Source organism: Nesoenas mayeri (genome assembly GCF_963082525.1).
Source record: "Nesoenas mayeri genome assembly, chromosome: 27".
Taxonomy (NCBI): Eukaryota; Metazoa; Chordata; class Aves; order Columbiformes; family Columbidae; genus Nesoenas; species Nesoenas mayeri.
The window spans coordinates 2808303-3096660 of record NC_137555.1 but is presented as its reverse complement, the minus strand read 5'-3'; the positions used below and the strand labels follow the sequence as shown (position 1 = coordinate 3096660).

General features: G+C 43.3%; 1 protein-coding gene across 1 annotated transcript; it reads left to right on the top strand.

The window, feature by feature from the left end:
- Positions 1–106438: 106438 nt before the first annotated feature.
- Positions 106439–257198, top strand: LRRTM4 (leucine rich repeat transmembrane neuronal 4; the record flags this gene model as incomplete). Its single annotated transcript, XM_080360265.1, has 6 exons — positions 106439–106549; positions 118909–119090; positions 123577–123581; positions 130921–132467; positions 209012–209086; positions 256977–257198. The coding sequence occupies 6 exons, from the start codon at positions 106439–106441 to the stop codon at positions 257196–257198; spliced, it is 2142 nt and encodes a 713-aa protein (XP_080216391.1).
- Positions 257199–288358: the final 31160 nt, after the last annotated feature.

Below are 288358 nucleotides of genomic sequence, written 5' to 3'. Positions count from 1 at the left end.
TGCTTGTTATTTCACCAACAAGGTTGGTTTCTACACTGTGCAAAAGCGCACGTGTCGGCTCAGGGGGACACAGCAGGACAGGTGGAGCAGGTATGTTGTTCTGACTCCAGCCAGCAGCAGAACAGCTAAATTGGGGGTCAGGACCCCGGCGCTGCCCCTGTCGTACTTGGTACTTGGGTGGTTTTGGGTTGTTCTGCACATGGAGAGATCTCAAGGGTCTTCTGTTGCTGCTGATGGGCTCGTGTTTTAAAAACCGGTGACCTACTTGAGAATGTTGTCAATGCAAGAAAAGGAACCCATTTGATATGGGCTCTGCAGACTGAATGGGGATTAGAGGCATTTAACTGCGAATCTTGTGTCCTCAGGTTTTATGACCGGATTCTTTTGTTCTTTTTAATCTTCACAGAATAAAAGGGTAGGAGGAAGGGAAGAGGGGAGGAAATGATCTTATTACAACTTTAGAAACTGTCTTTGTAACTGAGAATAAGAAACTCCAATGAAATGGGAATGAGATGATAAATTGTATCTGCTTACGTGTTATTAAACTTGCCATTATTTTCATTAAACTTTCGGAGGCACAATTTCAGTTACTTAAATCAACATGATGACCTACTTTAAAATATCACTTGGAAGAAAATACACCTTCAGTTATATTCAGTGATGGCTTTATAAACTTTACAGAGTACATAAATGTATTAATATGCATGTAAGGCTCCCACATAGCGGAATGGTGAGGAGCGTCTGGAGTCTGTGTGTCCTTTTTGTGTAGCTAGCTTAAAATAACTTTGCATCCAAGTTACAGCTGAAGAAAAACAACAAGAAGTCCTTACATCAAGGGGAATCACCATATTTTTTCTTGCAAAAAGCCTTAGCAGTGTAAATCTAGTCCAGCAAAGTATTTGGGTCAGGCGATTAACTTCAGTTGTGTGAGCACTGTAATTTAATTGATTTCAAGAATCCACGTATTGTTTTATTACTTGTATGCGTTCCCTGAGGATGTACAATAGAAATGTGTCGGATCAGTTCTCATTTCTAATAATAGTGAAGCGGCTGCTTCGCTGAAGAAGAAACAGATGGGAAGCAAACAAGTACCTGGTAACCCAGTGAGTGTGATGAGGAGGTGGTGAATAAGCTCAGGTCTATCACAACACCTTGTATGTACCTATGCCGAACTACAGAAATTGGCTGGAGCCCAATCTAACTTTTCTTTTGGCTTAGAGGCAGGCTGATTTCATTATGACAACCGCTATGCGGTACAAGTATTATTAATCCGTGTTTCCTATTTCATCACTTACCAGGAATGAGCATCAGAAAGATACTTTGCAGTAGTTCTTCCTCGTAAGCTTGATAACCCACACTGAAGAAATAAGACATACTCTGGGGCTCCTTTTCATTGCTAATGTAGCACTTGAATGCAGAGCTTTTATTTTTAGTATATCTTAGTATTGAGCAAAGATATTCTGCATGATCACAGTACAAGTGCTCTTTGTTCAGGTCTGCTCCGATTCTTGTAAAACACTAAATCTCGCCTTCCTAACGCCCGATCATACCCTGCCGGAATAAATGTCAAAAACAAATGGAAAAGAAAAAATAAAGCATCCTATAGTTGAACTCCTGAGATGGATTGCAATAGCACTCTAACTTGCTCTTCCATTTTGCACAAATAGCTTTCTATTTTAGCTGCTTTGCATTTAAGAAAAAAACACCCTGAAGTTTCATTTCTATTGGAGATGCAGGACCGCCAATATGCACCTCGATTAGTTACTGTCATCTGGGGTTTTTTGTACTGCAAGCCCTGTTGGCAATCCCTGTCAGTTACAAATGAAGTTGCATGCAGGTATACTTTTCAATAGAAATCAGTTTTCAGCACAAAATGCCTTATTTGCAGTTTTATGGCTTAAAACTACTTCCATAAAGTGATTTATTGTTTGCAGTTTGAAGAGACTGTCTGATTTTGACTCCTTTTAGTCTTTATTGGCAGTGTTTGCTTTCAGATATTAAATGTAAAGTAATACATTATTAAATACAAAATTAGTCTCAATCATTACAGTATACTAATCTGTTGTCGCGTGGGAATTAGTGTAATATGCAAGATTTTACCCAGTGAATGATGTTTCTCTAATTACACAAGTTATATTTCAAGCTGCCAAAGAGTGGAAAGGTGAAGACCGGGGTTGCGGAAGGTAAAGCAATCTGAATCTTAATTACTGTATTTATTTATTAATAATGATGGCAGTGGTGCCATGGAAATAGGATAAAAGGGGAGCTGGATTCCCGTGTAGCCTTAAAGTTGTTTCAGTGGACAGCCTTACTCAAGTCAAGGTAGATCATGTCCGCCGCTCTGCCATCGTCCATCCATCTTGTTATGTCCTCATAAAAGTCAATGAGGTTGGTCAAAAACAACTTCCCCTTGGTGAAGCCACGTTGACTGCCCCTAATGACCCTCTTATCCCTGATATGCCTTGAGATGGCACCAAGGATAAGTCGTTCCATCAGTTTCCCAGGGATGGAGGTGAGGCTGATTGGTCTAGAGTTCCCCGGGTCCTCCTTCTTGCCCTTTTTGAAGACTGCAGTGACATTTGCTTTCCTCCAGTCCTCAGGCACGTCTCTCGTTTCCCAAGACTTGGCAAAGATGATGGAGAGCGGTCCAGCAATGACCTCAGCCAGCTCCCTCAGCACCCGCGGGTGCATCCCATCCGGACCCAAGGATTTGTGGATGTCCAAATTGCCTACCTGCTCCCTATCTTAACAGATATCATTGCAAGTTTCATTGGCAGAAACATGTCCTGACATGACTGCGTAGCCTCAAAGCGTGAAAGGCTCTGATGGAAGGAAAGTGGCCATCTGCAGCTGGTTTTTATAGCCTTGTATTTGTCTGCTTCTTATATACCCCAAGACTATTTCACTATTGTGTGGTCACTTGCAGTGAATACAACAGAGAAGATTTTTCTCCTTTCTTGCGCTTTTAATTTCGAAGCTATTAATTACTGCCTCCCAGTGCTGCCTAATATCTATCCGTTCATCCTCATTCGAGTGCCTTTTCTCCTTCAAAGATGGAAATGAGAGACACCTCTGTATCTTGATTAAAATCTCCACTTGTTTTACTTTTTAACTAGCGCTCTGTATTTAATAATCCTCACTCTGAAGCATTGATTCCTTAATATTGTAGAAACGTACTTTATAAATTACTGCTTCATCATTCTTGCTCTAGTGTACAAAATAATTTCATCCCATGTAATCTGGTTGAACGGCACTAGTGTGGCAGGTGAATTTATTGTAGTAGTGTCCCCTCCAATAATCCCTTTATAAAGTCTTGTGCTTGGACTTGCTGCTAAAGCATGTTGTTGCAGGAGATGGCATTAACTAAGTTAATAATAATGAATTAATATGAATTAATAACATTTCAAGATGCCGTGTAGCTCATTCCAGGTGCAAACGTCCGATGAGAGGAAGAGGAGTGGAAAAAGGCCAAAGGAGAGACCGTCTCTCTTCAGGATTTTACATCTTCCCTTCTCTGATCAGTTCTGAAAAAGTAAAGGATCATTAACTAGATATTTTTTCTCCAAACCTTGTGCTATTAGCAATTCTATTCGTGATAAGCATTCACCTATTAAGCGAACTACCCAATTATTAATCCAGTAGCAGTTCTATTGCAGAAAAGTTCATTGCAATGGCTATTCAGAAGGCACATTCTTGACAGACCTTTTTTGCGGGGGGGAGGAATGTATTGTCTATTTATTATTTAAAAGCTTGGCTTCCTAAGCTTAATGAAGAATGAATGAGTTGCATTATTCCAGAGGACTCTCGCAAAATCTGCTCACAAATTAACTGTACCTCCTGTTCTCTGCCTTAAACTTCTCATGGCTTCCTCAAGCTTTCTACCGGTCGCTCTCCTTTTTTCTTAGGAGCTGCAAGATTGTGTAAGAAAAAGGCAGCAATTACAATATTAATATAATGGGAACAATTACGACAGCAAAATCCAGGTTTTAATTGAAATGCACTCGTGTCTTTTTCGATGGTCTTTGTTATATCTTGATTTACCTTCTGGTTGTTAGAATGTTCTGCTTTCTCTTAGTGAGGGTGGAAGCCAAGTAAAAGATAAGCTAAGGAAAAGATATGGAAAACCAGCCTTGCAGCTTAGATACCTGACAAAGGCTCAGTTATAGAGCTCATTGGTGGTTTTCCAATGGAAAGAAGGATTAGATGTCCAAAAAGGAACATAATGGAAACCTGTATTTGTCCTGGGAAGAAATCCTTGGAAAACCAAAAGTTGCATTGTGGAAACTGGAGGGTGTGGAAATAGCGTCGAAATATAAACCAAACCTGTTTTTCCATCAGCTCAGCTGAGAGAAATACAGATCGTGTTCTCTACTCGCTCTCCCCGTTTGCTTTTAACTGTAGACAAGGCAATTGATGTGTTAGTAGCACCATTTTTCACACCGAAAGGGATTACAAATATTGCCTTACAACTCAGGGTGTTGTTAAGTGTAAACAGTGTGTGGTACAGGAGGCTGGTAGCGGTCTGTGAGCTCGCTGTCCAACTTTATTAAAGCTTGTATTTAATTTTATTTGAGCAAATAGCTACGTTTGCTTTGAAACCTTTCCTTAGGTGAAAAGAGAACTGGACAATGTTTCTTCTTCTCTATTAGTTTTTAATCTACTTTTGCGCTTTCTCAGGGCTTTCCCAGAAAAGAAGATCCATTTATCGTGATTATAACGTTCTCGTTCTCCGTTCCTTGGCTCTTTGCGCTGCATTTCCATGAATACGTAAGCCCAAGTGAGAATGAGAGGAGCCCCATCTGCAACGCTCAGCACCCCTGTGGCAGAATTGGGTTGTCTGTCTGTACCTATCTGTCCATCCACATATTAATAAATGGTCTGCTTTGCCCCGAGGGCACCCGAGGGCACTGCTCCCTCCTCCCATTCTCTCTGTTCTATCTCTAAATACCAAGAACTCTGACAAACAGCTGAAAACACTTGAAAACCCCCTGGGAAAGTCATGAGCTGCTTTGAAGAAAAGGCAGAACGTTAACTGGAAGATGATAAACTGAAGAAGCCCAACTGTGTCCATGTTACAGAATTTCTCTAGTTAAAGGGTGCTGAAAAGGAAACCTTAGGTCCAGGCCCATTCAATCTTTCATGACTTATCTTCTGTCATACTTTACAAGTACATATATTTCTTGACAGAGCTTTGAGTACAGTTTCCAGAGTATAATTCTTATTTTTATATTTAGTGTACGTACTATGCACCCTCTGTGCAAATCAGTAACATATCTGGAGAATGAATATGACCCAGTAATGAGATCCTGTGTTCAGTTGTTTTGGAAAACCAGAGTTGTCGTGTATAAATCAATGCCCTACACTGAACAGTGTTGGAAACCCCATGGCCAGTTGGTTTCTAAATCTTTCTGCCCATCCCATAGGCGAATTGTTCCTTCTTGGTTCTTTTTGTTGGTTATTCTAAGAGTTCAGATTAATACATTGTTCTGCACTTCAGTGACACCGACTCATTCAGGAGGTGAAGTGCACTGTTACGGCCTTTGTTTTACTGTCTAAAGTACTCTTGTTTTTTTTAAGAGAAGTAATTGTTTTCATTTCCTAGTGTTATTAGTCACAGGTAAATGGAATTAACACACATCTAATCTTTAATAATGTGCAAAGAACAATTGCGCTCAAGTCAAGAGCTGGAAGAAGAAACTCCATTTTATCCGTGTGCTCAAATTCCTGTATATCTAACCCCCTTATTTGTATTTGTTCCCTTCTCGCAGAGGGTTAGACTGGCAGGGGCTTTTGGCCGCACAGATTGAATCTCCCAACCTTCTTTCCCCAGGAATTAATGGGAGTTAGCTGTGTACTCACTGTTTGTGCCTAAGAGAGCATGTCCTAAACACTTGAGCAAACACAATCTTGAACCATCCCACGTGTTTAGCGAGAAATCACAGTCATTGAAACTCTGCAGCTGGGTATTGTTTCGCGTTGTGGATTTAACACCTTTTCCTCTCTGCGTGGTACCCCTGAAATCCTCATAAACCCTGCGTTCTGTAAGCAAATTGTGCGATTCCTATGGTGCTAAAAGCTGGTCAGAAACACGAGGGCGTCGCTCCTTGCGTTCTGTTTCGTATCAGCCAAGATCTATAGCCATTCGGGAGGATGTAAGTACCTGGTCCCCTGGTCCTGGCAAGGGGAACCCTTAAAAATAGCAGCACAGCAAACTTGGACGATGATTTGCTTTGATTAATGGAAGGTGTTTTGCAGAAAATTTACAAATAGAAAAGTGTCGTTTCGGAATATGAACGTTTCCAAAATGCATTACGGCGTTGTCACAAATTGATGCGTTCCATTGATCATCCCCTTCTGGACAGAAAATGAAATGAGAAACCCCAAGCAGTTTCTTCGATCACAAACGGGCTTAGTAATGAGCGTGGTTCAGTTTTAGGATGTTTGGCTTCTCATTTTTGAAAGACACAATGTACAGAACTTAGAAATTGTATCTGGTATGGGAGTTACGATTCGACAGCTGCTGACTCCAAACATTAATTAAAACTTAAGGCGGAAAAGTAATAATTCATCAGTATTATAAAAAGATTTGTCTTATAGTTAGAGGCATTTGGGGGTCAAAGATCCTAACCTTGCAGAATAAAAAAGGCCTTGCTTTAGTGATCACTGATTCAACATCATTTAAATGTTCAGCTGAAAAAATATAATGGAATGTAATGGTACATAAATTCTCCAAGGAGAAAATAAAGTCTATACGTATGTCTATATTTTATATCTTGAATGTTCTGCAGTTTGACAAGGACATGGATGAAGTTACCTTATGCCGGGGGCAGTAGAATGTTGATTAAGAGCCCAGTAGCAATTAGGAATTGGCCGGCGCCAGCACAGCGTTATAACCCACTGGGCTTATGTGGATGTGTTACCACCTCTGGAATACACTGTTTAGTGCTTGCTTGTCTTTTTTACTTTGATTTTCTAGATGGACAGACTGAAAATATTTTCTTGATGTAAGAAGCTATTCAGTGCTCTAATCTCCTGGTTTAATGAAGCGGATTTTGGAAGAGTTGGCGTGGGAGGAGGAGGGAGTCTTGGCTGTTTGCTCTATTTTGGCAAGAATTTGAGTGACTTTGCAAAGTTGTTTATCCTACTTCAAGCTGGTGTGTATCCTCCAGAGTCTCCACCTCTGCTGTTTGAAATGGACTTAATTAGGCCTTTATTTTATAGTGACTCCACTTAGACCTCGTCTCATGATTTTAAACTGGTGGAGGTGATTGCAGCATTGCATGCCCGCAAAATAATTACTCGTTCATTAATTTTCAATATCGCATCTTCTTTCAGAGATATTCTTTAAAATGATTATCCCTCCTTTGAAGTTTTTGACCTTATCAAGCAGTTTTGTTGCGGTAAGATGCAATGAGTGCCTTCGGACTTGAATGTTCTGGTCCTTGAAATGATTTACAATGGGATGTTTCTGCCGCAGTTATTAATTAATTAACGTTTTCATGCCGACAGTGTTAGTGTGGAGTGAACCCAAGGTGTTTGTGTTACTAATGATTTTTCATCTTCTGTAATTAATTCCAGATTTGCTCCGTTTTCTTCTGTTCCTCGATTTGGCTGCAGGACGACAACTAAGGCAGCAAATTGCTCGTTGCCACCGCTCAAAGTAACGATGGCAACAAATAATTATGAGCAATTGATGATCAGAGAGATACGTAATAAAGCACGTTCAGCAATTTTAGATCACAGAAAATGCTTAAAATCACAATCTTCATATGGATAATTTATTACTAGAGGAGGACAGAATTAGTGAACTAGGCTGGGATTTCAGAGGATGCCTAAATTGGTGTTTAGATCCCACTGAAATTCAGTACCAGATATCAGCATCCTTTCCTTTCCTACCTTTAGGAAGATCCTGTTGCTTAACTTTGTGCTCTTTGTGCTTTGTGGCTGCTTTTAGTGCTAATCCCAGAAATAAACCGTTGGCTATAAGAAATTACGCTTCATAATGCTTAAATTCTCAGAAACCGTTGATCGTGCATTTCAACAGACAGGGGTGGGTTCACACCACAACTCCCTAAATGAATTAAGAGCCTTAACTAAGTTGGAGCGCTTCAATATCTTCAGCAAAAAGCACACGGGGGCAAAACCAGAGCATTATTTTTAATATCGCACATCTCTCTTGTGTAAGAGTTACTTAACTGCTCAAGCAAGTGCTTTATGCCAATTAGAATCATTTTTTCCTGCAGTTACTGGAGTCATTTGATCTGCTGCTGTGGTCAGTGCTTTCCTATTGATTCTTCTTTGGGATGAGGCATTTGCAGGCTGGACTGTAAAACAACTTTGCGACGGTTCTGACCGTCTTTCTGTCCTGTAAATCACCTGAGGCGCCTTGTCAGTTGTATAAGCAGCGCAAATAACTTTTCTTGGTGGGATTTCTGCTGCTGCCCTAAAATGCTGCAGAATCAGGACTGGGAGGAGTGATCTCTTAAAGTTAAGCATGTGCTTAAGTGCTTTGCTGGATCACTGCCTTGATCTATTGATGTTCTCCGGGTAATTTGCAGGAGCTGTAATTGCCTTCCCAGGTTTTCAGTGGCTGCCCAGCACTAAATCTGCACGGCCTGTCCTCCTCCTGGAGCTGCGGCATCGCCGCTGCGGCCCAGAAATGCTCCCTAATACTTTGAAGGTTATTGCAGAATAAGATGTCTTGTTTGTCTTGTGGCTGCTCATATCTCCGGTGGCAAAGGAATGGGTGAAAAGTGTGGTGGCTTGGTCTCGCTGTTGTTTGTGAGATGAATCGGCACAGCCTTGGGAAGCTGTAGAGAGCACAGGTGATGAGGCTGAGCCTCTTTTCAGTATAAGTTGGGGAACGAGCTGTTGGAGAGCAGTGTAGGGGAAAGGGACCTGGGGGTCCTGGGGACAGCAGGGTGACCATGAGCCAGCACTGGGCCCTTGTGGCCAGGAAGCCAATGGGACCTGGGGTGGGCTAGAAGGGGGTGGTCAGTAGGTCAGAGAGGTTCTCCTGCCCCTCTGCTCTGCCCTGGGGAGACCACACCTGGAATCTTGTGTCCAGTTGTGGCCCCTCAGTTCCAGCAGGACAGGGAACTGCTGCAGAGAGTCCAGCGCAGGGCAACAAAGATGCTGAAGGGAGTGGAGCATCTCCCGGGTGAGGAAAGGCTGAGGGAGCTGGGGCTCTGGAGCTGGACAAGAGGACACTGAGGGGGGACTCATTCATGTTTCCAGATATCTAAAGGGGCAGTGTCAGGAGGATGGAGCCAGGCTCTTCTTGGTGACAACCAGTGATAGGACAAGGGGTAACGGGTTCAAACTGGAACACAAGAGGTTCCACTTAAATTGGAGAAGAAACTTGTTCCCGGTGAGGGTGTCAGAGCCTGGCCCAGGCTGCCCAGGGGGGTTGTGGAGTCTCCTTCTGTGCAGACATTCCAACCCGCCTGGACACCTTCCTGTGTAACCTCATCTGGGTGTTCCTGCTCCATGGGGGGATTGCACTGGATGAGCTTTCCAGGGCCCTTCCAACCCCTGACATTCTGAGATTCTTTAGCTTGATTTCTTGTAGGGTTATGGATTGGGATTTCTTTGGTATTTCTGTTTCTTAAAAACAAAGAGAACCAAACAAACCCAAAGCAACCAAACAAAAAGACTTGAATTAATTTCAGTGTAGCTATTAATAAGCAGAACATTCAGACTCTTGCCTGTGATGAATCACTCCCTGATGAGTTGGAGATCGTGATCAAACAGCAAGAAGCATAAAGACACGCACCATTGGGCAAGCAGCAGCTCGGGTACGTAGCTCTGCACAAGGCAGGACCCCTGAATGGGTCAGAAATGGCTCTGACACCAGCAGAAAACCAGCCCAGCTCCTGAGCATCGTCACACTCAAAGCTGCAATGCTACACGTGTAGCCTTCCATTCGTATCAAGGCTGCATTTTTTTCCTGTGAGGCAACTTTCAGGTATTTACAACATCATTTTCCAAGGGGAAAGTGTGACACCAACATTGTCCTGGAAGTTTGGTAGCTGGGGAGATACTGGTAGGAAGTCTAGCTGTCTGTTCTTTAATACAGGAGCCCTAGTAAGCTAATGCTAACATGAAACCTTTGAAAAATCTCAGACTTTAGCTGAGGAATGTGAATAGTGGCTTGAGCAATGTGACTGGAGTCAGTGGAATTAGTCTCGTGTAAAATACAAGTAGAATCAGTTGTGCAGCTTTGGTATTTCTTTCAGTGCTGTTGTGGTTGTCCAGTGGTGCCTGGTGGTACCGTGCGACATCAGTAAACCAGGCACTGATGTCCCGTTAGCAAATAAATAGTAGACTAAACAAAAATTGCTGGTGTTTTATGAAGGAAACTTACTTAAATTCTGCGTGGTCGTGATGCTATGACAGGCAGCAGTGCTATAAATTAAACAGATGTTGGCCGTCTCTCTTCTACATTGTGTACAGCAGCAAGGCTTTTAGAAAGGGAAATTATTAGAAGAATTTTCATTACCAAATGAAATTGTAATCAATCACCCTGGCAGAGTGGCATTTTCCTTTAGTCTGTAGCTGTAAGGCAGTGGAGTATATTATATATTTCCCACTCTACCCGCTCAACACCTTCAACAGCTGCGTGCAGGAAATAGTCTGGAAATTGTTTGCATTTTATAGGCGTTAAGCCTATAATAAGAGCCAGAAATTTTGGACCTAGCTTTGTATTTTGAGCAACCCAGTGCAGATTGGGGAGAGGTTTATGTATGGATAGAGTTCCCCGTTGCCGTACAAAGTGGCACAGTTAAACTGATGCTTCTGTGAGGATTCTGTGTTCATGCCGATCTGTTTGCGCAGGAATGAGTGAGAGTCCGTGCTTGGTTTGTTCACGCTGCTGCAGATGTGTTGGCTGAAGAGATCAGCACCTCCAGGATCTCCGGCCATTTTCCTACCTGAGATGTTTCATTGAGCGCCTGTTGTTTAACTGCTGTTTCTTTAAACGCATTCAGGTCTAAATGAGCTGGATTAGCTGAAAGGTCTTTAAATACCAGGTTTGTTCTTGACTGAAAAAGGCCTAGACGCTTTTTACAAGATGAAGAGATTGCTGAGGGACACTCGGGGTCTCACACAAATCAGACTCGAGCAAAGTGGGTGTGAATTGCTTGCAGCTTATTTTGTTCCTCCTTACCTAGATGTTTCCACTCCAAGCAAGGCGAAGGCACAAATGGTATCTAGCTGACCAATACATATTTTGTGTCCAGCTGCAAAGCAAGGTGGCAGCAGCAGCTAAATGTTCATTTGTCAGCGGATAAAGGTTGGAATTTTTCCTCTCTCCTGTGCCTGCAGAACTTCCAACCAACCATAAAAAGTTCAGGAGTGTCAGAGTAAAGATCTATGCTCTAATCAAGAGGGATGTCTCCTCAGAGCTCTATTAGTTGCCAAGAAACTACTTCTGCAAAAGTGGAAATCTCTAACCGCTCCTAAAATCATTGACTGGACGGACACGGAGTGACCTGGCTGTGCTCGGAAAGGCTTCCTGGAACAGATGCCGAGATACACAGTAAGGAGTTTGATGTAAATACATAGACAGACGCTGCCAACAAATGGGGAGTCTAGTTGGATTTAAATCCTTCTTGTATAGGAAAAGTAGCATAGATTCCTGGCTAACCGAATAGCTATTGAGGAGTGCTGGTCCAGCGACTTTGGCTTTTCTATCCTGGCTCTAGGCTGTAATATTAGCAATTAGTTCTCCTCGCTTTGCAGGAGGGGAGTCTCGCACTGTATCGATCTCGTCTGCGCCGACTATAAATTCTTCAGCGCCTGCCTTTTATTTGACATTTCCAAGGCAGGGAGGACCTGCCTCACCTATTTCACATGTGCTGCAAACCGGTGTATGTGGAGATCCTATAGAGAGCAGTTCTTAGAGGGAATAGGGGTGGTATTTAGGTGTTTCTGTATGAATTTATATAGTATGGCAGACCAGCTCGTTGTGGTTCTGCCAAACTCCCTTGTTTGCAACATCAACTGCGAGTCTTGTCCTCTATAAGGGTCTCATTTTGGCTGCAGCCTTGGAATTGTAATTAGGAAAATATTCAGGAGAGAGAAATCACTGGGTAAAAGTTTTGATGTAGGTCTCGGATAAACTAATTCCACCTTTCCAGGCACTCATTTGGAGTGAAGGATTTGCTGAATTTTGAAGGGTATAGCTGCATCTGAGGGAGCCTGCAATTGTATATTGACTTAATAAACCTAAAGTGGAAAGCGTAGACCTGGTTGATATTTCTTGTCTTTTCAGTGTGTAACTACTTCTTTACTAGTTGTATATACAGGAGCTTAAAATATGTGAGGTCTCTATCAGACAGACAAACAGATCGCTCAGAATCTCAGTGCTGCCATTTTTGGGAACCTGGAGTTTGGAGAGTTAATGGTTTTATATTGGAGCATCTCTCTAGTCATCCCTCAGCTCCGCCGCTGTGCTGATCCCTCGCCCTCGACTTTGCGCTGTATGAGGCCCCATTTTTTAAAAGGCAAAAGCAATTTTACTGGAGTCTCCGTGATTTAAAGCTTTGTTCCGTGCTAAACCACAAAAAACTTGTCAAGATTTAGATGCTCTTACCGGCTTCTACAACAAGGAGAATTTAGGCTCTTACTTCCCGTAGACTTGTTGTTGGCTAAAGTTGCACGAGAAGTTTTCTTCGTGAAGAAATGTGGAAAATGCAGGAAAAAGGGTCTGTCCAGACCACAAAGGGGCTTCTCCAGCATCGTGTGAGCTGGGAACAGCACAAAATAGAACATAAACCAACACAAAATAGAACATAAACCAGCACAAAACATCAAGTCCAAGCTCTTTAACGTCTGGACAAGGTTCCTCCTTATAGTCAACTCCACGTCTGTGATACATTTTAGCGCCACAGAGAAAGAAGTTAGAAATGATCTGAAACTCCAGCAATCGAAATGTTAACACAAATAACCTGCCCCTGCACTACTGAAAGTTTTGCATGGTAATATAAATTAGCTTAGGAGAATTACGAAGTAATTTCAAGTACCATAAAGTAGCTGTTGGGAATAAAAAAGTGTCGTAACTGCGAAGCCTCAGCCCAGTTTCTGCGGGAGTGAGTTATTATCATTAATTATCAGTCTATTTTATAGTTATTGCCTGTAATTTCAGACTTTAAATACTTTAAAGCATAAACAATGCTAATTTAATTATGGTGTGAGAGTTGTTGAAATTTGCATGCAGAGGAAGAAACCATTAATAAAGTTTATTCGGAGAAAAGCTTAAGATAATAATTAGCATTTTTTGGCATTTCTAGTGTAACGGAATTAACCATCCTTTCTTCGCTTATGCCCCAGTTCTGTGTAGAAAACAGACAGCACAAGCTGCGTAAATCACGTCGGGATACAGAGGGTTAGAGAGAGACACACAAAACGGTTCCCTTGCTATAAATTCCTTACATCGAGTTCACTCACCTGTTTGTGTCTGAGTAGTGTTGGAAGAAGCCGTTTGAGCTTTGGGAAAACCGGCATCTTGATCTTGTTGTTGAAAGTCTTTGCAGATAAATGTGAAATACGCCCCGAAGGCACCAGCAGGAAACTCAAATCATATTTCCTTTGATTTATTCAATTGTTTTTCCTTAATTACATCCTCATCTCCTGTCCTCTGTCAGGAACCACCTCTCTAAATCTTGTTTCATCTTTGTCAGTGTGACGGTCACTTATGTCTATTCTAAGGCATTAAATAAGAAGCTAATTAGTATGGGACAGTGAACAAATCAGTGCAATCATTAGACAAGAATATGGGCTGACTATAACCAGCAGGTTGAACCCTGAATGGGTGGGAATTGTGGCTTTTTACATATTTGTCACAAACAGAACAATGTCATTGCCCACAGATAAATAAAACTGCCCGGACTGGAATCCCCAGCTCTGAAATCTCTATGACCACACTCAGAACCATTTGCATCGCTAGCTTTTGGGAGGAATATAAATCACAGCTCTAGCAAATGACTTCTGGATCCTTACTGATGGCATTTAATCACTCTGAAGTCTTAACGGGCCTAAACACAGTATGTGTGTTTTAGCTCTGCCTTCTACCGTTCTCGACAGCGGAGGATTTCTGCCGCGCTCGTTTTGGGAATGATTTTTTGTACGGCTAAAAATAAATCAACATATGGCAAATAGGTTTTTCTCTGAACAGATTACAGCAGATTAGACAAAGCTGCTGATTTTGCATTTCTGAAGTCTGGAAGAAGTCGGCAAGGCTCTTGGACTTAGGCAGCACCATTTGCTCCCAAAGGAGGGCGACATGGTGAGCATTCCGGAGCATTTCCCTTAGGAATAATAAGACACTTTCTATTATTTTGACAAGCCATTGGTTGGCCAGAAGAGGTGAGCACCATAATGATTGCTTCTAATAATTCATTATGATCTAATATTGCCTTGTGTGCATATAATGTTTAAATATATAATAATGTTTAAATTTTCTTTCTTATGTATGAAACATTATTTAATACTGTTTAATTTAGTAAAACCTTAGTGGTTTTTGTCTAGTTTCATATCCATAGCATCCAAAAGAGTCTTGTTACATGGCATTTTTTACCCAGCAGATGGTAAAGTTGGGTCATCACTTGAATTACCTACTTATTAACAGTGTAGCATCAGTCTTTTTCTTGTAGATATTTCTAAGATAATTTTCACCCCTGCAACTAATTTTGTGTCAAGCTTGCGCATGCATATGATACCTAATGACTTCTGAATGGCAATGAACTTCAAGTGGCTATTAACAGAAATTGCCTTTGAACCTTATGATCTGCAGATAAAAGACCCCTTGAGCTGTCCAGGTTTTAAAAGCATATATTTTTTTTTCTGAATACAGAGATAGATAGTTATAACTCTCAAGTACAATTATTACCATTATTTTTCTTTCATTCTTGGTCATGCCTTTTGATTTTAAGCTTATCCAGTTACTGATCTCACTTTGTATCAAAGGAAGTTTGGTGGGAGTAGATTCAGGAAACCTGTCTGGTTGTTGCTTTGATTTCTGTTTAGGAACAGCGGAGAGGTTTTCTGGGTGAGTTCCCACCTCATTGGGAATGAGGTGGGATGGGTTGATTCCAATGGGATGAAGTTCAACAAGGCCAAGTGCCGGGTCCTGCACTTTGGCCACAACAACCCCCTGCAGCTCCAGGCTGGGCACAGAGTGGCTGGAGAGAAAGGGACCTGGGGGGACTAATGGACAGGAAGCTCAACATGAGCCAGCGGTGTGCCCAGGTGGCCAAGAAGGCCAATGGTGTCCTGTCCTGTATCCAAAATAGCGTGGTCAGCAGGACAAGGGCAGTGATCCTTCCCCTGTGCTCTGCACTGGTGAGGCCACACCTGGAGTGTTGTGTTCAGTTCTGGGCCCCTCAGGTCAGGAAAGAGATTGAAGTGCTGGAGCGGGTCCAGAGAAGAGCAACGAGACTGGGGAAGGGACTGGAACACAAGCCCTATGGGGAGAGGCTGAGGGAGCTGGGCTTGTTTAGTCTGGAGAAGAGGAGGCTTAGAGCTGAGCTCAGCACTCTCTAGAACTACCTGAAGGGCAGTTCTAGCCAGGTGGGGATTGGGCTCTTCTCCAGGCACTCAGCAATAGGACAAGGGGCCATGGGCTTCAACTCTGCCAGGGGAAATATAAGCTGGAGATTAGAAAGCAATTCTGTGCGGAGAGAGTGGTCAGGCATTGGAATGGCTGCCCAGGGAGGTGCTGGACTCACCGGCCCGGGAGGTTTTTAAACTGAGATTGGACATGGCACTTAGTGCCATGATCTAGTCAATGGACTGGAGCTGGACCAAGGGTTGGACTTGATGATCCCCGAGGTCTTTTCCAACCCAGTCGATTCCGTGATTCTGTGAATAGTCAGTGTTGCAAGTAACCATTCCTGTGCCATGGGTGTCTGGTTTGGAAACCACTCGGTAGGCTCTTTCTGTCCCAACCTTGTTTTGGGGTGGATTTGGGTGTTGCTGGTGTCTGTGGGTACATTTCTGCTCTTCCCTTTCTGTCCAGCTTCACTGGGTTGGCTTCGCTTGGCTCTGCGAATGCCATTGTGACAATTCAGCCTCAGTTCCCTCCAAAGAACACCCTCATTCAACTCAGCGAAGCAGATGCAAACGCTCTAAGTTGCCGATGTGTTCTTCAGTCTTCTCCAGGGTGTTACTCTGCTTTAGGTTACTCTTTATATTGCAAGACCGGGCACCTGAGGACATCACTCTGGATTTATTTATGCCAACAACAAACCTCCATTGATTTTTCTGGCGGTGCCGAGCTGAATCCTCACTGTGGAAATCACCCTTGTGCTGGGCTGTCTCAGTGTAATCTGAGAGATGAATTGTTGCAGACGCTTTATGTGCTGACCTCTCTGCCTAGGGCAGGAGTCTCATCCTACACCAGAACATTTATCCCTACAAATATATATTGAGCATCTGTTTATAAATAAGCTGAATTGGAAAATAAAAGGACATCTGTGTACTTGTAAGAATTTAGCTGTGGAAGCCCCAAGGCTGCAGGACACGAGTTCAGCGGTGACTGAGCATCGGGGCTGGATCTGCAGCGGGAGCTCGGGTGCATTTCCCAGCAGAGCTTCTGTTCTCGCTCCGCTGTGCAAATGCGCGCTCCTTAATTCCACTTGGCCGGAGGGGACTTGGAGGTGGTTTGCTTTATAAAGTACTATTGATCTTTAGGTGTCACGTGTGGCTAAATCATCATCCTGAGCACTGGGGCACACCGGCCCGGATTGCTGACGTGTGTTTCTTGCAGACAGATGAGGGGAGGCTGCTGCTGTCACCCCAGCCCACAAGATCAAGTGTCAATTTGTTGCCATATCTTTGGTTTTGTTCTATTTTATTTTTTGCACAATGATTGCAAAGCAAGATCAAGCAGCCTGTGTTTATTATTTATACCCTTCTGTAGGAAAAACTGAGCTGCCAAACTCAAGTGACAGAACTGCCCTGAAAATTAATAGAGAACATTTTCTTGGGGTGTCAGGTCTGTCTGGTTTCCTGTCATATTTTTTCCATTATTCATAGCATCATATAGTGTTATGGGTTCAGTTAGTGCTTGGTTGGTAGGCAGTGTTATATCTGAGCTTTATGTATAATCACAACAACCATTAATGTTACGATGGGCCAATATTTGTGTTTTGGTGCTCAGTATATTTAAGAATAACCGCTTACCTACTTTTGCTATTGTGCCTGGGATCCCTTATTCAGCTCCTCTGTTTAATCTGGTTTCATTTCCCTTCCCTTTGACAGAAGGAGAAATACAGCCCTACCTACGAGATGCTGCCTTTCCATGCCCATGTGTTCATTGCTGTGCCCGCCGCTCAAATCTGGGATATTCAAAACCACTCGTGCCCCATCAGGCTTTGCCGATCTGACAGAAATGAGATTTATTCAGTCCGTTACTTCAGGTCAGATAATATTAGACTTGTCACAAGAAAAAAAATGACAATTCATTAATACTTTACCCTAATTGGGGGAGGGGAGGTGTGTGTGGATATGGTGGAAACAATGCAACTGCTGCGTGACCAAATCCTGCGAGAATTTGCACCAGGTTAACTGGACAGGCTGAATTACACTGAGAGAGCGAGATTTATTTCTTCATTTCAAATCACTGCGTAGGCTCTAAGCACAAAAGTAGAATAGTCCAGAAGATCAACTGAGTGTTTTTAATCTCTGTGATGAATATAGAGATACTCTGCACTTATATAGAGGTATTGGTCAAAAGTTATTATTACCTAGTAGAAAGTGAGCTTGATGGAAACACGGCATGGCTCTCAGGTTTGTTATATCTCGTAAATCATTCTACTGGTCCTTCACACGCAATACAATGTCAGTGGAACCATTAGGATGTAAATGCGGCTATGCAAATTCCCAAGACCCTTATTAGCAAATTCATTAGAGTCGTCCAGCCGCTGTAGAAATGATCCTATTTGATTTTCAGATATTCTCCGTTGCGTGAATTTTTCTGCTTAGAAATATTAGGGAAAGCCAACCTTGTCCCCAGAATGTGGCCTGGGTTTATATTATCTGCTTTATGCAATATTTCATGCTGCTTTCCCAAAGTGATTACTTAAAAAAATCAATGCCAGAGCCCACAATAGTCAAACCACTGGCAATAAAGCAGAATATACATATTCTGTAGAGAGAAGACTGTCAATAACAACATTGATTTTTCTTTCAGATTTGCAACAACCACAACAAATTACAAAACTATGAATAGCCCCTTAGTTATTTTTTTCCTCTTTTCTTTCTTGTGACATCTTCACCTTCTCTCAAACTATTTTGTGGAGACGTATGTCAAAGGAGCACTGAACCCATAGGGTGCCATGTAAGGAAAAATGTTCTGGTTTTGATAATGCACAAGCTTATTTTTGTGCTTCCAAAATGTCAAATAGAGACTTTGTTGTTCAAACCTACAAAATATCTGCCCTTTTTTTTTTTTAAGTTAACTTCTGTTAAAAAATATTGAAAGACCCAGTTATTTTGGAAGGAAAAAAAAGGTGTTTTTTCTTTTTCATCCCTCCAATTTCCTATAAATCCTGTAGAATTCCTTTATCTGGGAGTAAAAAGAATGAAGAGAAATCTGGAGAACTACAGAGAGTTCCCTTCCGAATTCCCCCGATCAACAAAGACAATAAAAATAAGAAATGGAGAGAGTTAATATCCTCCATTTCCTTTTATTTTTTTTCCAATTGCAACAAAACCAGATACTTGTAACATAAATATCGGGCTTTTCATTTTTAGGAGGGAGTTTAGGCCTGTGTAGGCCCAGGCTCAGGCTGTGTAGGCCCCAAAGCCGTGACAGCAGAAGGAGGTTTTGCTGGAGCAAAACTGCACAATTTAAAACAACAACATTTCCCTGAGTTAGCAGCGGGTGTCTGCTCTATTTCACGAGAAATCAGCCTTTTTTCCAGTGCCTTTTTTTTTTTTTCCCCAAAAAGTGAAAAGCGCTTGCTCGAAGCCATTTCCTACTTGCATCCCTATTGTATTATTGCTATTGCAGTTATGCAGAAAAACCGCTTTGTGCTCAGTGCTGTGCAGAGAGGAGATTGAACCCCTGCACAAAGTAACCGAAAAGCTGAACACACAGAGTCACAGAATATCAGGGGTTGGAAGGGACCTGGAAAGCTCACCCAGTGCAATCCCCCCATGGAGCAGGAACACCCAGATGAGGTTACACAGGAAGGTGTCCAGGCGGGTTGGAATGTCTGCACAGAAGGAGACTCCACAACCCCCTGGGCAGCCTGGGCCAGGCTCTGCCACCCTCACCGGGAACAAGTTTCTTCTCAAATTCAAGTGGAACCTCTTGTGTTCCAGTTTGAACCCATTACCCCTTGTCCTATCACTGGTTGTCACCAGAAGAGCCTGGCTCCATCCTCCTGACACTCCCCCTTTAGATATCTGTAACCATGAATGAGTCCCCCCTCAGTGTCCTCTTGTCCAGCTCCAGAGCCCCAGCTCCCTCAGCCTTTCCTCACCCGGGAGATGCTCCACTCCCTTCAGCATCTTTGTTGCCCTGCGCTGGACTCTCTGCAGCAGTTCCCTGTCCTGCTGGAACTGAGGGGCCACAACTGGACACAAGATTCCAGGTGTGGTCTCCCCAGGGCAGAGCAGAGGGGCAGGAGAACCTCTCTGACCTACTGACCACCCCCTTCTAACCCACCCCAGGTCCCATTGGCTTCCTGGCCACAAGGGCCCAGTGCTGGCTCATGGTCACCCTGCTGTCCCCAGGACAATATCCCAAACAAAAATAAATCATGTTTAAATGCAATTGCTGTAGAGAATTCTTCCTGCCTATGGCTACATCTGCATATTTTAGCATTTACCTTCTTTTATAGGGAAATAAGTAGGCAGTGGATGCAGACAACAGGATGGTTTGTTTATGTAGCCTTAAAGAATGTTCTAGAGCGGCAAAATAATAAATTCTGTGCTAAATGGAGGGTTCCCAGGTGTCTGTGTTGCTCTGGTGTTTTTTGAGGTCTTTGTTTAGATCATTTTTTGGTATTTTGTGTTTAGTCCCATGCGAAGCGCTGTGACCCGTGTTAGTGCCACACTGAGCCTGGGTTACAGTAGAAAGGGAATTTCCACCGTTCCCATTTTCAAGCTGTAAAAGGGTATTTGAAGCTGCAATGAGCTTTTATGGAAAGATTCCATAAAATGGAGCCCAGCACGCTGAATGTACCAAAATATTAGTTTAACTGCCTGTTTACAGTCCCATCATAAAAGAAAAAATATAGTCTATAAAAAGACCTCCTGAAGCAACATTTAGAGTAGTGGAGTAAGGAAAGTATTGTTTAAACAGATGCTGTAAATTTAATATGGTAGTATTATTGCCACCCAGGATTTTATTGATTAGATCTTTTCAAGTTACTTATCTAAAAATTTATTGTGTCTGTTTCCACTCGTATTTAACCAGGATTTCCAAACCAGAAATTATTAATGAGCTATTATCTGAGAAGTGAAGGGGAAAGTGATTTAAATAAAACGAAGCATCAAAGGCAAACACAAATCATGGTAGTGTAATATCTTTGTCTTTTTTTTTAATAGTCTAATGAAGAAAAATTTAGAGAGGAAGCAGCTTTTGGGACAAAACCATGGTATTTTGTTTCAGTTGCAACACAGTGGTTTCAGTTTTCTGTTGGGTGATATTTACCCTCCAACTTCTTTTGTCCATTTCCCCCTCAGCTTCCCAGCCCTTTGTGGCTGAATCTTTGCCTTAGAGAAAAACCAGGCAGAGTAATTCTTTAGACACTGGATTTAGATGCTGGAATTGGGAATTGATGGAGAAAAAAGATATTCAAATATATTCTTCCAACTTAAGGCAGACATGCAAGAGGAATAAAACATGTGGCAGCCTGCATTCCATCCTCACTTAGGTAATGAGCATCTCATGTGTTACGGCAACATTTCTGAATGTCACAGAATCTATAGACCCTAAAAGAGAAATATTCTGCAGTGAGTTATCCGGAGGGAATTTGGCCCAAAGCAATATGGAGAGAAGCTCAGCTTGCCCACGGTTAAATAGGACGTGTGTGGCACAAGTTTCCTTTTTGTTACATCCTCTCAACCTGGTACTCGCCAATTGTAAATAGAAATAATTTGCATGATGCTCTGAGTAACTGCTCACATGTTGTTGATTTTGGACCTAAAAATAATTGCAAAAGATATTGGGTGAATCACTTTGAATGGCGATTAAACTGTAAAAAGTCTTCAGTTTCTCAAGCGCAGAAACAGTTGTATTGTGGGGTTGTTTTTATTCCCTAACCCACATTTTGATCAATGGCTGTATTGGCCTTTGTGTTTGAAAAGACCGGATAAAATCCCAGGCTGGATGTTGAAGGGCCAAACTTCAGCCAGGTTTGCCCTTTGTTCATATTGTAATGTAGTGACCTCTCTCTTCTTGCAGCAATAGACACGTTCTTGTGTGAAGGATGAATTGTCGGGCAAGAAAACAGCAACCTCTCCAGCTTGCAGAAGGCTTCTCCAGATCCTTCTTCTCTACCGTGAGTTTACTCCGCTTTATTTATTTCTTCCGCTTGGCATTAAACGCTCCCTTGGATATTCATTACACTGCTATGAAAAATTAGTTTAATTGATGAATGAAGCCCTGGTTTGCTGCCACTACCTTTCCATCTCGCCTCGCAAAGCTTTCGGTCTCTAACAGATGTGTAGCCAGAGGACTGAATTCATCCTCGCTCAGCAGTTCCCTTGCAGCCTGAGAGCTGCCAGCACACAGAAATGTAGTTAAAATTTAACATTTATGTTATTTTGGACCTTGTAAGCAAGGGGCAGGGCTGCAAAAACAAACACGTATGTAAGGCGAATGCAGATACTCCCTTACAGCAGACAGAGAAACCATTAATTTCTTTTTACGTTGGCCCAAAAGCTGTGGATACATTTTCTTCCATAGACATCTTAAAAATGGCCTTTTTCTATGTGGGTTTCAACAGCTACAAAATAAAAAAATCTGTTCTCTGGAATAAGTACATGATGTAACAAAAAACTGTAATCATAGCACACTGAAATGTTTTGAGATTTTTCTCTCTCGATGTTTATCACACTCTTACAACAGTTTCAAGTGGCAAAACAGATTCTGATTTCTTTTAATTTTGGAAGCGCAGTAACTTCCTCCCTTCAAAGAAAACAGCAAAGCACCCTTAGGTAAGTTTCTATGGAGAGCTGCAGTTTTGCCACTCTTACCCAAACACACACACATCTTGCGTTTGGCCTTTTCTGAGCTTCGTTCGGTGCCAAAAGGTGGGTAGTTTATTAAAAGACATTCTCAGAATAATATCCATTGAACTGTTGGTATGGGGGTAAGTGAGCTGTTTATTGTGCTCTCTACAAGCTTGCAATTTAGGTATGGAAAATTGCATTGGATTTGCTGGATTTACCAGTGGTTGATCCTGATGCATAGATTTGGGAGAGTCGAGCTCTAAAAATCCATCACTCTGCTCAGCATTAGATGTTTTACTTCCACTCTAAGTAACCAAACACCCCAAAAATACATGAGACAGACGTTCAGGTTGTTACCCATTGAGGAGCCTGTTTATTAGTGATTGTCCTTACAACAAAAGCAAATTTTGGATGACTGGGTAGTGAGGTCCAGGTCCCTTCCAACCCCTGACATTCTGTGATTCTGTGAAATTGGAAAGCAGCAATATAAAATAGCTTTCTGCAGCATGGAATACGTTCAAGTCAATGATTTAGAGATAAATACTCTGTGTATAGAGCATCCAGAGCATGAACTGAGTCCTTGGGGGTGTAAAAGGTCAGAACTCTGAAGACGTTGAAGCAACATCACTTTACACCAGTGGATGGATTTGCCCTCATTACATATCTTTTTTATATATATATATTTAAATATGTTCTATTTGCCGTATCCTCTAATGATAAGACTAAGATGACAACAGAAAAGCTCAAAGGCACTTTCCGCATATTCATCCTTAAAAATATAATCTCCATCTGTCCTTTTGTTTCAAGTTAATTCATGGCTGTCTATCATAGTAGGAAGAATATTGTTACCTGCAGTGCAGTATCTGCAGTTCTGGAAACATCAGTACCTCCTAGAATTGTGAACTTTTCACTATATGCATTAGGTGAATTGATTTTGACTTAATATTTCTGGTTTGGGTCGTATGGTTTGGTTTATCTTTGCATAGCCCAAAATCCAAAGTGTATAATTGTGAACTTTAGCTGTTGTGAGCAGTTACTAAGTGAGAACTTGGTGTGGAGCTTGTATGAGTCTTAAAACTAGAGATACTTCAGCTGAGAATTACCTGAGTTTGTTGCTTTTTCAGAACAGCAGCTGCAAGCCCCTGTGGCAACGGAGGGAAAAGGCAGGAGCGATGGAGGCTGGAAAATCGCATGTTGCTTATTTAACATGCTGTGGATTTACCTTTTGGAGTTTCCACCCAAGAACAGAGTTTCCTGAGGTTCTAGGTGCAAAATGCTTCGATCGGTACGCGTAGGGAAAAGGCTGGAATGGTTCTTCAGGGCCGTGTCTTGTCCCGGTGCTGCAGGGCCTGAAGGGACTTGCTTTTCTTACCTACCTACCGAACTGCGTTTTCCACTTTGCACAAGATTATCGCCGGCATACTCTGCAAACCCAGCTTTCCTTCCTGTTTAATATCCTTTCTATTTTCAGCTCTGCTCAAGTTCTCAGACTGTGCATGTCCCTGTAAGAATATTTTCCAGTGTTCATTAATCCACACACTTGGCATCATTCATATGCTGCTCTTTAACGCTGTTGCAATAGGTCAGAAGGAGATAAAAGACGTCTGGTGATGTGATTCAAATCATATTGTTCACTTCTGGAGCACAGTCCAGTACTGTGGAATTGTCTTGCTGTCCATCTCTCATCTTTAGCAAGACCATTGTGTGCCAAGGATGCAAATAAAGTCTTGAATGTTGCTATGTTTCTTTTAACATCCTTTAAAAATAGGTATTTCTTTTCCTCTTTGGGAAGGTTGTTCCCAGAAGCTGGCAGGGAAGAGGATAATTGTCTTCTGTGAGTTTACAAGAGCATCCTCTGTGTTGAATTAACTGCATGAAATTAAGAGATTTGCTTTGTGTGGAGTTGGGGCATGAGCCTGGCAGCATTTTATCAGGCGAGTAAAACATGGACACATACCTGCCATTGAGAGAAGTCTTAAAATGTGTATTTTATTTGTTTTTCCCCTTGAAAATACCTTTCTAAAACGAGGCACAATTTATATGACTGCCTTTGGGATTCTGGCTGAGAGAAGCTTGGCTGTATTTATGTTTGGACCTCAGGGGCCAAGACACCTTGTTGGGTTGAAATAAATCACTCGATGGCAGCGCCTGGTCTCAGCCCCACAGATTGAGTGTCGCCACGACGGGGCTGACACGCGGCTATTGTGGGGCTCAACCTTCGTATTTCATCTTCCAACCTTGCTGGGCGCTCGGCCTCTCGCACTTTATTCCCCCGTTTTCTTCTCCGGCTCATGAACTGGCGACTACAATTTGTGTGCCTGTGTCTTGGAGACTTTTGAAGATGCTGGTAACCCCTACTGGGTTAGAACAAAACCACGCGTTGTCCCGTGGTGTTGAAAGCACGTCGGAATTGTTTACGTGAAGTCCTATATGAATTCAGAGCTCGTTTATTGTCATATACATCAACAGCATCTCTATGTGATGCAGTTGACTTTAAAGGTCTTCTGTACAATTTTTATATGTAGCCTTGATATTAATATCAGGTGAACGGTGACAACTTTGTGTAACATGCATGCTCATTTTATTATTCATGTAGGAAATCACCGTAGAGTAGTGTGTGCTACAAAAACATGCTTTAGTTGACTGAGCACTAACTTCTCCAAGCAGAAAAGGCCTTAAGCAGCAACTGTTAAAGGGCACGCTGATCCTGTACGACTTTCATTTCTGTCTATAGTCGCTCGTAATATTTTCCTGTCACTGTGCCACTTGGAATTAAAATGTCATCTTTTACAAGGGTCAGTTCTGTATATTCCTGATTCCTTCTCTACCTTATTTGTCTGTTGGTTTTTTAAAACCTGGGCAAAAAGCCGCACTTGCGTTGGCTGGCTGGGATTTGCAAAGCTTGATGGCACCTGGGCATGATATTACTGTTCTTATATATCTTTACTTGTAGAGAATATGTTTTCTGGATACCGAACAAGGGACGGTACATGGAAGGAAATTAAGAAACATAGCTCTAAAGCATTTTCTGTAAGTTGCCTTTAAGTTTGTAGTTGTTTGGAGATGCGGATGGTGCCAGAGCCCGGGTGGCTCCTGGTGCTTTGGGCTCCCCAGGACACCCATTGCAACCACCTCCTGGCTGAGACAAATCAACTCAAAACCCGCTGATGTGCATATCCCGTGTGTTCCGTGGTTTGGTGGGTCTTTAAACAGCAAAATCCTTTCGAACGACAGCGTTAAGTCAGCACTGATGTGCATCTTCCTTTAGTTTTACACCCGCGAGAGCCACCGGTGCGTGAAATCCAACCTTCCCGGTGCTTGGGGGTTTCGATGAGCCGAAGGTTTTAGCCCTTTTCCCCAAAAGGGCTTGGCTACAAAAGTACTTCTATGACAATTAATACACACATTTAAAATGCCTGGTGTGCAATATTCCAGGCTCCAGGCAAGACTTGGGCATTTCAATATTTAATAAGCTCATCTTCCCAGTTGGGTGATGGTGTGCGAGGAGACGTGAAAGGCCATCCCGGTTGCGTTCCGGCCTCGTTGGAGAAGCAGGATCTCATTAAGCACAGGGAGCAGCAGTGTCTGAATTGCCTCGCCGCGCTTGGAGTTGAGCGGGATCCCCCTAAATCATTCCTGACTTTATGACGCGAGTTTTATTGCATATTTGTTCTTGCTTTTGTTCTGAGCCGTTGTTGCGTAACAGGGCGACTCTGACTTGTTGCTCAAGCGTCCCTCAGATCTGCGAATCTCCAACTGCAATAATAATCGCGGTTAGAGGTGCAAAAGGAGAGACCAAGCGGCTGGTCTGGTGAAGTAGCTCCTGAATACTGTCTATCAGGCTCCCATTTTTGTCCACTAACAACATATCCTCATATCCTCCTTCCTACACCCGCAGGGAAGGTGATATCAGGGCCACCCAAGAGGAATTTGCCCATTGGAAATCAGGCTACAATAAATAGTTAATTAACAGCGTTCCATCCGTGGTATATAGAGGTGAATAACACACTTCCATTCGGTTGTTTATTCAGAGAAGGTGCTATTTAACAGCTCAGCAAAGTGATTTCTTTGTTTTGTTGGAGTAGCTCTAAATAAAATTCAAAATGTTTTTTCCTTATTCAGCATATAGAAAGGTATTAATTGATGAAATTTTGAACCATAGCTAATTCTGTGGGGATTTTTTCACTCCCTTGTATCCTATGGCATTGAGTTATACAAGTTGAATTATGCTGAATGTTGAAATGCTGTTTGTATACTGACTTTTCCGTTTCTATAGTTTATCAGCTTTTCAGTCCCACGAGGAACAGAGAACAACTTCTTTCTTTGTGCTCCCTCCAAGATGTGTTTTCTAGGGCTGAGAACTGGAGAACGACTCTAATTACGAAGGAGAATCAAGGCAAGACTCCACTTAGGAGAACACGATTTGTTCAGTGGCATCTAATGGAAAAATAAGGGGTGTAATGGGCTTCCCTGCCCATTATCCGCTCGAGCAGCAGCTGAACTGGGTGACCTTTGCCGTTTGGAGTCATTTACTTGGCTCGTGGTAGAAACATAAAGAGGAGAAAGAGTCACTGCAAGTTCAAGGGCAAATCTCAAGAGGATTTCATTGCAGAGACTCGCACTCGGCTTTGCCCCCAAGAGTAGGGTGGAAATACAAGTGGGTTGAACTCAGATCAGTGAGTATCAAGCAAACTGTTATTAGTGGAAACAAAAGCCGCTTTTTTCACGCCCTATGGACAGTAAAAACATGGCAGAAGCTTTTGATCCAACTCTAATTTGGATGAGTCTGATGTTTAAATAACTCCGTTGTTTGGTTTGTAGCAAATCCTTTCAAGCAAATCCCTTTCCTCTTAGCAAGTTTGCCAGTTATTAATTTGAAGTGGTGTTGTCAGGTGGTTTTTTGTCCCAATACAGAGTTATAAGCATATGGGGACAGCCACCAGAAAATAAAGACCACATGCTACTTTTGAGTTGATTAGGGGGGTGTTTTGAATGCTCCAAATAATTCATTAGGATAAAGTGTTGCACCAACTGAGCGTGTTAAGTTGAGGGACAGAATGGACCAAAGAAATGGTGAGATAGTCGTTGGGTTTGTTCTGGCTTTTTATTGGAAGTTTGGTTTATGTTTAATGAAATAAGTTATGGGAAAAAAGGTGACCAGAAAGAAAACAAATGTGCGGTTTGTGCTCAGGTGTAAGAGCTGGTCGGGAGTTGTTTGTGGGAATCCTGATGTGTCCCAATGAAATGAAGGGCTTGGAAAAATGGAATTGACAATCAAAGGTTCATCCAGAATTAAAGCTTGTCTGGGTTTCATGAGAATGAAATGACTCGGTGTTAATATGCGCTGGGTAGGCAGGTTTAAGGGCATGTTCTTTGTTCTTATGGCTCCTTTTACGCTAAGGTATAAAAGCAATTTATCTGACCCATGTTACAGTGGGATGAATCACCCTGTGAATGTGCCTATTTCTTTCTTTTCTTTAAGCAATTACATAGCCCAATGAATAAGTAACCTGGCTGGAATTCTTCCTTTTCTGTATGTTAGAGGAAAATTGAGATTTTGGATTTTTCTCCTGATTTAGCAGAGGAAACGTTTCATTTGTTGGATGTTTTGTAGGATGATAAAGGAGCTCGTGGTTTGTTTCTATCCAGCACTCTGAAAATTCACCTGCTTTTCACATATGAAGCAGAGACAGCGTAGATTCAATGGCACAGAAAGATTTGTCCTGATACATATATCAGGAGAAATACAGCATAAAACCTATTAATGTAATTAGCAGGGCTCATTTGGAGAGCTTTAAACTAGGGGGATGGGGTTGTAGCTGGGCTTGCATCAGTAGGGCATCACCCTAGAGGTCATGAAAGCTGGGAGGCCTCCCATACCCCTGGGGTGAAATTGGGGTGCTCAGCTCGCTCTCTGAAATGCCTGCACACCAATGTGTGCGACATGGGGAATAAGGAGGAGTTAGAAACCTGTGTTAGGGCAGGAGACTATGACCTAGTGGCAATTATGGACATGGTGGTACAGTTCACACGAGTGGAATGTGGTCATGGATGGCTGTGTCTTTTTCAGGAAAGACAGGCCAGCCAGGCGTGGTGGTGGAGTTGCTCTTTATGTGAGAGCAACTACAATGTATTGAGTTTTGTCCAGACACGGATGCGGAGCAAGTTGAGAGTCTATGGGTGAAAGTGAAGGGGCAGGCTGGCAAGGGTGATACTATTGTGGGTGTCTATTATAGGGCACCAGATCAGGGTGAGGAAGGTGATGAGGCCTCTACAGACAGCTGAGAGCAGCCTCACAGTCACAGGACCTGGTTGTGGTGGGGGATTTTAATTCCCTGATGTTTGTTGGAAGGACGACTCAGCCGGCAGCCACAGTCCAGGAGGTTCCTCCAGTGCATTGACCATAACTTTCTGATGCAAAGGGTGGAGGAGCCAACTAGAAGAGGTGCACTGCTGGACCTCATCCTCACTAACACAAAAGGTTCCACTTAAATTGGAGAAGAAACTTGTTCCTGGTGAGGGTGGCAGAGCCTGGCCCAGGCTGCCCAGGGGGGTTGTGGAGTCTCCTTCTGTGCAGACATTCCAACCCGCCTGGACACCTTCCTGTGTAACCTCATCTGGGTGTTCCTGCTCCATGGGGGGATTGCACTGGATGAGCTTTCCAGGGCCCTTCCAACCCCTGACGTCCTGGGATTCTGTAATGTCTCTTTTTTCACAATTCACGTGCCGGTGGATCCAGCCGTTGCACCAGGGTTGGATTTGGGTACTGACACCTGCAAATGTTTGTTCTGTTTGCATCAACTAAAGGGAACGAACCCTTCACTGCAAAGGGGTTTCCAACCAACCCTCGTTCTGGTTTCATATTCGAGTGTGTTTTTCAGTTGTTTGTGCTTAAGGAAAAGCTTTAGACTCATTTTACAGCTGGTGCGCAAACCAAACCCCTAAAGAAAAGAGGGCAAAGCAGTGGAGTCCCCTATTTTCCCCATATCTTAACATCCAGTGCCATTGGGAAGAATCCCATGGGATGGATAAAATATCATTCCAAAGGCATGGATTTCAAAGGGCTGGCTGTGATATCCACTATTATTGTTCAGTATTGCTGCTCCAAGGCTGCACACCAGAGCTCAGATAAAAAGTAAAGCACATCCAACATCTCTGTTCAGTGCTGATTTACCTGATTGTGAAATCATTACTTGTGCAGAAAATAATAGCGATTATAGCCAAAGCTAGAGGAGGGGTTTTTGAGCTTAGGAAAACGCATTAATGTAACTTGGGCAATTGTTTTAGAGACCCGCTATACTGAGATTTTTCATAGTAGAAACCCCAGAGCACCATTCAGAGTTTGCATTTCTATTACCCAACATGGTTATAAAAACAACATTTACAGTTCTATTTAAAGGGCTGTTTGGTGAGGAATGTTTCAGAGAAATACCTGCTATCGTTTCTGCCTGGCTTGATCATTAATGTCACTGTGTGCAATAATAATAATGTGTCCAGCTATTTGAGCTCTGGCTCCCAGCCTGTGTAAATTCCAAAGTGGAGGTTAATCTGCTTTTTCAACGCTAGAGAAATAAGTTGTTAACATGTTTTCCTTTGCAAGATGACTTCAGCAGGATAGTTTGCTGTGAACAAGCCCCGTTTTGAAACGCTCGGAGCACTATTGAATCCATGGCTTATCTAGGATATCACCTTCTCGAACTGTGAGGTTCTTTCATATTTGGCTTTTTCCAACCTTATGGTGGAATTATCTTGCTCTCTGTTCTAAATCTTCTGGTAGACTGTGATAAATAACTCCTCACATTAAAAAATGTATTACTACATGGACGCTTTCAGAACCAGAAAAAATCTGTGTCCTTTTAAGAGTTGTTAATGGCCACGTTATAATTCCGATGATGATTTAAACTGCTGCAGGTTCATCTCCCATCCTTGTTTATCCAACACTTTGCCTTGAGAGGTTTCAATAAGAAGGTCCCTGTTCATACAGTGGTTTTAGTTCTGTGTTTTCAGCACAACTAGTGTTTTGTGAAGGCTTTGCTCCTTTTATTTCTATTTCAATGTTGATTTATATAGAATTATTTACATGAACAAGCTGGCCTGAAGTCCTTCCCGCACACTTGCTTTGTGACGTTTCTTTGGGGAAATGCTTAACCACATAATCATTTTATTTCCACTTTTAGTATTAGACATCCCGGCTACATGTATCCTCTTTACATTTCAAACCCGCTATTATTTTATAGTTTAATAGCATGTCTCGCTCTGTGTATATATTCTAAAAGTCAGATGATAAACCAGACTCCATCATCTCAAAGCGACTATAGATCTTGGTGCGGGCAAATTTATAGCTATTGCATTTTTGTGCTTGTGTCAGCTAACCTTGGCAAGCAGAATCCCACTCGCTATGGGGATGAGACGTATAAATCTCTTCCGCTTTCTCTTCCTCCTGGTTTTGAAACCTTGTCTTAGACCTTGTTGCCTCCTTTATTCATGGCAGCGAGAGTATCCTGTGGGTTGAAATTTCAAGGATCACGGTGTAATATTTCATCTCCTTTTTTATCCTTTTTTTATATTTCTTTCTCTCTTACCTTGATGCATAAAAAAGTTTAGACACCTTTGTGATGCTTAATATATTTGTTTATAGCCGGGAATTTTCAGGAACTGAAGTAATCTCCTAATGCCTTCCGTTTCAATGAATTGGTTGGTGACCGAGAGTCCTTGATTCATGTGATTTTCTACCACGATTCGGTGTCTCTGAGTAACACGGTTCTACAGTAATACAGTTTCCTCTATGCAATAAGCTGAGTGTTCTATGTCCAGACCCCTTTTGCTTTTCTCTCCACACGGCTCCAAAATTCAGAGCAGATCTTCTACAGCATGTCAAACGTTATTGCGTTTATGGAAAGTTTTTCTGGTTTAATGTTTTCCATTCTTTTAAACTAAAAACCAAATGATGGATTGAAATAATCAGTTAGATTTTTAAGCCAAAATTAACTTTGCTTCCTGAAGCAGTTCCAAGTTTCAAGGATCTATAAGGTTCATGTGTTTGGAAAAGCTTTGCCCATTGCAAACCCCTGACCCCACAGCTCCATTTCTTACCAACCGTGGCCTCTCTGGCAGCAGGTGATGAATGTTAAATGCATCTATCCTTTTAAAAGATACTTTAAAAGGCTTGGATTTTAAAGCATCACGCCTTAATTGCAATAGCGCCGCACTTGCTCTGTCTTAATCATTAGGGTTTTACCGCTAATCATCCCTGCAAACAAACGACATCCTCGCCTCACCCTGTTCATCCAGAAACACCCGCGCTGTCGGGTCTCATTAATTCCCAGATTTTCACCCCAAACCTGACCTGTTTACACTCCAGCTCAGCAGATCCATCAAGCCCAATGGCAGATTTATACAAGCAGGCAGCCGTCCGCGTGTGGAGAGCGACGGTGTACGCAAGAAATATGCAGATGTCGAATACAACCGTGCAGTCGGCAAATCGACTTTTGGGTATTTACATATAATAATTACCAGTGTGGGGAATTTGAGCATAATCCTATTTAGAGAGGCCATGCGATGCATATGGAGCAGCCCAAATACAGACTTTTAACTCTTTGTCTGGCAACGAGGATCCGTTTCTCGCAATAATTCAATGTTACTGAGCTTGCTGCACCTTAGCTATAAGATTGCAGGAATTTTTCCAGGATAGAGCTTTTCCAGAGTTATTTTGGGTTCAAGAATGTATCATTTCCTAAAAGTGAACTCCTTTGGTGCTGCTTATTGCAGCCGGGATAGCTATGGATATTCTTAATAGGCAAAAAGAGCAGAAAAGACAAAGGTTTGTAGGGTGGTCTATAGATATAGCGTTCACTTGATGGGAAGGGCTGACAGTTCTAACGATCAACGGCTATGGGGTGTAGAATCAATGGGTCTGGAGAAGGCGGGTTCAGATCCCTGGAGACGAACACGTCCCAGATTCGACTGTAAAAATCCATATATAGGGCTGTGCCGTCTGCTCTTTGCGTGCGGATGCTCCACTTTCCCCCATTCCTTTCTCACCTACGGTATAGCACAGTTTTCACCTATTTTTACCATTCAAGACCTGGAACACGGATCTGTTAGAAACGGGAAATGTGTTGAAATGTGTTGTGTGTTTGAACTAAATCTTTCGGGTTCTGTGCTTTAATATTGGGGTGGATGCTGCGGCACAAGGAGACAAAGCTCGTTATTGATCTGTTGCTATAGCTCAGCTCCTCAAAACATGCAGTTGATTTTCCTGTGTATCACCTACCTGGTATTTTTCTAGAAAATGACAGCACATAAAGAGCCTTCCCCGGCTTGTTTTACCATCTTATGCTATTAATGCTTTTAAAGGTGAAGATTTGTTTGGTTTCCTTTCTCTTAAAAGGCTTATGTACATACACACCAGCTATAGATGAGGTTTCCTTTTGCAGATTTTCTTAATTTGGATAAGAAATCTTAATAGCGATGACAGTTGGATCACCTTGAACGGAGCTCCCTATCGATTTTCTTATTTTGTTTGGTTTTACTGGTTTTTCATCTCAAGTTTCACTGACAATCGGCATTTGAAGGTGTTTCCAAGTTGAGTTAAAGCAGCGCCTGACATCTCCCTCCAGGATGGAGAACCTGACAAGCATAAAATCATCACCAGAGGGTCCTTATTGCTGCGAAACACCGGACCAGCAAACCTGCTGGGTTGAGAAGATGAGACGGAACGTCGGGAAGGTTCATGGTCTGTATTTTCCCCCCTGGGCACACACTCAGTATTTCTCCCCATCTCAAGATCTGGTCACCCCCAGCACTGCGATTCCCCCGCCTGTTTTATGCTCTATTGTCATCAAATTAAACAATTTAGAGGTATAAACACTCCTCTGTCCCTTCCCCCCAGTTTCCCATCCATCCTGGAAGCGCATTCATTATGATTCTCACGTAACGAACAGAAAGCAGCGTGATGATTCGCACAGATGAAAACCACGTTAAATAAGTTTCTCCTTATATTATCATTGCTGGAGAATGATTTTGTCTGTTGGGAATTAAATACCATGAAGCTGGGTTAGCAAATCATCTCCGTCTATTCTGATGGAATCTCTAGGGCTTTGTATCTAGATAAGCACACAAATAGTAATTGGGGAGCAGGGATAAAAATAAAAAGTAGCTACTAATTTTTTGCTAGACTTAAGGTTTTTTTTCAGCTTAGTTATGCAAATATTCTAAAGTTAATGGTGCCTTCAGTGACAGCAGTAATAACATTTCTACATCTGACCATTAAGTCCTTGGTTTTGTTCCATTCACTTGTGCCTAGATAATAAATCTCTTCCACCAACCAAGTACAGACTCACTCACGACCCTCTGCCCGCTACATGTATTTTAATTCTATTTTAAAATGTCACGCAATCTTTAGTTTAGCGTAGAGATATGGTCGTTACTTAGATGAAAAATCATAACCTCCCAGCGAATTCTTCAGGGAATTAAAATGCCGAGGATGCGGTGGAATATTTTTATAAACTCATTTATGTATATGAGTTAGCTTAATTTTTATCACTGAACGCAGGCTGTGCGGAATTCTAACCAGCTGAAGCACAATTCTCTGTCTTTTCTGCATGGCTGCGGTGCTGCCCGTTCTAATAATAGCAAGCGTTTTGAAACATGAGATAGGAAATTCCTGCATGAAAGAGGGAGTTTGGCTTGTTATTGTCAGCTCGAATTCTGGCTATTCTGCTGAGAAGTTAATAATAAATAAAGACCAAGGGGCATGTAGCACATTATGGGTTTGATCCTGCAGTTGCTCCCTGGAGATGTTTGCTTGTCTGAGGATGGCAGGATCAGGATCTTACTTGGAATATAAAGTATCCACATTATGAATTGAGGAGACAAGGCAGGTTTGACCGTATATGTGCTTGGCGCTTGATTTAACGTGTAGATTCCATAGATCCGCAGCTACTGGGGGAACAACCACCTGCCCAAAGGGGCTGGAGTGAAGGCTGGGATTCAGATAAGCACAGGAGTGTGTGTATTTTCATACAAATAACATAAACACGTGTGCAAAATGGCATCTCCTAACGAACCGAGGAATCCCAGGCGGAGGCTTTAGTGGGATCTGCTTTCCCTGTTGAAAATTCCCAAGTGAAATAGGTCAAGAAGGGCAGAAAGTGATGTTCCTGCTGCTGCTTTTCCTCCTGCCCTGTCCTATTTTAGTCTCTTTGCCTCTATTTAATATTTGGATGGTGAGCTTTTAGAGCAGGGACTGTATCCCAAGCAGCGGCGTGCAGAGCTCTTCCTTCAGATGGTATCCTGAGGCCACCTGTCCGACCCATTAAGACGCTTCTGCTGAATGAAACGCTGCTTAAAGTTGCCCAAATTTAAATCAGGTAGGTCCTAGAATGCCTGAATGTGAGTGGCAATGAATGATATTCCCCTGCAGCACAGAGTTTGGCGCAGGACGGAGCGTTTTTCTCAGCCCCATGATCAAGTGTCGGCAATTTGGTGCCACGGCCGTGTCACTGCGGTCACACCTTCGACTTCGTTGCGCTTGGTCCATAAATAAGATAGATAAAGAATGCAAAAAAGGACATTTTTAGCGAGGTTTCTGAGTTTTCTGGTGGATAGAACTAAGCAAAAAAACCTTCCTATTTTAATAATGTGGTGTCATCCGCGGTCCATGAGCAGCATCACGTCTCGGCGCCGCTGCACTGTCAGGCACTTCTGGGCAATTAACACTGAGAAGACAGCGTCTAACACATCCCTCCTTGCACAGAACAAACCTCCAGATATGATTGTTTCATCACAAAAAAAGAAGTTAATGCTGCTCTGGTTTACAAGCTGGATTTTAATACAGCCTGACAACTTGTTCTTGTATTTCTCTGCTAAGTACACATCTCGGTGCTGCTGTTCTGTCCCCGGTACAACAAGCTGACAAGAAAGAGCATATTCACAGGGAAACTGGGGTAAGAGCCGAGGTGCAGCTTTTGAATCGGGTCTGGTTAAATACATTGTGATGGCATATCAGATCTTTTACCCAAATTAAAATCTGAAGGGCTCTTGTGGCTTTTTTTAGGTTTTTCGCTTCTTTTGCCACCTTAAAAAGGGATGGGAAGGTGGAAGCCTTTGGTGTTCAGTGAGAAGCACACCATGAATTTGCCTTTTGGGCACTCGAGAACCCAGTTTCACGTGGAGCAACCTCTGTGCAGCCAGCAAAGCTGAAATACCTATGGAAAGTTACCCTTTTCCTACACAGGTGAGACCAAACATCATCTCAGCAGATAAGGCAGGAAAAGCATAGCTGAAGAAAAGCTTTAAATCACACCTGAACGTGGTTTAAACCAAGGTGATGTTTATGCACGTGCTCTAAATGTTATACACCGATTGAATTCATTTCTGCGTTTTCATTCTAATATTAAATGAGTCAGTTAAAGCGGATTTATGTGATTCAGGCCCCATTGTCTTTATGAGGAGTTGGTTGCTGGAAGCGGATCTGCCTGAATTGATTCTCTGAACTAGTTTAGGGAGAAGGGGATGATGCAGTGAGTAAAAATGGAAAGTAGGAGAGTTTCCAAGTAGCAGCGGCTGCTTTGTTTGGCTGGGACGCAGTCTGTATCGCAGCGTAATAAATGACATTGCACTGCCTGTTTTCTCTCTGCGGAATGGACAAGGGGTTTTCATTTCATGCTCCATTCGCAGCCAGCGACAAGGATTTCACATACTCAGCACCTGCACTTAGCATGGGGGAAGAACAGTGACGTATTTATGGAGTTGCATCGCAGTAATTCCGTTTCCAGAGCACCAAGAACACGATCGATGCCGAAAGGGAAAACCAGCTGAGGCAAAGACCTCGTGTACGTTTGCCATACGTGGAAAGCTTGACAGGAGCACGCGAGGTTTGTAGAGGACGCTCATCTCCTTTTGCAGACTGGAAATGGCGCTTGTGGCTTTGTTGGGATGTCGGGATTTGGAAGGGAAAGAAAAGGTTGGTTGTTTTTGAGAAGGGAAGCCAGTTTCTCCACAAATACAAGAGGATGAGTAGTCTTATCCTGGAATATTGTTGTGATGGACTCAGCATCCTCCTTTTCCTTCTCAGGAGCTTTTCTCCAAGCGAACCTTTCGTGGTCCTGCTTCCTCATTGCTATGACCTGCAATTATTTAGTATCTACCCTCCCATTTCCAAGAGCAATTGAGTTTCGTTCTACACCACATCAGTGGTATTCAAAGAATTGAAAGGTCTCTGAATATCTCAAAAATGAGGTGTTTATATTTTTCTTATCATTGCAGCCCATCCCACTAAATTAGGAAGGAAATTGAAGCTCAAAGCCCAGGTTTTCAGAACTCTTGTGCAGGGTAAGGCACTTTCTTTTACTGGAACGGAGTAGCTTTGGGTGGAATATGAGCAATTATCTAGAAAGATCTGTTAGTGGATTAGCCAAGGAAGGGCAAAGAGCTGAGTATCTTCTGTCTCATACAAATAAATGAGCTACATCTGAAGATTTAAGCAATCAAATTTGCATAATGAAGGTGTTTATGCCACATTATAGTCACCTGGTTTACAAATTCAGTGAGCATTTCACCACCATTATCTGCCGTCAGAGCAGAAAAATGAAACATTTGGGTGAAAATAGTCTGTAAGGCGATGTGAATGGATTTTACTTCATGCTTCTTAACATCTGATCTTCAAGACAATTCCTTATTTGAGGGGTAAACTCCCATTGCCATATCAGCGGTTGAAAATGTAGGGTTGGCGCATCGAGCTTGTAGTGATTTTGGGTAGGGGGTTGAAATCCTGCCAGCACTATTGGACTGTTTGGGCAACTTGTCCACATCTTCATTAGTTCTGGGTGTTTCTCCCTTGTAGGCCTAAGGAATTTCTCTCTGACCTCTAGAACATGCAAAATGTGAACTGTGTCTCAATTTTCTTCCCTTATTTAATTCGTGTTATTGGTGGGAGGTTTAGTGTTACCTCTTCCCAGCCGTTTTGCTCAGGAAATCCATAGGTACCACACAGATCCATTCCATTAACTCTTTGCTCTGTAGTTCTTCATCCATTCCAGACTTGCAAGCTGAGGTGATGCCCTTATAAGAAACAACCTTTTCATTCAGAAAGACAACAGATCATAATAACTTACTATAATACAGAGTGCCTGTAGTGTAAGGGACCAAAGTCATCCGATTCATTCCAAATTTATGAAGTTATCATCTTCAGGCTGTAAATGAAGGACAAATTTAGCATCCAAATTCATAGTATCGAACGTGCGATCTACAATACAGAATGCCTGTGGACTAAGGGACTGAAGTTGACGGATTTAGTCCAAATTGGTGACGTTCTAGTTTCCAGACTCTAAATAAAGGGCAAATTTAGCATTCAAATCCTTTTTTTCTGTCTCCCTCTTGCAGTCTCTAGGTGACGGAGTCAGATTTTATGAAGTGCAGCTTTCTTCCAGACTAGAATAAAGGTACCTGTTTCTGCAGTGATTTATACGGTGCTTCTGTTTTCTTTTATGCATCTTGGATGCGTCTCCCTCTTTCATTTTTTTTTTCCTCCTGTAGCATGAAGCTAATTCTTACACTAATGATACATTTTCTTGCACATTATTTTGGAGACACTAAATAATACACAAGTGTTAGATGTCATGTATTGTTTCTCAAACTCACGTTGACCTCACAAGAAAAAGAAAGACTCACAGAACCACAGAATCCCAGAATATCAGGGGTTGAAGGGACCTGGAAAGCTCATCCAGTGCAATCCCCCCATGGAGCAGGAACACCCAGATGAGGTTACACAGGAAGGTGTCCAGGTGGGTTGGAATGTCTGCACAGAAGGAGACTCCACAACCCCCTGGGCAGCCTGGGCCAGGCTCTGCCACCCTCACCGGGAACAAGTTTCTTCTCAAATTTAAGTGGAACCTCTCGTGTTCCAGTTTGAACCCATTACCCCTTGTCCTATCACTGGTTGTCACCGACAAGAGCCTGGCTCCATCCTCCTGACACTCCCCCTTTAGATATCTGGAAACATGAATGAGTCCCCCCTCAGTGTCCTCTTGTCCAGCTCCAGAGCCCCAGCTCCCTCAGCCTTTCCTCACCCGGGAGATGCTCCACTCCCTTCAGCATCTTTGTTGCCCTGCGCTGGACTCTCTGCAGCAGTTCCCTGTCCTGCTGGAACTGAGGGGCCACAACTGGACACAAGATTCCAGGTGTGGTCTCCCCAGGGCAGAGCAGAGGGGCAGGAGAACCTCTCTGACCTACTGACCACCCCCTTCTAACCCACCCCAGATTCAGATTCTTAAGGCAGCTCTTTACACCGACCTTCTGAGCTGTTTTTTGACTCATCCATCCCACCTTTTGACTCTCCAGGTTTTAGGTTGTTGGTTCCTTTTTGTAAAACTTCGAGGTTAAACCTGCTCCTGGTGCGGCATCCCAGAAGGAGAATGTTTTCAACCTGTTAAATCTCAAATGGTTCACTGCAGTTCTAATTACAGCCCCTCATCAGAATAACCTCCCGTAGCAAGAAGTGAAAAAAATAAAACCACAAAAAGCATCATTTCTCTATATGAAGACAATCGATTGCAACCTATAAAGCTACCGATTATCCAAGATGTGCTTGTTGGGTATTTTAACTGCTACCATAGAATAAAATGCAGGTTTCCAGGCGCTATTTCGTTCATCTGGTGTGACCGAACAAATGGGAAGCTTTAAAAACCACACAGTAAGTCACTGACTGTAAGCGTTTAATTGCCATTGACAGTTCTGGCCAATTAAATCTCTGCAATAATGATCACATCAGCAAAAATTACCGGATCTTTTGTGTTCGGATAACCGCAGTTCCTAATTGGAATATGGTTCCAATGAAATCTCTTGTCTCCGTTACCGAAATGAACATGAGGGATCGGGGGGATCAGCAGGTTTTGCTTGGGGTGCAAGAGGCAATTGGGATTTTTGCAATGGACGCTCTTGTGTTACGGAATTACACGATGGTTTTGTTGTTATGGACAGTATGATGGGTTTTTAGTTCACTTTTGTGCATTCCAGTTACATTTTTATTCTTCAAATTTCAATTTTAAGCTCTTTTTCTTTAGAATTCACGTCTCATTCTTTTTAAAGCAATACAAGCTAATTTAATCAAGCGGTCTTTAGAATAATAGAAAAGTTATGCTAATTTTTGGCGATTAAATTGTATCTCTTGTTTTTTTTTGCTCATGAAACGCGTCCTTACTTTGCGAGGAACTCGCTCTTTCTTTTCTGGAGGGTTGGAATTGTTTCTTTAATACATTCCAAGCTCATTAGGAAAGGACATCTTGGAACGGACCCTGCGAGCAAAGGGAACCACCGCTGCAGCCTTTGGTGCCTTTCAGGAACGTATTCCAACCAGAGTTGTTAAGGCAAACCTAATATCTGGGTTCAGAAGAAGTAAATACCATTATGGCTATGTAAGAATGCTTATTTTTTAAAGGTCCTGAAGTTGTTATTGCTGCGGCGATGGATGTTTCTATCTCCAGGCTGCACCACTAGGCTGCAACGTGGGGGTCTCACGTTTGCTTGTTGCTCTCTGAATGGTCTTTATCCCTCGCTAAGCCTTTTGAAATAATTCATTAAATAGCACAAAACCTCTTGGCACGGACTGTTGGGGTTTGCCAAGGCTACCGAGTCCTTCAGAGATATATTCGTGCACCTTTTCTTTTCCCTAGGTGGGCTTTCTGTTGCCGTAAGGCCATAGAAGTTCAGCTTCCTATATGGCTTTCATAAAACTGACTTAGACAACCAAATATATCAACGTTAAGCTAAGCTTTTTTTCCATACAGTATGCAATCCCTTACCCTTCTATTATCTCACTGTTTACTGTGCAAGGCCCATCTATTTTTTCCATCCAGTTGCTCCTGACTAAATAACCTGACACGCTGTCTCCTCAGCAGCTGCTTTGCTTTCCCGTGTTCTGCCGGTGATGCACAAAGTCCCCACGTATTTGCATATGAAATACCAGCTCCAAGTCACATCTGTGTGTCGCAGGAGAATAATGAACCACCGAGCAGCGGGCCAGGCAACTGATTTGAATGGCACTCGGGTGGTGGCCCATGGAAATTGTTCTCTTATGCAGACTTAGTGGGAATTTAAGCATCCAGCACACCCTTGTCCTTCGGAACCGTCTATTTGAGCGTCGGCAACGTTTTACAGCTTGCGTGTCGTAATGGAAGCAGTTGGGGTCTAAACTTGAAACTAGCACTTAAACTGAGCACGTCTTATGAATTGAGGCGTTGTACGCAATAAGGAGCGCTGGGCAATCAATTAGTGTATTGTAATTGTTTATCCTTCCTAATTCCCAATGCTCGTGTGCCCGATGCTCGTGGCACGTGCAGTTCTAATGCACAGCGTTGTGCGAGGCTGTGTGTTTTTAAACTATTAGGGCTTTAAGTACCAGAGATGTGCATCATATATAACAATCCCATAGAAAAATATAGGATATTTTAAGGGATAAATCTAAGAAACACAAGCAAAAGGAAAAACAGGCTGTTTGAGCAACTGTGATATAAATGTGGTAGAACTATAGTTAGGTGGGGAAAGCTCTCACAATCTCATACGTGTATTTTTACGCAAGAACGGGGGTAAGATTGTTAGTGCAATATAGATAGTAGATCGGTAGGAAAAGCTTCTAAGAGCTATAGGTTGGTGTGAGTGATGGTTAAACCCAGAGCAAAGGACTCAAATAGTGGATGAGAAAGGTTTAGTTTTGCTGAGAGCGTTTGTGAAATCTGGGTCTGTTCTGGAATGCAGGTGGAGTCACATCCCACCCCGACGTGCTGTCGAAATCCTGAATTTTGCCACTTTGCTTTTCAGTTTATTTTAGTTGTGGAATTTAGAGTGATTTATTGTTGCCTTTCTCCTGACTGGATGTAATGCAGTGCCCGGCGTCTTCTGAGTAGGGCAGGATGTTAAACGGCTTGATAGAATCGATGCATTCTTTTGATTGCTGTAATTTGTAAATCAATTAACTAAATCAAAAGATAAAAAGCTGAATTGGCAACAAAGGCAAGTTGGGGTTGTTGTGTTCTTTTTTTTCCATCTAGGTAGAGACAGACATTTGCTAATACGTAGGAACCAGTGGCAAATCCTGGCACATCAGTTGTGTTGCTGGAGAGCACAATATCACAGAATCACAGAATCCCAGAGTGTCAGGGGTTGGAAGGGACCTGGAAAGCTCATCCAGTGCAATCCCCCCATGGAGCAGGAACACCCAGATGAGGTTACACAGGAAGGTGTCCAGGCGGGTTGGAATGTCTGCACAGAAGGAGACTCCACAACCCCCCTGGGCAGCCTGGGCCAGGCTCTGCCACCCTCACCAGGAACAAGTTTCTTCTCAAATTTAGACCCAGGCTCAGCGAGACCCCGGTGCTTTCTGGAGCTAATTTGGGCAACTGCAAGCAATTTAATATTGAATTAAGCATTATACAAGATCAGTTTAAACCCAGACAACAGCAACCTAAAAAGTGCATATTTTCCTTCAGTTGCCAATTTGTCTGTTGCTAATTAAAGGGAGGACCAGATAAAATATTTGTTTTGCTTTCAAAGTATGATTTACACCTGTTGGTAAGAGCAATTAAGCTTTTAATTCTGTAAAATACCCTCGATTTTATTTATGCAGAGATTTGATGCTTTTATATTAGTCAAAGTCCAAACAGAGGAATGGAGCCCAAATGGTGAGGGGGTATCCAATTACTTTTGTCTCAGCCAACAAACATGCTGCTCTAATTAAAAGTCTGCATGGAATATTTATAACCAAGGAGAAGAAAAGCTCCCGACGGTAAGTGTGCCAAAAGCAGTGGAAATCCTCCGAGTTGGGGACTCATCAGCTCCTCTGTTGTTGTTTGTCTTTGTTTTCCCAGCTCTCAGGGCATGAGTGACAGTTTGGATGAAAGATATACGGTGTTATTAAACACTAAATAGTTGAGTTCGCTGCAGGAATTACTGCGTGAAATCACATCGCTTGCATTAGGGGGGTCAGAAGATGTTTATAATGTTCGTTACCGGTCTTCAAAAGTGGATAAATGTGTAATCGCGGTCGGTGGGAGTGCGTTCAGAGAGCGTAGCGGTGCTGATCCCAGCCCTAAAATCAAGTTTCCCTTTAGTCAGTAACCTCAAAATGCCTCTTAGGGTATTTTCATCAGTGGATTTTGAAGGGCTTGGCACCGTTGTTCCCATTTGTGGGGATGTGGAAGCTTTACATAAGGGTCACCGACAGCAAATGCCGTGGCCAGAAGGGAACAGGAGTGTCTGTGTTGCTGCTCCCCTCTTCCCCGCCTCATTTCTCTAAATACTGGGGTTGTTTATGGGGTTCTATTCACAAATAGTCTTTGGAAGGGCCCTTTTTGGTGAGGTTTGGAGTTAACATGCCAAGCAGCACCGAACTGAGCAGTTCCTGCCCACACAGCGGCGTATGGATCAGTAATTCTCCAGAATCCCCAAGCGATAGCTGGAAAAGCTGCGGGTGATGAGCAGCTTTTAAGCAGAGTCCCATTGTCACCCTATGTGGGGAAATGAAGTGCTGGGTGTCTGTTTCCAGCAAATGGAAAACTGAATTTTTATACGCTATGATATCTATTTTATTATTATTATTATTTTCCACTGGTCATGGTCTTAACTCTGTATTACACAACTCTAATTATTGTGGTGATGGTTTGATGTCGTTCTCCCCTACCTTCTTCCCAAAGTACTGAGCATAACTCTATATCCTCTTATAGAGAGAAATATAAAAATCCAATTGGGTGGTATGTGCCCTACAAGTCATCTTTCTGTTCAATGGAGAAGAGATGGGAGCAGAATGGAATATTAAGCTTCATTTATTTAATCGTTATCTGAATGGAGTTCACCTCGTAATTCCCGTGAGGTCCCTTGGCTTTGCCGTTCTGTAATTTTATTGCTGGAAACAGTGGCTGTGAAAAGCGCTATTTAGAGCACAATGTGTGTTGGGGGAGAGGAGAACAAAAGGGGTCTCGCCCCCCCTTGCCCTTATTTAGCATATTGTTTGAATAGGTGGGTTGGGAGCTCGCTAACAGCTTTTCTAATGCAGTATGTGGGTTTTCCAGCCGCCGATCGCCTTGTGCGGAGCTGCTCCTGCAACCCCACAGAGAAAAGCCGCAGGAACTCAGGTGCTTTCCACTAAATCCCTGCAATGGAAACGTCCAACCATCTCTAAAAGCCTTAGTCTCTATCTGTGTCATGCAATCAGAAAGGCTTTTATTTACTAATCCACGTGTAGCTATTTAAAAACTCATTTCTATAGAATGAACTTAACGCAGAACATTGTTGGTCGTTATCTTTGTTCCTGGCGGTCTCATGGAGCTTTTTTGGCTTGTTAATTGTTGGAGGCACGTTCAAATCTCCTGACCTCAAAGAAATTTGTCATTAAATATCTATATCTACACATGATGCGCGGTAGGTTTAAATACATGTATTTAAGTCAGGGTTTATAGCAGCATCTGCTACAGTAGACTGTGTTGCACAGTTGTGCTGCAGCAAGTAGATCCTGATATTCTTAGCACTTCAGCTCATCATCTCCTCTGCTGTCCACCAGGATAATTATAGCGACCAGCATCACGTTCCAAGAAAACAGGGAAATAACCCAATTTCCCATAGTTGCAGGGACTTCTGAGCTGCTTCCCTGTGCTCAGGGGCTTCGTTTAATCCCCTTTTGATGGGGAGGGAGCAGAGTGGAGCATCTGGGGGGTCTGGAGCGAGTTTGGGCTCTTGCAGAATCCACATTTTGTTTGGGGACTCTGGAAGATTCGGGATCGTTTGCTGCTCTACCTGACTCAGAAGAAGGCAAGTTGTGGTTTATTTGCTCAGAGGCTGGAAGAATAATGACGTTAGTACGTATAGAGGTGGTTTTTCCCGCTGCTTCAGGTGTCCAGAATTTTCCTTTGATCTTGTATAATTTTTTATATGTTGCTCTCGGGGGGGAAAACAATCCCAGGATTGACTATTACATGAACTATCTGGCCGTCTTCTTAATGATTCCTGACAATTGGATTTAAAAGATAATGATAGGTGGGACTTAGTAATGTACAATAATGCCTGCAGTATGTTTTTCAGTGACACCGATGTTGCCTCGATGCTCCATTTTCTGATTGTTGGAGCATATCGCTTGGTGGTTTCTTTTGCTTCTTTTGAAGACCTATTGCAACAAAATGTAGAAATATTCTCCTGTTAACATCAACTTTAACAAAACAACCAAACAAAACATTAACACAAGGAGAAAAGTCTTGTTCTTCAATGTAAAACTTATGGGTTTGTTACTAAGGTGGGTAACCTGGCAAAAAGCAGAAAAAAATAAAGCTTTAAAAGCTATTTTTTCATAATAAGTTTAAGGAACTAAGTTTTCTGAACTGGATACAAGGAGTCATTAAGCTGAAATTTGGATTTGCGTCATGAAATGCACCGAATAGACCCTGTACGTGAACAGAACTTTCTCCGTCGCTAATGAAAGTTCATTATGGATCTTTGCATATTCTCCTTGCCGAGGCCAACTCATTGCCCCAGTAGATCAATTAACTTTTCTTTGCCATCTGTTCGCTCAGCCATTCGTTCTGTCAACACCGCGTTTTCTGGTGGCTTTGAACATCGTCCGGAGCTGGCGAGGAGCTGCTGTCTGCAGCCTGAAAGACCTTGGGAAGAGTCTGGAAATGAGGATTTAGCGATGGTGGGTGGCTTGTTCTTCATTCCGTTCAATAAACGTTGGATGGGGTGCTCCTCTTGGTTTCCAGAGGTAAGCGGATCCATCCCTTCAGCTCTAGGCCTGATTCTAGTTTTATATAGTAGCGCTGTGATCTCTCCCTGACCCGCCGTGAGATTCGGATCAACCCATTGGAGACCAAGAGTCTGGGCCTTCTGAATTGCGGGAGGACTTTGAGCAGCGTATTGTGCTGAGAGGCTCCTGCTCAGAACGTCGCGGCTTTGTTAGGAAGGCACAAAACGTTGAAAACTTTTGAGAACACGGAGAACCAAGAGCTCCGAGGTCTTATTGAAAGTGTCTCTGCCCCAAGATACACCAGGTATGTCTGAAGCTATGAAGGTGTTGCTCATCTCCTGATGCTCCTGTAGAACGAGACATAGAAATATAGCTACGAAGGGTATACTATAGGTTATACATGCTGGTGTTTGTAAGTCCTTGGGTGGAAAAAGGGAGTTGGAACAAATGGGCTGGTTTGGGTTACGGCGTTGTCCTGGTTTTGTTAAAAACAAGTTTCTCTTGTAGTGAATTTGCCTGTGAGCTAAAGCTTCATATTAAGCTGCATTTTGCTGGAGAAACAGACACATGTTTTGGTAACATGAGATCTTGTCCTTAGTCTGTATGGGGATTAAAACCCCGGCTTATTCCTGGCTATAGGTCACAGCTCAGATGTACAGATCTCTTGGAATGTTTGTTTGGGCTGAGATGGAAGTGTTTATCAGAGTTTACTGTCACCCTAGGCCTCTCTGTGCTTCTCTCATAATGCTATCAATAAAAAATAAATAATAAGAGCACCTCCAAAAAGCCTAGAGCATCCATCTTCCTTGAAGAACATCTTCACCAAATAAAACGGCAAGATTAGATCTTTTTGTGTGTGTTAATGTTACCTAACTTGTTATTGCTCAGGAGTATTGCAGATCTCGCTTTTCTTTCATCTCTGCAGAAATGAATCAATAGCAAGAACATTATGGTTTAAAATAGTAATAATCTTTACTGAGTTCCTGTTTTTCACACAGAATCCCAGAATGTCAGGGGTTGGAAGGGCCCTGGAAAGCTCATCCAGTGCAATCCCCCCATGGAGCAGGAACACCCAGATGAGGTTACACAGGAAGGTGTCCAGGCGGGTTGGAATGTCTGCACAGAAGGAGACTCCACAACCCCCCTGGGCAGCCTGGGCCAGGCTCTGCCACCCTCACCAGGAACAAGTTTCTTCTCCAATTTAAGTGGAACCTCTTGTGTTCCAGTTTGCACCCATTACCCCTTGTCCTGTCACTGGTTGTCACCAGAAGAGCCTGGCTCCATCCTCCTGACACTCCCCCTTTAGATATCTGTGAACATGAATGAGTCCCCCCTCAGTGTCCTCTTGTCCAGCTCCAGAGCCCCAGCTCCCTCAGCCTTTCCTCACCCGGGAGATGCTCGAGGTGTGCGGATGAAAAGCTGAAGATGGAAGCTTTGAGTCTTCTGATAAACGTTGAATAGTTGGGTAAATGCCAACCCGATAAGGTGTTTAGTGAATTTCAATTCTGTTGTTGCCATTATTTGGAGGAGGCTTAAACCGCAGTGAGCAGAAGATACTTCACTTCCGAATGGCGATGCTCATGTTTCTTTGATGTTCGTTAAGTTGACCATTTTAATTAATGCATCTTAAATTTCCTCGACATCCATCCATGGACGAGTGCAAGATGCCTGTGGAGGGGTGTTTAGGTACTTTTTCAAATGGAGCCTTTGTTTTCCAGAGCTTTCTGAACTGAACGCAAAGACAATGCACAGTAGAAAAACAGACTTGTAAGAAACAAAATTAACATCAAAAAGCTACTTTTGATTCTAGTTCCCTGAGTTTGATCAGGGGAATGAATAGATTATTAAGACTCAATATCCTTATATCATCTCCTGCCATCAGTACAGAGGAAATAAGTATCCAAATCACTAAATTGCTTGAAAGCTGCTTGGCAACTGCAAATTATAAAATGGGTCATCTGACTCATTTGTTATTTCTTTCAAAGACGTGAAGAAGGGAGAAAACCAGTTCAGGATTAGCGCAAGGAGGAAATGCTGTTTCAGGCTGCCCTGGAACAGCATCAGGGCTCTGCCAGAACTATGACAAGATGCAAAACGTTCAGTAGTTATTATATATTATTAAGAATAAAACCCAGCTGTATGTCCCTTTGGTCTTGTCCTTTTCATCCCCAGAGCAAGCCTAAACTTGAGTATAACTTACACTTTGGGTTTTTTCCCTGTTTCTTTCCCCATTCCTTCTTTATTGAGAAACTTTTTGCTTCTTAATCATGAGCAAGGGATAAGGGAACAAGCAGTATTTCCTGCAATCAGTAAATAATGTGGAGCTTGGAGGGAGGAAATGGGAAAGCTATTGAGAGAAGTAAATGAAAATGAAAATGGAATTACATTGCTTTACAAGATGCAGATATACCAAAAGCAGTTACAGACATAAGAGGCAATCCTTTCTGTCATTTGTAGTTAGGTCTTAGGATGAGTTGATGCTTTTTGCTTTGTTTCAGTATTAACTCCTTATTAAGATCTGTCTGTTGTGGATTTCACTGTTTTATCCATTTGATAAACCTGTCTGTACAAGGCAAAGAGCTTTTTTATTAGTGTTTCAACTGAGCTGTCCTTTCGGTGATGAGAAGAGGTAGAATACAAAATGGATGAGAAGCACAATTGAAATGCACAGATTGTGCATCCTTGGAAGTAGGTGAAGCTGCCCCGTCCCACCGTGAGGAGCAGCACATCAAGATTCCTCACAGCTGTTTTTCAGGTGCTTATCTCGACTCCTTCGCAGGCAGTGAATGATTCCTCCTTATGGGCTTTGCTCAGCAACAAACCACTTCAGGAGAATTGTACCGTGTCCTGTTGTGCAGAGGTGTAAAATCAAGATGAACAGCAGAGGTAACGTCCCGCGTGGCCGAGTGAAGATGTGTGTGCAACGTGCATATTCAATGACTGCTTGATATGTATCATCTGAGTGTGGAACAGTCACCTGAGAGACATGTTGCTCTATGTCAAAACCTTCACGTTCTTGCTGAAGACCCAAAGTTCACCTCATGTCTTGGGAGAAGAAATTTAGCCTTGGGAGAAGTGTCAGCAAAGGAAAGCTGCTGTAATCTTGGCTCTACTTATCCCTCTGCTGTTGCTTCCAAGAGCACAAGCAAGAGCCAGAATTTGCCACTTACTGAGAAGGGTTTAAACAGTCAGCTCCCATTTATGTTTTCTCAGAAATAGTTCTGAGCAGAAACACTACCAGGGAAATGGAATTTGCTCTGGGCTTATCTCTGTATTGTGACTTACGGGGATTTTGCCAGGTAAATTGTTTGTGGACTCGCACAGGTCTGAAGATTGCTGCTGTCATCTTGATGACAAAAATATGGGACTTTTATTTGTGCCTTCTGGGAGCCACGAGGTTAAGAAAATGACTGTGATTTTTTTTATTTAGTTACCCAGAGTGTCTTTTGAAGTGAGAATCACATCAGTCCCAGAAACACTGACCTGCTGATCTCACCCCTCCGCATGTAACAACTGGAAAATTGAGAGCCAAGCCAAAAGGGGAGGAAAGAGAAACCAGTGGGGTGAGCAAAGGGCACCTGAGCTCCTCAAAATTCAGTCAGTGAGGGACTCGCTCAGTTAAACTGTATTTCATAGCTGGTTCTGTTCCTTCTCTTCCAGCTCAGCACATGTTCCTGAACCTCTTGGATGGTTTTAACCATTACTGCCATTATTCTACATTTTGAAATATGTAGAGATTGAGGACCCATCTGTTTGGAGCAGTCCAGCTCTGGGTTATAAGGAGTCCAGTATAAGTTGGGGAATGACATATTAGAGAGCAGCGTAGGGGAAAGGGACCTGGGGGTCCTGGGTCCATAAAAAAATGTTTTGCAAGCTGGAAGATCTTTGAGTCCTCACTAGTACGGCAGCAAATGCCCGGCCCTTAGAGTGCTCAGCAAATGGTGAGCCTATGAATACAAACAGGGGTTCAGAAGCAGGATTCTCAAATAGGTTCAATAGGAGTTTCACTGAAGGCGGTGAAGCCTTGTTTTCCAAGGCAGGTTCCTGTTGAATCATTAATAAATAGTTTCATTTAGTGTTTTGATTTTTTCAGCTAGTGTTAGAGTCAGAAATCCATACTCCACGGCTGCAGCGTTCCCAGATTTGCCTCTTAACTGGCCCGCGTGATCTCTCACATTCAAGACACCAGAGATTTTTCCTGGAATAAGGAAATAGTAAAAGTTATTTGCAGTCGTTCCGTGTTTCCTCCCCTAATGGATTCTATGGCACTTAGCGTGCACTTACCTCGGTTTTTATCTCACTGCCCATCGCCCGGTATCTGAGTTCTTCCCATCAAAGGTAAAATCTCTTTCCCTGAAATACTCATGATGAGAATGGACGGGTTGTTTGCTTTAGAACAGCAATAAAAAGAAATCCAAAAAGGCCAAGCTTAATGAAGAGCAGCAGTTGCATTTAGGAGAATTAGCGCTCACAAATCAAGTCGAAGAGATGGGTTTTGTATTTTAGATCTGAAAGAGATAAGGACTTTTTCTTTCGCTCATTTTCCAGTGTCACAGATTTGAAAGGTGTCTATTTTTCCCCTTGATGGTGTGACAGGGCTGGAAGGATTTGTTCCAGGAAAGCTGGTTGTGGCGATGCCATTGTGCAGGTCCCACAGAAGCTTCTCTCTCGTGCTAAGACAACGTTCTTTTCATTGACTTTCCTATAAGAAGCCGGACTTCTGGGAAGGGCTCCAAGAGCAGTGGAAAACGGCCGTTCTGTGGTTACCGGCTGCAATAGTCACAGAATCCCAGAATGTCAGGGGTTGGGAGGGACCTGGAAAGCTCATCCAGTGCAATCCCCCCATGGAGCAGGAACACCCAGATGAGGTTACACAGGAAGGTGTCCAGGCGGGTTGGAATGTCTGCACAGAAGGAGACTCCACAACCCCCCTGGGCAGCCTGGGCCAGGCTCTGCCACCCTCACCGGGAACAAGTTTCTTCTCCAATTTAAGCGGAACTTCTTGTGTTCCAGTTTGAACCCATTGCCCCTTGTCCTATCACTGGTTGTCACCGAGAAGAGCCTGGCTCCATCCTCCTGACACTCCCCCTTTAGATATCTGGAAACATGAATGAGTCCCCCCTCAGTGTCCTCTTGTCCAGCTCCAGAGCCCCAGCTCCCTCAGCCTTTCCTCACCCGGGAGATGCTCCACTCCCTTCAGCATCTTTGTTGCCCTGCGCTGGACTCTCTGCAGCAGTTCCCTGTCCTGCTGGAACTGAGGGGCCACAACTGAACACAAGATTCCATAGTCACACTTGGGGTATTTGCGTGAAGACTTTGAGGTTTCAGAGACCTCTGCTTTCATTGCCTTTGGATCAGGTTCTCTTGTACCTGAGGAACTATAGGCTCCTATGGAATTTATGGAGCACTTGGCACCCGTGGTTTAAAGAAGTGCCAGATACTGCTTGGAAGACACCTATCAATCTCTTTGCCTGTGAGCCTCATGTTCCCAGTATCTCCATACTTCTTCTGCTAATTTGTGAGCTTGTCCTTCCAGCAGCTCCTGTGAGCTCAACCTGGCCTGTAATTCATCCTTTTGGCTGGAAGACTGAGGCACAGAGATCCTGAGCTGCTTCTCTGAGAAGAGCATCTGCGATACAAATGGCACTTGTCCCCACGTCTCCTGTTCCTTGGTCCTTTGAATCGAACCAAAGCTGCCGCTTTAAGCTGAGCCCTCTCTGACCTTTCCAAGAGATCTCAAAAGTTTACTTACCCCTAGGGGTGTTGTGAAGCTTAATTAATGTTTGTAAAGTGCCTTGAGTTCTTTGGATGAAAGCGCTTTGGATTATTAATATTAATAATAACAGATGAGCCTCTGAAACACTCTGGTACAGTGGAATGAATTAACATGAAGCAAGCAATCAACAACAACAAATCAAACCAGTAACGCCGTCACCGCCTCGGGCAACGCATCCAGCTGGTGGTCTGATAGATGTGACAGATGAATCCGCCGATATTCTCTGTCATTTCCATTGTAAATTAAACTGTCTCCCATGGCCTTATAACGGCAGCAGTTTAGCCAGAAGTCACCTGCAGCATTAACTTGATGTTTGCAGTCGAGGCTCTTTTTTTGAAATTGTCCTTTGAGGGTCATATTTAGACATGAGGTCTGAATACGTAACTTTTTGGGGTAGTTTTCGGGGACTTGCAGAAGCTGTGGCAAATTGGGCACCATCCCCGTAGTCGCAATAGCCCATGTACCCCAAGAGAGACTTGATTCTCCTGTGATGCTTTCAACTCATAATGGTGGGTTGCTCCTTCTGCATGACTCTCAACAGGCACAATGGACAGGAAAATAACAAGAGAAAGGATGGCAGAGTCTTTCTGTTTATCAGAGAAAGGGGAGAATATAAACTCCCTGGTCCATGTCGAGTATTTGAGGTACTAAAGAGGGTATTTCAAGTTGTTGCGACCTCCTTTCCCTGCACAGGAGTCTAGAAGAACCCAACCCTGATTCTGGTTTGGAAAGATATTCCTGTTATTTTTAACAATTCTGGCTGCCACAGATTAGCTTTTAGCAACATCATATTCAGGATAATCAGGATGATTACATGCATATCCAGTGTTTTGTGTTTGAATATTAAATAGCCTCAAATTCAGCATAGAATCTTCCATTGCATTGTTGGTGTCGTTCTTTGTGTTTTACTATTTGAAGCACAGTAAAAAGTGGGCTAGGAAGTGTCTGAAGTCAGAAATGTATCCCTGTCCTTCAGTTTAGTGGCAGATAATTGGGCCCTGAAGGAGCTGGCTGCTCTCTGGGCTGTGGGACGTGTATGTTGGCTGTTCTTATAGCTGCCATACGTTTGGGCAGGAGCCCCAAGGGCTGACACCTCCCAGTGGGAGAAGGATGCTTCGAGTTGCGGGATTGAGTTAATATGATCCAGAGCCCCATTCCATGGAGATACCACAAGGGACAAACTCCACGTGGTTTAGTACATGCAGTTTTATTCCTAGGAAGGGAAATTCACCTGCAGGTTTTTATCATTCGCCCTCCCCAGCGTTGGCTACATGTCACTCTTATGAGCCACTAAACCTTTTAGACAAGCCATTCCGCTCCACTAGCGCACATAGAATAACCTGTCAGTGTAAGCAGTATGCATTTGGTTAGTTGGGTTATATTTTGGGGGCTTAGTAAGACGTTACTGATTAAAATTTAGCTGGAGTCCAGGGGAATATTTCACAAGTACTCACTAATTTAGGAGTTCAGGTCTCATTTATGAATGTGCTGCTGATGCTCAGGAGGGGTTGGGTAGTCCATGTGGAGGTCAAAGCATTTATGTAGTATATAGAAAGTATTAATATAGTATATAATAGTAGTGAAGAACTGAAGCGAGCTCCCTTCTCTCAGGGACAATGGGCAATAATTGACGACTTTGGGCAAATCATGTAGGTGTGGTAGCATTTCCATTCTGTTCTTTGTACTTCTGCTGACCCCGCAGCTCCGTTTCCCATTTGTAAAATGCCATTAATTATTTCCGATTGTAGTAACGGCGTTGCAGCAGCGTTGATCCTGGTGAAGGAGTCCGCAAACACTTGATAGAAATGGATGACGTTCTTCTGGAGAATTCAATCTTCTTATTGTTCAAGTTGCTTGAAAATGGTGATTCTAGACAAAACTCCTTGGTCCTGTATAATCATCCATTTTCTTCAATGAGTTGTAGCCCAACGCGTGGATCCACTGGATAGATTCCAAATATAAGCCTGTTTTAATGCTGAGCATTATAATAAATAGTGAATGTTTTTTACATTCAGGTACTTTTACAAACCACTTCTCATGCAGTTCTTCCATATTTTCAAATAACATCACCCAATTAAGCACTTGAATCAGTGCTGCCCTCAGCAGAGATGTAATTAAGCAGGTGTTTAAATCCCTTGTTAAATTAGTCTTTTATGTTTTTCTTTCCTAATCTACCATTACTATTCCTGTCCAGAAAAATAATGGGGGAAATGAATCCTGGAACCCGAGCGTTGGGCTTATAAGGGTCAAACTCTATCAGCCATGCAAAGTAGATCTATGGAATCTAATCAAATTGAAGTGAGACAAAGCAAATGTAACTAGAGGCTGCTGGATAACAGCAGGGAATGGCAAAACATCACTTCTCCAGAAAGGAAGAAAGCTAAATGAAATAAAAATTCACTTCCAAAAGGGCATTATGTGGCACTTTTCCCAACTAATGGCTTCACGGCTCTAATTCAGAATGCTCACAAAATGCATCCATGGCCTGGCCATAAAGAGAATAGGGAAACAAAGAGGTTGCTAATTCAATTACAAATGTTATAGATCAAGCTCTTTACTATTCATCCAAATGGAAATTTACACTAAATAACATTATCATGAATTGGCTCAGCAACTAATGGACTAAGACTCTCCCATCTAACAGATTGCCTGGTCTTTACTAGGTCTTGGAAATGGTCCCTCTTGTGGATACCTCTACCCAAGCCTCAATATACTCTTGTTATGGAATAAATGAACGTCACATCATCATTTTCACTGTGTTCACCGAGCTGATAGATACTTTAAATAGTTTCTGTGTAAACCTCGATCTTGTCGCTTATGGCCAGGGCAGGACATACAGGGTCTTTCAGGGGTCTGTACTTTTGGATGCATTTCCAGTGATGTTTGGTAAGCCAAGCATGAAAATTCGTTCTTCTAGATTTCAGTACCATGTATATGAATTGAAATAATTCTCATTTAATGTTCCTTTGTTGCAAGAGTGATGGTATTTCAGACCGTTGCACCATTGCATTAATACTTATTTACGGTGTGTGTTATGTATCCAGCTGTCAAAATTTGCCGATACTGCATCAGAATGGTGGTGAACGCCTTAAGATCAGCCTTAAGATGATTCAGGACTCGGTAGGGAGGAGCTTAGAGCCTTGAGAACATCATATATTGCGAGGGTTTGCTCAAAGTAAAAGCAGATGGGAGAAGAGGAGTGTGCAGATGTGTGCGCAGATGAGACCTACTGGGACCAGTTGCTGCTGCAGCAGCTCTGCTGGTGCTGGGGAGGAGGCACCTCAACTTGAGCAAACGAGACGTCTTCACATTTTAAATACGCTGCTGCTTTTGCACTGGTGAACTGGATTAGTTCAGCTTCGTTTGGCGGAGCGTAATTAATGGTTTGGTAGTAGAGGGGCTCAGATTGCCTACTAGGATGCAAATTGTGACGTTGGTTCACCCCACAAATGAGGTTTGTCCTGAGCCTGCAGTGAACTTGATGGATTTCTAGAATAATTTGGATGGAATGAACTTCTTGGTGTGTTTCTTGGTTTCCATGATGTACGATGCCATGGCCAACTAAACTTCTTCCAGAGCTCTGGGTTTGGATTTTGGTGGTTACAGAAACGTATGGTTCTGGTGCTTGATATGAAACACCTCCACACTTTTTTAGCATGTGTTTAAATCCCCCAAATCCTTCAAATTGTGCAACTATTACTTAAAATAGCCTCAATTTTTTGTTAAATCTTGAATCCTGGACGAAGCAGCAAAAGAACACATTTCTGCGCATCTCCATGATTTCTCAATACAGACTGTGAAATGCTATTGATGGAGAGTTCATTGCTTTAAAAGGTTACTTTCCTAAAAATAAAAAGGGACCCAGCCACGTTTGCTGTGCCAAGGCTCATTTCTCCTGCCTACGAGGGACAATAAGCGTGTGATTTGAAAGGTCATCGGTTCTTTTGTATGCTAATAAACAATTAGTACGGCTGGGGGGGAAGACGAGGCATCAACTTCTTTGGAATGTATTTCTGAGCAAATTAGCCATTGGTGACAAGTCAGGAATAGTGAGGCGAACGGCTCGTGGATGATTTCTTGGCCATCATTTTGGTCCCTGTGAAAATATTGCTGTTTAATCAGCTCTGCCTAACAATTATTTTTCTCACCTTCTGGGACTTCACCCCTGAGATTATTATTATTTTTTTATTATTGTAACATTTTACAGCTGATAAGGGAAAAGGATTGAGGAAAAGAAAATAACTGGCTTTTCCTTGCAGGCAGTGATGTTGTATGCATATAAATATATGTGCATAGCATCTGAATGTGATGTTACTCCAGTCGTTTTATTGCAGTGGCGTTTCACACGTTCTGTACTGACAATCCTCCTCCCTTACCCCCCTGCCCCTCACACACACACAAACTGACCATCTGGGCAACATTTAGAAAGCAAAATAACCGTGATTGTGAGTGGAAGCACCAGATAGCGCCGTTTAAATAGCACCCACCCTGCTCTTCCTATTTCTGAATTGCTCAGGAACATCTGCAGGCTAGCAATCAATTTATGTTATTTTTTTGCCTTAATCATTGGAAAACACATTTTAGACTTCCTGGAATGACTTTTACCTGTCCTATTTCTTTACTTGGCTTTCGTGTTAGTTCTGCGTGGCATTCTTTTGGATGCCATGGGTTATTTTCTTATTGAGTTTCCAGAATGCAGGTGCGTGGTGGTGGAGTTAAATGAGCTGCACCTTTTGTTTGGGGGAGATGCTCGTGTAGTATCAAAGATGCTTGGACAGTATCAAAGCAGCATCTCAAATACCTTTAGCTGCTTCTGTTCATTGAAGCTTTCAGTTTATAACCATGTGTTGATGGTGCAGGGTCTAATTCTCTAGCTTTTCTTTATTTTTAATTAATTGTTTTGCTCTAGTGTCGAGAGTTTAGATTGCAGGGTGACAATAAAACCCTGGCAGATGTATTGTTAACCTCCTCTGTCCCCCACTTTCCCCTTTTACCCCTCCCTCTCCCCCCTTCAGGACAGGCAATCAGGAGGGAAAGAAGGACAGAGAGAAGCGAGTTGGAAAAATTAACAATGTTTTACTAATGCTACTAATAAGAATAGAGAAAATAATACAAAATATACAAAACCAATCTTGAAAGTCTCAGCAACTGCAGAGCCGGCACCCGAAGTCCTGGACTGGAGGTGTGGATGTGGTGCTGGGCACCGTCTTCTTCATAACTTTCAGCCTGACCCGGGTTTGAACTGCTGAGCTACTTTTAAAACACTAATAATGACCCACCTTCACATTACCCATGAATTATAACTGAAAGGCAACTGCTTTGAGTGCTTACTCACAAGCCGTTTTTAATGGGGTTTTGCGTGTCTGTAGAATTCAGTTGAAAACCAAATGCCGTGGAAAATTCTCATGACACCCCTGAGTTTCATTGAGCAGAGAGCACTTTTCAATTCCAGAGTGAGCTGCAAAGCTTAAACCGGGCAAAGAAATCATTATTTTAATGATAATAATTTACACTTGCATGGGAGCTTTCATCCAAGAAAATATCCTGTTAGAATTTTCCATTCATAGTCTCTCCAATGTGGGGTAATTTCACCTCGATAAGTATGTGTTTTGTGTTTGCCTTTGCTGTTTGGGAAGGGAAAAAATGATGATAGTTTGTACAGTCGAGTGTTTACTATAGAAATATTTTGCATTTATATTGTAGTTTTCTTAAAATCTGAATGTGATTTTGAAGCACTAGTTTAAACCTGTCGATACCCCTATTATGTCAAACTAGTCCCCTCTTGTATACTTGGGAAACTGAGGTAATAATCTCCTTGGTCTCTTCTGTTTCTTGGGGTATTTTTGAATTTGAATTAAATTGAAGCAGTAAGTGGTTTGTGTGTCTGGAAATCAGGTCCCGTTACGGAGATCAAAACGTGTGGTCCAACTGAGCCGTGTCCTCAACTATAAAATCTATTCTTGTGCAATTCTCTATGCACTATTTACTTATATAAAGATTTTTTTTCTTTCCCAAAAAGCTGTGGGGAAGCTTTAATTTAAACATCTGCAGACTAATAACACAAAGTCATTTCATGGAAAGTGTTGCAGAAATGCTAATTGATCTAAATGCGCTCAGAAAGCATTTTACAGAGAAAGCACCCAAAACACAGGATGGATGGCAGGATACATTCCCTTTAGTGATATGTTACCACAGTGTTTTGTTCCTGGATTTATGTATAGGTTTTAACCACTAGTCTTGAATATGTTATAAAGATTTCATGCATTATTATTGGGGTTTTTTGCTCTGCCATTAATCTACTTTATTAACTGGTGGTTGAGAGTAAAAGAAGTTTGATCAAACATAAACTTTTAATGAATTGCAATTAGTGGACAGATACGACATCATGTCTGAATTTGTCATTCTCAGAAGTGTTCAACTGCTTTAAAAAAATAACCCAGCGCTTCGGCTCCGCAAGACTTCTGAAACACTCTAAAGACAAAAGTGTTAAAGCAATTAATCATTAATTAAGCATTCCAGCAAACAATCCCCAGTAATGTTAACCCAGAGACCCAGGTTCAAGAGGGACTTAAAGCAAATATGTGGACATGACATTAACTAAAGCTCTTCATGACTCGCAAGATAAGTTTATTTCTCCCCATCCCCACTTCTTTCCTTCTTTTCCAGCAGTGGCCTTATTAATGAGCTGTGAAAGCTGACATTTCCAATAAGGAACAATTAAATCTGAAACTAAATGAAGTAATTCATTTACAAATAATAGCTAACTAGCATGAGGATGGGGAAAAATGATTGCAAGTCCTAGGAAAAAAATAAAGTAAATTAAGTCTGACTGTTTTAATGGGAAATTAATCATTAATTAATCATTAATTAATTATTAATTAATAATTCCAGCAAACAATCCCCAGTAATGTTAACCAAGTGTAGGGGAAAGGGACCTGGGGGTCCTGGGGACAGCAGGGTGACCGTGAGCCAGCACTGGGCCCTTGTGGCCAGGAAGCCAATGGGACCTGGGGTGGGTTAGAAGGGGGTGGTCAGTAGGTCAGAGAGGTTCTCCTGCCCCTCTGCTCTGCCCTGGGGAGACCACACCTGGAATCTTGTGTCCAGCTGTGGCCCCTCAGTTCCAGCAGGACAGGGAACTGCTGCAGAGAGTCCAGCGCAGGGCAACAAAGATGCTGAAGGGAGTGGAGCATCTCCCGGGTGAGGAAAGGCTGAGGGAGCTGGGGCTCTGGAGCTGGACAAGAGGACACTGAGGGGGGACTCATTCATGTTTCCAGATATCTAAAGGGGCAGTGTCAGGAGGATGGAGCCAGGCTCTTCTGGTGACAACCAGTGATAGGACAAGGGGTAATGGGTTCAAACTGGAACACAAGAGGTTCCGCTTAAATAGGAGAAGAAACTTCTTGCTGGTGAGGGTGGCAGAGCCTGGCCCAGGCTGCCCAGGGGGGTTGTGGAGTCTCCTTCTGTGCAGACATTCCAACCCGCCTGGACACCTTCCTGTGTAACCTCATCTGGGTGTTCCTGCTCCATGGGGGGATTGCACTGGATGAGCTTTCCAGGGCCCTTCCAACCCCTGACACTCTGGGATTCTGTGATTTTGTGAACCTCAGCTTCGGTATGTCTCATTTTCAGTGTTCTGATGGCTTTACATGGAGGGAAAAATTGTGCCCTATATGAGAAACTTCAGCCAAAGGGCTTAATTTTTGGAAGCTGGTAATCCACAGCTAGTATTTCACATAAAATCCATCCACTCACAGTTGTTGCTCTTGCAGCTGGATTTTCAGGCTGTCCGTCTGACATAGACACAACATGCTGATCCCTTTTTTACCAAGATGTGCAAACACTGTAAGAACATAATGGAAGAGAACACAAACCACACATTTCTTCATGTTAAGGGAATGCTGGTTTGCTCTGGCTGATGCCATCGTAATGCATTTTCATTTAAAAATGCTTTCTTAAAGTTTATCTCTGAATCTCTTAAGGCACAAGTTAATTTTGCAATCAATTGTTCATACGGGGATTTGTAGAATTCACAGTTCTTCCATTGGAATTTGAGTTTTACTTGAATTAATCTTAAAAACCTTGAACTTCTTGCATATATTTTCCAAACCCCTCTGTGCTTCCTCTCCCCTATGCTGAGGAATATTTGAAAAGGGGAATTATATTTGGACGCATATTGAAAAAACTCCACTGATTTCCTTAGTTATACTTAAGGCCATTTACGTTTATAATACAAATAACCTGTATAAACATGTCAGGGAAGATTAAAACTTCATTAAAAAGTGTAAACAGTGTGCAAAGAAGATGAAGGGGGGGAAAAAAACCACCTTGCCTGAATTGAATAATGGTAATAATAAAAATCACTGCACAATATTGCTAGTTAAAAGTCCTGTTAAAGCGAATGTACCGTTGAGATGAGAAGCAGAGCTGCTGTTATCTAACACTCAGGACTGAGATTTCTTTTCAATAATTTGATAACAACATAATGAATAAATTAATAACATTACCCAGGAACTGGAGTTCATAGATAAAGTCGATTCCTCACCAGCGCCCAAATCTAATCAGCAACGTTCTGGTCGGGGCTGGTCAGCTCTGGTGTGTGTGCTCTGCCGTATTCCTCCCTGCTCACAACCGCTGAGGCTGCCGTTACCGCTTTATTTGACAATATTAATGCAAATTATGGCTCTAAGGCTGGCAATTATGCATTTTTATTTCATTGAGGTGAGCAGGATTGTTGCTTATGTGCTTTAAAATGCTACAAACAACTCTGCCTTCTTTTGAAGTGATGTACATTTGAAGGCGAATTCACCGAAAAGGAGAAATATCGCCTGTTACAGAGCGGGTTTGGAGAACAGGATGAAGTTGTGTTAATGTATTGCCGATGCATAAGATCTGTTCTCCAGATTTTTAATTTAAATTGGTAAAGGAAAAGCAGGAGAGGGAAGAAGCTAATGAAGGACAAGCTAAAATGAGCGCAGAGAATGACCATTTCCATAGCAAATGAGTGGATCAGGAGAAGGAATTGTGAATGTAAGGTAAAATGTAATACAAGAGGAGGACTGGAATGTGACTTAGCACAAATACCTTGTGGTTATCACCTTTGTTTCACTCTGACAGAAGGCTGCAATAGTAAATACTGTAATTGTCTGCCTGGCCTTTCAGTCAAGATCAAGCACTGGAATTTTAATAATAAGACCTTTATTCAAGGCTCCAGAGGTGCCTGAGATATTGATGGATGAGCTTTTATGTCTTCACTGCGGGGTTGCATGTGTGTGAGGCTGCGAGCTTGAGTGCCAGAGAGCGTACGACCGTTAATAGTTCACTGGAGCTAATTAGTCCTGGTTCATCCTTTTGGCTTATTTTAGCATGGTGTGATGTAGACAATCTCACATCATCATCATTTCAATAGCCCACCTGACATCTGGAGAAAACCCCTCTGGATCCTTCCATAATAACAGGATGTCATCCTCATCCTTTCCAAAGTGTTTGTCAGATTTTTGCTCTTTGTCTAATATCATCCCCGTGCTGTCAGACTTAAGTGTTTTCCTTCACCAGGTCTCCTAATAATACTGTACAAACCCAACCCAGGTAGCGTATCTGCCACTGTAATGCTAAATACAGAAGGGTAATGCTAAATACAGAAGAGTAGTGCTAAATACAGAAGGGTAGTGCTAAATACAGAAGGGTAATGCTAGGTACAGAAGGGTAGTGCTAAATACAGAAGGGTAGTGCTAAATACAGAAGGGTAGTGCTAAATACAGGTTACTTCAGCCAATACTGCAATTTATTCAATATTTCTGATCAAGGGAGATGTTTTTCACTTGCAGTGCTTGAGAAAGCTGCCTGGAGCCTGTTTAAAACACCTGTTTCATAGCCAGGATTATGAAGATGATGTGTTTAAAGATAAATCAAACCTGTGTCTGGGCTGTTGCTCTTCCAGAGCTTCATCTCCTCAGTCGTGTTTCCCAAACCTTTTCCATATGGTGCCCACAATCCTCTCCAAGCAGTTCACTTCAAAAACGCAGTTGTCCTATATAACATGGTCTATAGATCTTCACCGAGAATATGGTGTTTTTATTCCAGAACTTGAAAATTGGCTCCTTCAAATGTGTTTGGTGCAAAAGGACCTCTTGAGTGTCTCTTTCCAAGGCGGGAGGACCGTACTTGTCTGATCACATTGTCAAGTAACGCAAGTTCCCTCCCTCGGGGTGAGGGTATAAATAAAAGATATTTATTTTCCAGCCCTGGTTAAGTATATTAATGTAAATGCTGATGTTACACTTGTGCCCTGTAGACACAAGTGGCTCTCCAGGGAGAGCGAGAGAAAGGCACATACAATAATTTGTTTTTCGCTAATGACAGCAATACTTCATCCCGATCCGCTTAAGAGCATTCATTTCCCGCTAATAAGTCACTACGTTTAAGTTGATTCCAGGAGTTTATATAGATCACAAGCCGCTCAGATTTGATTAGCAAGATGTCTCACATGAGATCTTGCAAACGGATCAGCCTGCATTTGAATCACTTTCAGTCTCCTCTAGCTTAAATTTATTAACGTGATTACTCTGGTAAGCGCATTGAGGCGAAACCTCGAAGTCTGAGGCGAAATCTTGAAATCTGAGGCGAAATCTTGAAATCTGAGGCGAAATCTCGAAGTCTGAGGTGAAATCTTGAAGTGTGAGGCGAAACCTCGAAGTCTGAGGCGAAACCTCGAAGTCTGAGGCGAAACCTCGAAGTCTGAGGTGAAACTTTCTCTTTCTGGGGCCGAGTGTGTAACTTTAAGCGATTAGGGCGGCGCAGCTGCTGTGTTTTGGCTGTGAGGGGATTGTTTTAATTGCAGGGCGGGAGGAGGCGCGAGGCCGCGCGCTTCGCATTCAAACGGCGCGTGCGGCCCAACGGCTGTAACGGTTCCAACGGCCGCCAGGGGCCGCCGCGCCGGGCCGGTCAGAGAGGCGGGAAAAATAACGGCCGTAAAGAGGGAGGGGAGCCCGGCCGTGGGGGGGAAGGAGAGGGTTTCGGGTTTGGGTGGTAACCGGCTCCACACGCGGGTTGTGTGGGGAAGCGCGGGCAAGATGGCCGCTGGGGTGGAGGCCGGAGCTGCCGCCTGCTGTTATCCGGCCCTTTGCACCTCAACCGGAGCTCAGCCTGCGGAAACCTGGTGAGTATTAGTTGTTTAATGAGGAGTAGAGGCAGCTTTAGCATGGGCTTGTCCAAAAACAGTAAATATCAACGCTATTGATAATGAAAATGGCTATTTTTCATGCCAGCCCTTCTCTGACCTGTTGCTATTTATTGTCTGCCTTGGACTTATCCTTTTAAATGTTTCTGTTTGTGTAACTATGAAAACACTTCTCAGTCTTATAGTGTTTTATGACTTTTGCCGTAACTTCCACGCTTTTTATGTTAAAGACTTTACAGTTGGGTGGTTGTGATGAAGCGTATTCGCGTTTTAAAGCGTGTCCTTAGTCCTGGTGGCTGCCAAGGAAAGTTCAGATATTTAATAGAACTTGTTTTCTGGAAGAAAAGGCAAAGCAATACCTACAACTTCATACTCGGTGCCATCCAAGATCAGAAATACCCGAAGAAACGGATAGACACTGTGTAATGATGTACTGCTGGGACAACAGTAATTAAACAAATTCAGTTATTTTTGTTTCATTATGCAAACAGTATTATCCAGCCTATTTTTTCAGATGTGTTGGGTAACTCAGACCCTCTTGATGTACACTTGTCTCCTGGAGGTTCAGGAGAGATTGTCGCTTAAGGAATGTTTCTTCAAGGCTTGGATTCCCTTCTTCCCCTTCCTTTCTGCTCTAGTTCTTGTATTGACTTTATTCTTGTGGTGTCTTAAGTGGCTGCAAGCTTGGAGTAAAATCTTGACCCTATTGGACTTGATGAGAGTTTTGTCATTGGCTGAAAAAAAGATGAGATTTAATGTATGATGATTATTAGAGCACCAGACTAGATTCCTGTTGAGAAAAACGCTTCTTATCCCTGCTGGTTCCAGTGTCAGTGACCTTCCTTCCTGTCCTCAAAATCCCATCATCCACAAAAATAAGCATATAAACACATTAGTTGAGGGAAGTTGGGAAATAGATGAATCCTCTAGTGGATCTCGAAGTGTTTGTCTTTCCTTATCAGCCCCATAATGATAGTGCAGTGATGGCAGCTTAATGATAGCAGCCCCAATGACGCCATTCAGTGCCAAAGAGGTGAAGGCTGCACATTTTATTTTGGAAAATAATTATGCAGCTAATTACAGCACTTGACTTTCGTCCTTCCCTTCCCTGTGATTTGGGGGGGCTGGTTTGCTCAGCTTGCAAAAGACTGCGTCAGTTATTATAAAGGTCAAAAGACTCTTGTATTATGATTTGTAATTGCTACTAATAGTGAATAAAATAAATACAGCGTCATTTTGGATCATTTAACTCATTATTTAACTTCTCTGTTATCAATTGTCATATTGTGTGACCCAGGTGGTTGAAAGAAGAGAAAGAAACCAGAAGTTGAGATCTGAAATTCTTCTGAGACATTTGGAATCTGACTTCTGAATGTAGTGATCAGACCTAACAATGCAGAACAATTTGTCTTAGCAGACAGCTGTGTATTGTTTTATAGATGGTCCTAAGGACAAAAGTGAATTTCAGGGCAATGCCATTCTAAAAGTACCATAGTTGAAGAGTCTTAGTAGATTTTGACTCTGTGTGGCTTTGACATCTCGACTGGTTTGCTAAGATTTAAGAGTATGCTTGTATTTAAGTAAGGAAGCCCTAATACATGTTTTGTACAGGTTTAAAATTCTTTTATCTGCCCTCCTCTGAAAACCCTGCTTGGCAGCTATGGAGATGGACACCCCTTCACCCTTTACTCACAGCTCTGGAGGCCCCGTACTATTTCCATCCTTTATCCTCCGCTCAGCCGCTCCATTCCAGGTTGTATAATTGCTCTGGCCGCAGAATGCAGCGTGTTCCCTCATGCTTCAGGTCAGCTCCAAGTCTTGATTCAGTCTGATTCATTTCAATTTGCATAATCTCCTCAGCCCTCTATGTTTCATTTAGACACCAAAGATTTAGTTTAGTTACAGTCTTGTATCATTTATCATTTACTTGTCGTCTTTCAGAGTTTGATTTAATCCCTTTGCTTTACTTTAAAAGACTGATTTCTTATCCACACAGGGCTTTATTCTGTTTTGATTTTCAAGCCTTCGTATTTTCTATCTGGATCTTCCTTACTGTGATATTTATTTTATACCTAGAGATAAACCGCTTTCATCTATGATCTTAAAGAAAGTCATAAATTTAACAAGCAGTGTCTAGGCCAGAAACCTACACCAGGACATTTGTGTACTGATGATGCTTTTTCTGATAATTGCCATGCAGGTGTTTCATTGTAGGGAGTCAGTATGAACTTGTTGTTTGGCATCCAGGATTTATGTCTAACCCTGTCACTGAGTAAACTACATAACTGGAGGAATGTCAGTTCACTTTTGTCTCTTATGCTTTGTCTATATATTTTTTAAGATACTTGTTTTTTTGAGCGTAGCACACTGCAGTTGTTCATTTAGTTTACATCAGACAGCAAAGTTATACTCAACTAGCTGATAATGCCAAAATGCTTGAACAAGTGGTGACTTCTAGCATTTGCAAAAGTATTTTTCTCTGGGTAAATTTTCTGGATCTGATTTTCTTCATCACTGCCTGGCAACTATGACAAATTATCTTACTGATAATTTTATTTTTAATGGGAAAATGTATATGTGGTACTGATTTGTAGGAAGTTTTTTTACTTATAATATAAACCCTCCACTTAAGTACTTCACCTCAGCTGAGCAAGGTTTGGTTTGTACTCCTTTGGCTTTAAAAAAATATTCCAGGTCAAGAAGAGCAATATTAGAGAAACACTGGTCCCAATTCATTGCTCCCTAGCTAATGGATTTTTCTGTGCAGTTTCTGATCTAAAATAAAAATCTATAAATAAATACAGTAGTAAAATAACTGTACCTTGCAACTGCAATGCAACTCTGCAGCTGCAATGATAGGACAAGGGGTAATGGGTTCAAACTGGAACATAAGAGGTTCCACTTAAATTTGAGAAGAAACTTGTTCCCGGTGAGGGTGGCAGAGCCTGGCCCAGGCTGCCCAGGGGGGTTGTGGAGTCTCCTTCTGTGCAGACATTCCAACCCGCCTGGACACCTTCCTGTGTAACCTCATCTGGGTGTTCCTGCTCCATGGGGGGATTGCACTGGATGAGCTTTCCAGGGCCCTCCAACCCCTGACACTCTGGGATTCTGTGATGCTGTGAGTCAATCTGTCTTTTAGGAATTTGTCCAATCTCTTTTTAAATCCCATACAGTCTTCTATTTATTTTGAATTTGCTGTTTGGTAATTTCTCTGCATGGCTCAAATATTTGCAAGGCTGCATTAAAAACCATGGAAATTATCTCCTTTGTGGTCTTTGGAGGTTTATGATTCACATCCTTTTATTTGCAGTTATGAGGACTGGAAGTGTCCTCTTTTCTTTGAAAGAACTCTGGAGCTTGGGCTTTAATAATATATTAGATCACATGGCAATGGAATCACAAGAGATTCAGTAACACTAAAGAAGAAAAAGAAAAGAGTACCATTATAGCACTCCTATATAATTCTGTTGTGAATCACAGTGCCCAAAATGCCTACTGTATTATTAGAAGAACTAATAGAGTGCATCTCCCTGTGACAGCTCAGTCTCATCCTCTCTCTTATGTATCCACAGTAAACATTTGTATTGTAAACCAGTATTTTATTGGAGGAAAGAAGCTTGGCTTGGCGTGGGGCATTGAAGGTAGCTTCCTGAAGTCCTCAAAAAAGGAAAAGGCTTCTGCGTTGAGGGAATAGCCTGTTCTCGATGCCCACAAGACATCAGAGCACAAGTATTGGGTGTGTAGCTCGGTGCACAAGTCAGAACTCGCTCTGTACCTGTAAGAGCAGCTGGATACCGGAGTGGCTGGAGCAGACTGTCACTGTACACACACAGCTGCTTTTTTTGGATTATTTGAAGTGGAAAACAGTCTGTAGCCTATAAAGTGGAGGAGGGGAAGAGCCGTAGTCAAACAGGCAAGTTGGTAACATTTTGTTGCTAATAATTCAGCCCTTCCTAGCATATGAGAGGCCTGCATGCTTTCCATTTTGAACTGACAAAGCACCTTGTTTTTGCAGAATGTCTTAGGCTGGTGAGTGTTCATAGATGTGAATGTTTCAAAAGCTGAGTCCTGCTTTGTCTTTGTCGGTGGATGCAAGTACCCTGTAAGAAGCTGACAGCGTAGTTAGAATTTCTTCAGGATAATTGCTAAAACATGCTTAGACTGTCAGAGAGTAGCTTGCTTTATCTTTGAGAGTGCTTTTGGTTTCTGCTGTCAACAAATCAGTTGTCTTCCTGGATTGAGCGATTTTGTAGGAATAGAATGCTGTTGTCTCATGTGCCTTCTGATACTTATGTTTTTTTCAGGCTACCTTATCTTATTGTGTTGGGATACAGGGGGAGAGCTGTTTGGTCTACTCTGGGGGCCTCTTACCGCAAGTGATGACATCTTTTCATAGTCCTGATCAGAGTAACTAGCTAAGTCATTGTGGAAAAGCCTGTTTGCTTCCAAATACTATTTGTTTTCTCAAAATCTGGTTCCTTTGTCGCCAGAGTAGTGTGTAGCTGTTGTGCTGGTCGTTTGCTGAGGATGAATGTTTGTGTTGGAACACTCTGAAATTCAAACCTTTTTCATCATTATTTCAGCCAGCCACATGGGGAATTTTTTTGACGTCTGTTCTTTAGTTTATCTGATTCCAGTAGGAGGAAGATGAATATTGGATAGTGTTGGAAAAATCAGTTTATTCTTCCCAGTGACCTTATGTTATCTCATCTTGCTTAAGAAAATAAATGTTTTGGTATTGCTCAAATGCACCATATTTAATGGGTTAAAACTGCTATTAACGACTTCATCCAATCTCTTTTGCATAGCAAATTTTGTCCAGCTCAGACTTTTTGATTTCATTTACAGTCATCTGGTGGAAGTCTGCACTAGCATTCTATCTAGGCTCTATTTAATATGCACCAGAATTATTGTATTTGATATATATCAATTTTAAATCTGTTTCAACACAACCTTGAACGCCTTTCTGGCAGTATATCACTTCATCAGTCTAACTTAACTAGAGCTGCTTTTTCATTTTTTATTGCCCCCATAAAATCTAGGAATGGAACACTTCGATTTTTCTAGCAGTAATTTTTATTACTTTTTGCCTTTTTTTTTTAAGTACTTGTCAGTGAGATACAGTACTTTGTACAGAGTATATTTTTCAGCTATGCATTATATTTTTATTTCCATTTATTTCAGATGGAATGTATAGCATCCATCTAAATAATACCTGTGGTAGTTCAAATGAGTGTATTATGAAGGTAATTAGAATGGATATAAACTGGGTTCACCCACTGGGATTGGTGTGTTGCAGTTCCCTGCCTCTAGTCACAGTCACTTTCAAGTCAGGCTTGAAAGGATAACTCATGTTGTAGTTTTAATGTTGCGCATAAAATCATATTGCAACACAGGAGGGGAAAATTAATTTATTGCGATTTTTATGTTTTCATTTTAATTTTTAGGTTTTTCTAGATTTTTCCCTGGAGTGTGTTATCGCGCTACTTCTTGTTTTTTTCCCTTCAGAACGCAGAAATTGCCGTGTTAGATCAGACTAGTGATCTGTCTGGCCAGATAGTCTGTCTTAACAGGAATGTATGCCAAGTGCATTAAAGAGAAATGTAAAGGCCTAAAATAGGCCACTGTAGAAACAATTGCTGTAGAAAAATCTCCCTGGTGGAAAAGTTTGTCTAATCACCATTAATTCAACACTGCTCTGTGCTCCAAAGTCTTCAAGTTCATATCCTGTTGTCTAAAAAAATACGATTTTGTGTGTCGTTCCCTTCTGTGCTGTGTCTGTTGATAGCAGCTGGACAGAATAGGACATGGAGCATAGTCTGGTGTTCTGTTGCTGTTCTGGACATCTTGGGGGCAAGTTATTTCATCCTTGTGAGCCTCTATGGTTTCTTTATACAATTAGGTAAACGGTACAGATTATCTTTCTGTAAAAAGCTTTTGAGACCTGCATGTGAAAAATGCCTTGGAAGTTGCGGTAGTGCTATGAGATTTAAGATCCAGTTACATTCTTAGCACAGTTCAGATCCGAGATGTATTTGTGTGTTTCCGTGAGGTTCTTTGTCTCAGGCTGATGACGTTATGGTAAGTTCCACAGCCAACTGGTGTACACTGGGAGGAAAACTTTTTCATTGGTGGAAGTTCTTATTTCCTGAGAGTTTAGGAGGGAGGAACAAAGGAAAGAAGAAAATGATTTTGCTCTTTGGTTGGTTGAAATTATATATATATACCAGTTATTTTAGAACATGCTTTTGTGCTGTCTCCAGTAATAATGCTGAGCAAGAACCTGTGTAACATGAGTTTAATGTTTCTGTAAGAAAAGAAAACTGACCAGGTATGTCTAAACAGCGTTCATCATCTATATAGGAAGTGTCCCCTCATTATTCTCATTCTGCTTAATGAATATGAATAATACATTTTGAATAATACCTATAATAATAGAATACGAGTGGAGAACAGGAACAGTTTTCTAATTATGGCTTTTGAATGACATTGGAAAAGGGTACTGGGTTAAATCATCTTTCCTTGCTCTGGGTTGAATTAGCATAGATTTAATGCCAGTGATAATTTAATGCAATTGTGAGATCAGTAGTTTAATGCATCTGGCAGCGAGACAGGGATTTTCTTTCTCTGACAGCACTGTATAAACCCTGTAATCCTTTTCCTTTAGCTCTCGCACCCATCCAGACTTCATCTTAATGAAAGGCCAAAGAAATCAGGAGTCTGAGCGTCTATGACTCAAGCAAAGGCAGGATGAGCAAAATGAGATGGTATTTTAGCATATTTTGTGGCTCAGAATCATTAAAAAGCCTAACAGCTGGATTGGAGGGCTGAGTTTACATTTGCACCTCCTTTGTATTGCAGAATGTTGCCAGCATAGTCAAGTGTGTATATTGGTTTACTATTTCAACAGCCAACACCAAAATTGGAAGTAAAACAAGATAATCTAGACCAATTATGATTTTAGCATTTAACCTTAGGTGTATTAACACTACTGTATTAAACTGAACCACAACCTAGGAACTCTGGTCAAGTCTAAATTTCAGGTAGGACCGGATTTTTGTTTGTCTTCAGAAAGGCGCCTGTTCCTTCAATAGCCCAGTGTTTTGACTGTTGTAAAAGGACAACTGTGCGTTCCCATCAGGACTCCTCAAACCAAGCACTAATATATACTTGACTTAGATTTTACATCCCTTTGAGGAAGATTTGCTCTGAAGGTCCAATCTCAGCTGAGTTATTAATCTAATGAAAAATTGCCCATAAGTGCCGTTTTTACACGATTGTCCAATATTTTCCCCCAAATTATTATCATTGCTAATTGTATCAGTTTCTTTTCTGACTTTAAATTCTTGTTCTCAGAAGAGCCTTATGACAGTATGTTTCACAGTTCGCTTCTGTTTTATGAGAATGTATTACCTTTTATCTCAAAAGTTTAATAGAGATTTAGTCTCATCTGTGCCTTCGTAGACAAATCCTCCAAATTTAGCACTTGAATAACATCAAAACACTGCATGTGTTACAAGCATTAGGACAGTGTCCTGGTTTTGTTAAAAACAAGACCAGTTTCTTCAGAAGATTTTAGACCTTTAATGTCTGTGGTTTTTGTTGGGACTTTCAATATTGGACTTACCTTGATGATACAGACAAATTTAATGCTACTGTCTTATCTCTTAACAGTTAGTCAATTAATGATATTTCACTGTATTCCTCATAAGGTATAACACTGGCCAAAAAGAAAAAAGGTTTGTGAGAAATGAGTCAGGTGTACTGAATTGAATTTGAGAACTGTTTTTTGCTAATAAAGCTGTGAATTTGATTCAGAGTGATTAGGAGGGGAGGAGTTTTGGGTAGGGATCGCTATGAAGGCTTCTATGCAGAGTTGAATAGTTTGTTTTCTTTTGGTTCTATAGAAAATGTGCATGTCAAGCGTAAACAGCTGCTGCTGAAAGTACATATAACCAAAATATAATGTACAGCAGGCACTACGACTTGTAAAGTATGGTAAGCACATAACTAAGTCCATGAGATCAGAGTACCAAAATTGCAGTGTTTAAGTAGTGAAGGCTCAGGTGGTGATGATGTGCTGGGAAGGAATAGTTAAACCTTGCAGATTGATTCTAGTGCTTTTAATCTGGGTAAAAAGCAGGTAGCATCAGGGGAGCTCTCCAAAACTCAGCGGAAAGTTGTGAACGCATTCCTTTGTGAAGAAGGGTAGATAGAGGCTGCAGATATGCACAATAAAGCTTGATTCCCCCAAGTTTAAATAAAATACTGTATTTTAATAAAGCATTCAAGGATAAAGGCCATTTGGGAGGTGCATTGGAGCTGCTGTTAGCTGCCAGCTCAGAAGCAGCACAGAAAACATGCTCTGATTAATACATCACACTTCAGATGTTTCTCATTGCTTGTGTAGCCTTATTGTTAAGTATCAAAAGAGCCTGTTCACACAAGGGTTTGTTTATTTACAAGGATTATAGTTGTTAACTGACAGTTTAAAAGGAATTAAAAGGCCTCTGACGTTGATAGGCTAGCATTAAAGAGAGTATTAAATGCAGACCTTGGATTTATTTAAAGGCCTTTTCCCTTCCTACCCCCTAGTCTGGAGAAAAGATGAAAGTTTAAATATGCCGGAGTTGATAATGGGAAGAGATGAATGATGGAAATTAAATTTCTGCTGGAAGTGAGTGTAGGTGTTTGAAGGCATGATTGTAGCCCAGGGAGATTTGCCAGTGATGCTCATAGTATAGCTACAGGGTGAAAGGTCTTGGATGAAGGTGTTTACACAAATGTCTTCTGGACTTTATATTCATTGCCCAAAAATGTTGATAGGAGCTCTTCCATTCACCACAAAGGAGTGAAATGAAGAACAACTTAAGCAGGAAAGGTCTTTAAAATCACAGAATCACATAGAATCCCAGAATGTCAGGGATTGGAAGGGACCTGGAAAGCTCATCCAGTACAATCCCCCCATGGAGCAGGAACACCCGGATGAGGTTACACAGGAAGGTGTCCAGGCGGGTTGGAATGCCTGCACAGAAGGAGACTCCACAACCTCCCTGGGCAGCCTGGGCCAGGCTCTGCCACCCTCACCAGGAACAAGTTTCTTCTCAAATTTAAGTGGAACTTCTTGTGTTCCAGTTTGAACCCATTACCCCTTGTCCTATCACTGGTTGTCACTGAGAAGAGCCTGGCTCCATCCTCCTGACACTCCCCCTTTAGATATCTGTAACCATGAATGAGTCCCCCCTCAGTGTCCTCTTGTCCAGCTCCAGAGCCCCAGCTCCCTCAGCCTTTCCTCACCCGGGAGATGCTCCACTCCCTTCAGCATCTTTGTTGCTCTGCGCTGGACTCTCTGCAGCAGTTCCCTGTCCTGCTGGAACTGAGGGGCCACAACTGGACACAAGATTCCAGGTGTGGTCTCCCCAGGGCAGAGCAGAGGGGCAGGAGAACCTCTCTGACCTACTGACCACCCCCTTCTAACCCACCCCAGGTCCCATTGGCTTCCTGGCCACAAGGGCCCAGTGCTGGCTCATGGTCATCCTGTGAAAAACTTCCCTGTGAAAAGTAGAAAAAAAGAGTCTGATAAGGGATGTGATTGAGGTCACATTGTAGCATAAAATACCGCACTGAGCAGGGCAAACCTATGGAAGAACATTGTAATTGGGCCGCGAGGAAGGAATGAAGACAGTGGCTAAATTGGACAATGACTTTTTCAGTAGAAGAAAACAGTTAAAAATGTGCTATCTGCTCTTACTCTGGTCAATATTTCAGGTTTCTTACAGGACAAAAATTTTTGATACAGAAATACCTCAGAATGTGTTAGTGCTTTATTTTCAATGAAAACATTAGGGAAATTCAGAATCTTCAATTTAAAAAATGATACATTGTACCATATTTTAATATAATGGGATTTATCAGTATAAAGAAACTGAAATGTTTCCAGAGGTTTTTTTGATGTGAGTTGAAATACTTCAATTTTGTGTTCAGCATGCTTTTCAAGTTTCAACATTTTGTCCTCATTAGGATGAAAATACATTTTGACATGACTGTAAATGAAAATCATATCTGACGATTACTTCCAACTATCTTCATCTAGTACCTTCTTACCACAATACAGCTGTGCGAAAAGGTCACTTTGGAAACGTCTTCTATGATGAAACTCCATGTGAAGGAGAACTCCTCAGGGGAGCCGATGACATTAATGGGAAATAGAAAATGTGACATTAATATGCTGGAGTTTGGGGGGGCTATGGGATGCGTGTGTGTTTCTTGTTTGTTTATTTTTTAGATATAAAGGATAGGAAAGTTCCCTGAAAGAAAATGTTCAATTAACTATGCTTTTAGCCTACAAAAATGAAGAGTCATTACCCATTACCCCTTGTCCTGTCACTGGTTGTCACCGAGAAGAGCCTGGCTCCATCCTCCTGACACTCCCCCTTTAGATATCTGTAAACATGAATGAGTCCCCCCTCAGTGTCCTCTTGTCCAGCTCCAGAGCCCCAGCTCCCTCAGCCTTTCCTCACCCGGGAGATACTCCACTCCCTCCAGCATCTTTGTTGCCCTGCGCTGGACTCTCTGCAGCAGTTCCCTGTCCTGCTGGAACTGAGGGGCCACAACTGGACACAAGATTCCAGGTGTGGTCTCCGCAGGGCAGAGCAGAGGGGCAGGAGAACCTCTCTGACCTACTGACCGCCCCCTTCTAATCCACCCCGGGAAATGTTAGCTGAAGATTAATAGGAATTTTTCACAACTTCAATTAAAAACAAGTAAGACATTTGCAAATCAGTAGGTACCTTTGGAAATCTCAACTTTTGGTCTGTGTTCCTCTTGGCTACAAAGTATTATCACAGTCCCACCACATTTTGTCTTCAGACAGGCCCTGCTCGCACATGTTGCATATTTGAGGAATAGCTTGATGAAAATCCATGCTGTATTTTAGGATATTGGTTCTGTTGCCAGGTAGTAAAAGGCTTCCCCCCACCGCCCAGTCTAAAACCTGGACTTTTCAAGGCAAAGCATTTACCATAGCAACAGATTGTTGGCTTTTACCCCTCCAATTGGGGTTCTGGTAGTAGGAGGTAATACAAAGAAATCTAGAAGACATTGTATAGGGAGCACTGAGGTGCATTATTATTGCTGTCATCTCCTACTTACATGACTGCTTATTTGTGCTGCTTTAGATGCCCTGAAGTTCCAGTCAAGAAAGAAAATTGGTTTGTGCGTGGCACGGTAACTACACGGAATATAGTGAAAGCACAGAAAATTTGTGCCCGATGTAAAGCAAATAACAAGTTTGTTATGTAGACTTTTTTCTTGAATGGTTCCATTGGTTTGACTGCAGCCTTACTACAACTGCCAACTGGCATTAGTTGCTTTGGAGTAGTTCTGAGGTGGGCTATGATATTGAATCCTGCATTTTAAGAGCAATTAAGATGTTAAAAAAAATGATAATGAACTCTCTTCCCACTGGTATACCTTGAACTTTGTCTCCTCTCTGTCAATCTTGGCCGTATTGCCTATCAAATAGTTGTAAAACATTAATTACATAGCCAAGGCCATTTTGTCTGGGAAGGACTTCTGGCATATATGGAAAGAAAAGCCTTTAATATTCTTAATCCTTCAAAAATGATGCATTCCTGAGGAAGGGAGAAAAAACCTACCTGTGTATGTATATATGTGCTTTTCTAGAGACCTTTAAGTGGAAGGCTTCTTCCAAGTAACATGCAATTCGTGTGGTACAACACTATTTATTTATCTCTAAGTTGACAACACTGACCTTTCTCACATTAAAAATGTCGCTTTCTTGAGACCTAAAATAAGCCATAAAGGAAGACTGCACTCTAGCCTATTGTTGAGCAGAAAAATTCCTTCTTTTAATCCTATCATCTTTCCTTGCATTGGGCAAAGCACAGTCAGGGAAAATTACCACCAATTCAGGGGACTGTAATTTGTGTAGTTATCATGCGAGTATAAAGCTGTTAAATTCCTCTTTTCCGCTTCTCTGAAATAATACTTGAGGATGATTTTGTTTGTTTTCCGCACCCAGTCTAGCAATAAGTCCTGCGCAGAGGGGGACGTGCGACTCTGGCACAAGAACCGTATTCCAGCGCTCAGGGTGTCAACACAAGGCTGAGCGAGCGGAATTTTTAGCACTGGCATGTAATTCCAGGATGATCCTGGACAAGCCTTTCTCTGCAGATTTGTTGATTGCTAATGTTGCAGTATACTATAATGTAGTATATCAGAATTAGTATATGAGAGAGAAAACGATGACAGTCGCCCTCTCTACTGTATGTTCTTTGTCAGATTTCAGTTCATTGTACCTAATGAACAGTTTAGGTTTTTGGCCATTCTTGAGGGAGAGAACACGTGACAATAGTAGCAACTCTCTTATCTCTGCAGGCAGGAGCTGTAGGTCAACATCTTTCATTTATGGAACAAATTCTAATCTTTGAAAATCCCAGTCATGGGAATAAACCAAGAGAAACCTTCAGGATTGCACTAGTACCAAAACTAGCTTGTTTCATAGGCAAACAAGTCGATCCTCGCTTTGGTGTTTTTAGGTGATCATTATGCTACAGATAGTGTTAAAGCTTCTATTGCTTTAGACCCTTGGTGCATTGTCCCGTAAGTTTGTACGTTAGACTGTTCTGGACATTGCCTTATCTATAATAATGAAAGATATGTTAAACGTGATCTGAATTATTTTTCTAAAACAACATAGAAACATTCCTGATGAGATGTAACCAGCTCTGGCTCTAAATGTTCAGAATGAACTTCTCCGTGACACTGTCATTCTTGCCGCATATTTGAACTAAACAGAGATCTTCTTTTCTCCTCTTGGTGTGATATAAGGGGTTATCATTTCTACAGTGCTGCTTCTGTATGAAAATCTCATTATGTATTTCAAAAAGAATGCAAGCGGTATGATTTTCAGGAAATGTAATTACATTTGGAGCTGAAAGGTAGCTGTCTTGCAACATTTGACCTTCCTAATAGGCTGGGCAGAGCATGTAATGGATACTTACGCTTTAATGGTCTTGGAGGACTGACTAAAGGTGATCTTTAAATAGGGATCCTTGTACCAAGGATGTATTTCTAGCATAGGCAAACTTGTGATGGGGAAGCAGTGTCTGTGCCTCCCCCTGTATAAGGATTTGTGAGCAAGGAGCACTGCACGTGTGCTGGGTGCTGGGTTTCCAGAGTGGCTGCAGAGGGAAATCCAGGCTGGTGAGAATGAGCACCTGAGGTGTGACCCAAAACCTGCTCAAATCAAAGGCCGTCTGACTGCTTTAAATAAAGATTTTGGGGCGGGGAGGGAATCAGGCCTCACCATATCAAACCTTTGTCACTTCGTCCTTGCCTGTAGAAACTTACATTTTGAACAAAGCCGTGCTTAATGTTTGTTTATTTCAGTAATATTTTCAGAGCTGGTATCTGTATTTAAGCGGTCAGTGTTAAGCACACAGTTATCTGTTCATTGGAAGAGAGATAACGTTGCAAGTTATGCAAATTAGAAGAAAAAGCAACCGATTTTTTTTGATCTTTTATATCTAGAATTCTGGATTCAGTTTTATTCAGTCCAGCAAGCTTTTCTTTCTTGCATTTTTATTGTGTTAGGCATTTCCTACATTAGAGAACATATGGATGTACATGTGTGCAATACTAGTATTGCGATTATGAACACTTAAATCCCTTAGGTGAATGAATTCACCCTTGGTTATAGGACTCAGCACGTAAATATCTTGGGTGAGGGACATCTCGGCTCCCTTTAAAAGCAGGAATTTGAGTGTGGAAGTGACGTGACAGCATTACCCCAGTCCTGTCTGATACATAACAGTCTTTTCTGTCCTAACTCATGTGATTTCCAGCAAGATGCTTTTTATGGCTAAAGTTTGTCACTGTGAGACTCGTCTTCTTAGGCTCCTTTACCAGGCGATGCTTCTAACTGCACTGAACACTTAAATGGTGATGATCTTAACATGTCTAACATTAACCTTTGTGAAATCTACTTGTATTTGCGTGCTTTCCATGTGCAGAATGGCGATGATAGGACTACTCCGTATGGTTCTGGTGAGGGTTATTACATCTCTGTATTATGAAGCTGAAGGCCAAGAGTATCGCAAACATCACATGTAAAAGCTCTACACTGAATAGCACTCTGTATACTCCAAGTGTGTAAATAACTGTGAGCCAAATGGATCGGTGTTCATTTTTGTTACCTTTACTGCCGAAGCAATGAACAATGTCCAATATTATTTATTTAAAACCTCTCTGGAATGTTAACAGCCAGCAACATTCAGAGGCTTGAGCTTTACTAATACCAGCAAACCTTTTGTGTATGGGAAGTACAAGCACTTGGAGATGTATTGTATGCCACGTGACAGAGAGACTACTTGACATCTATTTTATTTCTAAAATGTCACTAACTGAAAATTAATCAGACCTGTAATGCATGTTTGAATTCATTTATATTGCTGTTGGAAGCAATATCTCAAGAGCCTTAGACAGATGTGTGAATGCTGTAAGGCAGCGCGCTCAATGGATTAGAAAATGCTTCAAAACACCCCCCACCTCTCCCAGTGCCTCTCTGCCTTTGCCTGCGTGACCTTTTTGTACAAACTGGAGGTTTTAACACAATGAGAGGAGAAACACCCTACCATACTCAAACTGATACCTTCTGCTACCCCTCTGGACCTTCTCTAGCTTATCAACATTTGGAGTTTTTCCTGCAAATAGTGCTAGTGACCTATAGCTGTTTGTGTAGCCTGTGGGACTGCTCGGTGCAGCTCTACTTTATGTAGATATGGAGTTGGAAGATAGTGATGTTTGTTGGAAGGACTACTCGGCCGGCCAGCCGCAATCTAGGAGGTTCCTCCAAGTGCCTTGCCGGTAACTTTCTGACGCAAAGGGTTGGAGGAGCCGACTAGAAGAGGTGCACTGCTGGACCTCAACCTCACTGACAAGGAGCGTCTGGTTGAAGCGGTAAAGATTGAGGGCTGCCTGGGTTGCAGCGACCATGAGATGGTGGAGTGCAGGGTCTCATGTGGCAGGAGCAGGTTAGCAAGCAGAATTGCTGGGTATGCTCAAGTGGAAGAGGAGAGTTTATAGATCATGGAAGGAGGGGCTGGCCACTTGGGGGGAATATCAGGCTGTTGTCAGAGGGTGTGGGGAGGCAACTAGGAAAGCTGAGGCCTCCTTATAATTAAACCTGGCGAGAGGGCTCAAGGAAAACAGGAAGAGCTTTTTCCAATACATGGCAGATAAAACTAACAGCAGAGGCAATGTAGGCCCGCTGATGAACGAGGTGGGTGCCCTGGTGACAGAAGATTTAGAGAAGGCAAAGTTACTGAATGCCTTCTTTGTCTCTGTCTGCTCTGCCAGAGGCTGTCCTGAGGAGCCCCGTACCAGCAGCGAGACCTGGGCAGGCTGGAGAGTTGGGTGGGGAAAAATTTAATTAAATATAACCACGGCAAGTGTAGAGTCTTGAATCTGGGCAGGAACAACTCCAGTTTCCAGTGTAAGTTGGGGAATGACTTATTAGAGAGCAGCGTAGGGGAAAGGGAGCTGGGGGTCCTGGGGACAGCAGGGTGACCATGAGCCAGCACTGGGCCCTTGTGGCCAGGAAGCCAATGGGACCTGGGGTGGATTAGAAGGGGGTGGTCAGTAGGTCAGAGAGGTTCTCCTGCCCCTCTGCTCTGCCCTGGGGAGACCACACCTGGAATCTTGTGGCCAGTTGTGGCCCCTCAGTTCCAGCAGGACAGGGAACTGCTGCAGAGAGTCCAGCGCAGGGCAACAAAGATGCTGAAGGGAGTGGAGCATCTCCCGGGTGAGGAAAGGCTGAGGGAGCTGGGGCTCTGGAGCTGGACAAGAGGACACTGAGGGGGGACTCATTCATGTTTCCAGATATCTAAAGGGGGAGTGTCAGGAGGATGGAGCCAGGCTCTTCTCGGTGACAACCAGTGATAGGACAAGGGGTAATGGGTTCAAACTGGAACACAAGAGGTTCCACTTAAATTTGAGAAGAAACTTGTTCCTGGTGAGGGTGTCAGAGCCTGGCCCAGGCTGCCCAGGGGGGTTGTGGAGTCTCCTTCTGTGCAGACATTCCAACCCACCTGGACACCTTCCTGTGTAACCTCATCTGGGTGTTCCTGCTCCATGGGGGGATTGCACTGGATGAGCTTCCCAGGGCCCTTCAACCCCTGACATTCTGGGATTGTGTGTAATTGAGTTTTCTGCCTAGTGAAATCCCCTCTGTTAATAGTGATTAGTACTAGGAATTGCCATTTGTTGAAGCCCTAGAGTTCGTAGTTGTCAGGACTCTCAGCACAGCAGCTAGATTGGGTGTGATCATGTAGAGTGTGGGATTGCAGCACATCGCTGCTTTGGAGCTTTTCCAGCGCTGCAGGGTTGCTCTGCACAGAGTCCCCTGCGCTTCCCGCAGGTGAGGGTGGAGAACAGCTCCCCCCTGGGGACCGTGCTTTGGAAATCAGCAACAATTCATATGGCTGTGCTTTAATTTGGAGCTTTGCTCAAATTATCTGGAGTCCTTCAGAAGGCAAAAAAAGAAGAATTTGACTTTGGCAGCTGTCTTTACAATGCCTGCCAATCACCATAGTATCTTGGCTATTTTTAAGTCTCCTGAAATCAGTCTGCATTAAGGCAATAGCTGTGCTTGGATTTAAGCCCAGGACTCTATCAATATAAAATGATTTGTTGCAAGTTTAAAGATGCTTCATCCCTATTCTCTCTCTTTTCATTTACATTTTAAGCTTTCATCAAAATGTGGATCAACAGTACTAATAGAGGCTTTTTTTCTCTCTCCTACTTCATGCTTTCTACAAAGATTACCTGAGACTGTATGTTCTTAACCTCTGTCTGATGTGAGGGCCTTTTCCTTCCTGTTCAAATAAGAAGGACCAGTTTATTCACTGAAAAAACCTGCTGTGAGTCTTGCAACCTTGTACCATTTGAATTTTTTCAAGTAAAGTTCTGAGGGATACGAAACACATGTATGAAAGCGTGATCGGAAGCAAAAAGGAGATGATCCTTCAAGCTTGTTTTAATAATAATAACAAAAAATAAGTTAAAAAATTAAGATATGTTAATTGCTTCAGCCTTTAGTAGAAGCACAAGTTCCTGGTATGTTTTTTCCCAGATTTCAAGGGGTTTCTATGGCAGGCACCATCAACAGAAAGAAGACATTTGTATTCTTTGACATAAAGCCAATGATTCTGTCCATCTCCGCGGCGTAATCTTTATCTGCTGTTAGAAAGCATTAGCTCTCTGTTCTCCCAGCGCTCAAAGCCGTGTTGCATCAAACTCTACTGGAATTCTGAGGGGAAAGAGAAGGAACCTTCTCAAACCAAAGCCTGTATTTTGGCTCTTTTTCTGAAACTGTTCAAGACACGATCATTAAATATCTTATAAAGTCTAAACTCGAAATAAAAACTGTTACTTAATCCATGACAAAAAGATTGGACACTATTTTTCTCAAAGCTGCAGGTTTGCTGAAAATATTTCTTAAAAATAGCATCACTTCATGTGTTCTATCTGAATCTGATTTTTGTATGTGTAAATGTAATTTAAAGGCAGAAGTGTTCAGTGTTCTCTGTGGGTGATGGACTGTCTAAAAACAAAACAAACCCGTTTTCTTGCCTGTCCTGTCTCAACATATGCACTAAATATTATATAAGAAAATAGTCGCTTGTTTTTCAGCTTGCTTTTGCCTTCAAGGCATGCTGCAGTAGCATTAGTGCCTCTGGAAAAATAGTTAATTCTTTAAAGTTTCCTAATTTGTATAATTTTTGTACTTTTTGCATGCAAACCTCTTGAGGCTGTATCACTATTTTCACTTCTGCCTTAGCACTTTTTAGTTTATCAGCAGCATAAGGAAAATCTTCCTGGAGACTTTCCATCAAACCCATTTGTTGATGAAGAAGGGAACATCTCTTTTAATGCTTTAAAACAGGATCCATAAATTTTGAAGTGAACTTCGAGTGCCCCTATTAATAGATAAGTAATTTTTTTAGCATTGCCCTGACCTGAGTAGGTAAAAGGGGCCGTGTTGAGAAGGTGAACGCTCTAAGATCGGCGTGATTTAGAGTTGTGTTTTTGCTTTGCTCCTTTACACTTTGTGTGTGGGTGTGGAAGAGAATTGCATGAAAACCGGGTGTTTTGGGAGATTGTATTTCTTCAAAGCTCTCTGAGAGTGGCCGCTTTGAAAACAACACTCTTGCCTTCCGTTCTTATTTGACTTTTTAAAGTAGCCTGGAATTTATAAGATGTAAATAGAAGGGGGGCGTAAGACAGGTACCCACCAATCGTTGTCATAAAAATAACCAAGAGAATCAGTGTGATCATAAAAGCGTCCAATTATGTTGTGCTGCAGAACTAATAAAAAAAGATATAAACAGAATATAACCTTGAAATAAATACATTCCAACGTGAACTTCTGGACTGCAGGCTGTTATTTTTTTATGATTCAGCTGAATCTGAGGTAGGGAAATGAAGGTAAATTATCTGGGAAAGACAAAATAAGGAAAGTTGGGTTGGGACAGTGTCAGTGGAATAGATGAAATGCACTGGAGAACTTGCTGTATTGATTTTAGGATCGTTTGAATTTCATATGTATAATAAGACAGATGATTTGAATGGGAAGGACAGAAAAAATGGGTCTAGAAGATGAGAATATTTAAATGTAGACCAATAACTTCTTAAGGAGCAATTGAATCTTGCTGTCTAGTACTGCTTTTTGTTTGAAAGCTGAAGTCTGTGGCTGACATAAGAGCAAGTCTTACTGAAATGACAGTCCTTGTAACACATTCTCCTCCTGTTCAGCTTTACCAGCACTGAGGAGGAAGATCATGCTCAAGGTGCACCTGGGATTAGGCCCCATGTGCAGGGCTGGAATCCTCGTGTAGCTTTGCCATTAATTTTGGGTTGAAAATATTTTGCTTCCTATAGCAGTTGTTTGTTTTTCTCTTACTATATTACAACGTTATCATTACTTCTTCAATTAAAGGCTTTTCTGTGCAAGAGCTGTGTTCTTGTGTGAATTCACGGTGCTTTCTGTAACAGAGGTTTGGTTTTGATTTGCCATGGGCTCTACTGCAATAGAAATATTTAATAACAGTGTTAAAAGGACAGTGCAAAGGTGATCAAAAGGGTAGATGCCTTGGAAAATTTAAGTAAAAGGTCAGGGCGAAGATGAATGGAATGTAGCTCTTACTTCAAATACTTTTTCATATTTTAAAGTCTAATATAGTCCTTATTGCCCGCTCTGTTCACTGCAGCCCAAACACTATGGCTTTTCTAATTAAACTGTGTGTTCCATATTGCAGCTCAGGTTCTGATGAACTTCAAACTCAGCTTTGCTTTCTCAGGGTTGTATATAAAATAAACCCAGTGTGTATTGATATAGTTGAATCTCTTTTATGTTTGCAGTGGCAATAGCAGACTTTTTCCTCTTTGAAGTCAGCAACAGCTTGTGCATCCTGTACTTGTTGTTTACCAGATCAAATGCTGATCAGTTGTGCAAACTGCCAGTCTGGTACCTGGAGCGTGCAGGTCGCCGGGACTGAGGCTGATACCAGAAATGGCTTAAGTCACTGCTGGAAAAACAGCTGGAATTTGGAAAGCTTCAAATATAGTATGATTCACATCCAATTGCATGGTATTTTGATACAGGGAATTGACAATTAACTAATTAACACTTAAAGAACTAACCCTTCTAATCCACCCCAAGATGCCATTGGCCTTCCTGGCCACAAGGGCCCAGTGCTGGCTCATGGTCACCCTGCTGTCCCCAGGACCCCCAGATCCCTTTCTCCTACGCTGCTCTCTAATAGGTCATTCCCCAACTTATACTGGAACCTGGGGTTGTTCCTGCCCAAATTCAAGACTGTACACTTGCCCTTGTTCTATTTCATTGAATGTTTCCCTGCCCAGCTCTCCATCCTGCCCAGGTCTCTGGATGGCAGCACAACTTCCAGTGTCATCACTCCTCCCAGCTTGGTGTCATCAGCAAACTTGCATCCTTGGGTGAACTAGATAACAGAAATTGGGACACGTATTAGGTGAAATGATTCCCCGTGTGTTCGGTGTCATAACTAAATACTTATAACCTCCCTTATAACCTCAAGGGTTGTAAGGTCATTTCCAGGTCCTGTGTAGTAGCTAATTACAGCCCACTTAAAGACCTCACAACACATAAGGCCCTGGTATTTTCTGTACTCCTTCTTCTGCCGCTCTGTAACCGCCGGCCTCATTAGAATTGAAATCAGTTCATAAGTGTTTTGGCTTAAATTAGCTTTATTTCTGATCAGTGTAATGCCACGATTTGATGTCTCTTTTAAAAGAGTTTTTAGCTTAGACTACATGAGCTTATGATAAATAGCGTATTGGAAGTTGATTAAATTAGTAGTAGAAGTGGGCAGTAGGCAGACAGGAGGAAAGATGCTCAGAGAAGCAAATTCTGGATTTTTCAACTCTTCTCAATCTTTAATGGGTTCATTCTATTGTTGAAAAAATATAAATACTAGAAGACTTCTTTAAACTGAGGATTAGCCCCTACTGGAAGAATTGAGTGCTCTGTGAGTCATTTCATGTGTCTTCTAATATAATGTATTTTTGATGTAAATTAGGAAAAAAGTTGTAAGAGGAAAATTAAACTCAAATTTCTTCCCCATATCCCCCCAAAGAATAATACCATAAAATAAAATAAACTCAACCCCAAAAGCCTTTAAGACCCTTTCTTAATAAGATTACTTAAAAACGCATGTGGCTTATTTTAGCGATGGGTGAGATGAAATTATGACTTAGAAGTGCATAAATTGCTTTGCTTTAAATACTTAAACTTTGCCTCAAATGGCTTTTTGAAGTTCAAAATGAATTTGGTTGCCCATCTGCTATCAAATCCCCACGTTTCTTGAGAGTACTGAGAACGGGAAATACAAATACCTGTTTATGGCCGACCTCCTTTCAAATATCAGAGGGTTTTTGGCAAAATGTCTGATCTGTGGCCACATTTCTATCATCCTATACAGGAATTGAAGGTGACCTTGAAGAACTCTGTACCCTAAGAATCTGAACTTAAAGCTCCATAAAAGGAAGATGTCACCTAGAGGTATAGGAAATTACTATTGTACCAGATTTACAAGGCGCAAGTGCCCAGCAGTTAAATATGATGATTGTGCATTATTCTGCTATGCTGGCTTTATTAACAAAGTGAGGATTTTGGAAAAAAGGGCAGATGTTATATCATCCCCTCAGTTGGTTGTATCTGAGATACTTTGGGGCAAATTTTGTTCTATTCTATTGAATGGAATATTGATTCTTGAGAGGCCTGGAAGCTCCCGGAAGCCCTTGTGAGAGCAGCTGATGTGAGTGGGCGTTAGCGCGGGGAGGGAGAAATGTAATGAAATAGAACAAGGGCAAGGGTAGAGTCCTTGCATCTGGGTAGGAACAACCCCAGGTTCCAGTATAAGTTGGGGAATGACCTATTAGAGAGCAGCATAGGGGAAAGGGACCTGGGGGTCCTGGGGACAGCAGGGTGACCATGAGCCAGCACTGGGCCCTTGTGGCCAGGAAGCCAATGGGAGCTGGGGTGAATTAGAAGGGGGTGGTCAGTAGGTCAGAGAGGTTCTCCTGCCCCTCTGCTCTGCCCTGGGGAGACCACACCTGGAATCTTGTGTCCAGTTGTGGCCCCTCAGTTCCAGCAGGACAGGGAACTGCTGCAGAGAGTCCAGCGCAGAGCAACAAAGATGCTGAAGGGAGTGGAGCATCTCCCGGGTGAGGAAAGGCTGAGGGAGCTGGGGCTCTGGAGCTGGACAAGAGGACACTGAGGGGGGACTCATTCATGTTTCCAGATATCTAAAGGGGGAGTGTCAGGAGGATGGAGCCAGGCTCTTCTCGGTGACAACCAGTGATAGGACAAGGGGTAATGGGTTCAAACTGGAACACAAGAGGTTCCACTTAAATTTGAGAAGAAACTTGTTTGGGGTGAGGGTGTCAGAGCCTGGCCCAGGCTGCCCAGGCGGGTTGTGGAGTCTCCTTCTGTGCAGACATTCCAACCCGCCTGGACACCTTCGTGTGTAACCTCATCTGGGTGTTCCTGCTCCATGGGGGGATTGCACTGGATGAGCTTTCCAGGGCCCTTCCAACCCCTGACACTCTGGGGTTCTGGGATGTAAATCTTGAAAACCTCTCCATAGCAGTCAATCAATCTGTTCCCTTCTGATGGGGGAGTAGAATTGGAACAACTTTTGTCCTTGTTCTGTCTGGGTTGTAAATGGCTTACAAGAAAAGGCCTTTTCCTTGAAGAAAATTGTTCTGTCTCTCACTTACTGCTCCAGTGGTGTAGGCTCCGCAGGCTAGGCCATGTGCACACATACTCATTACCCTAAAACACTTGCTATTTAGTGTCAGCTGCTCACCCAGCCTGTTTTTCAAAAGAGAGACGGGCTGGAGTAGCTGAAGTATCTGTCGGATACCTCAAGCTCCCTGTATCCAGTTCTGCCTTGTTTTAACTCCCAAGTTTCCTTGAGCTGTGACCTAGACTAGTGCTTTTTTTTAATTGCAATGGTACTTTATGTGAAACTTGTCTCTCACATCCAGATAATTCCTTCTAGTTTAAAGATTTTTATTTTTTTTTTATGAGCAGGATATACTAAGGGATTCAGACTATTGATTCCTTTCGAATAGCCTGAGATGCTAGCCGCTTTATCCTTTTTGTTCATTTCAATGGGTAATGAAAAACAGTTTAATATCATTATGCTCATCAGATAAGGCTTAAAAACTCACTAAGGTTCAAAAGAAACTCCTAAATAGATTGCAAGGCTTAGCACTATGGATGACTCTGTCTCAGGAGAGCCGGATATTTTCCAGACTTCTAAATCCTGCCACATACACCTCTCCTCCCAATATTTATTTAATACCATCAGAGAAGCCATCTGGGACATGTTTTAATATGGTAAGGAAGAATTTGGTTGGAGGAAGAACATGACAAAGTTTGTTATTCTGTGCTGTTTTTTACTCTTGTAGATACTGGCCATGCTATCTACTAAATAACATAGCAATGATTGAGTTCCTCTTGTCTTCTCTGCTTTCGGGGTGTTGGTTGGACTGTATGGGGAGCAGACAGAGCTTTTCAGATCTAAGTGCAGCTCGCTGGCTCCCAGGAGGTGCTGGAGAATTCATTGTGAGCAGGGAACGACTGATACTGGGTGGGGGGGAGCCACATTGTCCATGCACATCTTTGCTATTCCTCTGTATGTGCATCAAATACTGTATTTTTTCCAGCACATGACTCATCCCGCTAGCGTTATGAATGTTAGTCAGCGCTGCTGCTTGGTCTGCCTGGTCATGGCGAAGAGGTAAATCAATGGTAATTTTCTTTTTCCAGCTCTGGCTTGGAAACTCTTGCTCAGGGGAAGGCACCAGGTAGTCTCGCATATAAACACCACCCCCGCATGCATAACCTTAAAAAGCTTATTGCATATTTTTGTGTGTTTTTCTATCACATTTATCTTATATGTGTTGTGCAGATGTGTTCTTTTACAACAGAGAGTTTATGATTTACAACGATATGAATATATTGCCATATTAATAACCTGGTTCTGGGGAATTACTTAACTTGAATTTTTAGCAATGTTTAATAATGTGCATAATGTTGTTTTCTAAACTGGAAGGAAAGTTTCCTCACAGTCAAATGAAAGACAATATGTGAAATATTGTCCGTGGTGCTCAGATAGCTGGAATAAATTCTGAAGTATCTGTAGGTTTTATTGTCCAAGATGAAGATGTATTGATACTATGTGCACGTCTCGAGTGCTTCCCCCAGCAGTGGGAGTTGCCAGTGTTACAGTGAGTGTAAATGTCAGCACTTCAAAGGAGGGAAGTGAAGGGAGAAAGAGTGTCACAGGGGCATCTCCAGCTTTTTTTCTACTGTCATTTGATGGTCATTTTTTAAATATGTGACACGCATCACTGGAGAGTAGCATCGTTACCTAGTCAATGGAGTATATACTAGGATGAGGGGAAATTCAGGGTTGGCTTTCGTAGTTCAAATTATTAATAGAGCTTAAAGGGTGCCAAGTTGCAGGATGAACCTAAGTCTTCACTCAACAAAATCTTCATTTGAGCTGTGGAATAGATAATGCTGGGTGCAGCCTTCCCGGCTTGTCTTGGACCCGTGCCTCAACCACGGTAAAGAAAAGATATGGGTTATTTACCATCTCCTTCACAATGTACGTTTGGATTCATCTCGAGGGAAATTATGCGGATTGCATGATTGCAAACTCATGGCAAACAGAAGCGGTGGGGTGTGAGGAATCATTCCACCCACCTCCTTGCCCCGAGGGAAGAATGATACACATGTGCTATTCCTACCGGTTCTGCAGCGTGTGTTCCTGAAAACCTCCCATGCTGGGAACTCATCATCTTCTTGCATTTGATTCAGGTGCTATTTCAGTGCCGGTGTCATAGCAATTAAAAGTTTTTCCCTGTGCCTAACTCACATCTTCCTTGCTTCTATATAAGCCCATTGTTGCTTCTGCTGTTCCACTATGGACATGGAGAATAGATTCTCCTTGCAGAAATCTTTTTCCTATTTAAAGGTGATTTTTATTTCTCACTTCAGTCATTTTCCTCCCAAATTAATCACTACCAATATTTTCAAAATTTTGTTGTTGTCAGAGTTCTAAACATATTCACGGTTTTCATCCACATTCCTTTTTGTTATTGCATCTCTATACTGAAATGTGGTGCTGAAAATTGAATACTGTATTTCACATGGTCGTTTAGAGCTCTCATGTGGGCAGGTGCTAACCTGTGATGATTTTTTGGGACACAAAAGGCTGAGTACAGAAGTGAGGATACCAGTAAGGAAACATTTGAAGTGGCTGATGCCACCGGGATGCCTCTCTGGGCAGAGGGAGGAGAATTTCCCTGTGGATCCACTCCGTGATATTTCAGGTTTGCGCTAAGCTAAAAAGTTCCTGCTCTGACTTGTTTCAGTAATGGATTTCAATCGGTTTGATTTTTTTAAGGCTGCCCATGACCCTGCTTCATCGACTCGGAACTGCCCTGTCTTTGCTTCTGAATGAGGAATTTTACCCTGAAGCCGAGTGAATTTCAGCCAGATGTTTTCACTGCGATGCATTGTCGTTTCCTCCCTGTGAAAAAACCCTTCAAAAGGCGCTGGTCAATTGGATTGAGAGGTGGTTTTACAAAGGCGAGGGCTGCGTGCTGAATACAGAAAGGGCAGCTGCTCTTTCCCTGCTAAGGAAAAAGGTTGGCTGGTGGCTGGGGAAATCCACTGTCAAAATGGAACAGCAGGGAGAAGCACCAGGAGCATTTGTACCTCTGGGGAGAAGTGTGGTTTGGGAGGCAGCTGTGCAGTGCGAATAGCAAGTGGAGTGTGTACAGCGCTATACGTCAGATGGACTAGCAGAGAAAGGCAGAAAAAAAGACCTCAGGAACAGAATGGTATCTGTACGTTTATTATGACAGTCAAAAGAAGCAATATATCCTTGTCCCCGTTCCTCACAGATGTTTTGTATGATATTCACTGCGTGTTTTTTTCCGTCCACAAATAAGTCAAGTTTGCTCTCCCCTTTCTTCAAGGCGAATTTGCATGAGTTTCAGAAAATGAGAGATTACATGTGGAAGAGTCATTAGAGAAGCAAAACCTTCCTTATGTTTATCAGTTGGAAAGGCAGGCTGGCAATTACATGTTTAACTACTACTTCTTTTTCTTCCACTTCACCCGCTAGTGGTCATCTGTTGGTAATAATTAACCTTTTCACCCGTGCTCCAAATGGAAAGATTACTGGCAGTAATTAGATGAGAAGTATTCTAAATACACAGGCTGATCTCCCAGCCTGACTTTTGGATGCCTTTACAGCAATTTGCACATTAGTAGGATGAATGACACAGAAACCCCTGTACACGAACAAACCCGTCAGAAAATACAAACGAAATCTCTTTGAAAACGTTGGTTCTGGAGTTATTGTCGAGGATTCGAGTATTGATTTCAAAGCGGAGCTTCAGGGAAGAGGAGACCAGGTCTCATTCCTGCTTCGGTATTTGTGTGTGTGTCCCTCAGCCACAGTGTGTGACCTACTGAGACCTCCTGTGTCTTCTGCCTGGAGAAGCTGACAAGCAATCAAGATTCATTCAGGTAGAGTAAGAACCATCCAGTTTATTCCTCACTCAGGCGAATTGAGGAGCTGAACCGAGGACTCTTGACCTCTGAAACAAAACAATATTTGTGTTGTAGAATAAAATCTACGACTCTGACTCATCTGGCCTATACACAGAATTACATTTTAAGCGTGGCTTGGGTAACTTGTTCTGTGTGTTCTTAGATTAGAAATTCAGAAGGGGTCATTCTGATCCTCTGGTTTACAGTCCTGTAGTAAATCAGCTCTGGGATGCAAAGTCTTTTCAGGCCGGGTTTGAGCCTCAGATTAATAGTCATGATGAACGGTCAACTTGACTTAATCACTAGTGGCAAGCAGTCTTTCAGTGAAGTGAATTTTCTTTGGAGGTTAATGTTTTCAATTGATATAGGTCTTTAAAAGCAATGCACAGCTGACACAAATTATCTGAAGAACTATTAAACAGAAAAAAAGAATCCAGAACAGCTATTATTGTCATGGAATTTCATGAATCATCCAGTAGCACTAATTAAAACAAAGAGTGTTTTAATACCACAGATAAATCTGAGAAACAAGGAGATCTTTAATGATAAAGTGAGAAGTAGTATTTCTCTTCTTTGACAGTGCTGTGTAGTGTAAGATAGATCAGCTTCTGTACAGCAGGATGGAAGGAATCAAGATGGGAAATATGTAGAAGGGGGAAAAAATACGTAAAACGAAGATGAGAAATATGTTATGTTTCTAGTGCTGAGATGGATGGGAGATGCGCTTACTTTGCGTGATAGTGAAGAATATGCAGTGTTAGCAGGAGTGTGATTTTGTACGCTAGTGGCAAAAGTCATAGACTCTGATGTAAAGATTATAGTCAGAGTAGTTAGACTTGAGATCATCTGAAGAACCCTGGAGATTGTGATGGTTTTCATTTAGCTGACTCTTAAAGGCCTAAAACTGATGCTGTCGAGGTTCAGTGGTTGGTTGAAACCAGCCCCGAATGTGCAGAGCTGGGGCTGGTGGTTCAGCGCGATGCTCCGGTGACCACCTGTGGCTCAGGAGGTCCTGAGAACAGTCATTAGTTTAAACCACTAGACTGTAGCAGCATATGTACATTTTCTGTATGCCCTGTTCTCATATTCTCCTAATGACATGGTTTTTTGCTTGCTGTTAACAGACAGGATGGAAGAAACTGTTGGAGACACTGAGATAGAACAAACTCTTTTTCCCAGCTTTAATAATTCTCATTTTCAGTAGTTATTTCAGAGTTAGTTGGGCTAAAAAATTACTGACAAGTCAGGCCTTTAGAGTCGCTATTTACAAGAAGATGACATCTTTAGAGCTCGGTAAAGAATGCATTTAACCTTTGTTAATTATTACCTGTCTGTACCCGTATCTGCGATATTTTATTCAGAATAACTGTCCTATAATAATATAATATAGTAACTGCTGAGTACATGGCAGAACTGAGGGAGGTGTCTGGACGTATGTGGCATTGTGGTGCGTTTGTGGGGTTTTTAATGAGTGTCTTTATATATATATATATATGTATATTTATATACATGTTTTTGGTCAGTTGAGTTGGGCTCATGAACAGCTATACGCAGGAGCTGAGATACAGCATTTTCTATTTCAATGATGCCGCGATAAATCTTAGGAGCCATCTGGGATTTTTTTTGATTAAAAAGTACTTAAGCAGAAAAGGTTGATTGATGAAAATCAAGAAGGGTGTGAATCAAAAACCATCCTTCCGCCCCTTTTTTTTTTTACATGAAGATTGAAATTCATTTTGTATAGTTCAATGAAGATTAATATGCAAGTTAAATAGGCAAAAAAAAAAAGTGCTTTTCCAGAAACGAGCACACATTAGCAGAGAGAAATGAGAAGTTACCTAAAGCTCAACAGACAGATCCAGATCTTTGTTTGCTCTTCAGTCCCACAGTAATAGAGGCATTACAGGAATGTGGCCAGAAATGGACAAAGTAATGTTGGTGCTTCATCTGTCTGCAGGTGCTGGACAATGGGCTGTTACAGTGACATTGTCGGAACACCAGGGAGCTGGACTCAGATTGACCTGAATGCTGAATCATGGCTTGAAGATGGGGAATTTCAGATAGATCGAGGCACATGGTGAATTGTTTCCCTCTACCAGACACTAAATTGTACTTGTTTCTTTTATTTAAAAGAGATTGGCCTCTGTAGTAAACACTGTTTCTTAATCTCCAATAAGAAATATTATGTATAAAACCAGAGAGACTGTTACACCAGATCCTTGAGGTTTTTTCCCCCTTTTTTAGCATCAAAGGGACTAACAGCGCATTTTAAAATATTCAAATTTGAGAAAGCAAACAGTCAAAAACCTTGAGAACATATTGTAGTGACTGTAAGAGAAATGATATGTGGAACGGAGAGTAGGTACTTTCCATTTGCTTTAGCTGTTTCAGATTCTTCAGATTTGTTTTCATTATGAAATTGATATTTGCTCTTTTTAGAAGTCTGGATCTTTTCTTCTCTGTAATCAGCATTTATTCTGATCCTTCACCCTCTAATGCCTGCAAATCCTGACATGATCTGAAAGTGTCCAAAAATAAATCAGACCGGAAAGATGGAAAAGGTCACATGCAACAGGAGTTTGAATAGCGGGAGCCAATTTACCGGAGGTGTAACACAGAATCACAGAATCTCAGGATGTCAGGGGTTGGAAGGGCCCTGGAAAGCTCATGCAGTGCAATCCCCCCATGGAGCAGGAACACCCAGATGAGGTTACACAGGAAGGTGTCCAGGCGGGTTGGAATGTCTGCACAGAAGGAGACTCCACAACCCCCTGGGCAGCCTGGGCCAGGCTCTGCCACCCTCACCAGGAACAAGTTTCTTCTCATATTTAAGCGGAACCTCCTGTGTTCCAGTTTGAACCCATTACCCCTTGTCCTATCACTGGTTGTCACCGAGAAGAGCCTGGCTCCATCCTCCTGACACTGCCCCTTTAGATATCTGGAAACATGAATGAGTCCCCCCTCAGTGTCCTCTTGTCCAGCTCCAGAGCCCCAGCTCCCTCAGCCTTTCCTCACCCGGGAGATGCTCCACTCCCTTCAGCATCTTTGTTGCCCTGCGCTGGACTCTCTGCAGCAGTTCCCTGTCCTGCTGGAACTGAGGGGCCACAACTGGACACAAGATTCCAGGTGTGGGCTCCCCAGGGCAGAGCAGAGGGGCAGGAGAACCTCTCTGACCTACTGACCACCCCCTTCTAACCCAGCCCAGGTCCCATTGGCTTCCTGGCCACAAGGGCCCAGTGCTGGCTCATGGTCACCCTGCTGTCCCCAGGACCCCCAGGTCCCTTTCCCCTACGCTGCTCTCTAATAGGTCATTCCCCAGCTTATACTGGAACTTGGGGTTGTTCCTGTCCAGATACAAGACTCTAGGTGGGTGGCTGATGCTGGTCCTGACACTTGCAACACGTAAGGGCTTTGTTTAATGGTCTTTCAAAATTAAAAATTAGACAAAAATAGCAAAATAGGTTTATGCATTGAATATATGAAGTAGCTCGTGTTTGTGAGGAGAACGTGTTTAAGAAACAACTTCAAGACAGCCTGAAAAAGGCACAGTTTTTAAATTCTTTACCACAAAAGCACTTTCATTATGTAACTGGGTCTTGGTTATTTGAACAATAGTTTAGGAAGGGTTTTGCTAAAACCTGTCAAATCTGATCTATCATGTTTGTGCGCATGGACATGCAATGTCTTCCCTTTATTTCAGTCAAGTGCATTTTTACACTCCGGCTGAATCGTGCTTAATCTGTTGGCTGGATATCCAGTAGAGCATGTAGCATATGGATGTGTCAGAGTGGGACTTTGAGTGTATTAATAACATAGCACTGAATTCTGCTTCCTCTGTTTAGTTGAGAAAACAGAGTTTTCTACAGCTCTAGAATTGAATGTTTTCTCCCCTACATTCACAAGGCAGCGTATGAAGAATTCTGTTGAATACAAATGGATTTACATTTCCCAGAAGAAGAAAAAATGTCTAGAACCAGTTAATGTGAACTAGAAGGATTGTAAAAATCTAGTATCCTTTAATACCAGTCTCCTCCCTATCCGTTTCATTCATCTCTTCAGCAAGGATTGTCTGTAACCTTGGCAACTGTCTGTTTTCTCCTCCTCAACTGGAAATGCTGCTTTATTTGTTGTTCCTTTTTGTGTGAGGAGGTGTAAACTAGAATCCCACCCATATCATGGTCAAGGAGGAGAAGGCTTAGAATGCTTTTTTGGTGCAGATTTTACACACCTGTAAAGAAAAGCTGAAGAGTAGCTGAGAGCTCAGATGCAGTTGTAATGTCTTCAACAAGGTTAGTTTGTCAAGAACTGTAATACTGTGGTGTAGCCAAATACCGGCTCAAGTGTCTGTACTAAGTGCTTGTACCAACAATTCCATTACGGTCATGGTTTTGAGTTTGTTTTTAGACTCAATGAACACGAGAAACTCATGTGCACATTAATTTTCTGGGATTCAGGTGTTACATAGGATGGCCACGTGTGCCATATTCAGCTTTTTCTCTGGTTAGTCTGGTTAGATGCATTACAAGCACTTAATACTTGCTTTTTATACTAGGATGCTACACTTTGAAACTGAAAATGCTCTGCTGTGTTGTTCTACAGTTATGATATATTATTTAACTTTAAATGGACTCTGATAGAAGGTCAAGCTTGTTGATTAGAAAAAAGTAATTGAAATTTGTTTTATTGGGGTAGGGGTAGGAAGGGAAAATGATTTCTCTTTATTTGATAATAGAAAACATTATGGTCATTTATTTTAGTTTCTGTAATTGAATTTCAAAGCCTTCAAGTTTAGGTATGTGGATACATCCAATTCAGAAACTTCCTGTATTTCCTTTGTCCACTCTTGAGCAGTTTTAGTGATTGTATAGATTTGTCTTTCCACAAGTTGGTTCCCAGACTGGAGAGCAATCTGGAAACGAGTGACGGTATTGACAACAACCTACCATAGGTCACGCTTCTAATTGATGCTGACAGCGCCGGCAGAACAGAACTGGTCTGGAATGCAGAGAGAACTTCGTCTCCTCCTCCTTGCACAGGCCGTGTTCTGGAATTTATAACGAATGATTTTCTTTTAAGCCTCTTCCCAATCTGAGTATATTTAGTGCAACTCAGGAAACTTAAAACCAATCGACAGGACTAAATTTGAAACACGAAAGGTTTGTCATTTGGATCTTTAGAATTCAGCGCAGTCTGCAGAACTTCATTTGCTATTCATCTTCGGTGTTCCCATGGAACGTACAGCCGGCTTTTCAGGTGAAACAACACAGCACCACTGAGTGATGCAATAAGGAAATAAAGAAATGCTGTCCTTCCATTTGACAGAACTGCTTTTGCACTGATAATCTCTGAGCAGTTAGAGATGTTGAAACTGTTGATGTCTGACTAGTTTTCCCTCTCTTAAAACAAACCAATTATCCATCCATGACAAGAATAGAAATAGAAGGTGGTAATTTCTTGCACTCTTTAATTGCCTCCCAAAGAGGATAAAACAGTTACTTTAAAAGACCAGGTCTTCATCTGCCGTGTTGAAATTTAGTCTTTTGAGGATAACTTAAAAGGACAGATGAAGATTCTTGGTTTGTTAGGGAAAGGGAGATATAAATTAGCTACTGGCTTCAACAAAACTTGCCTATCATTAGATATTCTCTCTGTCATGTGAAATAGCACAAATAGCGTGGGAATTAGCATACAGGTTCTGGAAAAGAAAACCCAAATGTAGGTAGCTGGTATTTCAGAAGCCATTAAGGAGTTTTTGCAATAGAAAAGAATGATGAATGTTTTGGGAGCAGGCCGGGGATGGGGTTACTCCATAGGTACTCTGCAGTGTTTCCGTGGGATCTCAGGTCAAGAATTTTGGGTGGCTGCGAATTCACCCCAGCTCTCCCCTCGTGTAAATGTGCCATTGGCACAGAAACCCTCTGCAGCTGGATTGCTTTACGTTATCTCTGTAGGCAGGAATGTCTCCATGAGTCTTTCCAGCGGGCAGAACATGACAGAGCTGTAACTTAACTCCGCTAAATTTGGGTAAGTTCATCCTATTGCGCTGACATTAGAGGGGACAAGGGCACGTGTTCCCATTAGGGCTGTTCAGACGGAGCGTTATCTCACTGATCTTCACTGCGGGAAGCAAAGGAGCGGCTGTGGTCAATGTGGGTTTTCCGTATGCTAACGATATTGCTCTCCACAGGAAAAATAGTACAGGTACCACTCTACACAGAGATAATAAGAAAGTGATACTACCGATAATGTAGCATCCAATAGTCTTGTAATCAGAGCATAGACGCAAGTTGCAGACTGTTGCATTATTCTGCTCATAAAGAACTTAATCAGAATTTCTCACCTGTGCACCTTACCTGAAGAACTCTCCAGCTCCTGGTGTCTTTCCCCACAAGAGTTCAGTGTCTGAAAATGCAAGCAAAATGTGCTGTGATTGTTCTTTCCAAGAGCTGTCAGCAGCTGTGGTGGTGTTACGGAAATATTTATACTTAATAAAGTTTCTATAAGCACCTTATGCTTAGAAACTTCAACTGGGCAGGTGGTACGTCTTAAGAACGTAGAGCAGAAAAACGCCTTTTATTCTGCTGGCTCCAAACAATCACTTGCATTAGTTTCCCACCTGTGGTCAAGTTTTCTTCTGGTTGGCGGCATGAAGATCTTGTTTTCTGTGAATAAGCCTGACCTGGGATCCGACCTTTCACAGAATCCCAGAATGTCAGGGTTTGGAAGAGACCTGGAAAGCTCATCCAGTGCAATCCCCCCATGGAGCAGGAACACCCAGATGAGGTTACACAGGAAGGTGTCCAGGCGGGTTGGAATGTCTGCAGAGAAGGAGACTCCACAACCCCCCTGGGCAGCCTGGGCCAGGCTCTGACACCCTCACTGAGAAGATGTTGCTTCTCAAATTTAAGTGGAACCTTTTGTGTTCCAGTTTGAACCCATTGCCCCTTGTCCTGTCACTGGTTGTCACCGAGAAGAGCCTGGCTCCATCCTCCTGACACTCCCCCTTTAGATATCTGGAAACATGAATGAGTCCCCCCTCAGTGTCCTCTTGTCCAGCTCCAGAGCCCCAGCTCCCTCAGCCTTTCCTCACCCGGGAGATGCTCCACTCCCTTCAGCATCTTTGTTGCCCTGCGCTGGACTCTCTGCAGCAGTTCCCTGTCCTGCTGGAACTGAGGGGCCACAACTGGACACGAGATTCCAGGTGTGGTCTCCCCAGGGCAGAGCAGAGGGGCAGGAGAACCTCTCTGACCTACTGACCACTTGATTACATCCTGGTTAATCCTGTTTCTACTGTTTCCTTTCTTTGTCATACCCACCTTGTGTCGGCGCGTGAAACATCTTCAAAAATCTCCGCGATATGTTGCACAGGTGTTTTTAAACTTAATTATTTTCAACTAAAATGAAAATGTAAGCTACCTCTAATGAGAACCTTCAGATAATAGTCTTTCCTTCCTACTGGATATTTAGTAATGCCTCCTTTTTAATAATGTGTAACATGCACTAGAAGAAATACTGCGTTGGAAAGCCCTGTGCTGCAGACCGAACACACACCAGCGAGGGAGTTCAGGGACGAAGTGTAAAGTAGACCAGTGAAAACATATTTTGCTGGTATAATTGCATTTCTGCAAGGGAATTTTCCAGCATAGAAATGCCTAAAAAAAAGAATTACCCCATCTAGCAAACATTGTGAAGGCAACGTCCTGCAGCTGCCAGTCACACTGATTGGATTTCTCCACTGAATAGGATGTGCACCTACCGAAGAACTCGATAGACCCCACAACCTCCCTCTCATAAGTCGCTCAACGTAGGTAATTTGTGTTTCTCATTAAGAAAAACCCCGTGCTATTCCTTTACTATTAGATTTATCATATTCATCACCTGGTGTGGTAGGATTTATTGTATTCTCCCTCTTTTTCTGCGCAAGTTGCACACGGTTTGTTCAGCAAGGGCTATCGGGGGCCGTGCAGCCGGGAGCTGCTGATTAGCAAAGTGCTGGTGGGTGACTTTATCACGGGTTCTATTTCCTTGCTGCGGGGGAGCATTGGGGAGAACTTTTGCGCTTTCATCTCTTATTTCCTGGTGCACCTGATTGACGTACAAACGACGAGGCTGCCAAACCTGGAGAATCAGACTGAAACGAAAAACATAAACCTGTTCTACCTTCAGCCTTTGAGTAGAAATATTTTGCTGTAATTACTGTGTCAGATTGTACCGATAAGCAGTGTTTAATCAGTGTACGAAACAGAGGGAGCATGTGCCTTTTGGTGAATATTTGGGTTTTCTCTTCTCTTGATTTGATGTGTTTTGTTGAACCTATACGTTATACAAAATAGTACAGAAAGTTTTGAAGCATGGCGAGCTTTAGTCAATGCTTGTCAAAACAAAGCAGTTTCCATTTTATTATTCTTTCTGGTAACAACTAGCAGACTGAAATCATATTAAAAAGCTGGTTATTTATGACTTGTCAGGCGTGTTGTGAAGAATTTACCCTTCCATTGCCCAGCTAATAGCATCTTATGGAGCTTCGCTTTGTGAAGTTCTCTGCACCTGCATAGAAATTGCAGCCCTTTTAAAATATTTCAGATTGGACTCTAAGTATCGCAGTTTTCTCCCTGCAGTAGCTGCTGTCCGGTTGAATTCTGTTTGCAGCAACGTTGGATTTTTCCCCCAAAAAAGCTTTCGGCAAAGAAATGGTTGAGGCCACTCAACTGAATTGAGAGCAAACCCAGTGCGACCACACTTGTAGAGGTCCAGGAGGGATCATTTCTAACTCACCACCTTTGTACCAGGAGAATGGCCAACACTGGTCTGTACTGGGCAGGCTGCCCATGTGAAATGGCAAATTACCCCAAGCTGGGATATTATTTGGTACATCTAGTTTGCTGGTAAGTGTTGAGGTTGCATGCGAAGAAGGAAAAGCCAAAAAGCCTACGTGTATGAATTTCCTTTGCATTAACCTTGAAATGCAACTCAGATTTGATCATCGTGCGTAGTCTTTTATTTTCATTACTGCTGATAAAAGAGACTGTGTAAATGTCAGCTTTGGGATGTCTTAATTTACAGAGCTGCAATTGTTTGATCCTTGGAAAGGCTAACATGACATCTTCTTTTTCCTTTAAATATGCCTGATTTTGGGAGCGGCTGCGGACTACAGATTAAATCTCCAGTTCATCACATCACGTCAGGACTGTCCATTACTTTGAGAGCAGTTTTCGCGTCCAGAAAGCTGAATACGTGGCAGGCCGCTCCGTACTCTGCAGGAACAACATCGAGGGCACCTGGCAATTGAAGGACCCTGGTAGGGTGTTTAAATCTCATCCAGCAAACATGGGCTTGTGTAGTTTTCACAGCAGGTGTACAGGAGGAACATGGGTTTGGAGATTGCAGAGCTGCCTGCTCTGAGGTTTGTGGTTTGACAACTGAAAGGACAATTCAGGAACGAAGGGAAACCTTTCTGAAGGTGAAGGATGAGAACAGAGAAAATGTTACTGCTAAAGAAGGAAGAAACCACCTCTGTCTGGGGACTGGAAGAGTTTCTGAGATATTCCGCAACTAAGAGACGGCTTTTAATGATCTAAGCTGTGGCAGTAAATACTTGCATTGAAATATGGATAAGATACAAGTCCCTAAGCTTTTTGTTTTCTTTTGTGGACCTACTCCTTAATTTACCCGTGTCTCCCCTCTAAACTGAGCATGAAGTGAAGCTTGGGCTATCTGCTCCATCAGAAACTGGTGTTTGGAAATATTTCTTGCCTCAGATGGATAGTGAATAATCAAAATGTAAAGTAGCGGAGAGAGGGGGAAGAAAAGAAAATTAAATGATTGCACTGAAACAATTTGAGTAGCACTAAAAAACTTGCACAGCTGTTCGCTGAACTGATGGAAAATTGGATCAATTGGGGTGACAAGTTTGAATGTCGTTGGTTTGACATTGTATGGCAGGCTCTAGTGCAATTTGTCAATGGAAATACTGCCAAAATTATGAAGCGGTGGTTCAGTTTGTGCCCTGAGATCAGGGGTTCTTTATCACTGGAGTAGAGCGCATATTCCTCGTGCCTCCACAAATACCCAGGCTTTACGTTTCCTGAGCTTCTATTTGACCAGGGAATGGTGCACAATAGGAAGGTGCAGCATTGGGAACTTGTCTGTGTAGAGTGTCTTCTATGATTGTACCTGTGTGGAGATGTACAGGTTGTTAATCGCTGGGGAGTGGAAGTGGTGGTGGATCAGGACAGGAGGGGGAGCTCCGGGTGCAGGTTCCATGGGAGCCGGGGGCTCAGCTCTGGAGCCGCTTGCAGCAAAACTCCACTTGGCTCTTAGATTAGGAGGGAAAATCTGTTTCCAGTCTGTCCCTATTATTGCTTAAAGCCACAAATGACCTGGATTTGAACTGGTCTCCTGAAGGGTAAAAGGTTTGAACTCTGGTTGCCAATCCCCAGAAACGCGCAGTTGCTCCCAGCGCAGATTTGAAACTAATCCCGACCTCAAGTCATCAGCCTTAGGTTTCGGTTACTCTGATGATAGATGGTAATTTAAAGATTTTGCTTTCCTCTTCTTGTACCCATTGCACCCTATTCTTCCTTCAGTCGCATAAATCCAACTAAATCTTCTCAAAGGAGATTATGAACTGGTAGATTTTAAACAGTGTAGAGCAGTCCCTAAGAGAAGAAAGCAAAGTGGATGTTCACCTCCCAAGTCTTCCCCCCATTTCACGACAGACAGAAATGTCCTGAGCTTAATATGCCTCTTCAAAGGAAGATTCAAAATGCAGTCTCTCAGCAGGATATTTTCTTCTTGATACTGATGCTGACCAAGGTTTGTAGCTGCTGCTGTATCAGGCACTTACTGCTCCATTCTTCTAGCATTTATTGCTATATTATCCCTTCAGTTTTGTTATAGAATGCTTATTGACTTCAGTGGGCTTTGTATGGGAGAAGACATCGATTGGTGATTTCTGCCCTTTGGCCTGAATTCTGTTGCACTTCAGTTCACCCCCGCTCTGTATTGCTGGGGTGGAGAAGCCCTGGGAGAGCTGAGCGCCAGGCCCTGATCTCCGTGAAACTCCTGCAGACCTTTTGGGGTTTTGTAGCAGGCGTTTGTTCGGTGTTCTCATGGACTTCAGCCGGAGTTGTGCTCGAATAGGGCTGCAGAATGTGGCTGTAGTGTCTAGGGAGGGCTACCACTGGTTCTGGCTAGCTGGCTACTTCTAATGACTCTTTAAACAAACAAGCAAAAAACCCACAACACCACCACTAGCAAAACACCGACTATTAATTGGTGCAAATGCACATCTCTGCTATCAGTTTGTCCAGCTTCTTGTATAACTTTCCTATTGCATGTTCTCCAAATGCTACTTTATGAACTCCCAAGAGCAAGTATTTCTTTAAAACACTACTTAAACCAATATAATCCCTTTGTATTTTATTTTCCTAGAAGTTGTTCTTGTAAAAGAAGTCATAGCAAAAGCCACAGTCATAATAGGAAACTCATGGAGATTTATTTTGTAGCATTCAGATAGAGTGGATACTGTAACGTGTGCAAAGACTCTGTGTCATTGTCCTATTGATTTTCTATTCTTTGCATACTTAGCGAAGCTGAGAGGTGGTGGATGAGGCTTCCAGAAGGGGCTGCTGATCTTGCATCTTTTTTTTCATGTTTGGGCAGTCCAACCTGGAATAATTTCCAAGCGTCTGATGTTTAAACTTGGTGCTGTCCTCACTTTCTATACATGGTGTTTTCTTGGGGGTGTCTAAACCAGGTGAGTCAACTCTCAGTCCTCCCCAAAAGATCCCTCTAGTTAAACAATATTCAAACCATGTGCTGTCTCTACTTTAAAAAACATAAAGAAAACTCCTTTCTTGAGGCCAGTAAGGTTTTCTCCTACATTGCTTGTGGGCTCTTTGCTATTTTTACCTCAAACTCTTTTTTTTATGCAGGGGAGAGGAATGTCTTTTCATATTCTCACCTGTTTTGGATCGATACAGTGACCTTCACTGGAGCTATAATTACATTGGTCAGGGATGCATCAAACCTCAGAATATTTGATTTGTCCTCAACCTGAAGTGAGGACTCTGAATGCATTTTTTTCCTTCCCGACCCTTTGCAACTGTAATTCAGCTTAAATCTGTGGGGATCACTTGAAGTTTACAGAAATTTAAAGGAGGTAGGTTAATATCCCTTCTGTCCTTGGCTTTACTGCAGACAGTAGCAACAAGGGGCCTAATTAGTGTTTGGGTTTGTTGATTATGGACATTGCTCCAAGAGAAACTGGACTGGCACCATGAAACTCATTAGACTTGGGTCTTCCAACATTGTGTTCTTATATTAAAGAGAGAAGAAATCTAGCAAGGGGGAAGTCGAGGGAGTGCAAAGTAGAAACCTCATTAGAGCAATTAGCGTAAGTCATTATTTCCTAGAAGCCTCAAATGGCCACATTTATTCTAAAGAGAAGCCAAGGGTATGGCTGCGTGTAGCTCCGACATCTGCCTTGGGGAGGGAGGGAGGGAGCACGGTGTTTGCTGCCCGTGTTTGCTTGTGTTCCCTGGCTTAGGTGATGTGTGATCCTATTAAGCTCAGTATAGCTAATCCTCTTTCATGGTACTAATTTCTTGCCATTATCTTTATTTGGCTGCTAATTTCCCTTATGGTATTCTTCTACTATCCTAATATTAGTGAGTAGCTTGAGATATTTCTGGAGTATCCTGTTGGAAAAATCCTGCCTGGTTGGTGTCAGTGTCTCTGGAAGGAAAAAGGAATTGCTGGTAGGGCTGAGAAAAAGCATCTCCTAATAAAACCCTTTGCTGTTAATGATGTCTGAGAATCTAGTGTGTTTCCATTTCTCAAATTCATCTTGTACTTTCATGCTGAGGCTCGAGTTCTGTTGCCTCAGTGAATCTTGATGAGGGGATTTACCATCAAACTTCTTGCACCTCGAATGGCTGAAGGAGAAAAGGAGGTAACAGAGTGGAGCAGTGCGGTGATGTGCCATGGTCCTGGGATATGGTCCTGCTCCTTTGCTTGCAGCTCACATGGAAAGGTTTCGTTTGTTTCTTCTTACTGTGAAACTCCTCAGTAGTACCCAGCACTGTGGTCACAATGTGCATTGCGAGTAATTGGTAACAAAGTGGGATCAGCAGAGTGAGAGCCCGAGAACCTAAGCCGTGCTAGGGATAATTACTGGTTTTAAACCTAATTTGTCAGGCAGTATTTTCCTCTGTGTTATCCTCTTATCTTCCTTTGTCATGGTAAGGAACAGGTACGCTAAATGCAATATGATTGCATTTGGAAAAGGTGGAACTGCTGTGTTTTGACCTGGAGAGAAAATGTGTCAAATTAGCCCTTTCAACGTTGAGATGCTGTGTGCTTTTAATGAAATCTGTCAGATACATGAATCGTTAACCTACCTTTCATTTTCACAGCTTATTAAAATCATTAAAATACAGCAATAATTATGATTCTTTCTGACTCCTATATTTAGATCAACCCCAGAGACCTCAGTATACCTAAAGGATTGTGTTCTGGTGTGAGCTATTGCAGACGGTTAGTGGTGCTTCTTCTTGACAGCAGAATGGGACACGAGAGCTTCGTCATCTTTGCTTTATATCTCTTGGGTTTTTTAAGTGTAGGATCTGACCTGAGAACCCAAAGAGGTGAGATTTCTGTTAAATATTTTTCATTTTTCAATGAGAAGTTGCAAATGAAGTCAGCTTGTATTCAAAACTGCACAGCTCCTCATGAGAATTGATTCTCTGTCACTTGAGACAAACCGAAGAGATGAATCTTCACAGGTTTAAAATAAAGATGATGGGCTAGAATATTACCTGAGGGAAGACCTAATCTTTTAAATCAATGCTCACGCGTCCTTGCAGTGACATTATGTTATTTATTCTCTATTATTTGGCCAGTAGATACCTCTATGTGTGGTTTTTTTAATAATTGAGATTCCCGATACAGAGGAATGGATCTGTAGCATTTGGTTTAGGTTCTATGTATCCATACAGGTGTTTTCTAAAGTCTTGGTAGCAGACCTTTGGTTGCGGTTTTGAATTTTGTCACATTTGCTACATGCAGTAGGTAGAATCATTTACTAACTGTGCTACGTTGTGAGCGTCTGTTTCAAAGGTCTGAAGATTCAGAAAGGTCTTTTGTTAGTTCAGATCTACAGCAAAGGACATTTCTACAACGGCAAAAGGATTTTCCAGGCTTAGTACTTCAGACATATTTCTACTCAACTCATGGAAATGAGCATAACGGAGCTGATTTCTAGAAGCTGAAAACACACAGATTTTCATGGAAATGAGTAGAAAGATTCTTGTTTGCTTTATAGCAAGCCCCAAAAGACCCTTTTTGTTCCAGAGTTGCTGTTTGATCTTGTGCTTGCCAGCCAGGGAGTGTGATGTCGAAGAATTGAGCTATCAGATCTGTGCCTTAAAGACCTTGGAGGGGAGGGAGGGGAGTTCCGTCCGTCGAAGGGCCCGTCCTGCTTCTGTATCGGCGATTTCAAGCACTGGCAAAGTCATCAATAGAATTCTTTTTCGTCACAGATTATGCTGTAAAAGTGAAAAAAAAAATTGCATCATCGATTTGGTCTTGTACTAACATGACAAGTTTGTGATGATCACCAGTTCTGGAGATGAAAGAAATGTACTTTTCACTTTTCTGACATGTTGTCAATATCTTTCTCCAGCTGTTTTGAATGCCTTCCTGGTTCTTCTCTTCAAAGCCGTTTTTGAGCAAGATAAGTAAGGGAAAAGCCTAGATCTGCCATTGGAACAGCGTCGCTTCGCTCTCTGTTCTAAACGCTTTTGTGTTTGGTAAAATAGCAGTGTGATGGTTTTATAACAACCCAGGGCGTCAGGGAACCTTGTGCACCGTTCCAGATTGCTCATCTGATCCTCTGCTCTTTGTGTGTTTGATTTCAGTGGGCAGGAGGGACACAATGACATTTATGTTTTAGGTGGGTAGATGGATTATTTCAGTGTGATTGCCTTGCCTGAACTTCTGCAAGCTTCTTGAAAGAGAAGTACAAATTACAATGAGAATGGAGGCACAGCGAGGCTGATGTGACCTTGTCACAGCCAAATTCATACGGTGTAAGTAAACTGCAAACAGTCTGAGAAAAGGCAGTGGGGCATGAAAGACATGGAGCGATTTCGATTCATGTAGCACTAAACAGACAAGGGCTCTTCGTCTGAGAAAGAGGTGACTTGCAGGGTAGGACAGATCTGTAAAATCACACATAACATGGAGAAACTCAACAGAGAAGTAAAATTGGGATTGTGTTACAATAGGAGGTGTGGGTCCTCAAATGAGAGTAGCATGGGGAAAGGTCAGAACAACCTACGGGGCTTTTCTGCTTCGGGTTTAACACTGGATTTCTCTGACGTGGGATACTGAGAATACTGAACTTGTAAGTTTAAAAAGCCCGGACTGATGCAAGGAACAACCCCCTTATTTTAAGGTATTCAAACTATCAATAAACTTGTATCAGTGTGATTATAATGCTCAAAGCCAAACTACAGTGTCATTCCCACTGTCACTAAGTAGCCTTGAGTGCATCCCCTGCCTTTTATTTCTATTTCTTCTGCAAAGGGAAACATTTCTTGTGCCTCGCAGCCATTAGGAAAGCCTGACCCTGGTTAAAGCTGAGGAGAACCCACCATGGACAGGAACAACCATGGTTAAAATTGCCAGCTGCTTAGAAATAACTGCCCTTTTTAGTTGATATACAGAATAAGAAATATCAGGGAGCATGTTTACTGGTTGAGATGGAGCTTTTGTGGTTGCTGGCTATGGTAACAAGGCGATTGCGAGAGCGGTTCCCTCAGCAGCACAACCTGCTCTGCCAGGAGAGAATTCATCAGCCGCTCAAGCGACGTGACCTTTGGCTTCATCATGCTTTACCGAGAAATGTTCTATTGAAGTGTCTCAATTAAGGCAGCTTCCCAAACTCGGGTCATCTAGCTCTGAAAACACCAGATCCCTCAGATTTCCTTTTCATGTCGCATTTTGTTAGCGGCTCTGTGCAAATCAAAGCTTCCTTTTCTTGATTAAAAAAAACCAGATGGAAGATACTTTACTACATCCAAACTTAAAAATGAAGTTTTCAGTTGCTGTGAAACATCGTGAGGCATCTCTTTGATGCGCTCTACCTAGTTTTGGTTTCCAAACTGTTCATAGCTTAAAGCACTTTGATACCTTAAATTATTTATAAAGTTTTTAGTAATAATTATCTCTAAGTGGTGTTTCAAACCATAGCGTGGACCGTAGGGGTCTATAGTAACCTGTTTGGAATTTTCACATGGATTAGGCATGTAAATACTAGTGACACTTAAAGAATCAGATAATTTAGGCCTCTTCTAGGGAGTAAGACAATGGTTTGCATTATTTGTTCCTGGTTTCCAGTGTATGTGTGGTTCACTAATGCAGACTCGCCTGCTTGTTTCTTTGGGTCTGTGTCTGGTTTGACACTCACAATTACCCTGTCAGTAGATTTACTCTGATACACATTTATCAAAGTGAACTCTGCACTGAGTTCACTACAAAAATTGCTCCCAAAAATACCAGAGCTGATCTATTAGTTTCCCTTATTCTATCTGCAGAGGACACAAACCCTTCTTGTCCTTTGCTTTCACTCTCTATATTCCACAAGAAAGTTGCGTGAATTTTGGGAATTGAGTTGAAATTCAGGCATTTGTTTTGTGTTCATGTCACACGTTGTTTCTGCCACAGTTGCTCGCCTACCCCCTCAGCGAGTAGCAAACTTAAATAAAAGGAGCTTGTGTGAAATTTGGCTGCGCAGCCTGTGCTCGGGGTCTGTGCCAAACAGCTTAAAGCTGCAGAACCCACTGGTGAGCGGGACAGCAACCGCTCTGGCTTCACCGCTTGGCTTCACCATCGCTTGCTTCTCTCCCCTCATTCATGTTTACAGATATCTAAAGGGGGAGTGTCAGGAGGATGGAGCCAGGCTCTTCCCAGTGACAACCAGTGATAGGACAAGGGGCAATGGGTTCAAACTGGAACACAGGAGGTTCCACTTAAATTTGAGAAGAAACTTGTTCCTGGTGAGGGTGTCAGAGCCTGGCCCAGGCTGCCCAGGGGGGTTGTGGAGTCTCCTTCTGTGCAGACATTCCAACCCGCCTGGACACCTTCGTGTGTAACCTCATCTGGGTGTTCCTGCTCCATGGGGGGATTGCACTGGATGAGCTTTCCAGGTCCCTTCAACCCCTGACATTCTGGGGTTCTGTGAACTTTTTCAAGATGCCAGAAGTGAACTGTTGTCTTATAGAAGAGCAACCTGATTGCCAGCATCCAGGAAAAGGCGTTTCTACAGAACAGCGTTCTAATCCATCCATCTAATCCAGTTCTCCTTAAAACAGAGACTCCTCTTTCTCTTTCCTTTAATAACTGAACGTGGCTTTGCCGGGAGAGGGGCCTTGTTGCGATGGGAAAGGATACACGAGGCCTGGCAACAAGTTTTGGCTTTCCTACACAATTTGTAGCATTGGGCAAGTCAGTTGGTGCTTGTGCTTTTCTAAAGAATATATATGTAGCAAACACAAACAGCCTTGGTAACATCTCCTCCTGGCTCTGGATTTTCACGAGCGCTTGCTGAACAGCAGGCCCGGCGCAGATTGTCACGATCCCTCGCGGAACCCTCCTCACTCAGCAAATGAAGGAAAACTCCACCGGAATGGAGAGGAAAAAACTGCTCAACTCTCTGTTGGATCGTGAACCTGTGATATTTAGAGCATGTTGCCTTGTCTTAAGCTTAGCGTAAGTAATGGCTGTGATGTTACCAGCTGTGGTTGGAGATGAAATATTTTCATTACGTCTGGATTCTTTTCCACTCCTAAGAGCATTTCTGGTTTCCTGTTTACCTGGCACAGTCACTTGGCTGTTGATGTTTATCAATAAAGATATGAAGATCTTCCTTTTCTAATAGTGTTAACACACATTCCCATGTTCCTCCTGCAGTAGCAGTGGGGAGAATTGCATTGAATGGAAACAAAGCAAAGCAGAGAAAATTTTTTGCAGTTTTACTCAGAAAAGAAAAAATATTTACAAGAGAATAGGTGGTTGGGGAGCAGAGGAAGAAATAGAAGGCAAAGAAATAGCCTCATCTTCTTGAATGTGCTTTTATATGCTCAAATGAAGTATTTGGTACCAGGCCTGTTGACGGCAGCCGCGCTGTTTGGTAAAGGCTTTAAGGGCAACGACGCTTCACATTGATCCCTCTTGGATCCTGGCTGCATTAGTATTCTAGACCCAGCTCAGCCCGGTGATCGTCAGCGTGGCATGTTAATTAGTGCTGTCCCTCTTTTGCTCTTCCCTCCCCCTTTGCTTTCCAGTCCGACCATCCCTATCGCCGTGATGGACGGTTTAGATCTTCCCAGCCGTGATGCTGATGACCCAGGGCAGTTCTTGCCACTTTTGATAAACTGTCAGATTATTTTTGGAATGTCCACATATGCTTTTCTGGAGGTACAATTTAGCGCTGGGATAATCTACTAAATTGCTTTCTGTGCTATGCCAGCTTTCACTTGTGCTGCTCTTTTCAAGCTTTACATGGCCAGAGAAAACGTGTGCTGAGCAAATGTTAAGTGATGCAGCACCCCAAGAATGGGAGCAGTGTATTCTCCACTAGACTGTTTATGAAATACAGGATATAATAATGTTTGTTTCCCTTTTTTGTGATGTATACGCAGAACATAAAATGAATGGAAAAATGCATACCCGTTTTTTGCCTTAAAACATCTGTAACGTGGAGCTCCCTTTAATTTCACAACATAACCAACTGACAGCATTACAACATCGTAAAGATTACCTAGCATAACTTTAATATGAATAATGAATAAACCTACTGCTCATAAAATATTAAAGAAAAACCATGCTTAAAAGTTAACTGCATATTGACAAAGGTTGTTTCAAATTGGAAAACACATACTTGAACTCTGAGGGAGAGGATCCCCAATGTGCGATGGGCAGAGATGTGAAGGCTTTATCAAATAGTCTTTATTTCTCAATAAAACGAGTATAGGCTGACACTTGATTGTATTAGTAGAGCCCATTTAAGATACAAATCTATGAACCTGTGTATATTTAGCTTTTGCGTTATTCCTTATTGGGATGCAACAAACTTTACAATAATTGTTTTTTCTTAAAGAGCATGCAAATGTCTGATTTTAATTTTTAAATAGCACTATGCATAAACTTGCATTTGGTTCATTTTGGGAAAAATGTGGCTGACCTAAATAGAAGAGTTATCTTTGATCTTGTAGTGATGGAACCGTTAGCAAAAACTATTAACTGAAAAAGCAACATGTGTGGCATCCTTCCCGAGAATAAAATACACCTTTGAATCAAAGAATCTTCATGCGTGAGAAGGTTGTGGTGGGCAGAGGCTGCTGCTCCTCACCTGGCGAGGGCTGAGGAGGGGGAGAAATAGCACCTTATATCAGAACCCTGAAATACATGGCCTGATGTTTCACAGTTGGCGAGCGCTTCATGTCCATGGAATTTGGTGGTTGCTCAGCGCATTTGAAAATCTAAGTTATTTACTCCAGTCCTAAACGCTAAGTTAGAACCTGAAATTTCTACTCATTGTATTGAAACTTGATCGTCCCTCCTCGCAAATCTTGGTTCTCCATCTGTAAATAAGGACAATCTCTGATTTTCTCTCGTCTCTATCTTCTGCATTTGAATTTCAGGTTCTTCATTTATTACCATATGTGCCCTCCTTAGCACCATGGACTTGGGTTTCAAATAGGTCCTCTATGAGGTTCTTTAATGTAATTAGTAATGGTCAATCTGATTTAAGTCATAAAATATGCGTAATACTCTACTCATGGAAGACTTAATTAACATTCATTTAATGTATCACAGAGCTCTTTCAGTGAGGAGCATACTGGAAATACCAAGTACTATTTATTACTTCTTCAGTGAAAACGTGGATAATAACTTGGGATTGTGGTTCCAATTTACAGGATTTGTATATGAACTCAAATTCCCTAAGAGAGAACTTGACCTCAATTTCTAGTTATTGACAGTGTGTCTGGCTGACTCACCCTCCTGAGGCATCACGGTGTGAAATGGGAGATTAAATTAAAGAAAGAATCCAAATCATTGCTGCTTTTTGTATCCTGGACCTGGTTTGTAACACAACTGAAAAGATGTTTTATATTAGAATCTGAATTATCCAACAGAAATACCTCTTCCAGCTCTCTGCTTCTTCCTTTTGTTGTGTTTATTAGTACACACATGGCACATGAAGATCAGCTTTTATTCTTTAATTTCTCTTCAATTTATGATTTTATTTTTTCCACTTAGAACTCCAGAAGCTCAACCAGACCGGATGCCTTGGGACCTGCTATAGCAAACATAAGCTGGGCTTTAATTCTTTATTTACCACACAAAAAGGTAATTATAGCATCACCGCTACACTTAAGAGTATATTTGAGTGGTAAATTTTCTCTACGAGTCAAAGTCTATAAGTCTGGTTTATTAAGTGAAGCCATTCCATACTCATTAAGTAGGGAATTGTACCCGAGGATTCTTGTTCTAATGTAGAAAAGGAGAAATGAAGTCTGACCTTAGTGGTAAAACACCCGTACATACAGCTTTGCGTTGCTATAGATCCGGGCTCCAGGACATCTTGCTATTGCTACTGGTGGCCATGTACCGTGAAAGCAGCACCAAGATCCTGGTTCTTATCAGCTCGAGAGCCAAGGACGAGCTCCCTGTGCCTTCGCAGTCCCTTTGAAACCAGTTCATGCTTTGGCCTTGCTGTATTTCACAGGGAACAGCGTAGTGTCCATTTTCTGCGCTCAAACAGCACAGGCACATTTACCACGTGCAACCAGCGGACTGACAAATCAATAGCAGAATGACATGAGAGATGTGGGGTTTGTAAGGCGGAATGTGAGCAGTTCTCTTGGGGTGGCTGTGTATCAGGCAAAAATGGAAATATCTGAAAATGCTCATTTCTGGCCTCTGTGATTTTAGTTTCTCGGAAATGCATTAGTCAAGTCCACTGGTGGACAATTCCTCATAGAGCTGGACTGGGGAATTTTACAGAGCAGCCTCAAAACCAAGAGCGACATAGGTACTATAGCTAAATATACTTGAGTGGCAATGTCATTTCAAGACATGATGCTTTTTAAGCATCCCGAAGACAGTCACTAGCAAAGGTATTATTATCTGCAGTATGACAGTCCAAAAATACCTTAGCAAAGCACTTTCTTTTTAAAAAAGAAGCATTTCTTATGGAACACTTTAGTCTTCTGCCGTTGTCGTGTGTCAGTGAGCGCATCTGTTTTGTCCCCTGTGAATGCATGGCACTAGAATGCAGCTGGAAGGCTGCATGTTTCCATTCTGCTGGAGAGGTAATTCACCTTTACTGTTACTCTTTGAATAATCTGCAAGAAGTGCACTACGAATTACTCTGCATCTGTTCTTGATGCTAATCCTATTACCAGCAACAGGATTAGCTCATAAACAAAAGAGCTGTACTAGTCTGTTCTATATGCTCTGCTCTGAAAGCTGAACAGGGCTCACATGCAGTACAGCACTTCTCTTACCCTTAGCATTGCATCCAACTGCTGAAATTCGCTGTAGTGATATGTAAATTAATTATTAATTATGTACTGGCTGTCGTTGTGATCTGAGGCTGCTGTTTTTATGCTGCTGCCTCATTGTGGGGACAAGCGTGTTGGAGAGGAACCCAGTTCCCTTGCTCTTCAAGTTACTCATCTGTAAATGGCTCTAACGATGCTAAATTATTACTGGAGATTGGGAGATGCTTGGGACTGTTTTATCGATGGGCATTGCTGCTAAATCTAATTTGCATAGGAATAAGGAGCCAGTCATCAGATGAGAACACTCAGCTTCCTTTAATTTATTGTAATTCTCTTTCCTTGTTCCAGGATTGTGTTTGGAGGCAATAAGAGAAAGGAGTAGGGATAATATACATGAGCCCTCCGATTCAGGAGCTGCAGGGTAGCGAAGACACGGCTTTGCTTTTGTAATTATTTCTGCAAAACCATGTTGGCAGATTCTCCCTGTAGAACTACAGCATATGCCAACAAAACTTTTTCTGTTGGCATTGCTACACGAGTTCCTCAGATGATGTGAGCTAAGTTGACAAAAGCAGTGTATTGTCAGTGGCGCTACATCTCCTGGATTCAATATTTCAGGACTACACAGCATATCTCTATTTTCTCCCCCCATCACCCTTTCCTTGCTGTTCCTCTGCTCTTTACTCCATGTCTTTCCCCATCATTTTCTCCACTCGAGAAGAAACAACAGACAAACCAAAACCAAATGCTTCCCAGTGCAACACTGACGGTATGATCCAACTCACTACATTAATTTCAACTGTGTAGAAAGGGCACAGAAATATTTTGTCATTTCATGCAGCTTGTCTGACCCATGCTGTTTGCACATACGATCCAGCTTTTTAAAACGGCTGATCTTCCAAAAGAGAGAAAGACCTTACCAAAAGAGAGCAAATGCTGCCACTTGACCTTTTCCGCCTTTGGATTCTCAGTGTATCCGACTTGGCCAGACAGGTCTGGGGAAGAAAAAATAACCAGCAGATGGATTTCCGACAAGAGCTCGGTGGCAGATGGTGCCTACAGACATTTACTGAGATGTCCGCGGTCTTAATGGGGGTGTTTTTCCCCTTTCAGCAGCACTGATAGTACATTAATATTTGTGCATGGTAAAGATGTGCTGACAGATAAGGGGCTGCATTGTTATCAGCAGAAAGCAGCTCAGTGACCTCTAATCTTTAGTTGAAGTTCTTCAAAGTTCATCTTTGCTCGTGGTTTAATCTGATGGCAAGTGACATCGTTGGGAATTTTTTTAGTCTCCTTCATGCCATTGGATAAAATCTGTAAGTTCTTGAATCACCGTTTTTCTGAAACAGTTAATCTTCAATGTATTGGATTTATTTCTTTTGATAATAATTATCGCTTGTGCATTTAAAAGCAACTCAGAACCTTCTGACTGCACTGGTACAATTGGAAACAATTTTAGAATTTTTAATACTCGTTAGTTGCGTCATTTTTTTAAAAGATACTTGGGATAGACTTAACCAAACCCCAGACATTCTTAGCATTAAGCACATGAGCAGGCTTAGAGAGTCCAGCTTGCCTAGAGCTGAGTAAGCACAGTTGGATCTGCTGCCCATGAGCAGAAACTCAACATACAGACCCAGAATTTGCCAACAGGTACGTAGCCTTCTGCTACAGAAACGCTATCCTCAGGCTGTTTGGATTTACTTGACGTGATGATCTCTTCTTGTCCTTTGAAGTCTTCCCCTATACATGTAATTTAGGATTCATTCCCAGGGAATTGGTACTTCACAGAAACCGAGTCTTCAGTCTTCTTACTCCTGTTAGGACCCACTGTGCTCTGGCACATCCAGCTGAGTATCTGCTGTGCTTTCTGCTCGAGGCCTCGGAGAGAACGTCCACAAAAGAGGTGAGAGCAGCACTGAAAGGGAGGCGATGGCCTTGATTCCTTGTCTTTCAATGCATCCATCTCAGCCATTCCTATCAGCAAGGTTTCCCCTAGAAATGGAACCTAAGCTGCCCTCTCCCTCTCCCACAAGCTGAAAATCTGCTATCTGAAATCTTTATAGAGTGATTTATTCTCCTCTGAGTTGGCAAAAGGAAACCTACCCAGTGACATCCTCGGCCCTGGACTGAATCCTAATGGTTCGTTACTGGGTTGCGTTCAGTCTCTCCTTTCTACATATCGTGAATTTTGCATTGGCTGTGAAGAAGGGTTGTCTTCTGGAGTCAAAGGAGAAAGATGAATTACAAATGAGGAGCAAGTGCACTTAGGTTATAATAGGCCAAGTTACTGCTTTGGATGTTTTGTTGGTGTAGAAATGTGGATGGCTGTGAAATATGGCAAAGAACACTTGGCTAGAGACACCCCCCGAATGGAAAGATCTCTAAACCCCGTCGCACAGAGATAACGCGATCTCTGCCAACGTGAAACGTCTGAGGGAAAATGTTGTTATAACTGAAGTCGGGAGCAAATCGGGGCAGAATGTTGCTCAGGATAAAATTGTCATTTCCAGACTAAAAAGAAGGTTGTGTTTGTATTTTGCCTTCCAGTTATTTCATTCTGTTGCTTTACTGACTGTACATTTCTCTCTGTGACACAGTGATGTTCTTCCTGTTACGAGATCATTGTTTTTTTTGCCTAATGTTAGAACAGTCTTACAAATTCTGAGTTTCATTGGGGGGGTGTGTCCTCCTACATCTCATGAAATGTTGCGAAGTCATATGAAAAATCAGAATGTGGCAAACGCGCCGTCCAGAGTCTGGGGCTCAACTGACCTGAATTGTGCTGGTTCTACCCGTGTCGCGCTAGATGGTTTGCAAAGGTAGTTTGAGGGTGGGGGGACATTCACATCACTTCAGACCCTCCCAACTGGAGATAGGGAATTTTCTCTGTAATTCCCAGCTTGCAAAGGAGTGAATTTGGGATTGTGTCCATCATTCCTCTCACTGTCTGCATCCTGTTAGACTTGCTGCCCAATTTCAGCACCGTACAGCTCTAAACTCAGAGCTTGTGCCCACCCTTCCACTAATGCATCAGTTTGTGTACTTGGATAATGGAGATAATGATGCCGGACTTGTTTGCGAAAAGAGCCGACATTCACAATTTAGAATGTTTCTATATATGAAATAGATATAATTAATTCCCTTTCTGTCGTTACATGCAAAATTCTGTAACAGATGGACTAGTATCATTTGGCAAATAATTCATCTGACGTTTCCCTCATCAATCATTAAACAATTGGTACATTTCTTTATTGTGCAGTCAGCTTTCAATCCTATTTTGTGAGATGTTTAACAGCATACTGATGGGATTGGGCTGGATCCATTGAAATCAGTGAGGAGGCTGACTTGAATCAGGCCTTGTATTTTTGTACCAGATAATTTCCAGGTTCCAGTATAAGTTGGGGAATGACCTATTAGAGAGCAGCGTAGGGGAAAGGGACCTGGGGGTCCTGGGGACAGCAGGGTGACCATGAGCCAGCACTGGGCCCTTGTGGCCAGGAAGCCAATGGTACCTGGGGTGGGTTAGAAGGGGGTGGTCAGTAGGTCAGAGAGGTTCTCCTGCCCCTCTGCTCTGCCCTGGGGAGACCACACCTGGAATCTTGTGTCCAGCTGTGGCCCCTCAGTTCCAGCAGGACAGGGAACTGCTGCAGAGAGTCCAGCGCAGGGCAACAAAGATGCTGAAGGGAGTGGAGCATCTCCCGGGTGAGGAAAGGCTGAGGGAGCTGGGGCTCTGGAGCTGGACAAGAGGACACTGAGGGGAGACTCCTTCATGTTTCCAGATATCTAAAGGGGGAGTGTCAGGAGGATGGAGCCAGGCTCTTCTTGGTGACAACCAGTGATAGGACAAGGGGTAATGGGTTCAAACTGGAACACAGGAGGTTCCACTTAAATATGAGAAGAAACTCGTTCGTGGTGAGGGTGTCAGAGCCTGGCCCAGGCTGCCCAGGGGGTTGTGGAGTCTCCTTCTGTGCAGACATTCCAACCCGCCTGGACACCTTCCTGTGTAACCTCACCTGGGTGTTCCTGCTCCATGGGGGGATTGCACTGGATGAGCTTTCCAGGTCCCTTCCAACCCCTGACATTCTGGGATGCTGTGAAAGGTATTATAGAGTCATAATTAGCAGATGGAGAAAGTCTAGATTTGTTAGAAGGTAGTAAGCATCATGGTCTAACTACTGAATTCTGCTGAAACCCCCATTCCCTTCCCTCTCCCTTGGTCATTGAGTGCTGACAGTTCCTCATGTTGTAAAGAGCTTCCATGATATTCTGTAGTTTTCTTAATATCCAGGCTACTCAATGCATATTAACATCCCCCTGTCTCAAGACAGTGATTTTTTTCCTGTATAATCGTAGGACAGAAGTTTGAAAAGCTGACCTGAATGGATCCTACCGGCTCATTAAACAACGGCAACCGATAAATCTTTTTTTTAATAGTCTCTTGAATTTTTAAGTCTTAAGAATCGGTAATGCCCGTACTGTAGATGTATGGAAATGGCTATTTCGAAACTAGGCCCTAACTTTAGGAGAGGCGATTTGGATAAATGATTTCACTTTTCTTCCACCTTTTAATTAAAACTACTGTGGCATGGACTGCGTATTTCAACAGTTTTCGTTTAATAAATTGCATTAGGTGCTATTAGCTTTCAGGGTATTACACCAGATTAACTCTCTCCTTTCTTGGATTTCCTCACTTCTTTGCCATATCGTTTGGAGTGAAAACAGCCAGCTTGCTTTCCGTCTCCCCCTCTCTTTATTGCATCAGTATGCATTGCAAAACCGGTGGCTTGTACATCCTAAGCTAAGATAATGAGACCAATATTAATTCCACTACAGCTGCTACAGGCATGTAAATGAACCTTTCATCTGTCCAGCAAAGCAGCTCTGACACTTGCATAGAACACTCGGGCTGAGCAGCGGGAGATGGCAGAGGTGAGGGTGTGCTAAAAATGGCCGAAATTCACATGTCCTTAATTAATATTTCCTACTCCAATCAATGCTGTTATTATCCGCTGCATTAATTATTGCAAGGACATTTTTTCCTGTTTGTCCCTGCTGGTGGGGACGTCGCAATTGTCGTCCTGTTAGCACTAGAAAGGACGCTACTTGAACCCCATCGCACAATTTGCTTAACGTGTTTGGGACCACGTCTTCTAGGCTGTGTCCGCATTGTACAGAGCTGCTTAGAGTGGGCTGACGTGTCTAAAAGCAGGATAATGGTAGTAGGGCAGTGCATGGGCTAATTAGCTCTGCCTCTCCGCAAAGCTAATTAATATAGATGCAGTGTTGCGCTGATACGACTGTTGCTTTGAGTTGTGGCAGGAATTAGTTTGTGGCTGATGTGACTCAAGTGTCTCTGCAAGAGCTCTACGAAGTAAATAATCCTGGTTTTTAAAAAAACAGATTTATTCGATGTAACAATGCGGCAAGGAATCTGTGGTTATAATAACAGAGTGAATGACTCTGCATTGCTGTAGAAAGCTGGATCCCTTCAATACAAACCTGGAATTTCTGTTTGTCAAACGTCCTCACTTCCAGTCCTCTCCAGGACAGCACTTAAGTGTGTATGAATGGCTTCAATGGGCTTTAACCATATGTTAAAGGTAAGCGTATTCTAAACGCTCTGCTGAATTGAGGCCTAAATGCAAACAACACGCAGAACCTTTTGATAAACATCTGATTTCTCTGAACTCAAGTGGTCCATTATTACAGGTTTGAAACCTCCTGGGTGGCAGCCGATATGTGCGGAGTAAATTACAGCGTGATGTGATTATTGTAACGTATTCACTTGCCTGGGAGATGCTCAAAGGGGCCTGTGCAGGATGGCGCTTAGTGCTGAGTTTTGCACCGGTGGCAGCAACAAGCCGATGAACCGAAGTATCTTTTTATCAGTGTCTCTTGAAATAAGAAGCACATTCAGAATGCTTACATTTCTGTTTAATATAGTTAAGCCAGAAATAAGCAGGGACTCAATTTGGCAAGTGTTCCTAATCTTTGATGAAGCTGGAATCCAGATACTCATTTTCCTCAGATCTCGCTCCTGGAGTGATTTGGATGATCCAGCTGTTTGAGCTCTGCTCGGTAGTAATCCTTTAGGAAACACTGCGTTCGGATGGAATAGTATGGGAGGGGATGCGAGTGTGTTGACTAGATCCTAAGTATAAAAGCAAGGCTTTATATTTGATCTTATTAAAAACACGTAAAACCCAACACCATTGTGAGGAGGACTTCAAACCTCTCCATTAATTAACCATGTAAACAGAAGGTAATTCCTTATGCATTGTAGTTTTTGGACATCTGTAATCTACGTTTAAATAATAGACTAAAGCAGCTTTTTCAGAAGTATTTCACCCTCGGTAAATATAAATTTTTATTCATGTGAGCAAACATTTACTTTTTAGATTTTGTTCACTGTGGAAGAGCTTTGCTGGATTCTTGTGGGATTCTTTTTAGCTCCCCGATGGACAGAATTCTCAGCATGATACTGGGCTTGCTTTGCTTCAATTCAAGGACTTTATCCCTAAGCCAGCGTTAACTGGGGCCGAGCAAGGTCAGGGGTGTCTTGTGTCACTTTCTTTTGAGCAGAGAACATCTCTTGAGGTTCTGTGGATCTTTCGGCTGCCGGCACAGCATCAATCATACCCAGCTCCTCGTCCCGCTAGGAGGAAAGGTGACAACAGCCAGGGGAGGGAACTTGTCAAAACACAGCCAGAAATAGCAACCGAATTTCCAGGTTCATCCCACACTGTCTGCTGAACGAGGTGCTTTTGCTGTGCTTTATTTCCTGATTTTTTTTTCTTTTCCAGATAAGTGCAGGTCAGCATTTTTAGGGCATTTATAATCACAACTGAAGGTTGACTCAAATAGTTACGAATCACGTAATTTCCTGGAATGGATTCTTGCTTTTTTTCCCCTCAAGGCATAATCTTGAATCGCCCTCATTCTGTGTGAGAATTGAACCCCAAATGATGGGCTTCTGTAGCTTGACAAAGAGCCGCAAGGATGGGAGCTAGTATTTAATTCCCATGGTCTTTATGTAGATACGTAGTAGAGTTTAGTGTTTCTGTACTGAAATAAAGCAGAGTTTGATCTTTACGACACTTGAATTTTGTTGAGTTTTGGGTTGGTTTTTGTTCTTTTCCCCCAGAAGACTCAGATTTGCAGGAAATGGATGTTCTCCAATCTAGCTCCAATCCTCAAACAGCAAGGACTGCTGTATTATGGACAAGTTCTGCAGATAAGTAAGGAAAGATATTAATTCATTAAGTTAGAATAAGAACCAGTGCCTTAAAAATGATACTTCCTGACAATTGATATATTTTACAACAGTCTGACAATATTTTTTACATGTTAAAATACTATTAGGCCTTTTGTGCACAGTCTAAAGATCCTCAGTAAAGATAACCCCTCACGACTCGCCCCAGTCTTCTAAAGCAGAAACTAGGATAAAAAACTGCATAAAGAATGAATAATTGGCCTCTTGAGTATGATACTGTCTGTTTCGAAAGGACATTTGCTTGTGTTAAAATCAACCTTTTTCCTCAGCAAAAAATACACATTGCTGTGGCACTAAAGAAGTAATTGCTAAAGTTATTTGTGTCACAATAACTTATTAATCTGGAAGGATGAAGACACTACCCAGAGGTCATGGATGACCCGGTAATGAGACCGTCAAGCATCACCATAAATAATTAAACCAAGACACATTACTCGAGAACTTTTTCTTTTTCCCTTCCTTGGGCACCTTGAATTTCCTTCATTATCTATATAATTTGTATAAAACTTGAACAATGCTGGACTTGATTTACCCCCCAACTCTCCCTGAGAATGAACAGCTCTTTAGAGAAAGAATCAGTTAACTATAGAGGACAGAGCAGGAATTGGGATGTGTGTGTGTCCAGTTGACATTCGGTTTATATGGAAAGTTGAATGATTTGGGCTTTCTAGATTCTTAACAAGGTCTTGTTGTCAGGGTTGATTCAGTACCTCGTGTTAGCCAAGATGACAGTCATCATGTTTACCTGAAAGGCATAATTAATCTACAGTTAATTGAGTAATTCTGTATTTAATCTGGTATAACAGAGAATTCAGTCGACTTCCTGAACCAATCAATTTTTGTCTCGTACATTGTTTTTCAGGAAGGATTTGGGTCTTTGGTTTTTAAGTCATGTCCAAATCCACTTTGGTTTCACCCGCAGCAGATCCAGACAACTCGGTGTATCCGTCTCTGAAGCAGCTCTAAGGCATTTTGTCAGTCTGTCCCTCCTCACCGTTACCATTAAAAAGCCATGTTATAAAAGGCCAGCAAACATCTTTTCACCACCATTTAATGTGCTTGGTTCCTAAACAGTTGCAATTGATTTTGTTTGCTCTTGCAAACACGAATTATCCTGTAATCATCTCAGCCTTCCAGCCATCCTTACATTGACTTGTTTGTGTCTTAGAGTGAGAAACCGCAGATGTTGCTGTGGAACGTAAGAAAGGTTAGAGGCAAAGAAAAGATGGGTTTTTCATGATGGGCAGGACGTGCATCCACTTCAATTAATCGCCACCCTTACAGCTTCTTTAGTACAGTGCAGGGATTGAGGTAAATTTGAAAATTAAATGACCTTTATTTTTGCTTTTGCTTGTGGTTTCTGCTAAGTGGCTATTTCAGGGTTCATCAGTGACAGTCCCTTAGACTCTGATTGCTTTTACTCCAACGAGTACACGCAGCGGAATACTAAAGGAGACGGTATTTTCCACCTACAACACATTTCTTTACAAGTACAGCTTTGTGACTTAGCGCAGGCTGAGTCCTGGAGGATGAAATTGTACAGCCAGTTACCCACCATTTTTAATAACAGAGCATTTCTTCTGACAACCACGGACATAACAACGATGAGCATCGCTGCTGCTTTGACTCCTTTTTCTGGCTAATGTGTTTTATTTTTTAAATGACTTTATCCCGCTTTTTCTGTACTCTTTAGATTTTTATATGGTTTGGATTTCTACTGCTTAAAGAATTGATAGTTTGCACTTCTTTACTCTTCTGTGCTACCATGTGTATCTATGCATGCCCATTTTATCCAAATTTATTGGAACAGCTGGATGTGATATATTAGCCTGAAACCAAATGGTCTGATCCATAGTGAGTTATTTTGCAGGAAACACAAGGTGGGTGAACCTCAGTGTCCTCATGGGTCATGAGAAAGTGGAGATTCAATGAAAGGAGAGGGATGCAGGTTCTCATCCATTAAGGGCCTTCGCTCTTCTGTCCCACAGGAGTTGGACGAAGATGTTTTTGTGCACGGACCTTCTAAGGAAGCAGCAGATGTTGTAAAAATCGAACTGGTGCACTCATACCAACAGATGGTGGTGATTTACACAGGTCGTCTGTCCAGGCAGGTGTCCCAACCACGCTTGATTCTTCATGCCGATGCCCTTGGCAATGAGAGGGAGAAATTGTGAGAGGCCTGTTGTGAAACAGGCAGAGTTATAGCGAAAGAAATGGTGCTTTTCCACTGCTTTTTGAGGACGTGGGGCAGGGTTTGTTATGAACCGCTTTGGATTTCCTGCTAGATAACTCAGAATTGGGCCTGAGTCGTCTTTGAGTTGTCATAGATGCCAGCAGCATTCAGTAATGCAGATGAGTGCTTCTGGAAATCAGCATGAGGTTTTATTTTCATTTTTGGTCTGAAAACACTCAGGGGACTTGCAGTGAATACATTAATGGGGAGGATCAAAGTTTTTGTGCTGCCTGGGTGTTGTACCCAGGTCACAAGAGTGGGAATGTTGGGTGATGCCACTGGCCCCTTCTAGCGCTGTAGCTTTGTAAATCATCTTTAGTTGAAAAGAAACTACTGAAGTATCTCTCCTTGTCCAAGGGACTTCTTTGGTAACTGCTCTGCTAAGTAAGGCTGGATTTTGTGCCGTGCCCTTGCTGTCAGTGGCTTTAAGGATGCTCAGCGCACTCCGGGCAGGGCTCTCACCTCACTCGTTATAGCTCTAATAATGAGAAGCGGCAAGGCAAAATTGGCCTGTTGGTGCGCTTGGTATTTCTTCCACATTTCATATCTCCTGTGGGATCTTTCTCAGCTCTTTTTTTTCATGTCTCTGCTCATAATGACTTAAGCGGTCAACTAAAGTAAGTTTTTCACAAGGAAACTTGAGAGAAGCTTTGTCTTCTAAGACTTGCTTGTCATAGAAGGTCCTTAGGTGAAACATTTAACTAGCTTAGGGTTGGGCAGTCTTATTGGAAGAATATCGAAGCTGGAAATGACAACCTCTGCAACACAGAATGTTCTGGAAGGGCCCATGGTGCCTTGACATCCCTGGGTACAGAGGGAACAGGATCAGAACGCTTTGGTCCCACAGAACCTTCAGCTGTCGCTCCACTCGGCTCTATGAGAAGGGGAGTTAATGATGTGGGAACAGTGACCGGCAGCAGCAGCTGGAGCCGCTGGCTTCTACTAATATTTTCAGAAGGTGAATAGCTACAGGCTGCCATTCGCAATCTTTGCTGCAGAAATCGAGGAACGAAGAAGATTCCAAATGCTTAAAAGAAACAGATTTCATACTTGGAAGTGCATTGATAAAAGCGTTTGTTGTCGTATGGTTGGACTTGATGAGCTTAAATGTCTTTTCCAACTGAACTGATTGTGTAGCTGGGGTCCCTGTTCCCCCACTGGGACTCGAGCAGGGATGTGTTTGTAGGAATAGGGCTTTTTATTGCAAATTGTCCTTAGCAGCCAGCTTTTCTGTCTTGGCTTTTAAGGACGATTCCACCAGCTGCCCACAGTGTGAGTGTGCTATGGTGACACATACCATTTCAATAGATGTCTAAATAGAGGCCGGTATTTTCCTACTCTTACTCATCGCTGTGAGAAAACAAGGTGGTGGTGGTGGTTGATACCAGTGGAGTTGATGGTCAATCCAGATCCTTATAGGAGGGGTCTGTCCTCTCCATCAGCTGCCTCAGGGACCTGCCAAGTGGGCTGGAAACTCCTGTGAATGGGGTTTGAGGAGCACGAGAAATACAGAGAAAAGGGGGAAGAATAGCAGAAAGCCTTTCTGAATTCCGGAATGAATGAAAACCATAGAAAGGATTCATGCTTATGGTGTTCCAGGGTGTATGTGGCAGATGGAATAAACACTGGTTAAAAACAATTCCTATTTCTAGGGTATTTCCAGTTTTGAATAAAGTTGCATCCAATTAATAAAGAGATCCAATTAAATATCTTTCACTTAGACGAGAATTAAGTGTTGTCAGTATCTGGAGAGAGTGAGTTTGTTGTCTGTTTACCTGTCTGATCATTCAGAGCTCTGGAAGAATGAAACTTACTGAGTTCTGGGCATTTTCCATTTCAGGTTCCAGTTGTGGGTACTTCCCGTTGGCAAACCTGTCCTTTGATGTGAGAACATCATCCCGATCAACAGAGTCGTTTCCTCGCTGGACATGCTGAGCGGTGCCCGATAGAATCGTACAAAAGCACTAAGGTACGGAGCTAATTCACCCTACAAGTTCCAGGTGCTCAGTTTGCTTTTATAGAGTAATTGCTGGTGGAAGGGACCTCGGGACATCTCGAGTCCAGCCCCTCCTGTTCACAGCAGTTCAGCTGGACCAGATTCCTGTGTCCAGCCTGGTTTTCAGATACTTCCAAGGGTAGAGATTCCACAAGCTCCATGGGCAACATGATACTTTGTGAGACTGTAGGCATGTCAGTCGTTTGACATTTCAGTTCTTCATCTGTCAAATGAGAAGACAGCGATGTTCCTTCTGCACCTTCGTTTAGCTGCTGAATTCTCGGTTACCTATATATACGATACCGTGCGTACAAGTGGGCAAACAGTATTGCTGATTGTATATGCCGCATTAAAATTGACAATACGTTAATAGTGTAGAAACACATTGAGGAATCCAAAAATGGTTTTGTTGTGTACTAGTTTTAATGTACCGAACAAATGGCACTGGTCATGAATTGCTGATAATTAAACACTTAGCATATGAAGAGTTGAAGAAGAGAACTCAATGTGTACATTTCCATCGATAATTCACAGGACATTAGAGCCTCAATGTCAGAAGTTGTTCCTCTGTGCGGGATGGCAGCGTATTAATGAAGTTGCTCCAGCCATTACACTCCAATTGCTAATTTATTCATAGTCTACGAGCCGTGGGGAGAGAGGGGCAAAGGAAAACCCAAGGTCTGAGTTCAGCAGCCCTTGAGACAAAGCTGCATGCTGGCTTTATTTGATTTCTCACTCATGCATCTAGTTCAGCCTTGGTGAATGAGACTGGACTCAAAGGAAGCATGTGAATACAGCTCAGATATTGGACTTGTCACCAAATCGTTCCATTGGAGCTCAGTGCTAACAAAAGTAAGGCAGTCGTGTTCAAAATGATACGGTGCAACATGTTCTCATTTCCCTAAACCCCCTCCCTGGGTTCATAGCGTTTAATCCTGTGATTTGAGTTGTTCTTGTTGGCAGGTTCATGTATCACTAAGACTGTTCTCCCTGCAAAAACACTTACCATGAGTTAAAAGGTGTCGATGAGATAAAGATGCGCCTAAATACCAACCAGTTACAGTAGCTCCTATATAAGGAGAGAAGAAAGACATGGTGGCTTCTCCTGTGCCCTTATTAACCAGTGTATTCTAGAAAAGTGTTCCTAGTTACGACCACAAGTGAAGAACACGATTTTTAAAGTCGGTTGAGCTGTACACCTCTGGCAGCGGATGACTCTGTCATCAGAGCCCACATGTCACCTCGCCAGGCTTGTGACAGCCCTTCCCAGCAGAAAAACCCAGAGGTTCAGGAGTCTTTGTGAGGCAGAAACCGCAGCAGCACATTTTGGGTGGATTTGACTCATGCTGTCCCTCCAGTGTAAACCAGTGGATGACCCTGGAGAACTGCAGTGCCTGCACACACCCAGTGCTCAGCGTTCCAGAGACTGCTCAAATAGCCCAGCCACGCAGGGTCCAATTCCCTTCTTGTTCCTCACCGGCGCTCATTTGCCAATACATTGAAAAATCGGGCATAGATACCTTAGAAATCACAAAATCGCGCTCCCCTAATTATTGTTTTGCCTGTAAATTGCATTGAAAGAAGTTGTGTTTTGAAAGGCTTGCCAATTACCTTCGTCCAGATGTCTGCGGTTCTTCTCATTTCAGTGGCATTGTGCAAAGTACGCGGTAAGCAAAATCTGATGTGCAAGCTCGTTCACAAAATACACACCCCCATTTATATACATGCTGTTTATCTGTGTATGGACGTTCCTAGTACACATCAAATGCAGACACATCTGTTTCATTCAAAATGTGCCAGATTAGCGCGGAGAATTTATCCATGTTTTTAGCCTATAGAATTTGCAAGCTCGTTTGGAACGCGGTGACTTGAAGATCTACCCGGGATCATTGGAGGTGGCAGTAACTTCCGAAAACACAAAGTCAAACTGGATGGAGTAGGAGGGTTTCTTCAGATTGCAATAAGGAGTTTTGGTGAGATTTATTCCACAGTTGGCAAATAATATCATTGAATTAGATTTAATAAAAAAGGGGTGAGGGAACAGGAATATTAAGTATCCAGGACGTAAATCCATAGGTTTGTTAAGACTGCACGGAAGTAGAATAAATTGAGACTGATAGTTGAACTGCAGAGAAGTCTTGTTGAGAGTATGCAGGTAAACCAGATTTATTAACCATCGCCCCATTTGTATTCCTTTTATTCAATTAACTAACTCAAGGATGATTTTCAGTGTATATGGTGACCTTAAACACCATCACTGTGGAAAGGAGCAATGAGATGTGGGTAAATGGCACATTATTACGTGCTCTCAGCATCATCTTCAGTTTAATAAGTGAAATTCAAGTGTCAGAGAGAAGTGTTTCCACTAACAAAAGGTGTATGTGTGTTTGATTTGTGGTTGTTCTGTCTTTTTCTTGTTCCTTTCAGATATAGTATGTGCTGCTTCTCTGACAAATACATGAGACTGGGACAGGTTGGTGCTTCTCATCCAGCTGTGGTCCAGGTCACTTTGTAGGGATCTGCTGGTGTTTAAAACCAATCCTGAGTTGTAGGGAGGTTGGGAGGCAAAATCCCTTCAAGGATTTGGTCCATCGGTTTCGTTTCCCCGCAGTCTCCTCTCTGTCCATGGGCTGGTTGTGTTCAGAATGTATATGCAAGATTGGCAGGTGCCAAATGATTGGCGGGGGAGGAGAATGGCGAGGGAATATAAATGCCAAAGATTATCCATCTGATAGATAAAGCCTCAGGATTTAGCTAAATAGAAATTTACTTTGGTACAGAACAGATGTCCAGATGTCCTTTGGGATGAGTTCATTTATTTAAATCCTATCTGTTTTAATGAAACACTTTTTAAAAGCTGGAATGAAACCTGACTTAAATGCCCACTCAAATGTTTGCCGAAGCCCAGCTGCTTGACAAGAGGGGTCTAAAAACTGTGCGCCGAGGTATAACCCGGTGGTCGATCAATACTTTGGTGTTGTCTTCAGTTAGATGAGAGCTTAGTGAGTTCCTCCCTGTGCCGATAGCGCTGATCTGAATGTCTGCCCAGGCTGATGTTCAGAGCCGGAGAGGCAGTGGGAGGTTATCACCTCCAGGCCCACGCTCTGCTTTAGCTGGTTTAACTCTGCTGCACTGGATGTTGTTGGCTCAGCCTTCCAGTCTTGCTTTGCTGGGTTTCTGTTGCATTTCCCACCCTTAAAAATCCTCCTTCCAGCCGCCTAGAGCCGCTGGGACTGTTGTTATTGCCGGTGTGTCACGAGGAATCGCTCGCTGGAGCACACATGAGGGAATATACATTTTGCTATAAGCACAGCGCAGGGCAGGAGTTTCACTGTTTATTGCAGCCAAATGCAACAAAGCAGCAGAAGTTGTTTAATCTTGAGCTCATCGGAGGGATTTTGTGTTGCATTTAGTTACTGTGTGTGTTTGCACGCGTGTGTTATCTCTTTGCTAGGCCAGCTTTGCTTTTGTTTGTTGCCGGTTGCAATGAGAGTTGATATTGTACCTATGATACTACTCATTGATTACTTTCTCGCTGCTCAATCAGTTCCTTGATTTGTTGTTATTTGGCAAATAACAGTGATGTGAATTAAAAAAAACTTCAGAAAAAAGCTTTTGTAATCTCAGATGAGATAGATATAGATATATATATATTTATTAGATATATACTCATGGGCAAAACTCCACGCTCTTTCCCCCTGAGATGCACTGGGACGGTGTGAGTATCTTCATCTCGCACAGAAGTCATTGTAATAACTCCTGGAAAAAGGAAGGATGTGAGCATCTGAAGCTGGACCAATGACCAATGGTTCATGTTCTAGTTTCTAACCAAGGACAAGGTTTCTCCCCACTCCACAAAATCACTCTCAGCACTTTGTTTTCCGCTTCACGGATGCACCACATGCCCAGCAAACGTGTGGGGTGGTCCGGCTGTTGTGGGAGCAACCACTGTTTCCTTTCAGTCTCCCAAACGTTGACAGCAGAAAACACATTAAGTATCTCTTGGCCCTATCATACTGCCAGCAAATTCTCATCTGGGATCCTGCAAACTGTTTGTTAGTAGCGTAAATTAAGGAATTGGTGGATAGAAAAGCATGGCTTGCATTTGAGGATGTTCTAGTTAATTTTAGGATATGCAATATGTGTATTGTTGAGCTGCTGTTTGCTTTTAGATTGGGTTTGCTAAGGCTGTTAGATGCTTTTAGAGCTGAGATTAGACCTTTGCCACTGAGCAGATACATTTAGAAATAAAAATACTTATTAGATGGCTGAGAAGTTAAATAAAACCTTAATTGAATGAAGAAATGCATCTTGGTGAGGACGATATCCTTGTGAGAGGAGTGGTTTGAAAACAAGCTGGAGAGCATCTAAACCCTGTATTTGGGCTGGTGTTGGCTCCAGCTCATCCTGGAGTGCGACCTGTCATCGTGGAAACGTCCAAGGAAACACAAAGTGCTGTTTGCTGAACATTGTAAAGGTGGAGCCAGCAATACCTTGGACCGGCCCAAGCACCTCGTACGTTTTGCTTCTTTTTCTCATGTCTTTCTCACCGAGGAGTATTTTGAATAGACCGTGCAAACCTTTGAGGACTCCATAGGCAGAAAATAAGAAACTGGCCCAAGGGCTTGAGCTCATTTCTCTCCAGCAGCAGCTCTGCCCCTGATGCTGCGAGAAGTTCTCAGGGCTGGAAATGTGCAGTGATGGAACGGCTGGTGCTACAGGGACGTACAGAGACGTTCTTCTCTTCCTCACGGACAGGTTGTGAGAGCTGTTGGTGCGTTTGCCAAAATCAACGTACCATGTAAGTATTAGTTATTGTTGTTATTTGTGAACGGAAACCAGTTGTTTGGCTGAAAGGCTCAAGGCCAAAATTCTAAGCATACTTGAAAATGTGTGTGTGTATATATATATATACTTAACATATATATAATAACCACAACTGTTAGTATTGATCAAAAACTGAATTAGACATGTACATTGTCCTGGAAGAGAAACTACAGATCCCATGCCACACAAACTTATTGGATGGTTGGTGAGGTGGCAGAAAACGTTGCCAACTGGCTGCAGATCAGCTGAGCACTCAGAACATTGGCCGTTCCTCTCACATCTTGTACCTCTCCGGCTCTGAAGAAATGGAACACAACCACAAACGGGCGTTTTCATCCTCCCTTCTAGGAGCTTTTTGTCTTGTATCAGTGCGGTTCCTTCAGCCATCGCTCTCCTCAGTTCACTCGCTGATCTGGCAGAGCTTCAAATGGATTCTTCCTGGAGAACTATCGACACGAGGTGTAATAACTGCACATTTGAGCTTTTACCTTCATTAGGAAATTATATCATGAATAAATATGAATGCGAGCTAAAGCGATCCTGGCTGTAATGCAGATGGAGTTAATAGGGATATGGGAAAAAGCACCTTGGACATAATTTATGATAATTAAGCTCTTGTTTGAGGGAGGTGTGTGTGCTGCTGGCCAACTGAGAATAAAAATAGTGATTAATACTGGTATTTTTCTTACAGAAATCTATCTCTGATCTATAGATAGCGACCAATTCTCAGAACAGGACAAAGAAAACCAGTTTTTTATTCAGAAGCTTTGAGATGTTGCAGTCTGGATGTGGATATAGGGGATGAAACTTTGGCTTTCGTGGATTTTCCTATTAAATGGAGTTGAACTACTCTGCCCATGCTGTGTCCCAATGCTTTTGCTCCCATGGAGAGCGTCAGAGGGCCAGGTACTGGACTTGGTATGGAATGGGTTTCAGGGGCAAGGAATGGTCTTGTTATCTGAGCCAGGAATACAGAACTAAAATAAGATAGCTCAGAATCCAGCCTTGAGTTTCATACAGTTTTCATGTTGGTTATAGCAGCAGAATTAGGAGAAGCAGTAGGCAGAAACCTCAAGAGATACGGGCTGTGAAATGCTGAGCAGGGTGCTCTTTAGTCAGAGGGGAAATATTTGAAAAATACTTGAAAAAATAAATAACACATAATGGTTAACTCATGATGGACTTTTTGTGAAGAACTCCCCCCATTTTGGCATCAAAATTCAAGGTTCGGGCAGCGAACTGTTCTCAAAACACCTGCTGTGCGTGTAGCACGGGGAGCAGCTGGACAGACAGCACAAATCCACGAGCTTTAGGAACCTGGGTTAAAAATGAGAGAGAACAGCACAGTGCTGCCCTCTGAGAAACCTCAGCTTGCTTTGAAACCAGAGATAATCCGCGTGTGTTTGGGGGGCTCCACTGAGGCTTCTCTGCTGGTTCTGCCTAATGGGGGTGCCCAGCACTCCCTGGGAGCAGCTCAGGGTGCTGCTGCTCTCGCTCCAAATCCTTTGACATCTTTCTCTTGACCTGGGGGAGAATTCATCCAAGCCCTGGTAAGCCGGCCAGCCAAACAGCAGGAGGTGAAACAGTGTCCAAGCATCATCATCATCATCATCCCCCTGGATCCCAGCGCAGGGGCTGGGGCTTCATCCTGCGCAAATCCAGACCAGCTCCTCAACGGGGGAGAAAAGACGTGCCACTCATTCTGCAGCTTCGGTTCTGCATTGTTGATCAAACTCAGTATTTCTCTGCGATGAAAAAAGAAACACTGGGCTGTTTTCAGGCTGTTTACAGTTAGATTTGATGCATGCAATTAAATGCCTTTAGCGTAGACGATCTGTTTGTTTGCTGCCCCCTTTGACCCTTTAACACGACTTTTGTTTTTCACCTGCAAACGTTCCTTTTCCTGTTTTCGCCCTGTGAATACAGTAAAAGAAAAACAGTTTAGAATTTGTCCAAGAAAAATATACAGGTCAGACGGATTAGAAAAAGATCAGGTTGCCAGATACCCAGGGAGCAGGTGTTTTGTTTAGTGTTTTACACCGTCTGCCAGAAAATCCACTATCTAAACATTTAATGATCTCGGGAAGGCAAAGCGGTCCGGGAAGGGATGATGGTGGGCAGGGCAATACTGTGTCTTTAATTTTCTTTCTGAAGGAAGAAAGTCTGCATAGCAATGACAGGATCACTTGTTCGTGCCTTTAATGTGTGAGCTGTTTTCTCCAGTGGAGGGCACTCAGTGTATCACAAACTCCAGCATTAGCACCACAAGCTCCGAAGCATCATCACTCTCTGGAAAAACCTTCGGAATTAGACAAGAGCTGCCTCTCAGCACAGCTACAAAACACTTTAAACTCGACCAGCTAAATGGATAAACCTACCCTGCGTAGCTTTTAAAGAGCACGGGAGGCCTGTCTGCGCCGGGAGCGGGGAGCCGGAGGATGGATTGCTGTGTCTGGGGATGGCAAAAGGCAGCAGAATGAGAAGCGCTGGGTGCCGGCAAACATCTTCCCATTTCTGCCACAGAAGTTGGTTTCCCTCCGTGCTCTCCTCTCGCTTTTCCTTGCCGATCGCCACTTAATGCTGCTGCTTCTCTGCTGACTTACACAATGGCTCTCAGAGCTTAGAGTCCCTCCCTACCCCCCCACTCCCCCCCCATCCTCCGTCCTGTCTTCCCCACCCCCAGCCCCTTCCCTGTCCTTTCCCTTCCTCAGCCCCCAAATTCTCGCTTGTCCTCTCTAGGGAACTTTGGGGGGGGTGCTGGCACGCGGTGATGCGAGTGGCAACCCTGCCGTGCCAAGAAGATTCGGATGGTTTAGGGAAAAGAGCCCGGTTTTGAAAAGGGAGAGAGGCAAAGGGAAGAGAGAGGGAAGAAAACAGCTGGAGAAAGGCAAAGGAGGACGTTTGTTGATGACAGAAGGATGGGTAAGTGAACTTTTCGTGTTTGTTTCCTAGCACAGCTGTATGGTAGATTTTTCGGGTGGATTATTAGCTGGTGGAGAGGGGGAAGCAGTCTAAACGGCAGCAGTGCATTCCTTTGCCAGGTGACTCACTGTACTTGCCATTGTATTTTTAGATCATGCATTCACCCCCCCCCACGCACACACACACACACACACACACCTTTCCTCCTGCGGTGCTTTGATATGTAATTAACCTGTGAAGGACCGTCCAGAGTCCGTCTGTCTGTCCAACCCACCCACACACCTGCACACGTCCAGATCCATGGATGCGCGAGCCACGCTCCCGCAAAATCTCTTTCTGCCTTCATCTTCCCATCCGATGAGGCTGTAGTGGGATTATTGGGGCTGTCAGGAGGGCCCGTTAACACTTTGCGGTGTGTGGGAAGCCGCAGGGAGGGGGGAATTTGGTGATCTAGGTGGTTTTGAAAAGGCTGCTTTGCTGTTTGAACAGATACCCCTCATGTTGCTGCTGGATTTCCAGCAGTCATTTGCCAGTCTTATTTTTTCAAGTGTGACAGGTTTATTTCCCTCCCTCCTTCCCCCTCAGCCCCCAAGTCTGTACCAGCCAGAACATATTTCTAGCTGGAGCAAAAGATGAGGATTTACATTAAAATTCAAACCATTAAAGCGAACGGCAGAGGCACCGAGTCAGGGGCATTTTAGATTAGGAATTATTTTGCAGATTGCTCCTTAGTTGAAAAAAATTGCATGAAATAATTGCAGTACAGGGATGTGGTTTTGTGTATGTGACAAATAATAAAGTGATTATTTATGGAGGAGATAACCAGCCCTTAAAATATTTCCCCTTGGAAGAATGCGTTTTAATTCTTAGTGAGATTGCAACTCTGGACAGAGACACAAGTCCTAAAATGATGACGGGCTAAGGAAAGCGTGCGTGTAGATGTTGGATTTTCTAGCAACCTGTCCACCCCCTTTATAATTATTCCAAGCATGTGTTAAATGTGACTGTCCTCACGTAACATCATCGCTGCCATATGATAAATCTGACATCTCAGAGGCAAAAGCTTCACACCAGTAGAGCTGTGGAGGAGAGAGGGGAGTTGAAATATGAATATACCCCTTTAAACTTGGTGTTTTGCTGCTCCTAATGCAGTGCTTACGTGTATTTGTGTTGCTATCTTCATAATACTGTATATACAAAATAAATGCTTAGATATGCACAGCATCATGGCGATAACTTCAATATGTGCTGAGACTGATTCATTTGAAAGAAATATGTCTTCTACCATTATCTTGGTATTGAGGTCCCATCCTAGCGTTACGTGGTACACTTCTCGATGTGGTCGTACTTTATTTCTGTGCATCTTTTGATATATTTTAGGGATATAAAAACAGTGAGTAAACCTACTTAAACCTACTCTTCAAAACAAGCCCTTCTGTGCAAAAAGTAAAAACCCTTGCTTACCGTTTAATTTGACAATAAATCCCCATTTTAAAGATGGATCAAACTTTATGACAACTCGATTCCTTGCTTTTTGCAGTAATTTTTAGAGGAACTGGACTTGCAGTTGCTTTTATTAAAGGGCATGTTTAGCAGCACATAAATACCAGCAGCTTTGGCTCATTTCCTTTCCAGCACTGTGGAGCATTCAGCACAGTGACTTGACAAATATGTTTATTGTGAAAACCTCAGCATCTAGCGATAAGGATATACCAGCTACGTTGAGAGAAGATGTACAGGAGAAAGACGAAGAGAGAAGAGGCTCTTGGTCCTCCTGAGGGTCCATCAATCACACAAAAGTCATTGAATCACGAGTGGTGCTGGTGGTGGTGCGGTAGGAGAGCCGAAACACCACCAACAGGCATTTACACGACAAAAAGTGCAAGACAGGAGGCAAACAGGTCGCGTTCCAAATGCACCGCTTCACTAACGCTTCATTAGAAACCCCATTGACCTTGGTAATCTGTCGGCGATTTATTTTAATAGCTTTCCAACGCGCATGTTTTCTTTTTAATGTTTTAGGTTTCCATTTAATTAAGCAGCTGAGAGGCATGAGCGTGGCGTTAGTGCTGCTTCCCACGGTGCTGCTGGTGGTGCTGGCGGGGGCTCAGCGAGCCTGCCCCAAGAACTGCAGGTGCGATGGCAAGATCGTGTACTGCGAATCCCACGCGTTCAGGGACATCCCTCAGAACATTTCTGGAGGGTCCCAAGGCTTATCATTACGCTACAACAGCATTCAGAAGCTGAAATCGAATCAGTTTGCGGGCCTCAATCAGCTCATATGGCTTTATCTGGACCATAATTACATCAGCTCCGTGGATGAGGATGCATTTCAGGGCATCCGCAGGCTGAAGGAATTAATTCTAAGCTCCAACAAAATTACCCATCTGCACAACAAAACCTTTCACCCCGTCCCCAACCTCCGCAATCTGGACCTGTCTTACAACAAGTTGCAGGTGTTGCAGTCTGAGCAGTTCAAGGGCCTTCGTAAACTCTTGATTTTGCATTTGCGGTCCAACTCGCTGAAAACCGTGCCCATCCGAGTTTTCCAAGACTGCCGAAACCTCGACTTTCTGGATTTGGGCTACAACCGCCTGCGGAGCTTATCCCGTAATGCTTTCGCTGGCCTTTTGAAGTTGACAGAGCTCCACTTGGAGCACAACCAGTTTTCTAAGATCAATTTTGCCCACTTTCCACGCCTCTTCAACCTTCGCTCGATTTATTTGCAGTGGAATAGGATCCGGTCTATCAGCCAAGGGTTAACGTGGACTTGGAGTTCCTTGCACAACTTGGATTTATCAGGAAATGACCTTACGGGGGTAGAGCCTGGGACCTTCCAGTGCCTCCCCAACCTGCAAAAGCTCAACCTGGATTCCAACAAACTCACCAACATCTCTCAGGAGACCATCAATACGTGGATCTCGCTCATCTCCATCACTCTGTCCGGAAATATGTGGGAATGTACTCGAAGCATTTGCCCTCTGTTTACTTGGCTTAAGAATTTCAAGGGAAATAAAGAGAGCACTATGATATGTGCAGGCCCTAAACATATCCAGGGTGAAAAAGTGAGCGATGCTGTGGAGACATATAACATCTGTGCCGAAATCCCAGTAGTGGTTACCGAAAGATCGTACCAGGCTCCCAAAACCCCGCCGAGACCCATCTTCATTCCTAAACCTACCGTTTCCAAACTGGAAAGCAATCAGCCGACGTCCGTTGTGCCGAGCCCGTCCGCAGAGCTCCCGACGCCCGGGCTGGAGCCGGAGTACGAGCACGTTTCTTTTCACAAAATCATCGCCGGGAGCGTCGCCCTCTTCCTCTCCGTGGCCATGATCCTCTTGGTCATCTACGTGTCGTGGAAGCGCTACCCGGCCAGCATGAAACAGCTCCAGCAGCACTCGCTCATGAAGAGGCGCAGGAAAAAGGCTCGAGAGTCCGAAAGGCAAATGAACTCCCCTTTACAGGAGTATTACGTGGACTACAAGCCAACAAACTCTGAGACCATGGATGTATCGGTTAATGGATCTGGGCCCTGCACGTATACCATCTCTGGCTCCAGGGAATGTGAGGTATGAACCATGATCCTCCTAAAACCATTTCAGCTGCTGGGAAGGAGAGGTAAATGTTTGAAGCTCTTGAGGTATCTCTAAACGCTGGAAAAAATGAATGAGAGTTTTTCGCTTTTGGGTTTGCTCGGTAGAAAGGGTTATCGCATTAAATGCTGTGGGGCAGGGAGGTGCTGGTGATGGTTTTGAGCAATTCAGACTTAACTAAATTAAAAATAGATTAAGTTGAAGTAAACAGCTGTGATAAAAGGCATTTGGAGTGTTATTCTCCTCCTACTTGTAGCCATTTATTAGCAGTGGCTGTGAGTCCCATTTTAATGTGTTGGTAGAAACAGGGGAGTTTGAGAAGCTTTTCTGTTTCAAAAATACATCTAGAAACCTCTTTGCTCCAGACCTCACGTCAAATCTTGAGGGGTACGTGGCCTATTTGAAGGTAATATCGTAGATTTTTCTGCATTTTCCATAGGGTTCAGGAGTAAACCGGGGGCCAAGAGAATTGCAGCGCCAGCCCAGAGTGAGGCCCCAAGTCAAACAGCACATCTGCAAATGTCTGGGTTGTGAGAGGGCGATTCTTGGGGGTGTTTTTTACTTCATTTTAGTGGTCAGCGAAGGTTTAGCTTGAGAGACAACTCCACTGGAGTTAATGGTTTCATATCCTTAAGGTCATGTTACAGCGTTGACTCAGCAACATGGGAAGTGCACATACGAAAAGCTCTTGGTGCTTCTTGTGTCTGTTTTTCAGCTTTGGCAAGAAAATACCTCTTTTCCTTGCTGTATTGTCAATTACTTAATATGTATTTTTACTTGTGAATTCCATTGCTTAGTTCTGCACGGTGAGGGGGATTTGAGCAATGACACTTCAGTACTTGGAACTTAATCCTGCCCGTGACGTGGTGTTAGGGGACCGCGGTTGATTTTGCTTCCCTGCTTGTGTCCACCCTACGTGCGAGTGCTGAATGGGCCTGTGTTTCTATCCATTGATGAAAACTGGGGTTGACCGTGTGAATACTGCCCAATGTCTCTGCCGGGCAGTTCCATGGTCCGTATGTCCTCCAAGTGTCACTTTGTGACAATAGAGCATCTTTACGGTGGTTCGTATTTGACACCTGGAACCTCTTGCTGCCCATGGAGCCTGAGGGCAAGAGAAAATAAAAAGGTGTATGTTTCAAGGTTGTTTCCTCTGGAACAGTTTTATTTGCGAGAAAGAAAACCACCTGTCATGCCGTTGTCATTTCCACCAGTATCGTGTGATGGAAGGTTTGGGGTTTTTCTTGTAGCAGCACAAGTAGAAAGTAACTGATGCTAACAAAGTTATTCAGGATATTCACTGGCTGTCACAAGGAGCATTAATTTGACTTGAAAGGCTGTCTCTTCATGCTGAAGTTTCATTAGCTTGAATAAAACGCTGTTTAATTTACAGCAAGCTGATATGGAAGACAACTGAATCTGAAAGTCCCTGTACTGAACCCATAACCTGGAACGGAGTTTGGATCGCGATTGTAGTGCATGGTAGATATGGAATATGTGATGTTGTTTGGGAGCCTGAAATTCAGGTAATTTCGATTCTGATGGATAAAAAGCTGAAGAGTCCTCTCAGATCATGGAGGCACATGTAGCAACCATGAGCCTCCACTCAAATACTATCTTCAGCTTGGATTTAACAGTTTTCGTCTCCATAGCTACAAGGTTCCACTTGTAAAAGGGTAGATATGCACTGTACAGTACTTAAAAATGGTAGGAAAACAATCCTGTGGTGTCTTCAGCAGTGGAAAGGATTTCTGTTTGGGCAGGTGGGTAGTGAGGGGAAGGGAACACCTCGTTACGTGCTGATTTACCCAGAGGTATGTGATGTGGGAAAAGGATGGTTTGTATGAGTGAAACGGAGCTCAGGCCAATCCTGTAGGTTTTTCATTCATTGTGTTCAGAATGAAGTTTCTCCCAAAAAAAGACCCCTGAGAGGGGGAGAGTGGCTGGTTATCAAAATGAAGGCACTTCAGAATTCATTGATTTTTACCTTTTAAATGAATATTTTTCTAATTATTGTCTACTTTCACATGTCCACCAGCTAAGACGTCCAAAAGTTGTGTGTATTTCGGGGAAGAGAGAATGGCTTAGTTCCCTTTTCACCTGGGAAAGGTGCTTGAACGTACTCTGTTGCTGGTCATTGGGAATAATTAATGTTTTCTGAGCGTGGCCTGGGGCCGTGTGAACACACCTCTTATGTTCACAGTCATGATTTTGCGTTCAGATTTATCCAGCTCGTCTCATCCATAAACCACTTGTTTTCCATGGCAAAACTGGCCTTGAAACAACATGTTTAGGTATTTATGCAGGTTCTGTTTTCACAGCAGCAACACACATGAGCAGGAGGGGGGGTGGTTGTTGTTCTAAGTTCAGTGAGATTTGTAGAACGTAACACAGTAGCGGGTGTAGGAGATTCGCCCTGTGTTGGGTCCTTGTGCTGCAAGTTGAGGAATTGCAGGGACGGTTTGTGCGGCTCATTTTCACCTCCCTGCTATCGGAATTATTCTTTGTGCTCCGGAGCGAGCGCCAAAGTCAGGCTTGCTGTAAATGGGAGCAAATCTCTTGGCATCGCTGGGATTATAATCACCGACACCTGGCCTGCGATATTCTATTTAGTCTATTGGCAAGGGTTGCTAAAATAACTGGATGCTTATGATTTTGGCTCTCGCCGTCCCGTTAGCAGTCTGCTGCTATCTCATTTCGGTGTTTGCTTTGTGCATGTGCATCTTATTACCTCTCTCTTTCATATTTATTTGTACATTTGCTGAAGATCTGGGAGCCATAAAAAGTGAGTTCGTAAACCAAGCTATTATGTTATGTATTTCATACATACCACACACAAAATATCCGTATATAGCACGTTATGAAGGTATATGGGGAAAAGGAATATTGCTGCAAAAACATTTCCTCCTTTCACTGGAAGGTTATTTATCTCGCGTTTCTCAGACTGGCAGTTACTAAACAAACAACAACCAACCAAACAAGTGAACATCTTTTCCGTGTTAAGCGAGCACAGCTGATGTGCAGCCCTTGGAGAGACGCTCGACACAGACCCTGTGAGTTACTTTTGACACTTTAGCGTCTCCGTGTCTCACTACACCCCAGCGCCTGGCAGACCGGCCCACCTGTTCACACACAAGTTCATCTCCGCTGTGACGCTGCCGCGTTTTCCGTCGGGCTGAAAACCAGGGCAGTTGTCACTTGGACTCATCCATGCGATAGCACTCATGCAAAATCCTCTTCGCTTTGAATTTTGCTTCCCCCTCTCATGCCAGTGGGAAGAGATAGATTGATAACATGCGTGGGCTGCTGCTGACCTCCTCCTTTTAAGCCTGGTTTTAAAGGAAGTGTTGACACGCCACTGGTGTCTATTGTTTATTTATTAAATATCATTACTATGTTGTTTGGAACGAGATGCAAAAAGCAAAGACAATATTAGTCTCCATGGCCCAGATACTGTTCACTCCAAGGTTCTGTGACTCGATTTAAGAAGCATGAGCTTATGGGATATTGCGGCCTCAGGAGAGAAGTCACGCAGTGATTTGGCAGAATTCCTCATGATTTTTTTAAGAGCAGTGATTGTAATTCCTTTGGTCACCAGCCCCATGTTTCTATAAGGAATACTCAGCAAGGGCTTGGGGCAGAGATGGAAGTTCATTGTAGCTTGGGGCGATGCAAAAGGAAGGTGATCGCGTTAGGAAGAGAGGAACATGGGCAATGATGAGTGAGGAGTATGAGAAGTAGCAACTGTTAATTAGAGAGCTCATGGTCATCGTTTCTGTTGTCTTTCCCTTGACCGTTTTGGAATGCTGTAGGATGGGCAGTGTTAACGTAGCTTTCTCACATCCCATGCTATGGCTCTTTGCCTCTCCTTTTCCACCTCTCCACGATTATAGATGGACCTTAAATTCTTGCTTGAGTTGTAAACTGAAGGGTGAATCAATCTCACGAAACTCTGTCATAAGCTCCGTGTTTGTCCTGGGAGAGTAAGCAAGGGCTGAGCTGAGCGCGCTGCTCCTCGCTGCAGTATATTTGGAAGAAATATGCCAGAAGTGGCTCAGAGGTGAACTCTTCCAGGCACAGGGCCAGCGAGAGGCTTGAGGAGAAGGTAAATTTTAGAAATGTCTTCAGGATTAGGACTAGAGGTAGAAATTTGCCTTTGTTACCATTCGGAGAATCCATCAGCATCGCATGCGTGTCATTGCAAGTACAATGTCAAGGTACAGAAAGTCGTGTTCTAGCAGCGCTAGGGATGTAGCAAGAAATGCACAGGGGCAAATTTCCCTGCTCAAATGGAGGGGATGCTGCATTGCAAAAGCTTCATAAAAGAAAAGCAAGTAGTTGTATTCCTCCTCTAATCAGTGCTCTGGCTCTCTGAAGGAGAATTGTGACAGATGCAGTTTGCCCTCCCCATCTCTCTTTTCCTTTCTCCCCCCTGCCCTTCTGCATTTCTCAGACTCTGTGATGTGCTGCCAGTATTTTAAGGAGGAGAACAAAAATCAATCTTAGTCCATTATGTAGCTCATGCCAGGAGGGATAATGCTGACAGAAATAGCCAAGGAATCTGTTGAACTCCTTCATTTGATGCTTGGTTTTGTTTGGTTAGTTTGCTTTTTTCTTTTAAACACACACACAAAATGCTCAAAAAGAGGCGAACGATCTTATTAAGTATCCTGCTGCTGGAAATATTCCTCAAATGCTCCTCCAGAATCATGTCAACCTGAACTAGACAGGCTGGTACCACCCAGAGCTCCGAGCCCATCACGCTGCCCGTGTTGGAAACACTTCGACGTGAACAATTCCTGTGCGATTCCTGTTTCTAGCGCTCCCACCATCCCGGTTACAGTCATTTCAATCCAGGTATTTCAGGACTGAACACAGCTGGGCCGCAGCACTGAATGTTTTTGACACTAATCAGCTTTTATCACATCTGCCTGTTGTGCAGCCAGATAGGCTCAGATTGCCTGTAGATCTCTCCGTCCACACTAAAAAGATGCCCGGATCAATTCAAAGGGATTTCCTGGAACTTGTTGTCTCTCTTTCTAGCTGCAAAAATTCAGGGATGGCGTGAGAGGGTCTTATTTTATGGGAATATTGGCTTATTGGCCTAATGGATTTGTCTTTGCCTTTTGAAGGCAGAAGGAAATAGAAAGCTCTTCCTGTTGGGTTTATCAGCTGTACTGTTGTCATGGGCACTTGGGTGGGAATTTGTGCCACATATGAGGATGGGGAAGGCAGGTAAGGCCAGAAAATGCTGATCGGCTTGAATCTCTCCCCATATTCTGGCTACAGCAAGATCTCCACCCATGTTTCATGCATCATGATCTTATGCAACAGCTCTTTGCTGTAAAGATTCCGTATTTCCTCTTCTGTTTCCGTTCTCGCTCTCACACACCCTAACTTAGTTTTTTTCCCGACTTTTCCAGTGAATCGAGTGTCTTTGATGAATAGACTTGAGTTGTGTGGTTTTGCTCATTTTCAAACTTGGTTCACGTTAAAAATCAGCTTCTCCTTCCGTGTGATGGCCTCTGAAACCCCCGATGATTCTTCACTGCTCTCATCGTTCACTACCGCGTCCATTTGGATTATCTTTGTGCCATGACGGATGCTTTAAAAGGAAGCAACAAGGCCATCAAATTCTTGCCCTGGTTCAACTTGCATTTGTTAATGTTCTAAATCATCTTGGGCCTGAGACGTGCTAGTTCTTAAATTCAGAATGAAGTGATTGCCTGAAACCTCTCCATGTGTTAATTAAATCATCATGATTGTGGTTTCTTGAGACTGACAGGTTATAAATAGGTTTTCTTTCCCCCCTCCTGCAATAATTTGGTGTCCGTGATGGCAAACCAGCTGTTGTTCTACTGTCCATCTGACACGGGCCTTCCCATTCAGACTCCACTGCTCTGCTCTTATTTGATTGTCCTGAAATAATGGACAGTGTCATTCTTAAAGGCTGGTTAATTACCACGCACTTCTCACATTACGTGAACATGTGAGAAATCTGTTTTCTCAGTCATCATTATCCATTTAATTTAAGGGAATGTGTATCAAGGAGCACTGAAGGTCAGGGCAGATGTTGAGTGTCTGTATATACACACACACTCACCAACATGCAGCAGAACGCGCCGAACAAGTCCTAAGATTAATGTATTTTAGTAATAATTCGATTTCCATCTATAATGTCGTGTCTCATCCAAGACTTTGTGGAAATAGAAGCCTCCATGTTCTTAATATAGTTTGAGTCTCCGCCTGAGAAGGTTCATCATTGCTGGGCTGGAACAACAGGAGAGGCAACATCGTTTGGAAACAACCTGATTACAGTTCTTTTCATTCTTAGTAGTGAGAAATGCCAAAAATATTGAAGTTGACCAAGAATTTGTCCCAAACTCTCTATTTGCCCCTGAATGTTCCCCGGCTTCAGAGCAGCTCTGTCCCCTGGGGTGAGGATGAGGCAGAAATGACGCTGTTGGGAGCGTCATGCCCAGGTTGCATTGTGCAGGATCCCATCAGGCGATGGAACGTGGGTCTGTGCACCCTTTAGAGCTCTAATTTGTTGAAGAACCTGAGGCTCGATCTCAGTCCGCTGCTCTGGAGCCTCTTTGCTCCTCCCATTACACAAAGGAACTACTGCTTTCTTAGGTGAACTCTTGAGCACAGAGATGTGTCAGGGCGTCATTCACGCTTAAATAAGCTTCAGGAATATATAGGAGAGAGATTCCATGCAGATCCAAGACTGGGGGATGTGACCTGGGGAGCAAGGTGACCACCGGCAGCTCTGGATGGAGACCGCAACATTGAGGAACCGTTCTCAACTCTGCTTTTAATTTATTGTGTGAGCTGGGAGAGACGGTTTCATTGCAGGCTGTCGGAAGAAAAAAAGGAAAGCAAGGTCACGTTGACTTTGATTAGAATTGGAGCGTTGAAAGCAATCCTTAAACCTTTGAAAATGCCTCGTGTCTCGGAGTCCTTGCCCTCCCCTCTGCTTACCCAGGCCCGGCTGGGACCGCGGCCTTTCCCTCTCCTCCTACCTGGTGCCCAACAGAATGGGGCTGGGGCTTCAGCTGCTACTCGCACATAAAAGAACAAAGTATTGTCTGAAGCCTTGAGGGACTCCCGCTGCCTCTGTTTTGTTCCTGCCATAAAAGCCAGTCTAGAGTGGTCCGCTTTGTCTTGCTCCGCTATTAGCACATGCCTATTTAGTTCTTTTAAAACCTCTATACTGTATTCAGATGCAACAGAGCCCGACGTACAGCTACTCAGGTGTTCCCTTGTCCCCGTAGTTTTCCGCAGCACAGTGAAATTGCATGATTTTAATGTAAATTTCTGATCCCTTTTTTTCCCCAGCATTATCATTTTCCTTCTCAGAGCCTCAAAATCACACGTTAGGCTTCTGGCTTAAAAACCCACATCAGTGTCGCCCGCAAAGTGAAGCGAAGGCAGTTTGTATGTTTTTGCAACTCACTGGTGATTTAGAATTATTACAAATCTTTATTTGAAAACAAAATCTATGGGTATTTTCTTTGCTGCCTTTTCTTTGTTGAATATATTAGGAGTCCCAGTGTGTGCGAAGCTTCGACAATCTGAGGAATTGATTAACCTTTTTCTATTTGTGATTAGCTCCCAAATATTTATCGTATTAGCTTGTGAGAACAAGGTCCAGGCTTTGTTTTTCTGTCATAGACAAGGGATTTGAATTAACGTTGCTTCAGTGAATTTTCCACACAGTTTATAACTAATAGGTAAGAGTAATGTCTTGTTTTTCACTTCCTCTCATGTCTTAATCAAGATTGAAGGAGGAGATTTAATCCTGATATGCATGAAAGGAATTGAAGTGGAGAAGAAAGTGTGGGATCTACTTTGCCTTGTGTGTATCAAGGGCCACACAACTTCACCAAGATCCACTGTTTATAAAACCAGTAGTTTATTTGGACTAAAAAGTGGCTTCAAAGCGTCGCTTGGGGATGTAGAGAGAAACTTGCACTTCGCTGCTGATTTGCTCCAAAGGTTCATAACCTTCCCAATGAAAAGCACCCTGTCCAGCTGTGAAAATCATCCCTTTCTCCACAATGACGTGAAGTTGATGGGAGAGGACGACGTACCTGGTGTTGAATCTGGGGCTGAGGAGATGTGGGGATGTTTGCAGCTCCACAAAGAGCCGCTCAGACACAACCCAGCGAATCCCGGGGAGACTGACACAGCCCCACTGGAAAATTACGTGTTAATTGGATCCTTACAGGGAAATATCTATTTATCCTACCTGCTGAAATAAGCAATTTTCAGCGCATCTCTCCTCCTCCCGTTCCATGTTTATCATACTGTTAAATACCATTTTAGGCACATCACTAGAACAGTATAATGTAAGTTTGCATTAACTTGAATGTCACCAATTTTCCTATGGATGCTTTCATTTCTGAAAATAAAATGCTTTTTTTCACTTAAATCAATGACAGTTTTAGGAATAAAATATGCAGTGGCTAGAATTCCTGTTCATGGCCAAGGTCCTGCTTTGAGACGTATCTCATAGACATAGAACATTACTATAAAATAAATCCTTACCTGAAAGGGCTTAGAGTCTATCTTTTAGTTTTAGCTCTAACAGCATGTTAGATCATCCCTAAGCAGAAATAGCGGGATCTGAAAGGGAAAAAATAATATTCCTTTTGAAAATGTGTCAGGCAATGATTTCTCTCTGTTCCTAGTGAGTATTAACTCTGCCTTCAGCAGGGAGTCGTGGGGTGGGTTTAATCCTGCATACCACGTGCCTTTGAATGATTTAACTATTCCACGTTCCCTCTCTTAAGTAACGATGAAACATTAATCCAAACTTGCAGCATCCACCTGAACTCAGCTCAAAGGAATAAAGAGACTTGTCCCTCGTTCGTTCCAATATGTATAAAGTAGAAATGTCTTTGTTTCTAATCAGGACCTGCGCTGTTTCCTGTTCGTCATTACTGGTAGCAGCAAGGTTTGAGGTACTGAATTTCAACCTGGATTTCTCCTCAGATCCTCCCTACCCCTGCCAACACTTCATGTTTTCTTTTTAAGAAGAAAATGCTTGTTTTTATTGATACACAAGTGTAACGGAAGAAAAGCTGATGTGGGCCTTAAATATCCGGCCATTTGGAACATCTAATTGAGGGTGGAGAATGAGATGCTTACCAGTGGTTTATCTGAGGACCAGAGGGAATCAGTGACCCAACAACAGGTTTTCAAGTGTGTTCAATTGAAGAATTGAAAGTTTGCTGCTCACTTCTCCAGCCTCTAAACCTTTGTTTACAACCTTTTTTCTTTTTTTTAAATTTTTATTTTAATTAATTTTTTAATACGTTGTTATTTTGACTCTTAAATCAGCAGGTAATGTGGGCTGTTGGTTCACCGTATCTCAGACTTAACGCAGCAATTAATTACTCACTATATGTACATTTTATAACAGCGTTAAAAAGTACTAGTTAATCATTGATGAATTTTAAACCAGGATAAGCACATAAATAAGAGGTCACATGTGATTTCTGATCGTTTCTTACAGCGTGCATTAATTATTCATTCATTCTTGATAAGCTATTTACAAATGCACGCCAGATCTGAAACGTACCCAAACGAGCTGTAGTCAGAAAGCAAATAAAACCCTCCGAAAACTCATGTCTGCTTCACCCAAACAGCCGTTTATTGAGTCAGGGAAACGAGGCTGAAACGTTCCGTGAACAAAACATAATTTATAATTGTTGGTATTTGATGCTGAGATGAAAAGTAGAGACTTGGGGCCCATCAGTCAGGCGGTTCCAGTTTAAAAATGAGCTCGCTTTTAGAGGTCTCATTTTGGATATTCTCATATCCACGTTCTCCAGATGGGATGAGAGCTTGGACTTGTGCAAATGTTGCACGCACATTTCATATATATCTTTACGTCCGCCCATGGTGGAGGTGCCGTCCATCAGAACAGGACAGGCCTGTGTGCAAAATGCAAGTCTTGCAATGAGACTTAATTTCCCTGCAATTAGGAAGCCTTAGAACTTGAGCCCACAAAACCAGCGCACCCGCAACACCCAGAGAGAAGAAACGCTGCACGGTGTTCGCTTCGGTACAGAATGGATTCCAATGAAAGTAGTTACTGCGAAAAATGCCCCATTTGTGAGTCGCTGTGTTTGTGGGAGAGCAAGGCATGTGCTGCTCTATGTGTCATTTAGGGATGGATGCGGCACTTACATATAACGCGCACAATTTGTTCTTTGAATTCCAGTCTTTATAGATCTTTCAAAAACGGGAAAAGGGGTAAACCACCTTTCCTCTCTGCTTATGTTTACGGCGTCAATCTTTCTATCTGCGGCTCTCCTTGCAAGCTTGTTTCCGGTGGCTTTTCCCTGTGCCTTTGTTTCAGAGCGCTGCAATATTCTCTCTCAGGTAGGCACTGAAATAGTTTTCCTCTCTCCTGTGTTGATTGCTAATTATGTGGATGCAAGGTTTGCTTTGTTTCCTTTTAAAAGCGTTTGCTTGGGACCATTTCATCCTCATCTTTGAATCAGACAACAGCGTGAATATCAAACAGAGAGCTGGTGGAAGCTCCGCTTGCCACCTGTCTCCAGTGAGTCAGTTCTCATTTGATTTCTTATTTTATTTCTACTTCTTCATCCATTTGATGTTTTATCATCTGAAGCGTTTCTCTCCTCCCTTCCCCCCTTATTTTACTTCACCCACCTCTGAGCCTCAGCTGATTTCTTCAAGGAAGGTCCTTGAACTCGCCGGGTTTCTATACAGTACGGATCCTTAGAAGAGGCTGCTGCTCTGCTGCTGTCCATTTTTATCCTTTATTCAAGGCGGTTTGAAGTGTTATTTCCCTCCTCATGTTTTACTAGGGTATCTTAAATTTTGTAGAAAAAAAAATCACATCATCCATGAAAAGTTTTATCATGATTTTCCTCCCATTTTTCCTTTTCGTTGTAATAATTTCTGTTTATTGGAGTATAGCATGACCATGAGCCAGCACTGGACCCTTGTGGCCAGGAAGCCAATGGTACCTGGGCGGGGTTAGAAGGGGGTGGTCAGTAGGTCAGAGAGGTTCTCCTGCCCCTCTGCTCCGCCCTGGGGAGACCACACCTGGAATCTTGTGTCCAGTTGTGGCCCCTCAGTTCCAGCAGGACAGGGAACTGCTGCAGAGAGTCCAGCGCAGGGCAACAAAGATGCTGAAGGGAGTGGAGCATCTCCCGGGTGAGGAAAGGCTGAGGGAGCTGGGGCTCTGGAGCTGGACAAGAGGAGACTGAGGGGGGACTCATTCATGGTTACAGATATCTAAAGGGGCAGTGTCAGGAGGATGGAGCCAGGCTCTTGTCGGTGACAACCAGTGATAGGACAAGGGGTAATGGGTTCAAACTGGAACACAGGAGGTTCCACTTAAATATGAGAAGAAACTTGTTCCTGGTGAGGGTGTCAGAGCCTGGCCCAGGCTGCCCAGGGGGGTTGTGGAGTCTCCTTCTGTGCAGACATTCCAACCCGCCTGGACACCTTCCTGTGTAACCTCATCTGGGTGTTCCTGCTCCATGGGGGGATTGCACTGGATGAGCTTTCCAGGTCCCTTCCAACCCCTGACATTCTGGGATTCTGTGATAGAATCATAGGGGCATGAAAGGACTCTGCATTCCCACTGCTGTTTTCTCCCTCCCTATTTCAGTGTCAGAGCTCCTGCTCAGCTCATGCACTATGCACCAAGGCGTTGCTTTGGACACAGGTGGGTTCATGAGGTGGAATATTTGTCTGGTAGCCAGACAGGTCACCAGGCTATGAAATATCTCTCTAGTTTGATTTCTTTTTCTAGAGGCTTGGCTGTAAAGTCGCTGTGTCTTTCTGCTATGTTTTCCTCTTGTGCTGTTACCCGGACCTTTTGCCTATACATTGATTTTCATAATCTCCTTTCTCACGTTGGAGCCCCTTGTGCTTTAACCGTGTAGACAGACAGCAGGATCAGGACTTGCCAGGTTTAAACTAAGTTTTCTCTTTATCCACATGCCCAGTATCTCTAGTCCGGTTCCCAGTTTAGAACGTCGTCACGTCTGTCCAGTTTTCTTTAATTAACGCACAGGAACGTGCCCAGGTCTGTAAATCCAGGTCCCTCGGGTGCCTGTGCAGGAGGATCCTCTTAATGAGCACAGGTCAATTAGGAGATGATCTGCGTGCTCCCAGGATCTGAGGAACGAGCCATTCGGGTCAGACATCCTCTTCCCCTTCAATTTGAACTGCTTTAGAACAGGCTTATCGTTAAACTGTAGCTTTATATGTGCAATAGCAGAAATGGGACACAAGAACTATTTATGGAAACGGAGCCTAGAAATGAAAATTAGAGTGTGCCGTTCATTCCAAAATTACAGGGAGACCTTGAAAACCTCTTTATAATGCCGGTGTAGGGTGTGCTGACCCATTTTGGCCGTGCTGTGTGGTGCTGAGCGTTGTACGATCAACTCACAAAACAGTCATTGCAACCCAGGAAAAGAGCTGAACAAGAGCAAAGTACAGGCAGAGGGGAAGGGCATCGGGTTGAGCTGCTGACCTCCTGCAATACGTTGGCATCTAGTAAAATCCGTACCAGATCTTACCTCCAATTTGTCAGTTTAAATCCAGCTATGTTAATTACACACGAAAAGCTCAAGTGTTCTGTCCATGTGAAAAGCACTTGCTGATTCTCAGGTAGTTTCCTAAAGGATGAATGGAAGTATTTGTCTGCATTTGCCTTGCACTCAGAACTCGAGGTTCCTGATCCACGGGATCGCAACAGCAAAAAGAAGCAATATTTGCACAAATAGGCCAGTTTTGATGGACATCCCAGGAATTCAAGACTTAGTTATTCCTTCAAGCTCAGGTTTGAAACGCTGTGCGGTTTATTTCAGTCTCTACTAAATTACATGCAAATGAATAGACAAAATATTACAGCCTGTCCCAAGCTGTTGATACTTATTCAACATATGCCAAACAGATGAGAGATGTTTTCTCTTAAATACCCCAAATTTCATAAAGAAAGTTGGGAGAGAATGATGTTCCCAAGTCTGTCTGTGCTTCCCCCTCTGAGGTCTCACCACCACAATAAAAATAATAATAAATTTGCCCTTTTCACTTCAGTCTTTAGCTTTTGGTGCCATTTAGCAAAGCAGGCAGCAGCTGACAATATGAAAATGTCATTTGCAAACATTTACCTCGCCGGTGCTCGCTGTGGTTTCATGGGACGCTCGCTAAGAACACACAGCTAGGAAATAGGAATTATGGAGCTGGGGCTGCCTGAACAGCCTCGGAAAAACGCACAAGGGAAACCAAAGTAACGCGCTCTTGAACAAGGGGGCTATCAAGGTTGTTTAACGGGAAATTAAGGAGAAAAGAAGAGACACTTAAGAATAAAAACCAGCTCAGGCCTATAAAAGTCATGAAAGGACAGAAAAAAGAAGGGAATATTGATAAGGAAGGCTTTTTTTTATTTGTAATTGTATGGTGGGCTTTGGCCTTTCTTCTTTTAAGTGCTAACCAATATATTTTAATTGAACAAATCTCATTTTCCTTAATGCTTAATAAAAAGATTTCAAGAAATAAAACTCATGGGGGCTTTAAATAATGAGCGTGACTTTCCTTGAGTCCTTTAGGAGTTGAAACGGGTGACTAGTAGGGAGGTAAATCCGCTTTACAGATGCTCTGAGACTTGGTTGAACATCGGAGTCCCTATTCTCCACTACCTTGTTATGCTGGTGTTACTGGTCATTTTGGCATTGCTGCAGTAGGTAGCACAGGAGGAGTTAAGCAAAGGGTATTTTTTGTCCATAGCCAAAATTCATTCTGTTTATTCTTCTTATTATTGTTTTTGCAAAATCCTCAACTCAATTGCAGGTAGAATAAGCCATCTGGTTCCTGTCACAGCTACTCTATATTACATCCGAATGGGGAAATTGCTTATTGATTTAACCAAGTGTGAACAAGTGCTACTAGGAAACCACCAAAGTATTCGTAATACTAATAGATACTATCAGAAGTGACATGCTGCACTTGATTTTTGGCTAGAGGGCATCAACTTTTAACCAAGGATTTAAAAAACCCTCAGTTATTGCTATATGGATGACTGGGCTATTAAAGCTTTAATGAAAAATTTCTTGGAGAAAGAAAGGTAATACACTTAAAGACAATCGTGTATGTTTTATTGACCTTGTTCTACTTTATGTACTAGAATTAGGCCTGTCTCCTGCTAAGTCTTTAAGTTATTGTGTCATCAAGAGAGTCTCGGTGTTGGCTGTGTGCTGGTTTTATAGCATTTGTGTACGTATATTTAGCCAGTTATTTGCATGACCTGGACATTATTTTTAACCAATTTAACAGATGAAACCACTGCAAGAAGGTGGTACAGGACAACCTTAAACCTGGTGTATTCCTGCAGTGACAGGACAATGTATTAATAAGAAACCTCCTTAGAGATGCTCTGGATTTCTCGTATTTAATTTAGGAAGCAGCCAAGTGTGACTCGCAATGCGCATCATCCGATCCGACTCCTTGCAGAACGACATCTGTGTGTTTGTGTAGGATTCCGGAGTGATTTTGCTCCTAAAATTGTGAGTAATCAAATAGCTCGTTAATTTGGTGCCATAATCTCTGTTAGAGAGACGTGTGCGATCTCTGCCCAGTTGCTGTGTCTGTTGCCCGTCGGGTGGGAGCTCTGGCTTTCTTCACAAGGCACAACGCAAGGTTGGGTCAAAAGAGTCATCAAAAATAATCCTCAAGAATAATCCTAGAAATCAACCTTGTTTCTATGTCCATGGCGTCTGGTCTTTAACCGAAGTTCCATATGGAAGAGCCCGTTGAGCTGCACATGCAGGAGTTCGTTGTTAATTGTGTCCCGGTGAGAATGTGAGGTCGCTTGGATCTTTAAAATGATGTTTTACGCTCATCAATAAATTTTATTTAGCCAAGGTGCCACACCACTGAATTAATCACATAGTGGCCGTGATGCTGCTGAATGAACCAAACTGCATCCATGGCTGTAACATCTTGATGCAAAATCTAGAGGAAAAAGGAATGTATTCGCTTCAAACTTACGCAAGCGCAATTTCCTAAATTCTTAATTTGGGCTTGAAAATGTGCCAACTCATCTCTATCTTGGAGCTCGTGGCCGTTACTCATCCTCTGCATGGTTTAAACTGCACAGCTCCGCACCCGGAGCGCTGATGCACCCGGTCACCATCAGCTGCACCAAACCCGTTCCTTTGCGTTGGCATCTGAACTTGAACTCCAAACAGCACAATCCAGGACTCGGTTCTGGTAGGTTCACATCTGAATCAAATAAAACTACACCGGGATAAGATTGTGCAGTTAGACCCCCAGAAGAATCCAGATCCACGTTAATAGCAATGGCTCATCTAAACGTAAAATATTTGATTTTCATTTTCACACTGCACTTGATTTAGGAAGCGTTCGTTTTAGCATCTGTCAAGAGTAATGTATGTACACAAATAGACTGTCAGGAACTGAATGTGATTGCGAGTTGTGTAATGAATCTTCTGACTTCAGAAACGGCCGCCAGAACCCTTTATGCACCAAAAAGCTGAGCGGAGCAACTGGCTTTATTCAGCGTTTCCTTGGGCTGTGAACATGTGGCAAAGGCACCTGTGAGGTCCAGACCCCGAGAATCTTAGTGTGAGATGCTCCTGCACAAGTTCAGAGGCAGGAGTTGAAGGGCTTGGCCTTTGCAGATGAGAACCGATCCTCCTTTCTTTTAGCATCAAAGTGTTTGCTTCCATTAGTGTCCTTTGCGCTGAGTTTGGCAGCTATAAATCCCAATATAGTGTCTTGCAAATGATAGCGGGCTGCTCTGACATGGCAAATTTCCACTCAGTTTACTTCTTGTCTCAAAAACAAAAGCAATGCGCTATCAGGCATGGTTGTTCGGAGCATATTAACCTGTGATGTTTATGGCAAAGTTACATTTGTCTTGTGTATAGTGGAGATTTCATTAAATTAAAAGCCCTTCTTAATGGTAATACTGCACTTCCTCAGAGTTCTTTATTTCTGAGTCTCAGAAGCTTTTAACATCCAATAGGTTTTTGGTGTTTTTTCCTGCAGGAATTGAGTAGTAAGTTGCTCAGGCTTGTGCAAGTACAACTGTATCTAGTGGCTTTTGAGTGGTTAAGGAATATCAATATAAGGCACCTGTCTGGCTTCGTTCCTTGAGTTATCAGGTACCGAGCATCTGCTGTAACGCTCGGAAGCCCCTGGAAGCTCGTGCTGCTCTGTGAAATCAAGAATCAGTCTGATCGTACCCGATAAGCTTTGGCCTCTGCCACCTCGCATGTGTCAGGTAAAATCCCGCCTCTATTTCAAAGAATGATCCCTTGAAACGGCAATAAATCATCTCGCTTCCGATCTGCTCGGCAACGAGGGAGCTGTTAGTACTTCGAGTACCTCATTTGTGCCGTGAATCTCACTTCTTGACAAAGGATCAGCAGACACCATGTTCAACTCTTGGGAAGAGTGTAGGTGATACTGCTCTGAGTTATTTAAAACTCAATGCTCCTCAGTTAATAATAATGCTTAAGCACATTACATCTTCAGGAAGCTGTACAAACATTAACTAATTAGTACCCCAACTAATACATAATACTCCATCATGGTATGTAATTATGTATTACCGTTAAAGCTGGAGGAATTATTCGTTGTGAATAAATTATCCAGTGAACTTTCCTTTTCCCCTTTACTGTCGTGAATTTGTTTGCAAAATAATCCCAGGTGTTGTGGTTGTAGTTGATCTCTCTTTGCCATGATGACAGTAAAATGTATTCTTTATATTCTACGTAATCAATTCCTTTAGTCACTTGAGGCTGGTTTGTGATTATCATTGATATTGCAGCAGCACCTCCAGGCCCAGTTGCGTATGAGACTTTGTTGTGTACGTTAATACCATTGACCCGAATGGGAATTGCTATAAAGAGAAGGAACAAACCGGTGAGAAGGGAAATAGATACAGAGGGAAGGAATAAACGATAGGCCCGTGATGGAGGAGCGTGCCGAGCGAATCCATTCCGTGTGATTGCACTGGAATGAAATGCACATTTCTTGAAATCCATTCCCTCAGCCAACGCCTTGGCTCTAATTAGGCCATAACAATTCATCGCAATGGCACGGTAGCTGCGTAAAGTCCCCAGAACTGCTGTTCTCTTCTCTTCTCTCTAAAACAGGTCAACGTTTCCCGCTGTGACACGGGGTGTTCCCACCCCCAGCACTTTAGGAACAGAGCGGCCCATTGAGCTCCATCCCCGGCCTTGTCCAGGCCCCGAGCTGCTGCTTTCACAAGCTCTTTGCAAATAGCCCCCGTGGCTCCGTGCCTGACAATCCGTAGATCTATAGGTACACCAGGAGTCAAGTATAATCCCTACTTCTTCTGCAAATGGCTCTGTATTTGTATTTGCTCTTGAATTGTTGTTGCTTTCCCAGCATTTTTAGAGCACGAGATAGATTGGAAGTGTTCAATCTCAGGGAAGAGGTGACTAGGATGAGGCGTGATTAAAGTATTCTCAGTAATGACTGATGTGGAGAAGAGCTGTTTGGAGCTTCTCCTCCACCTCAGTGCTCAAAAATTAGAAGATAATGAAACTGAAAGGTAAAGAAACCTGTGAAAGTTGGTGCCTCAGTTGTAGACTGAGGTTTCCTTGCTTTAGAGAGGACTGCCCGAGAATAACTAAACATGTTATAGGTAACGTTGTAAAACATGCACAGATCTAAAATTTCATTCTTCACATTTAAGGCAGTCTCAGATAATGAGGAAGAATTTTCCTGTCTTGTTTGGTCCATTATTTTTCATCTTCTTGCTTGTAGAGTTTCTTGTGGCCTCAGCTGATCTACCCACATTTGTATGATGGAGCTGAAAGGCCCCGGCTCTTAAATCATTGTGTGAAATGAGGTTGTCCCTTTATGGAAAACGCTGCTATATCTGTATTTCTTATGGGACCTCCTCTCCTGTCTGCCATATTCACACTTGTGCTTAACAGTTGCTCTTAATTCGCTCTGCTTTTCAAAGCCACACACTAAAATTACCACTTGTATTTGCTGTGTGGAATGCAGATGGAACAGAAGGTGAAGGGTAATAGATGTGCAAGGAAGTCTCTCGTTTCTTCATCTTGTCATTTTTTTTTTCTCCTCTATTTTAAAGAAGAGGAGGTGAAAATACACATACGGTGCAAATGCAGAATGTCAGTGTGTGGAAGCTGCGGGGATTATGGTGGCGGGCACAGGGTTGGTTGGGAACCACAGCACCTGGCTGGGGTTTTGCGTTCTTTGCAGTGAGTATCAGAAAATGCTCGTTTTTTGTCAAATGCAGTGAATTTATAAATATCTACCTGGAACATACTTTCCAGAATTGTTCTCCCCACGTTTGACACTGGGCGATTTGAATGGTATTCCATTAAAAAATAGATTTTATTGAGAAACTCAAAGGAAGGGCCGACATGCCTCCGAAATAAGTGTGTCTGATGTGATTGCAGCACTCATGTTTGCTCCATCCAGGTGTAGTTAGCTGGCTCATCTTCAAAGAATTTCAAAGCAAAAGGCATTAATTAATCCTCAAAGCCGCTCTCACGCATGAGGCTTGTCAAGAAGTGAGGATGAGGATGGGTCTGCGCCCGGGTAGTTCCTTTAGGAATGAAAATGAAAATTCCAAGCTATAGGAATGACTTCTGGAATCCCAGAATGAGAAGCCAGGGCAGGTTTTGGCCGCCACTGAGGTCTCTGAGGGTTTTGGGTGGAAAAGGGTGGAAAACTTGCTGTTTAGCGGCCAAAAAGTAGGATTTGAGTGTGACAAACGAGAGCTCGGAGGCGTCAACTCATGTGCATTTAGGGAGCAAAAGTTGTTCAGAAATGAAGATGTTCATAACTGCCCGTTGCCTTGACAACCAGAGACTAACAGATGATTGGGCAACTGATAAATATTTTTAAGATTAAGCACAGTTTATAGCCTGGTGCCAAATTGGATAGTCGAGATCTGAGACCTGTTCCTGGCTTTTGCATAGACTGTCTAGTCTCGTCTAAACCTAAATTGACTTTATCTTAGTTTTGTGCTCCTTAATGGTTGTTGTAGCTATTAAATCCGAGTGCCTTCTAATTAGTAACAAGAACCAACCTCCTCGTGTTCTGATGTATGCAGAGGCACGCTTTGTTTCTTCCACTTACAGCAGTAGTCTCCAAATGATCATGGGAATATTACAAAGGGCTTATTCTGACCAAGTTAAATTAAAGAAATGGATGCTTTTAATTTCCTTAGCTATGAGATGAAAGTAATTGTGCTTATTTCTTTTTTTCTACATATGGAAATTCACTCTTATATGCATCTGTCGTGGATACTAATGAGGGCTGGTTAAAAACTTGTGCTTTTGATGAAAATTTGTGCTAAAGATAATAATTTGCATTTGTTTCTATCCTCTCCTAGTCAAATGTGAAGTTAATAATATCTCTAAAATAGACTAGAATTTGGATGCCACAGTTGCTGGATTTTTAGGGATTCTAATTATTTAACAGTAACAAAATTCAAACTGACTTCTCTGTTCTGATTTCCTTTCCCTGCCTTGTTTTGTTTATTTAGTGTATGAGTTGCTTGGTGTTACCTGGGAGTGCGGTCTGGATGTAGTGAGGTGACTGTGAACTGGCTGAAGGGAAGAAGCCAGAGAGTCGTGGTCAATGGGCAGAGTCCAGTTGGGGCCTGTATCCAGTGCAGTGCCTCAGGGGCAGTGCTGGGGCCGGGATTATTCAATATATTCATCAATGGTTTGGACGAGGGAATAGAGTGACTGTCAGCAAGTTTGCTGATGACACCAAGCTGGGAGGAGTGGCTGACACGCCAGAGGCTGTGCTGCCATCAGAGACCTGGACAGGCTGGAGAGCTGGGCAGGGAAACATTTAATGAAATAGAACAAGGGCAAGTGTAGAGTCTTGAATCTGGGCAGGAACAAGCCCAGGTTCCAGTGTAAGTTGGGGAATGACCTATTAGAGAGCAGCATAGGGGAAAGGGACCTGGGGGTCCTGGGGACAGCAGGGTGACCATGAGCCAGCACTGGGCCCTTGTGGCCAGGAAGCCAATGGGACCTGGGGTGGGTTAGAAGGGGGTGGTCAGTAGGTCAGAGAGGTTCTCCTGCCCCTCTGCTCTGCCCTGGGGAGACCACACCTGGAATCTTGTGTCCAGTTGTGGCCCCTCAGTTCCAGCAGGACAGGGAACTGCTGCAGAGAGTCCAGCGCAGGGCAACAAAGATGCTGAAGGGAGTGGAGCATCTCCCGGGTGAGGAAAGGCTGAGGGAGCTGGGGCTCTGGAGCTGGACAAGAGGACACTGAGGGGGGACTCATTCATGTTTCCAGATATCTAAAGGGGGAGTGTCAGGAGGATGGAGCCAGGCTCTTCTCGGTGACAACCAGTGATAGGACAAGGGGTAATGGGTTCAAACTGGAACACAAGAGGTTCCACTTAAATTTGAGAAGAAACTTGTTCCTGGTGAGGGTGTCAGAGCCTGGCCCAGGCTGCCCAGGGGGTTGTGGAGTCTCCTTCTGTGCAGACATTCCAACCCGCCTGGACACCTTCCTGTGTAACCTCATCTGGGTGTTCCTGCTCCATGGGGGGATTGCACTGGATGAGCTTTCCAGGTCCCTTCCAACCCCGGACATTCTGGGATTCTGTGTCAGGGAACAGACTGAAGAGAAGCTTTCGCTTTTACAATATTATCCACGTGTGTTTCCTGGGTGTGCAGAAGCTGAAGACAAAATGAAATAATGTGTTGAAGAAGCTTTTTTTGTTGGTTTTCACGGAACCAATATTCCATTTGAAGCAAGTAGAGGAACACTAACAGTCCAGTAGGGAATTCGGTGAAAGGAATTTATGTGGAAGGGAATCGATTACCTGCCTGTCCTTGCTTCAGTGGGCAGGATTCTGTGATTTTTGAAGCCGGAGCCAATACCTGTTGGATGTTTTTTAGCTGTATTTACCTCCTTTGAGGAGGAGATGCAAAACTTGATTTCCCTACTAGCTGCCCTTGAACTGTTACAGCAACTCTTTGCTGAATATAACCCACCATTTGCATGTGGTGTCTCAGGTGTATGAACGAGAAAACTCCTGTGCTGTTGAAATGATAAACAAGTTACATTTCAGAAGCCTGAGGAGCCAGTTAACACGTTTACTAACTAAAACACAGATATAATTTGTCATTGCTGACTGTAGCTATTGGTCAGACCATCAGTTTTGCGCCTCCCTGTGCCTCTTGTAGCTCATATTTGCTGCTTCTTCTTGGTTCTGTCATTCCGTTATCAAGAAAACATCACTAAAAGGATGAGCATTTACAAAATTAGAGTGCAAACAGCACAAAGCATCCATCTTGAGTAGGAGACAGCGGAATAATAACCACCACAACAAAATAGATATTTTCCTGAAGCCTGGGCTGGGTTATCATTTATTGAGGGGTGAATGAAATTATTCCTTGTGTTCTATTAGCATTTCAGGGTTCTATCTCAGCTTGAATCATAGAGCAGAAAAAGAAGTGAGATTGCTTACCAACAGCAAAACTAAAGGAACCTGAGTATCCAGAGAGTGCCCAGGCAGGGTTTTAGTTATTCAAGTGGGAATTGGGGCAGCTGGTAATTGGGCCTTAAAATAACGTGACGTTCTGAGCAGCAACTGGAGCCGGGCTGCGGGTGGCACAGGATTCATTATTTATGCACACAGCTTGTAATTATAATTAAGACTAACTCCTGATTCGGATTTCTCTGTAACCCGCATTGCAAAGCGAATGCAGTTCCTAACTTGGTCTGAAGCGATTTATTTAGATGTAACGAGAAGGCAGCAGGAAGGGCCTCGTTCTGCCTCCTGTTCCTGCTCGTTGCTCAGGATTTGACATCCCTCTCGCAGCTCTTTGCGGTGCAAGAACTGTCATTGCTTTGCCCACCTTGTAGTCACCGCCGCTTCAACTCGGCCAGTAAAGGACACGCTCTTTGTTTTCCTTTGCTTGATGTGATGTCCTTTATAGAGGGGGGGAAAAAAAGGGTGAAATATGTGTTCTGTCAGAAAGATAGTGATTAACATCCTGTTTTTGTAGCGCTAAAACTGAGCTCAAAGTCTATTCCAGTGCATAGCATGAATAAAATAAATCAGATATCATCACGGCTGCTGCTGCGGTGACTGGGGCCAGCGCAGAGGCCAAAGTCCTCGTGTATTTGGTGAGGCTGGGCTATATCCTTCTAGTTGCTAATTAAATAAGTCTTGGGCACCTATAGGTGGCTATATGCAGCTGTGAATGGTGAGGTTCCCCTTATGTCCCTTGGGGTTGCGTTTCTTGTCCGTGTTGGGTTCTGCGTTGGCTGTGTCGGTACCGGGCTCAGTGTCAGAGGTGGTTTGGTTCTAGGCCAGCCTAAAAAAAACAAAGCGAGGGGAAAAAAACCCCTCCGAACCAAACCCAACCCCCAAACCATCCGTTGCATTCACGGGTGAGCCGGAGGAAGAAACCAATGGAGTCAGTTGTGGTCAAATTCGGTTGAATAATGGGCCAAAAATGGGTGCTGTTAATACTGCAGGACTCTTGGTTGATGGAGACTGGCAAGTCCGGTGTCTCTCCGAGCAGGAGAGGAGAATGGAATTAAATGAAGAAAAAGGCAAATGGTGTTGGAAAGCTTGCATGTGTCAATTCAGACTTTCTGGAATTAGTTCCTTTCCAAGGCTGTGAACATGAATTGTAAATTCCTTTAAAGAACACTTAGAATTCTGTTTTCCCTTTAAGAAAAGGGAACAGAAAGGGACCCTCTATAAATCTGCTCTAATGGGCAAGCCGCGTTCCAGAAGATGCAGATGTGCTGCTCGGTGCCTCAGGATGGTGTTGGAAACACTGTAGTCGTTACCAGGGGTTTTAATTTCCTCTCCTTACCGTTCTGTTCCAGCAGCGATAGGAAACACGACAACCCTCCAACGGGCTTTGCGAGAAATCTGTTCAGCACCATCCTCCAGTCGCAGGGGCTGAGCTTTCCATATGTTCTCACGCAGGCTTGGGAGACGCGAAGAGGCTGTTGGAGGGGATTTCTCATGGTTAATTAGGAATATCAAACATTATCACCAAGCACTGGAAATTGTAGGTATCACTCCTTAGGTTCAATAGAACTTGGAAGAGACATCCTCTTCAGTGTCACCAAATGTCACTGGCATGGAAGTGATTTAGAGAATGATATTTAATGCTGCTAGTGTTGCAAAGAGATTATATTTTATTTGTCGTAAGCAAAGCCTTCTGTTACAAAATACTATATTTAACTTGATACGCCACTAACCAGGCAATCAAAACACAGAAAAAAAAATCCCACTGTTAATCTGCACTTAATAAGAAAATACTTTTCCACTTGAAAGGTGGTTTATTATTCTACGTGAATGTTATTATTAAAAAAAGTGAGCTCAGCATTCACAGCTTAAAGATTTTTATACTTTGTGAAGTTTGGCAGTAGTTACTCCAATATTGGAACAGAGGGTAATGATGAAAAATCAAATCCCTTAAAGAAAAAACCAATTCCCCAGAGAATATTACTTAGAATCAAGAAATTCAGATTCAGTTTTGTATCTAGACCTGTTTTATTCTAGTAACCGCATATTCCCCACAATATGTTTTGGGGTTGGATTTGTTCGCTAGTTGGTGGTAGTTGAAACTATTGAAGCCGGTATTTAAAATTCAGGCCATTACTTTAGTACCTTCTCATGACTATTTCTAAAGATGTGAAGGGGAAAACCAGCCCAATTCATCTCAGTGTCCCTCAGGGAATAACAATGTGAATTAACATAGAATTAACAGGTAAAACATGCCCATACCCAACTTGCCAGGGTGATGGGTCTCAAACACAGTCGCTGCTTTTTGTTTTGCCACTTTCTGACCGTCCTCATGTGAAGAAAAAAGCTGTTCAACAAGTGCCATTTGAACATTTCTGAGGGGTCAAATGTTCCGATTAAAGATCTGTAAGTGAGTGTGGTTAGAAACCAAGTATTTCATTGCTACCAGGTGGCCAGAACATGCTCCTGCTTATTCCATGTGCCGCTGCAATCAAACTTACTCCGTGCACACGATCATAATGAGGTCAGATACCACGCACAGGCAGAACACAGCTGGTTTACAAATTAATCATGGTCGAAAAGAGTCTTTTCTTGTGCAAAACATTGTGTACCGTGTTATTTTTAATAGATATAATCTCCGGTTCCATTTCTGTAAGTGGAATGGATGCCCAGCGAGGTCCCTTCCAACCCCTGACATTCTGGGATTCTGTGTGATTCTATGCTTGGGAAAGTGGGTGTGACTTAAGGGCACAGAAAAGGGGTCACATCGTCCTCCCCCCCCAACCCTAGAAAATCAGGGTTGGTGGACCCACCAAACAAAAAGAAATGACTGGAGCTCAGTGCATTCGCCACTGGGGCTGAACAAACACCCACTCGTGCTCAGAACCCAACCCCGGGACACAGGATTCTGGGGCTACTTCTGCTCTCAAGACGGACTCCTGGAATAATTCAAGCAGACTGATCAGTAGCCAGCACTTCTGAGGGAAGCCAATTATTTCACTTGTCATAATATGTGGAATAGTTTGGTCAGCTGAATTATTTGTTGGGCTGTGAGGGCTCTCAGATCCATCAGTGTGACTCACTTCTTCACTTACAAAATGGGCGTAATAATGGACTTTCCTGTTGCTTTCTGCTCCTCCAGTCCCTGAGCGCTATTCCCACATTCTCAGTTACACACTATTCCCGTACAAGTCACATTCCGACTCAGCTTTGTTCCGCAACCCCAAGCGAAGACAGTGCGTTCACTTCAGAAGTTTTTATCTACCGTGGTATCCAAATTAAGCCTTTTCTTTAGGGCAGCGTTGTCATAAACACCTAAAACTGCAAAAATGCACTTATTTTATCCTACACACGACACTGCACAATGATTGTCAGAAGCTCCTTGATTTACAGGCAGGGAGGATTGTGCTCAGATGCTTTTCCTTTGTAAATAGTATGTGCTTTGCCCACCGCCCCTTTGGAATGGCTTGTTCTACCAAGTTTAATGCTACTACACTCTGACCTGGAGCTTAATTCTTTATAATTTTGTAATTTATCATATATCTTGACCTCCAGACTTGACCCCTTGTGATCTACTTAATGTCCTTGACCACCAGACTTGGCACCCCCACCAAAAATCAGGATTCATTGAACAACCATTTGAATCCTGAATATCCTCATTAACCACACACATTAGTTTTACACCTTGTTGCTTCCTTGATTTCAAAGCCACGTCGCAGTCATGAGTTCCGAAGAACGACTTGATGTTACATAACATGAAGAAACCGCAGTGAAAAGCTTTTGTTTTAAATGCTTCTTGTCAGCTCCTCAAAAGGTTCCATTATTCTTTGGGCTTTTAAGTGAAATGCAAGTACTACACAATGCTTTCACTGCCCCCCTTGATGAGCGCAGACTCGTTAATTCAGAACAGCGCAAATTATCTGTCAGCTGAAGAACTGATTTTGATGCCAGATCTAGAATGTTATCGTTTTTAAAGCAAATTAGACGATACAAAAACCTTTCTATACCCTATCTGGATTTTATACCTTTTCTATGTTATTTTATACCCTTCCCATGTTATTTTATAAGTGATTTATCATAATTAGCGTGTGGCGTTTGTTAAGTGTGACTCAGTCTGAACGCAGGATCTCTCAGTGTGCAGGGACAGATGAAGGTACAGCAACACCTCATCTTTTATTTATTGGTGAATAGGAATGAATGTGTATTGAACTGTAAACGATCAAATTAGGTAATTTCAAATATACCTCTGAACTCAGGCCACGTAGAACAACCCATTTTTGTACTGAGAGGCAATGGCTGATCTCTACCTACGTTTTCCTCTGATTTTTGTGGACAGTACCCAACCCGGCAGCTCCACGCTGATGATAACGGATCATTTACAGCCTTCCCTCCAGTGACTAATGGAATCAACTCATTCAGCACCGATAGCGCTGAAAATAAACCGGATCAATGGAGTAGAAAGAATGGAGTTCTATAATCAGATTATTTGACCCCAGGCATCACAGAGAGGCCACTTTGCTTTTAAACCAGACTAAACTTTGGTCACAATCCATCCAAGAAGCAAACGGGGCCAAGGAAACAATTTGCTGCTTCTTTTTCAGAAATAAGCGCTATTGTGATCAAACGGGAAATCAGGGGCTCGTCAGGGACATCTCGGGATGGAGAAAAGCATTATTTCTAAAAAACAAAATAGTTTCCTTTCAAATAAAAGCAAGTATTTGCCCTTAAAAATGTAATGGGCGACACTGAAAAACACCGAGCCAAGCACAGCCTGGGAAAGAGTCTTTTTCTCTGGATCATTTAATACAACAGCACTTTGATTATATCAGAATTACATCAGATTCAGGTACCAAAGAGCAATAATCCAGTTTGGACAAGACAATCTTGCTGTAGCCTCATAAACGCAACTTCGACATCTACCTCTAAATATTTCAAAATTTCTATCTCTATAAATTGTATTCTCAGCCATGCAATACGGAATCACAGAGTCACAGAGTGTCAGGGGATGGCCCTGGAAAGCTCATCCAGTGCAATCCCCCCATGGAGCAGGAACACCCAGATGAGGTTACACAGGAAGGTGTCCAGGCGGGTTGGAATGTCTGCACAGAAGGAGACTCCACAACCCCCCTGGGCAGCCTGGGCCAGGCTCTGCCACCCTCACCAGGAACAAGTTTCTTCTCAAATTTAAGTGGAACCTCCTGTGTTCCAGTTTGAACCCATTATCCCTTGTCCTGTCACTGGTTGTCACCGAGAAGAGCCTGGCTCCATCCTCCTGACACTGCCCCTTTAGATATCTGTAACCATGAATGAGTCCCCCCTCAGTGTCCTCTTGTCCAGCTCCAGAGCCCCAGCTCCCTCAGCCTTTCCTCACCCGGGAGATGCTCCACTCCCTTCAGCATCTTTGTTGCCCTGCGCTGGACTCTCTGCAGCAGTTCCCTGTCCTGCTGGAACTGAGGGGCCACAACTGGACACAAGATTCCAGGTGTGGTCTCCCCAGGGCAGAGCAGAGGGGCAGGAGAACCTCTCTGACCTACTGACCACCCCCTTCTAGCCCACCCCAGGTCCCATTGGCTTCCTGGCCACAAGGGCCCAGTGCTGGCTCATGGTCACCCTGCTGTCCCCAGGACCCCCAGGTCCCTTTCCCCTACGCTGCTCTCTAATAGGTCATTCCCCAACTTATGCATTGTGAGGAGAACCCAAAAATCCTGGTGTTACACTCACATGGACTCTCTACTACACACTTGCTATGACTGGGAAATATGTACTATTCCAGTTTGCCAGTTTTAACCTCAAATCCTTCCTTTCTAGACTTGATTTGTAATTGAGTCTCTTGCAAACTAATCTCGTCCATGTAATGCTTCTCCATATAAAAAGCTTGCCTTAAAATAATGAGGTAGTTTAAAAGAAGAGTGAAGCTATCTCTGTCCTTCAAGGTACAGCACTCGTTAATAAGTGTTCTGTGCTTGCTGGAACAGATAACGCGTCAAACATTGCAGGGAGCTGCTCTGCTCCGCGTACCCACGTGTCCTGTGCGCTGTAAAACCACCAAAAAGCCTCAGACCGAACCTGATGAATGGTGGAAATAATGAGGTGCTCGTTTTGCTGTTCCTTGTTTAAATCGTCTTTGCTTTCTCCACGGAACCATCCAGCGCAGGAGGCAGGTGCTGCACAGCCTGCACTTGCTTTCTGTCATTTCTGAACATTTTGGGTACGGTCCATTTGTATGGCCGGTCCTGGAACGGTGGCCAATCCTTTTCTGCACTGTAGTGGGTGTTTTACACACACAGAACTGCCTCGCAGAACTTAATTTCAAAACATTTCACCAAGGCAATAGGTAGATTCGAATGGGAACGTAAGTCAAAGCTGTTTGATGCATACGTGGTAATACAGTGATAATTTGTACTCGTCGTAATTCTGGTAATAAAAATGTAGTAATTGAAATACCTAAACCAAAACAAGGTGCTGGAGACACAGATTAATAAGCAGCGTTGGCTTCTCAACTGCATTGCTGGTTGCATAAAATCCACTGACAAAAATAACAGCCACATGTACGATGAAGCTGAGCAGTGAGCTGCTCACTTATTAGATAGCCCCATTAGTCATTTCATCACACCTCCAACCTTTCCTTTTTGTTCTTTTAATTTCTTCTGCATAGACTTATTTTTAGAGGAACTTGCTGCACTTGGATTCACGCTCAGCAACACAGCCTAAAATATCAGCCTTTGAATTAATTCTGGGGTTTTTTTGCCTTCTACATCAAAACAACTAAAATTACACCGCATGGCATATCCCAAGCATTACTTCTACCCACCCTCTGCTTTTTATGTATGAAAAATATATGCAGTCGATGTGCAGTGGCTTGACTGGGCTAATTCTAGTTAATGGTGTTGAAAAATACTTTGTAGCTCTCATTTCTCCTGCGCTTTCAAGTTGCAGAAGAATTCCTCTGGATGAACTGCTGGGGACGTGCGGTGGATCTGAAGTGGTTTAGTTCTCGAAAAGAACCCGGAGTGTGAGCTGGTGGGGTCTCCGCGGGTGGGATCTGCAGCGTTTGCGAATATACGAGTGTTCTTTGCTCATGCACTATGTTGGAAGCTACATTGAGCTCCCTCAACTTAAAATATGTTATTCGATGTGACGCTTTATCAGTTATTACTCACGCAAATAGTTAAATTCTAACCTATAAATCCTAAAGAACACAAGCAATAGGACAGATGAGCTGCGTCTGGTTTTCAGCAGCTGAAATAGAATTGCTATAGCTCTTAATGTAGGTTACAGTAGCACTGAGTTTCCAACCGATGTGACTCCAGCCTCTCTGCAAATATGAAGGGACAGTCTTATTTTTTCTGAAGTCATTTGTATGCTGAAAACTCTTTCTGCTCCCAGCCCGGTAACAACAAAACAAAGTACTTAACCTCGAATGGTTCTGAAAGAATATCTTTAGAAGAGACTCTGTTTGTCCTGAGAGTACTTTTCTTCTATATGCATCATCTCATTTTGGCACTTACATATAGAACAATAACAAATCTTTTGTCCGATGTTTTTCTGGCTGTTGCTGCAACATAAACCCTATACTTGGAGGTGGTCAAGTGCACCGTGTAGCAACAGCAGCGTCCCTAGACGTTGAAAAGCATCCAGATAGTCGCTGAATGGGGATTAATGGTTTTCCATCACCTTTGATGTCACCTGAGTTCCTGCAGTCTGTACTGTGTGTCTGTTTGTATGGAGTAATAGGCTAAAACTATTTTCCTATACAGATGGCAGGCTCACTTTTATAACTTGTCTAAGGAAACTCATGACCTATCTGAGAACTCCTTTTTGTCACCTCCTCATGTGCACCTTTCTCTCCCCAGTCCTATGCATCATTATTTATTCTTTATCTTATTCCGTGGTGCCATATTACAGTTTTTCCTCATCATCGGTTTTGCAGGTTCAGTAACACCCCATTATCCGTCAGCTCTTTGTCTCAGAGTTTAATCATTGATCATGCAATACCTTGCTTGGTTAACTGTCACCATCCTGTTTGCTGTCCTTCACCCCTGATTGCTTTGATTGACCCTGATCAGCAGTGTGCATTTGAGGTGGACGGTGACAGCAATGCCAGGGGCATCAAGATACCCACTGCTATATACAGAAAACACGTGTGCCGCCAATCAGGCCCATATCTCCTCCTCTCTGCTAAACCTCGTTAATAGTTTCTCAGACCATTGTCTCTAAAGTTCCTTCATAGATGGACTTTGCTTTCCTCCCATGTCCTGGCTGATTCCTGTGTGCTCATTATTCCAGGAGGGAAATAAGTCTGAATCGGGCTGAAATGCAGCACAGTTCTGCAGAATCTTTACAAAAGGGTTTTTTCCTTATAGATCTATAGGCTAAAAGCAGCAGTGCAGCTGGCACAGAGCACTCCATGGCCTGCAGGGACAATGCCCCCCAGCTTGTAAGGCCGTTTAACCCTATGGATAGATAAAGGATGCCTGGGAATACCTGCTCCCTGTGCTAATGAATAAATAGAAGAAGGAGGCAGAGCCATCTATCTCTGGCACAACCAAGGTGTGCACTAGACAGTTCTGGGCTCCATTTCCATCCCTGTTTGCCAGAATTAGACCAGAGAGCAATTTACTTGTGCTATAAGCTAACAAAGAAGAATTACCCAAAGTTGTCAGTGCAACAAAGTGCTTCTGAATTCGATTGTTGTTTCGGACATCATGCATCCTGCACATATTCCCTTTCCTTTTCCTCTGCTCTACATGGCAGATGCCAAGCATGGCTCTCCAAGGCAGTAAAGTATTGCTAGATGGACAGAGTTTCCTGCAATCAGTAGGGACTGTATATTGTCTGTTTTGATACTGCGTTGTCACAAAGTCCTTATGAAAGTCCAACTGGAAGTCAGGAATCCTTGGTTTCACGTCTGTCTCTACCTTGATCCTCTGACCTTGAGTGAGTCATTCTGGTTCTTCAGATACAAAGTGCTCGCATGTGGCGTGAAATCCTGTTTGTCTCTGAAGGAATATCAAATGCCAATGGGCTATGGCATGTGTTTCTTTATTTTATTATTTTCTTTTTTCCCCTCTTTCCTCCACCCTGCTGCTTGGTAACGGCAGTATTTTTGGGACTGATTCTTTTGCTAATTGCTAACCAGAAATAGCACCTAAGTTTGGCAGAGCTTTCAGGAGAAGAAGAATGAAGGCTTTGGGGGGGGGGGAAGAAAATTCAGATATGCATAAAACTTGCATAAAAACTTGGTTTATTCGTCTCTCTGAAAATTCATCGCTCAGGCATATGCAGAATGAATATGATTATGCCAAGTGGGAGAAGGTCCAAAAAAGCTGGACTGCTTTAAAGAGGTTAAATTCTCTTTTTGGCCCTGAAAACAAGATGTTCATGATGCTGGAGCCTCTGGTGAACTCACAGCCATGCTATGGATTTACTGCTGGGTGGGGAACGTGGGGCTGGAATGTCGAGGAAGAATGAAACAGGGGAGCAAAAGAGGCTGGAAGTCTTGGAATCCCTCCCATTGTTAGTAAGTGCTCTGCAGTGGGACTTGTCCTAAATCAGGCCCGTCCAGATGTGCTGGTGTTACCCAACAGCTGGAACGGGGCACTCGGAAAAAGGAAATCTGGGATTTGTGTAGTTTCTGCATCTGCCGGGGTGCTGTGTGTCCATCGGCTTTTACTGCGATGGGAATACTGGTGTGTATGGGGTGAAATAATGAAAAGCTGCAGAGCGGAGGCCCCTTCACAAATTGTTGACCTGCATCTGTTTCTTTCTATTTGGGTGTGAGAAACTAAAGCGATAACTATTTAGGGAACCAAATTATAGACGTTTGACTGGTCCTGGTGAGCATTTACACATGTGAGTAGCCTCATTGACTTCAGTAGTTAAATGAGCTGCATCGTTAAGCTTTTAATGCCCATCTCCATCTCTGCCGACATCCGTGCGGGGCACGGCCGGGCATGGCAGCCCAGTCTGGCCACAGCGGCACCTGTTGTTGAAAAGCTAATAGAAATTGATGTGATTAAATAAGCTTTGAGGCTTTTATCTGAGCCTGTCACTCAGTAGGGAATGCTATAATTATTTTGTACTGTAGGGTGAGAGAATATATATCCGTCTATTTTTTTTTCTGAGTCACGTATTTTTTATGGCAACTGCAGGAAAAGAAACCAGATAATGTACAGAAAGGGGAAGCTGGAAATGAAGCAGCTTTGAGCTGTATCAGCTGAAGATGTACATTTAAAGTAGGGAAGAAAAAGAATAAAGGGAGTTTATTCTTCCTTATAGAATAGCCCTTTTATATTACTTATATTGTTACGGTTTGTAAAAGGGCCATCATGTGGATAGAGCATTAATTTAAGAGAGTCTTAATTTCAGGGGGTTTTGGAACTGAGTTATATACTTATCTATCTTTAATACTTTCTGTAAGCTTGACTTCTCAATCTAACTTTTCCTTAAAGATTGAATATAGTTGGAAGCCTTGTTCTATTCATGTACAATAAATCAACTGGCGAGTGCCTCTCACAGCGGTGTCAGTAGTATTGCAGTAATCCAGATGGATTTGCACGTCGAATGCCTTTTGTAGAGCACAGGAAAGGACTTTGGGGTCTGGGGCTTCAGACACTCCGTGCAGGGACCTCAGTGCCCACGACCCACTTGTAAAATGGATTTGGTATTGAACATGCTCCAGTATTCAGATCGCTTGCCTGATGGAGTTTCTAAAAGTACCTGAGTATCCCGATTGTCTAATGTCAGAATGGACGGCTGGGGTGATCCACATACCAAATGAGGGGTAAAGAGCCTGTTGTGTTTGGATCCACTGTCCACATAGTGTGTTCGGTCAAAATCCTGGAACATCCCGTGTTCCCGTCTGCTGCACAGCGGAGGGGAAATGTTGAATGTTCCGTTCAGCTGCCGCTGACGTTTGTGCAGAAGGGATGCGATTGTTGATGGTAAATTTGCCCCTTTTAATGAGGACACGCTCTTAATGAGCCAGTGTTTTGGAGAAGAGTTCATTAGTCATTTCCTATTCTTGTCCCAGCTCAGAGTTGAGCTGGAATGGCTGGTTTGGCATAAATCCTGTTGTGCCTCAGCGTCGGAATGTCTCGAGATGCAGCAGAACATGGGGCAGACGGGCAGATTGGGGATTACTGCTCAGCAAATGACTATTATGGGAATGCAGGTAGGCATACGTGCACTCATCTTCCATCTAGTACTTATGCATTGCAGTTTTAAGAGAGGATTCTGATGAGCTGGACTTTGGTCTGGATTAGAAGAGCTTGCTTGGGACCTCAGAGTATGTTCCCCAGTTACCGACTTCAGAGCAAAGGGGAAAAAATCTGTTTACAGGAGTCATATATGCATTCAAACTGGGTTTTAATGTAGTTAGCATGGAGGACAGTAGTACTGAATTCCAAGCTGCAGGATTTGGAGTGTAAACCAGTCATCTGAGCATCTACCCACAGAATTCTTGTGCTCCCATATTTTGCAGTTGTGTTGTGAGGATAAGTACAGCAAAGACTGTGACATGTTCGGTTACCATGGTAATGGAGACTATATAAGTAAATTGGAAAGGTTCATCAGATGTTGAAACCATGGGAGAAATAGGCGGTTGCTGATGGAAAACACTTTGTACAGCAACTCAGTGGTCAGTTATTCGTTATTATGACAATGTTGGCACTCAAGGGGATTATCTGATCATAAGCACTGTGATGGAAGCTGTGCGGACAGAGATCAAAGAGATGGCCCAAGAACTATCTCCGATCTATGTGGAAATGAATCTTGGAGGATTTTCTCATAGCTTTTCCAGCAGGTCCCACAAGGGAGTGGGAGGAAGAACCCAGCACATTGGGACACAGGTAGTGCAGAAGGTCATTCCGGTGACACGGGACACACTGAACGATGACAAACTTAACAGATTTTGACCCAAATAGAGAATGACAGACTTAGGAGAACCATTCAATTCCTCTGATGATCCATTAACACATTGTTTAGATGATTTAAGGTGCCCCGCTGAGTAATGAGCGAAGCCCCCCCGGTTCCTCTGGGGGGACAAACACAACACATCTTGTATAGTTCCCACTAAAGGGGATAAATTGTTGTGCACGGATCTTCTTTATATCCATAGGAACCTGCCTGTGACTTCACCGGCACTTTCTAGGTTTTGAAAATAACGTCGTCATTCATTTATTTTGGGCACTGACAGGGCAGAGAGTGCGAAAAACTGGCCTTTTGTTTCACTAAATGCTATTAAACTCCAAACCCAATACCCTTGAGATTTTAATCCGTTGACATAATGTGGTGTTATACATCAGCCAACTCCCACCAAAAAGGAAAGAAACATGGACTATTTTCAGAAAGCCTGAACATTTTATATGCATCCCGCAGTGTTCATCACAACTTCCGATTTTCACATCCCTTTGTTAATTTGCCTCTTTTAAACTGCAGATTCCAGTTTTGTTGTTGCTTTAAACGATACCTTGATACCTAATAATGAAAATACTCTTTCATTTTGGAAGTGTTTTAATGAAAAAACCCTATGACTTAGTGTTTTGCTGAAAGCAATACTGTGTTCACTGATGTTGCAACCGAATAGCAACCTCCACAGCCATGAAATAGGTTTCTATTAAGATATCTGCATTGTATAGGTTGGGGAAATGAGAAAGCTCCACTAGCAAAGAGCTGATTTGAGATGCAAAATTAGAAGCTATTTTCTGGTTCACAGTCCGTGATCGTATCACTCGCGCTAATGTTGTCCCACCTGGGACAGCATAAAGATTACCATGGGAATGGGCTTGTGCCCGTGTTCAGCAACATAGCAGGAACAATGTTTGCTGTACCTCTAATATAAAGGTAATTTTGTAGAGATCCATTTTCCTCTTCACTTCTTTTCGTTTGTCTCATAGGCACCAAAATTGTCCTGGAAGGGAAAAAACCAGCAGCGATTTGGAGTTGAGAATGTCTTACTTTGTAGGTTCTGGTTGAAAACTGTGGAGTTGGCAAGCTGAGGTGAATTATCCACTGGAAATCCGCTTTTTTCACAAATAGATGACCTCTGAATGTTTAATTAATAGGTTATATGTTGTTTCTATTGCTTTGGGATGTCTGTTTGATTCAGCTGGCTAAAGCAAACATCTGTGAACTGCAATAACAATACTGACATAGTGGGAATGAGGACTTGGATGCTGTTATCAAACAGTATCTATTATTATATTGCAGCACTTCAAAGAGTCTTTGTTGTTGTGGACTCTCCAAGGGTGTAGTAAATGGTGTTGCACGTAGCAAGAAGCTCACACACTTCACTAATGAAAAGCAGCTTCCAATGGATGAGCAGCAAGGAGAGCGAGAGGTGGATTTTCCCAATTGCAAAGACAATTAGTGATAAGCAGAACTTTGACATCTCATCTGGGGACCTGTGGACTGGGCACACGCCTCCGAAATGCAAAGTATTTAACCAAAGCTGCTGCTTGGGCAACCAGACCTTGTTATACCAGCTAACCAGATCTTGTTTTACCAGGTAACCAGATCTTGTTATACCAGCTAACCAGACCTTGTTATTCTAGCTAACCAGATCTTGTTATACCAGCTAACCAGACCTTGTTATACCAGCTAACCAGATCTTGTTATACCAGGTAACCAGATCTTGTTATACCAGCTACCTAGATCTTGTTATACCAGCCACCCAGATCTTGTTAAACCAGCTAAACAGATGTTGTTATACCAGCTAACCAGACCTTGTTATACCAGGTAATCAGATCTTGTTATACCAGCCACCCAAATCTTGTTATACCAGGTAACCAGATCTTGTTGTACCACCTACCCAGATCTTGTTATACCAGCTAACCAGATCTTGTTATACCAGCTAACCAGATCTTATTGTATCTCCGTTAAACCCAAACACCTGGAACTGCTGTTGCTTTGGAAATGGCCAAAGAATTCAACACAACAGCGCACGCTGTAAATAAGGCGGATGATGCAGAAAACCAATTGCATTTGTGGCGGCTTCACAAAATGTTGTAGAGGTGACAGATCACGCAGTAATGGCCAGTAATCTCTCTCCTGTGTTAGGTCGTTGAGGGAAATCTTAAGTTGACTCTTTGTTGTAGGCAGATATTGGGATGTAGGTGGCATCCCCAGCCATCTGGTGCGCTGTAAATCCAGCCAGTGCCCTGCTTCTCCATCACAGAACTCTAATTCTTATCCAAACCTCTATGCTGAGGCCTAAACAAACAGCTTCAAGCACGGACAAATCTCAAGGGAAGGTTGGGCACGGTATCCAAAGAATCCTTGGAAAGATAAACAGAACAAAGGGATTTTACCCAGCAATCATTTAATCTTTCTTGATTGCTGATTGATTCGATGGATGTCACTAAAAATATGACACGTTCACAGCACCGTAGTCTCTCATCAGTCATTTTAATTTGCACCCTCATATATTTCAAATATGTTCTCAAGGTGACTCTGTGTAATTCTTTTTTCCTTTTCACAAATTAGAGCCAGAGGAATGATGAGAGGACTGAAATTCAGAAAGTGCTAAACAGATCGGTTTTTTAAGCCATAGTAATGTTGTTAGTGCCAGAATGAAAAGCTTTAAGTTGGCGGTTTGTGCCAACAGAGAGGAGAAAGCTTTTGGGGGGGATGAAGAGTCTTTGCAAGGTATTAGTGTCATATAATCAGCTTCCCTAAGGTGACATGAATATACTCATAGGACCTTTCTCCATGGGAGTTCAAAGCGCTCCTGCCTCCTCCTGGAGTCCATTTGGGTCAGGAATGCAGTTGAACACTTGAGCTACAAGAGGTGTCCTCACCACAATACAGAGCTGCGAGGGAAACACTTGCATTAAAAGGAATAAAAATGCTCATTTAGGGAGCAAAATGAAATCTGTGTCTTCAAATAAACAATTGCTTAATCAACAGTGCTTGACCAGGTGCGGGTACAGGTTTGTGTTTTAGTCAAACTGGAGATAAAGCCCATGGACTTAGTCCAGGTTGCAGCTGATGTGCTGGGAGCCAGTCTGACCTAAGCTGGGTAGGAAGGACAAATAGTATCTGATCTCACATAAAGCCCGTGAGACTCGCGTGCTGAAAACATCAGGTGTTTTGTAATCGAATTGTGCTTACAAGACTGAGTTCGTACCAATGGTCACTGTGCATCACGTGCCCGCCGTGGGTTTTGTCCCACGCTGGGATTTGGGGCTGCAGTGTCAGCCCTTGGTGTTTCTCCACCAAAGCACAGTTTATCTCCTGGATCTGATTTCAACCAGCGGGGAGGGAGATGTTTGAGACACAGAAGGTTTAGAATTGTAGGCGCAACTTCCCAAAATATGCGTTTCATTTGCTGCTTATGTGTTGTTTGTATGGAAGGAACATCCTGCGATTTTAGGTCAAACAAATACCTATTTTATCAGGACTTAAAAAAAGCCCAAGCTTGAGGGAAATGTAGTGGATGGTACAAGAAGAGTGGGGTGTTTGTACCCAGTTCTACTGCTGCTCTGTCTTATATGCCTGGAAAAAAACCTTCACAAATGTGTTCATCTGATTCCTTTCAGATTCCAAACTCTCTGGAGAAAAAATGCTCTGTTATTAAAAATTTGCACAGTAGCTCTCATGCTACATGAGCTTTTGCTCTTTAGATATTAGTATTATTTATCAATAATAAAAGAAAATTACATTTTCTCCAGTTTGCATTTGTTTCAATGAATGTTCCTTTTCCTCCTTGTGTTACAAGAACAAGTAAATAGTAATATCTGCTTTATGTGGCTTCTGTGTAATGATACATCTCTCCAGCAGCCGTATGCAGAGCCTTGATTTCCTAGCGCTGTAAATGACTAATGCCATTCTTTATTAATTATTCCTTAAAATGCAGATGATTTTCAAGATGCCTCATTGACATTGAAGTTTTAACTGTGTTGATCATTCTGGGGATACCCGTGAAACTGGGAAGCAGAAAAACAGGCGAGTTGTGTTAACGGAGCTTTGAAATCCAGCACAAGAGTGTTGTAAAGAAAGAGAAGAGTGCGGCTTGATGGGGGCAGGATTGCTTTTATTTTTGACTTGGTCACTGGCTCTTTGTGTGACCTTGAATAAATAATCCGGTATGTTCACGTCCCAGTGGCTGCATCTTTAAATGAAGTGTAAATACAAGTCGGAAGGGGAGTGACAGTTTAATTACTGCCAGTAAAATCCCTGGTAGCGTTGCAGGGAAAGGCGCTGAAGAAACGCAACATAAAAAGCACTCGTCGTGTCACCATTCCGGAGCTGAACCCGTTGAGAACTGGTGCAACTGGTGCGACTGGTTCACAAAGCAAACCACAAAAGCTCAGTCTTGAGAATCCTCCTGAACTCAGATTGCACCGAACCCTCCAGTTTTTGACCCAAATCCCCACATGGGCTCGATGCCAAAATCAGGTAATTCCGAGCAAAGTCTAAAAGCGGGGACAGTCAGCAGAGAAGTGGTGTTCTGAGTAATAGTAACGTATTAAATCCAGTTATTTCTGGAAGAAAACCCCTGTGTTTTAGTCTTACAACACACAAAACTCTTTCCCTCCCTTGAGTTGCACTGATACATCTCTTTTTTACCCCACCATTTTCACCCGGTGAATGCTCCAGTGCATCAGGACCTTTAGTGGTTTAGTGTTCTAATAATATATGGAAAAAAAGCGAAGCAAGACAATAACCATGATGCAAAGGCAGTAAGAAACCTGAGCAGTGAAAAACGAGGCCAGTATTTAACACAGAATTTAAATGTCTGCTTCAAAATTCCACGTTATTTGAAACTTGGTGAGCTGTTGGTTTTATATTGGCGGCGTTCCTGTGTCACTGGTGGTGTAAAAGCATCTCTGCCCTTGGTTGATTTTTGTGTTTAGAATTTGCCCTTGTTTTGAATGCTGTCAGGGCCGCGTGTATATGAAATCTCCTGCTTTCCTAAGTTTGCCCTTGACGGTTTACAAACTCCGTCCAAGGCGTTTTAGCGCTGCGAGTAGCTTAGTGGTAAACGTAGTGGTAAACTACTTAGCCTGAGGACACAGGGAGGAGAATTGGAAGGAAGGGAACAAGAATTAAATCACATTCTGGCGTCATTTCTGGGCTGCTGGCACGACGGACACCGGTGCTTGAGCTTTGTACTAATTCATAACCAGTAGGTGGAGCATTTAGTAGCAGAGTTTCTGTCTCTTTCTCAATGATGAAGACTTCTTGAAGTACATTTTAAATAGACAAGAGCAGCTGAAGTATGTACAGCTATAGAAAAGAGAATATTACACGTGTGACAATCATCTTCTGTTGTTTAAATGGAGTCCGTCTTATTTTGAGAAGCAACTCAGGAACTTGCATGCAGATGTGTTGGTAGAAACACTCCAAAGCACATGCAGTGATTTCTAGGTAGCAAATGCACACATGGAGTTCAAAGAGCCGTTCAAAGGACCACGAGCTGCTCAGCCAGAGATTGGAACAACCGTCAGATTTTCAGAGTGTTGGGATGCTTTGAACATTTGCCTTGTAAGTAAGCAAGCGGAATTGAAAACCAGCTTTAAACCCAATGGCCTCACCGTGTAAGTCCCGGCCGCCTTTTCTCATGCTTTGATCTGTTCTCCATCCTCTTGAAGCCGTGAAGGTGCTTCCCCATCGCTCTGTATATAGATTTGGTTGAATGAACAGCACAAATTCTGCTGTTAAAGCTTTATAGGTAGGAATTACGCGATCCAATGCGTATCATTTTTCTGGATTAAATTGTATCGGCTCATTTTCTCAGATGCGATTTGGCAAACGTGGCTCCTGTGATTTGCTAAATACCGGAGTAATGAGTAAATCTGGGAAACGCCATCTCCTTTTTTACGAACACAAAAGGCCGGGTACGCTCTGGTGTAGGGAACTGAAAGAGTCAGGGGAGAATAGTAGGAAATAGATGCAATTTTGTGGAATCTTGAAAGGGAGAAAGACCTGGGTGCTATAGAACCCAACAGCAGAAAGGGAAGAGAGTTTTTAGTCATTATGCGCCAGATTTTCCAAAGGGAAAAGCATCTTCTGGGTGGAGGCGGCTGAAAGCAAAGGGGACTTGAGTTGCTGAATCGCGTAACTCCACGTGGGCTTTTCAACAGAGTTCGCTTGGGGGATCTGATCAGAAAATGAAAGGAGGTGGGGAGAAGGAAATAATTTTACTCTGCTGAAAATCTGGATGAAAATGAAAGGCATTTTGCTTTCAGATTGGATTGGATTTTCTTCAGGAATCCGTGTTAATAATGTGAGAGCCAAGCTTTAAAACGCCATTAACACACTCTTTAATTGCTGTGTCGTCTCCCAGCAGCCTGTGACACAGGATGGGCAGCTCTGGTGTAGAATTTCCATAGGCCGTACAATTTATAGATCCGCAGAGATTTATAGTCCCATTGGCTCCCTTTGGGGAACGTTTTTGAGAGCTGGGTAATTACGTGAGTTCTGAAAGCAACGTGCCGTCAACTACATCCTCATGTCCTCCTTCTCCTTATTCTTTGTACTGTAGCTGTCTCTGGTTTGAAAGCTGGTTTCTTTTGTATATTTTGTGGGCCTGCAGTGTTTGTCTGGTGAACAAATTCCCAATGCCGGCAAAGAGCGTTGCAAACAGGAGTTCAGTTGCGTGATTCAACAACAGAACCATCCCGCAACCATATGATCATGTAATTACTGCTGTAACATATATAACAAAATATGGGTGTGAAACCCCGAGTGTTCATTTCTGGGTGGAATTTCATGATCCACGGGAGCAGCTCTGGTGCCTGCTGATCAATGGACTTGTGGCTTGCAGATCCAATTATTAAAAACATCTATTAGCAAACTGATAAATAAGATATATGATGCACACTTTCTACCAATATGTCTTTTGCTGTCTATATGTAATGGTCTTTATGTTGTACCTGGAGTGTCCAAGAGCGAGTGAGGAGGCACATTTTATAGTCCTTTCCATCCTTTTCTGCTCTTGCAGTGTGGAGGCAGATTAGAAAGATCATGAGATTCTTTTATTGAAGTCCCCCCAGTGGAGACCTACCATGTATATTTTATATTCATAGAGAAATTTCAGCAAGCGACAATTCTCAGAATCAAATTCGGAGTATAAATTCAATTTTCCAAAAGGATTTATATGCAGAGGACCCAGATTGACCGGTTTTTATGCTTTTAACTTGCAAATGAAAGATGAGAACATCATCTTGTTATCCTCTGTATGTGCAAGAATTCCCCAGATGGGGAATGTCACCCATTTCTAGTCTTTCTGAGCCATCTGGTCATCTTGGGTGTACAAGTCTGGCCCTTCGCTCTTTGTTCTTGTCTTTATTTTCACTATTAGGCAAGCAAATAGAAATCAAACTCGTCCTTTTTGCCCTCTGTTTAGCGTCGCGCCTCGAGCACGAGAGTCATTGAGGATAATGTTCATCCAGTAAATACAAGTGAAAAGGATACTATTCATTTGCAGCTCTATTAGTGGAAGCTACGGTTAACAATTCAAATCTAGGGAGAAAGATAATTGCAGGAGCTGATTGCCAACCATCCTCCTATGTTGACTCACAGGGCAAAGCGAGTGAGAGTGAGAAAGAGAAGCTAAAATTATAGTACAACTCTCCGAGGAATATTAATGTAATAGTTTTAACACGATCCCGCTCACATTTTATCAAGGAATGTTAATAAAAAGGATGGTTCCGCTAATTCTTGCAATCTTACATTTTCCTTGGAATAATTGTAACTTGACACTCACTTTGCAGCCTAATGAAACTTTCACATTTCGGCATGTTTTTGTTATTTAGGTGGAGGTGATACCTTTGGGCTGAGAAGCGCAGGCTGGAATTTTAATCTTGTTTGCTAAAATATTTATGTGCAATCCTCTAAAGAAACTGCACAGCCAAGGACCTTTCTTTGTGGGAACATGTTATGAAATCTCTGGGATTGCTTTGCGAAACCCCTTAGCTGTGCAAAGTAGGTTCATTTTGGGTTAAGGCAAATATGACATTTTCATTCTGGCCACAGCCCCAGCGTTCCTGGCGTCACCCTGGCCTTGTCACCAACATCCGAGCCCTTTCTGGAGCAGGAACCGTCTGCTCACCCGCTAAAATTGCTGCGAGCAGATGAAACACATGAGGAGGTAACAACACAACCAGCCGAGCTTGGCTAAAGAGCAGAATGAACAGTTCAGCGCCTGCGTGGCCGCTTGGACGGTTTGTAGATGCTGAACCGAAGGTGGGTTTCAGCTCGCTGTTCCACACAACCCGCGTGCCCCGCGCACTGGGAATGTCCAACCCGTGCTGTGATAGCAACGGAGCAAAGATGCAGAGATTTAGGGACCGGAGCCGCTTTCTCGCTCGCCTTAGAGGCCACGTAATAACAGTGAGAGCCTACGAGAGTCCTCAACACCAAGAACCATCTGAGAACAAGCAACTGAAGGACAGAGGACTCGGCTCTGCTCGCCGCGGCCTCTCCGGTTCCTCTGCTGTGCCATCTCCTGTTCGTGTGCTTTACTTCTATGTCTGGAGGCCCTGCCCGTAGGTGTGATGTTGTTATGCTAAACAAGTCCAACAAGCGCCTGATAATGAGCTGGTTTTATCTCCACTGACTTCCCTACAAACTGTGACTGAGACATTAACTCCTTCCTGGAGTGGGACAGAATAGGCTTTTTTATGCTGTCATTGCTAACTCGGACAATACTCTTCTCCATTCCAAATACTTTTCTAGGTAATCTCATTTTTAACTCTCCTACTTTGCCCCTCATCTTAAACCCAGCTTATTATTTGCTACTATTTGCTAATGCTTTCCCCCTACACAGTCAACGTGTTTTGTATGATACACGAAAGAGAACTAAGATTTTCTATTAGGTTTACTTTTCCCTCCAATGCCAGAGGTTTAATGAAGCCAGTCCAGCATAAAAAATATGAGCATCTGCTGTATGGAGCAGCGCAGAAAGCTAATGCAATGCATTCAGGTAGGTCTTCTGTATTCTGTCAAGAAAAGTACCTCCTGGGTGTTCATTCCTGCAAATGAGATATAAAATAGTTTCCCGTTTCCCTGGGGTATCGGCACCGTTCGCTCCATCAGGCTGCACTGGACAGAGATCCATTAAAAGTTGTAAAAGGAGTTGTCTGCTGCGTTATGATATCCTCACTCTCCTTGTGAGGGTCGTCAGCTTTCCGTCACTTGCAAGGGATGGTATTTTTGCATCTATTAACAATCTAATTCTTCCAGCTTTGCTTCCTACCCCCACCTTCTGAGCACGAGTTACATTCGGGTTTGTACCATGTCCAGCGCCCAGCAGAACAAGGTCAAGAAAGCATCTTTATTTCTTTTCCAACATACCTCTTCAATACAGGCGGGTTGATTTGTTTCCGTTCTCCGGTGTAGCTGCAGCGGTTGTAGCTGATGTGGTTGGACGTTCTGTGTTGTAAATTATACGCAGCTCATTAGACCCCCCTAAAGAGATGTGAATTCTTTTCACAGGCTGCTGAATGCTTTCCAACTCTCATTGAAGTAAATGGGAATTCTATCCCATAGGATCCGCGTTCCCGGGATTTACTGAGGCTGTTGCTGACCCTTGTGCAATGGTCCTGGATGACAGAAAGAGGCCAAGTAGGGGAGACTCAGGTGATAACTGAAGAAAGGATCATAAAATAACCATGAAAAGTATTTCAAAGATCAGAAGGTTTTGGAGCACAACTTTTTAGCCGTATGATCTAGAACGTTGTGGTTTGTTTTTTGTTCGGTTTGTTTGTTTGTTTTAATATAAAGGCTTAAATTGTTCTTTACTCGCATGACCCTCAATTTAGAGCTGTGTTTTCCCATTCTCATTTCTGCTGTTATTTGGCTGACTTTGAAAGCTGACTGATAAACAGCTGATATTTACAGTGCAGGAGCAGGTAGGTGCCCTTTGATACCGTTAAGTTAGTCTGGTTTTGCTTTTTACCATCTCTAAGACATTATTTTCTCTTCTCATGAACTCTGTATATCTGTCCATATATTGTGTACTAAAGACTGCACAGAACACCAGTGCAAATACCATCCCTATGAATCTGCACCTCCCAGGGAGACCTTTTCTTAAGAAATGAGATTCTCATTTAAAACAAAGGGAAAAGTTGCCTTCATACAGCATGTGTTTCAGACGTCGCTTTCTTAACACAAGATAGGAATATCTGTAGTGATTTACACCTGTATTTCATCCATTCTATTCTAACCGAGCGTTTTTCAGTATTTAGAGGTAGAGGGATCTAAACTGAATTTGGAATTGTTTGTTGCAATGCACAAAGGGACAGGAAAGCACAATGTATTGTTAAAATGATTAACACTGCGCACTCAATTAATACATTCAGGGCCACAAGGGACCATTAGAACATCCCATCCTGCTCTCTGAATATGCAGGCGGTGCATTTCACCTGGCGTTACTCAACTTTGATTAACGCGCATTGCCCAGACAGTCGTTCAGTCTCGGTGTGAACACTCCAAAGGACAGAGATGCCTCCGCTTCCCTTGGCACTTTGTTCCGGTGATTAACCACCCTCACCGTATAAATAACTGAATAAATCTGGACTTCTCATTTGTATGAGTCTGCCAGTTCACATCTGGCTGCTGGTTCTTTTGATACCGTTCTACATTAGATTTTAAATCTCTTTTGTGCTTCGTTTGCCTTTACAAAAGGGATGTATACACGATAAGCTGATCACTCTTCTTTTTCAATGGGATAAATAGATTGAGCTCCTAAGGTCTGTTGCTGTAGGATATTTTCTCAATCTCACCAGTCATTTTTGGCTGTGTTGCTGTACTTTTCGTGTTTTCCAATATCCTCTACAAATTGCAGTACTGAGCTGGCCACCACTGCCATAGAATTCTCCTCAATTCCATAAATGCTTTTTCTACATATCCTCCTGATATGTATGGGTTAAACACAACGAATAAGGGCGAGGATGCGCAGCTCGGTGACCCATTCCCCGATTCTGCTCATGCCGTTTCGCATCCTATCTGCTTTGTCAGAAACCTGACGTGTGCATTACCGATGAAATAACCTACTCGTCACCTTTTCCCCATCGCTTTGACTGGCGTTTGCAAAGGGAGTTGCCTCTGCAGGACCTTATGGAGTCTCAGGGATCTGCGTGACTTATGGAATAAATTTATCCCTTTTAGTTGAGAAAGAACCCTCAATGAGCCCAAAGCGCTGGATATTTGCAGCAGTGAGGCAAGACATTGATTTCAAATATGCTCTCAACATCCAAGAATGTTTATTTTTGTAAGAGGATGAGTCAATAGAATCATCTGATGTGCCGTAGTATTAAGAAGGGAAAAAGAATATAAAAAAGAGTAGGCCAAATGTCTGAATGGATAATGGACTTTCTGCTGGAGCCGTAATGATTTTAAACCAGCCCTGACCCAAGCGGCTACAATTTATTCCCAGCAGCACCCAGTGAAAAGGTTTGTAAGGGAGCTAAACAACATTAATTCCAAGCTGTAGCAGTTGTGTGTCAGCGCCGCGCCAGTCTGGTTTGGGGCTCTAATCTAAACGTTTCCCACAAGACCTCAAAACCTGCCAAATCCTCTTAGCCTCCCCTGCTCTTTTTTTACTCTCTCAGTCGTCCATCTGAAGCTTTATAGACTTAATTTGTTCGGAACAGAGAGTAAGAGTCCATGGTCACTGTGTAAGTTACTCAGCGTGCACAAATAGCGCCCAAAGGGCTTGCTCGGAGTACGGTATGTGCTTAAATACCTCCCCCAATGAGGCAGCAGGTCAACAGGTGATGGAAACAGGTGGGCTCAGAGGTTTGGAACCTGCTTTTCAGCTCAAACTACATTTGTCTTAACATGTGGGTGGAACGGGTGCTTGGGGCTGTTAGTAATGAGTTGGCACTTTGCATTGAGAACACTGAACTTGCACCAAAGTTTGAAAGCCGCAGAATTTCAGGGAAGTGGTAACTTGGCAGAGAATGTCAATAATGATGATAATTTCGTTCAAGGGATCTTGTCTGAAGCTCCAAGAGCAGGTGTGCAATGGCTGAGCATCTTCTTTTGATGTGCTTCCAACTCAGAGGGTTTTCTGGCCGGGAAAAGAAACCTAAGCAAGAACAGCACCTACCTCTGCTTAGAAAGGCTGAGAGTAAAGGGGAAAAAGGGTCTAATGGGAGCAAAGTTTGCAGAGGATACTTTGAAAATAACTGATGTAGCTGCAAGAAAAACTAAAGGGTGTGGGGAATCAAGCTGCTCTGTGCATTCAGAGGCCAGAAAGAGTCTTCATGCTCAAGAGCTTTGGCTAAAAAGAGCTTCATCAAAGTCAATGGACAATTAGCATGTTGGAACAAATGATGATAAAATACTGGAGCTTGAAATTGGTCCAGGGGAAGACAGAGACGCCTAATGTTTCCCATAATTGATTCCAAGGCTCAGATGGGGGATACTGTGTGTTATAGAAACATCAACTGTTGCGCTTTCTTAATAATTTAGACTGGTCGTTTCTTTGATAATGATGTTCTCGGCAGCTGGGAAAACAACACGCTGGGTAAACACGGGGTGAAGGCGAATGGAAGTACTTGACATCAGAAGCAGGAAAGGTTGCGCTTTTTGCAGCAGCGTTAGGAACAAACAAAAGAAAACAGAAGCATTTGGAGTCCCTTATTTAGTTATTTGTATGCAGACGGTTTCTCAATTACTTTGTGACCGCCTGGGCCGGCAGGAGACACGCTGAGGGGTTTCGTGTTCCAGTTGGATATCGCCAGTAATACCCAACGTTTTCTCATGGATCTCGAGGCATTTTACGGAGTTATCCTCATTTTACAAAGGGAGAAATTGAGGTGCAGAGGCATATATTGATTCCTTGGCTGAATGTAGAACCTCATCCTCATCCTTGCTGTTTCAAAACAGTGTCATAGTAATAGTTATACCTAAAGTTCTGAATGGTGATGAAATCAGGCGTCTCATTTCTGGAGGAGCTGGAAGCTTTAGCACCCATTACGAAATCACAGATTTTCACAGAAGTTCGGAATTTGAAGTTTGCTGTGCGACAATTCGGGCTTTTGTTGGTTTGGTTTGGGTTTAGATTAAAAAAACCCAGCGCTTTTTATTAGACAACATTGCAGAATATGAGAGCCATCCATATTGAATAAACACATGGACAGCAGTCCAATTGCCCCAGATCTTCCAATAAATTCTTTCGGAAGTTAACACAAAAATCTTTTCTATATTACACTATGCAACGCGGCTCAATATCGGGTTCCTTGTTGCCATAGCTGCAGCTCAGCAAAATGCATTTTTCTCCAGGATTTATCAACAGGGATTGCAATGTTTTAGCTGTGTGCAGCAACACGCTATAGCCAGTGTCCCCGAGTTGCATATAAATTCAAACACGGGGGAGTCATTCACATCACATTTGATTCTCCGCGTACATGTAGCACCAGAACAGTGTCATCTGCGTGTCCATTAATGCGTCTTGTAGCGGCCACTCAGAAGATCCATTTCACCAAGGAACAGAGGAAACACTTTTATCATTTGAAACCCTTGGGATTGTCGCACTAAGCTGACTTCATTTTTAATTCTTTCTTTTCCTGCTCTGCAATTCTCAGTTTCAGTCCCAGATCCACTCGTGAAGATCCCTGTTAGCAGCACTAACATGCTTCGAGGGTCCAGGGTAACACAGTTTCAGAAGACAAAGCACATATCTCAATATTTCAACAACAGGACATGGCAGGCTGGGAGGACTCAGATGTCCAGATGCAGCTCCTGGGCAGCTGTTCCTTTGGTCCGGAGAATGATGGGGTTTTGGGCCATATCCTCAGAGTTTGATAACGACTTTCCAAAAGCACATTTGAACACAATAATAGCGTGCTTTCCAACGGATTAATATAACGCCAGACCTTGTCATTTCTCCTCCTTTGCCCGTTAAGTGAAAGCTGCTTGTGTTATCTGCTGGATACTCAATGGTTACAGAGAGGAAGGGTAAAGCATCGATCTTTAACATGAATTTTGATGTCTCAACATTAACTATAAACCTGCATTAACCACCGAAATTACATAGAACGGAGCTGCTTTCATTAGTCTATCATATTTTCAACTACCAAGTGTTGCTGATTCATAAGCATAATTATATTGTTCTTTCAGTCTGCTGTATGTAAAGAAAAGAAAATGAAAAGCAAACAGATGTGCTCTTAGGAAATGCCTGAAATAACCTCCACGTCTTCTTTTCCAAGACCACTCAGCACCAACAAAGGGTCAACGAGAGTCTTTAGGAAGTGATCAAGTTGTTAAGGAAGCAGATTCATCCCTGAATTTTCTGGGAACGGTGTGATCCTTGGATAGAACATGTTGCGGATGACAGAGACGGTTCTTTCACAGCTCGTTGCCTTCTCTTCTACTGTATATTCTCTATTAAGACGAGTAGTAGTTTAAAGGATAGTCACAGCAATATCCAAGATGCTTTAAATTGAATTGTCAATGTATTTTAATGATATGCTAAGGAATAGTCATATCAAATTATGTGTTTTAGATAATGCAGATGATAACTTTTCTGTCAAAACATATTGACACACCTTAATTTGGACTTATTAGCATCATGTCGAAACTCCTGATTGACTTTTTAAATCCCAGGCTTTGAACCTCCTTGAAAACAACCTGTAAGACAGAATAAGTCTTGTTGAGGCTTGGAGCTCATTTGGCAATGTTTGCATACAGTCACCAATGATGTTGTTAGTGGGCAGACAGACAGAAAGACGGTTGTTCCCGTTCATGTGGGACCTATCGCCCTGTTAGAACAATGGAAAGAAAGAAAATAACGGTCCGTATTTCTTGTGTGTGTTTGTATTTGCGTGCTGCTCGCAGACAGATTGCGCTTTCTAGGCAAAAAGGTGTTGTGCAAAGCCATCTACCCTCTGGCTTTGTTAAATAATTCTCCGTGTTTACTATTTTCAGAGCCATTTGAAGTCCGAGCCGTACAGAGCGGAGCGTGGAGGCCGTTTAGAGTTGATACTGACAACTGCTTGAGCGCAAGTTGATTTTGGAATCCAATGGTGATAGCTCCTAAGTGCAGCTGCAAATTCAAGTCCTTTGCCTTTGAATAGCTCCCTTAAAACACTTGAGCCACTTTTAAACCACTCGGTTTTCATCCCGGCGCAAACGAGTCCATAAAGGAGGATTGCCAAGCACACAAAGGCACTCGGGTTCCTGGGAAAGACCTTTGAAGCGGTAAAGGTTGAGGGCTGCCTTGGTTCCAGTGACCATGAGATGGTGGAGTTCAGGATCTCATGTGGCAGGAGCAGGTTAGCAAGCAGAATTGCAACCCTGGATTTCAGCAGGGCAAACTTTGACCTTTCCAGGCAATTGCTGGGGGAAATGCCATGGACAAGGCTGCTTGAAGGTAAAGGGGCCCAAGAGAGTTGGTTAGTGGGGCTGTCCTGGGGACCATATCTGGCCATATCTAAATTCTGGCAGTATTTGTTAATGGTGGTCAAATGGTTCTTGCTCTGACAAAGCCTTCCATTCAGAATGATCCTTTATATGACTGTGTTGTATTCTCTCTGCCTTTATTTTTTATAATACTTTCAGAAAAGCTCCAAGTCTTATTCAGTAGCAACACCCAAGCAGAAATATCCATGAGACCTCGTGTTATCCTCATTGACATCTGCGTGATACACAACAAAACCCTGGGCTGGTATGACTTGTAGGTTAGAGGAAAGTATCCAAAACACCGCGCAACATCTGCTAGAACATCAAGTAGACATTATGACTAATGAGGCTCTCCCAAATTCCTGTTTTCCGAGGGGCTGTGGAAACGAATAATGCTTCAAAATGTGAAGCGCTGAAGGGCAGCACTTGTGGCTTGTCACTCTTTTAGCCCCCGTTTACCAGACGTGCTCAACAGCTTAACAAAATGTGCCATGATCTGCACTAAAAGCTGAAATTTTGCCTTCTGCTTACTCTGGGCCAAATTGCCAGCTCTGTATGCTACAGAACTCTATTAATTTCAAGAGGATTGCATGGGATGGAAGTGCAGGCAGCCCGTGATTTTCAGGCTCCAGCGCACTAAATGTGAAGTGTAGCTGAGCTGCGGAATGGAGCTGGTTGGCATGCCGTGCCTTCATTAGCAGTAAACGCCTGTGCCAGAGTCCGGGCCGTGAGGCATTTGTTTCAAACGCTGGGTCTTAACAGTAGCAATCACATAAATAATTCAAGTGTTGTGATGTCTGAACCGAAGTTGAATGTTGGAACCTACAATTCGGCCTGGTGATTGAGTACCTCTTTAACGTGTTGGCCATCGCTTTTCCAGTGTTCCTCTTGAACGCAGAGATATTTCCCAAAACTAGAGTCCCAGCCTGTTTGGACACCCATTGCACAGGCAATAGTGGATTCCAAAGCCCTGAAGAGCTACACAGATCAGCTGTGCGTGTCAGATTTGCTTCTCCCCCTCCCACCTTTGCCTGGTGGGTGAAGGACGTGGGGATATTAATCACTCTGTACTAAGCAAAGCTCAAAGGTTTGTGCTGTAGGTCCGTGTGGTTGTAAAGCTGGGGCAGCCGGAGCTGCAGATGTGGGGCGAGTATCTCGCAGATACTCCTGCGCTGGGGTTTCCTTTCTGTTACCTTGGCTGTTGGAGTGGCCATTCTGCACATTGAAGGTGGGTTTATTCCCTGGTACTTACACCTCTGGGGTAAAGGAGATAAAATGACAGTGCTTTACCCCAATGGTTCATATTCTTTTGCATCTTTCAGCTTCAACTCCTACTGTTTTTTCAGTGAAGACCCAAACCAGTGGACACAGCCAGTGGAAAATGTCATTTCCTCTCGTATCCATTCCTAATTCTAATCCCTAATTCATCATCCCTGATGCATTTTTCATCGTTCTGTATGCGAGTAGCTCAGAATCCGTTGTACTCACGAGTTACGAGTGGTTTAGAGAATAATCTCTAGGGTTCATATGCACCTCTCGCTCTCCTAAAGCCCTTTCCTGAGAGGCCGACTGTGTGTTCCTAAGACTTCGCTCTTCAGAACCTGTTTGTACAAATCAATGTAATACTCCTAACATTGTACAAAAGCAAATTAGATTTATATGAAAGAGTTCAATGAACAGCATTTTGAATGGGATCCATAATGAGCTTTTTAATTAAATGAATATAGTCATTTCATAGAGGCCGTTCTCATTAGCGTGGCAATATTGAGATGACCATTTCCTTCTAATTGCATTGTGTATTTATGTAAGAGGCTCTGGTTTAGGTTTGATTTGAATAGATTGATATGCGATTGTGTCTTGACACCTAGTGCACATACAAAAGGTAAAATAGCTCTGTTTTCTAAATGAAGCTGTTAAATATTCAGTTGAACAAATGACACTTGCTCACTGTACCATGTCTTAGTTGTTCATGGACACATGGCAGCGTTTATCTGTTGCACTGTGTAGAACTTCTTTTGCCCAGTAGGGTGAATTTTATTAAACTCTTTACCCAAATTAACACCATATTTTTGCGTGATTTAATCTTGTTCCAGAAGGAGGGGTCCTGTACTGGTCACTGAATTACCTCAGTAGCCGGTTCTTTAAGCGCTGATGTGTGTTCAGGAATTTAACATCTGGATTCCACATGTTTTTCTGTTATTAAAGTCTAAACCCACCCTCAGCCTCCAGTTGGTAAGTGGTTCAAACAGTTCAAACCGTGAAGCTTCTCTGCTCCAGTGACGCAGCGGCACGAGCGCTTTCATAGGACCAGCTAAAAATGGCAAAGCGCAATTTAAAAGCGTTAATTAAGTTTCAATCTTTGTGGACAACATTGTTAATCACAGTAACTGAGTAAAACAGCAACCCTTGGTGTTCGCTGTGTCACATCATATCGAAGAACCATTCGTTCTCCCTCCTGTCACTTCAGCTTCCTCTAGTCCGTCTTGCCATGGGAAAACAAGTCACTTAATATTGGTTCTTTGGTCAGAAACTGTTGTCAAACATCCAATATTAGCTCATCAATTTGATCTTAATTTTTCTTCTTTTTTTTTCCGGGCTTTAATGATCGCTGTTGTTTTGGTATGTCCTGAAGGCTGTGTGCTTTTCAGGCATGAGGGTTCAATGTTTTACATGATAAAGCAGTGTGGAGGAGGTGTCCCACTCCAGAAGAGATGTGGCAGTGGCTGCTACATGGACATCATGTTGGGAAGAGTAGCAAAGGCTGTTCCGTTTGGGATGCGGGTCGGTACTGACGTACTGATCCTCGCTTTGGGAACGCTGGCTTTGTCATGTCTGGGTGTTCAAAAGCAGGAGAGCGGAGACAATGAGGAGAAGGCGAGAGGAGTGTTATTGACTTTTTACCTTTTATTCCCATCTTCCTAATCCCGTTCCTGCCCCCCCAGTGCCACTTCATGTATCTCAGCATCTCTTCACTTGGGATCTTGGTCCCCTAGCTGCTTTCAGCATCACTCATACGTCGGGTATGTCCGGCCTGGATAACGATGCTCAGTGTCGCCCAGACCTTTATGCTATGCCAATGATTCTTAAATTCCTTCGAATATATTTCCCTTTGCTCATTATATCACCTCTGAGCTTTTTGACATATACAGGAGCTTACTGCTGCATCCGCTGGGTTTTACTTACAGCACTGTTGCCTTCTGATGTTTTCCCCCTTTAATTATTTCCATTACTCTGAGCCGACATACATTATTTCTCTCAGCTGTCAAGCCCTTGCAGAGGGTTTTATCCCGCTAACCGTAATAACATTTCTTCTTTTCTTCTTTTCTTTTTATTGAAGTTGTAGCTTAAATCATACTTGCTTTGTTCTCACCCAATAAAGGAGGATGCTAACAAGGCTTCCAGCGTGCGCATACGTATCCTAAATGCATTTTGCACGTCTACTTTTAAACTGGCTAAATGAGAAGTGGAAACCATTTGGGGGAAAACAAACAAAACCCAATACAACCCCCACACCCTGAATTGTCCTTTAGTTTATATCAGGTATATTTATTTGGATATAGGAAGGTGAGTGTGCGGCGTGGCGTTCACATGAGGAATTCCCAGCCCTCGGCAGGGCAGGAATTGCCCTTGCACGGCAGCGGCTGCGTCTCCGCAGCGCTGTGCGCTTCTTTCTGAAGTCGGTGCGCGGGGGATTTGGACGTGGGGAGGCGACGGGAGCCGAACCGCAGCGCACGCCGGCGCCCACGCCTCCGCTTTGCTGCCCGGGGCCATCAGAACCTGCATTGGCAGGAGCGGAGGAGGAGGAGGAGGAACATCCCGTCCCCCTGCTTTAGGAATGGCACCGGCTTTCTGCAGATTCAGCGGTTGGTCTGAGCTCTGCTTTATCTTGCTTTTTTCTAAATATTTTTTTGGACGTATTGAAGTGTTTAAATTGGATACATCCAATAGAGCCACTTCAGATCAATGTATGACTTTAAAACTTTGCTTTTGCTATCAGTGCCTCCATATAACCTTTACTTGACATGCGTGTAACAGCCTCGATGCTTCGAGGGAAACACAAATGCGAAGGAGCAGTTGCCAATCCTGTGGTTGCTCGTTGCTCGGGATTATTTCAGTATTGGGTGCTGCAGGGTAAGTTCCATTGAAAATGGGTCTGTTCTTTCAGAATTTTACCTTTGGGGATTTATTCATTGTTTGCATTTTCTATAGATCTTTACAAAGTGTTTATCTGTGGTGGTGTAAGAATCTAATAGTCAATTATGTTTTGGAAAAGCTGGTACAGGTAAAGAACTTTCCAGTAGTTCACTGATAAAATGAGGTCGAAAAATGAGGTTTTGCAACTTTTTGTTTGTTGTCCTCTTCTGAGGACAAATTGTTGAAAGCTATCTGAATAGAAGGCCTTTAATTAACTAACTTTTGTCTTTCACAACTGGGACCTCCGAGTTGGATCAGCTTTAATTAAGTGTTCTCAACACCTCCATAAGATGGCCAGGCATGATAGTGAACATATTGAAGAGGGGATTTCCAAAATCCCACTTTGCTCTCGCTCTCCTCTGCCTGAAGTTGACAATCACTCTTCTCAGCGACTTGAATTAGAGCAGCTGCAAGTGAAAACCAAATGGGTTTTGTTTGCAAATCTTGCTCTAAATGAAATATCGTGCTCATGAGATGGTCAGGAGTGGAAATCAAAGCCCAGGATCTGCTCTTGGACCAGGGATCGGGGCACCAGAGAACTGATTTCAAGGGCACCGACCTCTTGCAAAGTGTGCGGGGGAAGGATGGCGATTGTTTTACAAAACCAGCACTTTTAGTATTTCCTTCTGGTTTTCTCGGTGGGGAGGTTTTCAACTCCCATCAGTTTCTCAGTCATCTGAAGTATTGGCACGTACAGAGGGATTTCTGTTTGGTTTTCCCAGCCCTGAATTGCTCGTTCTGGTGTATAATGATGCTGTAAAGTGATAAGTGGCAATAATACTTTCTTACAAGATCCTGTGAGCCTGGCTCTATTCACAGTGCATCCATCGTGGGTAATATTGGTGTTTTCCAGCTCTGTCTGCAATAGAGAAGAATCTGCTGTGCAGTGGCCCCAAGTTATGGGTATCATTACAGACAAAATACAAACATCGCTCTTATTTTGTACTCTTTACAACACAGAGCTTCCTAAATTGTGATTTGTAGGTCAGCGATGGTTCGTGGCGAGACGGCTGTTCTGTAAGATCAGCTCCTCCTCCTTATTTGGAGCAACAATACTCCAGACATAGAATTGTGTTTATCTCGGATACCTTCTTAACATCTCTCCACAAGCAAGTGCTGTATATGTAGCACTGTCATCTGATCATCCCCAAGAGGAGCGGCTGCAGGATTGTGAAAGAAGAAAAGGAGCAGAATGGTTCCTAATGCTGTCACAGCTGAGAGAAGGGGAAGATACTAAAGGAGAAGATACTAAAAGCCTCACTCTAATCCTGGTCAAAGATCAATCTCTTAATCTTTCTGACAGTGCAAACTGAGTCACCATCTGAAAACCACTGAACCACTGGTAAGAGAAAGAAGTGGGAATAGTGTCTTTGGTTTGGTTGCTCCAAATGTTTGGATGCTCTGTGCTGATATTCTCAGTAAATCACGGTCCTGTTCAGTACTGGCTGTAGGGAGAAACAAAACTGGAATTCAGGCCCACTCTGAAACTTTTCTGAACTCAGAATCATTTTCCTGAAGATTTATGAGAGTTGTGGTTTCAGAAGGAGAACGTGCTGCAGATTTTGGAAGGTTTGTAGCAGATCTCTGTGGAGTGAGGGCTCTCTTGACCTTGGCAATAGGAAAAGGCTGCGAACAACTTAACCACTTTGCTTTCGTAGACGGGGTGATGCTTTTCCTTCAAACCTGCATTCATATCACTGTGAGCCTGGCTGTAGTTGCAGAAATCAAATTTGAAAAATATCTTAAGTCTGTAAATGTTCAACCTCTGCTTAGCCCCAAGATCTCAATAATTGAGCCGCGTAGGGGAAAGGGAGCTGGGGGTCCTGGGGACAGCAGGGTGACCATGAGCCAGCACTGGGCCCTTGTGGCCAGGAAGCCAATGGTACCTGGGGTGGGTTAGAAGGGGGTGGTCAGTAGGTCAGAGAGGTTCTCCTGCCCCTCTGCTCTGCCCTGGGGAGACCACACCTGGAATCTTGTGTCCAGTTGTGGCCCCTCATCTGGGTGTTCCTGCTCCATGGGGGGATTGCACTGGATGAGCTTTCCAGGTCCCTTCCAACCCCTGACATTCTGGGATTCTGTGATTCTGTAATTTACCCCTCGTAGCCTTACGAAGCACGTAAAAGCATGTCTGCTTCTGCAAGGATGTGCAGAGCAGAGAATTTATGTTCTTCTAGAGGCTGAAATCCTATTTTGCAATAGGCAGATGAGTCTGCTGAGATAGGGATAACAGAGCATGGAATTAGCAGGAACACAGGTGAGCAGAGATGCTCTGAACTCTCATGCAATTACTTGTTTCTTTAGAGCAGAAAGATGATGACTACGATTACTGAGGGAGATGGTATCACTTCATAGTTAATTTAATGCTTCTGATAGCTCGTGTACAAGTATCACAGTGTCTGTTGTAATTGAGAATAGATGGTGCGAGCTGGAATGGATTTAGATAGTGCTTTCTCCAGGATGTGGTGTAGGAATGATATTATTTTATCTTATTCCAGACTGACTTAATGCATCTCAGTTTAAACTAACTTCAGTTTTTCAAAGAGCCACATCCCCCGTGGTTTATACCTTTTTTGACCGCTAGGAATCAGAAATATATTAACAGAACATGGTATCTATTGGTATCTATTACAACAGGCATTTTGTGTTTCAAATATCCCAGCGAGCTTCAGGCGTCGAGTTCGGCCGCGTCAACCAGTAAAAGCACAAAGAAGTTCCAATACCTGCTTCACCAATGCCAGAAAAGAGACGGAGCGATACAATTGTAGATGGCAGAGAGGACGTTTTCCACTTCTTGCTACTGCTTCTCATCCTTTATACCCGCACGGTTTCTGGAAAGAGCAGATGGAAGATCTTGAATGGGAATAGTTGGTGTTCACAAAGCATCAGTGGTGCACATGGCCGGGCTCACAAGTCGTCATTTTCTGTTGGTTTTCCTCATTTTCATTCAAACAAGTAGAATGACAGAATTGCAGCTTATTCCTCGCTGTCCATCTCCAAAATGGATTGATCTCAAAAGGCGTTTGGTGAAGGTGGATCTCTCTAGTTCTGTTGTAGGGCAGAGAAGAGATTTCATAGTATATATGGTAACGCTTCATCATAGGAAGCAGCGGAAACAGGCTTCAAAAAATTCAGATAGGCACCTAATGATGCTTTTAAAACCAAAAAAATATCTCCAATAACTGCAGATCTGCCATTGCAAGCACACGGGAGCTGGACAGTTTGAATTGCGCAGTGTCCTTGTGAACGGCATAAAGATGTGTGATTACAGACACTGAACCATCCTTGTAAACTTGACCGTAGGTCTCTTAAACTTTATTACTGATGTGGTTTAATTTTCCATTATTCTTTTCTTGCCAAAGTAAATGGCTTCCCAGGTTTCTGGCAGGAGATTAGAAAACAGCTCAAGTTGAGCGTTTCTAAGGCGTCTTAGTGAATTTACTACATCTTTCCTTAGATACCTGGAACCTTTTTCATTTCTCCACTGCCGAGGCCCTTTTTACAGTTCTGTCAATGTTCCCAGTTGAACTGAATAATTTACCCTTTTAAACTGACAGCAGCTGTCATTATGAAAATTGCAGGGCCGACTTTGACAGGATTCACACAATGGGGGAACTGAAACTTTTAGCAGCTTCGAGAAAGCCCAGACTTCTCCGCACGCCTTGTCAGTCGCTACATGAGCTCATCTCCGCCTTGGGAAACGTGTGGCAGATTAGAAGATTATATGTGACAGATCTGAAACGGCACTGATGGCATCCTCACCAATCATATCTCCAGAAGGGGTGGATAATGAAGAAATTGTTAAAAATTGGGTGAGCTCTTTACAAATGGAAGGGCGCTCGGTGTTTGTGGCCATCTGTTTAGAATTCAGTCCTTTTCTATGGGCTAAATGTCCGCAGTTGTTAATTATCCGGAGATTTGCTGCTCTCTTTCTGCAAATGGTTCTTGGGTTTGAAAGCTTCTTGTAGTTGCAAACGTTGTGTCCTTTCATATTCATTGGTGATATTAGGGGTTAGTGGTGGCGTTTTTGAGGTGTCTGGTGCTATAAACAGGTTGTGCTTCAGGTTTTTCCACCCTGGCTGAGGGTATTGCCAAAAATACTGAGAATATTCAAAACATACTGGGTTTCCTGAAGGTTCTGGAGTTGGTTGGTTGTGTCCGACACGAGTGCAGGATAAAAAGGAAGCCCCCAAATTATAGCAGGTTTCAACTCTTGTGTTTTCTGGTCTAAGATACAAAACGCGGTCTGAACTGAATGCAGTGCAATGGGAAGCAAAAGGCACAAATTGCTTTAGCCTTCTTGTCAGCATCTTTAAAGTTGATCCTTCAGTGTGTCATCCTGCTCCTTTGAGTCTATCTTTAGGCTTCCCTCCCTGTCTGAGCCAGCAGAAGCGCTTTTGTTATCGCTTCTTACTGTTTAAGAGCACATCAGGAAAGAAAATAACCCTCTTCTGACTGTGTTCATGCAGGGGAATGGAGAGACGGCCTTTTGGAACCATTGCGCTTGTGCCTCGTCTCGCAATATACCCCTAGTAATTCTCTTTGTAACAAATCCAGCGCTGCTTACTGCAGCAACACCCTTCTCAAACCCAACGTTGATACCGCAAATCGTTAAGGGATATTCATGGCATGTTGTGTTTTTATGGAGCAAACCTTCAAAAGAAAAATCCCACCTAATAAGACCAATGTTCTCATGTAATATAAATACTGAAATGAATGGGTTATGAGCGCTAAAACCAAATCGTTTCATCTCAACAAACCCAAATGTCTGGATATTCTCCCGATGAAATGGGAAGCCTCGAACCAAACATTTTCGCTTATGCAATCGCTCTGCCAGTACAGACGTGTTTCCTTGAAGTGTTTTCAGTTTTAATGACATTGTACATCCTGACAAGAAGCTGTTCCTGAGCCACGTGTGCTCATCCTCTGAAGAGCCAGGATGGGGATACTTGGAATAGTTTTCTTTCAAGTGCACGCTATGAAACCCAAACTGTTCAGTTTAGCACTTTGAGATCAAAGCAACGTCCTTTCAATAATTAAGAAAGAAGATTCCTGAGGCTGCCCGGGGTCTGCAGCTCCGTATCAGGCGCTAATGAAACCTGTTATGCTCATGGTTTTGCTGACGATCTCCATAGTTACCTTTCCCCAGGAGACACAATCAGACCATGGCTGCTTCCCATAACCATCCACTTCAACACAGGAGCAAGATTTCTCATCCTCCAAAAAGTTACCCATTTCCCAATTGTTTTTCTCAACTTTCTTCTGAAAAAAGCATCCTTCTTCAGTGCAGAATGGCTGTAAAGTGTCAAACCTGTTGTAAAGGTGCAAAGGGATTAAGGAACAGCCCAGCGAGCTGAATAGCTGGAGTTTGGCTGGGGACGGGCTGAGCGAGGGTGTTTGCACTAAATCAATTAGCGCGGGCAGAACGAGGAGCAGGTAGCGCTTCCCTATTACCGGCATCGCACATCGGCAGCTCTGCGCAACGGTTCCTGTTGGCATCACAGAGCAATGAGCGCGTTGCGGGAGGTGTTCATTATCCAACTGCACCCGACTCCGAGCGATTAACATCACGTTATGGTTTTTAGAAGTATTGTAGCAATTCGAGTGGCTCTGCCTTGAGTAATTGTGTTTGTTTCTTTATGTTAAATTTACGAGCGCTTTATGCCTTCTCCCCATGGGCTTGCAGATTTTCTGTGGTAATTTGCAAAATAACCCTGATTGCTCTTTCAAAACTCCCTTCAACATGCTGGCTGGAAAAAGTCTGAAATGGTATTTACTTGATGCTGACGATTCATCATGTGGCTACTGATGCTTCCCCACCATACTTGTGGTTTCCATCGTCCTCAGCGCAACCATTTGGATGAGCGGGGAGTGAGGTGACTGTGAACTGGCTGAAGGGAAGAAGCCAGAGAGTCGTGGTCAATGGGCAGAGTCCAGTTGGGGCCTGTATCCAGTGCAGTGCCTCAGGGGCAGTGCTGGGGCTGTATTATTCTATATATTCATCAATGATTTGGACGAGGGAATAGAGTGACTGTCAGCAAGTTTGCTGATGACACCAAGCTGGGAGGAGTGGCTGACACGCCAGAGGCTGTGCTGCCATCAGAGACCTGGACAGGCTGGAGAGCTGGGCAGGGAAACATTTAATGAAATAAAACAAGGGCAAGTGTAGAGTCTTGAATCTGGGCAGGAACAAGCCCAGGTTCCAGTGTAAGTTGGGGAATGACCTATTAGAGAGCAGCGTAGGGGAAAGGGACCTGGGGGTCCTGGGGACAGCAGGGTGACCATGAGCCAGCACTGGGCCCTTGTGGCCAGGAAGCCAATGGGACCTGGGGTGGGTTAGAAGGGGGTGGTCAGTAGGTCAGAGAGGTTCTCCTGCCCCTCTGCTCTGCCCTGGGGAGACCACACCTGGAATCTTGTGTCCAGTTGTGGCCCCTCAGTTCCAGCAGGACAGGGAACTGCTGCAGAGAGTCCAGAGCAGGGCAACAAAGATGCTGAAGGGAGTGGAGCATCTCCCGGGTGAGGAAAGGCTGAGGGAGCTGGGGCTCTGGAGCTGGACAAGAGGACACTGAGGGGGGACTCATTCATGGTTCCAGATATCTAAAGGGGGAGTGTCAGGAGGATGGAGCCAGACTCTTCTTGGTGACAACCAGTGATAGGACAAGGGGTGATGGATTCAAACTGGAACACAGGAGATTCCGCTTAAGTTTGAGAAGAAACTTCTCAGTGAGGGTGGCAGCGCCTGGCCCAGGCTGCCCAGGGAGGATGGGGTGAAAAACCAGGAGCTTGGGGATCTCTATTTGGAATATGATCTGTTTTGCCTTCGGCTGTGTTATGAATTGGATGTCAGTTGTCGACCAGTATAAGCTCTTAGTAGTTAAACGTTGCCTTTGTCTGTGTGGACAAAACTGAACTCCTTAAATCAAGAGGGTAATTAATTCTCTTGACAAGCTTTGAAAATGCTCAATTGAGATTTTAGCCCTGGTAGATATGAGTTGACAATTTGCGTTTTCTTCTCCCACCCCCTCGTGAAAACCAACATCTTGCTGGCTTGGATTGTTCAGATGGACAAATCCCTGTCACGCCAAGAAATGAGGTTGTGGTTTAATATGTCATAAAAACTTTGGAAACGACTCCTTCCAGTGCTTCCAGAGCTTGGAAATTCATCTCTATTTTTCTGCTTTAGGCATCAACTTTCAGAATTCTCACTGGTCCTTTGTTCTAAAACGTGTCATGAGGTTTTGTTCCGAGTTCTGCCATTGCCTGTCTGTGGTAACTTCGAGGAAATTGTTTCCCTTTTGGGTACAAAATAGACCCATTTAGGTCCCATATCTGGGGTCGCCCTCTGGCTCAGTTTACCTGTTACTCGGCGAAAGGTTTGGGGTTTTTTAGCCAGATTTAGTGGTTGAATAGAAATACTGATTTCCATTCTTGCAACCAGAAAACTCTTCTCAGGAGAGTCCTCCATTATATGGACTGAATGCCATAAAGATGGTCCCTTTTTCTATAATTGGGCTCAGAATGGTTGGGAGCCAAGTCACATTGGGTATATTGTAAAACAGCCTAATAAAAATGACTTATTTAATGACAGTAGGGAGTAATTAGGGTGTTTAATTTAGGGAGGGAAATCTCACTACAAAATGAATTGTTATTTTTATGTTTCATTATTCATTAAAAATATGACAACATATTTTCACGAAGATTAAAAGAAGCGTGGCAGGATACGCTGTGCAGAAGTACAAGGAAACAGCGATCGGGGTGTGACAAGGAAAGAACTTCAGCAAAGAAGAAACTTAGTGCATCCTATAGAAAACATCAGGGGAAGAGAAGTGGTTTGTGTAGGAATCCGATCCCAGTGCTGCCTTCACACAACGCTCGCAGTAACTCTGGCGTGGATTTGAGGTAACGTTGGAGTCCTGAATGCAATCAGACAAATATATTGATAAGATATATGACACAGACATGAGGACTGTACCGTCCGAATGGCAGGCACTGATTTCCTTTTGTGTTGGGAGAAGGACTAAGATTTACTCTAAGTGGCTTCAGGCAGGTGCAGTGCTGTTCATTAGCCTGGATGGATATCTGTAGCGGCTCTTGCTGTACTTATAACCCGTATAAAACCACAAGAGTCAATATCCTGTCACCTGTGCCAACCACCAATGTTCACATCTCGCTATTTATAGGAACTGCATCACCGCACACGTGGGGCTGTGTCAGGACAAGGCTCCTTTGATGTGGGACTGGAACTGTGAAACAGCATCAGGGCTTTGATCGTCGACTCGCTGTGTAATTGTGGCACTTATCTCCCTTGTGCTAAAGGTGCCCACTTTGGAAATCCCAGAATTGCTGTTCACAATTGCCAGGCAGAATTGTGAGTCTAAAGAGAACTAAAAGTCACTAGAAAATAACTGCCGCCTTCTTCTGCGCGTTCAAAATGCAGTCGAGGGCTATAATGTGATTTATCTGTAGTCACAAATAAAGAGCTCATATCCAAAGAGCACTTAGCGTTGCAGCCGTTGGAATTCTAAACCCAAGCTGGCTTGTGCAGCAAGCCTTAAGCCCGGCTTAGCACACTCTGCCTGAGCCTGTACAGCACGCCAGATGTGTAGCTAACTGGTTAACTGGTTAACTTCTGTTCTTACGGGGGGGATTTGATAGGTTGGCATGAGGCAAATGAAGTTGAAATTAATTATCATCAGGTGTTATTGTTGTTCTTACATTTTGTGACCCGTGCACTCCTGCACAAAGGGCGCTTGAGGGTCCTGCTTGCAATGGCTTTGTGCAATTAGCCAGGTGAGTTTTAATGGCCTTTTCAGTGTGGTAAATGCCAGTAACATAGATCAAAACCATGATTATAGTGAACTAAATATGGAAGGCAAGTGTCTGACTTCCCCCCTTCAGTTCCATTAGCTGATACCTCAGAATTATCTGTGCCTTTATTGTCAGTTTTTGTCACCTTCCTTCCTCCCTCCCCTTATTACTATATAAGTAATACTGTAGTCATCATAATAAAGTGACTTGGCTTAATTACATATTAATATTACCGTTTTACTACCTGAGACACTACATATGTAGCCTGCATACCTTCCTTTTATTTATTCCTCTTTTATCCATGTCCATTGGAAGCCAGTGGCAGTTTAATATCTCAGATTTTAAGGAGATAAATCTCATGTGACAGTCCCTGTGTTCTGCATTTGGGCTACAATTGCAGTGAGGGACTCTGAATGTTAAGCTAACTGATAAAATAAGATGATTTTAAAAGAATAGTTGAGTCTTGGTGCTGCCAGTGTATATTGCTAATAATGTGTGTGGAGTGGGCAGGATGAGTCAGGATCTCTGCTAAAAGATACGGTATATTTAGGGGTCATGCGCTTCCTTAGTAATGTGTGAGTAGTCACAGTCAAGCTGATTTGGATCATACGTATCTAATTAAAGGAAATTTAGCACCCATGTGACTATCAGAAAGTGATGGTTTGATAAGATGCTGAGCACTGTGACTGTTGAGGAGGTCCTGGGAACAGCAGGGTGACCATGAGCCAGCACTGGGCCCTTGTGGCCAGGAAGCCAATGGGACCTGGGGTGGGTTAGAAGGGGGTGGTCAGTAGGTCAGAGAGGTTCTCCTGCCCCTCTGCTCTGCCCTGGGGAGACCACACCTGGAATCTTGTGTCCAGTTGTGGCCCCTCAGTTCCAGCAGGACAGGGAACTGCTGCAGAGAGTCCAGCGCAGGGCAACAAAGATGCTGCAGGGAGTGGAGCATCTCCCGGGTGAGGAAAGGCTGAGGGAGCTGGGGCTCTGGAGCTGGACAAGAGGACACTGAGGGGGGACTCATTCATGTTTCCAGATATCTAAAGGGGCAGTGTCAGGAGGATGGAGCCAGGCTCTTGTCGGTGACAACCAGTGATAGGACAAGGGGTAATGGGTTCAAACTGGAACATAAGAGGTTCCACTTAAATTGAGAAGAAACTTGTTCCTGGTGAGGGTGGCAGAGCCTGGCCCAGGCTGCCCAGGGGGTTGTGGAGTCTCCTTCTGTGCAGACATTCCAACCCGCCTGGACACCTTCCTGTGTAACCTCATCTGGGTGTTCCTGCTCCATGGGGGGATTGTACTGGATGAGCTTTCCAGGTCCCTTCCAACCCCTGACATTCTGGGATTCTGTGGATCTTTTTTTGGCAGAATGCAGCAGGTGTTTTCTTCTTCCTCTGTTAGAGGAAAATTAAATTTGCAACCAGCAGAATTTCCCTGGGAGGAAAATTCAGTCTTCTGGGAGCAGCTCTAATACAGGTTGGTTTGTGTTTTCCTTTATTCTCTGGTTTGTTTTTTATCTCCTGATTCATGTCTTGTGGCTGGTCTGTCGAGGAATCAGCATTCTGACCCGTCCATACAATATCTATAGATCCTGATGTGCAAATGGAGGCTGAGATCCTGATTGAATGTAAATGCTAAATAAGCAGTGCTGAGATAGATTCACACTAAATGACCGATGTAAACAAATGTAACCAGCTTCTAACTGAAGAAAGACTTTTGATTATTGAAAATGATCCGTTACACAGTAAGGCAAAACATGAACATTGTTCATAAGATAAGTATCTAGAATGTAGACGTAAACCTGTAGATATAACCCAGCTCAGTTCCTCATACGAGGCAGAGTTGAAATTCTTTACAGTGCAAACGGGTTGAGTTGGATGGGTCAGTTCTCAGGATTTGGTGTCGTTCCTACATGAGCAGTTATTTTATCCCTTGGATTTTCTGTGTACTCGTGATTTTCATGGGTAATGTAGGGAAAGTGGGGACGGTCAAGCTGAGAAAAGAGGCAACACGACAAAAGTACTGAAAGAATTAGGTGGGAAATAAGAGGCAGAGGATGATGCGAAGTTAAAGAGTGTCAGCTCCGTTCAGTTGTGAGCGATGCTCCGTTCTGTTGGTTCTGTCACCTCGTGCTGTTGTGACGAGGGAGCCGAAGGAAAACACAGGAGGGCGACTGAAGCTTTCGCCCTGTCCTATTTCATCCCCCGTCCTGTCCCACATAAGCCATCCCTGCTTTGCTGGGATCCCTACAACCAGCAGACTTTAGGGAGGACACCGTTGTCCCTTCCATGCCCCTTTAAAAGCAATCTCAGCGTTTCTGCGTGCGCAGCCGTCCCTCGGTGCTGCCGTGCACGTCTTTCCTAACCGCTTTCCTCAAGTGTGCGTTTAGCGAATCAAGGCATGGATGAGCCTGCTGTTCTCGCAGCTTCTATTCCCCAGCCGCCCCTAATGTTTTCCTTGCCATACAATAGCAGCAGTACCATCTTTCCTATCGATATCTCCATTTCTTCTTGATAAGTGTCTTCCAAAAATATTCCCACCTCTGTGGATTGTTAACTATTCCCCGGTGGCAGACTCCCCCTGCACAGCTTTTAATGTAAAGAATCAGATGATTAAATATTTGACAAGCGCATTCAGCACTGAAATACTAATAAATTGCATTAGATCTTGGGGCGGAGGGTTATTTTTTTGTCATTTTACCAGCAGAAAAGAGCGCTAATGCTTTTGGAGACGTGTGGGCAGAAAAGGTTACAGTTTTGCTGCATGTAAATGCAAGCAAGTCCTCTTTTCTTTTCAATAAGACTCTAATATGATTTGCAACCATTGTTAACTTGTCATACCCTCCCTTAACCCCCTCGGAAAAAGAACCCCAATAGCTGAAGAATTCAATGTGTGCGTATTAGCTTCACGCTTTTAAAATTCAGATTTTTATCATTGAGCAAACTTGAATACCAGCTTCACTATGGCAAGAAAAAGGAATCGTTGTATTGATGTTAAAGGAATCTTTGGGCCTGCTCTCTAGTTGCTGATATAAATTACCCACTGTCCTGGTTTTGTTAAACAACAAGTTTCTCTTGTAGTGAATTTGCCTGTCAGCTAAAGCTTCATATCAGAATTGCTTTCTAATCTCCAGCCTCAATTTCCCCTGGCAGAGTTGAAGCCCATGGCCCCTTGTCCTATTGCTGATGCCTGGGAGAAGAGCCCAATCCCCACCTGGCTAGAACTGCCCTTCAGGTAGTTCTAGAGAGTGCTGAGCTCAGCTCTGAGCCTCCTCTTCTCCAGATTGAACAAGCCCAGCTCCCTCAGCCTCTCCCCATAGGGCTTGTGTTCCAGTCCCTTCTCCAGTCTCGTTGCTCTTCTCTGGACCCGCTCCGGCACTTCAGTCTCTTTCCTGTTGGGTTCTTTGTGTTTGAGATGAGCCCCTTAATCCTTCTTTTCTTGAGCAAGACGAAGAATAAGTGGCCTGATCTGTAGATCCCGCAGGTAAAATGATTCTCACTTTAAGCGAAATACAGACTATATTATTTACAAAGAAAAGAGCTACTCGTTGCTCACCGAACATTTTAAACGAGGGAACATCAGCTCCTCGCTTTTTTATGACCCTTGTACATCAGATTTGAATGATCTTAAAATATCATTTTATGTCTACGGATAAGCTTTTCTGTTTGTCCTCATCAAGATTATATTACGGTTCATTTGTTTGGATTAGAGAGGGAGTAAACCAAGAAGTGTTTTGATGGTGACTGGAGAGTTAATATGACAATTTGAAATTCGAGGTGAAATTTCTCCTGCATCTTGAGATGATTTAGGAACTTGGTGCCTCTGCAAGTCCCTCTGCCCTGTGTATTTCACGTTATCTAATCCGTTTGGTATGGGGCGGTAAGACTTAAACTAGCAGAAAATCATTAGATGATTTACAGAACGGTGCAAGCGCGCAGTGAGACCGCGAGGCTTCTTTTGGTGGTGCGACATGATTTAATTATTCGTCGCCGTTCAAAACATTTGTCTTGGTAAAAATTAAAATGATGGTGTCAGGCAGAAAATTGTGTTCCATGTTAATATTTGCAGTAAATGAACAAATGGCAGCGTGGCAGTTGATTCCTCTGCAAGGCCGGGAAAATGAAATACATTCCGTGGGCTTTTTAATACACAGTAGTTTTTCAAAGCTAATAAGGAAATTCTACAAGCCTGCTTGTGCTTTATATTTTAATTTAAGGAAATCCGTCTGGTTGTCTAGTGGAATTATTCTCTCTCTCTGTTCTCAGTGCTGGAATTCCTGCTTCTGAGTGTTCTTATGTGCGTCAGATCCGTGTTGCCGAGTGTCTCATCTCCCCGGACAGATGACACTTCATGCTGCTGCTGTTTTCCGTGGGTACCGAGGGGTTTGAGTGGCTTTTCCCACGTGTTATCCCGGGGTTCTCGTGTCCATCGCTCCTGTGCAGCGGGGATAGGAAACGCACGTTCCTTCTCTGCTTCGCCAGCTTTTTGTACCCATTCCACGTAGCAAGAACACGACTCCAGCTTCCTAAGAACTTGTAATACCAGATGGATATGCATAGAGGATTTTATTTTTCATAAGAAATAGCTAAAATACAGTAGAAGCTGATCACACCGATCCCCAGACTGGATGCACAACCTGCAGGACTGAATTTTGGTGCCCTGCAGATGTCCGTGGGGTAGAGAGCCAGCGGGACGTATGTACACGTACAGGACGGAGTTTGGCAGTGCAAAAACCAAACAATTAGAAACCTTGCACATAGTTGTATCTCCATTTCCTTTCCTTTTGTAAGCTGGTGTTTTGAACTTGTTTCTCCAGTAACCTGGGGTTCAGGCTTAGGATCCTGAGCCAGATAATCAGCTGCCTTTCACAGATTTCTCTATGTATTTCTTTGAAAGCCAGAAGGAACCTTTAGATAATCCAGTTTAGTCTCCTCTCTAGCTGAACTATCTCCCTTGTTAACCCTAGATGGAGCCCGGGGGTCTTTTTTGAGCCAATTCTGACGTCTTGCACCCGGGGATCCGGTTGTTTCGTGTCGCTTCAAAAGGAGAGAAGCCCCCGGGGTCAAGTTTAGACACTCCAAATGAGGCCCCCCTGAAAGCCTGGGGATGTCTAGGAGTATTTCTGGAGTATTTCTGGAGTATGTGCAGTGCATCAAGGGGGAGAGGTGGGGAGATGTTTCCAGCTGCCTGCGCTGCTCTAATCTCACCATTTGGGATAATCCACGGGAACATTAAAGCGAGCGAGACGGTTCCATCCTGACGTGTCCAAGCACGGCAAATCCAGCGCATCCCCTGGGCAGATGGGAGGGAGCGAGGAGGGCAAACTAGATTAATGGTTGTGTTGGCCCATATGGCTTTCAGACCTTTGTTTAGAATCCCCTTAAGGTGATCAAACTACTCCGGCATAAAAGGGATGAAGATTAAAATGGTTTCTGCTCGTTATGACCTTGGTAGTTTCTAGAATGTTAGAAATAAAAGTATGTGCTGCGGTACAGTCTGATAAACTCTGGTTTTCAGGCTAAATGTGATTATGCTTGAAGGAAAAGATGGATACAAACCCTTCCCGTGGGAAGGGGAGGGAAATTCTTACCTATTTGTATTACATGCAACCCTCGATAGATAAATATTCTTGTGGGGAAATCACGGCCCGTTTATGGACTGGGATACTGGGAATAATGTCTCTTCAGAGCCTGAGTACAGACTTACAATGTCTGTTATTGTCAGCGATAGTGATCTTTGTTTCAAACCTTTAGTTACAATAACTTTTTTAATCAGGAAAGAGCATTTGCTTAATTACAGATCTGATATACTACGCAGCCAGGAATAATGACATTAATTAAATTTAACTGACAAAGCAATGTAACTAGCGTGCCACACCTGGTCTTCACTGTTCATTTACTTGTATACTGTACAGGCAAGTGTCTGCTCTTACTCATTCCCTCATTTTTTAAGATCCCTCTTTGCTGGGATAGCCTCACATTTATTTCCATATGGTACCCTGCTTGTATGAGGAGGAAGAATTGGGGGATTTTGGCTTTCAACTTTACGTTTCCTCCCCAATTATGCTATTGTATCATATCAAGCACTTGCTGACATTTGAAATGCTTTTATATAACCACATAGCATGTCCTATAGAGAGTCTTTTTAGCCTTTAATGCTATGGTGAACAATTAGTTACGAGGAAAATGGAGAGGCCTCTTGTACCCAGGTTCTCATGATACATATTTGCTTGTCATCCTTTCAGTTGAGATTTTCATCTTAATGTACATACACAGGTATAATGGGTCATATATATGTATGTATATAAAACAGAGAAGTACTGAGGACCATGTTATGTACATTTTAAGCCACGAGTTTCACAGTAAATGAGAGGATGCTTAATTATGTTCAGGCCTCAGAAATCAGTGAGGTCAACCCTCTTTCCAAGCATTAAGCCTCAGTCACAAACCCGGAGATTCCTGGCGATGGCGTCATCTAAATCCATCCCTGTTATGCACAGACAATATCCCCTCCGCAGATTTGTTTAAAACTGGTAATACATTAAAAGCTTTTATATAATGAGAAGGAGCTGAGCACAGAGCTTTTCTGTGTGTTCTTTATGAAGTGTTTTATTTGTCACACAAGTTCTATACACGGCACTGTGTCTGCGGTGGACGTTCTGCGAGTCTCTTCCATAGGCAGCACCATAAAGTTACAGCGACTGTTCTCTGATAGAGCTCGTTTAGGAACCATTGATCAATATAAAGAATTAGTGGTTGCTAGGATAAAAGGTGTTTCCTGTAGTAGAGATTTTAGTATAATATATGAAGATTAAAAATAGTGTGTTGACAGATTAGTAGTGTTTTTGTCCCTCCTTTCCTAGGGCTAATTTGTTGATAGTTTCCTCACCACAGAACCACCTCTGGCTGCAACCCGCTTTGGGCAATGGGAGACGAAATGAGGCAACAGTAACGAGCAACCGCTGCGATGCTGTTATTCCACACCCAGGTAGCTAGATAAACAGATAAAGATGTATGTAAAAGTCAGCTGCCGGGGTTGATTTCCTTTACTCTTTAAATGGGGAAACATAGCTGTCCTGGGGCTTAAGTACAGAACACACGGGCATTTATTCTGTGAAGTGTGGGACCAGACGCCTTCTGTGGTTCAGCCACCATTCACTTGTCCCTGAGAGCCTCACTGGAACTAGAGATGCCGTTGAGTATCATCTCCATTATAATGGGAAAAGAGTTCCCAACTTATTCCTTTTTAATTTCTATCCTAATCGTAGCAACATCTGTTTGCCAGTAGTTCTCAGAATTACGCTATTAACATTCCCTTCTTTGAGAATATCTGGTTATTTACAAATTTGAAAAGCTTTAAAACTAGAGATACATCTTTTTCTGAAGCGGTGCTGACAGTTGTAATTAATTCTCTGTCCAGGCTTGTTTGCGCTGCCAGCAGGTTGTTCTCAGTGTTTAGAATTTTTAATTATATTCTTATAAACTAATTGGAATGAATAGGTGTTTAATTTAATTTTTGCATAGATCGGGAATGTGTTTTCCCCTTTCTCACCCTATTGATTTTTAGCACAGTAGTAAATATGTTCTTTGTTAGTGCCACAAAGTTTGAATCTAGAGAGATACTTTTTCTATATGATTCCCAATACGTTCAGCCCAAGGTGTTTGTTTTCACAGCTCGGAGTATTAAACCCATAACAGCAGAGTTTGTAATGGAACAATTCAGTGTTAGCTATAGCAACACTGCTTATGCACATGACAAATCTTTAATGTTTGCCACTCATCTGATTAATTCCACAAACACAGTTCGGGGAGTTTTCTGTGAGACTTTTTCAGGGAAGCATATGGATTCTGCTCCGAGTCCCATCTGTCTGCGTATCCTGCGTCTTCAAGGCAGAGCACAATAGTGAGATCATGAATTTGGGTTGGCCTGTTTGCTCGGTGTTTCTTCAGACTATAAACATGGTAGCACCAAAACAGGCTCCTTGCTGGTGCCAAATCTACAGGTGTATTCACGTGCTTCTATAAAATCCATCAAAGTCGGGGATCTGAGGAGCTCTTGTGTTAAAAGTCCAATTGCATTAGCAGCGGCCTACCCTCTGCGTTTGTAAATAACTGCTGTGCACTGCCCCGAATTGTTTGTTTTCCTGTACCAGAAATTCTCCATTTCCTAGAGTAACACGTGGAATTGTTTAATCCAGAAACTTCTGTGGCAGGTCTGAGTTTTCTGGAGGGACGTGACAGGGTTTGGTGTGTGCAAGGGGCCTGGGGCCTGTGAACAGGCCTGTGACTCCATGTCACGGCTGAGGGAAGGGATTCTCTCTCTATGTGTGTTTGTCTATTACCAGACAAAAAATATTAGTTGTTGAACTTAGGACATGTCTAAGTTGTAGCCTTTACAGTGCCGTGGAGGTCAGGCCAGCACTTGGAGCTGACGCACTCTTGTATGAGCTTGAAAATCAGGCAGGTGAACTCAACCAGGTTTGGGACTGAAGGTGGAAGTGTCTCCACGCTGCAGAATTAACACCAGCGTGTTCGGCTCTGGAGGTGCCATTCCCAGACTAGTTTCCCTACTTAGTATTTATATTGCATGTTTTTGACACATCACAGATCGCTAAACCTGGCTACTATTTACCTGTGTACTCAAATTGTACCAATTCCAGCCACCTTGCCCTGCAGCTCGGCTTTAGGAACTCTGTTGTTCAAACCAGATGTGTGTGTGCAAGCATCCAAAAACTTGGGAAAATGAAAAATCCAAGTCAGAACTGAGCGGCTGTGCCGTCCCCAGCTCCCAATAACACACATACAGCTGTTGTGTGTCGCCCATTTGACCTTTCCATTGCTTACGCTCCGAGCTCTGGAGTGGGGAGCCATTAAATGTGTATGTATTCAGTGTGTATATGTCCTTTTCAAAGTTACTGGGTTGTTGATTTTGTTTCCTTGTCAGAACGATCACAGATAGTGCATCTGTTTGAGTTATAACAGTGAGGGTCAGGACTGATAACAGACTATTTTAAGCTACTCTTAACAACAGGCTGTGAAACCGCAAGGTTGTGTGAAAGATAGCAATCGAGGTTTATGGAACTGTGGAGTGAATTATTAACTTGACGCTTCTAGCCCAACATGACAAATAAAATTCTATTGCAAAAAGATACTCGGTTGTGTCAGGCATCGATTTTTGAAGATGTCTAACAAATGGCTTCTGGGTAAGCACACTATCGTTCTTAATTTGTCTGTCTGGTCAGTGAAGTTGAATGGAGAGTCACCAAATAAAATTACCATTTTCTTTCCGTCATTATCTGTGCTTTCTTAATAAAAAACTTGCAAGCCCCGCTGATTTCAGTGTATAGTATAGACCTACACACATTTCAGATGTGTTTATTTCAGTTTCCTGCTAAAATCACCGAAGGACCATGAATCAACTCCAGATGTGGCAAAACATAAGGGTATAACCCACTTTTCTGTCGTGTGTATTGCACATGATGATGGAGCCGCCGTCTGTGAGGGCTGGAGGAGCGCTTTTAGCAGCCACACAGATTTATTTCAGAAAGGAAATCATTAGAAGCTTGAAACTTGGAGGCATCTTATCCTACAGAGGTACAAGGAGTTTTTCATAATAGTTTGGTAGATGAGAGACTGAGGAGCGAGATGATTAATTACTTTCCAGATAGCATTGTACTTGCGGTTTGCGGTGCTACAAGTGAGGGAGGGGATGCAGAAATGCTGGCTTGAAATAGAGACGTAAAGGCTGGTTTTCCATCACAGTCACATCTCATTGTTCGTTCTCATTGCCGTGCGCGGAGTATGAGAGAGACTGTAATTCACTGCTCTGAAGCATCTGTATTGTTTGTAACTAGCGGCATGAATTAAAAATGGAAGCGCGTCTTTGGCTTTTCATGTTCAAAGAGGGTATTGTCACAACTTTCTTCATCATGGTGACTTGAAATCTAGTTTAAACTTTATTCTCTTCCATGTGTGAGGCTCAGGATCTAATTCCACCCCGGTGTTAGACGCTGGGTTAGCATCGGCATTTACATTGTTGGCTTTTTATAGTCAGTATTCTGCATTTCTGAGTTGATCTAATGGACAGAAAGGGATTTGGGAGGGATAAAAGGTAATATTTTCAGTTGTGACTTAGGGCCAAATTTGAAAACGCTCGAGTATCCAGTGCTAAACAAAATAGATATCAAATTCATTTCTCATTCACGTGGACTGCTTTCGGACTTGCTTGTGGTTGTCTAGCAATCTGTATTATTCAATACAGCAAATATGACTCAGTGTTCATAGGAGCCATTGACTGACAAGCCAGGGGCTCCAAGTGCCTAAATATTTTAGTTTGGTTTGGTTTTTTACCCTGATTTTGAGGAGCTAAAGCAGCTTCGTCTGCTCTAAGGAGATTGTGCGCTAAGGCCGGCATTCCAGAAACTGCTTCTGTTCTAAGGAGCATGTATCTGTATTTTGCTTAATCTTCTGCATTGCTGTTCCCATCTTCTGTTTTCTACCTTGCCCCGTGGCCTGTATTGGAGATCTTTTGTTGCAGAAAACTGTTACCGCATTGAGAATAGCGGTACAAGCTCCGCACGCTCAGAAATATCATTATGGAAGCTCCAGAGGAGTTCATGTACTCAGGATTGAGAGAGGAAAAAAAGCGTTGTGAACAATTTTCATTGCAAGTTTCATTATCATGCGTGGTAGGAAGGCGTTCGTGTGCCCCGTTCGCATGATCTGCTATTAGTGCTAATCATTCCTCTCCCTGAAATCCAACCGTTTGTCAGATGCGCTTATTCACTGCTTGGTTTTTGAAGGTTTTGAGGGTGGTGGAATGGTTTGTCAGTCGTGCTATTCTCTTTTTGTAAGCTTTTCCTACAGAAAAGTTGCCAAATGTTGTAATAGATGAGCGGAAATACAGCAATTTCAGAACGTTAAAATGTACCTTTTCAGTCTTGCAGAATGCCGAGGTGAAATCGTGAACTCCCCAGCGCTGTGGAGCCCAATCACCCAACATTTCTGCCCCTTTCACTTCCATTTTATTCACAACCTCCTCATCATGTCCAGCAGAAGATGGCAATTAAACCTCTGGGATCTGCAGCCAAAAGAGAACTGGCAGCCCTGGGTACCTGGCAGTAATAGGAGCAGGGTTGGTTCTCCTGCCTGTAAACTCACCATGAAGGCCGGATTGTGATACAACTGCCCACGTTGTCCCCGCACCAGCCCCTCTTGAAACCCTGAATAGATGAGTTCAGGCTGTTGTGAATCTTACACAATGGGTAAACACTGCTAAAGACATCTCACCGTTGTTCCTTCCCCAAGATTACATCTTGTCTTGAACGTTAACAGCCGATATAGTCCTTGGTATTTATATTCACTTCTATTCTCGGTTGATTTTACATAATCTCGTGAAGCCTTTTTACTTTTATGTAAAAGGAGATTACTATGGTTAGCGACAACTGACGCCAGCACAGATAAAATGGCTTAAAATAGTTGGTAGAAAGGCCGAGAAAGACGGTAACTTGTCTGGAGCAATAGAGCATGTAGAAAGTTGCTCGGCATTTACATTTTATTTGTAACACGGGTAATCTGAGTTCCTCCCACTCCCCCCAAGTGTTTTGGCTTAAGATCTTGTGATTTGGGATTTTATTTATTATTTTCCTGAGTTTTCCATTGTTTTCAAACACGAAGCAAGAGCCTTTACGCCTTCAAATGTCTTATAGTTGAAAAATAGTTGGCGTATGATACAGTCCCTTCCAATTTCACATGGAGATAGAAATAAGAAGAGGAGTTTTGAATTGTTCATTGAACAGACTCATTTTGCTGTTCCTCCCCACCCTTGTGAAGCAGCTGGAAGACACTGATTAAGCTCTACGGTCACCGCTAAGACCAGAGATGTAAATTGTACGTTCATCCTGAAGAAGCCCTTGGTGATAGCAGCATATTGGCCTCAGAACTGTACATATTCTCCTCTCACGCGCGCTGGTCAGGTTAAATTAGCGCAGCAAAATACGGTCACGCTATGTTTGTATTCCATACATTTGCATGCCTGAGACTCCCTGTTTAAATGATGTGTTATTGGTGATATTTGGGATCAGCAGCTGAATGGCCACGTGGTATTGCAGGATTGACATGAGGAACGAGCAGTGTTACAGACACATATGTACATATTATATATTCTCCGGTATGGGCTTTAGCTTCACGGAAACAAATGGAATTCTCCGTTATTCCATTAGCATCGCTGGGAGAATTGCCACGACCGTTTGATGGGGTTAGAGCGTGTCTCCGTCAAACGGAGATGAATCCGGCTCTTCTGAGATCCCCAGCTGAACGTGCTGCCCACAACAGCACATGAAATGTGTCTCGAGTCGTGGATTTTCAGGGCTGTTTCACAGGTGACTTCTTGGCTACAAGAGGAAAGAAGGGAAGTGCCTCTAGGTTTATATTTCATAATACTCTTCACAATTTTGATATGAAAACTCCCCGCTGTTGCATCCGTACGAGGGCCAGAGTAAAGCGGATTTGGTGATGATTCTCATGTTTGCATGTTGTTTTTTTTTTGTTGCCATGGGGCTGACTTGATAAATTGGAGTCAGGCCAGAAGGTGCTTGTGTCATGACAGGGTTTGTAGCGCTGAGGGATGTATTTATGTCGTGCAATGTAAAGCATTTGTCATTTTGCAGTTCTCCCTCGCGGTGCGTGCCAACCTGCCTGCTGCAGCGCGTGGAATTAATGTGTGCCCCACTTAAATGCTTTACAGTCTAGTAATTGTCACTGGTAACACAATGTTGTTTTTAAGTTATTATTATGCAGGCAGAAGCCCATATGTCATACAAAAATTGATACGCTGCATTATGTATACTACTGCCAAATTAACTCGGTGTAGTATTTGTCTTGTTAAGAACCAGCTATTGTGTTGTGTCATAAACAAATGCGTCTCCTCAATTTTCCTTATTCAAGAGAGAAAAATCCCCACCACCCTCCTGCAGGAGCTGAGGTCGGATTGAATTGCAAACAAATAGCTGGACTTTAATTATTAGCGTTCATCCAGAACATCGTAGAGTAGGTCCTAATAATTAGAAGAGCATGAATTAAAAATTAATAAAAGGAAATACGCAAGGACATGTTAGGCTTTTTTTTTTCCATGCAATTAATAAATCTACTTTGAATAATTGGGAAGTGGAGAGTAATTAGCTGAGCCAGGTAGCTGGCTTTGGAGGCAGTTTGCACACAGGCTGCGCCTGGTTCCTTTGAGGCTTGTTCTCCGTGTGTAAACAGGTTCAAGAGGGCGATTTATTGTTGAGTCATGTACTGTTTCATTCTATTCTTCCTTTTGTGTCTGTTGGCTGTTCTCTTTGAATGAGTATTCAGTTCTGAGAAAGCAGAGATCTCGCTGACGACGCTGGGTAATGGCTGTTTTGGTGTAGGAGCCGGATCCAAAGCTCAGTGAATGTCCAACAGACCAGGACAAACGGAGAATCGGGCCTTGAACATTTGAATTCCAGGCCAATTCCTCCTCTCGGTGCCTTTTCTGTTCTTCCCGGAACTAAGGTGCTTTCTTCATCCTCACCATTCCCAATCACCTGAGTTAGACACAGATAATTTACGGGTCCGGTTCCATTGCAGCACTTTTTCTCGCAGTGAGGTGGAGAGCAGGAGCAATAGGTTGTAGTGAGACCTGAACCAGGGAGACACTTTACAGGCCTCACGTGGCTCTTTTTCATTAACTTCGCTCATTTACAGTGAGGCTTTTATGTGTTTCTTCTTGGTGATAATACTGAAAACGGTGGAGTAAAAGAGTCCAGTGTTTAATCAGGAGAGCAGCTCATTCTAACCCACTGAAAGATTTAAGGCTGAAGGCAAATTCCTGCTTTTGCTCACTTAAAGAACGCGACAACAGCACCGATCTAAAGAAGGCTGAACACGTCAGGCTTGGACTAACAAATGTCTGCTCTGAAACAGGTTTTACCCCACCAGATGGGGGTGGGACGGCACCAGATGAGCAGTCGGTCGCAGAACAGAATATACTTTCCACGTGGAAACATGGAGTGCAGTTATGAATCACCTGCAAACCCCCAGTTACCAAATTTCCTTCCCGTCTAGTGACTTTTCTTCATTTATCCATTTATCTAGAAAATATGTAACCGCAATACATAACCAAATACATAACCAGTGACCATGATACGCACGGCAGCGGTGATTTCCAGAGGTTCATAGTGCTCCGTGCCCAAAATTCCAGATTGCAGGTGTAATTAGATATAATTACACTGTTTCAAGAGAGGGATGTTAAAGAGTTCTTCAGCTGATCAAAGATGATGACTTTTAAGATTAAACTCTGACTTTTTACATTATATCTGTGAGACATTTTAATAACATATTCATTTTCTCTTTTATGTTTCCATATAATTTTACACACCTGCAATGGCGTGTGTATTCTAGCCATAGTGCAGCCTCTCTGATATTAACAGCACCTGACGGCTCTTGTGACGGTGAACAGAACCAGTTACTCAAAGCAACAGCCACCTGTGGATTAACAAAGCGAATGGGGCAGTTGATGTTGCTTTGCAGCCAAATTAACCTCACCTGGCGCGTGTGGTTTAGCGGTTAGAGCAGAGGAACCTCTGTTTTCGTTGCAGGCTCTGCCGAGCAGCGCTGAGATTTTACACAAAGGCTTGGAACTCTCTGCTCCAGCTCTCCTGCGGCCGGCAATGGTGAGTGGGCATCTCAACAATTCAGCCTTATTACTAATGAATGTGCAAAGTGTTTCTTACTTCGGGTACAGAACGGAGTTCTTTTGCAGCTTTGTTGTCTTGGAAGAGTTTTGGAGCTTACGGCTTCGTTTGGTACCTCTAAGGAGATTTTCCTTCCTTAGCTGAAATGTTACATCATCCCGATGGGTTATTGTGGAATTGATGCAAATAATGGGATGGGCTTCAGTTTGAACAAAGATGATGCTTTCAGAACATAGTTTGGACACAGTGTATATTTGATGAAAGTTTTGATTGCTAAAGAATCGGTGATGTTGTTCAGTGAAAGATGCGATTTTAAATGCGGTTTTCTTTACGCTGAGCCAATTAAACTATAGCTGTTGTATTCCTTCATTTACAACAGATATTCAGCAATGGAGTATACAAACCAAAACTGTAGCAGTAATTAAATGATGTTTGCTTTGTCTTTAAAACATACACTCGAATGGAAAGCAGTTTGAGATCTGTTGTGTGCACCTTGCAAAATGGGAAACGGTCTTTCTGTACCCATCGTGTACGGTACAGAACTGAAGCAGATCCCTTCCTTGGACTGAGATACTCAATTAAGGCCTTTGTAAACATGCTGATGAGTACGCTAATTGGTTTGTAAGATGTGGACGAGGGCCAACTGTTGTGTCGTGTCCCCAGGACAAGATGGTTTGGGCTTCTGAGACTCTTCCCTTTGCATCTCGTAGGGGCCCGGAAAGCAAATCACCTTCGGAAAGAATTGGGAGTGTCGGCAACTCTGAAGTTTTTGTATAGGATCTACTCTTTCAATCTACATAGTTAGACGTGGAAAAACATTTCCTACTGAATGTTCAGAGGCTTTTTTCCTTCTGATTCAGAAGAGCGTGGCCCTAGAGATGTAGCTTTTGATTACAAATGAGTTTTGCTCAGCACGGTGGCACTCGGTGTTCAGAAGGCTCGTTGTTATTGCCTTTGGCCTTCTTGGGGAGTTGCTGGTTGTTTTGGTGTGAAGGGTTCTGGCAATTTGTTTGTATCTCCAGTTGCTGGGTTTTTTTAAATGAAACAAAAATGGAATCTTTGCCACATCACACCTTTTGGCTGTGGAACTGTAGTGAGACGAGCGGTGTTGTTCATAATTAATGTATTGAGAAGCGCAACATGAAGTGGCTTGTCTGTGATTGTTCATTAAGTCGCTGGCAAAAGCTTGGAATAAAATCAGGAGATCTTGAGTTTGCATCCCTTGCCTTTCCAACAGCTCGCTCTTTTTCTTTCTTTCTTTATTCGTAAAGGTTTCCCTTCCCAGCATCTCTGAAAATCGCTTCACTTGCCATTTAGTAGTATTGACATTGCGGCTGTTGCTGGCACCTGAGTAACTCAGGTAGCACACGTGTGAGCAAATGTTTGCACACTCGAGGAGTTAAATCTGCATAAGCTCCCGGTGGGGATCATAGATGGGCTGTTTCTTGTGTTGATGAGGTTCTCCCCTTCATTTCAAATGACAGGCAAGTGCGGTCTTAAACCATTTCATTTCCAGTTCAGGGAAATGCTTTTGTTCTAGCAATGAACAAATTGGAAACTCTTTTGGCAGCTCACATATCTTCATGTGCCAAGAATTGTTTCCCTAGAATATACTTTTAACGCTCACTGGATTGATTTGGAGATACAAGTGGAATAGTGTGGGACAGAAAGTGTCTCCCCTGCATTTGGGAGCAGTTTAAAAAGTGCCTTGAGATGTACTGAGCTGTATTAGAGTTCAGGTATTCTTGTCACTTTTCTTGGCTTATCAAGTAGCTAAAAGACTGATGTTAATAGCTTTAATTGCACTGCAAACCGTAAATCTCCCAACAAGTGAAGCGCTTTGAATGCCGCAGTTGTCTCACTTTGAACTGCCTTGGCTTCCCCGCCATGCTTTTAAAAACAAAATGACTCTTTCTCAGTACTTGCTCCTGAATGTGTTTGTATATCTATACACACAGTCTACACGCATTTGTAAATCCTATATTTCCATTGGCTGTAATGTGGCAAAAAGGAAACTTGGCGTCACTAGAAGTCGCAGATCAATAGATTCGATCAATAGCGATAATTATTGAAATCATAAGAATGGCGAATAACTCTGGGCTGTAAACACTTTGGAAGTGAGATCTTGGGAGCTTTTCCTGTATTGAAAAAGCCAGAAACCTGAGTCGAATTATCATCATTATTATGAAGTTTAGACTCTGTAACATAGATAATTTTCTTCACCTGTGCTAATGGTGGCTTTGTACATGGGTTATAGCGATTTAATCTATTTTCTGTGCGTAAAGATAGGGTAGATACAAACATCTGAAAGGGCTTAGGGTGCACATCCAATGGTTCCCTGCTCTGTGTGACGGAGACATTGAAACTACAGCTGCACTGGAGCAGTGTCGCACCCCTGGGAGAGAAAACCTTCCTTCTGTGAGATACGCAGCCCAGGCTCTGCCATCTGACAGCGTTTGAGCGGTAAAATCGGACCATCTTTTTGTTGTTTCTTACGCAGGTGTTGTGCTTTGAGATCAGAAACTAAATAGTGCCAAATTTTAATGTTGTATGGTGCCCAATGTGGGGCTCAACAATGTTAAAACTGGTGCTGGGGGCAGACACGTTCCGTTCAGGTCAGTGCCGTGCCTGGAAAGAGCTTGCAGCTCCGCATTATTAGTGGTATTCTGCTGGCTTGCTAATTCATCTTTGGGTTTATGTTTAGCTGCAGCATTTCTTTTCATAGTCAGATTGTGAAGTTCTGAGCAGCGCGGCTTTGAAAAGGAGGCGGAAGGAAGAAAAAGCAGGGCAAAAATAGCAATTTCCCTCTGTCCTTTTCCAGCTGACTGCTTGCAAGTGGTCCCAAGGCATCAATTAATTCTGGAACAACGTTCTCCACATGGCCAATGATCCACCACATGGATTCGGTTCCTCGGGTGCCAACGGCAGAGTTGGGAGCATTAGGATGATGGATTTGTCTCCATCTTGAAGGGCTTCCATTTGAAAGTCACAGCTTGTTGTGAAGGAACTCTTAACCCTCTTAGCTCCTGGAATAAGCACCAAAAAGGTGCTAAACCTGCAGAAATCTGCACCTAGGTGCAAATAAAAAATGGCAAGTTTGATTTGGTAGGAGTTCTAGAAAGGAAGAAGACAACAAAGGAGAATTTGCATGAGCCACCTTAGTGTTTGTGTTTGTTTCCACTTTGGCCCCGTTTAGAACTGACACAGAGAACTAGTTAATGGCAGAGGATTAAAATAAAAACCATACAGTCGTATTCTGTGGTATAAAATAATTTGGATAATGTTCACCTCCATCCCTGGGAAACTGATGGAACGACTTCTGATGGCACCAAGGAGGTGCCATCTCAAGGTATATCAGGGATAAGAGGGTCATTAGGGGCAGTCGACATGGCTTCACCAAGGGGAAGTCGTGCTTGACCAACCTCATTGACTTTTTTCTCCCTCTCTACTCTGCCCTGGGGAGACCACACCTGGAATCTTGTGTCCAGTTGTGGCCCCTCAGTTCCAGCAGGACAGGGAACTGCTGCAGAGAGTCCAGCGCAGGGCAACAAAGATGCTGCAGGGAGTGGAGCATCTCCCGGGTGAGGAAAGGCTGAGGGAGCTGGGGCTCTGGAGCTGGACAAGAGGACACTGAGGGGGGACTCATTCATGTTTCCAGATATCTAAAGGGGCAGTGTCAGGAGGATGGAGCCAGGCTCTTCTCGGTGACAACCAGTGATAGGACAAGGGGCAATGGGTTCAAACTGGAACACAAGAGGTTCCACTTAAATTGAGAAGAAACTTGTTCCCAGTGAGGGTGTCAGAGCCTGGCCCAGGCTGCCCAGGGAGGTTGTGGAGTCTCCTTCTGTGCAGACATTCCAACCCGCCTGGACACCTTCCTGTGTAACCTCATCTGGGTGTTCCTGCTCCATGGGGGGATTGCACTGGGTGAGCTTTCCAGGGCCCTTCCAACCCCTGACATTCTGGGATGGTATAACAGCCCAAGCTTTAAATTCCGTATCACATTAAGGCAGTGCTGCCTATGTGAATGCCTGGTGTTCTGTTGGAAATAAATATGTTTAGTGGTTTCTTATTTTTCTCTCCTTCACTTATGCTTTCAGTGGTGCATGTGCGCAGAGTTGACAATTGCAGTGGTTAAATATGAAACACGTGCTGCTTTTCCCCTGCAGATCATGGTCTTGCGTGCACTGTATCGGTTTATTGAGTGTCCTAGAATATTTTACGGATTCCAGCTGATTGTTCTCATTATCCATTGTGTGCCATTGAAGAAGAAAGCAGTTTTATTAATTTAAAAGTCTAACACATTGAAAAGCACAAACAAAAAGTGATGCGTGATTTTACTGTCCCTCCAGTTGTGCAGCAAAACCCTTTGCAGCTCCGTTTATTTCTTAAAAATCAAAATGAATGATGTGTTTGAATACCAGATGGGGATATAAAGTATACTATTCATTAGAGATGTCAGTATTAATTGAATAGTATGAATGATTAATAATCGTCCAGCTTTGAAAATTAGAATTCCAGTTTCAGGTCATTGATTTTGGTTTGGGTTTTTTTTTAAATACCTACGTTGAATCAGTTAAAATTAACATTGTCATTATCAGCTTCTGGCTATTAGAGCTGATGGTAATGCTTGTTTTTTATATTCCTCCACAATACTTGAGGCATAGTTGCTGTCTAGACACGATCATTTTCTATTCAATCCCAAATTGTTCGCAGTGTGGTTTCTGGTGGTAGAAACACCATGAAATGAAACAGCGATCCGTGCAATCTCAGGCAGAGGAGAATCCACTTAGAACAGCAAACACGGTTCAGCTTTTCCTCTAAATTAAATTTGGTGCATTAGTTATTTATGACCAGATAGCAACAAGATGTCCAACATCGTCAGGATACAAGGCATTCGCCTTCTTTCCCTTTTTATGGGGCAAAAGACAATACAAAGAAAAGATCTCAGCAACGTGTTGTGACTGCGTCCCGTGCTGATGGATACAACCTTGGTCTGCCTGAGCTCAGCTTTAGTTTGGTTTCTTGATTCTCTGCAGATGTTCGTGTCTCTTTTCTCCTTCAGGCCTCATCCCAGCCAGTGGAAAAGGGAGTGGAAAAGCAGACTTGGAGGAGTTTAAGACACTTGGCTTCAACATAGAGCTCAGTGCGATAATGTTCACCCCATGGTCTTTATCAAGGGTACAGTCCAGACGTTGAGACGGCATTGAGACTTTGGAAAGGACAAGCAGGAGTAAGCGTCTGCTGGCTTTTGGAACAGAAATTAGTCTTAAAACCTATTAAAAAGACAGAAATAAATTGATCAGATTTATGTAAATAGCGAATAGATCGGAATTTGGGCATCTCTATGAAGGTAGAAGCAGGAAAACAAGCAGAGCTCCATTTCAGGTAGATTGAACGTGCCTGTGGACAAGTGAATTTTGAATAGCGAAACTTCCCCCGACAGCTCATGGGAAATATGAATCTATTAGGCAGGATTCAAGCGTTGAATTTTTAATGCACTTTTAGTGATTAAAGTGCTCTTTTTCTCCACTGCATGAAAGAGATCACGGTGGCTTTAAAGACCAGTTTAAAGTCATAACAACAATGGAGAATTCGTAATTGCAGTGGATTTCTCTCTGGGAGTGAAGGGCTGTGTCTCTTTGCATCCAAGCGTCGTGTTTAGTGCATTAGAGACAAAAGAAAATGGCTCATTTTGAGAGGACCCAATGAGCCAGATCCGCTTGAAAAAGGATCTTAGGACTTTGTTGTTTCTCATAACAAGTTATTGGGCACCGTTCTCTTCCTCTGGTGAAGGGAAGAGTCTTGAAGAACCTTGGGACCTTCAGAGTCCAACTTGAACAAACATTGCAAATTATCTTAAAGATGGTTTTGGTTGTTTTTCCAATGAATTTCAGCTATTAAAGCAACTAAAAGAATGGTGCATATGGATGAGTAGATGTGATATGTGTATGTGCTTGCTGCCGATCTCTGAGATTCTCACAGCGGGTTATATTGGAAGATGATTTCAGTTAATTGTTAACGTAGCTCAGCTTCTAGAGATGGTTTTCCAAAACAAAGCAACAGGAAAGGTGAAAACTGGTGTTTGAAAGTGGCTTTGGCACATAACATCTGCTCTCACTGAGGTTTATCCTCTGGACTGGCAACTGGGAAGCGTCTCAAAATGAAACTTCAGCTCTTTGTTTGGAAATGTTAGAACGGGTAGCGGTTTCATTCACTTTCTTCGTTACCGAGGGATTTCCTTTCAGAAAATCGACCAAGTCAATCTTGGCTCTTTGATCCCATTTTTCTCTTCTTTGTGCCTCCTGTCTCATATTTCCCCAGCTGGCATTTTTGGAGTATCTCTTGCTGCCCTCTCCTCTCCATCCCCGCACCGTCTGATCCCCTATGTCGCTGATCCTTTTCCATCACCCAGCTGTGGGTAATTTGCGGCGATCAGCAGCTGCACAGCAGTCAGCTGTTGGGCTGCTTTGCTGGAGAAGTCCCCGGGTTAATAGACAATTGCTACTCAAGTATTTAGTAGAGCACAGAAAAACATCCTTCTCCCAGCGATGCCAATCTCAAGGCTGTAATAATTAGGAGTTATTATTGGATTGACTGAAAAACAGTGAGTTGAAAAAAGATATTCTACGGGTGTATTTTGTTTCTGTTTCTCACAGTTGCAAAGCACTGTGTTAATAAAATACGACTCCAGGATGAGCTTAATGATACGTGTTGAAGGAAACTCTGGATTCTTACTCCACGAAAGGCTTAAAATTAGGAGTATAGTTGCTTTATTGCTTAGATTTTCAGTGAATAGATGAAATCTGCTTTCCGGTTATGCCTTAGGACTAAGTTAACCTCCTAAACTAGAGATGTAAGTGAAATAAATGCGAGTCCTACCCCTGTCAGTGTCACCTGCTCCTCTTGGCTCTGTGATTCTGACCTGACCAGTCCCTGTCCAAAGCTGTATTGTTCCTTTTGGCCTGAGGCTGAGTAGTAACATGCTGCCAATACACACATTTTATTGTGTGGATGCTCCAGAGCGAGGGAGCCGGTATTCAGAATGACACTTGGAAGCATTTATCTGTAAGGAGCCGAGCGAGCTAATTGTTTTGCTGAAGAAAGTAAAGCTTGAATTCTCTGCAGTTCATTCCTTCGGCCTTTCCAAGGCGACAGATGAGGGAAACCGGACAGGCACGGAAATAATTGGCGTTGAGTTTTGCCTGATCACCCAATGGAAGCAAAGCAAAGCTCTTTCTGTCTGTAAATAACGTGTTGAAGGTTCTGGTGGAAGGATAAGGTATTTTTAATATGTGTAGGATCAGTGAATTATAAAAATACGTGAATCTACAGAAAATAAAGAGGCTTTAATGTTTGATATTGCCCTGTCAGAGCAGTGGCTGTTGAGATGTTCCCAGTATGTATGCATAGAATCGTAGAATGTCCGGGGTTGGAAGGGACCTGGAAAGCTCATCCAGTGCAATCCCCCCATGGAGCAGGAACACCCAGATGAGGTTACACAGGAAGGTGTCCAGGCGGGTTGGAATGTCTGCAGAGAAGGAGACTCCACAACCCCCTGGGCAGCCTGGGCCAGGCTCTGACACCCTCACCGGGAACAAGTTTCTTCTCCAATTTAAGTGGAACCTCCTGTGTTCCAGTTTGAACCCATTGCCCCTTGTCCTATCACTGGTTGTCACCGAGAAGAGCCTGGCTCCATCCTCCTGACACTCCCCCTTTAGATATCTGTAACCATGAATGAGTCCCCCCTCAGTGTCCTCTTGTCCAGCTCCAGAGCCCCAGCTCCCTCAACCTTTTCTCACCCGGGAGATGCTCCACTCCCTTCAGCATCTTTGTTGCCCTGCGCTGGACTCTCTGCAGCAGTTCCCTGTCCTGCTGGAACTGAGGGGCCACAACTGGACACAAGATTCCAGGTGTGGTCTCCCCAGGGCAGAGCAGAGGGGCAGGAGAACCTCTCTGACCTACTGACCACCCCCTTCTAACCCACCCCAGGTCCCATTGGCTTCCTGGCCACAAGGGCCCAGTGCTGGCTCATGGTCACCCTGCTGTCCACCAGGATCCTGACAGCTCCCTGTTTTTCTGAAGGCACCGACAGTCTGCAGGCATCTAGTTTTTAAATCTTTATCTCTGGGATAGGTATTTGGAGTGTCCCGTCATACATAGATGAGAGAATTTTCTGTGTATTTAATACCGTTATAGTCTAGCAGAAAATCTTTCTTACGGTGCACGAGATGCCGTGTTGTATCTCCGCTAAAGCAGCTGTTCTTCACTCCAACAGCGGCAGAACCTTCATTGCTCTCAGTCAACTGCTCTTCAGTATTATTTAGTATTATATTACGGTTGGAGTTGATGATCTGAAGGGTCTCTCCCAACCACAATGACTCTGTGATTCTCCGATGACGCCGTCTCGCTCTGTAGTGTTACAACGGCACAGGAAAAGGTTGGGAGCGAGGACTATGAAGTGGTTTTCTACTCCTTGTTGTTTCTGTTTGTAGTAGTCCCCTCCATTAATCCCCACTGGAGAGAAAACACACTTGTCATAATGATCTTGAAGAGCAGCGCAATCTCCTCCACTCTCTTTTTTTTTCAGTTTTATAGACTTAGTTTAGAGCAACTCCACATTACTTGAGCTCATAATGGATTTGAATGATAAAGTAGCTCCGATAGCTCCATTAAAACAGAAGAAGCTGAGAACTGTATTATTTGCTGCTAGACTACAATTTGTACAAGAAGCCCTAGATAACCTATTCACCTTCCCCCACAGAGCTGTAATCCACGGCTTTGACCATATGGAGCTGGTTTGCACACAGAGTCAATGTAAATAAAGCTTTTCAGTGCCTTTCATATCCGAGCTATTTACGCCTCTCTCTCAGCAAGCCCTTCCATTCTCTCCCAGACATAGTTAGCATAAAAGAGCAACCTACTGGTTAGAACGCATTGAGAGTCAAAGGGAAAACAACCAAGGCAAAACCAAACCCCCCAACTTTGATTTCTTGTTCCCTGACTTCAGAAGATCACCGTAACCTTTCATCCTACCGTTATCATTCCTTATTATTTAGGAAACAGTAGAAGGATGCAGGCAGGCAAAGCCCGCAGTCCAGCACTGGCGTGGACTTCCAAAATTGCATTAGTGAATATTTGCGAAAGCTGATTTTAAGCATTTAGACATACACACACGCATCCGCAAACGTGTGTGTTCTAAAATTGGATGAGGTTAATCCTACCCTTGAAATCAATTGCTAACAGTCTGAGCCTTGCACACTGCTTTGAAATGAGAAATTCAAGTGTTCTTGCATGTGAAGGAATGTTTGTTTGAACAAATTAGCCTTATTTTTAACTGAAAAAATCCCTACCGTCCCCATTTAATGGAATTTGCTGCTCAGCTGGGTTGTTATAAGACAGGGTTCTAAAACCTTGAATAATTCCTACAGCATGTTGAGAATCCTTTGCAATTTCTTCCCTATTATGAAGTTGCCATGTGTATTAAATAGTACTATATATATATACAAGTATATTCATTAAAGATTTGTTTTGCTGAAAAGAAATTATCAATCCCCATTCTGTCAAAGCATATGAACATTTACATAAAAATACAATAAGGAAAATACCCGAGTGTAGCAACACAAAACACTGATGTGCTGTAAAAAGAGGCCGTTTGGAAACTGCTTTTTTCCCCGTGCAGAAATGAATTCTTCAGTCTGACCAGTGTAGGAATTTCCTTGGGTGGTGGGTACAGTAAAAGTGCTATAGGCAAATGGACAAAATAACGCCCAGGGATTTGCTGAACACGTGCAGTTTAGCACAACTCTGAAATTTCATCCAGCACTTTGTTTCATGGGCGGAAAAAAGCGGCGTGAGTTCGCGATGAGAAGCGATGTCACATTTAATCCTGCAAGAGGTAGTAAATACCTAAACCCAAACGAGCCCATATTCACGTGGCAGCTTTAAAATCCAACAGCCGCTCCTGATTTTCATTGGACTTGTACTTCTGGCAGTTTGAAGTTTCTGGAGGAGCATCAAAGTTAAACACAGAAACCTACAGCTTGATTAAGCACATGAAAACCTGCTCGTAAATGAGGATTCGAGTTTTCCTTGTGAGTCCTTTTCTTTCATTTCTTTTTGTTGCACTTCGACAGGAAACTCTTTTACCCAGTAACTGTAACCTGTGGATGATCATAAGAAAAGCAACGAGCTACTTCAAACCTCTCTGTCAGAGGGTGAACTTATGTGTCTGTTGAGGACAAATATCACCCTAGACATCTTTGTCAAGCAAAATTAGTTAAGATCCTCAAACCAGGATAATCTCCACAGGTGTAATGAGGTCTCAGGGAGCTGGATCTCTTCTACGCTTTGGATGTGATGACAGGTACAGAGAATAAAAGACACCTTAGTGAACTAAAGGGTTTCCCATGGATGTATCTGAGCTATACAGTTACAATTAAATTGCCTGCCCCTAATGACCCTCTTATCCCTGATATGCCTTGAGATGGCACCAAGGAGAGGTCATTCCATCAGTTTCCCAGGGATGGAGGTGCGGCTGACCGGTCTAGAGTTACCCGGGTCCTCCTTCTTGCTCTTTGTGAAGACCAGGGTGACATTTGCTTTCCTCCAGTCCTCAGGCACCTCTCCATTGGAAAAGATCAAGAAACTTCAAAGGGAGTCCAGATACAGAGGGTCAGATTCACCAGCAGAGGTTCGAGTGAGTCTCTAAGCTCTCAGAGCAGCAGATTCACTGCTGGGCTTGTGTCTATCAACATGTAGAATTAAGCATATTATTAATGATATTAGAGGAATGCTGAGGTGTCCTGATGTTAAGGCAGAGCTGCTTAATGAGAATGCAGTTGCTGCTCCGAACAGACGAGTCAGAGAGGAGAACGGTACAGACGGCTGAAGGGATAGATCTCACACGAAATAAGTGGCAAGGCCAGGCTTAACATTTTAATTAGCTGCCCAGTCCCTTGTCTCCATTCCTGCAGCAAGCTCCTGTGTGTCGTGTGCGCTGGAGCGTGGCTGGAAGGGCACGGACTGAACTCCTGCTCAAAGTCAGAGCCCAGACGCGAGGAGCTCCCGCCACACACCTGCAAACGTGCTCCCCGGCTTTCAGGACCATTTGTGGCCTTTGGTGTGAAGTTGCTGTCCCTTTGCTGTCACCCGCCCCCCGTCCAGCACCCGTGCTGGCTCCTTTGTCTATATTTGTGGTGTTGCAGGACCGTCCCTCGGTTGCGGTGAATCCATTCCGCTCTCTTTTCATCGCGGTGAAGGTCAGCGACGTGCACAAGAAGAACGTTCCTGGATGTATTTGTGTGCTGGTTTGACTGAAAACGGGTTCATTTTCTCCGTGCAGTTAGAAACCTTTATTTCCATAGCTAGCACAGCCATTATTTGGACTTAGTTTGAGACCAAGCAGATAACACCCCAGCACAGAGTTAATGTTTTTAATCGCACTGTTCAGAGAGCCAAGGACACTGATGAATTGCCTTGAGCATCTTTTATTTCTATTTTATATCTATATTTACTAGTAGTGTAATAGTGTTCTGTTATTTTATTAAACTGTGTCGATCAATCCAAGTTTCTCCCTTCCCTTTTGATTCTCTCCCGCGTTGGGCTGAGCGAGCGCCCGTGTGGTTGTATCACAGCTCGGGTTAAACCACGACAACTTGTTAACGCTTGGCCAGAGTTTCCAAGAGCTGCGATTGTGAGCGGGATATGGTGGTTTTAATCAAAAGCACTCAGCACCAAGCATGAAACCCCAGAATACTTTTGTGGGAGCTGCGGGGTCTGAAAAGCCCCAGTAGGTGTCTAAAGGAGACAGCGAGCGGGCGCGGAGCTCGTCTCAAATCTGGGCCGTAATGAGCGTGATTCACACGCACCATCGGCTACAAAAGCAGCTGGTCCCTTCATTTCTGCTAAGCAGAAAGGAAGATATTCCTCTTGATGGCTCCTTCCATAGCGACGCGTGTTGCTATTATTTCTAGAGCTGTCTAAGTGGGAGGTTTTAGGAGAGCGGAGAGGGAGGGCAGTGCTACAAGCAATAGCTTTTATCTTTGCTAATAGTAATCTAATGGACAGAAGAGTGGGCCTGTAATTGGATTTTGCTTCAGACGGTGATTAGGAAGATTGCTCTGCGAACTGGATGGAAACTGCCAGTGAGAGTTACACGCAGCTTTCTGCGATACCGAACAAAATAAAGCTCTGATTATCGCATGGATCTGAATTTCAGTAGCGAAGGGTAAAGGGAAACACTTCAACTCTTCCCAAGTTGAAGCACAGAGGAGCAGATGGAGGCCTTACAGTAAGATATGTGTGTAAGCAGCGAGTTGTAGCTCAGTTTATCCTCCAGTACATGCTCTGTAGTGACCGTTTTGCACAGAACAGCAGTGTTTACTGGAGAAAAGGTGCAAACACCATACGATTTTCATTAAAACCCATGTGTAGGTAGCACCAGGCTCTCCTGTCTTTTAGAAACATCTCATTGAGTGCGCTTGGGGACCTCTGGAGAGCATCTCTGTTTCAGTTTATGCCCTTTGCCTCTTGTTCGTTCAGACCGTGACTTTGTCTTCACCAAACCCCCTCTGTCCAGCAGCCCATCGGATGAACCCACACGCCGATGGGGTCTCCGAGCAGGGCAGTCCCAGCTCATCGTCCTCTCATACAGCAGGTTTTCCAGTCCCTTCATCATTTTAGTCTCACCTCTGCCAAACAGAAGGAAAACGCTTTGTGGAACGCAGCCCCGAATGCTGTTGGGTCTGGCTTTAATCACCTCCCTGCAAAACGTCTCAGACAGCGGAGTCTCACAAGGTCACCTGCAATAAATCAGTCATGATTCGCAGCAGATCTGATTAATTATCGCTCAAGGTCACACAGATAAATTCCGCTGCGTGTCTTGGTTGTTTCTGAAGGTAACGCGTGACTGTTTAAAAGCAACCCTGTGTGTAAACTGCTTTTTTTGTTTGTTTGTGCGTGTTGCATAATTAATAGATCCCAACAGGAAGACTGGAAGTTGATAAACTAGGGAATGAGCAGCAACTGCAGGGCACTCGTTTCCAGAACCTAAAGAAAGGTGTGAGATAATTTGTGATGTAATTTGTGTGTTCCGGTGTGGGGATTAGTTCAGCAATTCAACTATTTGGTTCTGAATTAAAATAAATAATAATAATTAAAAAAAAAGGCAAGAACCCCTGAATTAAGGACTTATAAATCTATAATAGTTTGGTATAAAAGGTATTTGAATCCTTTTCATGTTAACGGCAGCGGCGCAGGATCAATTAATAGAAAATAAGGGCTTTGATTATAACGCTCTGATTCCTTCACACCTAGAATTGTTAATAATACAGACTTTATTTTTAAACCTGTGATTTTCAAAGGAGCCTTAGAGTTGTCAGTCTCAGCTCGATTAAAATTATCCTAACACCTCCTGATTTCTAGCATGCACATCCTTCATTATCTTGATGAATTTAGGACTCACTAACGTGAATTTTAAAGAAGATGAAAGTAATTTCCGGGCTCAGGTGTTTGAAGGATTATAGTTATGTAAGTCTCTGTGCTTTTATAACGGAATAACGTGGAAATACCTGCGAACATAAGGGCCGATGGGAGCTAAATCCAAGTTTTGGACAGACTGAAACCAACCTAAATCTCCTGCGTCTTAGGTGGGTGAAGGAGCGACGGAGCCGCTTGGCTCATCCAAATGCCATTTCAACGCCATTTACACGCGTTTGAAATTGCCAGCATAAATTTATGCCTTTAAAATGGCAAAGAAAAAAAATGAGCGCATGTAGGTATGTGCAGAAACCGATGTTAACATTAGAAATAGGGAAATCTATTAATAGAGCCAGTCAGCGGTGCTAAACACGGCAATAAACGTGTCGTGAATTCGAGCCGGTGCTTTTAACTGGAAAAAGTTGAGTGGGGAAAATAAATCCAAGACTTCTACTCGGATTAGCCTTAATCTTCCAAAAGGAGGAGGGAGCGGGGGAAGGAAACGCATTTTGACTGTTCAAATAACTGCATCATTTTGGCAGGGCTGCACAAGCCTGTGCCCAGCAATGGGTGCTGTTGGAAAGGGGAAAACTCCCCTGCAATATCTCTCTATATATCTCTAAACATATATATATATAAGATGGGCACGTTTCCTTCCTGAACACGGCATTGCTGTGCAGAAGAGCTCATCCAGACCGCACACACGTTGATTAACCGGGCTGCATAATTTATGCTCCTCCTCATTTAATCGCTCTGGAGTTCTGATATTGGCTGGCAGTTGCTAGATTGCTTTATTAAATTTAGGCTGCGTTGAAGGAAATTTATTTTGGTGTATTCCTCCTTCATAATTTTTGGTTTTTTCTTTTCATAAATGTTGTCACATAAATTACCGCATTATCGATGAATCTGCATGCAGAGCCTTGCTGTTCAGTTCTTATGCCAGAATCCTCTAAATCACGGATGGCGTATGTATTATATCTTACTTCAGGCTATCCTTCTCTATGATGGATTTACTCCCTTTGCTTTTTTCCCTTTCATAGCAGACAAAGGCATTCAAACTTGAAAGCAATGGAGAAGAAAGATATATTAGATTGTGTCTCTTCACTGATAAAAGTATAAGACCTTGACATGCATAAACCAGTGTTAAAAACCCATTAGAGCCACATTAGAACAGTGAAAAGTGCCCTATGTTTGATTTTTAAGGCCAGATACCTCTTTGCAAAATTAAGCACTTGTTAGAAAATAACCTTTTTCTTCTTTAAATTAGAATAGAGGTATATTGGAATGGAAACAGAGTTTTCGCCAAAGTTCTTCTATGAAGCGGAACTCATGTATTTATCCATATATCCTGATGTGTATGTGCTGCGGGTTTGCATTTTATTTTGTACGTGGTATTTGTCTCAACGTACTTGATTTATGAACATATGCGTATACGTAGATATCATTTGGATGGTTGAAAACTACCCCATGGAGCTGTTTTTAATGGAAACTTGGTTTTCTGGTTATTCATCTCATTGCTAATATCCGCTTCCAGTGGTAAAATTAAGTTTCCACCGATAATTTTTCTCAGGCAGCTATCAACATCATCCTGATCCTGCATTTTGCTGCCAAATTCACATTATTCCTTAGCAAAATAAATCTCACATGAGCTACAGGAATTCTTTTGTTATCTCTAAAGTGATCCCTTGGATATACACGAGTGCATAGCTGTATCACTGTAAATCCTACAGAAGGGGGGGAAAAAGAGACGTATGAAATTATAGCTTCTTAATGAGAAAATTAACTTGACAGTGGTTACTTTGGGCTTTGAAGGATTCTCAAGCACAAAGATTGCATTTAAGGTTTTTCTATCTGTATGATTAACCATCTGAAGTGGGACGGGCATAATCTCCCTAGATTAAAGTTCCACAAATTTGAGGGCTCTAGTACATGCAAATTTTCTCTTGTAGTCTATTCAGATACTTTAATTCTCAGCGAAGTGGGCATTGTAATCTGGAAAACTGATGTCTAATACCTTATTGATCACATATTTGGAATAGTTACAGCATGCTTGTATCAATGCCTTTCAAGAAACGAAAAGAACCCGAATCCTGGTTGTTATTTTCCAACGTAACTTTGCGACTGGAGTTCCAGACCAAAGCTGACTATGAGCTGTTCAAACCGTTGGCCTTGAGCTTTCTTTGCAGGTAATCGATGCTTTGCATAGAAAAAGCGATGCCAAGGGGCAGCGATATCCAATTTAATGGATGAATAATCAGAAGGGATGTGGGGCCTTGGGTGCACCCGGGGTCGGGCCTGGCGCGGTGGGCGAGAGGAGCGCGGTGCTGCAGGCCGCCCTCGTGGAATTTGAACTCCTTGTGGAGGTTTTCCACCGTTCCCGGAAAAAAAGGGGCTCTACAAGTGTAGTTGTGATTGCACATTGTTATTGAGAGAAGGAATCCAAGCGCAAGGCGCTCAGCGTCTCCTGCTCTGCTGTTTGAGCGGAGCCTCCTCAGTGCCCCTTCACCAGGCCCGAGTTGAGCGGGTGGCAGGGTTAGAGCTTCCTCTGAAGAGAAAACGGGCATCTCTGTAATTTTGGTGTTGCTTTAGTGAATATGAAAACAGAATCCTTGTAATTTTGGTATTGCTTTAGTGAATATGAAAGCAATTTCAGGCTGTGTGTGTTTTTCTGCTAGAACTGCCAACAGCTCGAGTTGCTGAGGGTCTTAACATCCCTTGTCCACATCCTGCCCTCTGTACCAACTTCTTATAGAAACCTTGAAACCCGACTCTTCTATATACACACCTGACAACATGTTCTCCCAAATTACAGCAGCAGCGTCATGGAAAATTTCATTTCTGAATTGCACTAGTTCGGAGAGAAAAGAAATGTCTTTGTCCTTAAGAGTTTGCGATCTGAAGTCACTATACAGTTACTAGTAAAAGAAAGTTATTTTCTTGTAGCAGCTCAAGATGGAGTGATTAACATCTTTTTTTTGCATAGGAACTGTGCTGCCTTAACTGTGAACAGAATCCAGATCTCTGGAATGAATTAATATTAATTCATTATTTACGTAATATAAATCATGTCATTACCATGTGCAATTTCCGTTTCAGAGTTGCTTAATTTATCATTTTATGTCCTTGTAGACTATTGTTGAGTACAGCGTCTCAGTTTTATCTTAATGTAGCTTTTGTTAATTAATTTTTCCCTAACATAACCTTGGACTTTTCTAACTGACGTATGTGTAGTCGTGCTTTTAGCTGTAGTCTGTAGTACCAAAATGTGACATCAGGGATGGGTCTGTATCTGTTAGTCAGTGCAGGTTTAGGGATGTCAGGGTGTCAGGAGTTGGAAGGGCCCTGGAAAGCTCATCCAGTGCAATCCCCCCATGGAGCAGGAACACCCAGATGAGGTTACACAGGAAGGTGTCCAGGCGGGTTGGAATGTCTGCACAGAAGGAGACTCCACAACCCCCCTGGGCAGCCTGGGCCAGGCTCTGACACCCTCACCAGGAACAAGTTTCTTCTCATATTTAAGCAGAACCTCCTGTGTTCCAGTTTGAACCCGTTGCCCCTTGTCCTATCACTGGTTGTCACCGAGAAGAGCCTGGCTCCATCCTCCTGACACTCCCCCTTTAGATATCTGTAAACATTAACCTGAAGCCTGTACACAAGTGCAGTACCTGGGAATAATTTGGGTCACTTTACCATGGTCTTTTTTTTTTTTTAATAATGTAAAACTATTAATTAATGAGAGACTACCATTCACACAGTGACCCTGGCTGTCAGTAACTAAGGAATGTGGGAATAACCGCATTGTCCTTACAAACGGCTCTCCCATGCCTGCTACAGATAGCGTGAGTTTCTCTTTTGTGTTGTGTGCGGTCAGAGCCTGTAAATGCCGCTGTTACTCCCAACGAGCTCACCCGGGAGAGCATCACTCGGCCATTTGGCCTTTGGACTTTGTTCAAGCGCAGCAGCATTTGAACATACGATAAGTTCCCTATCGCAGCGTTATCTCCTTGGAAAAAAAAAGACATCTGAGGAGTATAACGTCTTTTTCATCTCTGAGCATGATCATGTTCTCTATCTGTCTTTCCTTCAACCCCCTTGGTACCAAAGAGGATTAAAAATTGCCCCTTGATTTCGTCAGTGAGCTCTGGATCAAGCCTGCGCTTTCTGGAGTGTTTTGGATGTGAGGAGAGAAAAGTGAACGGAATATTAACAGATAACCTGAGAGTTGCAGCAGTTCCCAAGGTATTTCTTATCTGGGTTTTGGGATCACAGGCTCTATTAAGAGGTCATCTATTAATAGATATGAAAGATTAGGGAGTGATCATTAGATGTTAGTGCTGTTTTTGTGGTAGTGTTTGATCTATACACAGAGATGCTTTCTTAACACACTCTCAAAAACTACATGTCCCTTAAGTTTTTGATAAGCACATCCTAACAATGTTTAGATTCTTTACAGATACCTCCTCTAATGCCTCCTGGGCATTTTAATGTGTTTTAGTAATCTCTTAAGGAGATACTTTTAACATCACCTGCACCTGATTTTATTTGATTTACATGTCAGTTCATCCTTTCATCTTCCTAGTTCGGCATCCCCTATGGACCGACTTCTGGAAGTTTACTTGAGATTCGACATTCTGAATGTTATATATTGCATTATCTAGTAGGCTGCTTCTCTGACTCCATGCGACCTTTTGAAATGGTTTCAGAACTGAGCCTACAGTTCTCAGAATGACTCTGAACGTGGCTCCATCTCAACGCAAATATTTTTGCTTAGACAATAACAGTATTCTCTATTCAAAAAATAAGTGGTAGGGGGCATCAACCATTCATTTCTAGCCTGCTTCGTGTTGTATTGCAATGTAAATGCATCGAGGAAGGTATGAAATTGCTTGGGCTACAGTATAATAAGTCGCATGTGCAGACATGGATTCTTTTTTCTATATCATTTTGCAGAGCCCAAGCCATCCCAGAGTGCTTTACCGAGTCAGATTACTTATTTATGGACTTGTGCAAAACAAGTCTGATGCACGGTCCTGCCTGCGTAGCTTTCATCACTGTAATTGTCTTAGTGTGTCTGCTAAATAGTTACAAATACGATACCTCATTACTTTCAGCTTGGTCGGCATTTCTGGGATTTAATTTACTCGAATTGCTGCCGTATGATCTTTCTGTGAGTATTTCACCCACGGTGCTTCGGTCCCGACCGCGGTGCCTCGTGTGCTCCGACAAAGCTGAAAGGACAGGGACCCAGCCAAGGTGACCTACAGGCTTTTGTGGAGAAGAGCAAAACCTTCTTTTCCTCCTGTATTTGCTTTATTTCCGCTCCTGTGTTTTCTCCATTGACTTCTGTGAGGTTGAAAATAAGACTTCGAGCTCAGCCGCAGTCCCCAGGTGGTTGGGGAATGGCAGAGAGCTGGTGCTGTGTGTCAGTATGGATTAAATCAGGGTGTTATCTTGCCTTCCCAATCAAATTTGATGCACTGGATTACCAGTAAAGCTTACTGGGATGAAGCCGGCGTTCTCCCAGTCTCTCTGGACTGTTCCAGCGTGCAAATGGACTGGACTCCCAGTTTACAAACTGTGGTTGTACGTATAGATAAATGCACAACATTTGTACACTGAGAACCTGGGCTTGAATGGTCCCCAAAGAACTGTGACCCCAGAGCCCGTGTCCCTGCGGGTTTGCCTTTGGGAACCAAAATCCCAACATGGACAAGGTCTAGAAGCAATTACTGTCTCGGCATGCTACCAGAGTTGATCTTTGAAGGTGAAAATCAAGTTTAGTGTGCTAGTCTAGACTGCCTTAAAGGAGCTGGTTTGCTCCTAAATAATGTCACAGATACTTTATTAAAACCAGCAAAACCGGTGCCCCAGTGTTCTTCATCTCCAGAGCTGGTGTTACCGCGGTTTTATTATTCAACCCATCAGGCAGCAACGATCTCGTAAATGAACATGATTCCATGCCGGGCTGGTGGCATTACCGAATAAACTGGATTTTCATCCAGCCATGACCGTTTGGATTATAACATTTAGAATCCATCGCTTCGGTAACTTCTCTTAAGCAAAGATCATAGCACAACTTGAGCTTTTAAAAGCACAGGAGGGGCAGAGGAAATGTTTTAAAGGGCTCCAAGTTGCATGTACAGATGAAGGGAAATCCAAGTGGGAGAGGTTAATAGAATAATGACTGTGAGCACAGGAAAACAATCGTTGTGTTTCTTAGATCCAGCATTTATCCCAAAGCTCCCGATACCAGATTTCTTGTCGGTGCTATTAACAGCTGAACCCAAAGAGGTTCAGAATTCAGCACAATGCACAAATGCTTCACGTCAAAACAAAACTCAAGGTTTGAACGTAGGTTGTTCAAAGGATCGGTGTCTTTGTGTGGGATGTTAGTGCTTTGGACTAAACCAGAACCTCTTCTGATCAAACACTGACATCCACAGTCCTGCCCTTATCAATTAATGATTCCAGAGTGGTTAAAGGAACCTATCAGATTTTCGTGAAAATCCTTTTTTTCCCTTCTTTTTGCTCAGGCAGGAATAGCTCCTTTTAACTGGTTGCTGTAGCTGGGATTTGTCTTTTCTTGTGTCTCATCTTTGTTTCAATTATATTTGATTTGAGTCTGAACGGAGGGTGTTTCGTTGCAATACTTGGCTGGTTCTCTGGCAGAAACCTGGATAATTTGGGGGCAATTTGCTGAACCTTTTTGTGCATCAGTTCTCTATTTTTAAGCAAAGATAATGAGCGTTCTGTTCTACCTGTCTATTTGTGATGTCTCCTAATACACGTTCCTTACCTTGCTCCTATTTATATAACTTTTAGTTTGCAGTATAGACAATTATGTTGATACTATATTTATGTTTACCCATCAGGCTTATGGGGATATTTTATTCGTAATACTCTTACTTGTGTTTGTTCCAGTAGAAATTACGTATGGTGAGAGTTTTGTTCTTCTGTTTTCCCTTATTGGACTGAAAGAAAAGACGAGACAGACTGAAGCACCAGCTACAGCTGCCTCTCACCTTGATACCTTCGGTGAAACCCATACATTTTACATATTGCCTTGAAGATTTTGAAGATTCTCGCTAGAAATGCTACCGATGGAGCGGCACCGTTGGGATTTACACCATACTTTGCTTTAATTATTCTTAGAGAAGCGTATTGCCCTGTCAAGGCGTTTTGTCCTTTGCTGTCAAGACTGCGAGCACCAATTGCACTTTTTCATAGTAGTCTGAAAATAAGTAACTATGGAAAACTGTGAGTGTAATTATTCTAATTGTTGGTGTCGTTGTGTAGAACACAGACCCTCAAGTTCCACCCACGTACCCCTGGGTAATTCTTCACTTCCAGCCTTTAAACTTTTATGTCGGGTTCCTGTGTTTGTCACAGAGGCAGCGACATTGCAGTGAAATGTAGAGAACCACTGACACTTGTAGGAGCCTTCAGAGTGAATAGAACTTGGATATACGTTTGGTCTGAGATTTTCCAAACTGCTTAGGGAATTAGGAGGCTCAGCTCCCATTGATTTTTATGAGAATTTAGCATCTAAATGCCCTGGGTAGCTTTGAAAAATCTTCTCTTTTAGTAGGAGGCATAAAAGTAACCATTTGGAATTAATTGAATTGTGTATGGGGCTCGTTAGGGGTAGATACTTCACAATAACGTGATAAAAACTCCTGTTGCAGACAGTTGTACAATGGCACGCTCTGGAGGTGACGTTTTCTTCCTGACTCTGAGCACTTTGTTGTTGGCTTAAAGCTCAGAAGTTTATGCTCCTTTTTAACTCCTTAGCCCACTTACCATAACTCAGGAAGTTCTTAGGAACTGTAAAACTCTCTAATGGCATTTTAAGGTTCTGCTACTTCATCAATATTGGTATTTATGAAGTAGGACAAAACTCCTAATTGCTCACTCTGCGCTGACAGGTGAACTACAGCTCTCATTAGCACCAGCTTTACTGATACTGGAACTTGCTCAACAGCAGAATGAATTTTCTCTAAGCTGGCACTAATGGATGTTTATGACTCTTAGTAATAACTATTCTTTGACTGATATTTTTTGAGGATTATCAGGCATCAGACTTTCAAGAGACGTCAGTGGTCATGGTATATTCAGGGTTTTCTGTTCAGAGTCAGGGAGATTTACAAAACCTCAACTTTACTCTCTGCAAAAATCACTTTTAAGACATGGTGACGTTTTGGAAATGTACTGGAATACTCTACATCCAATGTATTCTCATAGCTTTTCTGTAGATCGCTCTCCACTTTCATGGTGCTTAATTGCATCAGGGCTTGTAATTGTGTTTGAAAAAGTATCTTGATCCCCCTGTCTTTGGCAGGGAGGTTTTCCCCACTTACGGTTTCCAGTTCCTTCCAGTCACTTCTCATTGCTCTTCATCATACCCACTATAAATAATTGTTCTCCAGCGTCTTATTTTATATCCTTTGGGTACCTCTGAGCAGTTCGGTTCTGTCTCCACGATCGCTTTACCAAGGATGGGCTAATGGAAGACAACAGCTAGTAAGAAACCTTGTAGTATCTATGGAGTACACCTGCCTTCCTAATTACTACATGCCAGGTTTAATTGCATGACTGCAAATATCGGATCAGACAACTTCCCGTGACATGTTGTGACTAAACCAGCCCACGTTTATTCCGAAGGTACATGTTGCCCGATATTGAAATATTTGTCTTACTTGACACAAATTATAATTATCCAAAAGAACCTGAAGGTTCTTCCTCCTCCCCTCCCCCTTTTTTGTCTTCCTAATTATCGCTGTAGCTCTCAATAAAAACGGTTGGTATTGCTGCTCATTAGCCAAATAATTTCTTTAGCAATTATCAGAAATTTAGGCAGCCGATTCAGAAAAAAAAAAAATGTAGTTCAAAGCAGAGCATTTGCCTTTAGAAAATGCCCAGAGGCAGATGATGTTCTCTGTTGGTGTAAATGCAAGAATCACAGAATCCCAGAATGTCAGGGGTCGGAAGGGCCCTGGAAAGCTCATCCAGTGCAATCCCCCATGGAGCAGGAACACCCAGATGAGGTTACACAGGAAGGTGTCCAGGCGGGTTGGAATGTCTGCAGAGAAGGAGACTCCACAACCCCCTGGGCAGCCTGGGCCAGGCTCTGACACCCTCACTGAGAAGAAGTTCCTTCTCAAATTTAAGTAGAACCTCCTGTGTTCCAGTTTGCACCTATTGACCCTTGTCCTATCACTGGTTGTCACCGAGAAGAGCCTGGCTCCATCCTCCTGACACCCCCCCTTTAGATATCTGTAACCATGAATGAGTCCCCCCTCAGTGTCCTCTTGTCCAGCTCCAGAGCCCCAGCTCCCTCAGCCTTTCCTCACCCGGGAGATGCTCCACTCCCTTCAGCATCTTTGTTGCCCTGCGCTGGACTCTCTGCAGCAGTTCCCTGTCCTGCTGGAACTGAGGGGCCACAACTGGACACAAGATTCCAGGTGTGGTCTCCCCAGGGCAGAGCAGAGGGGCAGGAGAACCTCTCTGACCTACTGACCACCCCCTTCTAACCCACCTCAGGTCCCATTGGCTTCCTGGCCACAAGGGCCCAGTGCTGGCTCATGGTCACCCTGCTGTCCCCAGGACCCCCAGGTCCCTTTCCCCTACGCTGCTCTCTAATAGGTCATTCCCCAACTTACACTGGAACCTGGGGTTGTTCCTGCCCAGATTCAAGACTCTACACTTGCCCTTGTTCTATTTCATTAAATGTTTCCCCGCCCAACTCTCCAGCCTGTCCAGGTCTCTGATGGCAGCACAGCTTCCAGTGCCATCACTCCTCCCAGCTTGGTGTCGTCAGCAAGAGACCAAGTCTCTCAGTTTTACCACTTCGCTCTCAGCAGCTTCCCTGTTGCATTTTTAGCTGAAGGGTCAGGGCTCACAGGCGTTTCTTGAACTTCACAACATTACTATATGTGTTGTTCTGTCCTACGTGTATAGGGAGCACTCTATAGCTATATAAATACAGATATAATCACACAAAAGCCCGCCGTATTCCTTTATTCACACCGCAATCCTGACAGATGTGTTTGCAGCAAGATTCCACCAGATTCCACAGTTGAGAGGAGACCGTATTCTATTGAAACAAAAGAAGATTAATTAGGCTGTCACGGTGTGAGATTGGGTTTGTGGATGGCAGGCACACTCAGTAGCCTGCGTGCGGGTTGTCCATTTTCTTTTAATTATCGAAACAGAAAGAGATCGGTCCATTAAGACCTCAAATTCCTTGTGTGAAAGGGGCCAGGGGTGTTGCTCTGTCCTGGGGCCTCCTCTGCGGGCAGCTCCTTTGGTTCCAGTTTTACACTAAACAGCTTCTTTTTTTCCAGCCTGAGCTCAGGCTTGTTTATCCGAGGGCTGAATTGTGCTTGCAGGCAAATGAATTTGTGGTATCAATTCATTAAAATGAGACAGTGTCTAGGTAGCAGACTGGAATGCAGCTCCCCTGTTTCAACAACAACAACAGCCACCTGCAGGAAGGGAAATAACTGCCCGCCTGCAGTTTGAGACCTGTTGTATCCTTCTGAAGATCCAGGAGATGAACATTGTCTTCAAATTATTTCTAATTTAGTTCTGCTCCATTATATGCATCTCCGAAATGAGCACCTGCTTTATTCTTTCAAGAGAAAGCGGGGGGGAATCTGCTTTTGGGCGTGTTCCAGGTAATAATATTGCAGCTTCTTCTCTGCTTGCAGTTTCAATTGGAAAATAAAATCTGATTGTTTGCCTTCAATTGCTAGAGGAAGAGTTAAAGTGTCTCCTGATGGAGACGAGGGCTTCGTGGTTGGACAAATCTGTATGTAGGTGGCTTCCAGACTAACAGAACCAACCCTAAATGAGTGACGGTATTTTGGGTGCTTTTTCGTGCCCTCTCGGGTGTTCGGTGCCAGGTTTTGTCACTTATGGCTGCGCGGGGATCATCCCAAGGGGCCGAGCACCGAAATCCCAGAGGGTTCGCAGCCTCCAGCACAGCCCCTGAGAACCCCAGAACCCACATGCTGAAAAGCATCATGCGAGTTGCCAGGATCGCGCAGCTTTTGTTGGACCAAAGAGAGTTTGGGCGATTTTGCTGAGCCGGGTCCCAGGGCGGGTTTGGTGTGGCTGGAAGGTGCCGTGCAGCTGTTGGCTTCCAACTTTGAGCTCTTTGTGCTCGCATAAAAAACCACAGAACAATGCTACAATTACCTAAATGAGCACTCTGCTAAAACGCAGGAAATAATTCTTTGTTTACTGTTAATTAACATTTGCAAAGAGTGATTAGCATGATAGTTAGCAATGTGTATGATGTGACCTTTCTTAAAAGCTTGACGAGGCAAACAACAGGGGGAGTCAAAGATGTTGCTTCTGCTGCTTGCTGGTTGAACAGCAGTTTTACCAAAGGTACATGAACGTGCTGTCCCACCCCACGAGCTGCAATTTCGTACCTGTCCTCTCGTCTCTTAAACCTGGCGGGTGCTCCTTTCATCCGCAGGAGTTACAGCTCAGAAAATACCTTTACTCGTCATGTGGAAGCAATATATTCTTTATTATCCCTGTGAAGAGATTCTCATGAATACTTCAAGAGACATTCATAAATAGAGCCTTAATTATTTAAAACCGCTTTCCCCCAGACTTAAGGATGTTGCCTTTTATCCACCTAAGCTGAATTTATTGCAATGAATAATAGTTTTAATTTCAATTAAGGTTTGTATGTACACATCTCTGACTCTTGTATCCATCTGTTTGCCATCTGCTGATTGGTTTGCTTATTTGTATAAAGCTTCAGGTTTTTAATCGTCGATGGGCATGTACTCGTTACCAGTTTCATCATTCAACTCATCTTGGAGACAACACATAACTGTATTAGTCTCTATGTAAATTAGATTGCCAAGGCAGATGAAATCATCAGATGGTTTTAATTTGGCTACTTTTCTGAGCGTGCACTCTGAAGACGTCTGTACTACTCTTTAAAAAGGGGCTGATTTTAGTGGACTAGAGGCAGCACATTAGTTGGGAATTTGCTCTTGATCAGCCGTAATTATGATTGCTCTGGTTTTGTGAGTCACCGTACATATGCATTCAACTATGTTGTGTAACTTGCCAGGTACAGGAGACACCTGGTAGCTCCTAACAGGAGGACGCAGCTTATTTAGGTGCAAAATATGCTGCTCCTCTTCTTTTTGCAGGGAAAGGATGTGTCTCCATTTGGTAGGGACACGTGAATCCAGTCCTCTGTACCATGCATTATTCCCATTTAGTGATCCGGCTGTTTGTATAAGCGTGGATACGCTCATCCCATTTCTCTGTTGAAGGCTTTGCAGGTGGGCTAAGGGACTTAAATCTTTGGATAAACTCGGGCTTAGGTGAGGTTGGGTGGGAGTTGAAGAGGGAGAAGCGCTTTTCAGAAACCCCGAAACAAAACCGAGCGCTACAGGCACACTCCGTATGTATTAAATCCGATTCTATCTTCTCCATAGTAACCAGCCTGAGCGTACGGTTTCTCTTTTCATTGTCGGTTGCTCAGACACGGTCCCGCTTGGGAACGTTTCTTGTAGCTGAGACGGAGGTTTCGGAGCTGACCTCGCAAACATCCTGAGCACCAAATGCTCAGGGCATCCCCACTCTCCTGCTCCACTGAGCAAACAGTTAAAAAACGAAATAAAGACAAAACCCACACCAAATTCAACAGCTGTTCTGGAGCCGGGAAGAACTAATTAGCTTGTAGCAGGTGCTGCTCCAGGTTTCCGTCTGATTGCAGTCTGGCAATCTGCTGCAAACCTCCCGACACCCAGTCGGGGAAGGCCGGGGGGGAACAAAGCGTTTCCTTGAAGCATCGGGAGCCGGGAGTAGTGGAAGGATTATTTTTGGAGCTGCTACCGTGACTCAGTGTTTTCGATGGCTGTGAATAACTTTTCTTTCGCTTCCTACGCCCAAAATGTCATTGAGCCGGAGGCAACTGTCACATTGATGGGTAGAGGATGGGACTTGGAGAAAGTGGGTCTGAGGAAACTCTTTGTTGGGCCTTATTGGGCCCTGTCGGGCTTTACCGAGCTCTGTCAGGCTCTGTCAAACTTTGTCAGGCCCTGTGAGGCTTTGTTGAGCCATGTTGGGCTCTCTCGGGCTTTGTTGGGCCCTGTCGGGCTCTGTCAGGCTCTGTGAAACTTTGCCAGGCCCTGTGAGGCTTTGTTGAGCCCTATTGGGCTCTCTCGGGCTTTTTTGGGCCCTGTCAGGCTCTGTCAAACTTTGTTGAGCCCTGTGAGGCCCTGTTGGGCTTTGTTGGACCCTGTTGGGCTCTCTCTGGCTTTGTTGGACCCTGTTGGGCTCTCTCTGGCTTTGTTGGGCCCTATTGGGCTCTCTCAGGCTTTGTCAGGCCCTGTCGGGCTTTGTTGGGCCCTGTCGGGCTCTGTCAAGCTTTGTTGGGCCCCGACAGGCTTTGTCGAGCCCAGTCGGTCTTTGTCAGGCCCTGTTGGGCCCTGTCGGGTTCTACCATGAGTATTCTTCCCTGCCTGTTTCAGAAAAGTCAGAGCCTTTTGGGAGCTTTTAGAAATTCTCTCCTAATGTAAGTTTCAAAGTGTTCAGGATTATAAACGTTCCTTTCCAGAAAAACCAAAACCACTCTGAACTCCCAAACCCTAAAAGTCTCAGCTGCTTTCATGCTCCAAGGCACTCAAAATTTAAACTGGAGTGTGAGTGCTTAAGTCAGGTCTGACAACCGGATTCGAGCTTTTAAGCCACAGAGTCGGTTTTCAAAACGTTATCCCAATTTTGACTCCCAGTAAATAAGTTGTTTTAAAGATGAAATCTTACAATCGCTAGCGCTTTTTGTGGTTGCCTCTGATTTTTTCCTCCCTAGGCATAAAGCCAAATTACAGCGGGTCTATCCCATGTAATTCCCTTCGGGCCCTATCTTATCTCCAGCTCTTAGCTGATGTGATTGAAAAACTCTGCCATTCCGCGACATAAATCCAAATAGCCCATCGCTGTTCTCCCAGGAGCAAGTCCAGTCTCTTCAAAATGGTGTGTGTGCTTCTATATAAATACATATTGTTTTTAAAAGGGAAAAAATCAGGTTGCGCTGTTTAATGCCACACTGGAGCGGCAGGACGGGCGATGGGCTGAGGAGGAAAGATGTGTTGGTTACGACTGGATACACTTGGATTCGGGCCTGTTGTATTTTGCAGCTACCTAAAATCCACCATTATTCTGTTCATTTATTGCTGTTTTCGGGTTTTACTTTATCCTTATAGTCCAAGGCAGCTGCGAGTCTTCTGTGCACCTGGCAGCAGATGTTGAGGATGGAGAGGCCGAGTGGAACGAATCTGTAGAGAGACATACCAGGTATCAAAGTGATTATGATTTATTTAATGCACTTAGGATTATAACTCTCTGAAACCATGTTTTTAAAACTGCTTTCTCTTGTACAATGACCTGGGAGAGTTCAAGTGATACATCCCGAGTCGCTCACACAGATCCTCTCGCTCCGATGCTGACGTTGCTCGTTGGAAGCTGCTCAGGCCATCAGCTGAAATTCCCCTCTTTAGAACACCTTAAACTCTGCATCCAGACCCAGGCTTAAGAATTCAGACAGATATAACCATCACAAATCCTCCCCAATGTATTTAATAAGAATATTTCTGAGACAACAATTACTTGAGCTGAGTTAGATATAATTTTTGCTGGCATGCCACGGGCAGGATTTAGTGCTTCATCTCTTTGTATTCACCTCACTCAATAAGGCAGGAAATTTATTTACTATCCAGAGGCGGTTAACTGTCTTTCTAGCGCATTGTTTCAGCAGTCAAAAAAGGCAATACATCTATATATCTATTTTTAAATGAGTGACTTTCAGTACCCAAGGAGAAGGGTAAGACAGATACTATTGACAGAGAAATGAATTTCTCCGCCAAGTTCCATCTCAGACATAGATTTGATTAGTTTTCTTAAGGAAGTTTTTTGTTGCGATTGTAAAGTTTCCACTGTTGATCCTAGAAGAAGCAATTTAAAAGATGTATATATTCTGTATCCCTTTCTCGTGAATGGCACGGGGCCAGTCTTGGTGTCATTAGCAGCCCAAATGTGACTGTCACTTAAGGGGAAAGATTGTTCCCATGTGCAAGATCTGAGACTCCTAAAAAGAAATTAGAGTTTTTGACTCAGTATATCAAGAAAGCCAATGCAAGTATCTTTTTCTTCGTATCTACAACAAAACCATATAATTGAAATAAAATTCTGAACTTTACCGATTAAGAAATCAATCAGGACTAGCATGTTCCTATGAAAGGCTTGGATTTTTGTAGAAATGGTGGGTTTCAATGGAAAATTGCCCTCTCAAAATATTGAAGTTCTCCCTCTTTTATATATTTTGCCCGGTGTTTCTTTTCCCGGGGGCAGAAATGGTCCGCATGGAAAACTCAGGGCTACACAACAGCCTTTCTGAATGACTTGTGGAATCACGCAGGTAGAAGAGGTTACAGATGTGGCTGAGCTGATGTGAATATGTCACGACGGAGCATCAGGGTTGATAGCAGCTAACTCGGAAAGGTCTGAAAAGCGCCGGTTTGGAATAGAGCTTGTGTCTTCAGTGAGTATTTGCTTTGATGGTCCACTCCCTATAGCTAGTAAGGCTAAATAATCATGTTCCATAAAAACATAATTAGTGTTACGTTTTATTTTATGGAGCATCTTTTCAAATCATTATCCTCAGAAGTGAATGCAGTTAATTTTGTCTGGTTTATTCCATTTGACTGTACTTTTTATGTGATATATCAGTACCCAGCTGGGTGATTTTCCAGTTCTGTTCTCCCAGCTTCAGTATAACTTTAACCACCTTGTTTTGGGCTAAAACTGCAGAGTTTTAACTCTTTTGAACAATCAAGACGGCGATGTGTGAAGCAAGGTCACCCCATGATGGAACTGTGTGCATTTCAACCGTCTGAGGACGTCTTGGTCTTTTAAATTTTGGTTAGTTAGCACTTAGGAACATCACATATCAGTCCGTATCGATTTGCAGATGCGATGCCAGACGAGTTTAATTCCTGATGGCGCTAATTACCCCGTGCTGCTGCGTTTCATCCTGCACCGTGGCGAATGCAGCCGCGTCGCTTCAGGGATTAGTAGAGCCATAAAGGCATTACTGGCTTGATGAGTTTTTTACTGATGCGAAAGATTAAGCACTTCACACTTTCTAGCACTCAGGTACTTCACCTATATGCAATCATGGATCCATCATTCTCTGTTAGTAAGATATAGCTTGTAAAAAACATATAGCAACTACTGTTTCTGCTCCGCTGAAGCCCTGATTGCCCGTGAAGTTTGAGAGACTTTTTCCTTTGCTTAAAAAAAATAAAGGCAAAATTAATTGGAAATGACAAGAGGAAAATGATCCAGCTGAATGCTTTGATAAGCAATCACGGCTTAATAGATTAGAAAATATAATTAATTACTTAATTATACTCAAAGTGGTTGTTGTTGGGAGATTGTTCGTCGAGAAGCCATTGTTGGATGGAGGGATGTGCCTGTTGCATGAATATCAGTCTCCAGGCAGCCAGCACTGCTGACTGTGTATGTATGTCTATATAGATATCTATATATCTATATATCTATATGTATGTATATATGTGTATCATCTCACCTGGATATCTCAAAGCACTCAGTGAAAAATTGTGCTGTTTTGAAAATCTCCAAATTGAAAAAGAGGGGAAAGAACCGACCTGTCCAAAGCTGCTCAGCAATATGGACACACACGGCAGGTCTCCTGAGACCCCATCACCATTTCCAGGTAGTGCTGCCATGAGAAACTGTTCGTTCAAAGCAGGAAAGCAGAAATTAAACAGAAACCTTCAAATGTAGAATCACAGAATGTCCTGAATTGGAAAGGACCCACAAGGATCATTGAGTCCAACTCAGTGCACTTACTATTTCAAGAATTCCGTATTTGAAAAGGTTGTACTTTTTCATAAGAGATTCTAGGATCAGGTTTTAAACTTTCAAGGTGGTTTTAATTCTGGAAATCATTTCCTTTTGTGGTCTATGCAACACTGCTTAGGAAATCCATCCAGCGCTGCATAGCCGCTGCTTTTTCTTATACAAAGTTCTTGAGTTTTTATCGGTGACTTGTGAATCGGGGCCTTGAGGCACCAGCTGCACGACAGAAGCACGACTGAGAGAAATTAATATCCTTTTTCTGAAAAACAGACCTGTTTTTCAAGTTAGGCCCTCACAGCCAGTAGTTCCTATAGAGGAGATTGGTCTTTAATGATTTCATTTTATGTATCTTTTTCTAAGCTCGCGAAGGCCCTCAGAGGTGAAATCTAGGGAGCAGATGAACGTAAGAGGCTTCACTTAATTAAACAAGAGCTGTGCGTCGGTTCTCCAAGTGCTGTTCAGTGAGATGCGCTGATGGACCGACACAGATGGAGCCCAGCTCCGCTGGGAACCATCCTGTCACTTCCACGTGCTCCAGCATCACCCGGAGAAGCCGATCGCGCCGCGTCGGCGAAGCAGCAGCTTCCAACAGCCAGAGAAGCTGCGTCCCCATGGTCTCCATTCGCCCCCATCAGCTCCTGCCGTGCCAGGGAGCAGAATGGGGCCGTCTCTGGCGGGGCTGCAGTCGCCTGCGCTCGGCGTCGTTTTGCCTTCGCAGGAGCGGAACGGAATTAATTCGCTAACAGATTGGCCCATGCTCGTTTCACTTAGCGACGTTTGCCATAAGTGAAGGTCTCACGCTGGTTTCTTTAATTGCGCTTGGGTTTTCTTCTTGCGTCTTTCTAGGCGTGTTATTTGCTCCGGTTGGCACAAACCTCAATGTAGAGCCACTTTCCTCAGGAGTGGGGCTGGACAGGAGCAGGGTGTTTTACATTTGCAGCCTTTGTAACGTGACCCATTGATGGTCATTCAACAGGCAGCAAAAGTCTGACAGCTCCATAGTAGAAATGTAGTACTCCGACTCATCTACTGAAGAAAATCAAAGATGCAGAAGAGTTGAAGGTAGCGGTTTTCATCTTGGTCTGTTTATACAGTACAGAATATTCTTACAAAGTCTTCACATAACCCCTTTTTCAGGAATACAGTCACTAAACCCAGTGAGAGACTTGCTTGAGAGAGGAGTTAGAAACTGTGAGTGAGACCAGCCTGAGCTGGAGACCCGAGCTTATCGTCCTTGGTAACGTACCCTAGAGAACAAGTGCTTGGTGATAGGAGGATGCTGTGGTTTATCTCTGGTTTTGGATTCGGTGATGTGGTCCTGACACCTGTAAGACAGTTGTAGCGATCTCTTCTGTCCCTGCTGCTTAGAACGGCTCATTGTGCTGCCCCAGGACAGCCATCGAGTCTAAGATCAAGTCTAAGACAATGCCAGGTTTAGGCAGGAATTACTAAGCGCTTTAACAGTTTTGAGCACAAACTGTGATACAAAACACCTTTCCGTTTTAAAAAAAATCATTCTGAAATTCCAAAAATAATTTTGCTGCAAAGTTTTCTGTGCTGGTCAAAGTTACAGTGAAGAGTTACTAATGGCATCAGTTTGCAATGAGTGAACAGTTTGGTTTTATTTCCTCAAAACCAGAAATGTATTTCCCATCTATATGTTAAAATGAGCTAAATGTAGATATAAGGAACTGCCTTGCTGTGCTGGGGCTGCTGCTGGATTGAGAAGCGCAATATCCATGAATATTGAATTTTGGAAAGCCTTTAAATGACGTGTGGTCCACTCGCATTAAATTCTGCCCATCTCAAACCTCAGAGCTCCTCCCAGGGCTGGTTAGGGGATTGGGGCTGGAGTTACTTTGCTCATTCTTGAACTTGGATTAAGGCCTGGGGACACAGACGTGGGAAGGGGACACAGGGCGGCTGTGGGGACATAGATGTTAAAAATGCTAAAGGACAGGTGGGTGTCTTGGGTGTAGTGGGTTTGACGACATCAAAAGAACACAAATGAATGGGAATCAAATTATTATAGGAGACAAAGGGTAGAGATGAGCTAAATTCTGACACAGTAGTTGTGTGATAAAGGACTGGGGTTTAGAATGACCAGCCTTCTGACATAAAGGACTGTTGGTTTATTTTTAGAGTGAACAACCTTTCAACATGTTTTTGCATTTAAAAAAGCAATGTTAAAAATCAGCTCTGTGAAAGCAATATCATGTTACCATGGCAAAGAACAAAGCAACGCAATGAGCCTGGTTGTAGTGAGTGGAAAGAGATTTCATAGCAGTGCCTCTTTTTTCACCGGTTACACCGTTTCTGACCATCAGTACTGGATTTCTCGAGACATGGAATTTTCCTGATGGAAACCTAACGCTGCTTGCAGTTTTCCCTGTACAAATCAAAATAGGAATAACGGTCCTCTTGGTACTTATAGAAAGAAGGAGTAAATCTACTGCCATCACCAGCAGTAACATCACTAAAAGGAGTATAAACCCCATGTCCTTCCTTCTACCTGTGTGCAGAGGGTAGTATAGGTGCATTTTACATATTTATATGGAGATACGATTTGTTTCTAGTTTCATAGATTTAGTAAAGGTGCAGGATTTAAAACTGCTTTTGCTGTTTCAAATACAATTAAGTTTGATGACTAATGAGGAAAAAACAACCAAAACAAAAAGAAATTCACCTTTGCCTCCCCCCCCAAAAAAATAAAGCCAGTATTACTTTTAGGGTCAAATTTAAAATAGTGGATTTTCATTAAGGGGAACAAATAACTATTACTAGTAGTTTGAGATCAAATGGTACAAAGTTGGTTTAAGAACAGGGGCATCTCCTGCCTTCTTTCAGCACACTGTGCCAAAAAGTTGCAGTTAAATGGGTTGGATTACATAAATCGTTGTTTCAGTGCCACGAAAGATTGGGCTGTCAGAGCTTGTTTGGTTTTAATTAGTAAACACATGTTTAATATTACGTGTGGAAATAGGTCTGCGTGCTGCGGGAAGTGTTATCTCAATTTACTTTAGTGACGCTACTTTCCTTTATTTAAAGATAAACGGATTACCCGACTCGAGGTGGGATGAAATATGTCGAAAGGAATTGCCGGATCCAGTCCAAGCTGCAGATCAGTAGTGATGTTCGATGGAAACGCCTGTTCCTTAGATCAGTTGCTGAATAACAGAAGTAGCCAATATATTTTTATTATTATATTTTTATATATTATATATAAATAATATATATATAAATAATATATATATGATATTATTATATTTTTATATAATATAATAGATAGAATTCAGAATGGAATGGACAACACCCCACAGCTCAGAAGAGAGATGGCCAAGGGGCACATGGGATGGAATCTCTTAACATTATAAAATGCACTTGCAAAGTAGCCAGGGAAGGGTTACCCAGCGTTTCTCACTGTGGGTGAGCTCACGTTGTCCAGCTCCATGAAAAAGTCCATGCAAAACCAGATTTCAACAGCAGGATGCTTTCTGTAGGGTTTGAGAAGACGGAGGCTCCATCATCTTGCTATGGACTCCACACGCTGCTTGAATTGGGATTTGTGGAGTCAAAATAATCCAGCACAGGCTAAAATCGACGGGGAGTGTTTGCTAGACAACAGAGCTCTGATTCCACAACTGTACTAATTATATCAGCGTAAACAGAGACACAAAGCAAGTCAGGGACAGGAGATATTTGCAGTAGTTTGTTTCCCTAGTGAACACTGGATGGGACATGGTTTCCCTGGATGCGTTTTTGGACTGCTGTTTTTATACAAAATATATTGACAATTAATCCTGGCTTCCGAGAGCATATAAATGGGCAGGGGGAAGAGAAGTTTCTGTCTTATCCCATCGTTAAGGTTGCTCATCAAATGAATATTCCGGTTCTGGGAAGCGTGAAGGTCGTGCTGTTGCAGAATAAGGATCTTGCCTCCCATCTGGGTTGGGTAAAGCACAGCTTGTCAGAACAGGGGAGACTGTAGCTTGATAATTACATTTACCTCTCCTTGAAGGGTCTGATTTCCGTCAAATGAAAGGGAAAAGTAATTTGTTCTTGTTTCTTGCCTGAGAGGGCATCCCGTCGCCCGGCACATCGATCGCACAGGTTCTATTAGTCTTCAACAGGACCAGAATTAATTGGTTTGTATTACCCAGAGGTCTCAAGCTTGGATCAGAGCTCTGACGTGGTGGCCTCGGTGTTCAGAGCACCCAATCTGGGCTTTGCTGAGCCTGACCTAAACAGCGTAACCACGGTTCCAACAAACCAGGCAATTCCATGGATATACGTGAGTTAATGGTCAACCGTCCCTCCCCTCCCTTGGTGCACAGCCAGAAATGTAACAAATGTGCTTTTCCATGTATTTGTCTGTTGTCGTTTCTACCTAATGCACTTGTCTATTTGTGCAGTATTTAGCCTGCAGTAATAGGGTCTGTCTGATAAGGTGTTTTATACATGTTGGTCCTTCTGTTCTGTCCCAAATCGGTGTCAAATCCTAATGTTTATTGTTTTGTTGTGTTGTAAACTTCTCTTCCTCAAAATCATAAAGTTGTAGCAACTGTATATAAGAGAAAGTGAAGGTTATATTTTAAGTAGGCTCAGGCTGCAGTTCAGTTTGAGAGGTTGTTTTTCCAGATATCTTGGGTGGAACTTGTTGGAAAAAGGAATATCGGAGCATTAATAAATGGAGAGCGGGCCAAGCGGAGTGTGCTGCAGCAAAAGGTGTAGAAATGACCTGGAAACCAAGGGGTTTTGGAATGAAACACCCATTGGCTTGATAATGAAGGAAAAGGATGAGGAGCAGTCCCTCGAAGGGAAGAATGAAGGGTGACAGGAAAAAAGAGGTAGTTTCTTGATTTGCCAAACCAAACCATATGGTCAAGGCTACAACTGAGCTGCGGTTGATCTCACTCGCCTCTAATCTGCAGCCGTTTTCTTTCTGATGGATAAATATGTGTTTAAATAATGCGTCCTACCTACCTCTGTCCATTTCTTTTTAATGCTTCCTTTGACAACCGAATGCTTCCATTATGCCCAATAAACATCGTGGAGACTGACCCGTTCCCGCTTTAAATGCCCATTAAGGCTGCGTTTCCTTCGTTTCACCTTCCAAAGGAAACGCTGCAGCTGTTCATTATTTGCAGCACTTACTACAAGAGACTCATTTTCAGGAGCTAATTTCTTTTTTTCCCCTCCCCTTAGAACTTCATAAAACCGGTTTCGTTCCTGCCCACGAAGCCGCAGTGAATAGCGATTGCAGAGGAGTGCTGGGAGCTTTGATGGCTGAGCTGTTCTGCTTTCAAAGGCCACAGCGCTCTCTCAATGGCACTTTCTTTTCTTCCGTGGCGATAGGAAGAGGCTGCGCCGCATTGTGCTACGTCGTACTGAGATTTTGAAGGTGGACTTACTATATACCTGTAGGATAAAATAAAAAGGGCAACCACGTCAACGCTTGTCCAGCCGGCAACCACTACTATGGTCCTCGTACCCCGTCTTACCTCCGTTAATTGTTTATAACAAGATGAAGGTTCTGATGCTCCTCCTCGGAGCAGCGAGTATTGTGTCAAGGCAGTGAGTAGCTGGTTATAATCACCATCTATGTTGGTGTTTCTCATTGTTTTGTGTTTTGATGCAAGTGCTTTATTCCAGGGTAAAGAATAGAGAAGGGAACAATATAATTCCTAGGGAACTAATGGATAATTAAGCAACCTTCCCATGTTTTTGTTGATATGAGCAGGAGAACACACAGGCCAAAGAAAAAGCCTGTGTTTGGTATTTGAACTGAGGTGGCACCCAGAGGATTCAGTTTTCCCCAAGAACCCCATGGTTTGTGTCCCTTCTGTTAAGTGTTGTGATTATTGGGGGATTATAGGAGGTGCCGTGAGCTTTGCTGTGATCGCAGCGTGTGGAGCTGCGGTTAAGGAAGAGTCAGTCACCAGAACACGTAGAGCACCTCATCGGAAAGTCCTGTCGGTTTGAGAAAGGATAGAACCGGCTGAACGTGATGGAGATGAAATAAAAGGGCTGCAGAAGTCATATCATAGCTTCACTTTGCTGAATTGGAAGATCATCTCTAGTTGATTTAATGGCCCTTGATCTTCAGCATTGGAGCCAGGCAAGATGCAGCAGAGCAGAAAAGGCCGCAAGGAATATTCTGGCAGAAGTGAGACCCCGGGGAAACAGTGCCAAAAACCAGTGAGAAACAGCAACCAGAAACTCCATCTGAATGGTTAATTAGCGTTGAAAACTCACCACTTGCTTTGTTTGAAGAATATAGCGATAAGCAAGCACGGAGGTGCGTTAAGCTGCAATAAATTATGATGGTTGTTTCTAGATAGAACTGATACTAGTTGTTAAAGTGGGAGGCAACTCTCAGGTGGAGTTACCTTAGAGACCAAAGATCCAGAGCCAGTTATCTGATGGGGGACTAACAGCTTCAGCTCATCTCTGTTTCCTTTTCTTTTTGGTAGGAATAGTCTCTTTTAAACCCTTTGGTGTTGGTACCTAACGGTTTGCGGTTTCACAGAGACCTGGTGGGACTGCAGGGCCCTTGCTGTGGATCACGGCTTATTAGGATTATTATCCACATTTCACTCTGTGGAAGATACGTACGCATTAGATGTCGTATCGTCCAAATCTGAATTACTTCTGGTTGCCAGACCTGAACTATTTCACCATTGTGAAGAGGATGGGGCATCATATGGCTCCTGAAATACCCAGTAATCTCATGAACCCATTCTGTTAGTGATTGAAAAACACTGTTATGTATAACGTTAAAGGATATGGAGAAATGGCCAGTGCTTTAAGCTCTTTTTTACAGAGCTCAGATCATTGAGATAAATTGCCTTTCTTGCATTCCACATTCATCTTCATACACCTATTGCTATCCCTCATTTGCTCCATCCTTGTTTCGGGGCAGACGGAGGATAAAGAGTGTACCTTAAACAGTCTGCTCCGTATTTCAGGAAGCTTCTCTGGTCCCTGGAGAGAATTAAAACCTTCTCAGAGATATTATGATTCACTTTGCTTTCCAGAGACCCTGTGGACAGCATTATTTGATCCGATGCCTTCTGCTCCTCGAGGTTCTGAGGGTGGCGCACGCCCCCGGTGCAGCGCGTGTCCTGCAGAGCAGGCTCTGTGCTCTTGAGAAGCCCCAGTGCAATAGAAATCCAGCCTCTTTTCCACAATCTTTTCTCTCTTTCGTGCCGCAATGACTGCGGGATCATTTATTTCAGCCTTCCTCTTCTGTCTCTCCAGCGGAGAAGTGGCCTGGAGTCACAATGTCTCCTTTGTTCTCTTTCGAGTTTGGAGTGAAGGGACAGGAAAGGAGCAGAGGGCTCTGAGCAGCCCCCGGTTCCCCGCCAGAGGTGCGTGCGGGGTTCTGCTCCGCATGGGTTATCTTCATCTTTTTGGGCCGCAAATCCAATTTGAGGGGATTCTGCAAAGAGCTGTTGTCCTGGCGTTGCGGGATGCAGCGAGACGGCTGTGCGCTGCCTCTCGAAGAAACCCAGTGTGCGAGCATCCGGCTCTGCAAGCGCTCAGCTCTGCCGAGGCTTTGTTGATCTCGGATTAACTGCGCCAAAGGAGAGAGGGCTCTTAAAAATAGCAGTAGGCAAAGCCTTTATGTGGAGGTCTGCAGCATCAGCTTAAATTGTGGATGTCAAAGGAAAAAACCACCCTTAAACTGGAAGGGTTGAGTTCTGTTGTGCTGTCTTGGGATATTAGAGAGCTGAATCACTTCTCTGGTCCCTAAAGGGTGTATTTATTAATAATTTATTAATACATTGGTGGTTTAGTTCAGATCAGGATTATACTTTTGACACGAGTCTCAAGATTGTCCCCCCTTAACGTGCTTCAGCGCAGCCACAGAGAACAGAGACCGAATCCTTTTGCGCTGAAGCTGAACTGGATCCGCTCTGAGGGTTTATGGGACCAGCCTGGTGGTAGTTTGCTGTAAATCCTCTGCAATGTGTATGTTGTGGACGCTGTGTACTCAACACCAACCCCTGCGCTCTGCAGATTTGCTCATACTGAGCTGTATTGCTTACAAATACACACAGTCACAGCGGCCGCATGACGAGGGGAGTCATTTGGGGATAAAAGATCTGTATTCATGTATTTAGCTCGTGGAAAAATCTGTCCCTCAGTCTGCGCATCACTTGAGAGACCTCGGTTGCTATTTTCCTTTCTCCCACCCTTCATCTGTCACGCCTGTCTGGAGTACAAGCTCTTCAGGGCAAGGACTTACTAAACACATGAGCATTGGTTACCACGGTGCGCTCGCATTTTTGGTCGAGGCCTCTAGGCACTGCAAATAAACAACAGATTTTGCATGTTGAGAGGCTCCTTTATCTCTTCGTATTTCTTCTCCCAATCCGTTTCACCCTTGCGTGGTTGGGGATCTGGTGCTGATATCACCTGGGTCTCACAGATGAAGATGTTGAGTGTTTATTCTGTGTGGTCGTATAGACCCGTCAAAGGGAAAGATCCCACGCACCAAAGTAACACCACCCTCAGAAAAAGCTGAATCCCGTCCCTCTTTGCTGATCCTCTCGGACACACCGGTGTTACCTTTGCCAAACAGGACAAGTTTACATAAAACTCCGAGTAGCCGAAAGCCTTTTGGCTGGTTGAGTGATTGTTCGGGCCTCTTGTCGACATGAGCCGCGGGTATTTCTAACAGCAGCTCCTTTGGTTTCCAAAATCTCGCTCACAGGGCGGATTTTCTTCTCCAGCAGGATTCTTTGAACCCGATTCTTTTCATTTACACTCCGTTGCTACCGCTGTGCTCGAGTACAACAGTGGTGCAAGGTGGCAACGACTATTTTTGCTTGTTAATGTTGGTTGCGTCAGAATAAGTACGAAACCACTTCGTTTGGCTTTCCTGAAATGCCAGAGCCTGTACAGAGCAAATATTAAACAGCTCCAGGAAGCAGAGTCCATGTACTCGACAGCCCTCTCCTGGCCGCATTCAACAGTGCTCCCCCAAAGCGCTTTATTTCTGTTCGAATGTGTCTGGACGCTTTTTGTGTTTCAGAGCCGGTCTCAGATTTACACGTCACGAGCTCTTTGCCGGTAATTCCAGCTGTGGCTCTTGGCAGCTGTTTGGAAGGGGAGGATGGTGATGTTGGCATAGAGACCTCCCAAAGCTGCTCCTGCCCAACCCTCCGTCGCACCGGCTCCCTGGCACTTAAAATGGGACACAATTAACACAACTCGCTCATTTGCAACTCCCCAGAGAACAACCAGCTTGGAGTATCTGTCATCTGCTTCTTCATCGTCTTGACCATGTGGTTTGTGCCAGTTCTCAGTGGGTTGACCACTCAACCTTAGTTTCTGGCTGGTTATTCTGTGGAGTTGCTGCTCTCTCATGTTACACGGCGGCTGTTTTGAGGATTCAGCATGTGGTATGTTTGGATTTTTGGTGTTTTGAATGTCATCCAGACATTCCTTTCTGCTTTACAAGTGTCACTAAACTACTGTTGCTCAATAATTCTTTCCATTCTTTTTGCTTTCACGGAGTAATTGAATAGATCCACGTGGTTTTGTGGCAGCAAGGGTTGCTAAGCCAAGGATATTTTCTAACCCAACTTTCTCCCGGTTTTCTCAGAGATTCTGAGTATGTCTTTCCTGATGATTTCCCTGCATATTACAAAACTTGCCCAGAGGAATGAAAAAGTCATTTGTTCCCTGTAGACTATTAAAAAATAATACTCTCATTGTGAAATGCCCTTGCCTGCAATGCTGGCCAGTCTTGCATTCATTTTCTGCTTGCTTAATCTCTGATGTACAAAGATTCTCTAGAACATGACTGAAGCATGAACCCATGTTTGTTATTAATTTCCTAATGCTGTGCCAGTCCCTCCCCTGCCTTCTCCATCCCCCCTGTTCGCCGGTTCTATTCCAAAAAGCAGGAATGCTGCTGCTGGTCCTCCCTGCTTTGCACGTCACACACTCAAAGGTGAACACGGGCAGAATGCGTTTAGCAATGCGGTGAGTTAGAGCAATTCAAGGGTCTCAAGGCATTTTATGAGCTTTAATTAAAGTCCTCTCATTATTCTGTAGCGTCTTGTTTGGACGCAGTTTGGTGGGAGGTGAACGACACAGCTGAACCTACTAGTAATATATTTATAGCTGGGCACCCTCCTGCCAATTCCTCATCCCCAAATTCTTCTATTGCCTCAACCTAAATGAACCGTTTCCTTCCAGCTCTGCCCTGCACTGCCCTGTGATGTGCAGAGATTGTTCCCGAGCCTTTCTGGGAAGATGGGGATTATAAATCCTCGCCCCGATATGAATCCCATATCGCTACCTGTTCCCATCGGTGCCCGTGGAGGTGACAAAGTCACATCGGGAGGAGAAACCCGTCCCTTCCGCAACCGGATTAATGATCTCGCCAGCACGTTTGCAGCACTGTCCACACCGATTTCTCTGCTGGGAGACAGCGGAGGCAATTAAAATCTTGTAATTTCTCATGAATAGAATCCTGCTGAGACATTCGCTATAATAGGAGCTCCCTCCCGTGTCCGAGAAGGTCTGTAGTGCCAGCGGTTTCTTTCTTCTCTCTTACTGGAGTGAATTTATCTCACTATTCTCTCAGGAGAAATGAATAAATCCTTGAACTCGTGCTCAGTTTACAGTCACCATGCTTTGCTCGCTCCTCTCCGTGTCGTTTAAGACAATCCCGTCGAACAGCTCTGGATGTTGATGGTCTGATGGGGACCATCTGATCCGCTGAAACCACAGTACCACGAGCATCTCTTTTCTTTCTTCTTTTCTGCCAGTTATTCTTTGCACCCATTTTCTGCCAAGGACACCTTCAAATTGTCTTGAGATGTCTGAAAAATAAAACAAATGATCTCCTCTCATAGGCGAACGCCATAAAGTTGAGCACTGGATTTTAAATGATGGCAGAAGAGGACTCTCTTGTTGTAGCTTGTTGGCAATGCAGGGCTGGATGTCGTCTGTGTATTTAATATCGCCATATTAAATGGAATTAGTCACAATTATAAATGTGGCTCTAAGCATTTTTTGGGGTAAAAATGAGTTAGTCTGTCATCTGATTCCACACAAAACCATTTGGGTACAGTATAACTAGGTGACATAGAAGGAAAACCTTCTATTTCTGTTATCAGTCTGATAAGACGCCCGGTATCCCCTGTCTTCTGGCACTGCTGTGGTTTTTAATCATGAGCCGTCATGTTGCCTTGGTTATACATCCTCATGTCTTGAGAACAAAATATTGTGCAAAAATTGAGCTTTAGGAAGTACATTTCTGGTATCTTGATGTACAGAACCCATGTACAGCTTCGAACAGCATTTAAAAATCTTCAGAGAAGCCATTAATTTCTGGGTAGCTCTTTTACACCCTATAAATTCTAAGCAGATCTAATGAAAAGCCGTATTTTAATATGAGACAAAGACTTATTTCACTCATTCTCAGGCACCTTCATTTGTCACAGTGGCAGCAACATTATCAGATGTTCATATCAAATACTGTATGTATTTATTGTGAGTAATGGATGGAGCGCGTTACCATCTAAAAAACTCCACATTTCCCTTAGCGTCAGGATTTCTTTTCGACAGACGCAACGTGTTTCATGTCCCTAATATCGCTCTGGACCCGGGGTGCATGAGGATGCTCTGAAATACACAGGAATGTTCCAATCTGTGGTATTTCAGGCCCAAAATGCTGGGAATTTAGCGCGTTGGAGGTCAGGAGGATGCTCTGCCGACGTTATTACCCCATCATTGACCTGTGCTCTGCTCTTTCTTCTCCATCCCTTGGAGACTCGGCCAACGGACCTTTGACTCGTCCTGACAGATGAAGTACAAACGATCTCCGCTTTGCAGCTCTTAACGCGATGCGGAGGGAGCAGAAGCTCCCGGGGAGAATGTAGCTTGTTAAAGTATTAAATAACTACTGAGTTGCCTTTAAAAATACAGCATTTTGGAAAATATATGTATTTAGGCACCTAAAGATGGGGAGAGGCGCCCAAAGGGTTTCCTTGCATCTAGATAGGTATTACTACAACATTCCGCATCGCTTTTGAAAACTCATCTTCTGTCCCCAAGCAACGTAAAAGCTTTTTTTGACCCACCAGGCATCCATTCCTGTTGAATTCTATAGGAAATTATCCTAATAGCGCTGAAAGCAATATTAATGGCTTTCCAATGAGAATATCTGGATAGCTTGTTTATTTTATCGGATCTCCAGAGCGGAAAATCGAAGGCGACTGTGAATCTCGCTTGAAGATTTTCATCAGTGGACCTTTTTGTCAGGAGCCAGATACTCCATAAAACCAGAGAAAGCAATTGAAAAGAAACATTTTGCCCAAGGAACAATAACAAGGCTTGGAAGACTTTTCTGGGAGTTTCCTTCAGGGAGAGCTTTTCATTTGCTGATTGAAAGATCAAATCGGCCCATAGAGGGAGCAGTGGGGTGCGCGTGATTCCTTCTCTTGATCTCTAGAAAAACACGCTTAGTTAAACCCTCCATGGAGAGGTTTGGGTTTAAAGGGAAAGGAATATGTGTGGTAGGAGAGAGAAGGATTAGAAAGTTCTCTGTAGCTTAAAATCCAGTTCACAGTGTCAGCAGAACTGATGGGTGATGGGGTTTAAAGCGAGACCCAATAAATCATAAAATTTTGGCTTTACGGTATACCCTGTATAGCTCAGAGATGGTCTAAGAAGTTGGTGAATATGCCACATAAGAAATTAATAGATATACTTTAACTTTGTTTCGTATTAATCAATTTTGTAGAGTATTATATAGTCCCATAAGCTTCTTATGAACACAGCATATAATTTATAAGGTTAATATGCTTATAATCGTATCTAATACAGTGATGTTTGTTTAATTCCTGTAGTTATTAATTATCAGTTAACTTTTTATGAGCTATAAATGGACCTTCAATAGGACGTGAAACCATAACCTGTCCCGCGCCTCCAGTTTAGCGGTGGACTTGGCAGTCCTGGCTTAACAGTTGGACACAATGACCTTAAATGTCTTTCCCAGCCAAAATGGTTCTATAACTCTGATTTTTCTTAGTAAGACAGTCCGTGTCCATTTGGGGATCTCATTTTCCCAGCCAGAAAGACAAGAATTGAGTAAGATGAATGACCCACCTGTCAGTGATTTGTGGTATTTAGGCTCCAAATTTCTGCTGATACCAGCTTCTTTTTTTACTAGGAAATGGTCTGAAACCTGCCAGCCACAACTTTTTATTTCCAGCTTAATTTTTGGCAAAGAAAAAGCTCCTGTGTATTGAAGGAGTCATCCTGCGTCCTCCTCCAACCCCTCCATCCTTCAGGAGATGTCAGCCCTGGTTCTAAAGACCTTGATTTAATCCTCAGCTCTGGTAGGCCCAGCTTTGTTGGGGCCACTCATTCCATGTTTTGCTGAGGAACCTGCGGTCTGGTCCAAATCTGGTCTGATTTGGTCCAAATCGTGTTTGCCAGCATAGTTCAATGACTCTGCATTAGCCACAAACCTGCTGGACCAATAGATCCAGCTCTAAATGGATGTATGATGCTCCTAAGACCAGTTTGTGGGACTATCACGTAACACAAGGCAAGGGAAAAGATTGCAGAGGTAGGATCAAAGCAGATATTGGGCTTTATTGAGAAGAAAAACATAGATGGTACAGCACTTTGACTTAAGAAATAGGCGATTTTCTATGTGTGTGTGCAAGAGATGGAGTCACATCCCTGTGGAACATCAGCCCCCTGTGTATGTTTAGCAGCATGTCCTCGATTTCGTGGGGAGAACCGGTAGATGTGGATTTGGGGTTCTCATTGCGCCGCTGCTGATTTTCAGCTCACACCACATGGAGTGGGACCTTTAGCTACAGCCTGAAGCTCCATCTTGTCTCTCTGGTCTCCGTGTGGGAGCTGCATAGACCGTTAATCTGATTTGGTGGGAAATAGAGGAGGCAAAAAGTGGTTTGTCTGGAGCGGGGAGGAAATTGAACCTGAAATTGCAGGAAATTGGTTGTGGGACCAGAAGAGTCTTGCTCGATGCTTCATGCGTAACATCAGCGCCCCAAGCCCAGGTGGGATCTGTGCTGCTTAGAAATCCTGCGCTAATTAAAGGGGTTTTTGAAGACGTTCACATGAAAATCAAGTCGAGGGGTTTCCTGATCAGCTCAGATGTCGCACAGACAACCTCAGCAAAAATGGAGCTTGTCAAAACCTCGGACCACCCCGTGACACAGCACTCAGGCTCCTGAGTTCTCCATTGCTTAACAAATGAGGTTTGGTTTTTCTTTCTGTCAAGATGAGAATTACCTCAGGAACCACTCATGTCAGAACAAGAGGCTTATTTTAAAACACAGCCGGGCGCTTTTGTGTTCGCTCCAGTTGGAAACAGAAGACGACACGTATCCATTCGTATTGCAGAGCTGACTTTGGTGTCTGCGTTTGTTCCTTTTAATGGGTTTAATCGGAAGTGTATGGTTGTGAATTTTCCTGAATAGGAACGTTCTTCCGAGCCGGCTCCAAAAGGATGTTCCAGCGTTGTTAACTGTGAGTTTGCAGCAGTGTGGAATCCGCTGAAATTGTTTATACCGGCTATATCTGCCTGATGAATCTATCGCTATGATAGTATATCTTGCTTATTTTTACTCTAAATTATGCTAGGGTTTAAAATGAACTCGGAATTTGATTTATCAACAGCTATGATGCTAATTCAACGATGGAGTCGTGGTGTTATGAGACTAAATATTAGCACTAATGAGAAAACATAGCTTCTGTATTTTGTAACTCCGAGTTTCCACTCCTTACGGACGACGTCTAAAGTTGCGTGTAATTTAATCATGTCATCATTAACTAGGCAAGTATTTACACATAAATCACTTTACCTGGATCATAGACTACCAGCAAATGTGAAACCAGATAAGGTTCATGCTTTAGTTTTGCTTTGCAGAATATTATATTATTGTCCACTGGCTGATAATTCTGGTCCCATGAGTCGCTTAGACATCCACAGCCATTCACGTTGCCGAAGGAAGAACTGCCTTCTCCATGGGTTAATGGGTGGTACGAGATCTTTCTTCAAAACCGAGTAGAAAGAAAGAAACTCATAATATTTCCGCCATGAACTAGATCTGTTCTGCAAACCTGCCTTTCCAAAATCTGATTTAACGGTTCACCAGGAAATTATTTCAACCTGGGACTGCTAGCAATGAGATTTTGCTGTACTGCAAGTGATTCTGAGCGAAACAGGGAGTTAATCGCTGTCTGATCCGCATCGAATCTCCCCTGCAATGAGTCTGTTGCTGCGAGTACAGGAGGAAACACTGAAGCAGGAGTTGAGGTCAACACAAAGAACTTGGTTTTCTATTAATTCTCTTGCCGTTACTTGGTAGACAAGTGTCAAACCTTAGCCTGAATTTCAGGTTGTCTGAACAAGTGAGAGAGTCTATAGAACTACTGTGAAAGAGTTGAAAAAGCAGAGTGTTTACCCACCATTTAGGGTTGTTGTTGAGATCCTGATCCTTTTGACTCCCGTTTGGAGAAGGGGAGAGAACAAGCAAACCCAGGTGGGTAATGGACTGTGTTTTATTGCGGAAAAGCCGGGACCTCAATCTCTCAGCTCTCCACAAACAGCCCTTGGCTTTTATAGAACCATCAAGAGCCGCCTTAAAGGCTGAGGACAAATTCCAGCCCTGATATGAATTGGCGCGGATATCGCTGTATCCAAGGGGAGTTATAGTTTCTTGCGCAAAGGCTGAATTTGATCCACAAGCGAGCACAGTTGTCCCATCAAATTCTCCCGAGCAGCTTGTCTTCGGCGTTCTTGCCATTCAGCTGTCACGTCAAATGACATTTTCAGCTGAATTCTCGCTGGTGGAAGAGGTTTGGAATCTCTCCAGCCTTCTGCAGAGAAGCAGGGGAGGAATCGAATGCAAGAGGAACCCTAACCCTGCAAAATTTAACAATTATCCTAATGCCTTTGCTTTTTAATACCTTTTTGAATGAAGTGTGCCCTGCAAGGGAAATCTATGATAAATTAGCTCTGTAGCCTTCACTTGAAGTTCAATGTGGAAAATAAAGGGGCGTTCGTTACAAGATTGAATTATGTGTAGGCCATCTCCAGCTGTAATGAGCTCAGGTTTTCTAGCGGCGGTAGAATAAACTCTTGCCTCTATCTCCTGCAGCGTGTGGTTTGTCTCCCTAAGAGCCTATTTCTTTCGACTCCATCAGCTCATCTCTTACAGATGATAAAATTATCTGCAAAGATTTGTATCTGATGTTGCACCATAAATCATATTTAGTTGCAGGATTAACATTTGCAAGCATAGAACATTTATGGAAAGGGAAAAAAAAAAAAAGATGATGGGGGGGTTGGCAGCTCCTGGGTATTTATGTAAAGAATCACAGAATCATGTTGATTCGGGGTAGATCTCGCAGACTCTTCAAGTACATGAGCATTTTCCAGGGTGCGGATCTGCTCAGCCCCAGCGAGCATCACTCAGGCAGCTCCTATAGCGTTTTGGTGAGTTGGGAAGGTGAAGAACCCAGGAAATGGTACCTTGGGCAAGGTTTAGATTGGATATTAGGAACAATTTCTTCCCCAAAGGGCTGTGGGGCATTGGAACAGGCTGCCCAGGGCAGTGCTGGAGTCACCATCCCTGGAGGGGTTTAAAAGGCGTTTAGACGAGGTTCTTAGTGACATGGGTTAGTGCTAGAGTTGGGTTATGGTTGGACTCCATCCTGAGGGTCTCTTCCGACTGAAATTATTCTTTTCTATGATTTTTAAAAGCTTTGCGCTACCAGCAGCTTGCAGGTCACCCCCCATAGCCAGATTGTCAGAACTCAGCATGCGAGTCCCTTTTGAAAACCCACCCTCAAATATCAGTGTTGAAATGGAGAGTAGCCCCCTCTGATCCAGATCCAGCGCGGGTCTGTGATCCCGTAGCCTCGGGGCAGGTGGAACCTCCATCCCCACATGGGGACCGATACACAATCCTGTTCCCGAGGGGTCAGTGTGTGCTGCGGACGGCCCCGAATCCTCACTGGTTTATCTTGCTGCAAAAACTGTGCGATGAGCACAGATAATGTGTGGGAAACTGCAGCAGGTCTGTGGAATCCTTGGCAGAAAATATGAAAGTAGAGATCAGCCTTGAGATATTAAGATTTACTCTTGAGAAGGATGGGAGTAAAGGAGTATCTGGAGAGAGGAGAGATGTACCCGTGAGAGAGAAGGGGATAGAAGAATAACATGGATGATAGAAAAATTAACCGATGAGATGTTAGTGCTGTAACTTGTAACCGATAGTGAAAAGACACATGAACTGGTAGAATTGTATAAAAATGCACTTTTAGCAATAAATGGCATCTATTACTTTCATCTTGAAATAACCTGGTCCATGTCGTTTGTCCTTCTCAACCGCAACAATAATGCTGTACAAACGCACGCCTAACCCCATTATTAACGTATTTTTCCCTCTTTTGCTCTCCGGCGCAGGTTCCTCACCACATGAAGACTTTACCCTATTACAGCTACGACCAGCCGGTGATCGGGTACTGCCAGGCCCACAAGCCCCTCCATGTCAACAAGGGGTACGAGGCCGTGGGCCGGGACCAGGCTGAGACCACCAACCTGGACCTGAGTCGAGACCACAGCTTCATCGCCACCATCGCGCGGTCGGCCGCCCCGGCCATCTACATCGAGAGAATACCAAACTAACGCCGGGACGACTTCTCCAGGCGGCGGAGCGGAGGTTCTTGCGAGGGACCTTTCATCTCAGAAGAGACCAAGGCAAGAAACTCAATCAATCTACCATTCCAGTTGCAAATGTTCCAACACGGACCAAGGCAAGGGGGCTGAACTCCGCGCACTGTGGAAGTGCTGTCTGGCAGTACACGCTGAGAACTTCAGGATTTTCTTTGCTTTAAACTTTCCAACAAATTCCTCAATGTAAATATTAAAGAGAGATTGTCAAGTTCTTATTAAAAAAACAAAACAAAACAAAAATAGATTTCACTCTAGCTACATAAAGGGATGGATTAAGAGTTTTGTTTGTATATTTGATTTTTCTACATTGCACGGTTCCAGGGACAGAGAACCACAGGTAAAAAGTGAAGGGGATGGGGAGGGCGACGTTTGGGGGGTGGGTCAGCCATGTTTCCTTCTTAAGTGTTTATTATCCTTCACAGATTTGCTTAATATTTTTTGTTCTTTTTAACCAAACAAAAGATAGAGATCTATTTTCTTTTTTTTTTTTTGGGGGGGATGTTTTTCTGTTGGTTTGATTTATTTTTTTTCCCTCTTTTTATTTTAATGGTCAAGCGCTACTATTTCAAACTTCAGCCATGGGCATTAAAGCTTATGTTGAACCAAAAGGACATTGGCGATTGATGCAGCAGAAACAAAGAAACTGGGGTGCATGTACATTTAAGACACAGGCTGTACACTATGGAGGGTGCTTCTGATTTTTACTATCTTCATTGTGCTTCATCGTTGACACTATAATTACTTTTTGGGCTCTAAAAAAGGGGAGAACATGCAGCGCAGTAACGACTCTCAGATTTGACCATCCAGCGGTGCTGTAAGCAAATTTAATGGACGTTTGGGAACCAAAATGGAAGCGATGTGCTTGAAACGGAGCAGAAGGAAAATCTTACAAAGCAAGAGCATTCGGTGAAACTCACTGGCTGACACAATTTCTAAACCACAGGAGAATGTGTAACATTGGTTTTTGCTTTGTTTTATTATTATTTTTTTTTTTAATTAATTATGATGATCAGTTAGTTTTTGTGTAGTTTTTATCAATAAAATGACAACAACAACAACAAAGTGGTGGAAACAAAAGAAATAAAGCTATTATTTTGTGGTTGGGACACCACAGCCGAGCTGCCGTTTGAATGATTTCTCTCGCTGTGCGACAGGGCGGCTCGAGGACGGACGGACCGACGCTCGGTCCCGTTTCACCCCTCACAAAGGAGCTCAAGGATTGTTCTGAGGTTTAACAAATCCCCTGAGCCAGAAGCAGCTCAATCTCTTTGACTTCGTCTCAGAAAAGGTTAAGAGGTGATTTTATCAGAACCTGGAGGGGGGATAAGGGAGAAATAACTTATTTATTTTCCTAAAGGTGTTTTTTGTTTCTTCTTTCAGAAGGCTTTTCAGATACAGACCTGAGCTGAAGCTAAACCAATTCAGACTAGAACATAAGGTATAAGTTTTTAACTGGAGGGTGAATAATATAACAGCGGGGTTTAGGACGTAATGAATTTAACGCTTGTTTCAAGCGCTTATATTGGATGTTTTTATGAGAAATACACTTGGCCACAAGTTAAGGGCTTAGTGAATTCCTGGAGGTGTTGAGCCTTGTATCACATGTATGGTGTTATATTGTCTGATGTGTTTCTCGCCTGAAAAACTGATCTATTTTTCTTTGAAAGGAAAGGAGGAGTGTGTATGGATGGCCGCGTTGTGTGCGCTAGGCAGCTTGCAGGGAAACACGGCCCTACAAAGTCAACTCGATGCATCAAAGGTAATGCACTTAGAATTCAGCGGTGGGTAGGAAATGAAAAGAAAATGGAGTGAGAGGCCAGGTGATGAGTTTACACCGGCTCCGATAGACAGCTTGATGTCCGTCAGCTTCAGCACCGCTGCTCAAAACGCTGCTTTCCTTAAATCGAGTTTAAAACATTGACCCACAGCCCATCGAGCTGAAAATGGAAGAACTCCCGGTGATTCCTGTGGGCTCGGGATCAGCGCCGAGATCCGTTTCAATGAGCTTCAGAAGTGTAACGGCATCCCCGTGCTCCTGAGAGACGAGGAAGGTAATGTTATTATTATAAGGTTCATTAAAGACTGTTGGGTAATTCTGGTTCCATTTTGAAGAGAGCAGTTATGTATCTGCTACCCTATAGTAGCAAAACCAGAGAGGGAAATGTCAAGCAGGAGTACTTATTGTACTTATTGTACCTATTGTACTTATTCTACTTATTCTACTTATCATCCTTTTATATATAAATATCTTTAGATATAGATATAGATATTATAAACCCCAAGCTTGCTGGGGTTATGTGTCTATTGGAGAGGAGCTGTTTAGTTTTTAATGCGATTTATAATCATCTTCATTGTAACTTCCCCGCATTGTTCCGGGAAGAGCAACTTTGTGACTACTGAAAGGGAAGGTCAAATTGAATAGACTCCCTTGTTTTCATTTCCTGATCTAAAATCATATTAGCAGTGATTTGGGGGGTTTTCCTGGCGATTATTGGGAATCGTGCTGCCCAAGGAGAACAGAACATGCGGCTGTGTGCATGGTCTCTTGAACTAATTCGTATAGTTGGTCGTGGTGATCAAACTAAAAGGGCTCCATACAAACCTATCCGGGACTCTAGATAGAATAGAAATTGTAACTTAAACTACCCTGGCTGCAATTAAAGACAAAGAAATGTGATGAAAAACTTGCCCTTTGGCCATAATGCCAAAAAATCAGAACTGTGATACTTTCATCTCCGGTCTTGTGGTGTGAGTTTCGTATTGTTTTTTGGTTTAAAGTGTCAGTTCCTGGAATCGTGTGATTATATTACAACTTCAGCTTAACAGTGTGTCTAAACTCTTCTTAGGGAAGGTCTTTCTCCTGCTCTTGGTACAGTTCTTGTGATGGAAGGGACTGTGCTCTGGAAGGGAGGACGCAGCAACTCACTGGCTACCCAGGTAAGACCCCAAAAATACCATTGTTCTACCGTCTCCCTAATGATTCCTCTCCTAGTAAACAGGGCCTTGCTAAAGAGAAATGAATATTTGCTTGTGGTGGCATCTTTCTGGTCATCACGCAGTGTCCGAGCGCCCCAGAGCGCCGCAGTATCCGGAAAAGCAAGAAAAATAAAGAACCACATTGACCTTCAGCCCAGAGCTGTTGAACTTTGTGCTGTGCAAAAGGCAACAAGCGATGCGACCAAATAACAGGTTCTAGAAGTTAATAATTGTCTGGCGAATGTCAGTAGGGCGCTGATACTGTTCTGTCCTGATAATGCTGTGAGTGGGAGCTGCGAGTGAGGAAAAAGAGCCTGCGAAAACGAACGGAATCATTTCCAGAGCTGGCAATATTTTGCTGTGACATTTCAGAGTATTTTGGAACGAGCTGCCCCTTTCCGGAATGAATTACAAGCGTCCTGAAGGTTGATCAACACAATTTGATCACCTCTCCCCACTGGAAAGAGTCCCTGAAGGAATTTGGCACTTTGTACGTGGGGAATCTAGAGTTTTTATAGATTCGAGAGTCTAATGTACTACCTATAAGTTTTTAGGTGGCTCTCACATTCGGGCTCCTTTAAATGTCACTAGTTGCTTTTCTAAACCTCTGCAAAGGGGAGTTGATGAGGCTGAGAGCCCATCAAGCTGGAACATCACCTTAAATTAAGAAAAATAAATTACCTGTCGGCTATTATTGGTCACAGACAAACATTCTTCATAACATTAAGAGCAATGCAGAGAGCTCTGACAGATTGGTTTGAGTTTGGGCTTGGTAGAGGGCAAGAAATCTCTCATTTTTTCCCCAGAAAACAGAGGGAAAGATTTGGGGGGCACACAACATGCGCTTCTTAGTGCCCGGCGAGAGCAGGAAATGTTCTTCCTCCTCACCACGGAGTCCTATTTGTCACCAGAAAGATGAGATTTGATTAGCATTACATTAACAAATGTAATTATCAGTGGCAAATAAGACTAAACCAGCTTTTTCCTCAAAAACCCAACCAACCTGACTGCACTGGTAAGAGAGTTAAACAGAAAGACTTAAGCAGGCAGGTCAAATGCAGAATAAGGAAACTTAAAAACACAGTGTTGGGTACCAAAAAACCCTGCATTCATTTCTCATGCAGTTATTTCACTAGTACTTAGCGCCCTTTATTTGCTTCGAAACCCCGGTGGTTGGCATTTGAATAACACGTGGGCACGTTAAAGTAAATTAGTCTACAGAAGAGAATTATATCCGTCATGACTGGAGTCAAGGGGTACGTTACACGTTGGTCGTTACTGTGCTAAGATGTATTTTAGTGTGGCAAAAATAAACCCACATTTGAAGCAGGAAGGCAATGGAGTCGCTGGTTCAGCACTTGCGAGGTTTTTGGTGGCCTGCGGAGATGAATGGGAACATTATCCGCTTGTTTTGAAGACATGATGAGCTTCAGCATCCTCTAGGTACATCACCTTAGACAATTATTTAGGTGACTTTAAAAATTAAGCGAGCAATATATATATAATTTCTTATTTATTTTTGGTTGTGTGATCGAACTACAGAGAAGACAAGTGTTCTGAATAGCTACAAATAAGCTGCTAAACATATTCATGCTGCTCTTAGTGATTTTATTGTATTTATTTCCTCTAGGAAGTATTCAAAATTGGAGGAGAGTGCGTCCAGACTCAGAAGCAGCTGCAACATCGTGTATCTGCAGGGCAGCCTTGAGTAACTGAGGAGTTTCTGCCTATCATGAGGGCACCATGAAGATGATGAGCCAGGTATAATAATAGATCTTATTCCTGTTGCGTTCTGTGTCCGTTCCTCTGCACACTACAGAGAAAAGCCTTGTTGTAGGTGCGCTTAAACAGCAATTATCAAGTCCAAAAAGCGCTCTGTGTCTGCCCGCTTCCCTGCCGCCCCCCGGCGCTATTGGTTATATTCAAAAGTCAAGCAGAATCAAGTTGATAAGGCAAAAAACCTACGGTAGGTCGTGACTTTCAATCAGCGCTCGGGACTCCCCGGTGATCTGAAGAACTCTCGTTTGCCAAGTGTGTTCTCAGAACAGCGGGAGCGAGGGGATCGTGATGGGCTGATGAAGGAGGGAAGAGAAAGCACTTTCCTCCAAAGTCATCTGGGGATTTAGAGATGGAAAAAGCGAGAGGGCTCACGTATGCAACACTATTAGTGTTTTGCTGGGAAAAATAAAAAATGCACGTCCCAACAATTTAGAACAAAATACATTTTGCAGCTTGCTTGTTTATTCAGGCTGAATTTTTAGGATGAGATTGAACTTAACTCCATGTGGACATTTAATTCATTAAAAGCAAGAGAGCTGGCCAAATTCAATGGTAGGATATCCAACCTGGGTTGGAAAGGTCCTCTTGAGGTCATGGAGATTGGGGTTGCTCACAGCCTGTTTTTTCTGGCTGCCCAGCGTGTTTCTGGGGAAATTGCTGTGGTTTTGGTGTCCCCGGGGTCCCAGGTTGGCAGAAGCTCAGACCAGCTGAGATACCAATGGCAGCATCTGCAGCATCTTCTCACCGTAACCCCTGGGATCTGTGCTTTCCTCTGGATACATCTGTCCCTATAGGATGTTGTTGAGGTTGTGGCAGACATGAAGAAAATTTGGCTCATTTAGGCACATTTCTCATGTATTCTCTGAAGCTTGACAAACCGGAATACTGGGAATTTAAGAGACGTAGTAAGAAAATGATCTGGTGTTAATAGCTGCGTTCAGCGCACACATGAGCCCGTCCTGGATTTGGGACCTGGCTGCTGTAAATAATGTAAGAAAAAGGTAATTTTGCCTGGAGAACTTTTAATCTGAGGGTCATTCGAGGCAAAACAGGTGGACGCAGACGTGTAAAAGAGCACATGAGCAGAATATCGGCTGTAAAAGGGTTGGAAATAGGCTTGTACTTCTTACTGCTGAACCTCAAGACTCCTGTTTAAATTCCTTGTATTGAGCAAAGAAACAAATGTTTCTATAAGCTGTATTTGATGGTGCACAGGTTATAATTTATAAGCAGCACACTCAAACATTGCAGTGTATTTATATCACATTATGTAAGATAAATTGTCGGCAAACACTCATAAAGTATTTATTGGACATGCCACTGTTTGCTCGATGGTTTATATATCAGTGCTGTGAAGTGTAAAGCGGTGACAGACTTTCGGGTAAAGTATTTGGGCAAGATTTGCGGTGCATCGATAACTCCGATATTAATTAGTTTCCAGTTTATGTGCAGGTGCTTTGGGAACGATTTACAGCTCACGTTCTCAATGGGCTCCCAGTGTGGCTCAGGTGATGCGCTGGACCTCCCGCTGCTTCACGGGTCGGTCTGGAACCGAATCTGTCCCTGTTCTAATGACTCTGAAGATTTGGAAGGAATTAGGGTGAAAGCCTCAAAGTTAAAATAACAGGGGTGCTAAGCCTTCTGAAGAACAAAGTGTTTTATAAGCTTGTCCGACGCGTTCTAGAGCGGGTAAGAGGCCTTAGAAAAACGCTTTGTAGAAACAACAGACTGAGGAATAATGTTTGAAAGAACATCTACAGTTACTTGGTGCTTTAGCAACGAGTTTTCACCTTGATTTAAAAAGAACAAAGTAATTTGCAGCAGCTGGAAGGTGAGACGCAGCTGAGGGAAGGGTTAGGTCGGGCTTAGGGTTGAATTCCTTCACCTGAAGGGGTTTTGGGCACCTCATTCTGATTCAGTTGCTTTGAGGGGCTTTGTAGGAGCAGATCTCAGCAGTGAACTTCCTTCTGTGCACTCCAAGTAAGTACTTAAAGCATATAACTCTTAAAATACACCAAAATAAGGAGGCCTGAGTCTTTGAAGAGCTGCAATTGCACCTGTTGAGATGCAAATGCGCACTAGCTTGTATTTATCTATGCAAATAAGTTTTGAAGTAGTGCTTGAAATTCATTCTGGTCCAGTAGATCAGCATGGAGTCGTCTTTTTGCTTAAACTCGTTGTGTTTGAAAATGTAGTTGGTTTTAGAACTGTAGGAATAAAAATAACTTGTACTAATAGAGTGTGTATCCCTGTCTACTTATGTGCTTATTTATATAGATAAAACAGCCTTCTTAATGGACAAGAAGTTATTCTTAAATGAGTGTAGAATCGGCTTTTTTGATGGTGGTGGAAACATCTAAGTATGTGTTAATGCCATAGTGAAGACAGATAAAACGTATTAACTGCTATCAACAAGAGGAGTACAGAGCTACCAATCCAGGTACTCCAGCATCTTTTGGTTGACGGTGGTTAATTGATATGTTTTATTCCCATTCAATAAGGTTTTGGTGAATAATTACAGTACACTGAAATAGCTGAGTAAAGGGATCCTAATTGCAATTTTTTTGGGCAATTTCAGGTAGGATTTGTGTTGCTCTGTGTTGTTCTTTCAGTTTGCAAACAGGCTTGTAAAACTGCGCTGGTAAAACTGTATCTGAGCTAGATGGGACTGTTTGATTACAGCTTATTGTGCTTATTAGTATGATACATTTGGAAGGGAATTTGTCTTGTCCGGTCCCTTTGGCAGATGTTCTGTGCACACCTGGCTCTCCTCTCATGTCACTTATTGTCCCTTTTCGGTGATAAGCTCATCCAGGCAAGACCCGGCTGCTTTAGCGTGTTTTTCATGGAGCGCTTTTACGCTATTTGATAAATAATGGAAACGACAGAGGGTTCAGCCAGGTTGATAGAGATGTAGATGAACTAGTGGGTGTCGTGACGTCTGCAAGTGCAGAGGTAAATGAGCTGCTGTAGAGGGTAGAAAGGGATGCTGGTGAAAGCTGCGCTTGTGTGAGCTTCTTAAGGCTTCGGTTGTGCATTTCTACCGTGCACAGTGAATTTGTATCTTTATTCACGCTTGGTAGCTTAATAAGTACATAAAAATACACACACACAGGCCTCAAGTTCCACCAGAGCGTGGAGGGGAAAGCTGAGAGCAGAGCAAGAGGAAACTCTGAGCAGCTCCACCTCGAGAGGACCCTCACACGGGTTGTGATGGGGGTCAAACCAGAGGAGGGATCTGAGACTTCAGTGCAGCGGGAACCTCACGTGGAGCTTCTGTGTCTGTTGTACGTACAGGGTGGATTTTGGGCAGCAGAGTTTGCAGTGCTGGGCAGACATGGGGCTGCGCAGAGTGTGTGCTTGAATGCAGAGTCAGACTGTCAGCGGTTGTTCCTGCCAGGTGGGTGTAATCCAGCAGGTGTTTGTGCTCAGCGCTCCCCAGGTGTGGGTGATCACACAGGTACCCACGCAGCGAGTGCAAACTGAAACCCACCCGTCTCTACCACTGCTAAAATACGCTTTGTTGTTAACAACTGCGATGGATCCTGTAACGTGGAGAGGTGGGAAGCAACTGTGTTCTGTGCTGTTGGGTGAGCTGTTTCATCTTCTCCTCCTTCTATAGTCTAAATCCATAGAGTTTATAAGATCATTGTGAGCGTATCAATGTATTGAGCTGCATTTTCCCCGAGCTCTGCCTCTTCAACGCTCTGTGCCTCAGTTTCCCTTTTGTAAGTGCCTGCCCGAGTTAAACCGCTGTGGAAATAACACGTAGCAAACATTAAAAGCTTTTACCTCTTGTTTGCATTAGCAGAGCATGCAGGATTTTAGTGTATTTGCAAAGTGTGTGCAGAAAAGCCTTTAAGAAATGCTAATTGGTAACAGCAGTGGGTGGAGATTGTCCTTAGATTCAAATACTTGCTCTTGGTTGTATCTCTTGTGCATCTCAGTTGTAGAATGATGCAGCGTAGGGGAGACTGGCACGCTGGCTATGAGTATTTATCCTGCAATATTCATTGCTTGTTTTAGTGTGAATTACAACAGCGCGGTTGAATTCTCCCCAGTAAAAGCCACCTATACTCCTATTAAGGTATGTAAATATTATCAAAGCCTTTTAGGGTAAGCTGACTATTGTCTGTGGAGATTATTTGATACTTGTTCATATGGAATTTTCTTCTCTGAAGTAATTGATTCCGTGGCCATAGCAGGAGTGATGGTGCTAATTGAAAAGGTTGCTGGCCTAACGTGGAAATGTTTGAGCTTGCAAGAAGTAGGAAGATTTGGCAAAGATAACAAGTCCTTTTTGAACAGGGAAAAGGAGAGAAAGGGAGAAGCGGAGCACAAACATGTGCTTTGAAAAACTATAAAGAGCAGCCCGTCAATTAAGAAAAACACTTAGTTTTTGCTTTTGTGTGGGTTAAGCTACAGTACTTCAGGCTTCATATGTGGAATTGAGGTTTTCAGTAGAGGTTTCAACCTTCTGAAAGGCATCAATATTTCAAAAGCACAAGCGGGCTGGTTTACAAACTGCTCAGTTATATTAAATAATGTATATATATACTTGTGAAGAAAACAAAAAATCAATAGCTATTGCAAGTTTTGCTCTGCAAGGATCCTAAAGAAACGTCAACAATTCTTTTCGGTGCTGTTTCTATGGTGCCCATGAAGGGGTTGGAGCTCCCTTTTGAAATGATTTGTCACTGTTGGCTTTGTGGTTGGTTTTATACTGAACATTCCTGAAGGAGCCACAGTTCATGGATTTTATCCTCAGTAATGAATTTGCAGAGACCTTTCGTCATTTCTGATACCATTTTACGATGCTTACAGATGCTTTTGCAGCTAAAGAATAGCCCTTCTTTCTGAAATAATCTCTATCATTGAGTATATCATTCAATAATTATAATATTGCTAAAGATCCTCTGACCTTTAGGGTTTTGAGAACACCTGTAACATTTCACACTGATCCATAATAGTTGCCTTTTGTAAAATGGGTTTATAAACGATCAAGGGCTGCAACCTGTAACTATAGAATCTATATTAAAGTTCTATATGCTTAAAAGTTCATTGTGGAAGCGATGGAATTGTGGATTGCAGCGCAGATACCGGCACTGAACAGCACGAGGGCTCTCGGTGGGATTAGTTGGAACATATATAAAAAGTCAAGCAGTACTTATGGTGAGCAAGGACGTCCTGATCTTACTCCAGGAGGGAATAGATACGCTGTCCCTAAAAGTCACATCCTCACGGGCTTTTCTGCAGCATCCTTAGTACTTTAAATCACTTTTAAATCACGTCACACAATGATTAATACAGACGCGCATCTTAACCTGGCGTAACTGGAACCAGAGTTAACTCTTCAGCCACAGCATCAAGAACCACCTTGCGAATTTGAACAAGGAACGACGGGGAGTTTCACCCGTTAATGCCTAATTTCACTATTTATTGACAGGAACTGGGAGTTTCCAAATGATTTGTAAGTATCCAGCCTAATGACTTGAGTTGGAGCTTTGCAAAGATTTGCAGGTAGGGTTGTGGAATTAGCTTGCGGAACAATGTAATTTTCCATTGCCTTATCAATGTAAACATTAATTTAAACCTGATGCTAACGCATTGACAATGTGGTCAATAATTTGCATGATGTGGTCACAGGTATCCCAATCAGTTTGCGGCTTAAGATTGTCTGGTGAGTTTTCCTAAACCCCATGATCCTGGGAATAACCCAGCAATATGCTGCTGGGAAGCAATGGGATCAAGGCACTATAATATATATATGATAGTGCTTTAATCTATGTATGCACTGTTTCTGTGAAGAGTTTACAATCCAACCGCATAGGAAAGGCAAGAAGCTCTTCTGGTTTGCACATATAGCGCCGTCCATAATTCACAGCATCGCGCGGAGTCCGTAGGCATTTCTGTCCTACAAATAGCATTAACCACTTTATTTCAATGCTTTATTTTGCTTGCAGAGCTCTCTTCTCTCGGAAACACTAAACCAGCTTTCTGCTGAAAAAAAGAAGGAGGCTTGACACATTATTCCAAATATTTCTTTGCTTGTGTAGCGCGTGCTTTGAGAACAGCAAGAAATCTTTCACAAAGCAAATCTTTTTGTCGCTTTCTGTTTTTCTCTATTATTGTTTAGCAGATCACAATCTTATACATAATGTATGTGTGACTGAAATATTCAAGGTAGTTAACATTTAGCATTGTTGCCGAGGGAAGTGATTCTTTTCCAGAGATACAACTTTAATATAGAAGAGTAATAGCTGATATTGCAGCGTTCAGATGCAGAAACTGATAGTGGAGCCCTGTTGATATTTAATATCAGCTGGATTCAATGAGCCTTGCGCAGCAATACTTTGGGAGGTTGGATTTGTGGCTCTGTGATGAATAGCTGGAATAATTACATCCATATAAAATATAGTGCCCGAGAACTGTCTGTCGTGAAAATACACCCCTGATAAACTGCTTTTCAATTTTAATAAAATTGAAGAAATTTGATATTGCTGGAATAGGACTTAAATTTAACTTAACCTGGCAGAAAAGTTCAGTTTATCCAGAAGTTATTAATGCAGAAGAACAGCAGAGGGGTTTTTTGGATAGCGGCTTAAATCAACATTCCTTCTTTGTATCTCCGTTAATATTCTCCCGGAGAAGAGAAAAAATTACTCCCTTTAAATTATGTTATCGCTTGGATACCGCAGCCCCAAGTCTTTGTGATTGGGCCTAACGGGGAGAGACGTGAATTATCTCACGTCTTACCCTGTGCCATAGACACCACCGCACCATTTCTCTCCTTATTCCTCGCTCCGTTCCCCTGGAGGTAACTGGTGTTACACCAAATCCCAGCCCTCGTTCAATTATATTCAGTGTGAGCCATCGCAATGTGCTGCGGTTCTTGCTGCGGAGTGGACTTTGGCGTCCGAGTGAGGTGAAGCCTCAAAAAGACCAGAGAAGGGAGGCACACAACCTTCTTTTTCAAGGCTTTTGCAGTCCATGTGGCAGCGGGGGGGTTTAGTGTTCCCAAATGAGAGCACAAACTGCCCTTCTGCCCATGACAGACGGGAGAGCCGGGGGAGCAAAACCTGTCTCAGGGGAGCAGCTGCTGCACCGAGGCACTTGGAGTTCAACATCTGTGCGCTTTAGAAACCAAGGTGGGAAGAGGGAGAGGAGCTGGCGGGGAATCAAGATCGAGGCGCCGCTCTGGGGTGAACAGCTGCTCCTTTTTGCGCCCGTTTCTTCGTACAGGCGAGCGAAGCAGCAGGGCCAGCGGTGGCCAAGGGGTGTGAGCAAACCGAGCGCCGGGTGGTGGAACCGGCTGGTGAAATACGTTAGCGAGAGCACCACGATGGCAATAGATGGCTTGCGGGCTGCCAGCCGGCGTCTTGTCGACGGCTCAAGTTATTGCCACGGGCTTTGCAGCAGGTTTCTGCAAACATTCTGGAAGTGTGCTCTGCAACATGCTTTTCCGCTTGTCTAAATCTATTTCTGTGCATAACTTTGTCTTTTTCCCCCCTTCAAACCAGCCAAGGATGTTTCCCCTTTGCTGGTTCATCAACTGGAAGAGGTAATTTGTCCCCATCTTCAGATGTGAGACTGTTCTGTGATCTTCAAATCTTTTCCCTCGAGTTGATGCTCCTAAAGGTGAACAAGGGAGGTTTCTCGGTGTGATTTTGGGGGCAGAGCAGTGGGTTCTCACTGGTGCTGTTCAAACAGCAAGTCCCCAGGTATTTCCCTAAAGTATTGGGACAACAAATGGTTGAGTCTTTGTAGTTTTAACAGCACCTTTTGTCTGGGGACACTGAACTTGGAGCTTTGAGGTGCCACCCTCCAGCTCCATATTTAACCATTGGGATGAAACCGAGAAGGGCCCAGCACCCTCTAAACCAGACCTGCAGGTACCACATCCCCTAGTGCAGAGTTCTCGCTGTAAACTCAGTGCTGAGTCTTGACCGCTGAGCTTGTTTCCATCCAGGATATATTAAATATATATAAATGAATTAAATATGCCAGCATTCTTTGGAAGCTGAGCTGGATGGGTTGGTCGTTGACGTGTCGGGAAGGTCTGTTTGAAAGGCTGTAAGTGCTCTTTCCCACCCAGTTCCTCCTCTGCTCCATGCTGGCACACACAGATCTCATCAGAAAGCAATTAACACATCCAAGTGCTTGCTTATTCTGGCGTATTGTTCACCAGACTCTTGCATGGGATGACCCATGTTTGTTTTGTTTTCCTATCAGGTTTGGTTTTTACATGGAAGAGCTGGTTCCATCCTTTATTTCCTGTGTTTGACACAGAGACAAGAGGGAGAACCTGTTTGTCCCTCTCCTATTCTCACACTTCTCCAGATGAGATGTCCATTGTGTCGGAGTCTCGATGGAATAGACGCTGCAGCAAAACCATTGCGGAGCTGGATGCTCTTTCTGGAGCTCATCACAAATCACCGCGATGGCAATTTGATTCCTCCTGGGTTGCCGCAGTCGCTTTTTCTTCATTTGCTCTTGCCGGATGAGTCGATCAGAAATGGAAAAGCCTGAATTGTTGTAGAGCATCCGTGGTCTGCTCTGACTTGCTGCATCAGCTGCTCCATGTTTAGTTGAGTGGCTTCTTTTCCCTTCTCTGAATTTTGAGTTCACACGCTGTAAATTCACGTGCTGAGAAGCAGGGCACAGGGCTCTCACAGCAAAGGCCGCCACGCTTCTTGTGACAATATTATCCCAACGAAAAGCCTAAATCGCGTTTCAAAAATCATCACAGCACTCGGGAGCTTCACCTGGTTGCTACAGATACTGAAACTCCTGCTCTATTTTGCAAATTGAAAGCGGCTTCTAAGCCACGTAGGTGGGCTTGGGAAGTATCGTTCTTCGCTATTTCTTTCTTTTTGTTGTTATTAAAGTGTGTAACTGTGTCTGCAGGTGCAGATGGTCGTTTACCAGGAGGCGAAGGGTCAAGTGCTGGGTCCAGCTGGTCCTCCCTGCGTGCTGCAGTTGCGAGGGGTAGTAGCAGGTACACAAACACGTACTCTGCCCGGTCGGGAGGGGTTCAGCGAGTCATCCCTCTGTGATAAGAGGAGAGGACGAGCCCCTATCTCACCATAACATCCATTTTCCACTTGGGAAAAGCAGCCGCTGTTTCTGCCTTTGCTTCGGCACGTTTGCCTGAGCTTTGGCCGAGTCCCCGCGCAGCACCCGGGGTGGTGTCAGATCCTTTAATCGCAGGGGGGCTGCTGCTTTCTTCTGTCTCATGTGGTTTTGAAGATCCTTCAGCGCTTCTTAAGAGAGAAAACCTTGAAGTTTTCTCCCATTGCTAATTGCACGGGCAAGAGGGGAATAAGAAATTAGCTGTTTCAGATTTGTCAATTTTGAAATGCTATTAAGCCGCTCCCGGTTTAATTTTGGTTAAGAGCCGTTTCATTCTGAATGCAGGGCGGGAGTCATCTCTAATGACCCTTGGGACATGCCAGAGTGCTTTAAGATCAGTTTGGGTAGTCAGAGACGTGTGAGTAATAAAACGTCTGCTCTGGAAGGGCCTTTGCCCACCCTTGGCAAGGGACGCTGGCGAGATGCTCTTTGCCGTGTCGCTTGCCGATCGCTCCCAAGCTTAAAGAGCCCCCTCCATCTTCTTCCTTTTCATCTTTCCTATTACTTCTTCGATTCTTTTCTTTCTTTTCCCAGCACAGAAAGCTCAGAAGTTAAGGCACCGCAAGATGCAATATGACATAATCAATACAGGAACTTTTCGAGCTTGCCAAGACTTTGATTTTCCTGGTTTTTTTAAGTGTCTTGCTATCTGTCAGCATGTGCTAATTGAGCCTACATACCCATATGGCATCTGCTCTCTGGAGGAGAGTGTTTCAATAGTCCTGTGGAGTACAGCAAATAGTGGATGATGTGTAGGGAAGCATTTGCTCGTGAATATCCTTGTAAAACAAGCTTGGATTAGTATCCACAAAGCATATACCTGAGCTTGAGTTGGAGCCTTCGGGGTCGTTGCCGTGTTAGAGAAGAGTCTTAGGGCACTGGGATTGAGTGAAGTATCGCACAAACTTAGAAATATTGAAAATTATATATATATATATCTACCTGAGGAGAGCGAGAGAGATGACAGCGGGTCCTGCGCCGGCCATCTGCAGAGGAGTGAGTTTCACCAGTACAATTAATTAAGCATCTGGCACCGTGGGGAAGGTGGATGCTCCCTCACGTTCGCAGCTGGATAAGCAGAAGGAGAATGGGGTTGCCTGAAGCCGCACACTGACGGGAAGCATTAAAAAATACAATAGTCTTTTGCTTTCCTAAGGAAACAAGACGCAGGCAATGGCGCTCTGTGCGTTTGAACCCAGTGACCAGTTCCAGTCGGATCTGACAATAGTCCTGAAAAGTATGAAATGCCTACAAATGAGTGGAAATGGGTGCTGGGGAGCAGAAAGGTGCCCCACGGGCAGGTACCCAAAGGTTCAGAAGGGGCTGTTCTGCACATCCCAAAGCTGTGAATTGTAGAATTGCAGAATTGTTTTGGTTGGAAGAGACCCTTAAGATTGAGTCCAACCATAACCTAAATCCAGCACTAACCCTTGTCCCTGAGAACCTCATGTCCGTCTGTCCAACCCTCCAGGGATGGTGACTCCAGCACTGCCCTGGGCAGCCTGTTCCAACGCCCCACAGCCCTTTGGGGAAGAAATGATCCCAAATTTCCAACCTCAACCTCCCCTGGTGCAACTTGAGGCCATTAAACACTTTGACAAGCATTTGCTCAGCACCCAGAAACGCAAACGCAGCATGTGAAGAGAGTAAACTGGGCTTTGATCGTAGCCCTGTTTCTGTTAAGCAAATAACTGGAAATTGGGATTGAATTGCCATGCCACTTGCAATCTGTGATGTTGCATAAATCATACCATAGTTCCTGGGCTTTTGCTGTAGCTCTCTTGCTCTTCAACCCTAATTGACTTACTTGAAATCAATAAGGCTCGTTCTACAGGGTGAGCGTGGGCAGATTGGGGTGCAGGAGAACAACCAACCATCTTTCCTTGGAGAGGAGTCACCCAAGACCCACTGCTGATTGGAAATGATGCTTCCAGCCAGAGGGGACCGGGAAAATCCCCCCAGGTGAAGCAGACACTGCTTTTCACACGGCGACTCGCTGCTGCTTGAAACTGAGCCCAGTTTCATCTCTGCGGTTTAGTGTTTTTAAGCATTACAGCGTTTTTACCCAGTTCTCGCACCGGCGTTGCGCTTTTCAGCTGCTGCTGGCTTGAACGGGGGTAAATCTCCAAGGGAGGAGCGCAGCTCTGATGTATCGAGGTGAGAAGGGGATTATAGACTAAGTAAAGAGCCGGACTGAGAATGTAGCTACCAGCATTTCCTTTGTGTTTGGAGATAGGAAAAGCTCTGATCCTGTAAAGGCTCCGCTGCCGGTGGAGTCGAAGCGGTGATTCATTGGAGCTGACGTTTGCTGCCTTGGGCTGCTTGTGTGTATCCTTCAGTGCAAAACAGAGGGGCCCGAACGCTGCTTATCTCTTCTGTAGCATTTGTTACACCTGACAGGGCATATCCAGATGTGGAACAGCCACGCTTAATGGGATATAAGCAGCTGAAGTGTAGAGATGATAGGCAAAAAAAATAGAAAAGCCCTAGAAACTTTGCTTTGTGCTCTGAAGTTTATTTAGGAAGGAAAATGGTTGCGACCAGATGCATGTGGGTGCAGGGAGGAGATGCTGTAGGTTTGCAGAACTGATGGCGAATAGCGAGTGGGCCTAATGAGATTAGAGTAACCTGGATGCCTCTGCAAAAGTGGTTGGTTGATGTAGATAAAGCTCGGCGGTGCCGCTTTGGGGCAATACGCTGGGATTTGGGACGGGAGCACCCCAAGTGTCTGGGATGTGCTGCGGGAAGCTCGGCGGGGTCTGCTCAGAGCCGGAGATGCTTCAACTGAGCACGTCTTCGTTGTACAACAGGTTGAGTGCTGCTCGAATAGAAGCGTCAAGGTTTTCCTGGTGCGTGGGTACAAGGTGGTAGACAGCGATCCTCAGGTGGGGACGGGAAACCAGAGCCTGGGGGAGAGTGAATGTGTTAAACTCGGGTACTAATGTGGAACCGCGGCCTCAGCCCGGCTATAAATTACCACCTTGCAAAGCAATTTGAGATTTTACTATGTTCTCACTTGTGATATATTTGCCACAAGCTGTAGGTGTTTTGCCTGTGCTTCCCTGTGCTGGTTTTTGAGTCTTTTCCAGGGTATTTGTCTGTCTTGTGCGCACATGGACGCCGCACGTCTCAGACTTGGAGACCCGAGGGAGGCAGTTTTCTTAGGAAAATGTGCTGCTTGCGGAGTATTTGTCTTTCAAAAACAAAGCTTTTCGGTGAAGCGTGTTGTTTATGACTTTTCTTGCCCAAATTTCCAAGCTGAGGTGGGCGGATGGAGCACAAAGCAGCGGGCGGGTGGTGGAGAATCCCACTGGACGGGCTGAGCTGGGTACCCGGTTCCCGCTCCCCATGTCCCAGAGGAGCATTTTACATCCCAAACTGTCAGGTCAGACACCACATTGTTCTGAGCTGCTTCTGCATTGGGTATGGACCGGTTTACAACGGCGGGTCTTTAGGAACAGGACATTCCCCTGCGATAGCGGTGATTCAGCTTCACCACCTCGCACCATTACCGGAGAGAAGACAATTTGAACTTCAATCCCTTATCACTTCAGGTGCCTTCTCTGCGTTGGCTTGCTCGCTTTTCTCTTTCAAACCCTGTCATAAGGTCTCGTTTTGTTTTGCCGTGCTATGGAAACAAGTTGCAAACCATGACTCCTTTTTTGCCTGAAATATAACTTGTTTTATTGTGTTTTTGCCAACCAACCCACAGGGAAGACTCTCAACACCCCGAAGAGCGGAGCTGCCGTCCTGGCTGCCAGGAAAGCAGGTTCGCAGTTGAAATGACAGCTTTGTTTTTGCGTCTCAGCGTCTCTCCAAGGATGACTGACTATCCTGGGGAGAAAGCGGCTCCTGATTTGAAACCTCCTCGTGTGCGGATGCAGGGAGGGAAAAGATGAGATCTGAGTGCGCCAGGAAGACAAACCCTTTGCAGGGAAAATATTTGTTGTAGTCTATAATGGAACGCGCTCTTTCCCTTTTCCAGGTTACTTCAAGTGTCTTAAATAGCGGGGTGCTTTATCTTTTAAGTGTCTATTTATTTCATTTTGACACACTCTGCTGTGTTAGGGAGTGATGGTGTTTGTCATTGGGCTGGAAGATCTTGGCATGGGGAGCGAAACAATAAATGGTTGTGGGGAGGGCAGGAGAAATGGCTGTTTGTCGAGGGGTTTGATTGTGGGGTGACAATAGAACCGTGGCAGATGTATTGTTAACCCCCTCTCCCCCCGTTCCCTCTATGGACAGGCAGTTGGGAGGGAAAGAAGAGGAGGGAGTTGGAAAAATTAGAGATGTTTTACTAATGCTACTACTAAGAATAGAGAAAATAATACAAAATATACAAAACCAATCTTGAAAGTCTCAGCAACTGCAGAGCCGGCACCCGAAGTCCTGGACTGGACTCTGCAGCCAACCGGAGCTGGATTCAGTCTCTCTAGGCCTCAGTTCATGGGGACGACTAACAAGGTCCTCTCCTAATGTCGGCCATAGGGAAAAGGGACGAGATCCTCGTCATCTCCCACTTTTATATGAAGTATGACGTGAATGGGATGGAATGCTTCAGTTGGTCAGTTTTTTGGTCGCCTGTTTCGTGTTGCCCCTCTCGCGAGCTGTGCATCCATTCTCTTCCATCCTTAGCAATGACCTCGCGTTCCATTGCTATGTCTGCCAAAACATTTATCTTCAGGAAAATGCAGCTGATATGAAGCTTTTAGCTGACAGGCAAATTCACTACAAGATAAACTTGTTTTTAACAAAACCAGGACACCATTTCACGCGGCTTTTCTAATGCAGTTGTTACTGGGATGGCACATCTGTCTCATCTGGTCCTGCCACTCGCATCCCATCACCAACAGCCCTGAAAAGCTTCAGAGCTGAATAACAACAACACAAAACACAGCTGGAATTCTTGTGATTGAATTGACACACGTGTCCCTTGGCTCGTCTGGATCTGCCACATCCCAGTGTGTCGGGACAACAGTCCCACGTCCCCTGGCTGACTTGAATATGCTGAGCCAAAAAAGGGTTGTTTAGGAATTCAGGCGGAGATGAGATGATGCTCCTCAGAGCTAAAGACTTTAATCCAGCGCCACATGGCGAGGGCAGGGATGCAGCTTCAAGCTACTCCATTGAAAGTTGATTTTGGACTCAGCTGGAGTGTATTTTCTGCCTCTTGATGCTGCATCTTGGCCATTTGGTGAAACTGAAGGAGTAAAGTCAGGCTCAGTTCTTTGGTGCTTTGCCTGTTATCTCGGGGGTGACATCGGTGCCGTGTGGGTGGGACCAGAAGGGATGAGCTGATGCAGCAATAACAATAAAACAAAAATCGACTTTCATTCAAGGCATCTGATCCGGTTGCCACTGAACCCCATGAATTTTCTTGCTGAGTTTTATAGAGGTGGGATCCAAGTGTGCAGGTTCTGCTTTGGTATCTGTAATTTACAGGTAGGACAGGTGGATCTGGGGAACCAAAGGTTTCAAAGCGTATCAGTACATAAATGCGAGCGGTAATAAATTCAAACCGTAGAACGTTTTCTTTTTTCCTAAAGGTCACTGGGTTTGAAGGAAAAACTTGAGAAATAAGACAATCTTTGTTTGGTAACATGCTGTTAGCTCGAATCCCCAGGGCAACGCCAACGGCTGCGTTCGCTAAACCTTGTACCAGTCAAGAATTGTAATCGTTTTGTTTGAAATAACTAGAAAAATTTAAGAAGAGCTCATAATTTTGTGTGTCACGTTCAGCTGAAGGTGAGGATGCCCCATTCTGGAGTGTTCTCTGGAAAAAAGGGGTAAATCTAGTGATTCGACTCACCAAGCTGCTGGAGCTCGGAGTGGCTGTTGCCAGCAGGAACAGATGGTTTTATGCTTAACTGTGGCTCAAACTAAGCACTTGTGTCCATGATTCAGGCCAAGATTAGGCTGGGGTTCAGGGCTTGGCTCTCCGAAATCCGAGAGGAACGGGGCGCAGGCGTTTTCCCTTGGGTTCACATCACCGTCTCCGTCTCCTCGTGCGCTCTCCGGCTGCCGTGACAGGTTGGTTTGACAGAAAGGATCCTTCAAATCCCAAAGCGCAGAAAAGCAACTCGGAGGCAGCAGCAGCTGCGTGGACGTGCGGAGCATCTGCCGCAGTTGGGCAGAGCGCGTGCGATGTGGGCGCTCCCAGGATTAGCTCGAGCATATGAACAACTCCAACAGCTTTTCTTTAGTGCTTAGTTCACATTTGTCCAGATAAATGTGATGATTCTCCGTGCTGAAACAGAAGCTTTTTGGTTTGGTTGTTTTATTTCTTTTTTTCCACTAAGCTAACAGGTCTCGATGTAAGAGATTTTCAGCGCTTGTTTGAGACCGAGATGTTCATAAATCCAGCGATTGGTGCCCAGTTCTCCCTTGAGCTTCCTCATAGCTTGTGTGGAACCTCTGCTGAAGCTGCAAATATTTCCTCGATACATTTTGAGGGGAAACTTGAGAAACGTGTATTTATTTTTCTGCGTTGGTCAATAGGAAAGTATTTGCCTGTCTGTGCATGTAGCGTTGGAGAGTTCTCTGTGTAATCCAAGCGATGTAGATGAAAACCTATGAAATGGAGTCTGTGTGCAAGTCGATTAGATGGGTCTTCAAAAGCCCCTCTGAAGTCAGTGAGATATTAAACAGCAGAACCATGTGGGTGAGGAGATAAACACACGCTTTGTTTTGCCAGCGGCTTCAGTTGCTTTGATTCAAAGTTTATTTTCGCACAGATCAAGGTACTTTTAGTTTTCTTAAGACTCTTTTTTTTACATTACAACAAAAAGTATTTTAATAATTAAAATTGCAATTTTGCATTATCAAATTAAGATATTGCACGGTTCTGTTTCTTTGAACCTCCCAACTCGTTTCAGAGATCAAATTCCTGACATGGGTGTCACTTCACCACTGCAATGTGTGTTTCTGTCCCCGTTTGGCTCTGCTTTTCCTTCTACATCCAAAAGGATCGAAGATAGATTTCGCTGAAGTCCTTCAACATGGATAAGATACCATGATCCTTTCAATTGTGTTGTATTGTTTTTAAGGGACAAATACCCTTCTCTTCCAGAAGTGCAGTAGGAGACCTACACACCATCCCCATCTAATTGAGGTTGTCGCTTCAGTTCGACTCTCCTCCTGCTAATGGGCACATTTCTTAGTGAAAAGGAACGGATGGATCACAGGGAACTGCCCTGGGGGTGCCTGCGGAATAGGCACATTGGGAGAAGTCGCTCCATCACCTCCGTATCAATTCTATGGATGCTGAGGGTTGATTTCTTGCATGTCAGTCTTGCTGGAGCAGCAGCGCCAGGTTCGCTAATGCGGGAAGGCAGCGCGCGCCGAAAACCAACGCTCTGGAATGGCACCAGCTAAAAGTCAAGTTTAGTTTTCCAGTGGAACCGACAAATACGGTCCTTGGCTTCCCAGAAACGCACAGAGCGCTCGTCAGGAACCTGCTCGGCTGTTTCGCTGCTTCCTCGCCTTGACTTGAAAGAAAAAGGTTGGAAATACTTCTCTTTTGTTCTATTTCTGTAGAAAGTACGCAGAGAGGAGAGGGGTGCGCAGGAAGATCAATAGCGTGCGTCACACAAGCCTTTGCATTGATGCTTTCTAGAACTATCCTGAGAAATCGCAGGGTGTGGGGTCTGAGCTCCTGTGATGTTTCTGCAGTCGTGGGGTGGCACTGGAAGTCATTTCAAACTTGTCTGTGTTATTCCCATGTTCCACGCTGCTGTTTCTATAGCAAACTCATCCCACGTTAGATTTGTTGCCGACAACATACGGGCGCAATATTTCCACTTTAGAGCTGGGTTTTGAAATGTCCTCCTGAGCTCAAACTGCCACGTTAGATCCCACACCTTCTAAGACCAGAGGTCGGGTTTTGTGTTTGGATCTAACGGATTTGTTTCACGTGGCTTCACGAATACGCTGCACATCTGTACACCCGATACTGATAACGCTTTTGTGATGGATTAATTTTACCCTGACAAATGCGCTTCTGCTCAAGCATTGTCGGTGATGGCAACGCAATCCTTGTGTCACTTAAACCCTTGGGACGTCGCTTTTTTCTTGCAAACTTCTGTTGTTTTGCAGGAAAGCAGTTGCTGCTCCAGCCTCACGCTCTTGGCTGCTTCCTCGTGCCCAAACAATATCGGTGACATTGTCGGGTTCAGTTCCATCATCTGGCCGCCCCCACCTCCGGCAACGCTGCAGCAACCAGATCTATTAATACGGTGTGGAAAATCGGTGCCTGTTAACACGTCATGTAAATTTAACTTGCAGAGAGCCATGTTCATCTTTGGGATGGAAGCTGGTTGACGTCAGCAGTCTCCTATAAATTAGGAGTCGGTTGTTCTGGTTTATGCGAATGCAGGGGAGTTTTGAGTATCTATGTGTGTAATGGATGAAGTGAAATAATGGGTAATATGCTCTTTTGTTGGCCAGGGTGTTGTCTGCTCCTGTGAATGGTGGAGGGACCTGAGGTCAAAATGGAGATGGGGAGTGTCCGGTTTGTGCTGAGACATCTACTGAGACCATTCCTATTTGGACACTGTAGTTATTGACTAAAGCCGAGCGTCTGCACGTCTTCCATTTGAGAATGAATATCTGCTGAATTTCTTTCTTCTGTTTCAAATTGAAATTCTATTGCCAGCCGTTCTGATTCTTACAGAGCTGCATATTTCAACAGAATGACATTTTCCAGCAGCAGGAATTGTTCCCTGCCCGTTGTTGACTGGCTCCTCGTGTTGCGTGTCTTCTGTGTCCATGAAAATGTCAAGACCGCGGAGCTGTGTCAAGCCAGCAGATACAAGATGTTGATCAAATGTTGATTTCCATATGGCCCATTATCTTTACGTTTCCCGCAGGATTAAAACATGCAAAGCAGGTCCAGGTTATGTTCGTCTTCTATATGTATCTACATTACCAGCAGTTGTAAATGGCTCCAGTTACTGGGATACGTGCGTTCCGAACTGGGGGTCAATAGAATTTTAAAGCCGGGTTCTCCTTTTGGGCTTGATTTGCCAAATAGCTCAGCGTGTTGCTTGCGCTTTATATTTGGTCTGTGAACAATGTTGTCAGAAGCATTTGGTGTCAACGTGCTGAGCTCTGCTGAAAATCTGGACTTTTATCTGCTCTTACACTGGCTGTGGTTACACATCTTTGGAAATAACTATTAGAGAAAATATGTTCCCCATATCCCAGCAGCCTTAAAGCTGCTGTTATCTTAGAGGCTGGACGCATTTTTCACTTCCAAGGAGCCTGGTGAAGCTGTTCTGGTTTTGGTTTAGACATCCCAGTAAAGGATTCTGTGGTACCACTGCTTGTTTTCTCTCTAAAAAGGTCATTTTTAGCCTTTTCTTTCCCACACTTGCACATTATTACAGGACCAACAGGATGCTGCTGATAGTAGTTTATTTCTTCTGATTCAAAGCATACGTTAAAGGTGATGGGAGATGTAGCAGCCTTTGAAACTTCATTCCATTTGAGAGCAGCCACTGAATTTGGAAGTTACTGAGCAACTTCAGCTAAAATTAACAAACATTGTAATAATTTATCCATTACCTTCCCTCTGGCTGAGCATCTATTCATTTCGATATTGTTTAACGATAATGCGGAGCTAAGGACCATAAAAAGGAGTAGATTTGAGTGTATTTGAGGGTTTTCTATATATTAATAGCTTGAGATTCTGAGGTTGCCCGTTGTGTTTAAGGCTGGACTTAGCCGTGGGGATCCGAGGGGCTGAGCCGAGCCTAGAGAACCGGCTGGCGTAAGCGTGACACAAATGCCCAGTGTGCGCCGTGCCCCTCTCCGAGCGCCGAGAAGAAAGGACCAGAATAGAGAGCGGGAATGCGATGGATGCAGGGCTGCCCTGCCTGCAGGGAGGTGGGAATACAATCACTCAGGGGCATCCTGCTCTCTGCCGTGCTCTACGTCTTCTCCCCGTTTCCTTTCTTTCCTCCAGCCCGTCTGTGCTGCGATATTCCTGCTTTGCCCCCATGCACCTGGCACAGGAGCAGCAAGACAAATCAGGCTCTCCACAGGCTCCCAATTGGCTTTGCCCTCGTCTCACCCTGGGGATGAAAAGCTTTAACGTGCAGGACTTGGATGACCTTTCTCAGTCGGTTCTGATGGCAAACAGAATCTACCTATTTAAGCGCTTTCTCTAATAGTTAATTTTTCTGCAAGTGTGTTTAAAAACAAACAACCCCCCCAAAAAAACAAACTACTCGTCGATTGCTGCACGGTTTTAATGTAGGTGCCTTTAAAACCAACTCAAAGCTCAGCTTTGTTAATTGTGTCGTACGTGGGATTTGTAGATTGGGGTTTTAACTTTAGGTTGGTTTTATTTTACGACTGTAGTTCTTAGGAAAGACCCTTTGAAAAGTGGAATCTTTCCCTATCCTCACACTTTATAAATAGGCAGCGTAACATATTGTAGATGGAGGGTAAGACTTTCAAAACCATCTTGTCGCTTCCAGAGCAGGAGCTCTTGATCCTTCTCGTTCCGAGTCTCGCCGGAGCGTCTGTGAGCATTAACATTCAACAGAGGTACTGAAAAGAAGAAAATGAGCTCTTGCCTTCTGCAGAACCCTGAAAGGGGATTCATTCAGGGGCAGTAAAACCAGTCCCAACACGAAAAAGCTCTGGCTTGTCGGAGGAAATGGTTTCATCTTGATGTCTGAGCCCTTTAACAGGGGTCGTCTCGCCGTGGAACCTGCTCTGAATTTTCAGTCTGTCCAAGTTTGACGCTCCCGCGACCCAATTTCCAGAAGCGCTGCTGGTTGGCGATGCAGCCGGAGTGTAACGCAAGTTTGGGACAGTCTGTGCCTCCAAGGCCGTGTTCAGGCGATGGAAATTCTGCCCGATCTCTTCCGAGTGACAAGGGCTCAGGCTTTGGGAGAGCCTTGAGAAATCCCTCGGTGCTTAACGAAACCACCGAGCAGAGACCTGCTGGCCACGAAGTAACAGGAGATCAGTTTCTACTCTTGGTTTTCAGTGCTTTTTTAGGTGCCCAAATTAATAGGGTGTGAGTATAAAGAGAGATGGGGAAGGTGACAGAATAAGTTCGTTTTAGAGATGGGGCAGTGCTCATTCAGTTACTGCTGCAGACTCCAAATCTCATTAGGCGCTCCGGACAATTAACGTGCTTTATGCTGTGTCCCAACATGCAGTATTTTTGGATTTGTTTACCAGACTTTTTATTTTATTTTATTTTGCGCAAAGCTTTGTTACTGGAGCTCATAAATACGAGTTGCGCTGACTTTTAGCCCTAATTTTCACTACTCATATGGCAAAGTTTTGCCTTTTCTTCTGGTCATGGAGTGTTAATTCAATTGCAGGTAGTTTCAATGGGCCTTGTACTAAAAGAAGTCACTGCCGCCCCTGGAGTGTGTGTAGCCGGTTTTATCCTATAATATTTCTTTCCCCCGTGCATCTTTGTGAGCACTAATTTCTATCTTGGGGAGATAAGCTTTATATTTCGTGCCTGTATTTCCTTCACCTCCTGACCTGCCTCTCAAAACTGGGTGCTGTGCAGCTGTGAAAGCCACAATAAATGAAACAGAGCCGAGGTCCAGAACAACGGAGCCTTTCCTTCCGCTGCAACAGCCCGTTGAAAGCTACCCAAGCAAGCAGATGTGACTGTCTGACTTGGATGAAAAGGCTTGGCGAGGGGCCTTGAAGAGGCCACTACAGAGAGAACCTAAAAGTCGCCGCGATGAAAGGTACTCGCGGCTCAGAAGTTGATGCTTCAGAGAGCGAGTGCACAACACACCCTTCGGTAGATGTTCTGCGGCTTTGTGCTCATCCTCAGGCTTATCTAGATCAACCGTGGAAAGCCACAAGAAGGAGAAGCCGGCTGACCTCGGGAGCTCTGGAGGGCAGAAGATGCAATAATGAGATTTACCCTATTGTCAGATCCTCCTCGTCAACAGCAGGTGCGTGCACTCTCGGGGCTGCCGACTAAAGATGGGGTAGGAACAGGGCAAAGGTTGGTGAGACTGGTGTAACTTGAACTCCCTTTTTTCTTCATCCGAAGTTGCGCAGCGAGCTCAAAGCTTTTTGAGACGGTTAGAGGCTGAATGTTGGATCTGATGCGTCTGCCGAGTTCGTTGAAACACTTGGACAACTCGTCTTTAATCCAGTGAAATGCCGGTTTTACTTACACTTGCATCAGGATGGAATTTCAGATCAAAAATGAGACCGGCAGTATCCTCCAGTCGATTAATGTAAGTTACTAAGTTATAGGGTGATCATGTTAATATAAGGCTTAATTATTTTGTAGGTATTGCCTGCTACTGTTGACTGCAACACTCCAGAAAGAGGTCATCTCAATGCCTTAACGAGAGAGAAAAGGAGCGAGAAATGAGATGTTTATCTCGTAGGACGGGTTCACCTTGACTTGGTTTTGCTTTGCAGGTTTAGGTGAAAACACAGCTGTTGAGCATTAATTTGATATTTAGTGTTTGTGCAGCCGGTTGCGACGTAGCGGAGGTTTTACTTCTTGCTGACGCGTTCTTCGGAGCTCAAGCCTGACCTTTAGAATCTTTATGAGGTTGTAATATCGCAGCACTAAAGCAACAAATGGAGGAGGGACGGTAATGCTGAGATCAGTCCCAAGCGCTTGACCAAGGCTCTGACAGAGCCCGGTGTCAGCAGAAGGTAATATTTTATGAAAATACTTCTTATGACCTCTGTAACCACCATTATATTTTGCGGTGGAATTGCCACTAAGAAGACTTTTTAAGTCTGAGAGCCAGCATGCCCTCTAAGTGAAGTCTTTTGCGTATAAATAGACTCTGAACTAAATGCACAAGGCTGATGATCCCCACAGGTGCTTCTCCCGGTTGGAAGGTGCTCGGGGGCGTAGCTTCACCCTTGGTTCCTCTTGATTTACAAGAGCGTTCTCAGTTCTAGCTTCATTTTTATCTTCAGTCGGTTGATATTGTGCCCTTTGCAAGATTGCAAAACTGTATCTCAAAACCTCTGGTGGGAATTAATAATCTCACCACCTCTGGCCTGAAAACTTGATTCATGGCAACCAGGTATGTAAGGGAGTTTGGTTTATTTCTTGAATGTCATCTAGAAATAACAGGGTAGGTGCCAGCAAGGTACAAGGCAGCGAGAAACAGTTGGACAGTGTTCAGTTTCATGAAAATTGCTCTTTATTTTCAAAGGCACAAGAGCCTGGTCTGCTGGTCACTGTCTTGATAAAGCCCGACAGGGCTCAGTAAAGCCCGACAGGGCTCAGTAAAGCCCGACAGGGCTCAGTAAAGCCTGACAGGGCCTTGTAGGCCCCAACAGGGCCTGACAGGTCCTGGAAGGACTCAATAAAGCCCAATGGGGCTCAGTAAAGCCCAGCAGAGCATGACAGGGCCCAACAGGGCCTGGTAGACCCCGACAGAGCACAACAGTCCATAATTCATAAGGAAATATGGACAAGGCTGATGACGTTTTCCCTCGTTTATTGCTGTAATTTTCTTTCTCTAAGCGTTTGCAAGGTGCCTGTTTTTTGGTGGTGGATTAAATCGTATATAACTGCAGATATATCATCTGGTGCGTACAACAGTAGGTGCACTTGGTTGATTGTTGTGTAAAACATGGAGGAGGTTTTGGATGGAAAAAAACCCCAGTGGGTTGCTAGGAAAATTCTGCTTTTAGTAAAAGTAGTTGGTAAAATTGGTTAAATTGATAGTGTAAGAAAGTAAATGAAATTGCTCCAGATTTATGTTGATGTAACTGCAAATTGGTCCATTATCGGCTCTTCCTTATGGACGTGGTACTCAAGTCAAAATGACGTGGGGCAGGGTGGTGATAGCGGCTCCAAATCAGCCTACAGGTAGGAATGATGATTTACCACTTATTTTTCTTTCATATTTAAAAGCATTTCCAGGGTCTTTAAAAACTCATCAGCAGGTTTGGGTTGGTTTTTTTATGAAAAAGGAGGTTTTGGGTTAGTTTTTTCCCCTGTGGCATGTTATCCAATGGTGGAACTCACGGCCACAGGGTGTTTTGGAGGAAAAGCTTCAAATAAATAGAGGGAGAAAATAAGATATACAGAGAAAAGAACAGCCTCCGGGGACCAATAAACAAAGATGATAATGTAAGTTCTTCTGGCTTCAAAAATTTACACGTTGCTCTATGTGTGGAAATTGGAAGGGTACATGAAAATAAGGGATGAATAGTTGCATTGCCCACACACCTTTACAAATCATCCACCGGGATCTCGTGTGCATGGAAGGCAACGCTGAAACGCTGTCGTGTCTTGGCGGTGCAACGTGCTCGTTTGGACAATGGAGGTGACTGATCTTTACTCTTTTCCTTCAAAGCTTTCCGTCAGAACCTGTGTGTGCGTATTTTGAGCTCCCAGTGAGCTGCAAGGGGATGAAAAGGTGTGGGGGCTCTTTTGTTCTTTGCCTTTTTTTTCTCTTTTTTTCTCCTTTTTTCCCTCTTATTTCTTAAGCAAGCACAGTGACTGATACCTTTCCAACTGATACCTTTCCAACTCACAGCCCTCCCTCAATCTCGATATCATAGCTCCTTTAATCTTGATACGGTAGCGTGATCAGATGAGCGTTCCTGTAACACACCTTCATAAAAACACGAGCCGAAATGGAGATTTGATTGGTCCTGCGACTATCGCAGGAATAAATCAATCTCTCAAGACCCAAAGTTCCCAACGTTATTCGCTCGTACAGCCATCAGCTTTTCCCTGTTGCTGGGCAAGCTGATTTATTTTGATACTTAATGATGTTGATGATAACAGACGATCCATGTCCTCGGAAGATAAGGAACAAACAGCAGAATTTTGATATGTAGCTTTTCCTCTTCACCCACGCGATCAAGTATTGAGTGGCAAGTAGGTTCTGGAAGGATTAAGTTATTCCTTTCCTAATAACTTTAATGCGTCCTAATTAGAAATGGAAGAGATACAGCTGTTTTAAAGTGACTTTTCTGCAAAAGGTTTGCATTAAAAATTAAGGTATTTCTTTTGTCCTGGTTTTGTTAAAACAGTTTCTTGCTCTTTCTGTCCCTGACTAATATACCCTGAATGATGAGATTAAAGCATTGGGATCATCAGAATTGTCTCCATTTATTCCGCTTCTAGGAGGGCTGATTTAACTTAATAACTCTCATGTAGCCAACTCGGATAACACGATAAATATCTGCTTTACTGTACTAGCGTTATTTCAGACCATTTATTTTCATTAAGCCATCACTCACTTTTATGTTTCACCTCCTACCAGCGTTGCCCTGGAAATGAATTCCCATTCCGAGATTCTACCAGAATTGACAGGTTTCCTGAAACAATTCCATGAAATTACTCTATTAAAAGTATTTTGGTAGAGATTACTCCTCCTTGGAGCTCAAGTGCTCTTTCGATGTTAAGCTATTAGTTCTTTTGTGAGCTGGGGCAATGGAAGGAGGAATTAGTTGGGAATTTCTTTGTGTATTTTATGGTCCTCATTAAGAAATCGTATCCCTGGCTGGTACAAATACGTTGTGGCTTTATCCATTTCAGCAGAGCCAACTCCGTGTTCTTACACATGAGCTGTAGTCGACTCGCTCCTTTTCCTGTTCATTGTCATAGTTGAACGCAAAATTCAGTCTAAATTGGGGGATTACTGTCTGTTTTCAGCAGGTAAAGATGGGTGGGAAGCAATTCCCCACCAATAGGCTCAACTGAGTCGGGTGGATGAAGCATCTGTTGCATGGGATGGAACCAGCTTGAGAGGCTGGGGTTGACCTGTCAAGAATTCGACTGGATGGAAAACACACAAATTGTGAAGATGCTTTTGGGGGTGTCAGCTTGACCTCAGTTTAATGGTAACTGGAGGGTCTTCTGCAGCGTTATGGTTTATTTTAAACCACGACGGAACAGAAGGCTTGAGCTTGGCTTTAAAGAAGGACAGAATTGTTTGCGCTGGCTGTGGCATTTCACAGCAACGGGAATAACCATTGGGAACTGTGTTGTTATTCTTGAAAGGATCTTTTTTTCCTCTCATTAGCTGTAGATAGAGTAGATTAACCCGGTTAAGCTGGAGCCAGTGTCTGAATAGCCCTTGTAATAGTGAAGGGGATGGTGTGGAAGTTAAATGAGTTTATTAGGAGAAGGTGGGAGCACTTAAAAGCAGTTAAATGTGCAATCTGCATTTGCTGGACAGATATTCCTGCTGGTGGTGGCGAGGAACAAAAAAGACCCCCAAAAATATAAGTAAAATACCTTTTTTCTTCCATATGCATGCATTTGCTTTCCTACTGTTGCCAAAATTAACACGTTTTGTTGTCAAGTCAATGCACGTTTTGCATCTGTTGGCTCTCAGTAAAATAGCGTCAGGCTGGAAATAAAAAATATAAAGGGGGGGGGGGGGGGGAAGTTTGATTAGTATCACATGGATGCAACTTGTACTTTGCAATTCCACTGCTATATAATAGAAACCTTTGTGCAAGATAGTCTGAAGTCTCTTCTGACTTATTGATGGAAAAACTCTATGAAGAGTAAATCAAGTATTTTGGAAGACTTTGAAATTTTGGTTGTGTTTTTTTGGAGCGTTTATCTTTTCCGCCTCTTTCTGTGTTGCGTTTTCCCTCTGTAACAGCTTTATTAGTGAATTTTGCAGCCAGATCTGGAATTCGCAACATGACCTGAGCCCAGCTGGTTTGAAGCTGTTGGGTACTTTGAGCTTCTTGTATTAATATAAGAGTTTAGACGTGAAGAAGCACTTGGGAAAGGTGGGAATTGCGTTGAAACCTGGTTTAAGAGCTTTTCTTCAGTGTGGTGACTAATTAAATCCCCTGAAGATGATTTGAAGTGGCGTGTGAGCCAGTACAGGTCAAATCAAGTGAGTAATGAATAAACAGGCTGATAAATTCTTCGAGAGGTACAACGCTCTTCATAGGATCCAACTTGTTGCCCTGAAGGCAATGGAACAAATGGAAAATAAATGGAAAATAGAGAAATTGATACTGGCAAGTTTAGGCTTCCGTTTTAATCTAGGGAACAAGATCTGTGGAAATTTCATCATTGAAAGTCTGCATGATATTGAAGGTTTATGGGATGGTTTATCCCATTTGCTGGAGGAAATGCTGGATGCTCCTGCTTGTGTGATGTGGTTACTTTATAATTCTTCACAGACTGAAAAAAACAATAAATTGTAAATTGTTTAGGCTCAAATATCCTTAAAATAACAAAAGATTGTGCATAAGCAAAGATTTAATGGATT